This window comes from Chlamydotis macqueenii, chromosome 4 (assembly GCF_036417535.1).
Source record: "Chlamydotis macqueenii isolate bChlMac1 chromosome 4, bChlMac1.mat, whole genome shotgun sequence".
In the NCBI taxonomy this organism is placed as follows: domain Eukaryota; kingdom Metazoa; phylum Chordata; class Aves; order Otidiformes; family Otididae; genus Chlamydotis; species Chlamydotis macqueenii.
In genome coordinates, this window is record NC_141559.1 from 48,586,945 (window position 1) to 48,875,302 (window position 288,358).

At 44.5% G+C, this 288,358-nt stretch overlaps 3 protein-coding genes across 5 annotated transcripts; 1 reads left to right on the forward strand and 2 right to left on the reverse strand.

Annotated features, from left to right (window-relative positions):
- The first annotated feature begins 9,459 nt into the window (after window positions 1-9,459).
- STOX2 (storkhead box 2) lies at window positions 9,460-158,889 on the forward strand. Of its 2 annotated transcripts, none has more exons than XM_086747369.1 (4): window positions 9,460-9,832; window positions 137,780-137,932; window positions 146,301-148,566; window positions 153,123-158,889. In XM_086747369.1, exons 1-4 carry the CDS (start codon window positions 9,460-9,462, stop codon window positions 153,316-153,318), a joined length of 2,988 nt encoding a protein of 995 aa, XP_086603495.1. In that variant the 3' UTR covers window positions 153,319-158,889. The 2 variants fall into 2 exon arrangements, with proteins under 2 accessions (XP_086603495.1, XP_086603496.1); XM_086747370.1 differs by lacking the exon at window positions 9,460-9,832 and adding an exon at window positions 84,270-84,705.
- Window positions 158,890-169,625: 10,736 nt separating this feature from the next.
- On the reverse strand, window positions 169,626-203,743 carry ENPP6 (ectonucleotide pyrophosphatase/phosphodiesterase 6). The gene is made up of 8 exons (XM_010126347.2): window positions 203,488-203,743; window positions 192,464-192,643; window positions 185,465-185,576; window positions 181,109-181,250; window positions 179,918-180,097; window positions 177,477-177,614; window positions 173,566-173,689; window positions 169,626-172,827 (listed from the first exon to the last, which is right to left on the reverse strand). Exons 1-8 carry the CDS (start codon window positions 203,741-203,743, stop codon window positions 172,604-172,606), a joined length of 1,356 nt encoding a protein of 451 aa, XP_010124649.2. The 3' UTR covers window positions 169,626-172,603.
- Window positions 203,744-244,857: 41,114 nt separating this feature from the next.
- Window positions 244,858-286,804, reverse strand: IRF2 (interferon regulatory factor 2). 2 transcript variants are annotated; one of them, XM_086746781.1, is made up of 10 exons: window positions 286,545-286,804; window positions 270,121-270,250; window positions 269,039-269,146; window positions 263,674-263,773; window positions 262,889-263,065; window positions 260,537-260,583; window positions 256,464-256,575; window positions 252,770-252,934; window positions 247,677-247,723; window positions 244,858-246,218 (listed from the first exon to the last, which is right to left on the reverse strand). In XM_086746781.1, exons 3-10 carry the CDS (start codon window positions 269,123-269,125, stop codon window positions 245,907-245,909), a joined length of 1,047 nt encoding a protein of 348 aa, XP_086602907.1. In that variant the 5' UTR covers window positions 269,126-269,146; window positions 270,121-270,250; window positions 286,545-286,804; the 3' UTR covers window positions 244,858-245,906. The 2 variants fall into 2 exon arrangements, with proteins under 2 accessions (XP_086602907.1, XP_086602908.1); XM_086746782.1 differs by lacking the exon at window positions 286,545-286,804 and adding an exon at window positions 278,662-278,683.
- Window positions 286,805-288,358: the final 1,554 nt, after the last annotated feature.

The window sequence follows — 288,358 nt, forward strand, 5'->3', positions numbered from 1 at the left end:
TGAAGCAGTGATGCCTCCCTTTTTCAGAAACAAATAGACAACCTTGTTTCTGTGAAAATCTAGGGAAAATTCATTCAGAAGAGTTACCTTTGCTACCCTAGCAGAGCATTGTGTTTTCTCCTGGGTTTGACACTTGCCAATGAAGCGGGCTCAGATTTAGCTGCTGAAATTTGCACCAACCCATGAAATAACCCAGGAGAGCTCAGATTATTCCCTGGTACATCTTACAGTCCCGCTACCGAGCTCTTGAGCTCTTGGTGAACTTTCCATCTAAGCCAACCCTCTGCATCCCGGTGGGGCCAAGATTTCCCCCAGAAGCCACGGTGGGGGTCACAGCAGTGATGCTGCCATGACCGATGCCAGCCCCTGCTCTCCTGTTCTGCAGCCGAGCTCTGCGGCGCGCCGGAGATGGCGGCGAAGCACAGGGTGGCACTGCACGGAGATCCCCAGGGAAAACATGAAAATGAGGGAGGGAGAGGAGAGGGGAGGATGGGTAATGCTGCGTGGGGAGGAAAGGAGAAAAGAGGAGCAGAGCGGAGAGAAAGTCACTGCTCACTGTGCCTGTGTTTAAAACAATAAGCCGATAATGGCTAATAGAAGAAGAGAAGCTAAACTTTCTGGTTTAGCCTGGTGTTGTGTCCGTGGATAATCTTCAAAGAGGAGCTACAAAATTTAAAAGGAATTAAGCTCTGGGAAATGTTAGATCTGGCACACCTGGTTTACAAAGGGTTTGGGGTGGCTTTTTTTTCTGGATGCTGCCGTGTCTTCATGTTTCTGTCGGAATGCCAAAGGCGATTCCCTCTGTCAAATGTAGACTCTTGACCTTCTAGTCGGGATGACAAGAGAGTTATCCCAGGGTGTGCCCACACCTGTCAGGCAATATTAGGCACAAAATAGAGCTGTCTGTCTTCTTTAGAGAAAATGGTTTCACAAATGCTTCGTAAATGCCTGTCTCCACAGAGCAGAGAATTGCCTGTATTATCTCGGTGCACATTCAATATTGAGATTGATGACAACCGGGGTCATCGGTTACACTGCCTAATCCTGACAAGCCGAGGCAAAGGGAGGAGGCAGAAGAGCCGCAGAATGGCTGCTGAAAATATCTGCGAGAGAGATCAGCCCCCAGAGCGGGCAGGGCTCCTGAGGAAACCGGCGGCTCTTTGCCGTGACTCACACGTCAAATCCCGCCAGTCAGAGACGCCGCCTCACGGACGTGGCTGTACTTGAGGATCGCAATTGTGACATCGAGTGGGTTTACCTCGGCTGCCATAAAATAAAAGCAGAGCTCACATCTGCAATTACAGCTGTTATAAAAGCCTAATGCAACGGGGCAGCGCTCAGGAGATGGGAGCCAAATTGCCATTTACACAAAAGGCTTAGCTATAATGAAGGGCTATTAAACCAGGAATAGATTCTCCTACATCCACCCCACCACCCCTTTCACCGACTCCATGTTGCCAAAGGGGCCCTGAAAGTGAGCATCCAGCCCATCAAAAGGAGAATGACGGAGGAGCGGAGAAGCTAGCCGATGGCCAGCAGGCACTGTAACCTCAATGCGCACCAGTTCGTGGCACTCGCCCGACAGGTACAAAACCGGTGCTGGAAGAGCTGCACCTGGTCTTGCTGGAGAAGGTGGCTGTTACCTTCCTCCCTGCACACACGAGCATTGGCTGGGCATAGCCCCTCACCACTCAAAAGAGGAAAAGGGGATGACTGGCACCACATCATAACCAGCACTGGACTGTTTTTAAAAGCAATCATTGCTTATTGCAGGCAGCTGTAAGGTGCCTGTTACTTTGATATGTGTAAACCAAGCATGGCTTTGACTGAACTAGCTCACTGGGGGCAAGAAACTTAAGGCCCGAAGCGAAGCAAAAAGAGGTAAACGTATTGAACAGAGCAAAATGGGTAAGAAATTTCTGTGAAAAGGAAAAAGAGGAAAAAAAATCCCATGATGGGAATTTCTTTCTCAGGGCTATGTGGTCCATTTTCAGAGGCATCTGTCCCAAGCAGAGAAACATCAGAAATTGGCATCCTGACCAAGAAAAGATGCTCGTTTGCTAAATGCACGCTGGTAGGATGTCACTTGTTGGAGAAGCAGCAAGTGGGAGCAGTGCATTAAAACGGGGGGCAGGCATGTCATCCAACATTCTTTGCTACATCTAGCCATTCCCTAAGCACAAAGACGGTGGTAGTGCTTAGTTCCCCTTCCCACAGGCATTCTTCCTAGCTTGAGTCCAGAAATCCTCTTCCTGCAAAGCTCTGGAGGTTGGAAAGAGACAACTTAGGTTTAGGAGAGCCCAGGGGAAGGCTGTAAGTGTGGACTGCGTTTTCTGAACTGAGTCATGGTCAGTGGGTTGATGCACAGATTGGAAAGATGTCACCAGCCAGTTACAAAGTGAGCCCATCTCTGCTTTCTGGCAGGAAAAGCAAGAATGTCTTGGCACAGGTGGAGCCTCCTTGTATCTTGATTTACTGCATCCCTCTGCTGTGTATCTATACGGGTGTCTGCCTGCCTGAATGGCAAGGTAAATTCTCAGAGGGCTTTTACCCCAAACCAGCATCACCAGTCTCTTTCCCTTTCCCCAGTCAGAAAGGAGGTGTTGTCATCCAAAAACTGGCATGTCAAATGACCGTGGAGCTTCCCTGTCCTGTGATCCAGGAAACCCTCCCCAGATCTTTGCCGCCAAGGGGCTCTCCAAGAAGCCAACATCCATCAACTAGTCCTCCAGAGCCCCACGCCAGCTCCCTGTGTGTCTGGGGGCACCTGTGAGGTCCCTCACCTACAGGGATGGACTATACAGTTCCCACCAAGGCAGTATTTTATAGCTCTGGTTTTGGTTAGAGACTCTTTTCAAGCCCACATCAGGGCTGTTCAGCTGAGACTAATGCTCACTCGTCGCCCCCAGCTCCACTGCACTGCCAGGGGAGGGCCAAGTCTGCTCACAAAGCCCATGCCCAGCTCTGGTTACTGCGCCCTGTACACTCATCACCCTGCCTGCAGAGTTGCTTGGCATGCAGAACCCTCTTTTTTGATTTTTTTTTAATCTTTTTTTTCCCCCAGGTGGGTATTGCAGTAGCAGCCCCTGCTTAAATTCTTCTAGAAGTTGGAAGAGTTAATTTAATTGTTCATTTAGAAGTGGTCAGCTCTGCCCACATCACCTTCTCGCTTAGGCTCAAATTACACCTCCCGAATTAAAGTGCAGGGTCACCACGCTCTCCTTTTTGGTCCCTGGTCTGATGGGGTCCCTACAGGAAAATTGAGCCGGTACCGGTTGGAGCTCTCAGCTATGCACATGAACAAGGATTTCCCTTTACCTCGCTTTGACTATGCAAGCCATTTACATTTCCATACTCTCAGGGGCATACGTATTTCACTGCAATTTCATTCTCCTGAGTGCAATTTTTCACACTGCCCGCAGCACTTATTCACAGGACTTGCCTTGTGCTACATGGCGGTAGGAGGCAATCACTTCTATTCAAAGCAGAGAGAATTCAGATTAAAATGCCAAGGCTGGTAGAAGCCTTCTGATCTCCTTGGGCTGACTTGGGGGTCATTAATGTGGCAGTGGGAGAACCACCCGGGATCAGCCGCGCGCCTTTGCTTGGGGTCAGGAGTCAGCAAAGCCACGGGCTGTGAGAGGAAATATGAAAAAGGCCAGAGAAATAGATTTTATGGCACTTTTTTTTTTCCAGAGCACTCATGCAAATTAATGGCCATTTCATCCACAATTTCTTTCCATTACTGATAGGGGAATTATAAAAACAAACCCCAGTTCTTTTGATATATCAGAGCCTGGGCTGCCCGAATGTGTTTTCCATGGTTCTTGCAAGGCAATGCCACAAGCAGGTAATTTAGGCAAACTGGTGTGCCATTTCTGTAATTAAAATTGCATCTTACTTGCAAGTATTGAGTCCTTTATGGCTCCAGAAGAGCAGAACCGCAGAGTTTGAAGCAAAATCCTGTCTCTGTCAAATATATCATCTAAGCTCCCGCCTTAGTGTCTGGCTGTGATCTAGCCAAAAGCAACCATCAATGTCAGAGCAGATAAGAAACAATTATAGGTTTGTAGGCACAGAAAATTTTTTCTCTGCTTCAAAGAAATATATCTAGAGGGTTAAGATATAAACACACCCTTCTCTTCCTTCCTTATTAACGTCCAGCCAAGAATTCCCCAAGAAGGGAATCTATTCTGGCCCCATTTACCCACAACGCTGTGATGAGATGTTTACCAGCTTTTTGGCTTTGTGACATCTTATTTCCCTCTCTGCAACTTCATAAATAAATAAAACGAAAGGGCTTTCCAATTTGGAGCTTTTAGTGCAGTGTTATTTACCTCTCTAAACGTAGGCACCTGAGTTTGAACGTGGGAAATCTGTACCCTGTTTTATGTGAGTCCTGTGAGTAAAGCGGGAACTTGTTTTCCACGTTTGCTAGGGGGTGATTTTTCTCCCGGGCAGCGTAACTTTCCCAGTATGTGTGAGCTACTGTTAAGCAGACAATAGACAATTGTCTACCTACCAGCTCACCTAACCAAGTGGTAGTCACCCCACTGTAAAGACTTAACACCGTTGCCAAAGATTTTCCTGAAGAGGAGGATGGGCACGCCTACCATACCCAGGGATCTCCTCTCCTTCCTTGGGTCACATCCTGCGCCTGGGATCCTTCCTGATGCCAGCAAATCTGAGTCAGGTGAAAGCGCAGAGCTTCAAAATGATGCAGTCAGCTGTTTCCTATGCTGCTTTTTAGCGGGGTGTTTAGTTTGGACCTAGCTCATCACTCCTCACGTGGGAAACTCCCATTGACTTCACTGGGAACTCTGTCTGAGCAAGGGCTTCCAAGCAGAGCTTCTTGATGGTCGACGGCAGGACAGGACCAAGCACAGAAATATGTGGCTCCTGCCAGAGCAGAGATTGTCAAACGGCCATTCCCAGGATGATTTTTAATAGCAAGTCTCAAGGGACTTTACAGAGGCGAGGAGTATTTATTACTTCCACGTTACAATAACTGGCTACCAAAACAAAAGGGTAAAGCTAAATGAGGCACTCTTCTAGGAATCCTTGGTGGCAAATCAGTGTCTTCATGAGATGCAAACTAGGCAAATGTAGAGCTGTATTTACTTACAAAGGCTGCCACACTTCTGAGGAGAGTTTTAAGGAATAGCTACAAACACTCCCCTTCCACGATCTTGTTTTTCTTAGATGCAAATTGCCATCACTGCTCATGATCTCCGTTATTTTAGGGCATTCACTCTTCTGAGATTGCTCCTGTTTTTTTCTCAGAGTAGGACAAGTAGAGCATCAGGCCTGCATGTTGCCGGCATACCTGCTCCTGGCCCTTCTGCACGTCCGTGGCAGCGAAGCCAGAGCCAGTTTACATCGGCTCTGTGCCTGAGCAAAGCTGGCCGGGCTCATGTAGATCTCTACTGGGGCAGGAGGAGGGGGCAACTCTTCTCAAAATTTATTATCAGGGTCTGTAAGATCTGGTCTCATTTGGGCTGCAGTAAGTGCCATATTTGACGATGGCAGTCGTACCGAGCTCTGCGTCACGGGGCCACCGCTGTGAGTTTCCAGCTTCAGTCAGCCTTGCGCATGGGAACAGATGCAGGTATGTTCAAAAAAAAACCCTGACAGAAATATCTTTAAAATCCACCCTGTAGCTGGCAATTTCTTGCCAAACCCTTCAGCCACCTGAAAGCCCACGTAACGGTAAGAGTACTTCTTCCCAGGAATGAGGTGACTTGGAAGCGCACAGGACTCTCTCGTCAGGTGACAACAATGGATGGACAATAAGGAGGGAAGGTATTGTTTCTTCTTCTATGACACCACTGGGGAGATTAAAAACACCGGCTTTCCTGTAGGAAATACTCTTTCAAAACCTCTCACAGAAGAAATCCTGAGTAAGGCACTTGCTGACTTACCACCTGCGTACTGCATCTCGAGCAGATCACCCGGTGACATACTACGCAGGCTGCGAAATTGTGTAATTTGCCTTACTATGTACAATGAAGGATGCGCAGCCACCACTAAGAAATATATATATTTCACCTCAGTCTTTCTTTTCCATTCTGTGGCCTGGATGAATTCTGGGGGAATACTCTTTTCCCAGAGAGTGTTTTTTTTTGCAGCAGACAGAGGCACCACACCAGAGCCCGGGTCAGGTGGCACAGGCAGCCGGAGAACACAGCTCCATTGGGTTTGTTGGGCTTTCTGCTCCCACCTAGAATAAACGACGCCATTTGCTCCAGACCTCCTGCCACTGCTGATATATTTCACAGAGATGTGTCTAAATCTTCAGGTGTTTCACCCCGCTAGCAGGGTTGGCTTCTGCCTTTCCAAACACTTCAGAGGCACTTAGGAGTTCCACTTCACCCGCTTTCATTACTTGGCTGTGAGAAGATTGTGGGCTGTCTGCTCGCTTGTATTTCTACGGGGAAATACCAGATAAGCTTTGGTCTGGCTAAAGGTCTTCTTGATTGCTTGGAAGAAGTCCCTTGAGTGGGAGTGAGTGAAAAAGGAGATGCTATTCAATCCCTGAATGGCAAGCAACAAAATATAAATAAATGAAAATAAACAAAAGCCCCAAAAATTCTGAGGGAAAAATAATTCATTAAATCAGTAATGAGATGGGGAAAAAAGGGGAATAATGAAGGCTGAACAGTTTACTCAGTACATACTTGTCATCCACAGCCTTTCCCCAGGCCCTTGAAACAAGGAGCATCTCTTACCCGGGGCCTCGAGGTCCCGCTCAGGCAATCCTGGCGCCTGCTTTTACAGGGACGGCCCCTAACCCCCAGCGCACAGGGTATTTTGAGTTGTGCCGCAAGCACCACGCTCCATCCAACATGTTTTGGGGAAATTACAGCATGGCCATTCCACTCGTGCGTGACATTACGTGTGCACAAGCCGCAGAGAGGGGCAGGGTGCCGCCGGAGGGAGAGAGGGAGGAAGGGGAGGACCAGCCTGCCAGCGCAGGGGAGAGGCATCAAGCAGGGTGAGGGAAGAGGTGATGAAAGCAGGGTGGGAGAGGATTAGCAGGCTCCTCAACGGGAGAACAAGCAAGGGATAGGGAAGACGTTGACAGCCCACAAAGTGTCAACGCAAATCCCTCGCAAACGGAGGGAAAGGACCGCGTGACATATTTTGCTACACCAATTGCTTCAGAAATTAGCACTGAAAGGAAAAGGAGCTCAGCTAATGGAGAGAGCAGCGCCGCTGCCATGACCGAAGGCTGCCAGGCATGCTGCACCGGACATGCGCTTTTTCCAGAGGCGGCAGAAGGATCACAGATCTGGTCAGCACTTGGGATTTGGGGGCTGTAGGCAAAATGTGTGGTCCTGAGCTCTGCACGCATGTGGTGCAGAAGCCTAAAAACAGTCAAAAGGCTTAATTTGGCTCCTTTGTTCTTGCAGCTAGAAATAAAAACTGAAAACCCATCCAAGCCCTTAAGTTACCTGGTGACTTTGATCAGCAGTCGAGATGTCAATGCAATGTGCTCCACACAAAGGCAACACAAAGGTGAGCCCTGCCCAGGAGAACTGAAATGCAGGTATGATGGGCGAGATAAAAGGCTGATACATAATGCAGAGAGGAGGAAGGCACAAGGTAAGAATAACACGGCTACGACAAGATCATGACAGTAGTTTCAACACACAAAGACCAGCTCTTTGAACAGGCAATCAATGGCTCAGGTGAACTTTGGGAAGGAGTTTGGAGGACAATGGGGATGCTGGGGGGTCCTCTTGCAAAGCTTAGGGCTGAATGACAACGTGAAAGTGCCCCGGTGAAACATTGACAGCAGCACCATCAGCACTATCGCTGCCTGAGGTGACGGGCGTCTTGCTGTGCTGGATATTTGGGAAGGGGCTAGAGACTCCCGAGCCAGCATTAATAGGCTCTGCTCCTAGCTCAAAATGTCTCATTGTGATTCTGGACAATTTATTTTACCTCTAATTTCCCCTTTGGTAGAGTTGGTTTCGTACAACCTGCCTCCTCATTAAACTCTTTGGGATGCTGGCAAGTTTGACCTTCCTCAGAACAGAGCCTAGACAGCACCAGATGAAACCCAAAAAAGTAGGGAATGGGGCTATCAGAGGAGCCTGCTGCCCTGGAGAAGGAAACAGATGAAATCACAGGGAGAGTGCCACAGGATGCAAATGAGGTTAGAACCAAACGGGTGATAGTTCAAGGGGACCAAAAGTTCGGAGAGGTAAAAGAGGCCGCTGCCTCTTCTCTCCGCTGCCTCCACTGCTGCCCCTCTTCTCTACGGCACAGTTTTCCTTCTGGTGTCCTTTGCCTTTCCAGCGCATTCCCACGCTTTGCTGCCTGTTTCCCCAAGTGCCACGGTGCCCTGCTCCCTGGGGCGAGGCGACGGTGTTGCTGGAGCCACCCGTACGGCCCGCACAGCTCCAAGGTGTCCAACAGCCACAGTCCTGATCCAAGACTTGTTTTGAGAACTGAGGCTCAGTTTTCCTGCGGGTTTGAGAGTTTCTATGGAAGATGTAAGCAAGGTTGCTAAATATGCCTTCTCACAAGCGTAACCGGCACCTTGCCACCAGCGCCTGCCGCTCGGCAGCCACCTACCACCTCGACGCATGACCCAGGCCAGGGTCGGCCGGGATGGACCTGGGTCCCTCCATTTCTGCTTGCGCTTTGCCTATTTTTGCTGGGCTCTGCCTCGAGCCTTGCAGGCAGCTGGTGACCTGGAGCACGGAGGAGGGGAAACAATTGAAGAAAAAAGGCACAGAAGTTAGGAGTGAACCTTGCGCTGGCTCCATTGCTCCCGGATTTCAGTGATCGGCTCTTTCACGTTGGGTAGAGAACCCAGATTTTGGGACAACAGTAAGGCACAAAGCGACACAGGATTAGCACGGGTGAGGAAGTTGGTTACAGACGTTTGGACACAGCAGGGTCAGCACTGCTTGCTCAGTGTTTTAGCTACAGCTGCATAACCAGTGGAAGACCAAATACAAGGACCGTGAGATTGGCTGGGACAGCCTGGAAGTGGCTGGGGGAAGCCGCTGTGTTTCACATGTGGAAGGGAAGTGTGAGGTCTCCCAAAACCGGGGAGTGTCAGGAAGCCGCCAGCACCACCAGCAGCAGCAGCTGGGCCGCCCAGGCGGGCTAGTTTCGGTTTTGAGGACGGTGCGCCCGTCCTAGGACAGGGAGGGCGGGCGCTGGGGCCGGGACCTTCCCAGCCGGACCGGGGACCCGGCAGCCGCGGGATAACGTCCGCGCCTCGCCCGCCGGGCCGGACCGCACCGTTCCGCGCTGTGCCGTGCCGTGCCGTGCCGTGCCGGGGGTGTGGCGGGGGCGGAGCGGGCCGGGCCGGGCCGTGGCGGGGGCGGAGCGGTGCGGAGCGCGGACCGCCGGCCGCGGGAAGGTATAGGCATGTCCCTGTCCCCGTCCCTGTCCCCATCCCGGTCCCTGCCGCTGCCCGGCGGCGGGCAGTGAGCGGCCATGCCGCGCAGGGCGGAGCGGTGCCTGCAGATCGCCCCGCACTCCCTGGCCATCGTCCTGGGCGCGGCGGCCGGGGGGGGCCGGCGGCCGGAGGCGGGAGGAGGCGGCGGCGGGGGTGCGGGTGCGCGGCCGGCGGCGGAGCTGGGCCACCACCGCATCGGCTACGAGATCTTCGCCGACTTCAAGCGGGAGAACATGCAGCACTTCTGGGACCGGCGGGCCACGGCGGCGGTGGCCGAGACCTTCTTCCTGGGCTGGATCGACGAGCAGGTGCTGCTGGTGCAGGGCAAGGAGGAGCACCTGGAGGTGCTGCGGCAGGGCTGGGCGCGCCGCTCCCTCAAACCCCCCACCGGCTTCCGCATCGAGTGCATGGGTAGGTGCGGGGGGGACGGGAGGGGGGCGAGCGCGGCCCCCCTGAGCACTGGCCCCCGCGGGAGTGGGGGAGTGGAAAGGGCCAGGGGGCAAGAGGGGTTCCGCCTATCCCTCCGCCGCCGCGGCATTTGCGCCCTCCAAAAGTGGGTGGGCGCGGAAAGGGGTGAGCCGGGAAGGGGGTGGTAGCGGCTTGGAATCGGGGATCGCGGGAAGAGGCGGCAGCTGCGGGATCCGGTCGGAGAGGTGCGATCCCCCCTTTCCCTCGGCGGGCGGGGTTAAAACCCTAAACGGTCAATTTGGGAATACAGGCCTCGCAGGGTGAAACGCCGGCTGACCCCTTCCCCGGTCCAGGGATAACCGCTGACAGGCACAGAGTGACAGCTTGTAGTTAGAGGTACAGTTAGCCCACTAAAAATTAGTAATTTCCATTAAAAGTTCATTTTAGCATTTCTGGGCTTGCTAAAGCAATATTTCGCTTTACGCTTGCATCTGCTTGGCAGCCGGAGCTGGTGTCGTGGTCTGGCTGTGGAGGTGTCTCCCACAGTGAGACGCGGGAGCAGGGGATGAGGAACGTCCCGTTTTTTTTTTGGCGGTGCGTGGCAGGTGGCTTTTGGAGCGGTAAATAGCAAGTCTGTCACGCCGCTGTGGGCCGAAGGGTCAAGTTCCAGCGTGATTCCCCAAGGGTGTCCCGCCGGCACGCAGCATGGCCTAGGCAGGGGCACGTCTCTTCCTGAATTTTCTTCTTCTTCAGAAAAAAAAAATACCTTAGCATGGACAGCAAAAAAAAATTTGCAGCACTTATTTTGACACAAAACCCCCCCACCAAGAAATAAAGCTGTGGTCGTTTGGTGTATATACTGGGGAGATGTGAAGAGCAGCAGACCTGAAGTTTTCCGTGAGATTTAAGGTAACTTGCGGCCTTCACAGCTTGAAACACGCAGCTTCTCTTATGGAGGGAAGACAAATTGTGAGCGTATGTACAGCTTCTGTCACCTGTGTCTTACGCAGCGGGCGCCTGGAACAGGTCACGGAGCTAGAGATGCTCACTGTGCACTGGGAGTTTCAGGTCGTTAAACCGGGACACTCCCATGCATTTCTTTTAAAAAATTATCTGAGTAAAGTTCCTGCAAAGAATGGAGTGTGCATATTCGGTGTGTCTCAGTTTCCTTTTTGAATCTCTGTTTTGAGTGGTTTTAGAATGTTGCTGTCCTTCTGGAATAGGCAGTACAGAGTCTGATCACTTCTGTTCATCTGCAGTCTCGCCTCTTGCACAGTTTTCAGACATTTCTCTGTCACTCACTATTTCCCCATCAGACTTACTTGAATATTACCGTTTCTTCATGCTGAAGGGGACGTTCAGGACTAGTTGCCCCTTTAAAGATGAGTTGACTGACTTTTTTTTCCTCATCACAGAGAAGTTCCCTCTGAACCTCTGGCAATAAACTGGTGTTGGAGAACAGGTGGTAAATCCTATTCTGATGATGGAAAGGTTTTCTGCATTCCACCAGTATTTACAGGAGAGTAAAAAGTTGACAGACAGGTAGTGGACTTCCGTTGCGGCTGAGGTTTGGATGGAACTGCTGTTCACGGCCAGTAAACAAGGGGAGAAAACCTGCGTGTGCTTTCCACCCAAGGCTGTTGAGTGATTATGCCTTTCATTTTGGAGCAAAATGTGGTGGTAAGTGTAGAAATGCTTTTTTTAAAGCTGAAAAGTATGGCGACTTCAGGCAGGGGCAGGGGTTAGTGCCAGCTGCTCAGTGTAGCTCGTGTGGGCTTTTTGGCTCCAGCTAGACCGAGGAGGAAGAGCCTCCACTGCCACCTGATGGAGTGTAAGGGTCAGGGTTTGATTTTTGGGGTGTCCCTGGACCCTACCCATCAGGGGATGTACCTCAGCCTGCTGCACAGGGGGACTGTTGAAGGGTGCGCGCTGACCTTGACGTTACTAAAGCCAGACATGGAACGTAAACAGGTCTTTGTGTCCCGTTTTAAAAGATGGAAACACAACTTCTGCTAGAAGTTCGCGTTAATAAGTAAGCTCGCTGGTGTGTAAATAATATGCATTCCTTGGGGGGTTATCTTTCCTGTGTATTTACAAAAGACTTGGAGCCAAAAGTTTTAATTTGACTTTAAAAATAGAAAATGCCTCTCAGTATTTGATTAAAGACTATGAAAGAAGAGCAGGGACCTGCTGGAGTCTTACCTGTTGTGCAATGTCCTTAGCTGTGGTAAATGAGATGGGAACGTGGATTTTTTATTTTATTCTTTTTTTTTTTTTCCTTACTGCCTTTTTTCTACACCCAGACTGATAATTCAGGTCTTGTATCTAAGTAGATTCAACTTGCACTTATTGTAAAGTTAGGTAGTTAAAGAAGAATCAAAGTAACGGGCCTGGCCTGTGGGCATGAGCATCTGCTTAAATGTGTGTAATTGTATTTTCAACATAATTAGGTGCCTAATGTGTAAAATGACTGTGACTTATTTCGGAGTTCTCTCACACTTTCTTCTCCACTTTGCAGCATTAAAGCAGTGAACAGTACACCTACAGACAAAAAGTCTCCACACTTTTCAGCTTTAAAGGAAAAAGTGGTGGGTATCTTGGGCTGAGAGGAAAACCTGCCTGTTGGGAGGTCTGAAGCAGTAATATTTTACTACTGTTAATAAATAACTGATGGGGTCAAGGGGAAAAAGTGGCATGGTATTTTTGATGAATGTGAAGCTGCTGTTCGCTGCTGCGCTGTGGTGGGAATAAGGGGGTTGCCATGGCCAGGAGTGCAATGGGGGGGTGCACGGGGCTGACCTGGGGAGGTGGGAGGGGCTTTCTCTGCACCCCAGGGCCATTGGGGTACCCAGGCAATGCTGTGGGCATGTGAGCATCCTGACCTCCCACTGCTGCTGGGCAGGGGGCAAGAGACAAAAATGCCTCCTCTTCTCGTCTGCATGACGCCCGTGCACAGGTACTGGAGAGCTTTGGACAACAAACGCCTCCCTTCACCTCCATTGTGAAGTGCTAATGTGACCCAGAGATTACGACTGTAGCCTGACTTTCAAACCTCTGCTGGTGTCGCTGATGTTTCTTGTTCGTTGCAGTCCAGAGCCTTTGCTGGTCTGATGAATAATGGGTTGTGATGGCCACGGGGATAATAACTGGAGGAAGAAGTAGCTGGTGAGGAGGAGGGAATACTAAACCTCTGATATGCATAGCATGTTTTCTGCTGCTGGGATTGCTGCTGGGAGGAGACTTGTTCCTGAATAGTCTTTCCATGTTTAAGTCACCCTGGCTTGATAATGAAAAGTGGATGAAAAGTGTAATCTGGAGTTAATAGGAATGGGACAGTCCTAGTACGCTTGGTGGAGGTGTATCTGAGCCAGAAAGTAAACGGATTAAAATCCATGTGAGATTCCGGTGTCGGAAGATTTGACTCTTGAATTGTAAATTAGACCCTACCACGAAATAGGGCTGGACTATGAAGCACATCAGAAAGTTGTTTTAGTGCCGACAGCTTAGGGCTTAATGATACAGGGAATGAAGTGTTTCACGTGTGACTTTAAAACTTACTTCTCTGGCAGTTTTCTTAAACGAAGTCATTACGCCATAAAAGCTTTCTCAGCATCCATTTTTGCAGTGATCAGAGTTACTCAGGTATTAGGAAATTGGTGAGTGAATCTATGTTTTTCAGTTGGTGGCAGGGGAAGCTTTGGGAAGCCATAAGCTGTCTTTCAATAAAAAAACCCCCAAACCAGCACATGCTAAATATGCTGACTAAGAGGGTCAAGGAAACCTTATGCAAACCTATAGGTCCCGTGATGAAATTTGTTGTCTTTGGTAAGAGTGACTCGAAGCTTTCTTATAACTTTGCAAGTCTTTTGCAACTTAAGTCTTTAATGGGTGTTATTATTTTCTGTCTTTGACACACCTTCCATTTGCACTTGCTAATATTTGTCATCCTGGAAGCTGATTTTTTTTTTTTTTTTTTTCCTCCACCTTTCAGCTCTTCTGTGCAAGGTGCTGCTGGTGTAGCAGGAAGCTCCACCTCATTTTCCTGTCTTCGTTGCCTTTTGTGTTCCCAGCTGAGACTTCCTTCTGTATCTCTTGCACTTGATTTCTCTGTCTTGGACAATGAGCATCTTTGAGAGGTTTTCATACACTTCATGGAAGGGCCGTGCCCTTTTGCAGTGACGGCTTGAAAAGAAGTGACCAAGCTTTATAATAACCCTTTGGTTATGCCCAGAGCAATTTCTCCAATTAGAAGCTGATGTTTCAAATGGAGTTTTCAAGAAACATATGTGCAATAATTAAACTAACTAGCAGGAGTTATAATTCAGCGAAGTTGGCGGGGCTGGGCGGTTGTGCATTGTTCCTGCTCGGCCAGGCGTAGGGGGGGGAAACGTTTTTTGCCGCACTGGGAGCTGGAGCTAAGTGCTCCCTTTCTTTTCTCTCCCCACCATGTTCTCTCTTGCCACCAAAAATTAAATTAACACCCCACCAGTTTAGGTTCAGTAATTTTCACAGTGAGTTTTCCAGTCATTAGTGGATGATTATAGTTCGGTGCAGACTGTCGGACATTAAATGTTACTCATTTATAACCAGTCATAAAATGTGAATTGTCTTTTTTTCCTCCCAGTTATCTCCTTTATATCATTAAAATTTATTTATTTTTCAGTGAGGGAGTGTTAGGTTTCATAGTAAGAAAACCTCTGAGGAGGAGTTTACCACACACTCATCTACACCTTTTGTACACCTTTTGTATGCCTCATGGTATTACCATGGGAACTTCAGGGGATTTAAACTACAAATTCTTTTTTTCCCCCTCCTCTACCACCCCAACTTAGAGCTGGTTAGAGATCCACTAAGCGCTTTTTATATCTTTGAAGTGGTTATTGCAGGAAAAAAACACCCAAAGGTAAACTTGGGCAAACTGAAGCTGATGGCCTGGCTGAGGTGCTTGTGAATTTACTCCCAACTTTCAGCAAAGAACTTTGCTGCTTAGAAGTGTTGGGTTAGGCTTTTAATGTACTTTGTAAAAGCAGCTGTTAGACACTAGAGAGAGAGAGGCAAGAGCTAAGTGAGTATGGACTGTGTATAACGTGCCTGATTTCTCAGTATGTGGTTTGTGTTCACCTTTTGGCAGTGAAATCTTGGACTCGGAAATGCTTCTTGCTCTTTAAAGAAAGCTGTGGATGGTCTAACACAGGTTATCTATTTTCACAGGTTATGAAAATAAAAAAATACACAGGAAGGAAAGATATCACCTATTTAATTTCATTTTTTTTCATTCCATACAGCTTCTTCTGAAGAAGCAAAGTCAAATACACTGACGTGTGGTATTCATTGTGCAACTCTAGTCAAGGATTTTTGAGGTTAATGGCCGGCTAGTGCTGTCTCTCTCCCTTCCCCACCTCCTTTCCCCCCAACAAAGAGTGCCATTGTGTAGTAAAGAGTCCTTCCCGGTGGCAAATAAGTCATCCAGCCTTGCCAGTTAAGCATGTGCTTTGTATAAAGAAGGGATGCCGTAAGGATAAGGGAACCGTAGTGGCCGAGCGCAGCCCTTGGCCGCCGGGCTCTGCGGAAGTGGCACCGGGGGCTATCGCTCTGTCCATCTCTTTGTCTGTGCACCATGGTCCAGTCTTTAATTAAAAACTCCTTGTTTCTTTCCTAAAGGGCCCTTGTCTTCTCCAGGGAGCGGTGCGGTGGGTTGCCGGTGAATGAAGCCCTTGTCAGGTGTTATTCCCTTGGCAAAGGGTGGCCGTGGGTCTGCTGGCCACGCACAGCCCCTCCCCACCTGCTCCTCTTCACAGTTTTGCAGCACGACAGCTCAAGTGGTGCGTTTCCAACTTTGTCCTGCCTTTGTAATTTGCTAGTAGAGGCATGCTGCCTACTATTTTATTTATCAAATTATAATGACTGTAGTGGACTAAGTTCAGACCTCTTACGTGTGTCACTACAGTTTAAAATTTGGCTTGAAGTGGGTTTGTTTTGATTCCTGAAGAAACGTGCTTGTAGTGCAGAGGTGCTGTAGGAAGGGTCAGCTGTGCACGAAAACACTGCTGTCCCCAGGCTGGAGTGGCAGGTTTTTAATTTATTTCCGCTGTAAAGGCAATGGGAACGAAGTTGGCGCTGTCTCCCAGCTCTTCTGGTGCTGTTGCCTCGGGCCATTCATCCAGATGGTGAACCTGTCCTTCTTTCTGCTGGCCAGGAGAATTACAGCTTGTGCCCTAGGTAGGGCATGTCTAAGCTTTACCACGTTCTTCTCTGCATACGAGATGTCCGTTTAGAGAGAGTAGCAGTAAAGATGCAACCCAGACAGATCAGGTGTCCTCTTGGCTTCCGAGGCTGCCTTCTGAGCAACATCGCTCCTTCCCTTGGCTTCAGCAGTGATGGCCAGGCTTCTCTTTTCTTGGTAGTCAAGTAAAGGATGAAGTGTTTGGAGAAAATTAAAGCTGCAACCAGATGGTGGTTTCCCCTGCAGCAACTGTGGCTGTGAAATGTGAGGATAGGAGGAACTTCTTAATAATGGTTTTCTGCAGTAGCAGAAATTTAACAGGATTCTGAAAATTCAGGCTCTCTCCAAACTTTGTTTCTTTGTTTTAAATACAAAAGCATAAATGTTTTGATTATTTTCTAATGATGTTGACTGCTGGGAATGTTATTGTAGTGTCCAGTTTCCAATATCGAAACTTCTTGGGTGGGCCAGATCTGGAAAGGTTTTTATGGATATTATGTTCCTCTTGGAATAAAATCCCGTCACCTAATAAGTAAACATGCTTGCTTCTGTCCCGTGTACTTGATCCCTCGGTTTATGACCTGGAATTTCACCTGAGACCTGTGACGAGAAGTATTTGAATGTTAAGAATGTACAAACATACATATTTTGATGAAACAGAGTGCTTCCCTGCTGACATTTGAGCAGGCCTTCACGGTTCTTTTTTAATCGAGCTCCTGTTCTGAGCCACAATAGCAATAAGGGACGCATTCAAAGGTCGGTAATGGCCCAGGGAATCTGAACAGTGGTTCTTCTGGTTGCTTATTTTTCTGAGGCAGAGAAGCAATGGTGTAATATTGCCGTCGGCACTTATTAAGCCTATTTCTGGTTTTCTTATGAAAGAAAGTTACTATACCGTGCACTGAAATATGCACAGTATAATGACTGCCGTAGTCTGATTCTGGAGCTGGACATACTTCTAACCCATGCAGTATGAGACTTCATTGTTCTTCCTTGAGAGGGAGGGACACGGGATGGGACACCAAAACAGCAGAACTCCGAGTAAAATACAGCAGCCATTTACCTCACCGATGAGCTCCACTTCAGATGGTTAATGAAGTGATATGCAGGTGTATCAAAGATTGCCCTTTTAGAAAGGCAAAACAATCTGCTTGAACTCTGTGAAATGATGCCAAACTTGGTTCCTTGCAAGATCTATACACTGTGACAGTGAAAAATGTTTCTATTTCAAGAGTGTGGTTTGGGTAGCATCCTGAAGTTTTATTTTAAAACAGTTTTTGCTAGCTCTTAGTGCTTCAGGAGGTACCTAGGGTAGCTCACACTTGCCTTCAGAGGAGAGTGGAGATGCTGAGGGGCCCATTGGTGGTCCCAGTACGGGGAACCCTACTGAGAAGGGGAGAAGGGCTCTTGGAAAGTGACAAGTCCCAGTGGCTTTCCCAATAACATGGCCTAAAAGGCAGTGGCCAGGGGGACTAGGCTCGTCTTGGGGGAGGATGCTTCCTTCTGGTGCCAGCAGAAGGGGAAGAAAGGTGTGGTTTTTTTCTGGGGGGAAGACCTGGGGCTGGACTGTGGCTGAGCAGTAGCTTGGTCTCCACATTGGTAGCAGGTCAGTGAATCACTGTGTCTGTCCTCACCAGTAACCAGCAGCATTAGCAGAAGCTGGGTGCTGCCAGTGTGTTTGAGATTTGGCAGCGGAGTCTTAGGTATTACTGTGGGGCTATAAAATGAGTATTTCTTTTTTTAAAGAAATGGTCCTTCTAGGAAAAAAAAAGCCTAAGCCAAGTCTAGTGGAACGTCTAGCTTAAGAAGAAAGGCAAATTAATATTCACTCTTTCAGACTGTAGTTGTATTTTCCACTTTGGTGGTAATATTCATGAATATATTTCTACATGCAAAGAATATGGAAGAAGTAGATAGGTTTCTGGGTGCATCAGCCTTTCTCCAGGTCATTGTGAGGAAGACTGAATAGCCTAATAAATACATCATGTCTACCAACCTGCTTTTACCTGTGTCCATGGGCCCGTGTGCTTACAGAGCCCTGCAACCGTTCGGTTGTGAGTAGCAATGCATACAGTTCATTACTGATGTCCCTTGCTGAAAGATCAACGCAACATGAATGGGATTTATCACTGTCTGTTAATTTATTGTGTTCAAATTCTGCTGAGAGGTAACCGAAATCCTGTAAGCTCCATGTGATGCTGTGGTGAACCTCAATGTGTTTCAGTTTGGTGGCTTGGGGGTTTTGTTTTTTGGGTTGTTTGGCGGGGTTTTTTTCCTTTTCTTTTAGGAGGTGACTTAGTAGAAGAATTCTCAATGTGTTATTTGGCTGCCAATAGTGCTCAGCCTGCCCTGGAGCCTTCCAGCCCCTCAGCCCACGTGGGAGTGAACTCTGCCCTTGCCTCCGATCCAGCAGACCGGCATTAAATGTTTGCTCTCCTGCTTGCACCTACTGCGGGGCTGGTGCCCAGACAAGTTCCCTTTTCATTGACAGATGAAATAACAATAGCTGGCATTAAGAGCAAGCTGAGTGTTTTCTCTGGGTTTCCCTGAAGGGCCTCCTTTGTCTCCACTGTCTCCACTCAGGGAAACCCCTACACCTTGCTTAATCCACGGGTGCTGTCAAGATGCTCTAGCTTCTGAAGCCAGAAGTAGGTCGGCACCCATGCGGAAGATTTCCATCCGCTCGGCTCGCCTGCTAGCGGGAGCCTCCCGGCAAGGCTTTGCAAATGGACCCTGTCAAGACTGGTGTTGGCAATCTTGAGAGCCCGAAGAAGAGGGTGAAATGTCAGCAGCACCCGGAAGGAGAGTAGAGGAAGGAGGTCCTGGTGGGTTGTCACATACTTGGGCTTCATATGGCTGTTGAAGTTGAAGGAGGAGCAAATGGTGGGCAATCAGATGAGCCTGAATGGAGGTTTTCAGGTGCCTGTTGTTGCGTTGTTCTCATCCGGCTGTGAAAAATCAGGAACAGCCTGAGCTGTAGGGATGTCCTAATTAGTCGCATGTTCACAGGGCAGTTTAACCAGTTGAAAAATAGGATTTTCAGGTCTATTTTAAAACAAAAACAGTATCTAACATACTAGACACTATGAGCAGGAGAGATTATTAAAAAAAAATAAATAAAAGGGTGTGAATTTTCTCCCTAGTTTGAGAAAAGAGAATTTAAAGGGCCACATTCACCCACTCTTCCTGAAGTGGGGCTAAAAAGAGCTTTGAGGACACTGAGCTTTCCTGCTGTCATTGATAATTTGTCACAATTATCCTTTCTTGGTGTTACTGACTGAAAAATCCTATGCAATTAAAGAGGAAGACATTAGTTTTGTGAGAAGCTGCGGAGAAGAATACTCATGCAGAGGTAAACAGTGTCTAAATAGGCAGCAGGAAAATAATAACTTTCAGTCTCTGCACTCTTAGATGCTTTAGAAACAGGTATATTTTTCAGTCATCTTCAGATCAGCACCCTTGTAGAGAAGCCTCCTTCATGAATATGGACATCTGGAAGGAGTGGGAGACCGAAAGAGAAGGGTGGCCGGCCAGGTTTTTAGTGACATGAACAGATAATCTTGGCTGTAGTGTTTCATGTGGTAGGGAAGCAAGTCTGATAGGTGTCAGGTCTGCTCTGTTTTTGTGGAAAGTGGAGACTTAATGCATTTTCTTAGGAGGTCTAGCTACGTGATATCATTTCCCTCTTTCAGACAATTGGGAGGTGCCTGTGAGGTGAAGAAGGAAGAACACAGGACTTGAAGGGGTGTGAAACTCTGCAGCATTTCTCAGAGAAGTTTTGGGTTCCTTCCTATAGATATGTGTGTGAGGGTGTATATAATGTTTTAAGTGTCGTACAAACATAGGTTTCCAAATACTTTGAGTGGTCTTGGTTCAAGAGGAAGCAGATGTGCACATGGTAAATTAAGTCTGACTTTGGTAGGAGGGATCACCTTTTTAAATATAGGCATGTTGTATGTTCTTGTATTTGCCTGTCTGCTGTTAAGAGAGATTCACCTGAGGAGTTAATCTGTGTGCTTCTGCCAGAGTGAGATGTCTGCGTCTAAGCTGGGAGCCCTTTGATAGTTAAGCTTGCAAAATCAGGACTAGTATTCTTCACATTTTTATTTTTGATGTGTACAATACTCCAAAAAATAAACAGAGTTCATCAAGGGTAGGTGCCTTCAGGAAAAGTATGAAGAGGAAGTAATAATTAATACTTCTTCAATAAAAGTTTGAAGAGGAAATCTTAATTAATGCTTTGTCAATAAAGATGAAGTCACAAGAAGCAGGCAACTTGACCTACAAGTCATTCTAGTTTCTTTCCTTGGGCAGGAATTAGTGGCTATCATATTGTCATTTTTTTCATTTTTGACAGTAGCTTCTAGCCTTTAGTTAATAGATTTCTTATTAATTCCAGACCTTTGCTTTTGTTTCCAAGGTATTTTCTGGTTGTTAGTTTGTCTTTGTTAGAGGTGTACAGCTAGAGCTCCTCAGTGAAGCCACTGCCAAATAGTTGCTGGAAGGTCTGTAGGGACTTGCTTTTTGGCTACCTTTCAAGCGCAGCATGGCTGTGAAATGTTTTAGTGTCAGAATCACTACATCTGTCATTGTTCGGCTTTTCTCTGTCAATAGCTAGTCTCATTCAGTGACATATTTTATCTTAAAGAGGGAAAGCAGATTTATCTGTATGCCAGTGCATGAGTTTTTAAAATTTTTCTGCTCAGATAATTGTTGAGCTTCAGGTTTCAGTGGTTACTTAAACTAATCCCAGTGCCGTCTTTCCAATCTCTTCAATGTTTATGTTGAGACAGAGGACAAAACATATCCTGTCTGCTGGGAGCCACTGGACGCCAATCATTTTGTGAGATGGAAGAAAAGTGAGCTACAGACTTCAGAGTTGATTTTTGTGATGAATGATGAGGGTGAAAAGGAAATAATTTTGATAGAACTTTTTTTCCCACTAGGAAAACATTGAAAACATGAAAACATTGAACAACTGGGACTTGCTATTTCAATTTTTTTTCTCGTTTCCATACTGGTGAACACTTTTGCTTAGTGTCTTGTGCACCTATTTCCAATTCCTGAGGATTTTCTATAGCTTTGAATCATTTACATTGCCTCCTGTCCCTACTAGTGTAGTGATCCTCCACTTTCTTTAGTTTGCAGATTGCTGACTTTCCAGAGGAAATACAGAAAATGTTAAGTGTTGGTTTTCACTTTTACTTTTCTGTAGACCTTTAAGAAAGGAGTTTGTTTGGGGTTCTGCAGACCCCAACTTGAAAATCACTGACCTCGCCAAACCGGTTTGAGCGTTTAACACCTGAGTGTGCAGGTACCTGTGCAGCCAAAGCTTGTGTTCTCTTCCCAGCGTGCTGCAGACTTCATCAAACTTTCTTTTCTCATAGTTCCCAATTCCCGATCTGTGGCAGCCACCCTGAACCTCAGCGCTCGCTCTGCATCTTTTCCCCTTCTCCTCCCTGCTTGGAGGACACCTGCGGGGGTAACTTGGAGCAGCCTGCCTAACTGTGTACAGTGATGGCCGGTGCTTTGAGGGCTGCCTGCTTGGTCCAAATGTTGCTCCTTGTCTTGTGTTTGACAGCGCAAGTGCTTCCTGGTGGCTCTGTCAGCTCAATGTTGCTCTGGGCACTGCTGTGCTGACCCGGGGCTGAAGTCCATGGGTGCTCTCACAGTGCAAACCCCTAGGTAATTATACTCACACAGGAGGTTACTTGTGAATGAGAGGTAATCTGTAAATAGGCAACCGGGCAAAGAATTCTTGCTCGAAACCTGCCTGGATTTGCTTTACCTGTTTTCTCACCACTTGGGCTGTAGTAATTACCTGCTGTGGCACCCCTCAGCCTGCTTCATGAATGAGTTGCATGCATAAGTCTTTTGAAAGCTTTAGTGGAGCCATGGTGAGTTTGCAGTCACAGATACTTAGGTATGTGTTTGGCTTGAATCTGGAGCCATAAACACGTAATGCTTCATAAATGGCTGTCCTTACTTTATTTGTACCAGTTGTTCATTCAGAAAATGAGCACAGGGCCCATCGAGTCAGTAGGTGTAAGAGGAGGCGTGTCGTGCTGTCCCAGTCTGTGGTCTTGCGCTGTCAGAATACACCATGAGAACACCAGCAGTGATTGCATAGGGTGCTGCAGAAGAAAGCTGGAGCCTGTGACGGTTTATATGGCACTTCTTTCTCTAAACTGCAAGACAATGATTGTTGGATGATGTTAACTATACATTTTAGTATTGTATATGACTTCTTGCAGGCTTGTTCTTTACTAATTATGGGAAGAAAAGATGAGGCTTCCTTTCCGAAAGGCAACACTGCATCTTCTACTGAAGCATGTTTGTCAGTACTGTCTGGTTCTCTTCTGTCTGTGGCAACACACAGAAGTGCAGCTGGGGAAGTGACCTACTCTCATCTTGGAAAAGGAAAGGTGGGAAAGGAAGTGGCATCTTCTGGGGTTTTCTTTTGCCTTCCCAAAACCAAGGTCTCAGCACTTTTGCAAGATGACCAAGCTGTGTTTCATTGTTAGGATCCTTCATTTTTCCTGCATATGTTGCAGCTGAACATAAATGTATCAGAGCTAGTTTTGAGCTAGTCAGCTCAGGTATGCTTTGCATTCTTCAACTCCAGCAATAATTATGGTTTTCAGCAATGGCTAACTCGTAGATTTAAGTCCCTAGATTAAAGCTAGCTTAGGCTTCTCTAGACTGCACTGCAGGGTTGGGATACTGTAACCCTTCTTAACAAATTGAGCTGTTGCAGTAAATTCCTCAGGGCCTTCTGCTTCCTACCTTTTGAATTTCTTTTTCTGTGAGCTTAGCAAGTGTGGCTTTTACCTTTATCCGTAACTTGACTTTTGCTCAGTGCTGTCTCTCTGCTTAAAAGCTAGCGCCAGCGTGCAAGCTCTTGTCTTCCTCCCCACCAGTGGCTTTGTGCCAGGATCTCACCAGCCTGATGAAGTGTCGATAACAGCCTGTCCCTTCCCAGCCTACCTGCCACCCGGCTGCTTGCAGCATTGTCGTTCTTTTGTTGGCTCTGCTATAGCTGCTTCTACAATCTCCACCTTCCTCAGAGAGATCTTGTCTCTCCCGGTAGCTCCAGAAATGTCACTGGCTGCATTTGGTGCTAGCTGAGACTGAGCCTTCAAAAGTTGGCCCGTGGAATGGGTATGGTGCTATTTTGCTTTGAAGTCAGACTATGCATTTTGTAAATGATATGTTTTGGACCCTTAAAAACATTAGGTGGTTAAGGCAAGGCATGGTGGCAAACAGCATGGGAACAACAGGGTTGAGAAACCATCCACTGGGACCCAATAGAGCAGATATGGAAAGTTGTTGTCCCTAACTTTCCTCTTTTATCTCTCCATCTTCTTTGTTGAAGAAGGCACAGGTCCATTTTCAGATGTTTGACCAGAGGAGTATAGTCCCTACTTACCATTTTTATCAGGAACCAAACTTCCCTCTGTATTTGCACTGCCACAGTGGTTTGAGTGAATGTGGGTCAGCTCTGACACAGGAGCCCACAGTGAGCCAGGCAAAGGCAAAACCTAACCTGGAGTGAGGGGGGAGGAAAAGAGAGTTTGGGATAAGTTGCTGTGGACCTGTAGCCTTATCTTCTCTGCATTATAGTCTGCAAACAGATATTTGTGGGATCATTGGGTAATTTGGGTGGAAAGGGATCTCTTGAGATCTCTGGTCCAACCTCCTGCTCATAGCCATGACATTGGGCCAGGTTGCTCCCATCGTCTAACCTGTAATGCCCCAGCTAAGCAGCAGCTAACAGCAGCTGTGGTGGATCTGGTGGATGATTTCCACATTTCCTGTATGTTTTGCTGTGGACAGGTCCTTTTGTAACTGTGGCTCCTGCATAACAGGTTCCCCTGCTCCTCCTGCCTCCAGTTACTCGGTGTAATGGGAGACTCTGGAGCGCACAGTGCCGTCTGGCTGGCTCTCCCACCCACGCTGTTTGGACATTGGCTTTTTAGAGGCAAACAGGATACCTTCTTGAACGCACAGCTATGAACGACATTAGGCAGCTGGTTCCTTCGGTTGCAATGTGCTTGTTCTTTTTTTTTTTTTTTTTTTTTTTAAATAAAGCACACCTCCCCCCTCCAAATGTTGGCCTGCCTCAGCCATATTTGTCTGTTTTAACGGGTCCTTAAGGTGACCGACAGAGCCCTAGTTGCCAGCAGCTTTTTATAGGAGGATCTCTTCTTACTGCACCACTTGTTCTTGGGAAAGACTTTTTTGTTTTTTTTTTTGCAACCACTTAATCCATGGTTTAATTTTGTTTTGCGAAAACCCCAGCAATAGTGGCTTTGCATAATTGTGGTAGACCTTTTGAAATGGCCAATAAGCCTGACCTTTCTTTAATTTTAAATGCTGAGAAATTAGGTTGTAATGACTTGATGAATGGAAGTTACCAAAAGCAAATTAACCAATTAACTCATTTTTTCACTTCTCTTGGGACTTTTCTATCTGCAGTTCACCTGCTCTTTGAGCAACCACAGTCTTTTTTACTCATTAAATCATGTTTTCAGTCTGGCTTTAGACTCACAAACTACTCTTGTTAGTGAGCATTTCCTTCTTATCGCCTTCCTTTCATTCTTATCTCAGCCTTTTGGCAGAAAGCACTTAACAGAGGCTGTGGGGCCTTGAAGTTGGGCCTTGAGTGAGGGGAGGAGGAGACATTGACCATTCATGCTTTAATTTCGGTGTTTTTGCAGCCTTATGGATACCCTCTGGGGTATGAAAATACGTGCTTCATTGACTGGCAGAGAATTAATCTTCTGAATAAACGATTTAAAAAAAGAGAAACCCTAGTTACATATTTTTTGCATAGACCATGATGAAGCTCACAGAAAAACACGTTTGTAAGCTTTCTGGTCCATCTGCTACATTTCCTAATACAACAGATCTGTTAATCAGCTCCTGATGCAGGGTTAGACTGGTTGCGTTCAGTGCAGCTGGTCAGCAGATTTGGGTGTCTGTGCCCCAGTGAATCTGGAAAGGGAGCAGTTAAAGAACAAAGCCAAGTAGATGGATGACTCTTGTGCTTTTAGAAGCTGTCACCTAAACCCTGGTTGGCTGCTGGAGGAGGCAAGCTTGCCACTATACATCTTCCCTTCCCATTTTACGTAACAGATAGGACTTTTCTTTCCATTAGTGGGAGTTTTCCAGTGGCAGTAGGAGTTAGGTTGTGTTTCTAGTGAAGTGAGAAATAGAGATGCCTCAAGCTAAGTGGAACACAGGAGAGAAAGAACATACGGAACCACAGACACTGTGATTTGTCTTATTCTTTCTTCTAATATCCATTTCCTCTCCTCTTGCCCAAGAAAATACGTTTTGCCATTGAATTGTTAATAGATCAGCTTCTGCAGGTCCAGCCAGGAAATACTTTCTCAGTCTCCAGAAATGGGAGTGCTCTTTCAGAGACCATTTACAACTCTCCTCATGGCTGTGAAGATAACATGAATAATGGCAGTTGGATAAAACTGTTCTGCAAGTGCTGGAGCCAAACTCACCCTGAACTCAGTAAAAAGGGACGGTCACGCTTTTTAATGTTATTCTATGCTAACTGTGAGGGCTGCTGGTGAAGTTGAATATTTGTGTTACTTATTTGCTAGCAAGAGTAAATACATTTTTCTGTTATCTTCTGGATAGCTTGCCTTGCAATACTGTAAGTGGCCAGTTTCAGGTGAATTGTAGAAGATATGGTGGGATAAAATCAAGCAATTCTCTGCTCAGGTATTCCAGTTATTCTGCTTTACATTTAAACAGTTCAGAAGTGTGTGTGTGTGTAAGCAAAGTTTTACTGCCAGTTGAGTGAGGTTATCTACTTTTCCTGATGATATAACTCATACAAAATATGCTGCCCAAAGCATCACTAGAAATATGATATAGTGGCATTTGCAAGCCCAGGCAATTATATACAAGATTTTCTAAATGTAGAATCCAGAGCTGCCTGTCTGACTAATACATTGGTAAGGGCACGCCTGACTTTATTAGATAGGAGTCTATTCTTTGATCAAGTCACTAAAGCTATTTTATTTTTTTTTTTCTTTCTGACTAGCTAGCAGCGTCCAGACAAGCTGTCTCACACTGTTAGCTCCTGACTCCTTGAAAGTAAATAATCCTGTTTCTTTGGAAGTTTCTTAAATTTATTACTGTACATCGCAAACAGGGAGGGGAAGATATAGACAATGTGTTAAAAGGATTATTGTTGGTGCAGTTTGTGTTTCCTTCTCTCAGTCCGTTTGCCACTCATTTAAATGAAATCTCTTGTCCTTCCTCAGCCCGTGTTTGTGTTGGGTATCCATGTGTGTTTATGGTGGTGGCTTGGGTATCCCACGCTGGCACTTGTGATGGGAGTTCATGCTGATGACTGGACAATGCTGGGAATGCAGAGGCACAAAAAACACAATTAAAATGTCATTGTTCCTTTTAAGAACATGTTGTTAGGTATGTTTAAATGCAAGAATGTGAATTACCTTCCTAACTACAGTTGGGACTTTTTTTTTTCTTTTTTGAAGGTCACTGCTTTTCCATTGGAGGAGGTTTTGCATATTTATTCTGGCTGAGAAGACACTTGGACCAAAGGTTTTCACTCAGCCTTCTTTTGGCAGCAGCCCAAGTACTCAGGCCCTTCAGTCTAAAGAATAGAAAAACATTTGAGATACATACTCAAGTTGATAACAGGATAAACAGAAAATTGCAGAACTTAAGACACGAACTTAGACTTCCTCTTTGATTTTTTTTTTCTGAAGCTTAGTGCTTTACCAGTTTGTTTTTAACTTAATGTATGATTTTTTTCCTTCTGTAAACTTATGGTTTAAAAAATGGAAAATAAAACCAAAGGTGATAGGATAGCATATGTATGTTGAATACTGTGTGAAGTTTGTTTCCCCAAGTTGGAAAAACCCACTCTCCCCAAAAAAAAGCATGAAAAAAACCAGAGAACTAGAAAACATGCAAGGAGAGGTAACAAAAGTGCTCAAAGCATGGAGCAGCTGGAGCTGGTTGAATTATGAGTCCTGTGGAGAAAATGAGCAGAGCAATTATGTTTTTTTCTGTCTTTTCTGATGTAAGAATTTGGGGGCATGAAATTAAATTATTAGGAGGTAAGCTTGAAACAAACCAAAGAGCTACTTTTTCTGAAAACATAATAAAACAATGAGAAAGTCATGTTTAAACTTTTAGCATCCTCTATTTACGTGAAAGATGTATCTTTTTAAAAAAACCCAAACACCACCTTTTCTGTGATACATTCAGAGAATAAAAATCTGACATACACAAGAGCTTCTTTATGTGCTGGCAGACCTTGCCTGGCTCCCCAACCCGTGACTAATGTGGAGCCGGTTTCTGTAGCCACAGGTGGCTCCCAGAAGTGTTCACAGGAGGAGTCATGCATGGAGACGCTCCCTTTTCTGCTCCTTGTAGCAGTGGTTGTGGAGTCCCAAAGGTTCGGGGGGAAGTACCTAGTCTGTGGTCTGGGAGCAATGAGGGTTTGCCATCCATGGTTTGACTTGGCTGAGAAGGTGGACAGTAGGCACTGGAGACAGGGAGCCCTTCTCGCTGAAGGTCAAAGCACGGGGTGCATTGATCAGAAGATCCCAGCCTGGAAGTCCTGCGTTTGAATTCCCCATCATGGGTTGAAGAGGGTCAGTGCACTGGTATGCCGCCTATTGTATGATCTTCCTTCTACTTTTACAGACACATCATTTTCTTCATCTGATAATTTGTTTTGAGGACCAGAAAAGTGAGTCTGTGGTATTTGCCCTTGTCACTGAAAGAAAAACCTGGGGACCTCCCAAGATCTTATAGGATTGCAAGGACCTACAGTGAAGTTAGAGGTTCTTGGTGTCAGAGGCTCATTACAAAAGGAAATATTTGCTACAGTATTCATTTAAAAATGGACTGTTTAACTTAAAAATGCTGAGCTTGGAAGAAACCTGAGTGCAGCGTATTAGTGGCTTTTGGGTCCTGATCTCTGCAAATGCCTGAAGAGAAGATTAAATGTTTCTTCACAGGAGTAGTTGTAATGACTTCGTTGTGATTACTCATGTGAATATTTTCCATAGCGTGACCATTGAGTACAAACATTTGGAATAACATGTAATCTAGAGAGGTGGGAAGAATTCTTTTGTTACCTCTGTTGAATAGCATGGCAGAACAAAGGTAACGTAGTTTATTAATACCGCCAATAAAAGAAAAAAAATATTTAATACTACCCTTGCAATGTGAAACTCCTTGACAAGTAAAAATGTACCTGCTGAACTCATGGCGTCTCACATAGGGTCTCATTTAGGATTTTTGCTCATTTCTGATTGTTGATTAGGGTTTTTGTTTTGCAGTTTTGTTTTGGTTTGGTTTGTTTTTTTTCCTGGTGGAATGATTCAGCGTGGCAAGTAACGTGGCATGAAACAGTCCTAGTGGACTCTCTTTTTGTTGGTATCATTCTTTAAGGTTGGGCCTGCCAATGACAAGGATATCTCAGTTTTAGATTATTGTATTGAGCTATAAGAAGGATGGCAGTGGCTGGGCCCTCTATAAGTAGTGTAGGAAACACCAAGAAGCAAGATACTCACTTGAGAGGGCCCTTTCTTACACCATTGTATACGGTGGTTTGAGAAGTAGTTACTTGGAAATCTTTTTCTGCCCAGATCTGCTCAAGGGGTGGTTTCACAGGATGCAATGGGCTGAATGAAGAGCTTGTCGGCGTGCTCTGCTACTACTGCGTGTTGACACGAGCTGTTACGGGGTGTCCCCAAGAACTGCTTTGCTTTGTTAGCCCTAAAGAAAGCAAACAGGCGAGCCGTGCATGTCCTTAACATGGCAAAAATGCCAGGAGTGGTGGGGATGGAGGAAGAGCTTGCTCCCACAGGTCAGGGCATAAGGTCCAGCCCACACGGGGTGTTGGCAATTTGTCAGGGTAGTGAGAGGGGAAGCTGAGTGTGTTAGGCCAGAGTGCTTGTGTGCAAGAGAGGCTGATGGCACTTTTGGGAACAAGCTGTGCGGATGTTGAGTTGGCAGGCTGAGGAGAACAAATAAATTTTTGAAGTATGAGTCCTTTGCAATGGCTTTTCCTTGCTGCGGTGGCTTCAGCGTTGTTGAATGTCGTTCTCAAAAATCACACCCTTGTTTCTTTTATTGCATCTGCTAGTGTGGCTCAGCCAGGCCACTTCCTAAAGCGGCAACGCACCTTGTGAATGCTGTGTCCTAGGAGAAGGCTTTAAATCCCAGGGCATACTTTGGCATAACTGCTCCCTTATGCTTCAATCTGCTGGACTGTGTTTGGCAGAGCACTTACGGCACTGATACCTGCAAAAGCAAAGCAGGATTGTATATTAGGGAGGACTTATGCCCTAACTGCATGCAAGGGAATCAGGCCTTTGAGATTACAAAAACTAAAACTTTCAGAAGCAAACCATAATGTCAGAGCTTAGTCCTCTATTTGATCCAGCTGACCCAGCCAGCCAGATTGATGGCAGAGAGACAGCATCTCTGTATGGGACACGTTTCTTGTCAACTCAGTGCTTTGGAGAACAGAGGGAAGAGAGAATGGAAAGAAATGAATTGGACAGAAATAGTAAAAATGAAAAGAACAGTTGGGATATATGTTTGTTTGGAGAAGAAAGCTAATGTAAGTCATCCTCTGGGTCTTGTACATGTATGTGTGTATATTGTGCTGTGGTGGTGACTGCTTGCCCCAATGTGGCTGAGGTTTAGTTTCAATGCTTTGGCTTTTGTGTAAGCAGTATGTTGAAAAGACCCTCTGCCTTGAAGTTTTAGAAATAATTTGTAAGTTTAATGTAATTTTGAATATATATTATTTAATAGTCAAAACTTGAACAGAGTAAGCAAGGAGTGGCTTCTTGAGGAGCTGGATTTTATCACTGGATTTTGGGTTCCCAGACTGTCAATGAGCTTCTTCCCCTCTGAACTATTCTTTCACATTAAAAAGCTCAGATGAGGTAAGATGTGTTAGCCTGGAATCCAGTGGCATCACACAGAATTGCTGCGCTCTGTGTGGTTCTGTTGGCATTATGGGTACTCAGCCTCTGCTTCTAAAATAGTGACAGAGCTTTATAAAATAGGGCTTTCACATTTGCTTTGAGTGAGCTTTTTTATTACAGGGCAGCAGTCTAGCAAAGCACATCTTAACTTCCACCAATCTATATAAACATACTGGTTTTGCCCTCTCTCTTCCTTCTGTCTTTGTCCAGCTTACTAGTTGCCTTGTGGAAGCGAAGATAGGTGCCTCTTGCTGGCTGACTGGTAAAGCCTAACTCATTCTGCTCTGAGCCATTTCTTCAGTTTATGTTACAAAAGGTAAAACCCTTTGATGCAGTGCAGAGCTGAGGTTCTGCTATTATGGGTGTAATTATCTCGGTGAAGAATGCGGGATGGTTAAGTGGTGCTGTCAAGCTGTTTTAGACCTATCTGACAGGTAAAGAAGGCTAAAAAATAGCCATATTTTGCTCCTATGGCCTCATTAAAGCTGATACAGGACCTTCCTCCTCCTGCTTTTTCTCTCCTGCAAAATACACAACTTTTGGTGAAGAGCTGAGCTTGCCGTTGTCTTCCCCCACAGTTGTGTGAGCAGTTTCAGCTCGATGAGGAATGTCTGATGTAATCTTCTGAAATTAGGCACGTAGATGTGTTGTCATTATTAGCCTGCTAGTGGCCATTTAGCTATTTTATCTTTGTTATAATTAAAAGTGTGTTACCTGGAAGGGAGTGAGAGGAGGTGGGTCAGGAAGCTGGAGCAGGAGATGGATCCAAGGCGGGATGTGTTTGGGCCCGTGGATGGGAATTGTCTGGCAAAGATGGTGCCTGTAAGTGTCTTCTAGCTATCAGACTACCTTTATACTGAAAAAGGAGATTTCTGGTCCCAAGACATCCAATTTACACTGTTATTTAAAGAGGTTTTATGCCACTTGGTGCAAACTTCTGCATAGCTCTCCTCAAATCACCCCCGTCAATCTATGGGGTGTTTCTGTCTAACTGAGATAAAGCATTTTCCTCCTATAAAACTATTTATATTCCCCTACAGAGAGATGAGAAGGTGCATGGAGTTTAAATGTGACCAGCAAAGTGTGTCTACTTTGTTTGAAGTATTTTGTTTCAGAATCTCACACAATCCACAGCTTTTCTTGTGAGCTGTGACTGATTCTTCAGGCCCCAGGGAAATGAACCGTGTCTTTCTTTCAACCTCCTTAATCTACAAAATGAAAAGAAAGTTGAAGTCTTTGTTGCATGCTCTTCTATTGTTATGGCTTCCCCTTGGAGTGAATTGGACAGGGATGCTGATGGAGAGCTCTTGAAAATGACTGGTGCTATCTGGCTCCTTGTTTATACATCCCTGGAAGGTCTATGGATAGAGGATGCTAAGCAAGCACAAAATCACATTAAGTGATTGGGAAATCCCTTCCGACTAAATTAGTGCATTGAAAATGATGGAAATTTATTTGTAGGGGTAAAATGGCCATCCTTTTAGAAATAACTGGTAGTGTCATCACGGGAGTGGTAAATGTTGTAGCATCCTGAAGTGACGAGGAAGTTAACCAAAGCCTTTCTTGCTGAAAGCATAAAGGAGAACACTGCTCTTTGCTTTGCAGAAAAACACCCAACCTTGTCATTACTTGTGATGGCCAAGATGTGACCTTCTGCCAGAAATTAATAACGATTTAGAGAAGAACCAAAGTTTGCCTCTGAATGGTGTAAATGCAGTTTTCTGAAGTGTTTTTACAAATTATTTTAACAAGTGCCAAATGAATTCTTTTCTTCAAACGAAATCATGAACCAAGTTGTTTCTGGTAGAAAACAAACCCCTGTTTCTTTAGTAAAGGGGAAGGGAGCGGGGAGAGTAGCGACAAACCCAGAAAGACGCCAAACATCTGCAGGTGGCTGGTGAGGAAGGAAACTGGCTGTAGCTGTTGTCGAGGAAGGGGTGCTGCTTCTCATAACCCAGAGGAAAGGGTGTGAAACGTGGTAATAATTGTAGGAAACAATTGCCGGTGTTCTGACTGGACTGCGCCCTACACAGCATACGGAAATAAACACAGATCTCTCTGAATCTCATCGCTGCCCTGGTTCAGCCTCATGGTGCAACAAGAAAGGAAATAATGAAGTAAAAGGGATCTAGGTGGGCTTTGGTTTGTCCCTGCTGAGAGGTGGGAAGGGGAGCAGAGTTCGAATGTACCCTGCAAAATGTGTATGTTTGGTTTGAGGTATTTCAGGGTCAGGGTCAGGCAGAAGGCAAAACACCTATATAAACTTCTGACTTCTTGTGTGTGTGGGCTACCTCTGTTTGGGGTTCTGGTATTAACACTATATAGAAATTAGGGCTTTTTTCCCCTCTGTCTTCCCTATATTCTCTCTCCTGGGCATGAGAAAATTTCCTCCTTGAACTCCGATTTATCTTCACATCTTTTCTGTCTCAAGACCCTTTCGTAGTCAGGTCAGTACCTTTCACCGTCTCTGTTTGGCTGCTTTGCTTTTGACTCTCCTCTTTTCTTACCTTCTGATCTTTGACCTTTCTGGCTGTCCTGCTGGCACCTCCTCGGCTCAGTTCTTGCCACCTCATTTCTGGCCTGTCCTGCATGTTCCTGTTGTCTCTGTTTTCACTAAGGCCCCTTGCCTGCTGTACACCAGCCTGCTCCAGGATCTCAGCTACCGTTCCCATATTGCTCACCTCTTATCCCTTGTCTACCTCCTTCCATTTCGTTGCCTTTCTTGTGATGTTCCTCTCTGTATAGCTTACTGGTGGTACGAACCATCTCCTTCCCCACCCTCCAAAACACCCTTTCTCAATCTCTCCACGATTTTTGCCTGACCCAGCCACTTTGGGCGTGTAGTGAGTAGTTCTTCGGTCTCTGCCTCTTGCTCATCCTATGTTGTCTGGACTACGTGCACAATCTTTGGCTACAAACTTTCGAGGAAATCTTATTCAGTCTTTACGAGCTCAGACCTTTGTAGGCTGTAATTACCTCTCACTGTCATCGCCAAGACCTCCTTCCTGCTGGCTTACCTGATGCGGGCGCGCACGCGTACATATACAGCATCCCTGTGTCCCCCAGGTCTCCTTAGCCTGTGCAACCGTCGCATCACCGGCGCTGGATTTTTGCTGTCACTGTCTCTTGGCACACCTCCTTCAGCTGCCCCGGGCTCTGCCTGATTTTCCTCCTGTCTACTGAGCCAGGTACTGTCTCCCATGTTACCCTTCCCCATCAAGGTGGCAAGGAAGGACTCGTGTGTGTCTGCCAGCATGTTTCTGGGTTGGCTGGGCCTTTCTTTTGCCATATTGAAGTACCTTTGGTGTTGGCCTTCTCTGAATGTCTTCCTAATCTTTGCGTGGAGATCCCTTTTCTTCAGCATCTCCCACTCGCTGTCAACACCCAGCCTTACAATTACTGCTCTAGTTTTGTTTTTCCCTTAGTTCTCCTGTGGTCTAAGGCAGGCAGGCACCCTTGTAGATAACAGTGCTTCCACATTTCAGTCTGTCCTGGGAAGTGCACAGCATCCTATTTGGTACTGAAATATTTATTAACAACTCTGGTGAACTCATCCCTAGTGTGACATTGCCTGTCAGTGAGGTTAAATTCTTATACTGACCTTGGTAAGAAAAAAAAAAATGCACTTTGGAAATTAATTGCAGGGGTGTTTGTGAATTTATGGAAGGCATAAAAAGAAAGTAGGCTGTCTTGGAGAAACAGCCTTTTGTCAATGTACCTGCTTTTTTCCCTCCCTAGATGCACAGTGAATATTGTCACTGCTGTTTTTTGGGTTAAATGCTCGAACCATTAAAATGGAGCAAAAGCTGCTGGATATGAGGCATTGAGTAGTGTGCTGCATTCCGTCTGCCTTGGATGTGCTTGTCTGATTTCAGAATCATCATGGTATCACCCTTTGTTTTCTCCCTGCTTCTCCTTGATGGCCCTCTGGCAGGCCTCTGAGGGCAGAGGGCAGAGTTCGCAATCCAGAGTAGCTTACTCCTAGATTTGAGAGCAGAAACCCAAGGAAGTGAGAACTCTGCATATCCAGCCTGTCAGCACAGGGCACCCAGGTGAAGGTTTCCCTCTCTTGTCCTTCGTCCCCTGGTTCACTTTCCCCATTTCTCAGTATACATGAGGTCATACACCTCAAGCACTGGGGTAGCAGAACAAAGCAGTTTTCAAAGGAAATAAAGACAGTTTATATCTGATTTTCTCTTGCTTTTTCTTCTATTTGGTAAGCTGTGCAATATTAAATAATAAGACTTGCTAGTTCTTGTATCGCAGACACTGAATTACTACATTTCAGATTTTCTGATTTTGCTGAAGAGTAATTAGTGTGTGCAGTATCTCCCTGACACGTGCTGGAGATATAATCAGGAACCAAGGTGCTCTTAGCAAGAGCTTTGTTAAAGCATACTTTAAAATACCATCTTACCAGGAAAGGAAAGAGCCTGTAGTCATATTAAAAAAATCCTCTCAGAAGCTGAGAGGTTTGGGAAGATGGGATAAGGTACATGTAGTGTTAGAGACTGTGCTCATCTGCTGGGTTTACCCTCCATTAAATTTTCAGCATAGATCCTCATAACATAGTGTCAGCAGAAACGCAGGCAAAGCTTAAAGGATTACTCTGATTAATACGAGGATGTGAGTTTTGGGTTTTGTTTGTTGCATTAGAGCTGAAGGAGTCGTTTGGGTGCTTAGCTTGGACTCGTGCCCACGTCTAACCATATGGTACAGCAGTTGATGGAATGCAGATAATAACTTCATTTTCTTTGCTATTTAGGTTCAAACTTGTGCTGACAGGTCCCCTCCCAAGCTTTGTTTCAACCCACTATGTGAACCTCTTAAGGAAATTCCTCTCTCTGTGCCTCAGTTTCTCTGTACAGCGAATGGCAATAATAACACACTGCTGCTCTTGTAATGCCTTTGGAGTGTACCGATGAAGAGCACCAAATGTGAGCTTGCTATTTAATTATTTGGCCTATTGCTTCTACTCAGTTTGTCTGACCATGCGATGGGAACACCCATGATTGGGAAACCTGGGCTTCCCACGTCTGTCTGTCCCTGCCTGGCTGGGCTGTGACCTGCAACGCTGGGCAAATACAGCTGGCGTTAGCCAGCCAGCCACTTCAAAAGGTGGTGAGAAGGGAGTGAAAACTTATGGGGAAGAAAGCATGTTTCAAACCTTAATGAAGCAAAATTTTCTTCTGCTGCTGACCAGGGAGCCTGAATACATGGGCAGTGCTGCTTCCTAGCTAATTTGAAGCTATATTAATATTTCAAAAGAGCAGAAGTGAGTCAAACCAGCTAATCCATGTAAACTGCTGTCATAGGTATGTGGTGAAATCCACCTCTGTCAGCCCTGGGAAGCTGCTTTGTGAGGTTGAGTCAAGGCATATTGAATTGGAGTTCAGAGCACCCATTCCCCTGAGTGGTACAGGAGCAGGGTCCCTGGGAATGAGTATACTAATTTCTCTTTCCCTGTTGAATGGTTGACCAATGACCTTTCAGATTTGGGGTCCCAAGACGTGCTCTGTGAACATGGATTACATGTTTTTACTACTTTTTACAGGATTAAACTTAGCACAGGAGGAATTTGCTTTGGAGAGGACTTTGAAATTTTGGAGGCAGGCTAAACCAGCCCCTGGAGCGCTGATAGTAAAGTGCATGCTATCCAGGTGTGTCCTGATCTTCTGAGGATAGGTACAGATATTGTATGTATATTAGATAGTACGTGTGTATTTTAAATCTTTCAATTTTAAAGTAAATGTTTAAACCCAGCAAATAAACCAGTAGCCTAGAAAAAATGTAATATGGAGCAATTGTACAAATAATTGTTTGTGCTGTAGCGTTACACCAGCTGTACCAAGCCTTTAGGCAAAGTCTTATGCCTTGGATTTAAGGAGTATGTGGTGTGTCCTGGTCTCACTGTAGAAACTGCATATAGGAGGAGACAGTTTCAAGATGCAGGAGCTGTTGTTATTAGTGATTCCTCAGTCTCCTGACTCCAGGGCTGCTCGGCCTGAAAGTGGCAGGCAATCAGTGAGGTCATTTTAAGGGGTTTGGAGCTGATCTTCAAAGTCATGTAATTTTTATAATGTCTTCAAGGAGAAACCTGATTGCACAGTTGCACGTTACTCCATTAAAAGTTTGGGAAGCTGATATTGGTCCAAAAGGTTTGCGTAGACATAAATATGAGAGCACAGTTAGGTAAAATGAATATTAAGTATAAATACTTCAGAGGGCTCCTACCTTTTAAAAGCCCTAAGATGGTTTGCCATCCAGCAGCTGATGAAATCTTCACTCTTTCATGGTTTTGTCCTGTTGCCTTGCATCTTTTATTTGATTTCATTGTGCTTATCCAGTTTACGCCAATAGTGGTATCTTCCAATAACAAAGTTATGCCCTTCAGATAAAATGGAGAGCTTTGATTTTTTTTTTAGATAGGTGAAATATAAATTAATTGATGTTGTCTGAAAAAAAAAAAAACAACTCAGCATCAGTGTATTCCTGACGTCTGTGAGCTAGTTTCAGTCTAGCCATTTGTCTGCGTAGTGTGACCTGCCAGACATATTATTTGCTTTTTCTCCCCTGCTTTTCTCCTTTTCCAGTTTCATTGCTGTTTCACCTTCCTGTTGTCTGGAGATGATGCTGATGATATTTTCTTTTTTTTTTTTTGCATGTGTGAGCCACCTTCTTCTCTCCTCTCTCTCTGTATCACTGCTATTGTCTCTTCCAGCTGACTGTCCTCCATGGCTTTTTATGTGAAATGAGTTATTAAATGTAAATGGTATCTCAAGAGCACTTAAAAATTTAACTACATCTGATGAAATTGTTTTAGGTGTAAAAAGGGGAAAGTGACCCTGTACTTGTGATAAGCAGTTGCTTGTTTATCGGAATGGCCTCAATAGCTTTGATCTAGATTCTGCTAATGCGTGTGGTCTGCAGATACCTAGGTTTGGAGAACAATTTGTGCACCAAGTAATTAATGATGATACAAAGTTTTTGCAGGAATAGTGTTAGAATATTTTGCAATAACTTTTTCAAGCACCTAGTCTACACACCGTGGTTTGGTTTTTTTTTCAGTTATGCTTAAAACAACCCAAACCCAGAACTTGTTTTTAAATACTAGTTAAATATTTTCTTTGTGTGCAAGCTGTCTTACTAATTCAGACTGAAGTCACTGTAGCATAAAATCACAGTGCAGCAGCCAGAAATATGCATGATCCAGGCCATTGTTGTATGTGGTGAGGGAGGAAAACCCTGCAGCATCCCACACTTAAAAACTCCCATTCAGAAAGCCCTCAATTTAATACCTGATGTCCTCATTTGTGTTGTGTGGAACATAGTTTATATGCCAACAAGGTGGACAAACTTGCTCCTGTCTGTTATTTTGACATTGAAAAGAAAATATCATGGCTGGTTCCTCTGCATATGTTTCTTCCAATGAAGCAAGGTGTCGTAGTCTGGTAAAGTAAGTGAGAAATAGAACTGAAAGCATCGGTTGCTGCATCCCCAGCTGGTAGGCAGCTCCATTTCTTGCTGTCGTCTAGACCAGGTTTTTCTTGGCAGATGCTTCCTGCTGGTGTTGGCAGTGATGATGGTGAGCATGTAAGCAAGGCTTACTGGTTCCTGCTCTCATTAGTTGTGTCACTTAAGTCATTACCACTGGCCTTGGGAGCCCTCCTTTCTTGGCCCTGCCAGCCACCTCCACCTCATCGGAGAGGTATGTTGGGAATTGCTCAGCTGTAAAATGGTAGGGTAGAAGCAGTCTAGGCATGTACTGTTTTTTTTAAATTTCTTTTATTTTTGTTTTTTTTTTTTTTCCCTGCTTAATACACTTTCCAATATTTTCCGAAGGTCGGGAACTGCAGAGTGCTTGCTCTCAAGCTTGCACTTGTTTTGCTGCTTTTGAAATCAGAGCTAATTTTGCCTTCTTCCAGACTTCCTGAATGACTGCAGGTCTTGAAGGTTCGGTGCTTCAGATCACTGAATAAGTTACTGCTACTTATGATGTATTATCCTGACTTTTGGGCATGATTCTGCAGGCTCGTTTCAATGTCTGCTTTGTTTCTGAGGGACGCTTGTTTGGGAGGCAGCTTTGGTCCTTCTGCAGTGGGAAATGTCTCACGTGGCTCTTGGTGATGCTGTCAGGGGCTCGACACAGCCAGCTTGGTATTCCTCTACGGGGAGAGTGAGGGAAGAGCTGAGAATTTGCCTTGTAGCATCTGTAATGGTTTGGAGCTGTTTGAACATGTCCCAAGCTTGCCACCTTTTCAGGCCCTGAGATCCTGGGAATGCTGCTGTGGTTACACGCTGGGAGTTCTACAGCATCGTGGCAAACACCATACTCTTTGTGAAAAGTGTGCAATAATGTTTGCAGCTCCTGCGTGGTTGGATGGACACAATGTCTTTACAACTCTGGCCAAGCCCTGTGATAGCTACTGGCTGCAAGAAGGTCATTTAACTCGCAGAAAGAAAATCAAATGCCCCTGTAAAAAGTTTTTCCAGACCTTCCTGGGTCTCCTTAGCCTGATTGTGCCTGGCTCTCTCTGAAAGTCTAGCCCAGAAAAAGCTTTGGGCTGTCGAGGATGTTAGAAAGAGGATTTCACATCAGCCCAGGAGCTTTCATGTTCAGGGCTGCCTGGGGTAGCCTCGCAGGTAGACCATCACATGGACGAGCCACCTCTGAGCAAGCTCAGCAAGCTGATGTTGCCACAATGCCATTTTGCTGATCTTCACGCGAGCCCTCCTTGGTGCCGGACGCCGTCCCTTGCAGACTGCTTGTGCCAAGGATGGGTTTCATGAGTGTGCAGAAAACCAAACTGAGAGTATGATGAGGTAAAGGCACCCTCCATGGAAATGGATCTGGAGTACAGATTTTGCACCAATTTGTATGGATAGTGCTATCACCATGACCCTCAAACGCTGCTGTTTCCCTGCTGCTGCTGCTGGATGTCCTTACCTACCAGGAAACAGGTGGAAAAAGTGTCCAGGAAAAAATGGACCAGGTTTTTGCCATAGGCAGTTTGGGTTTTGGCAGCTGAGGTGAGCAGGCATGTTTCCATTCAGCATCTGTTTCTCTGTTCAAAATGGCAGGAAATCTGGTCTTTCAATCCCTTATCCCTTTGACGCTTGGCTGTGCATTAACTCAAATCCTCCAAATATTTCACAGATGAGATAAAATCGATGACAAAATAATGTTTAGTTTCAATGTTGCAAAAATCTGAAGCAACATTTTTTGACTATTGCATCCAAAGCAACCATTGTCAAACCAGCACCTGGTAGCAGCCCTGCATCACGTGAAGTGGCAGCTAGAGGAAGCGTTAGCCCCTCTCCTTTACCCATTTGGGTTTCCCTCCTGCTCCTGTTCGGGTTTGGATATCCCTTGCATTTCCCCATAACAAATCTTTCTGATTCCCTTAATCACGGGAGTGAAGCAAGGGAGCTGAAGGGTAGTGGCAATCCTGTCCAGCTCCTTTCCTCTCCTCTCCCCCAGATTTGTGCCCACTGAAACATGCTTTGCGTAACTGGCAGATGGGTTAAGTCTGTGTGTTCCTGTGGAGCCAGGAATAAGAGGAGAGTGAGGAATAAGAGGAACGTCAGGAAACTCTTGCATTATGAAGACTGGTGGAACTTCTCAGACTCTGCTCTCTACTCCTAGGTCAGGATGATTGCAGAGCCTTAACATTTTTGCTTAAGGCTCTAAGTCAAGATCAAGGCTAGGGCTGTGCAGCTATGGGCCACATGCCCTTTTAGGTGTGGAAGAATGAAGCAGGCCCCTGGAGGACAGGAAGGAGAAGGCAGGTCACAGGCTGCCTTGCTTCTATCAGTAGAAATACTTGATGGTGTATTTCTTCTGCTGCCACCGTAGAAGGATTCCAAGCTGCAAGCCTGTGCACGCGGGAGCTGAGCAGAGTGGTGGGTGTCGCACCACCCGATAGTAGCGCCAGCCTCCCTCTGCCTGCGTGGTCTCCTGCATGAAGGTCCTGAGCCCAGCCAGCCCTTCTGCAACACAATTGGTTTGGTTTTCCTTAGTGAATTGGTATGATCGTGCTGCAGTACAGTACCAAGTGATGTGCAGCTTTTTATTCCTCAGGACGGACCTGGACAGAGCTTGCTTCTTAAGTGCTGAAAACCTGCAAATGCAACTTTCCTTTTCCTTTAAAAAAAGAAGCAATTCTACCTATGTAAAGTTTATGAAACATTCAGGTTTTCGAAGTACAAAATGTACTCCTATACACAGGTGTACTTCCAATTTCAAACCTTTTTTTTTCCTGTGAGCAGGTCAGGGCTCTCCTGCCATTATCAGCAGGGCTGTATCTTTAAACTGTTTAGAAAATAGCAGATGGTTCTCTCTATAGCGCCTTGCGAAACGTTACACTAAAGCAGCTTGCATACATTCAACTGCTATTGTAAATTGAACATATCCCCCCCTCCTTTTTTTTTTTTTTTTTTTTTTTAACCTGTTTGAACTGCCCTGGAGCAGAGATGAAAACCACTAAAATGACAACATGACAGAAATACTCCATAAGTGAGCAATCTAGGATTTCTTTTGGGTTTTTTTTTTGTTTGTTTGGGTTTTTTTCTCCTTGACTGACTAATCTGTAAAAACAGCTGGAATGAAAAGCATCCAGCTACATACTTGGAGAAGAGAAGTCTTTGGGTATTTTGCCGAGTAATCGCAGCAGCCGAGGTTTGGAGCTGTCTGTAAGGCCCCTTTGCTGCTCCCATGTACCTACTGGTCTGTCTGGATTCACCTCAGTGTTTATGGCATGGGCTGAAAGAAGAGGCTGGTGGCAGAGTCCTCGTGCAGAGGCTGCAGGTGCTTGTTAAGCCTTCCTCCTCCTCCTCCTCCATCTTTGGGTGCTGTGGCTGAGCCCGGCCACTGAGGCACCCGGCGACGGCGTGGTGATCTGCGAGGCTCGCAAACGAGCAGCCGCTCCTCTCCAAAGAATGTGCTCAGGAACACTGGCCCTATTAATTTATTTTATTTGGCATTATTAAGGAAAAAAAACCCAACCCCAAACCCTCTGTTGTCAGGATTTTCTTTAAATAGCCAGTTCTGGAAACAGGAAATTCCTTTACCTCTGGAAACAGGAAACAAATCGGACTATTACATATTTGTTTTAAATCTTTCAATTACCCACTGCTGCCCCTCACCTCTGACTTTCTTTCCGCTGCTCAGTGAAGTTGTCTATTTATTTTTGATAAGCCAGTACCTGTGGGTATTGTGCAGGACTCCAGGGTATGCTGCCATGGAGTAAAGCAGTGTGTTGTGTTACCAAGCGGACAGGGCCCATGTTTTCTGTATCCACCATGTTGATTTTATACATGAACACAAGAAGTTCTGTTCACTGAGGTTTGATACAGAGGTATGGTCTGATGACTCAAAATAATAAAAAAGAAGGGAGAAAATGAGAACTGGCATCACAGAACTAAATGAAGGACATGATTTTTTTTTAAATTTTCTTTTACGGCTTATAATCAGAGCCTACTGACAGGAAAGGGCATACAAGTGGAACTGGAGCACTTTTAGAAATTCAGGGCCAGAAGGGACTTCAAGATATCTTCCAATCCATCTCCTTGCCCCCAAGAAGGATAGATGTTTATCTTCAAAACCTCTGATGAGGGTGATTTCACAACGCGTCAACAAATCCTGTGCCAGGCCTTCACTCTCCATGTAGTCAGAAAAAATTTTTCATTATACTCTCAAAACGTCTTAGGTGTAGAGTAGGGTTTTGTTTTCCTTCGTGCAGTAGAACAACTGATGACTGTCCTTTTTGTAGAGTTGTCTGGTTTCAGGACTGTATTTTCTAAGGATGTATTTGCCACCTCTGTAACCCTCTCTTAATCTTCTGAGCTTTTACCTGTAGATCATGTTTCCAGATGTCTTTTGGCTCTTGTTGCTTGCTTCTTGGACTCTATCTGAAACATGCCTGCCTTTTTCTGAAAGGGTTATTTCCCCGGCTGGACAAAGTCTCCATCTGAAGCTTCATGGCTGCTGAGGAGAGAGCAATAGCTGCCTCTCAAGCTGTGCCTCTGATATCCTGTAAGTCCGTGCTTTGGTGGTCTTTGCAAAAGTTATGTGTCATCGACCCCTGACCTGTTTGCAGTCCTGTCTAGCTGTAACTTTGGTGTTTCAGTGGTACTGCTGCCTCTCCGTTTATCACATTTTTATTTTTGTGGAGTCCTCCTTTCTAACCAGAGCACAGTGCTATTAACTGTCCTGGGAATGTGTTGGCTCTCAAATAATCAGAAGCAGGGCCACTGTGCCAAGTTTTGGGTTGGAGTAACTGTTTTTTCTGCTTCCAGACTTTGATGTAGCTCCAGAAAAAGAAAGGTGTTTACGGATGCATTATGAATTAGCACCCTGGTTGCCAGCCCTTTGTAGCCGGGTGCCGGCTCCGGTGGGGTGATGTGACGCCTCTCGTGCTGTGAACGTGCTGGAGCTGGTGGGAGTCTCTCTGTTGATCCCGTGGTGTTTGTGGCCAGACCCTCTCCCTGCAATGGTGCAGCGGGTTGTTCTCAAAGCCTTTTGGTAGGCTCTTGCACACAGGGTGGGACTCATCTTTGCTCGCAGGGCCAGCCCTGCTGCTGCCCTTGACAATGAATTTGTTCCCTCCTTGTTCACTCCAAGGCTGGCAGGACATTGGTGCTTCGCGCTCTCCTTCTGAAAGCACCCCAAGATACACGAGCAGCAAGGGTGGCAGAGGATCAGCGAGGTGTATTTGCCATCCAACCTGCGTGATGCTGGGTGGCAGAGACAGCCAGAGCCGCAGGGAGGAGGGCTGCCTGCTGCTCCCCAGCACTGCAGCTTACCTTCGGAGTCTCAGGACACAGCGTCAGCATCCGTCTCACGTGCTCCCTGTTTGTAACCTTGCTTTATGCTTAGATGACTTCTCATGTAAGGGTCTCGGGAACAGAGATTGATAGGTGGTAGTGAACACCGGTTTAGCAGTGACCTGCTGCCAATGGGCGCAGCTGTAGATCTCTGTACACCCTTCTGGGTAGCCAAGCAGAAAGCAGGTAACAAGCAGCTTTTAAATCCTGGGGAAGCCTGTCTTGTTCAGTAAGCAACCCTGCAAAGGTATCAACAGTTTTCATTCACTTCTGGTTAGTACAGAATCTGTAGTATCTCGTTCACGCTTTAAACAGCATGACCGTGCCGGGCACAGTGTGCTGCACTGTTCAGCCCTGCAGCTTCCACCTGATCCCTGGCATCGGTCTGGTCCAGGACGCAACTGCTTTTGATGTTAACTTTAGTAACTCTTAGCAAAGGGTAGCTGCTCTCGGCAAAGTATCCTAAAACAGTCACTGCATTAGCAAGGAAATAAAACAAACCAGAAATAATTCTTTGTTTTAATTCCAGCGTAACGTGTTGGAGCAGTTTGAGTACGCTTTGGCATGCTGAGTCGTAATGGAGATTTTTTCTGTGTTGGTTGGTTTGAAAAACAGTGATTGATCGCAGTGTAAAGAAGAAAGATGCATGTCTTCCAGATCAACAGCTTTGAGGCTGATGGAGACTCTGCACAGCCCATTGACCGTTCTGATAGCCTCCTTGTTCTGAATTAGTGTGATGCTTTTCCCTTTAAAACATAACCAGTGGGGAAAAAAAAAAGTGATTAGCCGCTAGTTGAAGATAAGCTTCCAAATGATGTCCCCAGAAATGTAAGGGAAAAGAACAAGAAATAGTCTTTTTTTTTTTTTTTTTTTTTTTTTTTTGGTGTCCAAAATAGTAGTGGTATTAATTTTCATCTTCGTCAAGTTTCTTTGGAGCCTGTCGTGGTGTGCGGTGGAGTTTACCTGAGGTCAATGGGAGCCTTGCTGGTGATTTCATCATGTCTCAGTGCCGCTGTGTCATGATGACAACTCATCTTTCTTGCTCACTTTGGGGAGCAAGTTGGAAATTCTGATTCCAATGTGGAGGAGCAGAATAGCCAGCTAACCAGTCTGGCTGGGTGGTTTTGGTGTCATCTTCCTGAACTGCAGAAACGCAACTGATCTGTGAGTTTAACCAGTGTCCCTGAGCCAGGGTGCTGTTTTTGTGCCTACATTTGGGCGGCAGCTCTTGGCAGAGCTGAATTTCCTACATACGCAGCAATGACTTGCCAGGGCACCTGAACATGTGCCTGAGCTGGGCTTGGGTGCAGTACTCGCTCCGGCTGGCACTTCTTAGCAGCTCTGCGCAAGGATGCGGCTTGTGGCCGAAGCAGAGGAGGAGGGCTGCTGCTAGAGTAACCTCCCAGGCTGGCCAGGTGTGCCTCTTGTGCTTCCTTCACCTGGGAGTTTTATTCAGGCCTTGTAATATATAATTATTGTCATTCCCATCAATGTATACAAAGGTGCTAATTATTCTTCTGGTTTTCCCCAAGTGCTGGTCACTGAGCACAGTCTCTTGGACCACAGCGTGTGTTTTTCTAATGTGACATCTGTCTTGCTGCAAATAATTTACCTGCATCAAATGATGATTACGCTCCTGTTTGGTATGTGAATCAGAGGACTCTCTTGGTCTAAAGGACGCTAGCATTTTGGAGCATGAATCATATTGGAGGCATTAAGTTTTCAGGGACTTAAGTATATTCATGTGTATTTCACAGTGAGGCATGTGAAAAATGGTAAATAGGTTCCCTCTGCTGCCTTGAAGGAGGCTTGCCTTTTTATTAAACCATGGCTGATCTCTACTGCCTATCTTTTGCTTAAACCAATGCAGAGCTGGTAAGCTTGTTCCTGTTCTATCAGACGACTGTCTAATCTTTGACCCGTGTCTTCACATACATGCATTTTAGCATTGATGTTAGTTTCTGTAAATTAGGAGTAGCACACCGTGTAAAACAGTCAAATTGATAGGTTTTCTGATGGCCAGGGGCCTGGAGCACATGCTGCGGAAGAGGCTGAGGGAGAGGGGCTTCTTCAGCCTGGAGAAGAGGTGGCTTGGGGGGATCTTACAGCAGCCTGCCCCTACCTATGGGGAAATTAATGAAAAGTTGGAGCCAGGCTCCAAGGGGCAGTGGTTGCAAACTGGAATGGGATTCTCTGACCAAGTATTTTAAAAAAAAAAAAAAAGAGGATAATTAAGCATTCACAGATTGCCCAGAGGGGCTCTGGGAGCAATGTCCTCGGAGGTTTTCAAGGCCCGGCTGGACCAAGCCTCCACAACCTCATGTGAAGTCAGGGTTGGCTCTGCTTTGGGCAGGATACGGGAGACTTCCCAAGTTCCCTCCCTATCCAAACAACCTTATTTAGTGACATTGCCTGTAACATGCCACCTTCGGAGGCCAGCAAAGCGCAGTGTGGCCTGAGCTTGTGCTCCCTTTGGTATTCCATTTCTAAGTGGGGGTAGAAGAGGGACTCCATTGTGAGCGTGCTGAACTTGCTGTCAGCGGGTGATTCTGTTGCAGCAAATGTTTCCCTAAGCGATGGGCTGCTGCCTGCCGAATTGCATCCCCGCGGGGGAGCACTGGCAGGGCGGGTGCGGTGGGGCCCTTGTGAAGGCGTTCCCGGTGCGGGGTGCGTACGGGCGATGGCTGGCGCTGGCACCGCTCAAAGAGCGGGAACCGGCGGCAGCCGCTGCTGCTGGGCTGCGGGCGGCGAGGGCCGCTAGGGGTCGCTCCAGGCGCGGGGTCGGCGCGGCCACGGCTTCGTCGTCTTCCGGTACCGCAGCCGTAGCCGCGGCCTGGCCGGGCCCCACTCGCTGGGCGGGCGGAGGAGACAGGGTCCCGCAGTCAGATCCAGGTTTTTTTTTTAAGGTTAAAACCGCCTCAGCAGGAGGGAAGAGGGAGGCGATGCCTCGGGGCTCTCTGTGTTTATGGGAGCTGTGGCCCCGGCCGCCGCGGGGGTTCCCCGGCCCAGGCCCGGGCCGGTCGAGCCGAGCTGAAGCGGCGGCGATGTGGGGTGGGTGTCCCGCCCCAGCCCGGGACGGATGCAGCTCCCTTCCCAAATCTGATCGGTGGCTCTGCCACGACAAGTCCCGTGTTTTTGCACCATTTTCTGCTGACGCACAACGCGAGAGCGTAGAACTGCGGAGCTGGAAGTGTGGCCTCTGCCTTTTTTAGCTCTAGATTATTTTGTTCTCCCTCCACTTGTCACATTCTCTGGCAGATCTGTGCCTCTGGCTCACTGGTGCTTGTATTATTCTCTATTTTCTTATTTTTTTTTCCCCTGTCTCTCTTATCTTTCTCAGTCGTGAGGATTTTAAGATAGAAATTACTGGTGGTCTGAAAACTTCAGCTGCGTGAATTTATCATGTGGATTGTGTTTGGCCATTGCAAAGTATATTTGACAATGCTGGGCTAAGTGGCTAAATGCCTCGGTGATTAATGGTCCACTTAGAGCGCAAACGTCATTTACTTCATCAAAACAAAGAAGTTCACCGTGAACAGGGATAGTTCCTCCTCACGGCTCGGCTGCCCTGCCGTGGTTTGAGACGCGGGGATGGCGGCTGAGCTCTGTGGAGAGCGGAGCCTGGATGCTCAGCGTGTTAGGGGAAGGTATCACTGCGTGCTTGCCCTCTCCTTGCAGCCTGCCCCAGTGGGACTTGCAATGATTTCAGGTGAAAGGGAAGGGAAATGCTGTTTTTTTTTTTTCCTATTGAGAATATCCCTGCATATATTTTTACAGTTGTTGGGCACTATCCTGTTAAGTATAGCATATATAGTATATATAATAGCAAGCATTATGCGTTTAAAAACTGTCCAAAGCTGTTTTTCAAATGTAGGGTAACTCACTGGTATTGAGGTGCTCCTTCATATTCAGAAGTTTTACTGAATTTTCGGCTAATACTGTTGTGAAAATTATATATATAATCGCTTAAAAAACTCGTACATGATCAACTGATGAAAAGCATGTTTATAATGTACTTCCATTTTTTACCTCTCAAAACTGTATTTTTGTTTTCAGTTTAGAGACATATCAAATCAGATTTTTCAGTATACATGCATAATTTTTATAATCTCAAGTATGACAGCACTAGGAATGTAGTTTTGAGCTGAAACTTGAGCTCCCAACGTTCAGCCTCACAGAGAGACTTTGTATTTGCATTTTTAAGCTTGTAAAAAGCTAGGGAGTTAGGAGTTCTGGCAAACCGTGCTTCAGCATGTTGCAGTAATACTCGGTCTGCAATGCCTGTCTGCACAGCTCACCACCATCTGCTTGTCTCTTCCCCTCCACTTTTTTTTCCTCTTTATATTGTTTAGGGTTGAATGACTGTGTCTAAACAACACGCTGGCTTCCTATACACAGTGTCTTCTGCTATTTTTAAGTAAAAGTTTACAGAGTGGAAAAACAGGGGGAAAAATGTTTCAGAGATGAGAAGAGTGGGGAAAGAGAAGTAAAGCCTTTGTGATCTACGACTTTTAAGGCATAAAAGAAAGATACATTTCTACTAGCTCTGGTTCCTGAGGGGTTTTGCACACCTTTTTCCATCTTGTGATAGGAGATCTAGGAGAGAACTTGAACTCTTACCCATCAGCAGTAGCCTGGCTGCTTCCCCCATCCTAACTGCTTGGTCTTCAGCAGCTAGGTTGCTCTTCCACAGCCTCTTTTGTTATTTTTCCTGTTTTTAGGGGCCAACTTCTGTTTCTACCATATCTCTTCCTTCAAAGCTGCTCTTCCAGCTTTTTACAGAGCTGTCTGTCCTCATTCTTTATCTCATCCTGCTCTCCAGCTCTCTCGGACATGTAGTGTCCCGTGACTGGTTCCTACTTGTGTCCCACAGTTGTGTACCTCATTCCTGGGAGGGGGAATGATCCCTGGGATCCAGCGAGAAACCTGAAGGAGTCAGACCAGCATGCAGCCTTTTACCAGCCCGCAGGTGAGCATGCAGTGTCAAGCCAAGACAGTAGGAATGAAGGGCAGGAGCTGTGATGGAGCACAGCCAGGTTGGGGATAAGGACTGATGTTGGCCGCGTACCTGCAGCGGTTCAGGCCCTTCTCAGCCAGCAGTGCTGCCTCCTTGCCTTCTCCTGTGGTCCCGCCTCTGGCTGTGGCACCAATGCCTATCTGAGCCTTTGGAGGCTTGTGTTAGCTTCAATGTAGTGGGCTAAGCCATAAATGTCCCTGTTCCACAAAAGGGGAAAAAAAGGACTCTTTGAAAAGTTTCTCACTGATCATCTGGCAGTAAGTTGGAGCAGACTTGGGCTGGGGCCCAGCTCTCATCTCCCAGTGATATTTACTTTCTAAAGCACTAGGGTAATAAACACAGCAAAGCATGCAAGAAAGAATGAGAGGAAGAAAATCTCCCCTCCCTTTCCATCTCTGTGTCTAGTTGTGCTTTGGTCCTGAGACTGTTCCTTTTCGGTTGTTCCTCTTCAACTGAAGAGAGTATAAATGTTGAGATTCACTTCTGAGCAGCCCATGGAATAGCCCAGGGCAAGTCATTCCTAGAAGACGCTTTCCCCTTCTTAAGTGGGTCATTAAAGTTTGGAGCTAAATACTGCAGCAGGGAGATGAGAGAAACAAACAGGGAAATAGTTTCCTGAAAGGAGGAAGAAAGAGCTGTTATTCATATTCACTCATCTGTTAAGGATATTATTAGATTTGCGTGGGAACAGCCTAACAAAAGGAGGAAGCTTGAAAGTAGCAAGCCAGGTGACAGTGATGTGCATGGGGACAGTCCTGAGGGAGTTGATGCCATGTTGTCCTTAGCCAGAGACACAGTAATTCTTCCTGAAGGTTTCTTCCCCATTTCCTATCTCTGTCCCCTGCCCCTGGTACAGGGGACTGGAGGGTGGAGAGGTCTTTAGGAAGAAACTCAGCAACTTAGATTGCTGCTCTGCAAGTGACACTCGTGATGTTACTATTACTCTGGTGCAAGGAGCTCAAGGCAGGCATTGTGACCCAGGGCTGATCTCAGATTGCTCTCCTGGAGATCCCAAAGCATTTGCCTGCTCTGATGCACTCTTCCAGGATGGCAGGATTGAGCAAGTGGAGCAGGGGCAGCTCTCGTTGCAGTGCTGGGGGAAAACGCGGCTTGTAGAGAGCTGGACAAACACTCCAAACAAGGAGTCTGCGTTGCCTGCAGGGAGGAAAATGAGCTCCTGCAGGGTCTGGTTTGAGGCTTGAAGCAGCTTTGGAGAATAGCAGAGGATTAGAGCTTGCCGCCTCTCTGTGTCCCCCACTGGCAGATCACTTTTGACCCCAGTCAGATTTAATTACTTTGGATGGGTAATTAACAGACACTCTTATTCAGTAATTAAGGGTGTGTGTGATTATATTGCCAAGGGAGGGGGAAAATTGTGGCTGAAATTCCAGCTGGCAGTGCTGCTTTCCTCTGCCTGCAGCGTCCAGCAGTACAAGGTCCTAATACCCCTGGCAGGTCTTCACTCCCCATGGCAGCAGCCCTGGGAGGTATTGCTATAGACCACTTGGATGTGGTGTTGGGTTTTGTTGGGTTTTTTTTCCTGGTCACCTCAAATGAAAGAATGATAAAATAGATCTTAAAGGATGATACACAAGAAGGGGAATTTTATTTGTGGAAATTGTGGAAATGCTGGCGTTACTCTACCTGGCTGGTAAGGCTAGGGGAGGTGGGAATGGTTGTGCTGAGCTTCTGTGGCACAAGAACACGGGCAGTTTGATGGTCGTCTCTCCAAGCTGTCATAAAATACTAGATCTTGGGTTATAGTGGCTGCATCAGGATTTAAATGCCATGTCTATTATGCTGTAGCTAAAAGGAGGCAAAGTATATTAATGAGTAGCAAGGTTTTACATCTGCTTAATCAAATTATGCTTCCTTGCCATATTTCACTCCTGTAGATGCTTCTAAGAGGTGCTGATGGATATACCATGGCAGAGGAAAATAACATTTACATTGCCTGTTACATTAATTTCTCTGATAAAATGAGGCTACTGGGATGACCCATCTGACTCCTGGGATATTTTTTTATAAAGAACAAAATTGAGTACTGTTGTTATGATTACTGTATTAAAAGTATTAGGTTTGTTGTCTTAGCTGTGCTGTGTTTTCTCATGCTCTCTCTCACGCTGATTGCTAATGGCAGGCTTTGGCAGGAGCTAGGTTAGGCAGTCTTTCCTGTGATGGGAACCAGATGGATGGTTTTGCTCTGGCTGCTTCTGCCATTGAACACCAGGAACGAGAGGAGAGGGAGCCCTTTTATGGGGGGGCATGGGTGGAAAAGTAAACGAATGGCAGAGGACCAGTTCTGCTCTAGCCCCTGCTTCACTTCCCTTGAGGCTCCCAGTTTTGCAACTTTCAGCCTCGCCCTTGTCTTTGACTTCTTGGCTTTCAAGGGATTGTGCTGTATGCTACATTTTCATTAACAGTACAATTGATGGAAAATCACATTTTATTATGTGAAAAATGCAGTGTTCTTGACTGTCAAAGCTCCATTCAGCTGGAAAAAAATCTATGTGAGGCGCTCTTTTATATTTAATGTATTTTGTGCATTGGTTGGAATGAAAAAATAATGGAAGGCTGTATTTTGTCAACTTTTGCATCTGTCTGACTGGCAGCGCTGACTGATTTGTTTTTAAAATGTATTTATTTCTTGCACTAAGCACTATTATTCTCCACCCTTTCACGATAAATGCAAATAATATGTGGAATGTTGGGAAAAAGTAGATGCAAATTATTCGGTCCCTCCAGGTAGGTCTGCAAAGGAACTGGAAATGTGACTGCGGTGTGGAAAAGTACTGTCTTTAAATGAACTGCAGCAATGATAACGGGGCTGCTGGCTGGCTGTGTTTCAGGATTCTGTGGACACGTCTATTTTATTTTATTTTTAGAAATTCATTTTTTCAAACTTTTTTTTCCTTCTCTTTTTCCCTTTCCTCTCCTGCTGTGAAACTTTAAATGAAATATGAGGACTGTGAATATCTGAGGTACATCCCTCTGTCCATAAATACTTCTGCCCATTGTGGGACTGCTGCTGCTTAGGCGTGGTGTGCGCAAACTGCTGAGGCTGTTCAGTTGCGTGCTGGGAGGAAGCTAAATAGCCTTGGTGTCAGCAAGAGGCACAAGCAGGGACTGCGAGGATGAAGAATCACCCACTGTACTCAAAGAGCAGGTTCGGGAACATCTGAGGAACTTGAAGGTGCACAAGTCCATGGGACCTGATGAGATCCATCCGCGGGTCCTGAGAGAATTGGCGGATGAAGTTGCCAAGCCACTGGCCATCATATTTGAGAAATCGTGGCGGTTTGGTGAAGTCCCCAATGACTGGAAGAAAGGGAACATAACCCCCATTTTTAAAAAGGGGAACAAGGAGGACCCAGGCAACTACAGGCCGATCAGCCTCACCTCTGTGCCTGGCGAGGTCATGGAGCAGATTCTCCTGGAAACCATGCTAAGGCACATGGAGAGCAAGGAGGTGGTTGGTGACAGCCAACATGGCTTCACCAAGGGCAGATTGTGCCTGACCAATTTGGTGGCCTTCTATGACCGGGTAACAGCATCGGTGGACAAGGGACAAGCAACGGACATCATCTACCTGGACTTGTGCAAAGCTTTTGACACTGTCCCGCACGACATCCTTCTCTCTGAACTGGAGAGGCATGGATTTGATGGACAGACCACTCGGTGGATAAGGAGTTGGCTGGATGGCCGCACTCAGAGCGTGGTGGTCAATGGCTCAATGTCCATGTGGAGACCGGTGACAAGTGGCATCCCTCAGGGGTCCGTGTTGGGCCCGGCCCTGTTGAACATCTTTGTCGGCGACATGGACAGTGGGATAGAGTGCACCCTCAGCAAATTTGCCGATGACACCAAGTTGTGTGGTGCCGTCGACACGCTCGAAGGGAGGGATGCCATCCAGAGGGACCTTGACAGGCTGGAGAGGTGGACCATGCCAACCTCATGAAGTTCAACCAGGCCAAGTGTAAGGTCCTGCACCTGGGTTATGGCAATCCCAGGCACAAATACAGGCTGGGCGGAGAATGGATTGAGAGCAGCCCTGAGGAGAAGGACTTGGGAGTGCTGGTGGACGAGAAGCTCAACATGAGCTGGCAATGCACTCTGGCGCCCCAGAAGGCCAACCGCATCCTGGGCTGCATGAAGAGGAGCATGGCCAGCAGGTCGAGGGAGGTGATTCTCCCCCTCTACTCTGCCCTGGTGAGACCCCACCTGGAGTACTGTGTCCAGTTCTGGAGCCCCCAACACAAGAAGGACATGGACCAGTTGGAGAAGGTCCAGAGGAGGGCCAGGAAGATGATAAAAGGGCTGGAGCACCTCTCTTATGAGGACAGGCTGAGAGAGTTGGGGCTGTTCAGCCTGGAGAAGAGGAGGAGGCCCTGGGGAGACCTGATAGCGGTCTTCCAGTACCTCAAGGGGGCCTACAAGAAAGATGGGGAGAGGCTGTTCAGTAGGGCCTGTTGTGATAGGACGAGGGGCAATGGTTTTAAAATAGAGGGGGGTAGATTTAAATTGCATATTAGGAAAAAATTTTTTACACTGAGGGTTGTAGAACACTGTAACAGGTTGTCCAGAGAGGTGGTGGATGCCGCATCCCTGGAAACGTTCAAGGCCAGGCTGGATGAGGCTCTGAGCAACCTGATCTGGTTGAGGATGTATCTGCTCCTTGCAGGGGGGTTGGACTAGATGACCTTTGAAGGTCCCTTCCAACTCTAACCATTCTATGATTCTAAGAGCAGGCGAATACCTCTCCTGGGAGCCAGACTGGTACAGCTTTCAGCATGAATCAGGCTTTCCCTTAGGGGAGAAACGTGGCTTCCTTCCCTGCACAGCCATGCGCCAGCTGCGTTGGTACGTGGGCGTGAGTCCACATGGAAGGAAGCCAGATTGATTTGGTGTTGTGAGATGCTGCAACTCTGGGGATGTCTTTGCAGTAGGACTAGCTTTTGTTCCTACCTCGCCATCATGGTTAACTGTGCTTCTGCCCGAGAGAAGATAACACACCACTCTCTCCTGCTCAGTGGTGGGATGTGGCTCCAGGCATCTCGGCTGTGCTCTTGAGTACCACATGAGCCAGCAGCCTGCGGAGGATTGTGTGGCGCAGCTGACTGACCCATCCTGCCTGATCTGCTGGGGCTGTGCCAGCAGCCAGGATGTACTCCATGGTTCAGGCATACCTGTGATTCAGGATCTTCCCAAAAACTGAAACTTGCATTTTCTTTTAATAAAACTTTTTTTTTAATGTCAGAATTGTCTTCATACCTAGATCACTGTAGTTGCAATTTCAAGTGAAGAGCCTATGAAAAGAGGTGTCAGGGTGCTCCTCAGCATTGTTTCATTATTGCCACTTGTAAACTTCACTCCTGATTCCAGTTAAGATTTTAATGTGACACAAATTTTCAGTTATTCTAAATACTAAAAATTATGTCTTTATTCTTGCAGGATCCATACAGATTTTCTTTCAATGCAAAAAAAAAAAAAAAAAGGTAAACTGAGCAGTAAATGCTTACAGAGAAAGTAATAAAAGTAAAAGCTTACAGAGAAATCTAGAAAATCCTGCACTTCTTGACTCCCAACCTTGTATGTGTTAGGAGCTCTTCAGTGGAGGCTGTTAGGAGACCTTCCTGACCGGAGGAGGGCACCTCACTGTGCCTTTGTAGTGAATTGGCCCGGAAATCCTTGCGAGGGTGCTGGGCTTGTGAGCACTTGCTGGCCTGGATAGTAAATGGCCAGCAGCATCTCAGTTTGAGTGAGAAGGTCAAACAGAAGAGGATCCCAGGAGATGTCAGGTAGGAAAGGAGCTCAGGAGGTCTCTGGTCCGACCTCCCACTCAGGGCAGGGCCAGCTGTGGGATTAGACCAGGTTGCTCAGGGCTTGATCCAGTCAGGTCTTTGAAAGCCTCCAGTGACGTGGACAGCACAGCCCCACTGGGAAACTCGTTCCCAGACACTTGGTAATTTGCCATTTGTTACCACCTGGCACTTAGAGTGCCTCATTCCTTCACTCTATAGAAGATGTTCCTGAGACTCTCTTTGTTTAGAAGGCGGTGTAAGCAATGTAAGCCTGGGACGCTTCTCCTGTGTGGCACTTCCTGCCATGAGGAGGGGGGTGGGAGGGATGAAGACCTGCTTTATCCTTTTCTGGGGGTAGGTATGGGGCAAGCAAAGCCATCCTGCCGATCAGAGGAGTGAGAACCAGTTTAACCCCTTCCATCTCTGGTTTTCCCAGGCCATTTTGTCATCTAAGTGATGGAGTAGGAACTCTGGTGCTCCCAGTCTGTCCTCCTTTCTTCTCGGGAAGATGTACCTCTGTCCTGGCTGAAACAGTTTGCCTTTGGTTGGTGACATGGTAGCTGTTACCACCCTTAATAGCAGGGCTGAGCCGTTGGCCAGAAGTCATTCTTACCATTTGTTTTCAGACGCAGGCTGGGACATAGGGATGTTGTAGCACCTCACTCAGTGCCGGAGATCCCCAGCATAAGCTTTCAGAGAGGTGGGCACCTCCCAGAGCTTCAGCTGGGGATGGAAAGCCGAGTCTCGACAGGCAGGATGCATCCCAGGAGTTGCCTATTGGACTCTGCATATTTGCATTTTCTAATCTGCTGCCTAAAGCATTATCTTGCTTGCTCAGACAAGTCATTCACCACATCAGGAGCGTGTGGGAAAATAACCCAGTCAGTGTAAGCAGAGGAAAATAAATGATTGTGTGGTTGGCCATTTGGAGCTGAACTAGCTTGGGATTTTTTTTTTTTTCTTTACCAACACCCTTAAAAAATGCGGTGTGAATGGGTATGAAATTTAGAGTTTGCTTCCTTCTCACATAGGCGTACATCCATACACTCCAAAAAAAAGGCAAAAGTAAATATTCAGACAGCTACCCCTAAATGCTTTGGTAGGGCTTTAGAGGATCCAAAGGCTTGGTGTGTTTGACTGGTAGGACATCGGATCTTCTCCACTCCAGTTAGCTTTGAATACAAGGGAAGTGTCTGACACAGAAGAGAGGAGAAGCCGCGGTGATCACCTGGGGTGTTTCAGTTGTGCTGCTGAGTCACCCAGAGTCTACTTCTCCTCCTGATTCTCCATGTGTGTTTGAAGAGAGGACCCCAGACGTAATGTAAGTACAGAGGGGCAAACCATGTCCTGTGTTAGGGGCACAAATATGAGGCTGCAGTTGGTCAGATCTGAAAAGGGGCTGATGTTTGTTACCAGGGTGGGGAAAGAAAAGGAAATGTGTCCAGGCTAAGGCAATTCTGAATTCCTGACTATTAAAAACATGGAGTTATTTTGCTCCTGTGAGATGTAAACTGGATTTCACAGTTACTGTTTGCTGTTGCTATTTAAGAGACAGCAGCAAAACAGAACAGGATAATGTCTTCTACTGCAATAGAAATGCCGGTGTAAATAATTTATTTGCTAGTTGGTAGACATTACTCTAATGACAGAGATCTTTAACAACAGGTTATTTGTATCATATCAAGCCCTGTATTCTAGAGGTGCCTTTTTCCCCCTGTTGGGTGTTAATGCAGTTGTGTGGATTAATCACACTGTAATGCAGCCGAACAGCTCTTGTCCCTGCTTGACTCAGGGAGCAGAGGCTTTTTGGCTTGATACTTGCATGAGAAAAATCACATCCAAGTTTTCACAAAGTATATTTTGGAAATAAAGGCTGGAGTTTAATTAAAAAAACAAACAAAATGCCTTTTTTTTTTTTTTTTTACCAGTGAATGAGGTCATGCTGCCTGATTGCCTGGCCCATCTGTTGCCGTTCATAAGTATGTTATTTTTTTAAAGGGCAATACTAAATGGTATTATGTAGTTATCTACTTTTGTATGCCTCTTGGCTTGTCAAGCACTGTCATTATATCGACCGCTGTTCTTAAAACAGGATTTTGGTTAAAATAGTATATACCTGCCATCTGGTTGAAAAATGTAAGCTTCCTACACAACTAAGTGGAGTTGCACTTTGGTATTAGGAATAGCTCGTGTTCTCTTGAAAATAGCAGCTGATGGCAGATTGTAGAAATCAGCCAGTTATCAGTTGTCATTAAGCTATTTGATATCTGACACACATGGAGAACATGCTGTTTATAAGTATGTAGTTATGATTTAGAACTATTTATCTTTTTTTTTCTTTTTCTTCCCTTTCCTCATTTAAATGCGTTGGTTTATCTGGACTGGAAAGCAAAGTTCCCCTAAATATCCACAGAATAGATATGCTGCAGACTGAAGGTGTGCCAGGCTGCGTGTAACATTTCTGCCATCAAAAAGTGGTCTGAGAGTGGTGTAGAAATAAATTTGGTTTTCCCGTGCTATAGAACTATAGGTTTTGAAAGAGCAACATCAGCCACAGAGAGCCCAGGAAACAGAAATACATGGAACCAACCGGTAGAAGATTGCACAACTAGAAATTGTAATGGAAAAGATGCATTTTACTTTAATATGTATTTGCCTTTCTCCTAGGAGAAAAGAACTCGAGTTTTATGATCAACTAAAGCAGAAACACTAAAGGCATAATTATTTGCTAAACCTGGGCAAGGCACTGAAGACTCTCAGAGCTATAGGCTAGTCACAAACATGAAAGCTTAATGCTAACCACTAAGCAAGGTTTCATGTACAATGCAGGGCAGAGGACGCTGCTGGAGGAGGCAGGGAGGCATGGTGATGCTATGACCTGTTCCCTTGTAATACATTTTGAGGTGAATTATGACTACAGAAAACAAGGGAGAAACACTGCTGAAAAAGAGGATTAAGTGTTACCTCTGTGAGTGGAAACGTGAACAAAAAGAGCAGTCAAAATATGATGAGGTGCTGTAAACTCTGTTAATTTCACTCAGAGACGGTATGAGGAGGTATTGTCTCCATGTGGGCTTAGACCATGATTAACACGCTTCAGTGACAGTGAAACCTTGTGAGCACATCCTGCAAGATTTTGATCAAAAATACTATAAATAATAGCTGATTATTGTCATAAGATGTCGGTTACATTAAATCACAAAGGTTTTGAGAACTATGAGGAGTTCGTTGTCTCCACTGGCAACCCCCATGATCTCTTCTTCTGCATGAGGGTTGACTGGAAAATTAAGGTCTGTGCTCTTTTGGCTTCAGCACAATTTTGATCAGGTTTGAATCTGTTGGGCTTGGATCTGAATCCTCTTGGCTTTTCAAGTGACATCTGAGATCCTGGTTGTGAAAGGTCTCTAGTAATTTTGCTTTTAGAAGTTACTTCACGTACAACCATCCATCCACGATGAAAATGCATAATAAGTGTTAGTGTGTTACAGTCATCAGAGGTTATGTTCTAACAGAAAATTGGGTAGCAAAGGTGTAGGTCAGAGGTTGTGGTTTGCTTTTTGTTTGTTGACGTTTCCTCACCAGAGGAGTATTGGGAAATTTTATTCCGGAGACTAAACACGTCTGCCTAGCTTCAGGTGTTTGGAGGCCTTCTTAGGCCATCAAAGCAGCTTCGGCAATCTCAGAATTTTGGCAACATTGCAGCTACCTTGACCATAAAAAGACTTGAAGCTGGTGCAGAGAGCACTCCCTGCAGAGGACGGTTTGCAGGAATGAGTAGTGCCCAGGAGGGATTTTGGCTCTCAAACACTCCATTTCAGGTGTGTGCACACATGCCAGCTCCCTGTGCTTTCCTGCTAACTGAGCTGGTGTTCCCAGTGAAAAGCCGTGGTCTGCAGGTGCTGCAGAGAAGCCTTCTGCTGGCACACAGGGAAGGCTGCCAGAGGAGGAGGGACCGAGACCGCTGCAGAGTGAAAAATGCAGGTGTTTGACATTTCAGGGGAGTTTGGCAGAAAATACCTCATCTTCTCTACTTCCCAGACAGCATAGAGTTATTTGCAATTCCTAGCTGCTTATTCTCTAATTTAGTAGCTAACCACTCACCTGCCCGGGTACGCTCCTCCTCCCCGCCCAGCCACCAGCTCTCCCAGCTTGCTCACTTGCTCACCGGCCGACGGGAGCAGATTTGCTGCCCGGTTTGGTCCCCTTTGGCTTGACCTTCGCAGGCCATTTCAGCTCCCCTCACCCTGGCAGAAGGTTAGTGAAAGCGCATTTGTATGCCTCTCTTTCTTCGGTTTGTAACTTTTTCATATGTTCATGTTTATCTGCACTAATACAGGTTCAGTAGACAGCTAATAAAAAAAAAAAAAAGTCAAGTAATCTAAGTTTGTGTGTGGATTTGTAGAGAAAATTGGGAGGGAGAACAAGCATTCATAGGTCAAAAGTAGCTGTGTATGCATTTTTACTGAAGGACTGAACACAGTACGGTGTTTTACTTCTCACATTTAAGAAAAAAAAGTGTTAAAAACGCCAATTACAGTTGAGGAAAGCATTTTTAAGTGTATCAAAAACCTGTAAAGATCATCAGGAGTGGTGTGTGGTAATTAGACATCGGTGTGAGAAGCAGACAGGATCCTGGAAGGCAAGGACGTGTCTCAAAAGGAGCTCAATGGTTTTGCAAGGGCGTAATGAAGTTTTCCTTTCTCTGTACTGGAGGCAGATGCCAATAACAGTGGATATGGCGGCATGTTACTCCTAGCATCTGTATAAGGAGGTTAGGAAATGATGTAAGAACGTGGTAGCAAAAAGCAGTTGTTTTTTCAGATGGGTTCTGAGAGTATTGTGTGTCCAAATGAATTCATTGTGTCAGGTGTCAATGTGAGATCTTACTCTCAGCAGTCCTGAAGTGCTAAACTTGTCCCAGTAGAAACTTGTCTTGGAAATGAGCTTCCTGGGACATCGTCCTGGTGCTGTTCTCAGGTTAATTGTTTCAGGTTGATTTTTCTTATGGAAGCTTAAGTCGTTTTCTCACCTTCTCAAGTTATGACCTCTTTGTGTCAGTGGGGAATCTGGTAACACCCATATTTAGGCCACCAAATGCACTGCATTATAAACGATTTTTTTTTCCTTTTTTTTTTTTTTAGGGGAAGTGGGAGGTGGAGAGGAGCTCTAAAACTAGTTTTGTTTGCAGCAGCATATAAATTGCCTTTAGGTTAGGGTAGCATCTTTTTTTTTTTTTTGACTCACAAAGTTCTACTCTTACCAAGAGAGAGCTAGAAAGTGAACATTTTCTTACCATGGCCTACACCCCTTGAGAAAACTTTAGGTGTGCCAGAAAATATGTACTCTGTCTGACCACACAGCCTTTAAAGCAGTAGCAGCAGAGCAGCTCTGGGATTGCATAAGAAATTGCAAGATGAAGGAGAGCTTCCCAGCACCCAGCATATACCTTGCTGAAGGGCACCAGGTGATAAAGGAGTCTCTCATCTTCCAGCTGGGAGTTGCCCAGGAGCACCCCCCAGGCCCTGCATTTAGTGCTGGGGAGGCAGCTCTCTCTTGTTCCTGCTTCCTCCCAGAGTAACCACAGCTTTTCCCTATCATCTCATGCTGCCCAAGAGGAGAAACATGTATGCTGAAGTTTAGGATCAAGTTCAACAGGCAACATCCAATTGTAACCTGTCTAATCTGAAATTTTTTTTTGTATAGTTCAAGTTTTTGATGAGTGTCATGTAGTAGCTGCTGGTTCCAAGAAGTATTCTGCGTTTGTGTTTTGGCTTAAGATGGAAAAAAAAAGAAGAAAGAATAACTTTTAAATTTGGAAATTTGACGCAAGGTGGTTGAGGCAACATGAGATTATCCTTGAGAAATGAGGCCCATCAGGACAGTATGTTCTGGAATAATGGCTTTCCACAATGTAAGAGAGGACATACTTAGGGTTGTATAGTATAGTGTAGGGCACGCATATGCATATAATTAGCAGCCTTTCTGTTTTCCTTAAAACACCTTAGGAATTTATGTGATAAAATCTAAAATTAAAAGCTCTGAAGGCAGGTACTTGCAGCTTAAGAAATGGCAGATTTATAATTGCTGCTGCAACCTTAAGTTTTGATGTTCTCCTGCATCTGGGTTATGATGCACAAAGACTCATTCGGGGTATGTGTATGGACCTTGTGCTCTCCGTACCAGAACATATAGTACATTTTTCTCTTTCTGTGGTCAGAGAAGCCCTCTGAGGGAAGGATGTGTTGCTGTTGTCATTTTACAGCTGAGAGCAGGAAAGAATATATGACTACATACCGTGTTTTTTCCCTAGGATTCCCTGCTTCATGCTAGGTGGGTGTATGAGGGAAAATACGGTGAGGGCCACATGAATTTGGGCTGTATACTGGGAAGGGTGTCCTATAGCAATGCATTTGTGGCATTATTGCATCGCCTCCAGTGTTCATACATTTTCTCACCAAGTAGATATCTTTGTAAGAAGAGACAAGGAGAGCTGGAAACTAACATGCTTTACCTGAAATTATGCAAGGATCCTTGTTAAATGCTTTCTTTTTGCTGTAGGGGAGACTCATTTCATGACTGCTGTTATTATGTACAGGAATAATGGTTGTAAAGTACTCGTGCCCTGCTGAAGAGGATGGTTCTGGTGCGTGGGGTTCCTGTGGGCTCGGGAGGCAACGGGCCTGTGTCTTTGTGTTCCTGTACTGTTCTGTGTGAAAAAGAGGTATTTCTGCTCTAGATAATATAATGAATTAACATAGAGCTTTAAAAGAGCAATGTCCTTTGGACTTTTTCATCATGAAAATATAATTAATTTTTTTTCATTTGGCTACAGGAAAGATGCAGGCATTCACACGTACAAGTTGTGCATTACATTACCTTCTCGGGTAGCAAGCAGAAGCCCACGCAGCGCTGTAGTTGAGGACTGATTTGGGTTGCCCTTGGATCAAGGTCTTGTCTAGATGAAAGGCTCAGACTGAGTTAGGTGAGGTGCTGCAACTGCATACATACTCTTTGCTCATGACAAATGCAAGGTTATTTGACTTATTTTTACATCTCAGGTAAAAGCCCTGGGGCTAATAGCGCAGAGATAATATTCAGCTGATGCCTGACTTGACTATTAAGAAAAAAGCAGAAGTGTGGGTATACATGCTTCTGGGTTGGTTTCATTGTGCTGACCACTCCCAGCCGAAGCCCTACTTAGTGTTGAAATGCAGGTTAGCTTGTTTTAAACAGGAACAGGCTGAATTCAGCCAGCCAACACAGATCTAAAGCAGACCTGCCAAAAATGCTTGAGGGTTGCTTGATGTGTGATGCTTCTCAGCTCTGCTTTAAATGGGTATTTGGCATCACGGTCACCTTATTCCTGTAGCTCAGCAGAGATGCCGTGTGTTCAGCAGGGCTGCAGGATGAGCCAGCTGGGGCAGCTTGCGACTGTGGAGCAGAGCCCCAAGCAGCTCGTCTCGCTTTGGATTGCTGGGGGGGACTCGTATGAGGAGGAAGAGATGGCAGAGGCTTTCCCCTTCCTCCACTGTAGTGCCTACCCCGCTCTTCTTACTTCAGATAGACCCTACTGGAGCCCATAGATTTCTAGCGAAAAACATATGGAAAACTTGGGACTGGGCTGTCTGGCACATTGCCAGCTTAGCTTATGGGCAGAAATGACAGAAGTGGGAAGGACGGCTCCCTCACTTTCCTCCGCGGGAGGGAAGGCGGCCGCAGCGAGCCAGCTGGCTGTACCTCCCTTTCCTTGCCACTTTATGTAAAGGAGAAGCGGAGCCTGGAACTTGGCCAATTACATAGATTCATAGGGCAGAATCAAGCACAGCGATGATATTAACTGTCTGCCTTGTCCTCCACCTATGTCAGACAGAAAAAAAAGGATGTCTATATGAATTCTTCCCTCTTCTTTGGAATATCTCCTTTCATTCCAGGCTAGAGCAGAGATTACCAGTTTGGGAAAACTTTTTTTTTTTTTTTTTTAGAAAGAACTTTTCTACCATAACATCTTCCTGCCAGTTTTTTGTTCAAGAACAGTTGTGGAGACCTTGAATGTCTCATGTGAAATAAGATGTTTTCATGCGTGTTTCATGCAACGTGTATGCATGCAAATAACATTTTTTAAATGACCTAACTTCCTTGAACAGGTTTTAATCTTGATCAACTTTGTTGAATTTAATTTTGAGTAGAATGCACAAGCTTTGCTTCTTGAAAATATTCCTGGTTCATGAAATGGATCAGAATTCCTAGTCTGCTGCAAGAGAATTTCTGTTAATCTTCTTAAAGGCAGCAGATAAGATTTCAGAATCAGATTAAATATTTGTATTCCGCATTAGGAGACCTCCTTGGTTCTGTCTGACAATCAATAAATCCTCTTCAGGCTCATGGTTCCTTCAGTCTGTGTTTACCGCTTTCATGTTGCGCGTGAAGGACCTTTTATAGACTGTTAATGCACATTTATTTGGAAGTTGAAAATTACATCAGAGGTTTGACTTTCCCTGTTTGTTTGTCTTTGTTTTGTTTCTTTTAGCTGAGAGCAGGGAGAGATGGGTGCTTCCAGCTCACTTGAGTTTAGGAGGGGTGGTGAGGGTGGTGTGTAGACCATGTCCCACTGAGCTGTTTAGCCATCATGAGTGTCTCATGATTAAATCCCCTGCTGAGGGTGCTGTGCGCTCCCCCCACCCAGCCACCCAGCCTCTCGGCTCGCTCTCAGCATGAATTTCCCACTATGTAGATGTGGGAGGCGAGCTGACAGCTTGCTTGCAGACAGAACACAGGATACTAGATGGGAGGAGAGAGCGCAGAAAAACATCTGCTCTAAGCTGGTACTGAAGATGTTTGCATAATTTATTAGTATTTTTAGAAAACAAGCATAATTAAGGAAATAAATATTTGTCATACATACAACGTATCGAGTTGTTTAATATCAAATGATGTCATTGTTCAGTGGTGCTTTGCCTATTACCTCTGTATGCAGCAGAGGGCACTACGTGGTGCTTAGCTTTTAAAGTATAGAAAAACTGCTTTTTTTTTTTTTTCCCTTCATTACCCTGAGAGCTGCTTTAAGAATACTTCTTGTGTGTCTAGTACCTTTTTTCTTTGCCTTTGCCAGATTCTTTCCATTGTGTTTTCATAAAATCTAGAGACATGGCCCATCCAAGGGCAGTCTGTCAGCAGTTTTACATGTTTTGTTTTTTTTTTTTTTTTAAATTAAATGTTATACTCATTTTCATAGTTCATCTGCAATCATCCCTGCCACTATGACTCTTCATAAGTTTCCAGGCACAATGGTGATGAAACTGGGGAAGATTTAGACAGATCCCTCATCCTGCAATGATGACGTAGGTGGACTCCTAGAAAAACAGGGTTAGAGTTTGAAGAATTTGCCAACCTAGAGCAACCACTGCAAGACTGGAGACTGAAGTATTTTGATGATTTCTACAGGCAGGATATTTTGCACAATGCCATACCCACTTTTCAACAGAAAAATAATCTAAAATAACTTTTCTGGAAGCTGTCTGATATAAAAACTGTGTGGGATGGTTCATTACAAGTTTCATAAAAAACACTAAAAAGTAGTTTATATCCCTACCATCTCTTGAGTACATTCAACTTGCCTGGTTCAAAAATAAATTAAAATAAGGCAAGAGTTTGTTCTATTTAAATACAACACATCAGGGATGAAAACATTCTTTACGGTAGGGGATGAAGAGATGAACTGCTTCTTCTCTGAAGAAAGAGCATATTGTGGTCAGCCTTTGTCATGCGTGTTTGTGCATGCAACTTTAGTTATAAATTCTAGTATTCATTAGTGCCACTGCTGAATTCTTTCTATATTGAGAGCAATGCTATCCTCAAAAAATAAAATTGTTTGAAGTGCCCAGCAGCCACTATTCCGTCAAATCAAGCAAGGCCAATAATGTTATATAAATCTGTACTAGTGATAAAGACAACAAAACCGTAAGGTGCAATGACATGATGCTTCAGCTTCTAGCCGTGACGCATTATGTGATACGCTTTAAAGGTGTTGCTCATCCGGATACTCCTTGTCATGGCCAAAATATTTTTTTTTCTGGGGAAATAAAAGCGAAGGGAGCTGGGCTCAGAAGAAAGAGGAGGCGATCCTTCATGCCAGACGGAGTACCCTGCAGGACTTCTGGCTGGGCAATGCTGTGGGTGCAAGAAGTTTACATAGGCTGACTGGGAGACTGGGCAAGCCTTTGGCAGAGAGGTCTCACAGAGACTGCTAGATAGAGGAATCACAGCATGCACAGCAAACCCCTTGAGCTGAAAATGGCGGGGGAGACACAGATATTATTAGGAGGAGGTATGAATGTCGTCTTATTCGTCCCTGGCTGTGCACTGCTGGCCTCTTTAAGAGGCTGAATATTGGGCTAGATGTATATTGGGATTGCTGAGGCATTTATTCTATTTTAATGGTCTTATAATTCAAATTTTAAAAAATGAAGCTGTTGAAAGGAGTTCTTGTGCAAGTGAATCATAAATGTGAAGCAGTTTCAGGTGCCTGACAAACTGCATTCATTGCTTGGCTATCAGAATATAAATCATAGTTATAAACCCACGCCTGTGGAAGATTTCTGCTGTATTTATTCAGGTAACTTTCAAGCCTCGCTAAAGATTGTGTTTTTCTGAATGTTTTCAAATGCTACCTTCTCGTTTCTTTTTTTTTGTTGAATGGCTTACTAAAAAGGTACGAACTGAATAAATGCAATATTAATATTTCCTCGACTTGACCTCCCATATTCTATTGGTTCCACTAATAGATCTCCAATTTGCAGGATGTTAGAATAGTAAGTTGAATAGTTGCTTTCTTTAATGTGTTATCCTGAGAGTCAAGGTATTTGAGCAGGTTACGGATGCTATCTGGTGTTCAAATGACCAAAACATAGAATTCTGTACTAAATTAATGTGCATTCGTTGCCAGAGTGCTGTGGCCACAGTAGTAAGTCCTGTCCTGTCTGCTAGCAGAAAGGCAGCCTGTCCCAGCAGGGAATTACAGTGGCACGTCCTGCACTCAGTGCATCTCTATCCAGCAGAGTATCTCTGGCATCAAAGGCATGGCTCAACATCTTTGAAGAGTGTCTTTCATTTAGTCACAGTGTAATCTCCCTAACCCTGCACCAATGGGTTTTACTGAGTGGGTGGAGCCCATCTCATCGCAGCTTCGGCTCATGCAGGGCATTGTGCAGGAAGATGAGGCGCACCAGCCTGCTGGTGGGACGTTCCCCTGCCCGAGCAGGGCTCGTCTTCCCCACATCTGCCAGGGAGAGCCGGGCGCAGAGCAGGGTGTGGAAATGCCAGGGGGTACCAAGATGCTCTGGATGCCCGGAGCAAGCAGGCACTAGCTTCTGGTGGATGCTCCGCGCTGTATTTTTGCTAGCCTCTGGAGGAACAGCTTTTCCCTTGGCTGGGTTTTGCTACGGTTGGCTGGCCTGCCCAGGATGGAGAGAGTGCTCAGAAGTAGATGCTCCAAGGTCTGATATGCATTGCTTTAATCATCCCAAACAAGCCAGTCTTGTCCACATGCAAATACTCAGTGAGCATCATGCTGTGTCATTCTTTTGCATTTCATTTAACAGTTTCATATTTTTCTTAGTTTGGCAACTGCTGTGTCTTATGAGAATTAGGAACACATCCTCACTAGGAGTTAGCCCTTTTGCTTATTTATGTATATGGTTTCAGATAAGCATCAGTATTTCAAATCCTTCTGCTTTCCCCTTCTTTCTAGCTCTGAGCAGAAAGTGCCGGTGGTGGGACTGGTGGGATGGTCTAGAGGCACACAGGCATGCCTGCTGGGAACTAGGCTGAGGTGGGGCAGAACGAGTTTTCAGATGTAAGCTGATCGCAGCATGAGCCTGGGGCTGGTGGGGCTTCCTCTTACAGGTGAAAGGTTTTGGTATGGTAATGAGGCCTGTGAGCCATCTTCCTTCTTCTTCCTGCCTTAAATCACCGCTAAGTTAAAAGTATGTTCCTTTTTTCCTATGCCATTCTTCCCCCAAAACTGTTTCATTATAAAGTTGAGCAAAAAAAAAAAAAAGAATTATTTTTCCAGGGGACATTGTACAGATAGTTTAGCATAAAGATAAATGAAACACTGGGATCATTTGTATCTATGTGTCTCAAAAGCTACTCTGTTATTCTATCTATGCTTGTCAGTTTAGGGAAAGCTGACATATAGCCCACAGATAATACGTGCATGAGGAACATCTTTTTGATCTCTTGTTAGGATGCAGGGTTGGCACTGGGAGATGTGAGTGTGGTTTCTAACTCTGCTCGCTGCGTGGTACTGGGCCAGCTCCCTGGGACACTTTGGAGAGCAAGCAGCACCCTGAGGTGTTCCCCTTAGGACTCTCAGTTGGAGCCTGCTCGGAACTTATTTTCTCCTTGTTTTTTTCCTTGGATGCTGAAGCCCAGTGATAGCCAAGTGGCTGCATTTGCAGTTGTGGGACTTCAGACTTCTGTGAAAAATAAATTTAAAAACATCATCCTTTTCACTGTGAAAGATGAGGCCAGTGAAATCACTGGGCAGCTTTTAAAAACGGAGAGTACCGTACTGCGTGCCTTTGTCTAACTAGCTGTCAGGTCTCCCAGAGCACTGGGAGGCTATTTCAGTTACTTGTATTCCAACCTACAGAAATGCTGTAAGTAATATATTCTATAATTAATAGACAGCACTGTCGTGTGGGATTAATAAACCTCACTGACATGACAACCCAAGTACTTGGATTTTTTTTTTCTTTTCATTTTAAAATGTGGATGTGTATTGGAAAAAGATGGCTAGTGATATCACATATTTGAAAAGAAGGGTTTTCTTCCTGGTCTGGATGGAAGTTTTAATTGTATTTGCATTAATGTATGAAACGTAGTGTTCCTTCTTCATAGTAGAATGACTAAAGATGCCACAGGAAAAAAAGGTTTTTCCTCTGTAGACTTTACATTCCTGAACGGATGTCAGTATTGCACATGTTCATGCCTGTTAATTTTTATTGAAATAAGAGTTTCTTCTATTTAAACTTTATGCTCCTGCAGAATTTCCTTTTATCCTTTTTTTTTTTAAAGAAATAGTGCAAGCAAATTCAGTTAGAAAACAAAGAGCAATATTGTGGGAGATGAAAAGTATGTTCTGAGTTTGTTTTTTCTTCATGACATATAGAAATGGAAAATGTAGGACTGTATTAGTGCACTTAGACCATCTCAGACTATTAGATGCTGGAGGAAGGGAGTCAAACGCTACAGTTAAGCAGATGGTGTTCATGAGTCTGTCTGTGTAACGCTTCCTACGCCACGGAGTGGGTGGAGGGGTGGGGGCAGACTTCTCTACACTGGCACAAAGGCTTGGATGCTGCACCAGATACAGCGTTGGGCTGTCTTGCACCAGATGTTGATGGGTCAGATGTGAGCGTTCCTGCTTGGAGCCTGGCTTTCCTGCACCATGCCCACTTCCTTATTTCAAGCTTCCGTCTCCAGACTGCTGCTGTGGGATCTGCTGTACCCGCGGTCCTGCTGAAGTCCTCGGGACTGCAAGGGTACTTGGTGCCAGAGGAATTGTTTGGAGCTCAGCAGGTTATTCAGAGAGGCTCCCCTGTCCATCCCCACAGTAATACACCTGTAGATGTGAAAATGTGAAGAGGATCTGATCCGTAACCAGCTGATCCATGCAGCCATCCTGCGTGGATCTTTTCAGCACGTACCAGGCTGTGAGGGCGCCAATAAGCACATCCTGCATCACATTTACATCCTGGCGATTCAAAGAATTTACCAAAAAATGTCTTGCTCTACTTTCAGGACTCTTGCTAGTACGTAGAATTACACTGACTACTTTTAATCCTTTACTCCCTTTAGTTGCAGTACAAAAACACAGTGAAACTTTTGCTAGTGGGAAAATAATGCAGAAGCTCTTTGTCCAGAAAACACAGGCTAGGAGATGGTCGCCAGTAGCCTTTGCAATTGTAAGGCTGGTTGTTAGCCGTAGCTGAGGGCAGTAGCATTACTGTCACTGCAGACAGAAAAGACTTTCTGGTGGTTTTCAGGGGGTTAAATGGTCACACACTGACCTTTCTTTCCTGATTTTCAGCAGCTAATTTGTCAGCTGAAATATTTTAATTCTTTTCCCAACTTTGTATTTATACATAATTGGATTTTATGTGCTTAGAAAGGCTGCATTGTTTTTCTATGCCCAGCAGATAACAAGAACAATTAAAGAGAAGATAATGAGAACAATCCTAAAGAGGGGGTGAGATGATCTAAGAAGAATCTGTATTTTCAAGGATGGTTCATATGACAGGGCTCGCCGACACACAAATAGCGCCTGTTGCTTCAGGACCATATGACAGTGGTTTCATCATGCATCATGCAGGGTTAGCACAGCGGTTGCATTAACACGGGGCAGTGAACAGGCAGAGCCTGGATAGCGTAAAGGGTATATTACAGGCTCACTTCCCTGCCCTGAGCTACTTCTGTCCTGCCTACAAGCCAGTGAGCAGGGCAGCTGTAACTCTGTGATCCCCTTTTTTATCCTTTCTTGAGCTGGCAAGTTAGACGTACCAGTCACTTAACTCCCTGGCCCGAGGAAGGGTCAACTGTGACTTTTGTCATTGTAGGAGAATGTGTGGTGATTTGAGGGTATATACTTGATCCCTTGATGTTGTGTGTAGGTAACAGTATGTACTCTGCATGTAATAAATACATAGTATATAATATAGCTGCCTCTAACATAAGGAAAGTTTCTTTTTTTTTTTTTTTTTTTGCAAATATGCGAGTAAATAAACAAGTTTAGCCCACATAAGTCATCAGACCAAGAGTGATAACTCATTGGCCATCTGCTTCTCTCTGCGACATTGTTTTCCTTGCCTGCTTTTCGGATACAAAAATGTATCACAGAGAGCTTCAGCTTGCCGTCTTCAGATAATTAGGTTGTCGCAGTCATCCTTGTGAATGATGGGTAATTATACTTTGCTTCTGACCATGAAAATCATGATATCCAAGAATTAAGTTGATTTCAAAAAAAGTCAAGCAAACCATAAACTCATACATGAATGATGAACATGATTTATCCAGTTTGTTAGAATAACTATTTTGTTACTGTATTATTAATTTTTAATCTAAAACCAGTAATTACACTTTTTGGTAAGTGTGGAACCCTAGCTTGTGCAGGAATAAGGTTCAAACATGGGTAAACATAATTAAGTTTCTTTAAGAGCATTCAGTACCCAATAAGTTGCCTCCATCACTTGGGAGATGTTCCTGCTTGTAATACCTGTTGTAATTTGTATTCACGTTGCTGCAGATGTCTCTATAACTAACTCTAAAGATATGCATCCTGTTTTGGAATGGACCTGTGCAGTTCTTTCCATTAAAGGTGTGTAGTGTCACCTTTTTTTCTTCTTTGAGAGGGCAAAGATAGCTCAAAGTTTTCTTAATTTGTTATGGGTTTTGACCACTGAATTTTCTCACAGTTGGTAAGCTCAAGTCTCTTTTCTTAAACATTATTTTATGAGTTAGAAGCCTTGAATTTCTTACCTAATTGTTCCAGGGGTGGTGGAATATTATTGTTAGAAGATGGATATGGTGAAATTTGTGTTTCTAGCAATGTCTTCTCTCGGTCTGTTCTGAAGGCACCAAGCTTTGCACTAATTTTCAAGCCATAGCAATCAGGGAGGATGTAGTTTCCTGAAGGGGTACAGAGAAATAGGAATCTATTCAGACACCCTCCAAATCAAGACCTTACCACTGCTGAAGTGGCCTGCTCAACATCTGAATTTGCTAACAGAGGAATCTGTGTTATTGTAGTTGTGTTCTCAGAGATCAATATTCTTGTTTGTTTTGGTTTTTTTTTCTCTTTAAATAGGGAAAAAGTAAAATGCATTGGGAACTTCTTTAACTGGTTACACCAAAACAAAAAGTGGAACTAAATATTTAAATGAGTTGTTGATAGCATACAGTTATGAAAAAAAAATCATACTTTTCTAATGTTAGTGATACATGTCCCACTAAAATTGACAAGAAGTCTTACTCATCAGAAATATGTGATTTTTAAAAATATACTAATATTGAATTATCAACATTCTTATGCAACTAATGGAGGGTTGGTTACTTTAGTTGAGGACAGAGGGTACTATTAGTTTGTTTCTTACTGAATTATGCTTTTTTTTTCTCTGGGACAAACCAGGCTGACTGACTGTAGTTAATATTACAAGCAGTGTGAGTCAAGGCAAGCCTGAACTGTGTCTGTGAGTCATTGCTTCTGACTCCTAGGAAATTCTGTGGACCTGATCTCCTCTAACAATAAACTGCCTACCTACCAGGGTTCCTCTAGGAACACTTTTTTAGCTGCACACTTTGCTGAACCCTAGGTGCAGGTTACAATGACCTGGAGTTTGTTCTTGCTTGTTTTGTAGGGGCACGGAGTCCAACAGACCGGCAGAGATCACTAGGTATCTTGTGTTGACTCCTGCCATGAAGAGTGAGGCTTGAATATGAGGAACATTTTTGTCTGCCAGGGCTGTGGCCAGCAGTGCCTGTCCTCCAGCGTACTTAAGGCTTTGCACCGCTTCATTGGCCTAAAGAAGGGGGTCAGGGCAGGGACTCTGGTTTGGAAGACGCCTCTTCTTCTTTAAAACTGTGGAGAGCCAATACTGCCTGTGTGACTGAATTATTGAGGCATGTTCTTCTGTGTGCTAGTTTGGCATGTTATAAAAGATGTCTGTGATCTGTAATCATAGTTTCTCTGCTTGTTTAATCATCGAGGAACAGTAATTCTTCTGCTTACTCTCCTTTGCCTTTCATCCTCCTCCATCCCACCTTGCCAAAAGCATGTGATGTTCCTGAGCTTGCTGTAACCTTTCAGTCTTTTTCTGTAGCTGGAACATTTCTGTGAACAGGTTTTCCCTCCTGTAAAGGTCCCCAAATAATATACTTATGTCTAGAAGCAGAGGACAGCAGCTTGTCAAATATGCATGTAGTCACAGCAATGGCAGTTTCTGTGGGCTGGGCTACACTAATTTGCAAATAACCCAACACTAAACAGCTTGAATAACTTCAAACTGCAGTAGCCTGGTTCTTCAGGATCACCAGTGATTTAAGCATGCATTCGCTGCTGGCTGGAGCACTTGTTTCCATTAACCACTTCATCTGACTAAAAGGGTTTTTAACTCTTGGTTTCACGAGACTGAAGTCCAAAGGCTCCTCAAACTGTGAACATCACTGTGGCACCCAGTTACATTCCTCCTCAACTACACAATGTGTATGTCTGGACAGGGATGCTTCTATGGATGTCTGGTGGAGCATCCAGCCAGAACCTAGTATGGACTGGGCTTATGGGACCTTACAAGACGAGCAAACCAAACACAAATTCTTCAAAAATGAATGTAAACCTCATTTTTTTTGTTGAGTTTAACATACCAAAATGAGGAAGGAGAGCCACTGAGTATTCAAGATTGGGCAAGGGCTGGAAATAAAACTCCTGCTACCCTGCTTACCTCCAGGGGAATGCAGGTGGACAGGAAAACTTGATTCTACCGACAGTTTTGAACCACAAAGCTCACAACTTCCAGCTGGGGCCTCTGTCAGTGGCAGGCCACCATTGTGTTTGCCTGCTCCCCTACCCTGCTAGCAACTCTCTCATAGTTGACAGTACTTCTTGGCAAAGCTGGTATGCTAAACTGATTAATTTTTTTTTCTAACCTACCTTGAAAATCCCATCCTCCTATGTAATTACCTGTATTTGTTGAGAAAAATTGTAGTGGAGAAAAGGCTCGTTAGTTTATGCGATAAGAGGGGATAAAACAAGTCTCTCAATCCTCATTCCTTTTGTATGCACTGGAAGGCTCTTGGCAGAAAGGTAGCTGGGTTTCCAGTGCAGCAGAGAACCACACTGGCTTCTATTGAAATAACTGGGCAGATTATACAGAAGATTATGCAATAAAACCTGTACGTTACTTTTAAGTGCCTGGGGTTTTTATAATTGCTGTAGGACAATTTATTAGGTAAATAATTAGTCTTTCCAGATAAGAAGTAGGATACAATATACATTGGAGAGATTTATGAGAGCTAAAAGGTAACACATGCATATATTGGCAGCTGTTTACAGCACTAATTTGTGTGTTTCATTTCATTCCTGAATCTTATTTCAAAAGCTTCAGACAATGCAGAATTAGAATATGGTGGCTGAAAGCAAAGCAACTGAGAAATGTATTTGAAAAGCCTGCATATGATATCCATTCATTTTATAAGGAATATTTCCTTTATGGCCTCCTCCTGCTTTGTATTTAACATTTCAAAGAACCTTGGGGGACTGTCTGTAGCCTGTGTCTTCATGAAGCCAGTAGCCAAGGATTTAAAGTATTGTCATGGCTGGCCTGAAGCTGAAACTGCAGGCGGTTTTAATCTCAGGGTGGGGGGTGGGTGTTTAAACTCAACCTTTTGTGTTCAGATTAGGAGTGCAGGAGGATAGACTTAAGGGGTGTTAGTGAGAGTTTTTTTCATTGGCAGCTCAGTAATAGCATCAGGCTTTGGAAATACTTTTTTCCAATTCTTTGTTATTTCAGTAATTACTGTGTGGTGGGTAGAAATCCATAGGGTTTGTATTTTTTTTAAGTACCGCAGCAATGACACGGGGATGTGGGCAATAAAAAGTAGTAGTTGTTTTTATAACTTTTTACTCCTTGGATGACTGAGGGCGCTTAAATGCCTTCTCGGATAGTCTGTCGTTGTTTCAGTCAGTCCTGGATGTCTGTGTTTATTTTGTCTTGGTTCCATCAGCTGCGATAACAGTAAGATCCATCTTTGGACTGGAAGGAAGAAAAAAAATCATTTGACACTAGCATCATGTTCTGACAAATCTGAAATCTGCCAGTTGTGAAGGCAGATTGCCTGACCTACCTTACAGTGTCTGGGAGATGGAAAGGTTACCAAACATCTCCCCTGTCAAGAAAAATACCAAAGGCGAGTCACTGAGCACCTGCATATGGAGTTTCTTTTGCTTCCTGTTAGAGCCTGAGAAATGTTTGTCCTGGGTATTTGTTGATTCCTGGAATAGCTGGGGGTAAAGAGCACTTGAAATTTTTTATATATGGGAACATGATGACTCCTTGCAAGAGTTTGAGATGAGCACCATACATAATAAGATTTACCGCAGCTGGCTTGTGGAAGTATTGAGTTCAGCTCTGTAGTGATCAGTTTTAATGAAGACTAAAGATTTTCTAGCTCTTCATTTTGTACATGATTCTTTCAAATAGAATTCTAGTGCTAGGAAATTTCTGCTAGGAAATGTAAATTGTCTTACTTAAGATGTTTGCTTCTTTTGAAAAAGATCTTTGTAGATTTCCAGAAATATTAGGTATAAGTGGTTCTCTATGCCTTAGAAAAATTCATTATAATATGAAAAACATTTTGAAAGAAACCTTATCCTATGCCACTGCCATTCACATGCTTTAAAGGATGAAAGTATGCTTTTGTGGTGGGAGTGAGGAGTATGCTTTTCAGAACTAGAAAGGAGATTTTTTTTCTTTATTTTTTTAAATTTGATTTTAGTTTACTTTTCTTAATTTCACTATTTCAATTTGGCTGTTGCAATGATATTCCTTTGTAATAAGGGATGTTTTTCTTCTTAACAGCTACATATTTCACTTATTCTCAGCCTTGACTCTGGTAGGAAAGTTGTAGGTTGAAAAATTCACACCAGAGACTGCTCTCATACCCAGTGTGACAGTTAAGTGCCATGTTAGAAGCATTTTGCTAAGGTGAGGCTTTGGGTGCTGCTCCCTTCTGCTTAGCTCCACAGAGGTGTTCAAATCTTGCACTGACCTTCAGAAAATCTGAGAGGTGACAGTGCTTTGCTGGATTTAAGTCTCTCTTCATATTTAAAAACAAATTAATTAATAACAAAGCAACTGACAGCCACCCAGTAATATAGAAAGATATATAGAAAAAAAGTAGTAGAGCTCCCTGTGGTTGATACATTTGCTTTAACAGATTGTGCTGTTATGTGGAGTGTCACTTAGACAAAAATTATTTTGTTGGACTAGTCCCTAGCTGAAGAATTTAACTTTCTTAGAAGGTGATGGGAGAAATTTGAGACCCAGTACTATAAAATGTTTTTTCTTGTTCCTCTACTAGAATACAAAAATCTCTGCACTCAGGAGAAATGCTCACAACAGCTTCTACAGAGAGGCAAGTGCAAGTGATGCCTGCATAAACCTTCATCTGAACAGGGCAATGGGAAATTGTCTCTGGGTGCACACAGGTGGGTAATGTCAGACCTTCCAAAGCCAAGCGGAGGGTGGCAACAAGCTGTAGTAACCAGGAGTAGGCAGGACAACTGTCCCAGGAGTGGAGTCTTCCTTCTGATAGGTACTACTGCAGCATCAGAAGAGAACAGAGAAGGTCCAGGGTCCCACTGAAAAGCAGTGACTGAAGAGTACCACCTTCATGGCAACAAACTGTGCAACACTGCAGTCTGGTCCAGAGAACATGCAGGCTGATAGTTTTGCATTGATTTTCCAGAAGCCTTTGGGTTAGGCATGTGTTGAGTCACCTAATTTCTGTCTGTGTTTACGGCTCCTCTCTGGAGTTTCTTCCTGCCCAAATACTAGTATATGCCAGTAAGACAGCCTCTGACTCTGAGCTATAATAAAATATCTGAGAAATAATTAAATTACTTTTCTGTGAGATGATGAATCAGTGCTTTTTCACTCCTGGGTTTGTCTCTTGCTTGCATTCTCTTCAAACCGATGGATGGGAACCATACATTTTCAGTGCTAAACCGCTATTTTGAAAGCCTATTTAATACAAGCAGAGCTTCATGCACATATGGAAGTAAATTCATGACAAGAGGTTGTTTACAAAGGGTGGAGTAGCCTATTTTCAGGCCTCCCAACTTTTCTAAGGTTTTTAAGATCTCTGCCTGTTATACATGCTATATATACACATCTATAAAATATACTCACTATATTGCGCAGCTGTATAAGCAAGAATGTGGAGAGGGAGCTTAGTGCTGGGTTGTTCAGCAAATGCTCTGTGGAGTTATAGCAGCTGCTGGGATTTAGTTCCCTTGGTATGCTGCTTTGGTTTTTAGGACTGCCCGTCAAATATGTTCATTGTCCCATTTGCAAACGTGCCTGCCGTGCTTTGTTCAGTTTTGCGTGTGGCGAGTAATTCTTCCAGACAAGAATTTAGAGTTTAAAACTAATATGCTGATAAATAATTGCCGTGCAACATGCAAAACAGTGCCTGCTTGCTATAGCCAATGGCTTTCTTTTCTTTCTCAGTGGATTTTTCTTTTAAAGGTGCCTACCTGACATGCAGAATCTGCTCGTTGTTTGTGCTGCTGTGGCACCCATGAGCTTCCCCAGAGCCCAAGGCCTGCTCGTGCTGGGTGCCGTCTTTGCGATCTCACGAGGTGTTACGTAAGCATCAAGCAGGAACACAGGCTCTGTGGAGGAATGGGAAGAGGCGCAGAGATGTGCGAATTAGTCTTTAAAAACAAAATCTATAATGGCTTTTATTGCTGCTAGGCTTTATATGGGATACTTACTTCTTGCACTCTATTTTTTCAGCTCCCAAAGCAGAAGGATAGGCTGTCTTTCTAACTCACAGTGCAGCTGGCCTCCATATATCAGTAAGTTACTTAAATACCAGGGTATTAATGATATGTGACACCAGTGGAAAACAAGAAAGTTGAGGCCAACATTTTTGGCACATCTTTTACTGCTATATCCTTTGGAAGAACAGCCAGTGAATGAATTGAGTTGCTGTAACTCCACTTCTCAAAGTTCTTGAATTCTATTATATGTGAGAGGTTTAATAAATGCTTGACTGTGTGAAAATCTGTACGGGATTCACGCCTTGCCTCCCTCTCCAGTTAGTTTTGTACACCAAGGAGTTACAAACGCCCTTTCCATTGATTTCAACTAACTCACTTTGAGTCAGTGATAATAGGAGAGGAAAAGCATGCGTCAAAGCGAGGGCTGTATCCTACAGCCTGTGTTCCTTTTGGTACGTTTTTTGGTAGTCTTGCGTACCCAGATTTAAAACCCTTCTGCTTCAATTGTCTTCTGTGCAGAGAAAGACAAATTCAATCATAAGGTCTGGTGTGAAAAAAAAACAGGGGACCCTTTCTTCTCATAACGGAGGCAGGTTTTTCTTAAAAGTCATGCAAGTTAAAATAAATACCGCAGCACACAAGCCAGCACACAAAAAAATGAATTGGTGAGCTACAGCATGTGTGCAGCAGCAGTACTGCATTCCTGTCATCACACATTCCCAAAGCATAACAGTGAGAGAAATATGATCCAAAACTGGTTTAAGAGGTGCTGTAATTAAGCCAGGATTACTACCATAGTATAACACAACCTGATAGCGTTCTGGAGTTAAACTGAAGACTTGCTTTTGATAAGGTCTGAAACATTTTCCTTTTTTATATATTTGGAATTTTTTTCACTTGCACCTTTGACCTCGGGATTTTTTCTTTCTCTTTTTGGAGAAGTTTCTCAAATGCTTTCTCCAAGAGAGAAGGTTGTCTGAGCAAGCCCAGCTTCTTCCTCGCCAGTAAATCCATTAAGAGAGACTGCCTTATTTTGTGACCTGGACCACGAGCATAGATTACAGGTACTTGGCTTCTCTTGCATATTTGAGTAACAACGAGTACTAGTGAAAGGTGACAAATTAATAGTGTTACTGTCAGAAGTCAGCAGAGAAGGGCTGCTCTGAAAGAGGATGTGCTGCATCATGAGTTTTCTGGTTTGTTCTTGCCAGTATTATCTGATTACAAAGACCTGGAAGGGAAAACAGTTGCAGCCTGTTGCCAGACCTCCTTAGCCAGTAAGGGTTTGCACAAAACCATCTTATTTAGTCTGACTTCCGCACATTTGTCAATACAGAGACACAAGAATCCACACATGAAAATAGTGAGTTTATGCAGTGGACAATTTTCCCCCTTCATGTATTTATTAATATTAGAAATGCAGGTAATGTATTTTCTCAGGAAGGCTATTATGTGGAGCTGTAGATCTAATAAAACCATATATCGCCAAGACCTGTGATGTTATACCTGCGTTTGGTGGTTTCCCCCAGTTCTTAATTACATTTTTTCCACCTCTTCTCACAGTCAGCTTTCCTTTCCCCTCCTCTGCTTCACTGCTTTTCAGGTGCGTGTACTACAGGCTTTTTACCCCTCTTTATTTTCTATTTATTCCTTTCTGTTCTCTCTGCATTTGTTTCCAACCATCTTGCAGCATCCTATCTCCACCTTTTAAAAAGTTACAGAATTTGATGATTTTGTTTTCATAGGCCACAAAATGACCCTCTGCTCCCTGTTTTTCCTGGCTGCCCGTGACTGTGGCCCTCATTAGAGCAAAGTCTCAGTAATACCAACACTGTTCATAGTCTTTGTTCTGAAGCTCGGGACTGGGAAAGGACCCTTATCATAGACCTGCAGAGAGTGAAGCCACAAGGCTTTGAGCCAAGCACTCAGCATCTTGACAGGGTTGGCGGTTCTGGTGGTGTTGAGTGCTTGTCAGACACCAGCTCAGCTGACAATTAAAAAGTGAAGCCCTTTTAATTTCCCTCCTGTGAGGCAGCCAGTTGACCGTGTGCAACAGGCAAGGTAGTGACAAGGTAAGGGAGAACCCAGGCTTTGAATGCATAGTTTGAGCGACGATGATTTTGGAGGTGTAGCTTGCCTCAACAAAGAGGGGAATTGCTTTCCTCCTACATGGCCTGTTATTCTGCCATTTTTCTTTCAGTGTTTGGCTTGCATGCTTATTTCATTTGAAAACCTCATGCGGTCAGTCCCCAAGGCAGTCAAACTGAGGCGGTGACACCAGCCTACCTTGCCACTGCGGCCTGCTGCTCTCCCCTGTGGAAACTTGTTTGTCATGGGGAGTGTCCTGGTTTCGGCAGGGATGGAGTTAATTTTCCTCTCAGTGGCCGGTGTGTTTTGGATTTCGGATGTGAAGAATGTTGATAAACACTCTGAGGATAGGAGTTGTTGTGAATTGTTGTGAATGAGACCAAGGACACTGTCCTGCTTTCCAAGTCTTGCTAATGTGCAGATGCAGGAAGCTGGGAGAAAGACAGACAGAATAATTGACCCAAACTGGCCAAAGAGAGTATTCCATGCCATAAACGTCATGCTCAGTATATAAGCGGGGATTGGCCGGAGGGGGGTACCTGCCTTCCTGGCATCCATCCCTCTCTCTTGCTCGCTGGCATTGTTCCCTGTACCTTGCTGGCTCCCTTTCGCTCCTTTGCTTGCTGCAGGGTTTCGTTTCCGCGATCGCTGCTTGGGACAGGCTGTATTGGTCATTGGGACATCGGGTGATGAGAAAACATACATTGTTCATTTGTATATTTTAATATCCTTATATTCTGTTATTATATTATTGTAGTTTTCCTTTGCTATTCTAGTAAATTGCCTTTATCTCAACCCACGAGTTCTCCTTCCTTCCCAATTCTCTCCCCCGTCCCGCTGGGGAGGGGGAGGGTGAGCAAGAAACTGTGTGGTGACTCGGGCTAAAACACAACAGGGAGGAAAAAAAAAGTAGCCCCAACTGAAACTTGAAATACCACATTACTTGAGAGTAATTACCACGCATGCAGACATACATGCAGAGAAATATATGTGTATATATGTGTACACATATACGCCTTCTATGATGGGGTTTGGCCTTCTATGACGGGGTGACGGCATCGGTGGACAAGGGACGAGCAACTGACATCATCTACCCGGACTTGTGCAAAGCTTTTGACACTGTCCCGCACGACATCCTTCTCTCTAAACTAGAGAGACATGGGTTTGATGGACGGACCACTTGGTGGATAAGAAGTTGGCTGGATGGCCGCACTCAGAGCGTGGTGGTCAACGGCTCATTGTCCATGTGGAGACCGGTCATGAGTGGCATCCCTCAGGGGTCCATGCTGGGCCCGGCCCTGTTGAACATCTTTGTCGGTGACATGGACAGTGGGATAGAGTGCACCCTCAGCAAGTTCGCCGACGACACCAAGTTGTGTGGTGCCGTCGACACACTGGAAGGGAGGGATGCCATCCAGAGGGACCTTGACAGGCTGGAGAGGTGGACCATGCCAACCTCATGAAGTTCAACCAGGCCAAGTGTACGGTCCTGCACCTGGGTTATGGCAATCCCAGGCACAAATACAGCCTGGGCGGAGAATGGATTGAGAGCAGCCCTGAGGAGAAGGACTTGGGAGTGCTGGTGGATGAGAAGCCTAACATGAGCAGGCAATGCGCCCTTGCGGCCCAGAAGGCCAACCGCATCCTGGGCTGCATCAAGAGAAGCGTGGCCAGCAGGTCGAGGGAGGTGATTCTCCCCCTCTACTCTGCCCTGGTGAGACCCCACCTGGAGTACTGTGTCCAGTTCTGGAGCCCCCAGCACAAGAAGGACATGGACCAGTTGGAGAAGGTCCAGAGGAGGGCCAGGAAGATGATAAAAGGGCTGGAGCACCTCTCTTATGAGGACAGGCTGTGAGAGAGTTGGGGCTGTTCAGCCTGGCAAAGAGGAGGCTCCGGGGAGACCTGATAGCGGTCTTCCAGTACCTCAAGGGGGCCTACAAGAAAGATGGGGAGAGGCTGTTCAGTAGGGCCTGTTGTGATAGGACGAGAGGTAATGGTTTTAAAATAGAGGGGGGTAGATTCAGACTAGATATAAGGAAAACATTTTTTACAATGCGAGTTATAGAACACTGGAACAGGTTGCCCAGAAAGGTGGTGGAGGCCCCATCTCTGGAAACGTTCAAGGCCAGGCTGGATGAGGCTCTGAGCAACCTGACCTAGTCAGGGATGTCCCTGCTCCTTGCAGGGGGGTTGGACTAGATGACCTTTGAAGGTCCCTTCCAACCCTAACCATTCTATGATTCTATGATTATATATATGTATATATATACAGAGAGCTCAGCATATTGTACTCTGGTATATAATTATTATTTTTCAATTGAGGAAAAATAAGCCTATGAAATGGAAGCCGAGACCCTTGAGTTTTAGCAGTGCCTTTGCCACTGATTTCCTACACCATTCTGGGCCAATTATGTCCTTTTCTTTTTGCCATTTTCCATCTATGAAATGGGAACAGACCTGTTTAGCAACTAGTAAGTGAGTGTTTATGAAGATCAAATGCAATAGATATCCTTAGTCATATTTGTTTTCTCACTTCTTAAAAGATAACACAGGAGGTTTTCTGAAGCTAAGATTTTGAATTCCTTTTCCAAAAGCCTTCGGGCTCCCTATCAATTTGGACTGAAGTAGGGTTGTGATTGAAAGCTTGAACACATAAGAATCCTTTGCAATGTCTTATGTGTACCTAAGCCTCTTTTTTTAAAAATTCATAATGTTAAACCAGTGCCTTTGAAATGGCTACTGTTATGTTGCCAATTCCTGATACAGAATTGTTAGGTTAAAAGAGAGGCAGGATGCCTACTTTTGGTTTAGTTCAGACTTTTTTTCCCCGAGATCTCTACAGTCTATTCATGCAAGCCTCACCTCTCCCTCTAGGAATTCAATAAACAGATGGTACCTGTTGGACTTTAAATATCAAATGATAAAACTAAATGTTTTATCTGATTTTCAGCAAAAAGCTTCTGAATAAATTCTTTCTCTAAGTTAAAAAAAAGCTAGGGGTAAATACCAAAAAAAAAAACCAAAACAAACCTACCAAAAAGCTTTGAAACCATCTCCTTTTCACCATCGATAGTAAGTGATCAGATTCCCATCAGTTCAATTCCTGCTTGAAGAAGTACTTTTCCTTATTGCAGCAAGCTCCATCAGACTATTTCCATATTTCTTTTTACAATTAGGCAAAACCTTACCAATGTGTCACGGGTAGGCGAAAATACTTGTAAATTAAAGCAGAATTTCCCAACAGTTTCAGCTAAAGAAAATTATGATCCCCCTCGCCCCTGTTGGAACAGTTGGATTAAACAGCATATTTTTATTTATTTCAGACTGTGCTTATAAGGCTACAGTACTATTGTTCACCAAGCAGGACACCCATCTGTAGCTGGGAACTCTTCTTTCCCTACCCTGCTCTAACGTAGCCGTATGATTCCAGACATTTTTTTTTCATTAGAAAAAAAAAAAAGTAATTTAAAATGTCTAAGAATAAAACATTGTGTTGTTTTTTTTTTTTTTTAAGCCCTCAAAGTTTAGCTTTCAGTTCATATGAAGAAAATTATTTTATTTCAGTTTGGCCATCGAAGCAAAAAATCAATTACACTCACAGTTCTAGCTCTTTTTCCATAGAAAACAGCCAAAACTTAAACCTGGTCTTTAATTATGTATTTGATTCATCCCAGTAACAACACTTGACTTCAAACAATGCAAGAACAGGAGGAAACTTGCTCTGAATTCCTCTCTTCAAAGAGAAAAACTCTTTCAGATACCACGTCAGGAAACTTTAAGGTGAAACCAAACAAGATAACTGTGAGAAGACTGAATATGAGGAGTTTTAGCTGACCACGGGAATAACATCTCAGTACTGAGAAGAGGCCTCCAAAACTGCTTTTAAACAAATCTCTCCACGTTTGGGAAGGGAAAGTTGACTTTGCTACATGGATTGCTTATTCCTCTCATTCCCTCCTCTGCACATTCTAAGATGAAGATAACCATTCATAGTTGTGGGAGCAAATTACTATTCACTTAAAATTATCACACAATGAAAATACATCCTGTTATCTATGCCCAAAACTGCAAACCAGATTCCTACAATTGATAAGTAGAAGATACCATGTGTTAATCGTATGTACTGTATTACTCTCATGACAATTCCTGGAAGTATACAAATTAAATCTATTAAAACTACTTGAAAGACTTCTGTGCGCTGTCACCAGTTCATTAGTGCACAGCAAATTGCTTGAGAAGAATTGGGCTTTGTGTGCTTCATCCGACAGTTGCAGAGCTATCTCCTGTATTTTTATTTTATACTTGTTAGCCTAGCTCTGAAACTAGATTAAAATATTTTTAGTTGGGAATAATTGTGCAGAAAGCCAGCGTAAGGATCACTATCGTCTTGTTTGTTACCCCCCACCCCCCACCCCCCCGCTTCTGTCTTTCTACTTCTTGACCTCATTTTTCCTCCTCATTGCTTATTCCTATTTGTCTCTTGTCTCAGATTATACCTCTTGTTCTCATGTCTTTTTTAATGGAACAGATTGATATCTAGGGCTGTGTCTAGACTAGGAGAAAGGTTGTGTTTAGTTCAGCCGTAGGTTGCAGTTAGCTGGCCAGCTAGATTCAACCACTTCTTGACAGCTGGAAAAGCACAGCCGTCGTTTGTTCAACTTTCAGACAGCGGAATGAGAGTTTACGCTCCTGGCTAGAATTTAATTTGCTTTTACATCTGGTAAAACGGGTAGGTTTTTTAGGTTTGACTTAGCTAGGTAGTGCTAACCAATCTATCCCCACCTCAGCCTTGGATGAGGAAAGTTGAACGATTCTAGAAGTTCTCCTCACGGTTTTTCTGGTCTGAGGGTGAAAACATGCTCTATTATAAGCTTTGCATAGGTTGATGAGTAAATTGCTAGATGAGTAAGTTGCATGATGAAAAATGTCTTGTATTTTTATTAGTGGAGCTTTAGGCCATTTCTTTTGCTCATCTTACTTCTTCCCTTTGATACCAGTGTACAAAGTATCAATGGAAACAAGTCATTCCCTACAGGTTTTCACACAGTTGGAAGGAGATGAGGCTGAATGAGGAAGGACCCCATAGTATTTTGATTTTCAAAGTTCTTGTTGGGTTTCATTCACGGAATTTCCACTTGTGTGAAAAGGGTGGCTGCATGTGAAACCCTGAATGATTCTTTGGTGCGTGTTGTGCCCACTGTAGCGGAGCTGGGCGAGCTGAGGTGGGTACTGAAGTGATTAACACAAAGCTGCGCAGCAAGGCAGCAGAGGGATAACGTCTCAAGGTCCCTCGGCTTTGATGTTCAATTCATTCACCGACAGTCATCCTTTTACTGGTTCACCACTACTGAAAATTTTCAATTACTGACAAAATCACAGTCCTCTGATTTTCCATGCTCTTAGAAATGTGCCACAACCCAGTGTAAGAAAGGTTAAATAATTATTAAAATGTCAATGTAAGAAATTTACTGGCAAGATTTTCAAATCCCTGCATTGCAGTTGCCTCCTGTGGTAACACTGGCACTGCCTGACCTCAGGCGTGCTCAAAGCCGTCTCGTGGAGGAGAAACCGAGTCCCTTCGTGCGGTTTTGGTGAACTGGAGTTGGTAAAACCCTGCTTCCCTGGCAGGCCATCCAGTTCAAGATGACGCCAGTGGGGTGAGAAGGTGGGTGACCTCCTGCCCGCTGGCGAGGCGGGTAGGCCCTGTGTCCTGGCTATTCTTGAGGGGTGCAGTGTTTTTTTTAAAAGGCACAGTGTTTTTTTTAAAAGGTTTTTTTTCCTCGGTGGGCGCCGAGGAAGAAAGAAGGCGCTGCTGAGGGAGGATGTGTGGGTGAACCCCGCTGGCTGCACGCAGGGGTGCCCCCTTCCCATACGTTGGTGCCGGTAGTTGCCGGGAGACGAGGCCCGGCGTGGCCTTGCCGCCGCGGCCGCCCTGCCGCTTCCCGCCGCTCGGGGCGGCGCGCGCCGCTGCTCCCTCCCCACCGGCTGCCGCGGGCGGTGCGGGGCGCCCGCCTCCCCCCGGCACGGCCCGGCCCCGCGCTCCCCCCCAGGAGCCACCGCCAGGAAGGAAGAACGAAAGGAAAGGAGGGGGAGCGGGATCGGGCGGGAAGAGGCCGGGCCACCTGCGGCGTACGCGGGTGCTTGCGAGCCGGTCCGAGCCCCGGCCGGCGCGGTGCGGGGGAGCGCGGAGGCCGGCGGGACCCGCAGGCCGCGCCGGGACTAGCATGAGCCCGGGTGGCGGCGCGGCGCCTGGCACTCCAGCAGCAGCTGCTCGCGGCGCGGCGGGGCGGAGAGCCAGCGGCGGGCGGGCCGGGCAGGCGGGCGGTGTGGCCAGCGGCCTCCCCGGCAGCCTCGCCCCCCGCGTCGGCCGCCGCTAGCGCGGAGCCGGCGGCGGTCCAGCCCCGGGGACAGGCGTGGGGGGGGGGGGGGGGGCGGGTCGGGGTCGGCCATGGCGAGGCGCGACGCTGCCGGGGGCTGCGGGCCGCTGCCAGCCGCTCGGGCGCTGCGGGCCTGAGGGGGGCGGCGGTGGCCGCGGGGGGGTTCGCGGCTGCTTCCGCCGGTCCCGCGGCCGGGAGAGGCGCCCGTAGACCCTCCCTCCTCCTCCTCTTTCTCTCCTCCTCCTCTTTCTCTCCTCCTCCTCCCGCTGCTCCTCCCGCCGCGCCGGGAGCTGCCGCCGCCTCCCCAGCGCCGGGTGCGCCGCGGTCGGGGTCGCAACCGGCGGCCGCGGGGTTTTCCTCGTTTGTTTGGGCCTTTTGTGTGGCGGCTCACAGTTGGCTAAGCACGGCCGGGCTGAATCGGGCCATTGTTCGGGACCCCCGAGCTCCCACGCTTCACATCTCTCGTCCCCATCCCCATCCCCCCCTTCCCTCCTCCCCTCCTCCTTTTTTTGCCTGAGAAGCCACATAACGTGCCTTTTCCTCCACGCGAATCTGGGAGCTGTAAGCCGGACCGATTGCAAATGAAGTGTAATGCATTGTGGGACGTGTGTAAAATTGGATCATTCGAGGGGAAAAAAAAAAAAAAAGGAAGGGACCTGCGGCTGGCGCCCTAGAAGAGGTAGCGGCGAGATGCGGGCAGGTTGTGCCCCGGCGGTACCCGCGCTAGGCTGATGCCAGGCAGCGCCCATCCGGCCAGCCGCAAGGCCTGACCCATGCTGCGGCGGGAGGATTAGGCCAGGGCATCCTCAGGATGAAGAAGACGCGGAGTACGACCTTGCGGCGGGCCTGGCCTAGCTCCGACTTCTCCGACCGGGCCTCAGACCGCATGAGGTCCCGCAGTGAGAAGGACTACCGGCTGCACAAACACTTCCCACCAGCTTTTATTTCCCAGGCATCACGGGGCTACATGACATCAGGTTTGTAACACAATTTCTGGGCGCGAGGGAGCTTTATTCTTTATTGCGAGGCTGGTGCGGGATATGTGTGTCTGGCTCTGGGAAGGCTGTGTTGGTGGGTCCGGAGGGGAGCCTGCGACTGGGAGTGCAAGTTGTTATGAATAATGCAAAAAAAAAAAAAAAAGCATACATCCACCATTTTGTACCTCTGCAAGATTCACAGCAGGGCCCTCGCAATATGGTGTTTAAAATCTGTTAGTCGAGTGAAATAAGTGCATGAGAGAAACGGTCGTGTCTCTGTCATGGAAGGGCAGATAAAAATGACTGAGTGCACAGAGCATGAAGCCCTTTGCTCCTTTTGTGCATAAAAGCATGTGCTGGTTATTTACTAGTGCCCCTCGCGTTCCCCTTTTAATGCAGTTAACTCTAGTTAACTCATTGGGCTTTTGTGTTTTTCGATTTTGGAAAGGAAAATGATCACCTGTGGTTGCAGAGGCTCTCACCTGGTTACAGGCTCTCCGGGTTTCAGCTGCATGTTTCTGCAAAGGCAAAGAACGCTTTGGTGAAAATGACTGTAAACATATTTGCATTTGTTATTTGAGGTGTAGAAGGAGACCAGACCTGTGTTTGTGGGGGAACGCACACGTGCATGTATATTAATCTGTCGATTGCTTTCAAGGGAAGCTGTAGGGAAATAATGGACACTGCACCAACATGTTTGTGCATGGGAAAGAGAGAGCGCAAACAAAACAAAAAAACGGCGCAGGGAAAGGCAGGCATCAGGGAAGAGGCTTGGCCTCCAACAGAGTGCTGGTGCAATTTTGGAAAGCCTCAGTACTGTTAATGGAAGCTGCTCCATCCTGAAATGCATCTTAATGGCCTTGGAATTCAGACATTTCATAAACAGCCGAAAGAAGACTTGGGGAAAATGCTGATGGGGAGGGGGCCAGGGGCAGAAAATCCTCGAAACCCTCCTTTGTTGTTCTGCTGCCTGCTTATTATGAGGATCGGACATAACGTTTCATTACTATGATGGCAAATTCCAGTTTATCATGAAGGCATGTCTTCCCTCTGAGGCTCAATTTAGATTGAGTAGGCAGATTCCTTTAAAGGAGAAAAAGAGGGAGAGGGAGAAAATGAAGGTATTTATTATGCATTACTGAAAATGTTCCCAGCCCTATGTTGTGTGTCTGTGCCGCCCCCCCCTCCCCCCCCCCGCCACCCCCATTTCTGCTGCAAAGGTTGAGCCAAAGATTGTGGTTTGTGAGTTACATGCTCACTTCCCTATCTCTGTCCCTAATAAACGTATCTCTTCAGTCAGGATTGCTTTCTCATGTTTTAAAAATGTCTTGTGACTATTCCTTCTCTAATGCCTGAGTACAAGGGACATAATATGCATTTTATTGAAAAATCCGCTTGTGTAAGATTATTGTGCTATTTTGGCAATAGCTGCTCTGATTTTTTCCTTTCCTGGGAAGCCACATATTGCGAGGAGATGACAAGGATAATTTATGCTTGAACAGCTGAAGAGGAGAATGGTGGTGGTGGTGGAGGGGTTGTTTTGTTTTGTTGGTGCTGCAGGACCTGAAAGCGGCTGGAAAGCCAAATCTGTCTGTACTGCAAAGAATTTTTGTTGTTCTGCGTGAACGTCCTGATATTCCCACTGTAAGATATGCTGTGTCAGTTCTGTTGGAGTCGGTACTTTAAGGCCTTTCTTTCAGTTTGGAAGCCTGTATTTGAAAGAGAAGGAGCTCACGTGAGAGTGTGCCAAGTGGTGTGGTTTTTTGCTTGTTTTTAATTCTTCAGGGAAGCAGTTTGGCTCTGTAAAAGCTTTATCTTGGCAAGATTGGTACAATCCAACCAGGTGCTCAAACACCAGTGATCTGCAGAATCAGATGTGTCACCCTGCATTTTTTTTGTCAGTTACCTGTGTCCTTGGGGGAGGTGGGCGTAGATTTGTAATCAGCTATAAATGTTTTGAAGTAATTCCCAGACCCCCAGAGTATTATGTTGATGAGTATACAACACATTGATTTCAATTGCAACAACTGAAGAAGAAGGACAAATGTCATGTCTTGTTTGAGTAATTTGCTAAAGTTGTGGGAAGGAGAATACATTGAAAATTAAAATCGGCAAATGTTTAGATTTAGGTGTGATTGTTTGGTTTTTAAAAAACAACAACATAGTAGGCTTTTAGCTGGAAATGCAGTTGTTGTCTCTTGATGGATAGTTTCCACGTTCGTTGAGTTTTAAAGGATCCTTGTCCACTGCCTTTCCAAATATTAGTTTTGGGAGGAATGGCTACTGTATCTAAACACCTCTCACCATTTGAAGGAAACTCTCTTCCTTGCAGGAAGTCTTCTGGCATAGAAATTGTGGGGATCAGGAATACAAATACATTCTTTGTCACCCAGAAAGCTGTAGGGGAGAAAGTGTCCTGAAACACATGGGCTTTTCAGAGGGCTGCATTCTGTTTATCCAACCATTTAACCTCCATCACCATTAGCATTGTTGTGGTTCTCTTTTAATTAAATGCCGCATTGTTTGGGATGGGAGTGGAGGGTGGGAAAGAAACCTTGGGATTTTGCCTCAATGGCTCTGGTTAGGGAAATATGAAAAAGCAGGTAGTCAAATGGCCTTCAGTAAGATGCTAAAAAGCTTGAAACGTTGATGTTTGAGTGTGCCTGAATGGGGCATGGAGAATCATATATACTTCCATTTCTTTCAGCACAGAGAAATATTGAGTAATGGTGTTGCAGTAGTGTTTTATTTTGGGGAAAATACAGTTTCTAAGCAGAACCCTGTTTATAACAGAGATGCAAACCTCATGCTAGAGTGGTGGAGCACACCCAATTTTAAGCAGCCTTTTCAGTAAAACTGAGTTAAGGACCAGATTGATACTTGCTTGATTGGAAGCAGCATTGATGGCTGGCAGTCACATTTTCAGTACTTTGGGAGCAAACTGCCCATAATTGTAGAAAATTGATGCAGATGCAATTCATCCAAAATTTAAAGATTGTCTGACAAATGAAGGGAGATGGAAGTAAGGAGGGAAAAAAAGCAGGAAATTTAGAAAATTACACATTTTACTGCTGAATAATCTCTTGATACCTGCTATTAAATCGGCTGTACTCCAGGGTTTCTTTAGACCTCCTAGCAACCACTAGGTTCAAAGGCCACGCAAGGAGTTCATTGTTCGTGCGGAATATTAATTTCCCAGTGGAGGACTGACTTGGAGAAAAAACACTGAAAAAGAAAACTACAACAATGTAGAGCTTTGACCTTGCGTGAAAAGAGATGTCGAAAAGTTTGAATCCAATAAAATTCATACACGTTACTGAAAAAGCAGAAATATATTTGGAGTTTTGATAGATTGCTGCTTGACTGAAGGGAAAATAAATAAATTGTATGAAACTGCCAAGCAGGATAAAACTCACTGAGGCTTAGGAGGGCTCCAAAATCACACGAAATACTTTGTATAGCTTTTGAAATGTTGGAAGATTCTTGGTGGGGTTTTTTTGTGGTTTGTTTTTTTTTTTTTTTTTCCCCCCTGATAAATAACAAAGGCAAATCCTGAATTTTGTTTTAGTGGAGAAAGGAACTGCACACTGTGGTTGACCCAGCCATTAAATGTTACCAGCACTCTGGAAATAAATACTTTTTTTCCTGCAACCTTTCTTGAGCTATTTTAATTGAAGATCTTGGTGTTAGAGGTAATGTGTCAGTTTGAGATGGGGGTGGTGTAGGGTAACAGCCTAGCACACACAGCACGAAGGAATGTCTGAAGAGCTTTCTACAACGATAAAAACTAATTCCAGAGCATGCTTATTTGAATGTTACTTTCAGAAAAGTTTGCCATTACTAAAATTTTCTTGCAGAGGTTTCAGTGTTCCAAAGTTGGAGGGTAAAAGTCAGTCTTGGTGTTGCCCTGCTGTTTGATTACCAAGTTGAAGCAGAAGGGAAAGGAGAGAAGTGTGTAACACTGCTGTCCAGCTGATGGTATCTGTGCGCAAAATAAAATTTGTAGGAGGAAACGGTATCCTCATTCTCTGTTTCAAGGATGTTTGATGGAAGGTCTAGGACTGCCTCTTCAGGTTCCTTGAACACTAAGAAGGATTGTGGGAGTCATTTGAGCAAATTTGAGAGTCTTGATTCTTCTTCTTTTTTTTTTTTTAAGCTTGAACCTCTAACTCTAATAAAAATTAATATTTGGAGATAATCATGCATGATCTGAAGAACTCAGTTTAATGTAATTGAGAAATGACAGATACATGCAAAGCCTTGAAGCTCATTCAGTTCTCCTGTCCCTTAATTCAGTTATCTAGAGGAATATGTTCCAGCTTGAAAGTAGCTGTATTGTTATTAATATTTAATGGAATAATCAGTATTGCATCACCTTCTTTTTCTCTCAGTGTGGTATAAAGAAACGCTTTCCAATTCATCTGCTTAACAGTAATGTGATCTTTGCCTCCCTGAATTCTGAGTAGTTTTAGGCAGTCTTAGACCAGACCCATTAATGGGCCAGTAAAAATGGAGAGCATCTCTTGCCTAAAAGAATACAAAAGGCAATATTCTCTCTCTTCCTCCTGTAGAACTCTGTTTTTCACCCCTGCAGTTGCCTGTGCGGTTATTAACTCACATGCAGCGCTGTGCCCATACCTGTGAGTTATGCCACTGTCTCCATGCCTGGTCCTTTCCCACCAGTTACGAAGATATTTTTCTGCATATCCGTGACTTCACTTTTAGACCAAGCTGTGGACAGCATCCTGTGTACTACTTGTGCCTTCAGCTGATCAAACTGCATTTGAATACCTGGTGTTCTTCCTGGCTGCGGTGACCTGTGAGCAAGGGGATCCAGAGTGGCTTTTCTGTTTGTACCATTAGAAGTAAAATCAAAGAGGAATGAATATAAGAAAGAAACCGAAGTTTGTGTGTGTGCCTGTCTTATCTGGATCTATTTGTGTTTCTATCTCAGTTCTACCCCTGCAGGGCTGAGTTTCAGGTTGTTTTTCCTCCCCAGCCTCTGTCACGACTTGCATTTAAAGTCCCTGTGTTCTCTCTGCTGGTTTGTTGGGACCTTCAACCAGGTTGGGGTGCACAGAGGTGCTCCAGGATCAGGTCACTAAAGGGCGTTTTCTCATTGGCATTTGAGCAGAGGTGTCAGTCTGAATCTGGATACATTTCTAGGTGTGTTTTCCAGTAGTCCTGTAATTGAAGTAATTTGTTTTATGCACGCTAGACGTCAATGATAGCCCACTGAAGATACAAGAAGCTCCTCTTCCAAGAACAGACAAGGGCTCAGAACAACCATAGTACTGATTCATCACAAATAGCTCCCAGTCTTTCACAGGTGTAGAAGTTATACTCTGTCTTTGTTGGGAACATTTGATAAACTTGAAGAGTGTTGAATATCTTCCCACTTTGGAATTGAATAGCAGCCACATCTTTGGAAAATGCATTGCTTGTTGGAGGAGGCTGAAATGTGAGGATTTTGCAGATCACCTTGGTTTAGCCCAGTGACCTGCTCAGTTGTGAGCAACAATAGGCCTTCATTTGTATGCGGGAGAGTTCAGCCTAGAGTAAACTAACATCTTTGTAACGTTCTTTGCACAGTTTAAAGAGGTATAAGTATGATCAAGTAGGAAGACTAAAAAGATGGTATTTTGCTGAGCACATTGTAGAAGTCCTCCAAAAATTGGGGGTTTCTTTTCAGTGTTCTGGGGAGTTTCTTTAGCGTGACTCTGTAGAATATCTCTGTGGACGGTAGTAAAACCAAATCAACATCCTGTCACTTAAACTCTGGCCGTGACTCAAGTAAATCAGTGCTGAAAAAAATTTTCAGATACAATTACTCTTGGCTCCTCCTGAGCATGCTTTTTACGTGGTTGGAAGAGGCCAGACAATATTAAAGCCATGATCAAAAATTGTCAGCTAATTTAGAACTTGTGCAACAATTGATAAATAATACAATATTAATTGTAGGGGTTTTTTTTTCCTTGAAAAGCATGATATATTGCATTATTTTAAATGATAAAGCTACTATTAAATTATCAAAATGGAATATTAGATTTTTTTGGTGGAGTAGATGTAAATCCAAGCCTAGAAGTATGGATTTCCCTTTGTAAGAAGAATTTAATGAATACTTCTTGCAATTTTGCCTAACCACTGGGTTTAATTTTCACCAGAAAAAGGAAAAGAAGTAGTAACCATTGGAACTGAGACCTGAATGGCTGAACTTAACCAGAACACTTTCAGTTACAAGTCTTTTTGCTAGGTAGATTAAATATTGAGAGTTAAAAGCTTCTCTAAAAGCCTCAGGAAACTGTGTGCTTCTATACTTGTCCTTGCAATAATTGTTGGTATCAAGGCCAATTGCAACCAGAGTAATCCTAGGGAAATTGTTTGAATGTTGAAGCTCCAAAACTCACCCAAACCAGCATTTGTTGCTTGCAAGTGACTGCCTGTAGCTATGAAGGGGTATGAAAGTTGTTTATAGCTACTGGCTTGCTTTTTTTCAGCACATTTATTGACTTGGCTGCTCTACTGATGCTATCTCACTCTTGGATGACATATAGGTGCTGGAATTATCTTGCTCAAGTAGACTGTGGAGGAGAGGGGTGAGGGGGGAAGAGAAAAAAGGAAGACCTGGCTTTACAGGAAATGTATCTGGGTGTGCAGCGTGATGGAGTGGGTAGAGCTGTCTAGTTTAGACAGAGCCCTGGGCTCTATTGGCAGCTTTTAAGCAGTCTGCAAAAGGTAACTGAAACATGAAAACTTGATTTTCAACAGGCTCGAGTTTGTTATAAAAAGTATAGCAAGTTTCCCTTTTCATTCCTCCAAAGAAATATTAAAATCACTGGGTTTGAAAGTCAGGAGGTGAGGAAGGTGTTCCCAGTTGTGTTAGTGGTCATCTTTGCTTTCCTGGGCACTTTAGCTGTTTCTGCAGTTCCCTACACTTAGATTGTAATCTGTTCAGTAGGAGAATTGTCTCCTTTATTTTGTACTGTAATATTGCCAATGACAAAAAAAAGATCCTATCTGAACCCGGGCCTTGAATTGGTAACGGTGGGTAGGAATGAACATCCAAAAATAGGTGTATTCAGTGTGAACAAAGTAGTCCTCATTCTGCAAGTGAAATCCTGTGTTCAGATCAACCTTTGGATGCCACAGTGTTCGTAATAATTTTCCATCTCTGCTTCCTGCAAGCTGAAAAAGACAGCCTGTTTATAATACCGGCAGTAAATGATGTGAAATGATTATTATTCAGTACTGTTACCGCTTCTGCCTTGTCAGCCAACTCCTCACAACCCAAAGATAGTTCTGTTTTTCATCAAATCATAGATAATGTGATTCCTGTAATTTTTAAGAGTATGGGAGTGGTACTTGTTACCTCAGTGGGAAATGCTGTCTGCAGGACATGTCTACAAATGCACAATTCATTAGAAATTTCAAGTTGTGGTTTTGAAAAAAACATATCTTGATGGGTTTGTTGGATCTGATAGGGTGTGAAAGCAGAAGACAAAAGAAGTATGAAAAATGTATTTGAGGTGCTGCTGTGAATTTGTGGACTTTTATGTGGACCTGTGATTCTTGAGGGTAGGGATGACCTGCACATGGATTTCAGCTACTGTGAAAAAGAATGAAGTAGAAGTTGATTGTGTTCATACCAGGTCTTTTTATTTAATGAAAGTAGCAAGAAGAGGGACAGAAGAGCCATCTTGCAAGTCTTTCCCTTTTCTATCTGTCTTGTAAAGTTATTGCTAACTTTTGTTTCTCTGTGATCTGTTAGAGGTATTGGTGGCTAGGCGGTAAGTTGCATGCTTTAGCTTTCAGCTGAAATGATCAAGCAGTAACTACTTCTGTTTAGCAGTTTTTCTTTATAAAAGTTGTCCAGATAGCCTAGATGAACTGTAGCCCTCTCTTTTCCTTATCGTTTATTGACCAGAGGTTTTATTTTGAAATGTCTAATATTAGAGTAGAACAGATTCCTGGACACTAATCATCATCTTCCCAAACGTGATGGAGAATGCAGCTGCAGTTTGACTGGGATACTGGAACTGAAGCAATAAGAGAATCTCTTCTTGACTTTGGGTACTATACTCAGTGTGGTATGCATGTCCATGAAGCATCTTGCACACTGGTTCTTGAGGTGCCAGTAGCAAGAAGAAATCTGTATTTAGTGATCTCAAAATGCCTTTTCCAGCTACTATTTTCCTTCCCAGCTGTATTGTTTAAAGGAAAAAAAAATGAATGGCCCTTTGTAGTGAATTTTACCTCAACATTTTGAGGCCTGAAGAGTATAATAGACAATTCAGAAATACCTACTTAATGTGGCCTAGAAAAGGCAAAGTTCAATCGGAAAGCTGAGTTCATCATAGCACAGGAAGCTGTGCTGGGAGAACCTAGATTATATAAACTACTTTTCTTGCCCATTTGTGTTCTTTTAATTTCCTCCATAATTTCCTATGAATTTCCTGTTGATGACCTGTGACCTGTTTTCAGAAGATGAACTTCTGACCATATGTGATAACGTTTTAAATGCCATAAATTGGACTGTTTATCTTATAAGCCAGTAAAGATGATGTACTGAATTTCATTGTAGCGCTTAACTTTGCCTCTTAAATTTTCGCAGTGTTTTAGAGTAAATTATCAATCTTGATTTTCATAGGATGTCCTAAATTATGCTCTCCTGAGAATTTATATTCTTGGCTCATACAGTGACCTTGTTTTACTACACATAAGCCTTAAGCTAAATATTGTTTTAAACAGGGTGAAACGGAAATATTTTTTACAAGGTTTTGTTAAGATTTGTGTGCTTTTAGGTGTAAATGCTGCATGGCTGGCTGAGTGAGCAGGGGGAACAAAAACTTCAGACGAAAAGGTTTATTGGCTTTGACATTAAGTTTGAAACAGCTGCAACTCCCACGTGTACATTGGGCATGTCTGCAGCACATCTCTCGTGAGAGACGGAGGGCAGATACCACTGGCCATGGAAAGTTCACCCAAGGCGCCAGTGGTCCCTCAGCCTCTGGTGTCAACTTCAGGACAGGTTTACTGGTGCAGAGATGGGGTCACAGGTGAGAATAGCACAGCTCGCTGCTGCTAGTCCACACACTGACTCCCTCCCTTTGCATTAGTCCAGTCCAAAATTCTGAACAAAGGAAATCCATCTTTGGGGAACATTTAGTTTTGTAATATGCTGCTAGTCTCTGGCTCCATTGTGGATGGATGTAGTTACTTTCTTGCTCTTTAGATACAGATGTTTTACAGTGGCACAGATTAATTGGTTTGTGATGGAAATTATGAAAAATCTTAGAGGAATTGTGAGGAGTGGTATATATGTATACACTTAGTCAGTAGGATCACTGTATGGAAGTACTGTGAGACCAGGGCTCAGTGAAAATAATTTGGGCTTCATATGGGACAAGTGTCCTTCCATAGGCGTTGAATTTCAGGAGTGAAATCTTGAAATCGTATTTGCATGGGATGTCTACCTAAGAATGAATCTGATTGGAATATTTTTATGCAACACAGAAGCAAAAAATGTTTTTCTGCTTTTTTTTCCATCCAGCTTGAATGAAGTCTCAGTTTCTGAACAACTTTTAAGAATTTCTCTGGAAAGAGATATAGCCATCTCAAAATGAAATGTTTTTAAGGGTTTTTTTTTTCCCCCCTAAAATCACAAGGTGTTTTCCTTTGAGTCAGTCTTAGGTTCAGTCTGTATAATTATTTTAATTGCAGAAATATTCTCTAGTAACCATGAGTGTAAAATTAAGGCGTATTTTGGAAGCCTCATTTTAAAACCCACGTTCTTAACTACCTCTTTTCACAAGAGGGTGAAGTAGCTATGTAAGGAATTATTTATTTTAGAGCCACATGCAGTAACTTTTTATCAGATACATGGTCTGCTATGTTGCCCTGTGCCGCACAGTAAAGCATGGTTTATGTAAGTTTAAAATTTTATGTGTTACAAACCTGTGCTGTGTATGTGAGTGCTAATGGTTATACATGAGAATGCACACTAAGTCCCCAAGGACTGATTCTGTCCTTTAGTGGGAAAAGGGCACAAAATTTTGGAACCTGACTGTTCTGGTAGGAAACCTTAACTCCCAGCAGTGCTGCTTCCCTGAATGATGCACACATATTCTTTGCCTACATCAAGGAATTGGAAAGGCTGAGGAGGGAGTAGCTTTAACTGCTGAGTAATGCTCCCTTTCAGTTGAAGTCTGCCCTTGAATAAGGGCCATTGGTTGGACAGCTAGAGAAGTGGGGCAGCCTCGCCAGAAACAAGGGCGAGTGTGATGGCAGCGAACAAAAAGAGGAGTTGTGGGCACAGTTGCTGTTCTGCCAGAGCAGGCTTGTGTTCTTGCATCCTGGCCTTGAGAAGTAAGCTTCCCCAGCTTACCCTTAGGTTTTAATTTAAGTTGTTTAGCTCACTAGATTTAAATCAGGACCATTGCTCCTTCACTTACATGTCTCTGAGCTCATTTCAAAGACGCATAATTGGTGCAACTTTTTTCTGCCTACCAGATGATAACCTCATTCAGTTTTCATCCCGCTGCGGATTGTTCCAAATAGAGCAATAGGCATGTAGCAATACAATATGCTCAGCTTTTCATGGTTCTCTTTTTCACATCTTCAAGAAATACACTAAGGTAAAATTAAGTGTTTCACTGTAGCTTGCATTTAGAGTTAAATAATAAAAAGGTAAGTTTTAAAAGCTGAGGAAAAAAGCTTTACCTGTTTGTGTCACTGTAGGTTTCTGTGCAGGTACACTCTGTGATACTTGTGGGAATATTAGGGGAGTGACAACCACTCACCTTGTATACAAGGAACTGCCCTGTGAGAGCCTTGGGTTGCGTGCATTGTTAGTACTGAACTTGGATCTCATGGGTCTCATGCTGTCCTGTTTTGCAGTATTTCTCACTAATGAGGAACAGATGCATGTGTGAAGAAGGTTTTGAGGCTCTTGGTATTTTTGGTGGTGGAAGAGCACCAGCTGCTCTTAGGTCAAGAGGCAACGTTGATCCTCTCTCTCCAAATGCAACATAAAAATTCCAGATTCCTGTAACTGTGATATGAATAGTATGCAGGTCGTCACACGTTGTCTATTTACCTAAGATAGGTTGTGAGGTCATGAAAGAGGCATTTGTTAATTATTTCTGTGATTGCACTTACTCCTCCTTTCAGTTAGTTTTATTTCCTTAGTTCCTCCCTTTTCTTCCCCTCTAAACCCTGAGCATCGTCAACCATCTCATCTTGAAGGTGACACATGTCTAGATGAAAAGCTTGCATTAAGCAGGAGTTTCTTGTTATATCAACTCTTGACATTCCAAAAATGTCGACTCCTGATTCACGTTGCAGGCAGGATCTGGTGGCAAGACATTAGTCATTTCCAAGTCTTCCACATATTAATCAGGCAGAACTGCTGTTTCAAGACAGAGTTGTCCTGAGAAAATACTGCAGAAGTGGATCCTCACATTTCATGTCTTCAAGGTATCCTTTTTCCTTGTTTTGGAGGCATTGGCTGGCTCACAAGAATAATCTTAGGTGAGAGGTAATTGTTCAGCTAATAGCTAAAGGCCATGGCTTTCCAGTGTGGCTTCCTGAGCTTGTGACTTATTGAATGTCTCAGTGAAAGTCAGGTTTTCACAGGAGCCGAATGTTCAACATCTCTGAAGGCTGGTAAATTGAGCTGTGTAGGTTTTAAAATCCACATACCTGGATTTGCATCTGGGCCTGCAATACCCCCATCCATGTGCTCAGCTAATAGGCTGCCTTTGAAAACAGTGGCAGAGCATAGAGCTGAATACCTGTCTGGTTACCATCATCTCTCCGCAGAGCTGCAAAAACATCCATGAAACTTATGTCCCCCAGCTCCGTTAATTCATAGACCAGCATCATAGAAATACGTTTTCTGAAATAGATTTCAGGAGTGTTGTGTAAATGTGGATGGAGACAACTGTGCATGGTGGTTCTTCCAGTGATGCTCTGTATGTGCGTTGCACATGGTTGAGCTCTCCCAAGGGACGCAGTATGCGCATTCAGTGACACTCATGGCAATCATCTTTTTGCTGTATATGTGCAAAATAACTTTACTGCATGTGCTGAGTGGCATAATGTATTCGTATAGGTTCTATATAATTGTACCTTGTACTTATGTTCTATTTAAGACTGCTCTCTTTAATCCCCACCCTTCTGCTGAAGATTTTCTGTTGTACTTGTTAATACAGCATCAGAGCACATCCATTTCATATATTTTATTTGGGGAGACTATATTGTATACCAATGTGAGTGTATTTTGTTTATACTTTGTGTACATCTGCAGGTGTTTAATTTAGATGTGCTTGCTGTTAGTAATTGTAATTGATGTTGCAGATGTGTTTCCTAGCAAGACTAAAATATAAACATTGGGAAAACAATGCAAATAATAGAAAACATACCATACAAAACAGTAAAAATTATAGAAAACTGATAAAATCTTAGTAATAAACTTCCTTTTGAAAAAATTTAAGAATCTACTCTTGGCAATCTTTGAATTTGTCACTTTTTGTTCTCCTCCTCTACTCTGCCCTGGTGAGACCCCACCTGGAGTACTGCATCCAGTTCTGGAGCCCCCAGCATAAGAAGGACATGGACCAGTTGGAGAGGGTCCAGAGGAGGGCCACGAAGATGATCAGAGGGCTGGAGCACCTTTCCTATGAGGACAGGCTGAGAGAGTTGGGGCTGTTCAGCCTGGAGAAGAGGAGGCTCCGGGGAGACCTTATAGCAGTCTTCCAATACCTCAAGGGGACCTACAAGAAAGATGGGGAGAGGCTGTTCAGTAGGGCCTGTTGTGATAGGACGAGAGGTAATGGTTTTAAATAGAGGGGGGTAGATTCAGACTAGATATAAGGAAAACATTTTTTACACTGAGGGTTGTAGAACACTGGAAGAGATTGTCCAGAGAGGTGGTGGAAGCCCCATCCCTGGAAACGTTCAAGGCCAAGCTCTGAGCAACCTGATCTAGTCGGGGATGTCCCTGCTCGTTGCAGGGGGGTTGGACTAGATGACCTTTGAAGGTCCCTTCCAACCCAAACCATTCTATGATTCTATCATCTGCAGAAGTTGTTAATCGCCATTGTAGCAGTGAGATTCTCACAGGAGATTGATTTTTGTCCACTCCAGTCTGTGATCTAAGCTAAGCATCTAGTGGGTGCTTAATCAGAGTAAGTCCAAAGTAGATGATTTTAGAGTCTGAAGTTACTATTATATATTTTAAAATTCAGCATTTTAAGTTCTAGCGCACAATAAGAACATATCAAATGTCCCGTATAGGATCTAAAACTTTTATTTTGTAAACTCTTGAAAAAAGTATATGCTTTTAATCTGTATTAGCTAGTCTAGAAACAACAGCAAAGGTCAAACGTTAAATGTTTAATTTGGCTTCTTTAATTGTAGGATCATTGAAAGTGACCTGATAGACCATGGGGTCAGATTCTTCTTTGTATACCAGTGCAATTCTATTGATTTTTAACTTAGTTGTTACTAGTTTACTGTAGCGTGCGAGTAAAAGCAAGGCCTTTGAATCCATTGCTGGCAACAGTAGAATAGTTTCTCTAGGCAGAGAGCCAGGCAACAAAATTGGACTTCACTTGATGGTGGTCAGGAAAGACCAAGGATCATTTGGAGTATGAAAATCAGCACTCTCTAGTCCTCTGTTCATTAGTGATGTTGGCTTATTCCTAATTGTCTGATTTAAAGGGGTACATTCACACTCACGTTGAGTAATACTGTATCTTTGCAGTAGCATTATTGAAATTAACGATGTTAATACTGTGACAATGTCTTGCATGTGCTTGTAGGCTGGTGATGCCCTGCTTGCACAAGGGGCGAAAGGGGAACTAGAGCTGTTGGTGCTCAGGTGAAGGCAAAGGAGAAGACCCTGGGGCACTTACGTCAAAGTGTAGGTAAGGGAAGGGAAAGAATTGGAGCCTGAAATAGTTATTGCTGAGTATTACTTGCAAGCAATCCTAAAATTGGGGCAAGGTGCCAGATTTTTTTGTAAGATGTCATGCCTTGCTGGAACATGCTAGTGTGACATCGCAGAGTTCACCTTTCCCTCCTGTGATCCTGAGCTGCCCCTTGCTGTCATTGCAGTATGACAGTCCCTCACCTTGATTTTACCGATAGTTTGGAGGGGAGGGAGTTGGGCTGGAGGCTGGTGTTCAAGTGAAGCAAGAGTGAAGCAGGCAGAAAAGTCAGGTGTTCAAAGGGAGATTTCTCCGAGTGAAGACTGCAAGGCTCCCCTCTGGTAGTTATTCACAAGTAGCTGTTAAAGTGAAGAAAGCCAGGAAGTTTTTGAGATATGTTTTCCCATTGCTTTATTTCATAGAGCTCCTCTCCCTTGTGAGTGCTCTGATATCTCCTTGTATGGCTGAGCTTTGGCTTCAGTCTTTTCCTCAGTAGATCTTGTGATGGGTCACCAAAACTTGTGGGGGACATAAGAGACCTCTAAGATCATTAAGTCCAACCGCCAACCCAACACCACCATGCCTACTAAAGCATCTTCCCGGTAGCCACGTCTACACATTTTTTTAACACCTCCAGGGATGGTGACTCCAGCACTTCCCTGGGCAGCATGTTGTAACGCTTGACCAATTTTTTAGTAAAGTAGTTCTTCCTAATATCCAATCTAAACCTCCCCTGATGCAACTTGAGGCCATTTCCTCTTGTCCTATTGTTGATTACTTGGGAGAAGAGACTAACACCCACCTCACTACAGCCTGCTTCCCCTCTGCCACATTTGCTTGGTACTGTACAAGAGCTGCAATGTGGAAGAGTTGATAATGCAGGGCTAATAGAGACAACAGTGTCACACCCTGTGTTCCATCATGAAACTAGACCCCCCCAAAAAAGTCTGCAAACACATTTCCTAGAAATATATGGGAACCCCGATTTCAGCATATTTAATTTACATAATAGTTAGATTATGGAAAAATTATTATTAATACCAAAACATTTTGTTAAGAGCTAAAGGTTTGTCTCGTTAATCCCAGTTTCAGAGCTCTTCATTAACAAATTCTTTTAAGAGTTTCTCCCTCTCTTGAGCAGTGGAGGGCAATCAGCTAGGTGACTGCTAGAAATCTGTAGGCTATGCTCTCTACTGCAAAGCATAGCTGCCCCATTGGTACTTTGGGGGTAGGGTAGGAGAGTGTAAATATTAAAGGAGCAGGCCATAAGTAAAGTTGGAACATTCAGCAGCATTTCACAACTCTGAAACAAAATATATGGAGTGCAGTGTTAGCGAATGTTTATATAAAACATGCTATGGTATTACACTGAGCAATTATACCTCTCTTATCTCAGGCACTTATCTCTAACTAAAGCCAAGTGGCTTGCAGGTTTGAATTGCTCAGTATTTTTGAAGTCAGTGTGGTAATGAAATATGCTAAGCAGCTGCGTTTTATGTGTGAGTGTTTCGGGTATTTTTTTTGGCCTGACTACTTTTATCTTTGAAGACACAGAAATAATGTAGTCAGAAGGAAAAAGCCAAAGTCTAATGAGTTTAATTGCAAAGAGCTGATGTTTGTAGTTGCATTTATACCTTCTCTTTAGCATTTGCATCTTAACTTAGCTGGTTTTGGAAGTCTTTTGCATTGAAATATTTGTATTATATAGAATCATAAGGGACCTTTAAAGGTCATCTAATCCAACCCCCCTGCAAGGAGCAGGGACATCCCCGACTACATCAGGTTGTTCAGAGCCTCATCCAACCAGCCATATGAGGGGAATCCTACACACTCCTCTTGTCACCTCTTTCACAGCCACAAAGGGCTCTGGCGACAGTGGGCTTGCTGTTCCCATGATCAGGGGCAGGCTGGTGAGACTCTTTAAGACCTCTTACATATGGAGCCGATGGCCTGCCACCAAGCCTTTCTGACCAAGTGTTTCTGAATGGATGGGAACAGCGTGAGCTAATTTGTTGAATGTCTGATGGCTCCTGCTGTGTTGTATACTTGTAAAAGCTGCCTGAAACCAGCTCAGAGCAGCAGCAAGGATGTAACGAGGCATGGCTTGTTTTTGGAGATCTAGAAGTTGTAGTTATGCTCAGATCTGTCTTAGTCCATGTGGGTTCAGTGTATGGTTTTTGCTGTGTGAAAAGCAAAAAGTGCAACCTGGTTTTGTAGCTTGCATTCAGATAAGAAGTTCATATCTGCTGCATAGCTTAAAATGGCAGAGATTTTTTCTTTTTCTTTTAGTGTGTGAACCACAAAAGTTAGGATCTTATGTTGGTTGTCCTCACTTTTGTGATTATAGAAGACATATTGTCTCTTGTTTGCAATGATATCTCCATTGTGATCGCAGCTATAGTTTACATGGAGGAGTGACTTTAGGAAACAAATTAATATTGAATTTATAGCTTTTCTTATGATAGTTCATCAGACAAGATGAGCCAGCTCTTCATGAAACATTACTAACTGCTCTGTGGCTCACCAGTAGAGCAAACCTTGGAAATAATGCAGTCTGGCTTTGGAGGTTAAAGGTGGAATTTGCTTTCTAGAGGTTCTCAGAGCATCAGCAGTGCAGAACAAGTGGAGGATGTTTTTTATGGTCTCAATGGTAAGTACGCATGCTTTTACGTGATTTATTTTTGATATCGAATCTAGCACTCCTGAAATTCCTATGCTTCTCATCTTGACTAATCAAAGGTTAACTTTTTTTCTTCCATTCCTTCTTGCTCCCTTCCACTCTTTTGTTTTACTCCCCACATTGCGGTTGGGAATAAGTAGAAAGTTAAATGTCAGAATTCCTCGTTTTCACTCCATGTTCAGACCAGTGAAGCCAAAGAAGCAGGTGGTGCTTTATAGCCAAAGAGACAAGGAACCCAGCAACTTGGTGGTATTTAAGTGCTCATCCATAGCTTCTTAGCACTGCCTTCCATGTCTAGCAGTACTTTGCCAGCTTTTCTGTTGTGCCAGCCCTTCTAGTATTGCTTCTCCAGGCGCTGGTCAAGCGGACCTCAGGTCCAATATGACATTTTAGAAATTTTGATCATGCCCGTTGCTCTTGAGAGAAGCAGCTTAAGAAGAGAGAGTCTTCCTGGAAGGAGCTGAGTTCTGTTACTTAGAGAAGCAGCTGTGCAAATGAGAATGGAGAAGTAGCTCAAGAACCCAGAAGCCGAAAGTACTGGCCTGTCGAGGGATTTATAAGCTGTGTTTTTGCAGGGTTCATAGCCATTTTTTCTCAAAATATCACTGACAAACCTTCCTCACACAAAGGAAAAAAAGTTGTATTTCAAAGATTCTGTCACCAAGAGAAAGAGACTGCATTTTTATTTATTTCCCTTATTGACAGAGTAGAATCATAGAATGGTTAGGGTTGGAATGGACTTCTGAAGGTCATCTAAACCCCCCTGCAAGAAGCAGGGACATCTCCAACCAGATCAGGTTGCTCAGGGCCCCATCCAACCTGGCCTTGAATATTTCCAGGGATGGGGCATCCACCACCTCTCTGGGCAACCTGTTCCAGTGTTCCACCACTTTCACTGCAAAAAATTTTTTCCTAATGTCTAATCTGAATCTACCTCCCTCTAGTTTAAAACCATTACCCCTCATCCTATCACAACAGGCCCTGCTAAAGAGTTTTTCCCCATCTTTCTTATAAGCCTCCTTTAGGTACTGGAAGACTGCTATAAGGTCTCCAAGGTGTTCTCTAAAACACCTTCAAACGTTGCAGGACCATTGGTGTCCTGACAGTGAATGGCTCTATTCTGAGTAATTTCCAAAATAAAGCTTTTACCTCTTCCTGTGCACTTTGCCAGCAACTTTCAGGTAGTTTCCTGTGATGTTTGTAGAAAGTTTGACCTGTAAAATGGCTGCAAACATGAGGAGAATTTCAGAAAACCAAATTGAGCCACCGACTGAGCTACCAGCAGATCTGCTTTACCTCTGGTTTTCTCAGATGAGATCTCATCTGTGCAGCAGCAAGACATTTTTGTTCCTCACTTTTACCCTGAGACTCTCCTGCTGTTACTTCGCCCTCACCTTTTCTGGGCTCTGTGCCCCCAACGGATGACCCTGCTTTCTGGAAAGGTCCCTTCTCACAACTTTGCTTTCTGCTATATCATGTAGGCAGAGCTTGAAGTACGAGGCTTTGAAGATTTCAGGAAGCAAGACCAGGTTTGTTGTGTAAAAGTCACTAGCTGACAACTACAGTAAAATTATCTTGAATTGACCTAACTTTATATAGCAGGTAGCAAAGAAACTTCAGCCCAGAAATACAAATTTTGGTGTTAAATGATTTGGGATGCTACCTTTGCCCCATTCTTAAGCTGTTCATTAAAAAGAAGGAAAAGAAAAAGGAAACTATGAGTTAAGGTTGAAGTACTTTTGACTTTCAATCTACTTGTTGTTCTGTGCAAAAATTTTTTTTTAAATGCCACGTGGCTCACTTATGTTGCACTTATGTTCCAGTGGCAAGAGTATTTGTTCCAATTCAGAGCATTCAGGATTTTAAAGTAGTTTAGTCAGACTTTTATATTTCAACTAAAGTAAATAGGCATATGGCAAGTGGAAGAACATATAATCACTCTGCTGCCTCAAAATTCTTTTGAGGTCAAGAATTTGAAAACAGGAACCTATAGCGTGGCTTGTGAACACAATAGGAACAGCTGGTGCTCAGCACTTTTGAAAATGAGGTCACTTTATTCTTGGTTGAAATGTGCAAAATGGGTCATCTGGGCATAGGCTTAAGACAAAGGCTAAGCACGTGGCCATTTATAACCAGGTTGTCCACATTTCCAGAACTAGTTGGTTAAAAGGATTCAGTTAAACAAGGAAACACTGGATTAGGTCTGCATTTTCCGCAATTTTGGAAGCATAGCTCCCACTAGGAAAATAAATCGCTGCCATATATTTTCAAAGATCTGTTCATCCTAAGGATGACATCATCCATATTTTCCACAGTCACCCCTCCCTCTTATGCCTTTCTGCTTGTCCTTCACATAACCTACTTCAGGAAACACTGCTCTATTGTACAGTCCTTGGGAACACTGCCTCTCCACCAGTCTCAGCCCCGAGAGTTTTGTGGTCCTGCCAGCAAAACAAAGGAGAAAATCCTAAACATGCACAAACCCCGTAGCGTCATCATCAAAATCTAAAGATGCATTAGGACAGATAACGAGAACTCTACCTAGATTTGACTGTTGAGTTTTCATTATAAATAGTCTGTTCAAAATATGCATAAGTTGATAGCATTAAGGTCCAGATTCTGCGCTTTTGGTTAATTGAACTGCTGTTGCTAACACATCCAAGGTGATGGTACGAGTCACAGGATACAGGTATATCAGAGTTTGCAAATTTGAGACCTGATACTGATCGCTGTTGACTGTTGCATGACATGCATCAGAAGTGTAGCATGAGAACTGACAGGTGTTTTCATTAGGAGTATGCAGATCTTGGATTCCGGACCCTGCCTCCACTCATCCCCGTAGCCTGCATGAACAGGCATCCCACTGAACACATGGAGGGTCAAGATCATAGGAGAATTCAGATTGGAAGGGATCTCAGGTGATTATATTCCAGCCTCTTCCTCGTGAATACAAGCTGTTCTGTCAAGTGGAGTTGATTATTTGTGCACAAGCAATGCTTTTTAAATTAAAGTAAATTCTGTTAATTCAGTTGGGGAATAGTACATGCAAATCACATTGGCCTTAAGCAAAAGCTTGAAGCCCATGCTAAAGTAAACTGCACCCCTAATTCAAGAACTAAGCATTTTTGTCATTAACAACCTTTCTTAAAAGCATATTTTGTTAATCTAGGCCTGGTTTATGCCATTTCTTTCTTTAATTGCAAAAATACTGGTTTTGTTGGTTACATAATAGTTCTGTATCATTGTTCTCATTTTTTTTTTTGTGCAGTTTTATGTCCAGTTGATGGAATAACCTCATAAAAGTGAGGTAATTTGCCTGTCTAAAACAAGCTTACATTTTTGACTGGTTTTTAACAAGAGCTGTCAAAAAGAGCATAGAGGAGGACGACAAAGTGGTGATAGCAGCAGTGCAATGAATTCCGGACTGGGAAAGCAGAATATAAGGAGGCAGCTCCGTGGTTGGCAAAGTGCGGGCAGGGCTGAGCTAGGATGTCAGCACACATTGTCGCAGAAAAGAATGTTGCTTGTATGGCATGTTTGTTGTAGGTTTGGTTTTGAAAAGCGTTTCTCTTCCATTGAAGGAACTTTAATTGAACTATATATATGATATGGTTAGTATTCAGTGGCAACTGAGTAGTTAATATGAAGATGCATAATGGGTTGAGGTTTTTTACTCTCTACCACAAGGTCTTGGCTATCTTTCAGCAGTCAGTAATACTATCTTGTCATACCACGTGGCCTTACTACTTTCGGCTTCACTGGTAGAGGAAAGCACTTAAAAAGTGAAGCTTAAGATTCCCATGGTGTCTTTCTGTTCCCAAGGTTTGTCTTGAATGAATTGCTGCACTGAAGAATGATTAATCACTAGCCAGGAGATAGAACGAGGGTGGCTGGCATGGCAGACAAAAGCAAAATTGTGTGCTGGATGCCCAGATGAATGGGCTGTGTCTGGAGGAGCAGTGGTGTTGTCTGTCTTGTTTTCATGTTGCCAGTTGTGTCTCCCTTTTGACTTCATCCCAAGTTCTAGTAGATGATTTTCAGGTCACAAAGGAGACTGCCCCAGCTTTTGCAATCACTTGTAATGATTCTTGCTTTACAGAAGAGGTATTTAAAGGGGAACAGTAATATCTACTAGTCATTCCACAGTGTATTTTGCATTTCATTTCATCCTCAGTTCAAACTATTGATGGACAAATAAATGTTGCAAGTAATTTCTTTAGGATTTCACATGTAATCATTTCCGTCCTTGCAGAACTTGCATGCTAAAGAAGCTGCCTTTTCTGACATCCTTGCGATATCTTTTACAGGACCATGTTTTTCTTTCTTACTCAGAGCTGAAAAGATTTGTGAATGTGTCATATGGACAAAACTGTTTACATGCCCTCTAATAATGCAGTAGTGATTTTGGAACTTTGTATTACATTATATGTTTCATTTGAAGTGGGTAGTTTTCAACTGTACACAGCCAAGGCTTGAAAGCAGCCCTCCATCAAAGTGTGAATATCAGGTAGGTTGAAGGCCAGTTCTAGCTGTGCTTTAAGGAGAGGCGTTGAGAACATTTAGATTGCGTGTGTACCCTTAATGTGGAGCAGGAGGAATAGAGAGGCAGCTCTTTAAGCCCCTGATCTGCCTGGAGAAAAACTCTCCTCAGAGCAGAGTCTGGAAGGCAATCTTAGGGATGACTTTAGAGGACAGTGCACAAGCCGTAAGTAAGGTGACTATTGGGGAAGAAGAAAGAAGATATATTCCTGGATAAGACTCTGCATGCTGTGTAGCTTCAGGGTGATCATTGTGGTCAAACCCTGCTGAGACCATAGAGTTTGGCAAGGCAGAGGAAGCCGAAAGAGAGTTCAAAGTTGCCTTCACCAGACCTGGTGTTTTCTGGGTAGGCAGCAAAGACAGGGGACCGGAGCATAACCTAGTGTGCTAGATGGCTGTGCTGCAACAAGAAAAGTACTCTGGATTTTAAATTTACACATTTTAAAGAGAAATCAGCCCTCTCTTCCCCACCACTCTTCAACTTTGCCCAGTCAAGGTGCTTCGCTTCCTTAGGTACGTATGGTGGTGGCTGCATAACAGCTCTGATGTCTTCCTCTGTGAAATGCAGTATTGCAGCTTGCCATACTTTGTGCTGGATGATGCGTCTAACTCCTTGATTTAAACAAGGTTCAGGGTGTAATTAGCTTTGTCTGTAGTATTGTAGTATTAGCTGTCATAAGAAATGGTACGAAACATCTTAGCTATGCTAAAGTCTTTCTCACTTGCTCCGTACCTCCCCCCCAACACTTACGTTGTCTGTAGAAGAAAAGTTTATTCAACAAGTAATGCATGTTTACATGTATGTATTTGTATCACTAATACGCAGGCATACTTGATTCTGCATTTTTCTTTACAACTTTTCTGTGTTTTTTTTTTTTTCTCTAACGTTTAGTTTATTTCAGCGTGCCATACTGTGGTGCTGAATGCTGTCTGCATCTGCTTTGTTAGGTTTTTGTAGTGTTTTTGCATTTTTAAATGAAAGCTGTGGGGGCCTATCTAGATTCTTTGTCATGCACATGAGCACATTATGCAGACTTACTTTATTCTGTCTACGTGAGTGTTGCTTTAAGTGTTTGCTATCTTTCTGTTGCTTTTTGTGCTATGGGTTAAATCACATACGTGATGCTTTTATTTCAGTTCTGTGGATGGATGACTCCCAAACTCTCAGACCTTTTGTAATTTCCCTGTGAATTTTGTCATTATTAATACTCGTATGGATACGTATTTTTACAAGCATTTACTATGCTTTGTGTCTCTGAGCAAAAATTCAGTTTAAATACTCAGGTAGATCAAGTACAATGTTTTGTTGATATTGCTACAATGGATTTTCATTATTTCACTGAATTAATACATTTTTGCCCCACAATAATATTGAAGCCTTCAAATATTGTGTCATATACTTTTGCCTCAGTCTTTTGCAAGAGTATTTTGGCCAACAAACTGGAGCCTTTGCTGTTTCAAGTAACTTCTCACAGTAACTTATAGGTATCTATCACATTGTAAAAATACTTGTTGGTTGATTCTGAGAGGAAATGGTGTGAAGGACCTAAGAAGGCAATTTCTTAGAACCTGTAATTATGGTGAAATTTTGGTTTAGCCTGACCTCTGCTGGGTAAGTCTTGGACTTCCCTTCCTCTCTCTCCCAATCCAACCCAACACAGCTCTCTCTGTTGACAGTGACTTGCCCATGACCAGAAATTCAGGTCTTGGCTCTGCAGGCACAGAGACTTCAACAAAGTTCACATGCCTGGTGTGCAGCTGAAGAGAAGATGCTGATTTATTCTTATCGTAATTATTTATTTGTATTGCAGTTGTGCTTAAGGGGTACTCATTGTGCTGGGCACAGAAAATAAAGGATTGTAAATGCCTTGAAGCCTTAGGATCTAAACAATGTACTCAGAGAAGTAAGATGCAAAAGAGATGAAGATGCAAAATCTATGCAGAGTAAAGTGTTCTATATTTTACAGTGCCAGTAAATTCTGTCAGTGAAATAATAGGGCAGCAAAGAAGAATCCAGATTATTAACTGTAGTTTGCAAGAGAGACTGTGCTTTGGAATTTGGAGAGTGCGGAATAAATCGTCCTTGGGGAGATTTTAATCCCTTTTTGGCAGCGGGGCTATCCTTGTAGTTATGTGCAAAATGACTGAGTTAAAACCAACCTCCATAAATGATGCATAAACGGAATTGGTTTTTTTGTAAAAAAAAAATATCAACAAGAAAAAAAGAGATAGGCATGATTGCTAACTTTCTGTCATTCAGTCGTTGTCTGATGATGAGAACCTGTGTGCGCACCTGCATGTGTCTATGTTAGAAAGTATGTATATAAACGGAGAAAATTTGGAACATAAACAGAGCCTCTCCATTCTGAAATAAATAGTCCTGTCAGCAGTAAGGATGTATTGTTGGGTTTTTTTTTGTTGTTTTTGTTTTTGGTTTTTTTTGCATTTAGGTCACCTCTCTCTAGTGGTTTGATGCTAATCTCTGTTTTTCCAAGACATTGGGAAAGCAAAAGGCAAAATTAGGAATTAACTGCCTGCCTCCAAATTGCTGCGGCTACCAGAATAGCCAGAACTGTCTTACCGCTGGTGAAGTGCTCTGCGACGCCTGCAAGGCTAGACTCAGTAATGTTTGGCTGGGGGATGCTGAAGACAAGGCTGGTTGCAGAGCTGCTACCTGTCATCACTGAGGCTGGGAAAAGGGAAAAAATGGAAATGTGGGGTACTGTATTCTCACACGTCAGCTTGACTTGACTGAGCAGTGCTGTAAGGGAAATGGTGTGCGTGTGCTGTTGTGGCACATGTGCAGTATGGATCACTGTGCCAGGTGGTGGGAACACAAGTGATACTTGTTTTATGTGGTTGTAAGGAACTTTGAGAACTTGTTAAGAGCTATGTCTATAACTTGCTGATCTTTTCTTTCTTTTCTGAGCACTGACACCTATAGACTGTGAAACTAGCCCAATTTGTTAACAGGCAAAAGAACTGGAAGGAAAAAAAAACCATAACCTTACTAAAACTTTTGAGGTCATTCTAACTGCTTGTACTCAGCTGTATTGTGGTTTAAATACATAAAATGAAGGAGGTCCTGGTGCATGGGAGAACAGGGCTTGTCATTCCTAGGTAAGTTTGTATTATATTATATTGTGTGGAGGATACAGGCCCTGGTATGAGCAGCATAGGGTTTGTGGAGATAAAGTGTATAGTACTTGTGTGTTCACAGGACACATTATTTGTTGCCTATGTAACTAAATGTCTAACAAGAAATGGAGGAGATTGGTAACCCATGGAGGCAACCACTGGAAAATTAATCTACCTGGGGTCTCATAAACTGTCTTGAGCTGTTTCTTAATGAAGAGTTCTGAGGTGATACATGCCTAGACTGGGAGAGATTATGGGTAGATATTAACAGGATGTTGAGCTAGTCGCTAACACAGAACTGGTTCCCCTTCTTTTTTCACTTTGAACCTTAATTGCATCCTGAGAAGGGAGAGTGAACCAAGAAAGGAAAAAAAGCCTCATCCCAAACCAAAACAAACAAACAACCCAAAAAAGAGTTATTGGGAATCAATTTTGGATAGCACGTCATGGGAATGAAGTGAGGGAGCTGCTGCCTGGAAGGTATTCTGATTTCCGCAGTAACCTGGGTAGAAATCCTTCCTTTCTGCAGCAGGTTGTCCTGTGGTTGGAAGTGCTGAGAAGCATTGTGTTCCACCCTGCTTCCAGTCCTGACATCCCCCAGGCCAGCAGCCCAGGCCTGTATGCAAGTAGATCCTTGGAAAGTTTGTTCAGGATGCTCAGCATGTTTGGTGGTGTGGGCCAGCCTAGGGCTTCTACCATAGTTTTCACACATCGTCCCCAAGGGCAATCCCTTCATTTCCCATGGTCAAGTAAAGAGCTTGTTAGCTTTGTCTCTTTGGTCTGGGTAGTCAGCAGGACCATTGTACTGATGCTATTTGCTTGCTTGTAGGTCTCCCCCAAACATAGACTTGTCCAGTCTTCCTTTGGAGGAAAAGCCTTTTCCTGACACCTTCCACTTCAAAATGGATGGTGTCGGCATCTACTGAGAACCCCCTCAGTATAGGTATCTCTCTCTCACTTTCTCCTTTTTTTTTTTTGTTCTTCTAGCTTGAATTTTAAAAAATTACATCCATTTCCCTAATGCTAGAGATGTTTTTTCTCTCAGGAATTTAAAAACTGCCGGTTTGTCTCTTTTTTTTTCTTCATATCTCTTTACATCTCTCTCTTCCCCTGCCCCCCTCTTCCTTCACCTTCCATCTCATTTTGGAAGAGTATTTCCCTTTTCTCATTACATCATGTGTGCTTTTTTGCTCCCCCCCATCGCCATCAGCCCTCCCCCCCCATCTTTTCAGGCAGAACAGAGTACGCTTCTAATCACCCATATTTTTTATCTTCTTTCTGAACCTCAAGCAAAGCCTTTCTGATCTCTGTGTGTGTTCTGGAGCAGAACACGCCAGGATCGGGACAGGGTGAGACTGAAAGCAGAATCACTGAAGCAACGATATAGAGTCGTCTTGAAAGCAAAAGGTTAACTTTGTGATTCATTATCTTCTTACAAGAGCTAGAAAGTTGTTACTGTGTTTGTATGTTTAAAGTGCTTGCATTTTGAATGAGCTCAGGAGGTTTATTTGAAGAGGTAAGGTACTGGGATGAGAGTTTTAAGTGCATTGTTCAAGCACATTTACATGTTTTGGAGTCTGGCATTTGTCACATCAAAACGTTTAAATTGTTCTATGTCTTTTTGGGTTGTGGGTTTTTTTGCTTTTTAAGGGAGTGCAAGGGGAGTAGTCAGAATCAGGATAATGGCTTTAACAAACGGAAATAGTTTATGTGAATAACTCCACAGGCAGCTCCTCATTCAAGCATAATTAGAAACACATTTTAAATCACTTTCACCCATATAGTTTTGAGGGCATTATTTGGTTTGTAATAGAAGGCAGCACAGAATTGACTCCCAAGATGAAGGATTCTCTTCTGAAGAGGCTGCATGGCTTCATCCATGGTAGTCATGAAAGAACGTAATTTTCTTTTTTTCTTTTTCTTTTCTTCTTTTCCCCACATGCTCAGAATCTAGCTGGATTTTTGTGTCTGCCTGCTACAAGATATGAGATCCAGTTAGATAAAGTAGAAGTTCAGGATGAAGTTTCTAGCTGAAATCCTTTTCTGCCTTTTACAGTTTAGCTGTGTCTTAGTTTACTGCACTTCCATAAAGTTGGTGCTACTTTTTAATGGACTTTTTTTTTTTCAGCTAATAGCTTGGTTAATGAATAGCCCTGGCTGTTACAAGAATGATGCATGCAGTACAGCAGAGGCATGGGAACATTCCCGGTGCTATGTCTACCTTGTTTCGTGAGACACTATCCATACTTAAATTTCCATTTAAAACAGCTGATGTTAGGTGCTTGTCTTTGTGAGAGGCAGTAAGAATGTCATAGGACTGTCTCATTTACGTTTCAGTAATAGAAAATTAATATTAAGTGATGCTACTAATGATCTGGGCTCCAATAAGAGACAGTAGAAAGACTCACAAATAATCTGTGTTCTTGACCATGGAGCTCAGGCATAAGATCACAGATGTGGCAGACAAATGCCTGAATGCTGTGTCCAGATTTCAAGAAATTGTCCACCAGTTAGATCTAATGCTTGTTTATTATTGCTCTTTCATATGTTCACTAGCAGTGAGAAAATGCCAGCTTTTCCTGGGCTTTAAGTGTTGATGAGCTTTAAGGCAAAACCACAGCAGATCTTTAAAGCTGTCTTGGAGTTTTTGCCATGCAGTAACCAAAACTCGTTCTCCCAGAGTATTTTTGTGTGCATTAGAAATTGGTGATACAGCATATTTTCTTAGTATGATTCGTTCACTTACAGAAGGGTTACCCTTTCTGATCCCATGAACATCGAAGTAGGAACAAACTGAGGGCTGAGAGTCCCTTCCTACAGAAATGCTTGGTTAGGCACTCCAGATCTTATTCCCAGGAGCAAATTGTCTGCTCCTGAGTCTCCTGCCTCACTTGCTCGAGTTGCTGAATCTGCAGCCTTGTACCAGGTCCCAGCCTGACCTGAAAAACCCTGCTAACTCCACATTCTTCCAGTGGGATCATGCTCTTCCAGCAGCAAGCCTGGGCTGCTAAGCTTGACAGTGTCCTTCTGAGCTGATAAGCAACTCCTGAGGTGAGGAGGATGAAATCATGCTCCAGACAACATCAGTGTTCTGGTTCCTTTGCTTGGGGCTTCCTTTTATCACTTCACATTCAAGATTTGAAATTAAAAATAAACATCTCCAAAGCAGTCCTGCTGCCCTGCAGGGGTTTGTCTTAATTCTTGCTCCTTTGTAGCCTGTCTTCCAGGTATTCAGATGTTTCTCCAGCTAACACTGTTCCCACAGCTGCCTTCCAGTAGGGGCCTAAATCTGAAGACAGATGCATTTGAGGTGTTTTGAGTCCCATCTCTTGATACTGCTGCACATGACCGTCGAACCTTTTCACAAGTGGCTCTAGATCAGTTTTAAAACCAGATTTTGTCCCTGCTGTTCCTGTTAGAAGGCTGTGCTGTTACCCCCCTGCAGTCACAGCTTGCAATCTTGGTCTCAGTTCCTGTCTGAATTTTCTGTTAGCTGAAACAGCGCTGTTTTCTGGGTGACATGTGGTGAGCATCTTCCCCCAGCGCTGCCTGTCTTGGACCCTCACTGTCAGTTCTGCCTAAATGCATATCTTAGCATGAAGAGTGGTAAACTTCTGTGGTGGTTTTTAAGGTTTACATTTTAGATTAGAAGAAGATATTTGTTGTGTCAGTTATTTGCATTAGATACTGACTAAGTCTTTGGAAATAATCTGTAGTTTATCAACTGTTTCTTTTTGGTTTCTTTTCAGTTTGCTTTCTCTGTGAGAGTGATGGACAAGATCTGTGTCTCAGTCTTAAAATATTCCTGCTTTCTTTTTGAAACATTTCTTTGAGCTCTTTTTTTTTTTTTTTTTTTGCATGCATGAAATGCTTAATGCCCTCAATCTACATGAAAATGTTTTGTATATAACTGTAAAAGCTCCCTTAGGACTGTAGACTTTCTTAAATGGTACAATTTAAACATTTTCCACACAAGTGGGCACTTGGGGCAAATGTAATTAGAAAAATTACAAGAATATTTGTTAGATATATTCACTGGTTTTTTTGTTGGTTTTTGTTTTTTTTTTTTTTTTTTTAAACCTGCCACTCCAGTCACAGTGGAAATTAGAAGTCAAATACAGTCAGCATGATTTCTGTTAACTGGGAGAGAAGTACAGTGTTTGTAAGGCTGGGAAGTTAGATGTTAATAAGAAAGAGAAACAATAGACAGTCTGCTCTGCTTCAGTCAACATCGTGCTGGTGTTGAGGCTGATGTAATGGTGTTGCTGCTTTCCTATTCTGAGTTGTACATACATATTTATAAACACATGCAAATCAATCGAGTATTGCATTCGCAGGATACCGTAACAAAACAGGGATTGAGATGCAGAACAAGGCAAAAATGCTTCAAGTTCAAATCCTGCTCAGACTGAATGAAAGTTTTCATTTGAAACTAATGTGTTAAGATTCTCAAGTTTCACATGAGGAAATACATGATACTGGATATTCTTGTAAGGACATATGTTGAAACTCGTGTTGTAAAACTTGAGGCTTACATATGGTTGACTAGTAGACAGAAGCTCTATTTTGTGGAGGTTTTCGGATTCTAAGGAAATTGTTTTCTGATTTGAAACAGAGCTCCAAAGTAGTCAAATTTCATGTGGAAGAAAATCTCAAACCCATTATTTTTAGATCAGATGAAATACTAATTCCAGCAGGATCAGACTGTTTTGCTTCAAATTTGACTGTTTAAATGTTTTAAATACTGCTATACCTGATGCAGCCTTTCAGAACAAACTAATTTGAAGGGAGAGAAGGAAGCACTTTGTGTAGGAATGCAGTAGCAGGAAGTTCTGACATTTGTCAAAATACTGCACTCTCTCTCCAAAATTAATATTTCACAACATCGGTATGATTTTCTGATACATTTTAGCATCAGCAGAATTGTATTCTACACAGTAGGATGTCATTCGTGTGAAGCCATTCTTTCTGAATGTGTGCTCTCTGTGTTCTGGGGAAATACTCCAGAAGTGAATGGAGAAATGCAGGATTCTGCCCATCTTCTCATGCATGTTATTTTCCACTAGAATGGTCGGTATCTGATGTCTAATAGACCGTATTCCTTGGGAAACTCAGTTATTGCTGGTGATGGTTTTTAACAGATCCTCGGTACTATGATGAAAATGGGTACATGCTGTCTCTGTTAGAACAACACTATTTTAAAACACATTCTTGGAATCTGTGCTTGTTACTTAAATCCTTTTTTATTCCAGCTACATGTCCTTACTTGTTCAAGTCTCGATGGTCTATTGGGTATGACAAACTATGCTTGCTTTTGCAAAACTTGCCCTTTGTTGATAAAACGAGTGCTGAGAGACCTGAACCCAGTTGCCATTAAAACAAACCGAATTTAGTAAGTCTTTTTAAGGCCCTTTGAAAGTTCCAGCTGTCATGTGGACTTGCTGTCAGGGTGGTGACTGTGTCAGTCATTTTTGTTGGGAGTGGCCATGTTACAATGCAGTTTCATGATAATTGAACATTTCTTACATATAACTAGTGGCCCCCAGAGCAGGAGGTTCTGCTTCTCCATACCTGCATTGCCTGTGGGCTACTACCTCTGTACTTTTCTCTGAGACAGGGCCTCCTTTGTCCTAACAGTGCACACACTTAGGGTTTAGCATAAAATATTCAGGCTTTTTTTTTTGGCAGGACTAGCCTTCTACTGCCCTCATGAAGAGGGATCAACCATGAATGCTGGCTGTTCTGGGATGGGTGAGGAGAGCAATGGTTAGCATTTAGATTGGTTAGCTCTGTTGTGCAGTTAGGTATCTCTGGATGCTTTGGCAAACGATGACTTGTCTGTGTAAGGGCTTCCATTTTCCTATGAACAAAGGGGAAATACTGCAAAATATCACTGGGATGGTGATGGATTCCTCGTGCCATCTGAAGTAGCAGTGATGATGTCCAGTCAACAGCATTTTCAGTATTAGTCCAGAGGATCTAACTGAAAATAGTTGTTAGCAATGGCTTTGTTTTCTGCTGTAGGTCAGGCTGGGATGGTTTGATCTTTTTGAGGCTTACCCAAACATGCTCATTGGCAGTGTGGCTGAACAAGGGCTGAGTACTATGAGCTGATTTTGAGCACACAGCTCAGCTTTGGTTTCTCCAGAGTTGTTGAAGGGAGTTTGCTTCTGGTTTCACTGCCAGCTTAGATATTTTGCCTTTTAAAAGCACCTGATTTCCTAGTAAGATTTTAAGCACAGACAAGAGTATATAATTTCTAATATATGCGTCTGACATGAATGTTTCAAGGATAATTTGGGTATGTATGGTTTTTTTAATTACCTGTTTAACCCTATCTCTCTGTTTTTAAATGGAAGATTTCTGGCATGGGAGAGACCATTTTGCATAAACTATTCCGTAAGGTTTTCCAGATGCTTAGATTTCAAAATTAAAAAGAAGTCTAAAAGGGCCAAACATATGTCTAGGATGTGCTGAGTACTAGAGGCTGTAAGGATGACTTCATTTTGTATAGGCAGGCCAGAGCTAACTCTAACCTGGTCAGCTCTGTTAACATAAGCAGTGTAACTGCTGCACCACAGTGTTCAACACAGACTGCAAAAACTATTTGAATGGTCAGGGAGTTACCCCACGTGGGTAACGTAAAACTGGCCTAGGCATATTTCCATCAGTTACAGTCAAAGCACTGAATGCACCACAAATGTGTCAGGTGGCTTTACATCATCTTGACCACCCCTTGCTTTTGAATGAAAGCTGTTTTCCTGGTGCCGTTTAGGGAATTCTGATGACTAGCCTGCAGGAATTAGGTGTGCTGGACCTGTCTTGGAGCTTTTGCCTGGTGGCTGGAAAAATCCAGATGTACTATTTGAGGATCTCCTCCTGGAGTTATTACTGCTCAGTGCAGGGCCTCAAATTTGGTTCTTGCTGTAACTGATTTGCTTGATGATCATCTGTTAGTTCAGTTCAGGTCGACATTTTTGAACCTGCATCTGAGAGAAGTAGAAAGTTGGAAAAAATTGAGTGCTTAGCCTAGTTTGGTCTTTGTCATAATCTTTCTTTTTTAGCAGTGAAGAAGAAAAGAGCAAAAATATCCTATGAGCTTCCAGCAAAAATCCAGAATGTTAGTGTCTGGAGAAATCCTGTATGTGGAGGTAGTTAGATTATTCCAAGCTTCCAGTTAACATAAACTGTGTGGAGAAAGCTAAGGAATCCTTCGCTTTCAGATACTGCAGAAGTATGTGAGCACCAGATTTTTCATTATTTTCTTTGAATACAAACAAGAGATGTCAGTAGAAATTTTGGCTTTTGGTTGTAGGCTTATCATCCTTAAGCTAATAGTGGTGGCACATTTTCTGTGGATTGTGCAATTTGGTCAAGCAGTTGCTAGTTCAGCTGTTGTCAGTCATCATGTCCTCTCTGGTTGTTTGCCAGGTTCCTCCTCCTGTACTTGAGGAAAAAGGGAATAATGAATGTTTAATAACTGAAGGTACATGGTTGGTCCCAAAGGCAAATACCAAAACTGATAAAGTCATTATCAGCCTTTTTTTTTTCTCCCCAAAGGAATCCTTTAAAAAGAAGTAATTGATAAGTATTTAAAGCTGAAGATCACAAGGGGGAAGTGATCTCATGCTTCCATGGCCTCATAGATTGTATCTGAAACGTGCTGGCTCTGTCTGAACTAGGCTGTGAACTCCTTGGGGCAGGGCTGGTCTTCCAGATCTTGTAAAATGCCAGGCACTGCTGATGTCACCCACTGAAGACCCATTTCCTCATACCTGACTTGTAGAGGAAGTGATGGGTTTCAGTGCTATTAGTGAAGGAAAGACAATTGCCAGCATTTAAAGGTCTCAGAGATTAATGGCAAGCAGAGAAGCCAAAGCAATACTATGGGAAATTGATGTATAGGCAGGAAAATGCTTTAGACACAACAGGGTGGTATGCCTTTTTAAAAACCTTTGCACTATTTTGGCTTGTAGCTTCTATGCTGAGCCTTGGCCTAGGATTTCCTGTACTCCAGAGGTTGATGATAATAGGAATCGCCTGCTGTTGCTTTTTTATACTTCCTGGCACGGGGAAATTTGATTTATAGAGGGTTCACTCTTTCAGCCGTTTGTTTAGTATGAAAGAACTGTGCCAGCGGTCTTACAGATTGTGTGCGCATTTTCAGTGTGTGGTTGCAGGGTGAGGGAGATCCTAGCACTTGTGCTGCCATGCTGCTGTGCAGCAGTTCTCAGTCTGTCTTAGAGTGGTGGCAGTTGTCTTTCAAAATTGGTATTACTCTGCTGTGTTACCTTCTTGATCTTTTTTTCCATTGCTCAAGCAGAAAGTTTCAATTTCTTTCAAGTTAGGCAGCTCCAGTAATGGATTGCATGTCAAAGTCTGGAATAAAAGCATTTGTGCAGCTTCCTTAAGTAATTCAAATGACGAGTGAGCTCATAAAGGGAAGAACATTGAAATTCAGGCTGAATCAGTGGCTAGTTGGCTGCTAGTCTGATCTTAGCTTCCTTGTGCCTGAGTGCTGGAGGAGGATGAGGTCATGGTGCTGATTTTTGACCGCAGCGTGCTGCAGACCTCCCATGTCTTACCAGGGCTTGCATCAGCTGCATCCCAAACCCTGAGTTACTGTGACACAAATACTGCTTTAGCTTTCTCCTAAACATCCATCAGCTTGGTGTGGTTGGGCTGTACATCGCTGATGTCCATGGACCATGAGGCACACCAGCCCTAAAAACCAAGCTGCCAATTTACCCTTGTGAAGAAAGCCTTTAGCCCAAGTTCAGAGCAAAGTTCAAATTCATCCTCAGGATCCATAGGAAGGCACCTTTTGTTACCCCGTGATTTGCCCTTATAAACTAATTCTCCTGCTTGCTTTTGATGCTTTTTAAAAAAGACTGTTTAGTCAGACATCATTTTATCAGCAGAAGTAAGAGAGATGGAGACTGTTTTAGCTTTCTGATTTGCTGTGCAGCTCTGATTTTCAGTGCATGTGCTGGTCGCTGTTTTTACAGAGCATGTTTGGGTCATAGAAACTCCTGCATCTATTCCAGATAGAGGTAGTGGGTCTTTTTACCCTTCTTATGGTTATCTTTTGAGATGATAACTTTGTTTTAAAAGGTGGAAAATTGACCTGAGTTTCTGTACAACTGTAGATCCTACCTCAGTAGCAGCCAGAGGGGAGTATTTTGCTGTGGTCCTTTGTTTTACCTTCTTAAACTTAAAAAAACCCAAAAAACCAAAAAAACAAAACCAACGAAAACAAAATCCTTGGATCAATTATGAAGCCATGCTGAGTAAAATACTGGAAGGATTTAGCCTTTTGAAGAAGGGGGTGGGTTTGGTTGCGATGGCTGTTGATATTTACTTCTGGCGTCAGCAGTGCCCATCCCATTGTGCTGCTGCTTTTGGAAAGGCAAAGGGGTTTTCATGCCTTTACCTCTTTTTGGAGTACCAAGCCCCTGCCGCACCCTCACTTCAGATGGGAAGGTTTCTCATGAGGATGGGGTACTGCTACCGGAATTGGATGGAAATCTGCTACCACCATGTAAAATCCTCAACCTCAAATGAAAACACAAGGAAATTCCACAACTCTAAGCCCAAAGAAACCAATCAACAAAAACAGGTGCGTGTCCTGTGGGAACTGCTCTCGCATCCAAAATGGCGGGGGTGCGGGTGGCCTTTGCTGAAGGAAGACGCTGCCCCTGGTTTTGGTTGAAAATGTGTAGTAAAAAGGTGGAGGTAACCTCGCGTCTTCGAACTCGGTGAATGTTGCTTTTCTTCCTTGTTTCGGGGGCCCTGAAGCGTCGCCAGCGTCCCTTTAAGATTTGGGAAGGGAGATGTTGGGGCCGGGCCCCGCACGTTGCCGCCACGCGTTGCCATGGCGACGGGCTGCCGTGCCCCCGCGTGGGGCATGCCGGGACGGCGGCGGGGCGGGGCGGCCGCACCTCGGTGTGCCGCTGGTCAGGTACCGCGTCCCCGGTAGGCCGCGGGCCCGGCCCGGGGGAGGGGAGGTTTCTTCCCCGTTTGAGTCGATTTCCCGCTTTGCTGCGCAATAAAACCTCCGGCGGCAGCTGCAGCGCGGGACGGTGGGTGGCTGCGCTGCGCGCCCCCCTCGCTCGTGGGTTGCGCGGCGGGCGGGACCGGCCGGGCCGGTTGTACCGGTGGGGCTGCTCCGCCGCCCCTTCCCCCCCCACCCCCCCCCCCCGCCGCGGTGGTGCCCTGCCTTTGTGTTCGGGATTAGCGCGGGGTGCGCTGGCTGTTGAACGTGCGCTGTGCTGTAGCAGGCCGCCCGAGAGTGACCGTTGCGGTAAAGGCGGTGCGTTTCTCCCCGCGGCCGGTTTGGCGAGGCAGCCCGGGTCACTGCCGGCTCTGTCAAAAAAAACCCGCGGGTTCTCTGAAGGCCGTGGCGTCCGACCTCCCGGCTGAACTCGGCCGTTACAGGCCTGGCAAGCCGTAGGGTGTAGTGGCAACGCGAGTCAGTCTGGTATATCTAAGCACTTCTTCGGGGATTCTTTATTGCTCTGCTGGAGGACAAAGAAACAAACACGTTTTTAAATAGGTTACAAAATCTCAAAGCATATTTAAAACACAGCGAAGCATATCATCAGTCTGTCTGCGTTATTTCTTCTTAACGTTTTAAACACTCATCCATCTGCAAAACAGACATCTGAATTTTCCAGACTGGTCAGTTAGACTCCAAGTGAAGTCTTGATCAGCTGCTGCAAAGTTGTCCAGTCCTAGAACGGAAATTCGTATTAGTGCCTACGCTCACAATGCTGGAAGTCTCTCCTTCCAGCTCCAGTAAGCTGCAAGTAGGACCTTACTCAAAATTTTCCTGAAGTTGCAGTATGCTCTCACACTGTACAGCTGCTTTATGGTTGCATCACAGCTCAGGTTGCAAATTACAAACCAAGCTGGTTTAGGACTTTTTAGATCTTAATCTTAAAATCTGGGACAGTCCCTGACAGATAAATTATGCATGCATAGTACACCTGATGTGTTGGACTTGCTGCACATGTGAGATGAGTCTATATGCCTGCAGTAACTGGTTTCCAGACATCAGGTAGCCTGGGTTGCCAAGCATCTGAAAAAGTGGGCAATTATTTCAAAAATATGGGAAAAATGTTTTTCATGTGCAAACACACATAGGGCATACAGTTTCGGTGAATAGTGTAATAAATCTATTCTCACCTGGTATCACCCTTCGTTTCGTTCCGTCCTCCCCCGATAGACTTTAACTCCCTTTAAAAACTGAAACCAAATTAATTTTTAATTTGTGCTCTGGATAGTTGTGGAAGCCTCAGTGGTTCCGTGAGGGGCCAGGAAGCGTTCATCAGGTGATTGTGTTTGTGCTGTTCTTGATCTGCTCCATGGTGGTGAAGTGGGGAGATAAAGATTTTTTAATAATTTCAAACAGGTTCTGGAGCTCTCTATTTTACAAAACTTTTAAACAGGGTATTCGCTGGGGAGTAAACCAGATATTGTTGAAAAAAGATGAACCACTAAGGGTGGAATGAAATTATTCATACAAACATTTTATTCTAACAGTAATGTTTGTGGTAAAGATTCCTGTGAATGCAAGAATATTTTGCAGGGAAGATTCTTCTAGATAATCAATGTTTCTTTGCATTTTAAACAAGTATTTAAAGTACTGTAACTTACCATGTGTATTTTTTTTATCTTTCTTAGGAACATAGACTCCTGGTTTGGAATCATCTTTACAAATCCTTGCCTAAATAGTAAGATGGGCTAAGGCAAGATGTTTCCAGACTTCCTTTTCTGTTTATTTTGGGGTTTTGGGTTTTTTTTTTTGTTGTTGTTGTTGTTTGGTGGTTTTTTTTTTTGCCACTTTCTGGAACTTATTGCCAGCTTTGAACACTTGTGAATAAACTAACTAGCAGACAATTTGAGAAGACTGGTCTGACTGCTGTCTACCCTTGCAAAATCAAATTACTAAGGAGTCAGAAGATACGGAAGTCGTTTCAGGATTCATCCCCTGTGGGATGCCTCAACAGGCAGCCTGCAGTTCACTCAGTTACTTGGGAGCTGTCAAAAAAAGCAGTATTTTATTTTGCAGTATTATTGAAAAAAGAGTGCATGCCAGACAAAGACAATTTACAACCCATTTATTTTCAGCATTCTAATTCCCATTATTTATAGTAAAACCCATCTTTTCCTGACAGACCAGCTTCTTAGTTCCCTTTAATCCTGCAGCAAAGTGATAATCCTTTATTTGTGACCTCATACGCTGTTGCTACGGAGAATGCTGTGATATCACAGAGCCAGCACTGTGACTTCACTGTTGGTAGAAGCCATAGTTGAAGGAGATGGCCCACTCTCTGGAGGCCTGGGGGAGAATTTGTGTACTTTGGGTGTTCTGCAAGCTCTTCCTGAGGAGCAGTATCTGGCAAACAGGCTTGCATGAAGTCTGTCTGCGTAGGTGATGAATGATACAGTCAGAGGCTGTGTATGAGGGGAAAGTTTGTGGTGGTTATGCTTGGCAAGGTTACTCCTGCCCTCGAAAGAAGTTATGTTATCAGAATGAAAATATCAGTGGGAAGGTACACAAGGCTTTCACATCCTCAGTCTCCAGAGATATCATGAGGAAATTACTCCGAATACCAGAATTATTTTCTTTAAAACCAAGAACTCCTCTTTTCTTTGTCTTAATACCATTTTGCAAACCCAAAACTTTTCTTGGAAATACTAATTACATCAAAACTTCAATTGAAAAAAGTTTGTCAGGAGCAAGGCAAAAGACACATAAATCACATTCAAACCTTTATGCCCTGAAGTAGAGTATTAGGCTATTGTTTACAAATGGAAGCATGAAGGAGTTGCATAGCTTTAGACATTGTGTCCGAGACTTTCAGATATTCCTAGACAGCTTACATGCATGGATTCTTTTCACGTTCAAATCTGAGCTTTTATGCCAGGTTCCAGAAAAGAGTGCCTAAAATTAGACTCCTAAGTAACCCCTCAGTAACTCCTGATTTTCAGAAGTACTGAGAGTACACCAGCACTCAATGGAGGCAAAGGGAAGTGCTAATTGACATCAGTTTTGAAACTCAAGCTGTGACTATTAGAAACAACATATGGCAATAGAAACCAAATTTGTCTCCTTTAATAGCTCTGCCTTTGACTGTAACAGGAAGTTTTTAGGGAAACAGTACTTTAAATGTCAATGCTTATCTACTCTGGAAGAGTGAAGCTATCTGAACCCAGGAAAAAAATTAGTAAAAGAAAAGGGTAACTTCTTTGTTTTAAAATTTACTTTTGGAATACATTAGGAGCTGATTATGATTGAACAACAGGAAGATATATTCTTGGCTCTAATAAAATTACTATTTTATTTTTACTTTTGATTATTCCGTTTTTTGTTTTCACTTTTTTAATGCTTCATATGAAAGGTCATGCAGAGGAATTCAGCAGGATTGTGCATGTACAACTACCCTCATGGGCCGAACTTTTGGAAGTCGTATAAGCTAAATCAGGTTAAAAAAAATGCTCTTATTCCAGAATAAATGGAGATTTACATAGGTATAATTATACTAAGATAATTCTGGCAGTAAACTAGTCTTTTAGACTAGAGCTCTGAGGTCAGTTTCCATCTTATCCCTGTTACACAGATGTTCCCTAAATTGCATGCAGAGAGTGTACCAAACCAGATGCTGCATAACCAATCTACAATGCAGTACCTCAATTAAATGTAGTACTAGAATTAAAATCAAATACAACAATTTAAAGAAAAAAATCACAAGCCTCATGCAGAGAGAGGCCTTGCGGACCGCACATGTCATGCAGGATGCACTTTGGACAGCTCCACATTTTCAAGTTCTTGTGGATTACACCTTCTTTCTCTGAAATTCCATGTGCATGTGTGGTGTGAAGGCTTCTCATAAAGTAGCAGAACATTTGTAAAGACCGTGTTGGTGATGACGTGCTTAACTGCTTTCACATGTTTTGGTTCAAGCTGCACAAACCGTTAGCATGCTCCTCAGTGGAGTGATGTTGCATGTGTGCCTTACTGGCATGCATAGTACTAATTTACTCTCAACTTTCTTTACTGTCCTGTAGGCTCCCATCCTTCCCCTAGCTTTGATCTTTCGTCATAAAAGCTTAGGAGCAACCATTTGGAGAACAAGCTAAATGTTTCTTTTTAGCTACTCTGCCTGTTCCAAACACTGGGAGGGCTCATTCAAAGCCACTGTAGGATGCACGTTCCTTTGGCCAGAGCCAGGCACTCCAGCTCACGCCTAAGCGGCCAGGGATGCTCCCTCTGCCAGGTCGACAGTGCTTGGGCTCAGGCTTTGGGCTGCAGCGCAAGATATATTTGTTCTCTCAGGCTTTTAATTGAGACTTTGAACAAAGGCTTTAATTGAATCCTTTGTGCAGCATGGGGTAAAGGTAAGCCTAGAAAACAAAACAAAGGCAAGCACCAAGTAGATGCAGAGCAATGCAGATTGGCCTTCACAAAACAACTGTCCTTTTGTTCACTTCTTTCTTCACTGATACATGCAGCCATTCCTACTTTGCTTATTCCAGAAATCCTGTAGACTTGTATTTTCTCAGCCTTCCTACAGCTGGAGGTACTAAATTTGTTTCTTACCATTTGGTTATTATTCCTGCTTCCGCTTAGTCCCGCTAAGCATTTGGATTCTTTTAACAAGTCTTCTTTCATCGTTAACATCACATATGCTGCATTGCCTGCTTTAGGAATCAAACAAAAATAATCTCTTTCCTCACATTTCCTTTTAACCTTTCCTGTGTTTTTTCTTACTTATATTGTTTCTTGTTTTTCTCTCCAATCTTCTGCTGCTGCTGATTCAATCTTTATAGAATCATAGAATCATAGAATGGTTAGGGTTGGAAGGGACCTTCAAAGGTCATCTAGTCCAACCCCCCTGCAAGGAGCAGGGACATCCCTGACTAGATCAGGTTGCTCAGAGCCTCATCCAGCCTGGCCTTGAACGTTTCCAGGGATGGGGCCTCCACCACCTTTCTGGGCAACCTGTTCCAGTATTCTATAACTCGCATCGTAAAAATTTTTTTCCTAATTGTAGCCTACGTTTTTCTTTAAGTGGCCTCTACATCAGCTGTTTAAGACTAAAACTTGTAGCTACCAAACAGGTAGAAGGAACAGCAAGGTTTCAAAAAATGCCCTTAGGGCTACTTACATCCTCTGGGGGTGTTTGCAAGGGCTGGTCTGTGCAGCAGTTCAGCCTCTCAGAGTAGGTGGCCAGGTGAGGAGAGGGGCATGCACCATCTCCTTCACCGTGTGCAATGCAGTCTTTACTGATGATCGGAGACACTTTTGAAGCAGAGCGCCTTGTCAAGCTCCGGCTCTGACAGGGACACTTTTTACCCTTCTAAATAGGAGTCATGTGCCCTTGAGCCCATAAGGTCTGGATGAGTGAAAGTACTGCCTGTGGGGGTAGCTTGTGGAAAGAATATGGCAGTAGCTGTAAGTCCTTTTTTCTTATGGTCCAGAATAAGGAATGACAAGATAATGACAAGATAAGGAATGACTTTTTTTTTTTCGGTTGTTCTAATGTGTGTTGAGAAAATATTCTCTTGCTATGGCATAAAATGTAGTCATCCAGAGCTTGGATTTATACATCCCCTATTCTTTGATCTCAAAATATTGTTATATGTGATTTTTCTCACTGTGTCCAGTGGTTACTTGCCGAATTTGTACAAGAAATTATCCCAAAACTCTCCTTTTGTTAGTCTTTTGGTTCAGTTCAATGTAAGTTGAGATCATCATCAGGATTTAGGTCTCTCTATACTGAACAAGAGGGCAAAGACACAACTATTTTTATGTGCTCTCGTCTTTCAGAAAACTGGGTCATAGCGACACTTGGGGAGCACAAGGACTCTTCCACGCTCTAGTGCTTTATAAATGCTTGGTGGAAGTCCAAGAGAAAAGTCTTGTTGAGCTCAGTTTAGAATACTGAGGGGAAAAAAAGAACAGCCAGTTCTGCTCCCTGGAAAGGGTTAACAGTATTCTGTGCAGCAGAGATCCATACCAGATGTTTAAGTTTTAAGAGCTATATTAGAAATCTGAAGGATGGAATGGATAATGAAGTGGTAACCCTATCTGTCAGATCACAGTTGTTGAGGTGCATTAAGACTGCTGAGGAGGACTTCAGAAGGCACTAGCGACAGCTGAGTGAAACAGCTGAGCAATTCTGCAAAATAGTGTCATCAGCAACGTAGCATAAGGCAATGCAGTGAACACTGACAAAATAGTGCTCAAATGTGCTAGGTTTCATAGTATTTTAGGAGCATGACCTGCATGTTGCTGGAGTCAGTGGTGAACATGTGAGATGAATAGGGGATGGTAATTAAAAGCCGAAACATAAGACTGTGTAAATTAGGATTCATGTAAGAAGTTACGCAAGAGAGGTCTGTCTGTGAAATTGATAATTTCATCCTTACTTTGGATACCGTGTTCGGTTTTACGGCTCGTGTACAGGGAGATTTCCAGATTCCTGAAATTTCGCTTAAAAAAGAAAAGAGCAGGAGGTAGGGAGGTGTTACTGTTGTAATAGTAGTAAAATGCCTGGTGTAGGTTTTGGTTTACTGCTTCCTGTAATAAAACGAGTGCTCAGTAAAATTAAGAAGCAAAAATCATGTGAAATGGACAGGAGGAAACACATTAAATCTAGTGAGATAATTGTGAGAATCCCTGGTTTCAAGTACTGCCCTTTATTTGAGGAGGTAATTTTTGATTGCTGCGTTTGCTGACAGTTGTACTAATTGGGAGAAAAAATGCAAATCTGCCAGTCCTTGAGGATCTCAAAAGAAGTGTTTCTGTGTGGAGCAAGGTTATTTCCCTTTAAGATGTAGTATACACTAGTGGCAGTGTGTGCAGTTTCTTTTCTAATGCATCCTCTAAGATGTTCAACTAGCATGAGAGAGACAGCAGATTTGGTGAGCTGCTGAACTGTTGTGCCGTGGCATTTCCCATGTTCCAATCCTCACAGCTGATCCCCACACAGGGGAGACGAAGGACAGAATTTGGAAGTATTCTGAGCTGTTGTGGGAAATAGGGGCCACTGCGTGTACCCCACGCAGGTTGAGCCACAGAGGCAGAATACCCTGGTATAGCTACTTCATGTATTAGGGTATAGGATATTTTGATTTCCTAAGCATTAAAATACTTCTTCTTAAATCTACTCCAGCCATAGTGAAAACTGCTTTCCAGTGCAGGGAAAAAAAATGACCCATTAAACTCTCAACTGCTAAGTCTTTGGGGTGACTTAACCTTTTCTTTTTAAAACCGCTTTGCCACTATTTTAATTGATTCCATGCCTGGCCTTTTCATCAGTTCTCTCCTAGCCAGGAAAAACTGGGCTGTTAAAGGCTGCTGCAGTACCATGGGACTTGTGTTCAGTGTTGCAGGTTCTTATTTGAACCTGAAGTTATCTGCCAGTCATCACTATTTGTCTGAAAAGCTGTAACTACCGCAGTGTCATCTTCAGGCTGAAAATCCTTCCATGGTTACAGCAGTCAATAGAAATGAGAGAGGGCGTGCTGCGTTGTTGGGTTGTATCGCTAATAATTTCTTAACCTTTCAAGAATTTTAGCTGCTGACTAGACTCTTGCTGTATGTTTGCTGCAGCAGCCCCAGCCACACTGAAAATGTGTTCTAGCTAAACTGAAGAGGATAGTGAAGAATATGTGGTTAAGACAGGCTGATTGTTATGTTTCAACAGCCGTGTTCTGTGCTTTCAGGAGTGTTTGCAAAGGAATATTTTTCTCTGCCTTTATCAAATTTCCACTCTAAAAGAAAACATCTAGATTTATAATTGTTTTTTTTTTCTTTTGTTTCTCATGTGCTCACTTTCTCTTGGCAAATCTCCTCTAGTGTCAGATGTTTTTTAAATGCTTTTATCTTTTCTTGCTTTTACTGTTTGCTGCCAGAAAACAGGCAGGCTTTGTTTTTGAGTGGATGGGGTTGTGCTGTGGTCAGTGACAACGTAGCTGTAACATTAATTGAATTAATTTAGTAGTAACAGGTTTCTATGCAAAAAAAAAAAACCCAAACCTTTCTCCCTTCCCATCCCATGGTCCTAGCTACAAAATCGGTTAGAGAATTCTTCTGTGTGCTTTAAAATATCACATACTTTGCAGTGAGATATAAAGAAGCCTCTTCTAGCAGTCGCATTCTAAAAAGACAATTGTTTTACCTCCTGGGTTTTTAGGGGAGGGAGTTTTGTGGGTTGCTTTGTTTTTCCTGTTAAGACTGATGGATTCATTCAGAATGCTGTTTACTGGGCTGCTGTATTAGCAAGTGTGGTACATGGTTATGGTTCTGTCCTGTCCAATACAAATTTAAACTGTTTTAAGTTATTGTTTGGTTTTTTTTGTTTCGTTTTTGTGACTTTTTTTTTAGCATGTGATAAAGTGGAGATGCTTAAAAAATGCGTAGCAAATAAGAGGAACTGGATGGTCAAAGATCTTTAGTCATATTTGCAGAGTGAGCTGTAAAAGTATACGGGCAAGATCATGATCTTGGGAGTCAAACCCAGGAATATTTGCTTCAAACTCATTAGTTGCAGGCAGCATGAAAAAGGTATCTGGAACCAGTTGTTCAGTTGTGGGGTGACAGTGAACCACTAATGTAACACAGCTGTAAAAACAGGTTTTGTTCTTAATATATATAGGGCAGGGTATTTCCTATAAAAGTATGGAAATTCCAGTTTCCTTGTACCTGACTCAGGTGAGAGCTTAGCTGGAGCACTACAATATGGTGCAGACTTCTGGGTATTGCTTTTTAAAGAAAAGTTATATAGGTTAGAGTAAATGTAGAAGAGTCCTCTAGAAAGATTAAAGGGACAGAAGGGGCAGACATATGAAAGGACACTAAAAGAGTGTGCTTTTTTAAAGCCAGTGGGATGAGATCTGAAGGAGGGAGGTATGTTCTCTGCAAATACATTGGGGTGTAAGCGGTGGTGGGGGGGGAGGGAGGGGAGTATTTGAGCTCCCAGACAACATTAGCACAAAAACAGATGGGCATTACTTGTTGGGATATTGCTGAATTTAATACCCTGATCATGTTCTCTCTTCTGTTTTCTTAAGTTATTTTTTAAAGAACCACGAGATTTGTTCAGGTAAGCCAAGTGGAATTTATTAGGATACTGCAAGTAAGTTGTTATTAGTGGAGCACTAATATGTCAAAATTTTTAGTATGAAGAGATTTCCTAAGGAAATATAAATGTAAGTTTGTATCTTTCTGATGTTCCTTAATCTGGTTTCTTCTGGGGCCATAGCGTTTATGGGTTGTGTTCCGAGTCCAGTGTTTGGGGTGCTTCCTGCTTTGTGAAGTTTGTTCTTGTAGAAGTAATCATAATGGTAGATGACCATAGTCTCTGCAGTTACAGACTCCAAATGCTGAGTGCTGATGGCTGATTTTAGCCTCCAGAATTCAGGATCCACTGGAACTAGTATAGGCTAATCTGAATTTTCTTATGCTCTTGATAACCTTGACATCTTTTGGCAGTGTTCTTTTTTAAACTTTTCTGTTCTCTGCCCCATATTTGAGCACGTTCCTTTTCTCCTCTCGAGTTTCCCTCTGGTGATGCTGAAAGAGCTGTGGCAAAGGAAGGGAATCCTAGGCTCTGGCTCTGGAGGGCTCAAGGACGTGTGCAGGCTAATGCAGAGTTTGACAAAGGAGTCTGTGTTCCCCACAATGCACGTGCAAAGCAAGAAAATAGGATCTTTGCATCATGTGCTTTCTCAGTGTATGACGGAGATGGATCTCAGGCTATGCTGTATTCTGTACTGATTATTCGAATGCATGTGCATGCATGGAGTTATGCAGAGAGATGTATATGGCGTATTTGTGCCGTACACTGTCAATAAGGCAGCTTTTGTTTCAGTACCAACTTCTGTCATGTGCTGGGGGAGATGTGGGATGCAGGAAGAGAGTAGCTGCTTTGATTGAGAAGTGCATGTGGTATTTTGGCTAGACCTTCCTCCCGTGAGGTCACGCTGCAGTAACATCACTGATGATGGCAGCGCTAGTTTATCAATCAACTTCAACTCTTCTAAACATTCTCATTTACATTTTCCCTGCTGCTGGTCTCTCCTTTCGTTTTTGCTCTCTGCTGTGCTTGAGGTGTCAGGCACTTCTTGCTTTTGTTAATACTGATAAAGGGGCTGTGCAACGGCGCTGTGGGCTGATGAATTTGAGTACAGGCATGCCTAGGTGCACATGCACATGAGATGTATGTGCAGCCTAGGTACATCTGCATGCTCAGTCCGTTCTAGGTATCTCCAGGCCATCACACGGACAAGAGGATTGTCTCACTCAAAGAGCTTGGACTTGTATCAGTCTGTTCAGAGTAGTCAAGCTGGTCCTGAGTATATAACTCAGGTTCAAGTGCTAGAGAAATTTGTTAGAGAGAAAAGATATTCAGGTTGCGGTACTACCTTTTTCTTCTGCCGGTATTTTAACTGGTGATAGTAGCGTGAGAACTGCTGCAAAAACTTGTGCCTATGTGTGAAAACAGTACTGCATGCACAAGGCCAGCTATTTATCTTTGCATGAATGTTGTCTGGTGCAAAGGGAAAGCAGATTGGAGCTCTCATTTATTTTTCTTTCAGTAGGTGCCTCTTGTAATTCACTTTTAAGCGCAAAGAAATTTTTCTTCTTGGAATGAGTTTCGTTGCTGTACAGTGGGTGTGGGCTTAGCAGACAAACAACCGGCGTTTCTGCAGGATGATTGATCCTGGGGGACCCAAACATTGCAGATACCGAATTGGATTCATTAGAGGCTTTGCAGCTGATCCTGCAGGCCCAGGGAAGGCAAAACTCCTGTAGAGTTGAAGGAAGATTTCCTGGAATGAGGCCTTTCAGGGAACACAGAAATGGATGGCTGTGTGTATAGCAACAGCTCAGCTTTTCCTGTTGAGATCTTGGCTACTGTGTAACTGCAGGTGTAGCAAAGCACCCAGCTTGCCTTACACTTGTCAGTCAGCCTGTTTATAACAGGCTTTGCTGCGTAGGATCGCCATAGACCTGTAAACAAAAGTGGTGTTTGTTAGTTGTGTAACCCAGCTATTTACTTGTCCTCTTGAAATACTTACATAGACCTGTTTTAGGCTGGGTTTGACTCTTCCACTGCCAGGGTAGTTTTAAGGCTAGGGCTTGCAGCATAGGGAGGTTGTGACCTTTGTATTTAATTCAGTCCTGAATGCCTGGTGTGTTCATTTAGGGGAGAACCTAGGAGAACTGCCTGTTCCAGCACAGCACAGGTGAGTCCTGAAGTGCTGCGTTTCAGGATGTTATGGATTTCATGCCTGCTATGCTTCAAACTATTTCAGAATGCTTAGGATACAGGAACCTTCAAAAAAGTGTCTTGTGGCTGTGGTCTTCTTTTTGCTTGCCCCTCCATTTCTGCATATCGATCTTCTAATTTTGATGACTAGATCACAACTAGAAATAGTTCTTTTGGAGTAAAGGCAATTTTAAATGTTTACTTCTCTTAAAAGAGAATCCCTAAGCAACTAAAAATGTTTCTCTGAAACAGAAGCATCCGTCTCTCATCACACACTATTCCTACCTTTTCTTCATGTTTTCCTGATGCTTTAGCTTAGCATATCCTCACCGAGCAAAGGAAAACCTAGGACTGGAAGCGAGATCCTGACACAGTGACCTCCTTCTGAGCATTACCTTCTTTGTCAGTAGCAGCAGAAGCTGAAGCAGCTCCGCTGGCTCTCAGCACTTGGAGCAGTTTGACATTTTCTGTCTGGCATGGTTTCAGGGCTCATTTTGTTTTGAGCCCGAATGGTGAATGGGATGATGAAAAATGAGCTTGCAAGAACTTGTCCACTGCATCTAATTTTTTGATAAAGCATTTGCAGCAGCACAACTTTGATCCAGTGTACAGCAGAGCTGTTTGTTACGTGCAGGTCTGCAGCATTCTTCAGGACTGACAAAGGAGAGCAAATTTCTCTTTTTTTAATCAATAGAGTAAAAACTGGTAAGTGTCATGCTAAATAGTGAATAATTTAAGGAAATATTGCTCTGTGTAAGTGTGTGTGTGTGCGCAGGTACATGTGCATTTGTGGTTTTATGTGCTGGGGGGTTGTGTATTACATCAGGCAGATACATTAGGGGTAAATTTTTTGTCTTGACTAGAGGGTTAAAGCTTTAACTTGTCTTTGCTAATGCATGTAAATAGCTTTCTTGTCCACTTAATGAGGAGGCTGGCTTGTTATCCTGTACAATGCAGCTGGGCAACGTTCCAGAAGCAGAGGCACTTCATTTCAAAGACAAAGAAGCCAGCTAAGACGTAGGGAGAAGTAGGGAGAAACCTGGAACGTTGCGCTGTGGATTTTTTCAGAGCGATGACTCATTTCAGTTCACAAAGGATTCTGGGCAGGGTAGTGAGAAGTCAGGTTGGCTGATCCATTCCTATGACTTCACTTTGCAGAGAGCCAGGGAGAAGAGGAGTGACACTGCAGAATCCTGAGGCACTGCAGTGGAGAGGTGCTTTGCAAAGACTGTGAGTGCCTTCGGAACACGGGGTGGTGTCAGAACGTGATTCCAGCCGTACCGTGGAAATAGGGCGAAAGGAGAGAGATGTTTTCAAAACACTGTGTGGGAGTTATATTTGTAGTCCTCTTTAGATTCTCTACCTCCACCTCCCCTGTAATTTCTTAACCATTTATTTCTCGTACTTGAGTGAGAATTACGTGAAACAGCATTCCTTTCAGTGGACCTGCATAGATACTGCATTATTTTTTATTTCTGGAAGCCCCTATTTCCTGCTTTAAGAGGTGAATGTTCAGCATATTACTGCCTAAAAGGATGCTTTATTTTTCTTCTTTCAGGTCCTGCAGCAGCCAGCCACCTTCCACAGTGATATAAAACCCCAATATGCACATTGTTGTTACATCACAGCTACTCTGGATACTGTACTGGAGCATGGAACCAGACCATAGGGGTTCAGGTAAGTCCCCCTTTTTTAACATATTGTGTGCTGGGAATATAGACATAGACATTTATTAAAAGATGCATTTGAAAAATATTGTTTGAGGAAACACATTCTAAAGCACACAATATATTAAAAAAAAATACAATCCCACCCTCCTCCTTCCCAGGATAAGCCATCAAAATCTCCTGGACTGAATCCTCTGGGAAAGTTCCGTGCTCCAGCAGAAACTTTTTATGATCATAGTTGTAACACGTGCTGGGATATCACTTTGGATCAGGAGGCAGCTGGCCACAGGACATTAACAAAGAAAAGAAAATTTAAATCACAGGAAATACACAGGATGAATGCATGTAAGACAAGTTTGCTGGCTGTGGGCAATTTAGCACCTGTTTCTGAAAGTTAGTGGCACTTGGTGAACCTGGAGATTGTGCTTTTAGCTGGGTCTGAACAATTAAAGAGATCAGTTTACATGGTGGAAGTTAATAACTGGCGAGGGACTAGAACTTTGTTCAGAGGCAAATGTTTGTCATATGGTTGGTCATTGTTAAGGTTGCTGTGTTTTCTTCAGGCTGGTTAAAATTGGGGTGGTCACATTCTTGAAGTGTTCATGACCTATGTCTGCAAGGGAAGGTATGTTTTGGTGTGCATGCGTTCCGGAAGTGCAGCAGTTGCTGGTCAGTGAATGTGTTACTGCTTTTGTCGAGCACTTTGTTTAAGCTGCTCTTAAACAGGAGTAAATGGACGAATCTTTAATGTATTTTTTTCTTATTGTTGTTAGTCCTCTGATATATGTAACTAACTGTCTAGTAAACATAGCCTGCAACTTTGTTCATAAAATACTCCAGGAAATGTGATTTAAAAGGAGGATTTAGCTATGGCTGAGAAAAGTGCAAGCAACACACCTTCTAATTTTCTTTATTTCAGATTTTGCCAGTAAAATGTGTTATTTTCTGTGTTACTGTACTCTAGTTTGATGTTTTCTGATTAATAACGTAGTTCAGTAAGCAGCAAAAGTAGTGAAGTCAGATTGCCCTTGACAAGGGTTTTTTTTTTTTTTTTTTTACTGGATTTTCTCCTGTCTAGTGGGAGGTGCTGTGCCTGAAGCTCTGTGCAGATGGAGCATGCATAGCAAACACTTAGTTGTAGAATCTCTGTTGTCTAGTGAGACTCGACCTCTCTGGCACATGGCTGCACATAGACTGTGGTTGTGCAAGCCTCATTTCCTGTGGAAACCAGGCTAAAAATAATTTTTAAGGTTTGTCTTGATCTATAGGAAACAAAAGGTTAAAAAGGTGTTGAGAGGCTGGATGGAGAAGAGAAACTGGCCTTTGGCTTCCTGTATTTCACAGGATGCAGAGTGTAATCAGAGAGTCTCTTCCTCATTTCACAGAATAGTGTGTAGAAATTCTAATAAAATATGGCTTTGCACTGTAATTTGCTTAATTTTCCTTCACAATGGCTGTACTGAATTGGTTCCATTTATAAGTCAAGAGGTGATTTTTCAAACAATCTTCATGCAAACTTCATGAGACAGGGAGTTTGACTTCCAGGTCACTTCTTTCCAGCAGCAGAATCACTAATAAAAATTCTATCATCAGTATGTAGTTTATGTTTTAATTGCTGATACGTGGTGCAGAATATAGTCTACCTCATTTTCTCCCGAGATGGTGGTACCCAGACTTTCAGAGAACAGAGACACTAGATAAACTGGCACAAGAGGGATCTGGCTGGTATGTGTTCAGGATATGTGAATTTTCAGTCCCAGCTCTGTTACAGACCGTTACTTTCTCATCTGTATGTTAAGAATAATTATGGTTACCCAGTTTTTCAGAATGTTTTGAAATCCATTGAAGAAATGTGCTATGTAAGAGTTAAGTCTTTATTTTATGTGCTACGTAATCTTTTGTTCTAAGCAACAATAATTTTTTTTTTCCCCACAGAGTTGCGCTGTAAATCCCCAAGGCATAAATTGAGGACAAATCTCATTCATTGTTTGTTATGTGCTTAGACATTTTTGAAAATAAAATGCCACTTAGAACAAAAAGTCTAGAAAACTTTTTTTTTTTTTAAATATTCTTTAGAGAAAAGTTTGGAAAGTGCAGAAGCAATGCTAAAACTATATATATAGTATTTAAACAAAACATGCAGTGAGCTGGTGAAAACTGCTTTCTGAACTCCAGTTTTAATTTAATTTGGAACATAAACATATGAAAGTCAAGGATAGTAATTTGATTTCAAAAGAAAGCTGCTTGAGACGAGCATCAGTTAGAGCTAACAGGAGCCATATGCTAGATGTTTTATGTAAGTGATGTGGTCTTCCAAAAAAAAAAATTAGGAAAAGCATATTTGATTTTTTTTTAAACAGATCTTTCCTAAAGAAGTTGTAGTAAACCTTCTGTTCAACAGGCTAAACAGTATTTATGCATATAATTGATGTTAGTTTATTAAATTGTAAACAAACAATATTTTCTGTTGTTGTGCATCAAAATTTGTTCACTTAACTTTAACCACAGAGTGTTTGTAATTTCCCAGTGCCACAGCATACTAAAGATAAAACTTGGCAAATTAGAGCCTCCCTGAGTTGAGGGAGTTTTGGTTTTCTATCACTAGGTCTGCTGAAGTTTTACAGATGTGTGTTAGCCTTTTTAAACAAGAGCTGGTAATGATCTCCAGCAGGCAGTTATGGACAGCAAGCTATGGAGGTAATTCTGGCACAACAGATGTGAAACAAGAGTTGCCTTGTCGAGAAGGTTGAAAAGCACTCAGTGGAAAAGAATAAGGCTTAACTGGCTATAGTCCCTTATAAAACAGAAAGAAAGACTGCTGCATAAACCAACATTTGTTAGCCATTTCTATTGCATTTAAAGCCATTTAAATTATGATTTTATGGACAATTACAGTCTTCTTTATAGTTAATTAAATGGTTGTTAAGCTCCCAAATATTTGTAAGCAGGATGTATGTTACCCTGACATACTAACTATGGCGTGCTTTGCTAGAGATTTTGTTAACGTTAAGGAACTGATACTGAATGTATGTTTTATATTGATGAGTTATGTGAAGCGTAGTTAGTATTTCAGTGGAAGCTCTTGGCTTGTTCCTGTTGACAAGAGCCCAGCTGGCAGTGGTCATATGTGCAGACTGAAAGTTTTCTGCACAAACCTAGAAAAGCAATTCCATACTGGAGGCCTGCTGTGAAAGGAAAGATTGTGCAAAGTGCAAGGTTACTAAAATCCAGGTAAACTGTATTATTCCCTAACTTCTACCTAGCCAGTTTTAATTTAACGAGTCCCAACTGAGAGTGATCCCAGAGGTGGATCTCTGCAGGCTCTTGGCAGTCAGGGAGGTGGAATAGGCTGTTCCCAAGGGTGACCAGAATAACTGGTTTGAGTTCTTGTCCGAGCATCCCTCTAGGAGAACCTGGGAGGCTGTAGAGTAAACCTACATAAATTATCAGCACTTGCTAGGCTTCATCTATAACCTTCCTTGAATCCCTGTCCCACTTTAGGAAGCTGATTACAATATTAAGGCCCATTCCTTATATCCTCAATATTATTCTGGTTAGCTGTGAGTGGATCATTCTGGGTGCAAGGGAAGGAAAGAGGTCTTTCTCTCGCTCTCCTGTCCTGGTGCCTGCATAGGTGGCAGTGTGAGTGCCTGGCTGGGAATAGGCACAGGGATACTCTTGCCACCATGCTTTGGTCTAAGAAATTGCCAGGTCTTTGATGATCCAGACAAAACGATTCAGGAAGTTAACTGCCCTCACCTGGGTGCCCTTAAAGCTACCTGGGGAGCCCACTTCAGCACCCAGTGAACCTGATCAGCTTAAACTTCAACTGAGGGCAATGTATTTCAATCTGTTTGACGTTGCACTGAACTGAACTTAGCTGTGCTCACAACGACACCCGTGACAGATAATCTCTTTGTGAAGGACAGTAATTTCTTAAATTGCTTACCTAAATCTGCCTAATTCTTATCATAATTCTGATGCTTTTTATACATGAAACTAATCGTTGAAGAAACTAATCCCCTACAACAGAGTGCATGGTGATCAAAGTTGGTAAACTTATGGGTCTGGCTGATCACAAAGATTATCTATGAACAAGTTGAAGCTGACAGCAGATATAATTATTAGTAAATAGTAATATAATAACGGTGATGTTCTTTATCCATCATCTGATGAGACGACAAATGGTGTTTGTTCCCAAGTCATGTGAAAGTGTATCTCACGTTTCCCTCTAAGCTGACTATGATCTTCTTGATTGCCGTTGTCTGTAAAGCAGATATGGCAGGAACTTTTCAGGTGTGTATGAATAAAAAATGTCCAGAAAAGATTATGTTTTAAGATCATCATTCTGTGATCAGCTAAGAATGAGGAGGATCTTGGAGTGCAGTGTTGAAGCTGGAGGAATACTGCTATGTTGGGATGGTGGCGTTGATCTGCTCAGGCCCGATTAAACAGAAGCAATCAGGAGACAGCATAGCACAAATGTGTGTTTTAAATCATTGTTGTGTCTTGGGTACTTGTGTACTGTTGTATACAGCTGGTGTATTAAAAAATACTGCTCATAAGTCTCACTGAAGCAGTTATGCAATTTGCTACTCCCACCAATTCTTTTTTTTTTTCCAAAATGCTGGGGATAATGCAAGATTAAATGCATTTTGATAATCAGTTTTAGAAACTGCTGTTCCTGTTTAGTAGATATAATAGGAATATAGAATTAGTAAGGCAATATTAGATCTTATAAATTGTGGGGGAAAGTTTGAATTTGAATTAATTTCCAGTAATTTGATTCCTGATTTGGTCACAATTTCTGCTCTATGACAGTAGAAATAGGGTGATTTTGCTGAGGTTTCAAAGCCATTTAGGTAAAACTTAATGTCAGGCTATTGACTGACCTGTGGCCAGAAAAGGATTTGTAGTCAAGCACCCCTTGTTCTGTCTGTTACTCTTTATTATTCCTTTTCCACTGGCAAAGAAAATCTTTTAGACTGCTACTTCCCTCTATTTGAGATCGCTGGGGAACTGTTACCACTTCAAGAGGCGGTACAGAGCGGAATCTAAAAGCACTTCTGCATTTATATGCATTATGTTAAAATGCACATGTATGTATGTATGTATCTGTGTAGTCATGGTAGTATAATCAAATTGCAATTTCTCCTGTAACTTTCATTTGTAAGATCTTTCAATGTTTTTTTAAAGTATGGGTTAATTAATTATTTTTCAAAACAATATGAAAAAAAGTTACAACAAAGTTAATCTTCAGACCATCCTGGAACTACTAAAACTTCTCTTCTTAAAAATACGTAGTCCATACAAAGACATTTTACATCAATCTTAAGGCCTCTAAAGAGTGTGATGCACTTTATCAGCTGACTGAAAATGTTGTCCATTAATTTAGCAGCTTTTTTTTTCCTGATCTTTGTTACTCTTAAGAAAAAATATTCTATCAAGTGGAAATAGTGGATTATCAGTACCTCTAGCCTTTGAAAGGGGAGTGAAATCTGCACTTTTATGTCCAGATAAATAAGTGCAACTATTTTGTTTGCGTAGTTGCCAACTAGGATATTCAAGCATGAGGTTTTGCGACGTAAGTCCTAATTTGTAGGCATTTTTCTGAATCCTTACCCTTTGAGAAACTATGTCTGCATAGTGTGTATCTCTCATTTTCCAAAGTTCACCATGCCTGAATTTTGAAATAAGCTGTTGGATGGTTCTGCGTTCTAAGAGTTTTATCCCCAAAGACTACAGAGCTGTGTGTGTCTTCTCCAATTGTATCTCTACATCTGTGTTCTATTTTTAAATAAAGCGCTTCATTGAATATATGTTGTCTTTTTGCAGGTGATGTATCACCCATCAGCATGTCTCCCATCAGTCAGTCACAGTTTATTCCTCTTGGGGAAATCCTTTGCCTGGCCATCTCAGCAATGAACTCTGCCCGAAAACAAGTCACTCAAGAAGCACTAATGGAGCACCTAACAACCTGCTTCCCAGGTAACTGGACATTAATAAATCATTTGCCAGATGGGTGCATGTCTGTAAAAGAGCAGTTAAAAGAATTCCCAATACGTACCCAAAAGGTTACTTGTTTTTTTGGCTTCCTTAAAAGAGGGAGTTTCAGTGTTTAGTAGTTTATTTTTCTTCACTGTTCTGGATGGGAATATTAGAATAATAGTATCATAGAATAGTTTGGGTTGGAAGGGACCTTTAAAGGTCATCTAGTCCAACTCCCCTGCAGGGAGCAGGGACATCCCCAACTAGATCAGGTTGCTCAGAGCCCTGTCAAACCTGGCCTTGAATGTTTCCAGGGATGGGGCATCCACCACCTCTCTGGGCAACCTGTGCCAGTGTTCTACCACCCTCATTGTAAAAAACTTTTTCCTTGTATCTAATCTAAATCTATCTCCCTCTATTTTATCACTGTTACCTCTCATCCTGTCACAATAGGCCCTGCTAAGGAGTTTCTGCCCATCTTATAAGCCCCCTTTAGGTACTGGAAGGCCACTACAGGGTCTCCTCGGAGCCTCCTCTTCTCCAGGCTGAACAGCCCCAACTCTCTCAGCCTGTCCTCATAGGAGAGGTGCTCCAGCTCTCTGATCATCTTCATGGTCCTCCTCTGGACTCACTCCAACTGATTCGTGTCCTTATCAGGGGGCTCCAGAGCTGGGTGCAGTACTCCAGGTGGGGTCTCATGAGAGCAAAGTAGGGGGACAGAATCACCTTGCTTGACCTGCTGGGCATGCTTCTTTTGTTACAGCCCAGGATGTGGTTGGCTTTCTGGGCTGCAAGCGCACATTGCTGGCTCATGTTGATCTTCTCATCCACCAGTACCCCCAGGACCTTCTTGGCAGGGCTGCTGACAATCCATTCTCTGCCCACCCTGTATTTGTGCCTGGGATTGCCATGACCCACGTGCAGGACTTTGCACTTGGCCTTGTTAAATTTCATGAGGTTTGCACAGGCCCACCTCTCCAGCCTGTCAGGGTCCCTCTGGGTGGCATCCCTCCCCTCCAGCGTGTTGACCGCACCACACAGCTTAGCGTTGTCAGTGAACTTGCTGAGGGTGCACTCTATCCCACTGTCCATGTCACCGACAAAGGTGTTAAACAGGGCTGGTCCCAATACTGACCCCTGAGGAACACCGCTCGTCACTGGTCTCCACTTGGACATCAAGACGTTGACTGCATCTCTTTCAGTGTGGCCATCCAGCCAATTCCTTGTCCACCGAGTGGTCCATCTGTCAAATCCACGTCTCTCCAGTTGAGAGACAAGGATTTCATGCAGGACAGTGTCAAATGCTTTGCACAAGTCTGTATTGACTAATGCTGAGATGCTACCCAAAAGTGAAAGGAGGCTTTACGGTTCTAATCTTATAATTAACATGGTGACACGGTGACATTTTCTTTATTCTTAAACATACAGAGAATGAAGTTCTCCTTGATAGGACAATTCATGTGAGATGCATTTTGCAGAGTTAGTTCCTGACTTTATGTAAAAATAAAAAATTACTTGAGGTACTAAACAGCAAACTGTATTGGCATGTTTCTTCTTTCAGACTGGTATCAGAATAAGCTTGTTTGTGATTTTGCTCACAAAATAACCTTCATTATCATCATAGTCAAAAGAGCTTAGGACTTCTTTAGTAGTTACAGAGAACAAAGCATCTGTCATAGCCAGAGCAGACTTATTCCACCTTGTGACTTTCAAGCCAGTTGTAAGCTAACTCATAAGAGCGTTGACGTCATTCAACCAGTTCAAGTGTCATTGTCCAGTCTCCCTAGAGGTAACCTTATGGAGGTCTCTGTATAGAGCATTCCCTCTTAAAGACCAGATTTCCCACATACTGCGTGTCTTCCTCCCACCTAGGACAAGCTCTGAAAACTGGTGTGGCCTGATGCAAGTAATAGAGTCCAATGACAATGATGTGCCTGCTTCAGGGAGAGGTTAAACTGAAAGGAGGTTGTCAGCCTGGTTTCCAGGGGTTTTCAGAGCCGCCTTGGACACAGTTCTGGCTTTTGCTCCTGTGCTACCCTTGCTTGAGAATCTTTAAATATTGTTTGTTTGTTTTGTTTGTCTTTTTTTTAATGCAACAGCTCTCTCCATGGCTGAAGGTTTGGGGAGCCACTTGCTGTGTTCATAAATGCTGGTGTTCAGAAGATATTCTTGACAGCATTTGATAATGTTTATCAAATGGTGAAATGCAAGTATCTTGGATTGAAGATACTGTAACATCAAAAAAAGGAAATCTGTGTTAAGAATGTAGTTGTGAATATGCTGCTTCCCTACTGGCAGTCTATGTCTGAACTTGGTTAATCATGCAAAATGCATCTCGTAGAGACTTAGATTTAAAAGTGTGGTGTCAAAGCACTGGGCAAAGGTTTACTGCTCAAGAGAGCATAGCTTTTTCACTTGTGCTTTGTATGATCCTGGGCAGGATGTTTAACCATTCTGTGCCTCGGTTTATAATTCTCTAAACTGATTGAGAAACTTCTCTGTTGTACCTTTCTACAGCTGTAAAAAGCAGCTGATTAAAAATGCTTCACTAAGAAAACTACTGATGCATCTGTGTCATCTAGGCAACCGAACCATAGCCGTATTTTGATGTCTTGAATTCTTTTGCCTTCAGGGCCTTGAAGGTTACATGGCTTTTGCTACAACTAGTACTAAGTCCTGAGATTTTAAAATATAATTCTGGATCAAGAGCTATGCTTGAAATAAAGAATTCTGTCTGACATGCAAGAATTGCACTTTGGAAAAAAAGTACTGCAAGTATATTTTGTAAATACTGGCTTTCTGTCCCAGTTTGTGATTTTGTTTATCAGGGTCTTTTTTTCAGTATGCTTGGCTGATTCTGAAAATAGTGATAAAAGTTGTAAGGGATAGAATGCAAAGAAGGCAAAGTTCACAGTAGTAATTCCAGTTTAATTCATTTTGATGATTTTTTTACAAGTTATGTTTTCTATAAAGCTATGTACTAGAAGAGGTCCATAGATTGCAAATGTTTTTCCAATGATTCTGTCACTATTTTTATATAAATGTTATTGCATGGTGGAAATGATAATTTATTGGTGGCATCCCTTGGGTTTCCTGCGAGCATGGTTATCAGTTGACTTGGTGTATTGTGATATTCTTCCTAGACAGAACCATACATCAAAAATAATTCAACAGGCTGGATTATTTTGTAGTCTCTGCTTAGAAGAAGCCTGAGGCAAGTTAGCGCACAGTCTCTTGCTGCCTCTTTTTTTTCTACTAACCATGTACATGTGCATTTCTCAAGTCTGAGATTAAAAAAAGGAGAGCCTTATTTTTCCTACCTCACTTCCCAAAACATAAAGAAAATTACTTGGGGAAAAAAAAAAGTAATCTACCATTTTTTTTCCCCCTGTCTAGAGAAATGCCTTTCCCAGCCCTGATATATTTAACATAGCAAATGTACATGTTCTCTCAGGGTATGAGGATTATAGCCAAAAATTTTGTCCTTCCCAATAAACTGAACCTCTTCTTGTGCTGAGTGATATTTTTCACTTGTCTGTCCAAACCCTCTAACAAATCAGCCGTGGCTGTTTGAGCCCTTCTGTTTACTGTGGCTATTTTCAAATATCTGATCTGTCCTCCGATATTCTGATAGGTTATTTTTCTTAATTAGGTGCTGATGCTCCGAGAAAGAGAACATTACCAGTGTAGATGTATCTGTCATTGTCACATAACCTCTCTATATCTCACCCTGTAGCAGCACTTGTCTGTCTGTGTTGTTTACGTTTTAATGAACAGATGCTTCACTGCATTTCATGGTGTGTGTAAATTTCCTAAGACCTCAGATGCTATTCTCAAACTGCCTAAGAATAATAAAGCTCTTTCCTCAGTGCAGGATCTTACACTTGCAGTCTAGCCCTCTAGTTTGCTGAGCCATTGTGCAGGCATAAATCTGGGCCATGGCTCTATCTGAAATAAGGTATGCTAATTATTTATAACATCACATAGCAACCACTCCACATCCTTAACTAGTGTTTCATGAGCCAATCAGAGTATTTCTTTTATCCCTTGTTAAGCCTTAGCATCAGCTCAGGAGAAAATCATTTTAGCAGATTTAACACCATTTAAATACTACTTCAGATGTATTTTTCATGAATTTATTTTATTGAAAAAGTGTGTAATAATAATGCACATCTTATTTGTGGCTTTTGTTATTTGTCAGGGTTTTTTTTTTTCAAGTAAAAGGGCTCCAGCTGCATGTGCTCCTGTTATTCTAACTTAGAATTAAACAATGAGATGTTTGTACAACCCTACTTTATAATTTACTGACCATGGTTTAAATCCCATACATTAAATGTAAATCTTTGAAATCCACTATAAGGAGCTAAGAATGTAACCTCTGTTCCTCTGTTTGGCAGCCAGACCTTCTTATCTCTATGAACCTGGCTGAAGAAAACATCAAGTCTTAGTCTGTGCTGCCTTTAGTGTGGATTTTTTTGTTGTTTTGTTGTTGCTGTTTTGTTTTCTTCAATTTTGTCCACATATTTATTAAAATAATTTTAAGGTGCTCACAATTTCAGTGTAGAAAATACGTGTGTGTATTGGACCTAGACTGCTTTCCAAGCAAACAGTTTTCTGAAAGCTGGCAAATTCCTCTGACATTCACCTTCTTAGCTGTTCACTCTTTAAATATGTGAAATGTATATGTAGCACTTAAAATAAGTGTCTTACATTAACTGAGTTCACTCTAGGTCAGTGTTCTTCATGAGCAGCAAACAAGACATAATCTGTCTGGAAGCTCAGTGGATGGCATAGTAGACTCTCTTGAGATGCAGAAAATGTACATGTCTGATGATTCAGTGTCCAGACAGTTTCTGCTTTTGAATTATTAAACCACTACATAATCTTAAATAACACCACTGCTGTCATGCAATATTTTATATGCTAGAGTCCCTAAACCGCAGTGTTTTTCCCTCTTCTTCCTATTTAATGGGGGGAGAACATAAGACTTCCGAATGCAGTGGGATAGGTTACGTATAGACATGGTGTGGGCAGGTTTCTCAAGAAAAGTCTCGAGAAAGCTAGGAAATCTGTATCTAAAGAGGGAACAATGGGAGCCAGAGCAGTGTCATTGCTCCTGTCCACCATGCAGGAAAGCCTAATTTGAGTTTGGATCTGTTTCAGCTTTTTCAGCTGAAAGAGATCCGAACAAAACCTGCCACTAGCGTTAGCTGGCAATGCTGAGGTCCAAAGATCTGCATCTGCCATCATCGCTGCTGGCTTAGTGAACCACAGGGATGGGAGTGATGAAAGTTACAGTCTCCAACTCCAGAGGCAAGGCTGACCCAATTAACTTTACAGCATCGTTGACTGCCCAGGCACACTAATTGTTTTTTTCTTGGTGTTTATCTACACATTCTGTATTCACAGGACTTAGTCATTTAATGTAACTGCTGTGCATCCGGTGTTTAGAAACTCATTTACCCAGCACATTGTGATCGTTATGGTTTACTGGGTGAAAAATACATATTATTATTTTTACCATGTATTTGAAGTGTATTTTTGCCTAAGTTAGTGTAAAACATTGGAAGATCCATTTCAGTCTCTTTCCCTGTCTTTTCTGTAAACTCCCAGGAGAATGTTCTCCTCTCTTTTATTTTTGTTCTGATGTTCTTGAAACAGTAAGTTTAAAAAAGTCTGTAAGTAAAATAAGGATGAAGGACCAAGTTCTCACAAACAAAGGTAGGTATGTGTTGAGGAATTTCCATGTAAGCTCCTGGAAAATGCAATGGATCAGGCAGGTTGTTTATGTAGAGGCAGGGAGAGAGATTGGCTGCTGCACAGCAAGTACATCTCAGTTGGACTTAGGATTGGACCCTGCAGTGCATTTTTTGCACAGGATGGAGAAGCACGTGAGCTTAACTTCAAGGTCATCTACTTCTTGTGGTGATGCAAGGCATAATGTCAAAGGGATGGTGTTACACAAGCAGACATAGCAGCTCCACTGCAGGAAAGAAGAGGTTAGATGATGACTGCTGGTTATCACAGGAATTGAAATCACTCTTTGTGTTCCTGTGCTTTACTGAAAGCTCATATGAAGGGCAGCCAGCTCTACAGTTGCCACTGCCTTACAATCCAGAGGAAGCTCAGCATATTGTTTACTTCAGTCCAGAGAGATTCAGGACTCTGGGCTAGGGAGGAGTAGTCCTTTTTCCCCCTGCTGTCTGGATTTCAGCTCTTCCCATCTGTTGCTATTTCTGGCATGTTTGCTCATCCAGAAATTCCTGGGGGTCTTTGTTACTCTCTCTAGGATTATGACATAAATTGTGGACACCCACATGAAAAATGGAAAAAATGGATGCTCCTGATTCTCCATTTCATTTGCATATTCTTTCCACTTTTCAGTCTCATTTATTTTCTCAAATTATATCCTTTCTTTACCTCTTTTCCTTCCTGAGTCTAGGTCAGGAAGCCCCAATCTTTCATCTCTGTGGACTGTGCATGGAATATATTTACTGCCCCCACGTAATTCTCCCTGGCACCTTCTCTGTTGTAGCAACTTTCACTCATGTGTCCATCTTATTGCTAACACTTTGCTGTCTCCATTGTAACATTTTTAGTTACAGATATTATTGGATGTGAGCAGTCTGGTCATGTCTCTAAATTCAAACAGCATTCAAAGCCAGACATAAGAATACTTGCTATGTTGCCTGCAGCCCAGTAGCAAGGAGGAGGGCGAGTTCAGGAATTAGAACTTCGCCATTTCTTGTCGCTGGTCTTTTGATGGTGTGTTGGCGATAGTGCCGGAGCCCTTGCTGTCATCCTCATGTTTGCTAACACAAGGAGGTCAGTGAGCTTGCAGGCTCCACCTTTGACATGTGGGAGAAGAGTTGGTGACCAGACACTATGTGCTACTGATGATACTTGTGTTTGTGGCTGGTACACTTACTTGCAATTTTACCATGAAGTGTTTTTGTGAAAAGCATATACTTTGTTGAAATGCTTTTGCATGCATAATTCCATGGAATCTTCATTGTTAAGGACAGTCAGAGTTTGACTTGACAAGGCCCTGACCAACCTAATCTAAGTTGGCCTGGCTATGAGTAGGGGTGTTGGCCAGATGACTTCATGAGTTCCTTTCCAACCTAAGTTACTCTCTGATTCTTTTTTTTTCTTTTCTAAATTAGTTTTGTCAAAAAGAAAACTAAGACCCAGAGCAAATAATATTAACTTTTTTAGTTTAAAATAGACCATCCAAACTTTTGAAAAAAAATTATCAAATTCTAAAAATGCAAAGCATGTCAGTACTAAGCATTTGGTTAAAGTTGAAATGCATTTTAATTCAACAAAATGTGTCGATTGAAGATAGTTTTTTCCACTGAAAATTTTGAAAGATTGTTATTTCTTCATCAGCATAAACGGATTTTTTTTTAAACCAGCTTGTGAACTAAATCTCATTTCCTTGTCTCTAGATGGAACTTATTGCTATGCACGGCATGCTAACTTGTTATTTTATGTAATAAAGTATTGAAGACTCGGCCCTGTACCACTGAACCCAGCAGGAGTACTGGTAGTGGGAATGACCAGGCTCACAATGCCGGATCTACCATGTGGCTAATGTGGTGTTGATGCAGGGTTGTCATACTTGTCATGCTCTCAGTATGTGATCCATGCACTTAGGTAGTGTCCCTCACATCTCATATGAAAGGCAGGGACCTTGGAGAGGCACATTTTTAGGAGCTAAATCTGTAACTTCCAGCATAGTAGAAAAGTCTGGGTAAGATGAACTGTAGCGTTCAAGGCATGTATTTTTTGGAGCAGCTGATGTAGTTGAAACATGTTTTAATGGGAGAGGAAGTCAGTTCCATCAGGTTTGTGATAAAGAGGTGGTTTGGGAGAATGCTTTTTTTCTGTGTAGTGTTCTTCTGTGGAAAAACAACTTAGGCATCCAAAGTAACAAATAGCCACTGTTTTATACGTGACTGGACATTGTAATAAATAGTTCTGGTGAACTGGGATATAAATATTTAGTTGGCAGAAGAATAAAAGTGAAATGTTTCCCCTGACACTCATTGATTTCCAGTGATTCCATCTTGTAGCTTAAGGTCACCTGCACAATGGAAGTGACTAGAAATTCTCTCCTTTTTCTTTTTTTTTTTAACACTCCATTAATGGCCTCCTTTCTATTAATAATTTATGTGTCTGAAGTGTAGGAGATAAGTGGAAAAACAGAGAAGAGAATGCCTAACAAAGTGCTTTGCTGGAGTTGTTTGTTCGGCATGTTTGAGCTTACGCATTGGAGAAAATGGCTTTTTGTTGAGGAGGGGGGAGCCAGAGAGTCCTGCATGGTTTTATACACTCCCTAATATGTGTTTACTGTCATTTCTAGGAGTTCCAACACCCAGTCCAGAAATCCTTCGACATACCTTGAATATGCTTGTACGGGAGAGGAAAATATACCCAACTCCAGATGGTTATTTCATTGTAACCCCGCAGACTTACTTTATAACACCATCTCTCATAAGAACTAACAGTAAATGGTACCATTTGGATGAGAGGATACCTGACAGGTCTCAATGTACCTCTCCACAACAAGGAACTATAACTCCCTCCACCTCAGGATGCGTCAGGGACCGAACACTACCCAAAAACCACTGCGACTCCTGCCATTGTTGCAGAGAAGACATGCACAGCATGCATGCATCTACCCTACAGAGGAAATCAGCAAAAGACTGTAAAGACTCATACTGTCCTCCTTCATTATGTCAGGTCCCGCCTACTGAGAAAACTAAAAGTACTGTCAATTTTTCTTACAAAGCAGAGACGCTCACAAAGCCTAAGGATGTAGAAAAGCAGTCTAAGAAATTTGGACTCAAATTATTCCGATTAAGTTTTAAGAAGGACAAGACAAAACAGTTGGCAAATTTCTCTGCCCAGTTTCCTCCAGAGGAGTGGCCGCTAAGGGACGAGGACACCCCTACCACTATACCTAGAGAGGTAGAAATGGAGATTATCAGGCGCATTAACCCAGACTTGACTGTGGAAAATGTCATGAGGCACACTGCACTAATGAAGAAACTTGAAGAAGAAAAAGCTCAGCGAAGCAAAGCAGGATCTTCAGCTCACCACAGTGGACGAAGTAAAAAGAGCAGGAATCACAGAAAGTCTCATGGGAAATCGAGGTCACACAGCAAGACTCGAGTGTCCAAAGGAGACCCATCAGATGGCTCTCATTTGGATGTACCTGCTGAAAGGGAGTATGACTTCTATGATCCCGTGACTCGATCCCCACGAGAAGGCTGTTTTATAATAGAGCACAAGGGAGATAATTTTATAATGCACAGCAATCCCAACATGATTGAATCTCACTTTCCCATGACACCAGAGTGGGATGTGTCTGGTGAACTGGCCAAAAGAAGAACTGAAATGCCTTTCCCTGAACCTTCCAGGGGAAGCTCCCACTCCAAGGTCCATCGGAGCCACAGCCATACACAGGACAGAAGATCAAGGAATGAGCGGTCCAGTAAGGCTAAAGAAAGGTCTAGATCCATGGATAACTCCAAGGGACCTCTGGGCTCAGCTACTTTAGGCACACCTGAAGACATAGGTGAAGGCTGTAGCCCAGATGACCAAACAACTAGCCAAACTTACATTGACGATAGTACCTTAAGGCCATCTCAGTCGCTCAGTCATCAAAGGGCTCTGATTTCATCTGCAGGCTACAAAGAGACTTGCATCCCTGAAATAGCTAGCGGCAGTGTAGAAACCCCCAGCTCTTGTAGCCTGTTGGAACAAAGCAAGCCTACAGAGAATTTGCCATCATATAGTGAGCTCAACTCCTGCACAACAAAATCTGCAGTTGATGACTATTTTCAATGCAACACATCCAGTGAGACTGTCCTTACTGCTCCATCACCCCTGGGAAAGAATAAAGAGGATCATGACACACTGACAGGGACAGATGGGCTCAAAAAAATGACTCCCACAGAAAGACAGTCTCAACACGTTGCTAGGGAGCCTGGGGTGCACAAAGAGGAGTCCCCAAAGGGCCCAAGCAGCGGTTCCGCGATTGCTGGCCAAAATCCAGAGGTGATCGCAAACGGGCGGCTGGTTCAACACCATAGTGCTGAATCAAGCAGCCTTGATAAAAGGAAAGAAATATTTAGCAAGGATACACTCTTTAAACCTCTGCACAACACTCTTTCTGTGAATAGTTATCATAAGTCTAGCACACCCCTGCTAAAGCCCCATCAAAAGACCCCCTCTGACACATTGCCAGTCAGATGTGAGAAACTTGAACAAGCGATAGTAACCTCAGTCACACAAGTCATGCCCGTTTCACAGAGACAGCAAGAGACAACTGGGAATCAGGAGGCCTCCTTTGACTACTACAATGTATCTGATGACGATGATTCAGAGGAAGGAACCAACAAAAATGCTGAGGAAGAAAAGAACAGGGATGATGTTGGCACAATGCAGTGGCTCCTGGAGAGAGAAAAAGAGAGGGATCTGCAACGAAAGTTTGAGAAGAATCTTACTCTTCTCACCCCGAAGGAAACAGAAAACAGCAACAACCAGAGAGCCACCCACTCGGCCCGCCTGGACAGCATGGACAGCAGCAGCATTACTGTGGACAGCGGGTTCAACTCTCCACGGTAGGACTGTCACATTCATTGCAGCTTTACAGACTAAAAGTTCCGTTTTTAGTTACATGTGTTTGTGATTTTGGTGACAGAACGTAGGGCCATACTAAACAATTTCACACGTTTTCAGACAGTGTGTTCTACAGCTCTGGAATCTGCTATTCAGATGTATGGGTTTCCCACCCTACTGTAAGCAACCAATGACCAGTTCCAGCATTGACTCTGTATTAGTTTGTTTTCTGTTTGCTGAAAACCTCCCTGTATCCTTTGTTTCTGTATTAAACTTGTGTTTGCATTTAGGATAGAAGGGATGAGTTCCTGCATATCCCCTCCCCCCTTCCCTTTCCCTCTGAGATGCCATCAGCAAGACTAATTGGAAGACTAGACACGACTAGGTGGCATAATCTTTGGCTCAGACAAAAAAAACCCAAACAAACATGATTGGTTTGGGTTTGGGATTTTTTTGTTTGTTTTCTTCAAAAATTTTGGAAGTTTATCTATCACCATTCCAAACTGGTGAGACTGGAACAGCCGCTCCCCCCACACAGCTGAAAGTGCTCAGGATATTTGAACTTCAGAGGTGACCCAGTGCTGCATCAGCAGAGAGAGGTGCCTTCCCTGAGATACTTGGGAAGAGAGCCCGGACATTTGTGAGTGGTGGTGCTGGTTAGTCATTTCCATTCCAGGGATCTCAGACATCATGTAAGTCTCAGTGTGCTAGGAGTCTTAGAGGCGTAGGGAGGAGAGAGTGGCTGCTGTGTTCCCTGCTCCAGGGATTTCGCAAGCTCATTTCCAGGTTAAGAATCCTTCACTTGAGCCTTCTTTCTTCTCTCTCTGGCCTCTGACAGTCCTAGGTCCCTGATGGAGTGGAGCCTGCCTGGTTTTGTTTGCCCTGGATAGCAACCCATCAGAGTTCAGAACAATGACTCTAAGAACATAGAAATAATTTACAATGGTAGTTCTCTTATAGTGTCTTACTTAGGCTTAAATTATTTATTGCCTGTGTTTAAAAATAAAACCTCCAAGACTGGATTTGTATCAGGTGAAAGAAAATGGGTTTCAGGGTTTTTTTTTTGTTGGCTTTTCCCCTCAGCCCCCCTGTAAAAGTTTTTTCACTCTATAGCAAAGGCTCTCAGAAATGCATGTGAAGGGTTTCCCGCTTCTACACGGGACTAAATTTCATTTTCAGTTAAAGTCATGACTGGAATAAATTCCTTTGGATTTGATGGCTACTCCCACTTGATGTTAATGACAAGGCAGCAATTATTGGGCCTGCTGCAGCATGCAGTGATCATTGAACTAGAGCAGGCTTTTAACATCCATACAATTTTTCTGAGTAAAAAATTTGAAAAGTAATTTGAGTAAATTATTAAGCTGGACTCACTTACACTGAGTCCAGCTTAAAAAAAGAAAGTTAAGGTTTTGAATTTGTTCCTGTTGATAGTTCTGCAGATGCTTGGCATCTTTTTCACATACAGCTGTCGTATGAGGCTATTTGCACTGTTCTTTTTTAAATTTAATCTCTTCTTTTACTTGAAGTGCTATGCTTGCAGTCAGTTTTTGTGAGGGAGAATACAGCGGAGTTTGCTTCTTGCCCAGGCTGTCTCACTCCGCAGAGTGCGTTTCACCTCCAGAATAGGATGTCAACTGGATAAAAATAAGTTCGTAGACTACTATTTTATTAGCTGTATGCTACCTGAATATCAGGCTTATGTTTCTGGTTAATGCAAAGGCATACATTTCCTTCCCTAATTGTTTACACAAAAGCTAAAATTTTTGTTGATGTTAAACTTAGCTAGCAAGGGAAGATAACATGGCGGGCATACTGGATTTAGTGCTGCTGTACCACTTTGTTTATATCAAAAGGGAAACAGATAAGCAGCTTTTAATAATGATTGTGTTCCACACATCTCGCTTTTTTTTTATTTTACTATTTACTTATTAACAAATGTCTTTTTTTTTGCAAGGCCACATAAAGTAAGCTTTAGGGGAAAAAAATTTGAAAAGGCAACAAAAAGCAACATTCTGTAGGGGCTTTTTGTGTATTTGTTTTGTAAGATCAGCATATAGTCTGGATATTTCAAATGCTTTTTCATGAGTTTTGCTTGAAGATGCTTAAATTGGATTATTTTTCTGAGTTTTTGTCACTCCTCAGTCTATAAAAACAAATTGAGCAGAGGGTGAATTCAGCCCTTTGGCTATATTTATAATGCTGTTATTACTCTTCTGCCTTATAACAAAAAATCTACTCCACAGCCCTTTTCCAGGAAATAAAAAAAAAGCCATCCAGCATCCGTCTGATAAGATTCACCTAGATCTAACAGTGTCCCTTAGCAGATGCTTAGGGAAAAGTGTAAGAACAGGATGTGCATGTGGTGATATTCCTCAGGTGTACCCTTCTAGCCTCCACTGATGGTGTAACTCCCGACTTCCTGAGGTGTGGTAGTATCTTTTCATTTAAACTGAAGTGTGAAAGGTTGCTTGGGGAATTAAAATTACCAATTCTGTACTGCGAAAGAAAAAGTATATTTTTGAAGTGTGACAAATTGAAAAAAAAAAAAGGGTATTTTTAAAAAAAAACCAGGATGTAGTTAAAGAGATTTGCAATGGTCATTTGACTTCAAAAGTACTTTATGTGCAAAATTCGTGAACACATCAGTATTTGGGAAACAGCCTCACAGTATTTTGTTTAGTGCTTTTATGCAAGTTGTATATAGTAAATGTTAGCTGGAAATATTATTTTTTCTCCTTTATTTTTAGAACTTGTATGATACCGCTGCTCGTTTGTCGCCTAAAGAAAGAGATAATTTTAGCATTAGTCTGCATGCAAAATTCTTACTGCAGTCTTTGAGTGTACGTGTTGTAATGGTCAGTTTGTAATACCAAAATTGAAAATGTTTGTAGATCTGGAATTGGTGGTCCCATAAAGAATGATACAATACTGAATGATCTCTGAAAAACAAAGGTTGCATCTATTTTCATTAAAAAGCAAAGGGAGAGGAATAAAAAATCAGCAATAGAAGTGCACCATACGTCATTGCAGCTTCCAGAGATCGCTTACTATGTGCGTCACCCATCGTAGCTGTTTGAAACTACTGACAATAGGGCGAGAATTGGCAGAAAATGATCAGAACCGTTTTGATCAATTTGAAAGATCTACAGGAGTTTCCTTAAAAGCATCATTGAGTTTCTAGATTCGGTCAGTTTAAGATGATTTAAATCTGCCCCACCACTAAACAAGGTGTTTCTTCCTTCCCCGCTGCCACGCACTGACACATTTCTCCCCTATCACATCCAAAGCTGTGCATTCCTACTTTTCCCCTGATACTAGCACTATATTTTTTTTTTCCTTAGGCCTAGTATTTAACTGAGAGCAGTCCCTGATCTGGCTGGCTGCAAGGCTCATCATCAGGGAAGCAGCAGGAACATGTTGTAGGCTCAGGTCCACACAAGGCAGGCAAGAGCTGTCCCTTTCAGCAGCACGTAAATTTAGGTTGGCTTTAAACTGACTATGAAACTTTGTAATTAGAATCTTTGTTTCTAGTGCTTATTTCACAAAACCCATTCAGTCCTCTAAATGTACTCTGTAAACATCTCCGTAGCAAGTGGTGATGTCATTTTGCAAAGTAAGGATATAGGTGAAGGATATATAACCGGAGACCACATGGCTATTTGAAAACCAAATATTTCTTTGCACAGGAACACATTTTTTTGAGATAAAAAATTATTAAGAGTGGAAATAGAACAAAAAGAGCAGTAGTAGTAAAACTAGCCTTAGCATATCTTGGCTGAGTTTTTTCAAAGCTTTAGACTAAAATACAGGCTCCTCTACATTCATAAATAGATGTATCATTAAAAGAATTAGTCTTTAAAAGTGCTCAGTGTCCTGTCACTCCTGTGGATAAACAATATGTAAGAACTAAAGGGACATTGTCCATTTTATGAATGAAATAGCAGCACGAGTTGTTGTTCAGGGCATGATCACAGACCAGGCAGTTAAGATTTCTCAGCGTCTTGTAAGTTGCAACTGTCTCAGCTGCAAAGCAAAATTAAAGTGGTGTGTTTAGAAGCGTTGCGGGTTTAATGTAAAGTAGCATTTTTAGTTAATATTTTTTCTACAAAGACATAGGTAGAAGAGGAGGCAACAGAGGAAACTGTGTTACATGACTCCTCTCCTAGCTCTGTATAGTCACAGAGCAGATTTGATGAAGTTACTTTGTGCAAAAATGCACCAGTCAGGCAAGAAAATTAGTATGTTCCACGCACAAGATGGAAGCTATTTCCTTGGGTGAAAAATTCAGATGCTTGGTACTGGTTCAGTTTACAGTTTGTGTGACAGCTACAGCTCTGCTTAGTGCTTGCTGTGCCTGTGTTACAGTATGATGACTGCTGAGTACCTCTGGAGCCTGTTTTGGAGGAACATATGTGTACCATTAAAGCAAGATGTGACATTACAAACAAACACAGGAAGCCTATTATAAAATACTCCATTCTCCTTTCCTGTCTGGTCGATAGATATATAGGCATGTCACATATGAGTGTGTATATGTATTTCTTTTCCGTTCTAGTACTCGTGAGAGCCTGGCATCCAACACTTCAAGTATTGTTGAAAGCAACAGACGTCAGAACCCCGCACTGAGCCCTGCACATGGTGTCGCGGGCCCAACCTTCAACTTCCGAGCCTCTGCAGACCCACCGACAAGTGAAGCTGAGAAACTTCAGAAACCTGCTAACTGCCTGCAAGCTTCTGTCACTAGTGTCTGATAGTCATCCTGCCTCAGATCTTCTGTCTCATCCTATACAGCAAAGTTTACGACACTGGGACTGATGTTTACATCTTTGGGGAAAAACACAAAAAGCATCTCAACCACAGTTTTAGTATTTACTTAAACTGTGCTGCTATGTAGACTAGGGGCAAACAAATCTTTATTTCAAGGTATTGCTTTTCACATTTGCGGCTCTGTAGCAAAAGAATAGCAGTAGGGATAATATGTACACTTTTTGCTTCACTTAATTGTAACTGAGCACATATATGAAAGTCTAGACACTGTAAGTGTAATCTGCATTTTCAATGTCCACGCAGTTGCCAACTTCATTTTTAAAAAATGCCACAGATGTGTGATGCCCCCGGTCAGAGGCTAAACTCTGCTGCAGAGTTGATCGTTTTTTACTTCAAAAACTGAGCCACTGCTGAAAGTAACCAGCCAGGATCACCATGAGGAAAAACAATGCCAAACATGACAAGTGATGACCTCAACTCTATCTGTGAATTATTAATACTAATCAGTCATTTTCACTGTGCGTTTTTGCGACACAATTTTGCAAATACCGTTTAAGTGAGGGAAGAGAGGTTTGGGTTTTGTTTTGGTTTGGGTTTTTTTAAGTGGAGAGGGGAAAGGGAGATGGCTTCTCCTTTTGTGTTTCAAAAAGTATGAGAGATGTTTACTTACTGAGACTTGCAAGTTGACCTTCCATAGTCACAAGTGAGGAGGTGGGCCTTTGCGTAGAGGGGGGAACGGGGAGGGAAGGGAAAGTTATAACTGTCATGGAGCCACAATGTGGAGTGACACAAAATATAACAAATGTCTTCAGTATAAATCAAGTATTTAAAAAATATAATCTAATTCTTGTGTCACTTCTGGTATTGCAGCTTGCCATTAATATAGGAATCAGGATAACTAATTTCTTGGAACAAAAATATTCTTTATGATATAAATGACAAGTATGGCCTGAAGAATCGATTTCTTTCTAGTGGAAGGACATAAATCTATTTTATGTAGCTTATTAAATAGAGTGCCTAAATTAGGCTATTAAAAATAGCATACATTGTAGTGATTATCAGAGAAAAAAATCTAGAGAATTATAAACTTCTGGCCTTTTTATTCAGTGGATGTTATTTACAATTTAGCATTTTAAGGACATATCTAGTTTCTGGAAATTAAATGTGTCCACATGGTTGGCAGTAGAAATCCAAATTCCATAGGTATGGTATATTCTAATTGCTTTCCCCTAAACTGGTACTCCAGAGTAATTAGTACTGTACTAATTACTGCAGAGTAACTTCTAAGGATAGTTAAACTCCAAGAGTAATTTTTAGGTGTAGGGTCACGTTCTGCTCTGTTACTCATGCAACCTGGTAGTGCAACAAACTGACTTCAAATTTAACTCTATTTTTTATCAGAACAGAGAGAATAACAAGGATACCGAAATGTTCAACAGCCCAAATTGTTGCGTAGAAAAGGGACGTTTACATTGTCTAGCTCTTCTAGTACACAGGTATGAAACCCAACTGTACATATTAAAACCCCGTATTTTTATCAGGCTCTGGTGACACATATTACTCTGTACACAAAGTCATTTGAGCTTCACTCATGTTCTCTATTGTCATCAGAAGTTTTTCCTGAAGATTCAGCCGTATGTTACGCAGTTGGATATAGTTCATTTACTTACAAAACGGCTTTCTGACTCTGGACACAATCAGTTTCCAGTTCTGTCAAGAACACCCAGTCAAGGGACAGGTCTGTTTTCCTTGGTTTCAGTGTATAATTTCCATTTCATAGGAGCAATAAGACCTTTCAGTGCACATAAAGGAAATTATTGTGCTTTTGGTTGGTTATCAAAGTCACTTGGCCTTTAGCCTTCTGCCTTACCATACCTTCCAAGATGTGCTCTAATTACCGTATAATGCTTTGCATGACGCATCTTACTACTCAATATGTAACTCCAGCCGTACTTATTCCATGCGAACTGTGGAGTCAGAGTTTTTGTGGGGAATTGTCGTATACTATGCAGTGGCTGACTGTGATTTTGTTTCTGAGACGAGCTCTGACATCAGTAGTATGTATCGATTCAGTAAATAAAAATGTCAAAACGATAAAAAAATTTACAGTGATGATCTGAAGTACTAACGGCAGTATTAAAATGTGAACAGCAAAAATGCATTTCACCTTTGGGGGAAATATTTGTTTGTCATAAACTAATAGGAATTTATGCAGGCAGCTGGTTGTACAGAAGACATAATTCCAACAAAATACGAGAGTACATACCTATAAACTGTATAGTGTGTTATTTCCTCAAGTTCCCGGAGACCAGCAGACAAGATAAATGTCATATTAATGTTGACATGGCATTGTACCAATATTAATGTGACTCTTAGAATATGGAATGTAAGCAGAAGTTTCAAATAGAAACGTTCTAATCTTGAGTTCTTTTTTTTTTTTTTTCTTTTTCTTTCCTCCTTTTAAAATCGACAATGGAATATAAGGAAATTCCATCTTGAGGTTCTGGTAACAAAACCACGAGAGTGGAGCTTGAGTGCTTTATGTCACCCTAATCCTTTGATGAAATCATAGCCTTGTATTACATGGTTGCTTATCTATCATTCTTCTTCTAATGTATCAATTTAAAGGTTTACAGAGTTAGATTAGGTTGAATCTGTGTTGTGTTCAACTGTAAAGGGTCAACACAAATCTGTCGGCATTTTGCACACTTAATATGTATTATTATAATACAACATGTTACTTTTATGGTAATTTTTTTTACACATATAACTACCTCCATGAATTTGATGAAATGCAGCAACATGAAAAGTGTATTGTACAAAGCAAGGTTAAAAACTTTGAAGCATTAGGTTGTGGCGTTCTCTTGTGTGTCAGTGCTTGCGTATGAAGTCATCACGTTTCCATTGCCACAATTTCCTTCTACGATATTAAAATTCTGGCTTTTAGATGAGTCAAAGACTTTGACAAGGCTGCATAATTGGGGTAAAAGTGAAAGGGAGGCTGAAACCTTCCATCTTCTCCCTGGTTACTGCTAAAATCTCTGCCTGATAGAACTTGAAAATGTATTTGTAATTTAGCAAATTAGGAACATCTACAGTCTGTGAAATATGATTGGCAGTTTGGGGTTTAACAGAAGACACACTGGGTATTTTCTCGGCAGCCTTCAAATACTTTTGAGCCCTATTCTGCCTCCGTCTTTGTCAATGTTTCAGGTCATAGTTTCTCTGAACTGGCAAGGGTGTTAAACCAGCTCTTCCTTTAATGATACGCACTCTGTTCTCTAGATTGTGTGCATCTGAAACACTTGCTCCTATAGAAATTACCAACAGCCTTTAATTGACTTTGCTGGGAGCAGTATTAGGGTCCCTACTCGAGGTATGTGCCTATTGTTCAAAGAACGTGGGCGGGTTTCCAAGAAAAATGAAGCTGGCTTTTGAAAAGTAGCCAACTGCAACAAGCCACCTTTCAAGAGGGAAGAAAGGAAGAGTTTTCCAAAAACCAAAGGAAGAAAGTGGCAGTTGAACCTAAGCAGATCACATTTATATACAAATCCCGATTTTCGAACACCTCTTTCAGCAAACCTAGTACCATTATCCTGATGCAAATTAATATACAATCATCAGTTGAGCTAATTTTGCCATTTTAAGTTAAAAATTACAAGAAATCATTAACCATTTGACTCCTTGCACCACTGTAAAATGTCCGTTACACGCGAAAAAATATTCACTCAACTCTAAAAAGTAAAATGTATTGGAAAACAAACATTTTAATGGAAACCATGGCCTAAGTGCTTGCCAGCAGTAGACGTTTTCAGAAAAGATAATAAGCAAACCAGTACTCAGAGGCCGTCATAAACGTGGATAATACTTTACACTTCAATCACGCCTTTCCGCACAAGAGCCTCGAAGCACTTGTCATGGTACCAGCTAGGCCTCGCGAGCCTGTGAGCTGGGCGGAGTTCACTGGCCCTACTTTTATTTCCAGGCACGTTGGAAAAAGCAAAGGCTAAGAGTCTGCAGGCTAATTTATTAACCCGTTGTTTTCTTAAAAGTTACTGGAATAAGTTCAACCAAAGTGTTCCACGTTTCTACTCTGAAGTTACTCTTCTGATACATTCAGTTTGTTTAACTAAGAGAGAAGCTACTTTGCAGTCCTGCAGAGGCTCTTGAATTAGCAGTGCCAAAACCAATCAGTTTTCAGTCATGTGAGTACTGCCAGCGGTGGTTTTAGAAACATTTTAATTAAAAATTTGTTTTTCAAATACATTTCGCAGAGCTTTTCCCAACATGATGGTTCAAATTGTTGTGCTGAGAAAGCAAATAGCACTCCTAATCTGGTGTCACGCCCACAGTTTACAATTCTCTTTGCTCTTCTGAAGAAAACTGTACAGTATTAGAGAGAAATGTTCTATTTTTTACGAAATTCTTTAAAAAGAAAAAGGTATATATCTAAAGTGTTCCCCCCCCCAGCATAAGTAAAGTGCATCGTTACTGCATGAGAAGCATGCAGCGGACCCACTGAAAGCCAAGCTGGTGCTAGAAGAGAACGGGACTATCACGCTTCTTTCATAGCAGCGCTCTAAACGTTGGTTCCAGTTATATGGGTGTAAATCTGGCGTCACTCCCCCGATCTCCCCTGGATCTGATGGAGATAGGAATGGGTCGTTAACTCCATTGAAGCTCAGTTCTGAGCTGAGGGTTTCCGTGTTCCTCCCCCCCAACCCGAGAGAGTAAATGCAGAGAAGGAGCAGAGGGCCACCGGCACGCACCCGGCTCTGGACGGGCAGCCTGGGTTGAATCCCTGGTGAAACAAAGGCAGAGCCACCCAGCTGGCATGCTGCGACAGCCGTCACCACGCGTTCCACACCATGGAAGGGCGGTTTTTCCCGTGTGGTATGCTGCCCTTGTGTTGTGTAGCGGTTAGAGCCACCCAAAGGATACCCACCCAGAGGTATGAAAGGGCCCTTGGAGTAATTGGCACAGATGTTACTTTTGTATGTGGAGGAGACTTAAATTTAAAGGGATCATAATTCTGCAGGTAATTTTCTGTGAGTGACTGAATGTGGCTGTTACATTAGATTTAAATGAGTTAATAAATGCAAGTGGGACTTACTGTATGTTAGAAGGGAGTTTTGCAGCCAAGACTGCCTTGTATAAATGTGTTTGCACTGAAAAAAAAAAAATTTAAAAATTACTTGGTCTCTGGTTGCTGTAAAGGTCATCCAAGATGGATGTTCTGTTTATATTGTATAGTATTTCATATGAAATAATTACAGTTCATGAAATGTCTTCCCTAACGTTACTGATTTATAACAGCACATTTGTAACATGGTTTTTATTGTGTCAGTGTACCATATTGTAAATGATGATTACTTGTCATGCTTAGTATAATAATTTAAAGGAAAAAAAAAAAAAAGGACAGGGATTTTTGTAAGTCTATATTTGAAAGTCCCTCCATATGGTAATATTGTGTTCATGTTGTTTATGTAGTGTTGTGTGAAATATCCATTTTGGATTGTGTTACTTTTTAAGATATTAAATAACATTTGGTTATATGTTTTAAGTGGATTCTTTGCACCCATCGATGGTTTTTAGAGAAAGCACTTATATTTCCATTTAATGTGCTCTTTCCCTCCCTGACTTAGGAAACCTTGCACAACAAACCAGACATCTCAAAAAACCAAGGGCCATTGCCACTTTCTGTGTTCATGTGTGCTTCCTAAAAGGTCTGTGAGCCATGCTAGTAAGAGTGAGAGGGAGAGAAGTCACTGACTTTGAAACATCCCGGTTTGGATTGGACATGGAGGCGATGGATGCAAGGGGATTGTGATCCCCACCAAATGCACAGGGGCCCAGCTGAGATGCACCTAGGCTCCAGGAAATGAAAGAGGTGTTGAGTTCCCCTTTTTCTCTTCTCTTCGTCCTCATGAAGCAAAGGAGGACGTGGTGCACATACCCAAGAGAAAGGGCTCTAGCGTGGATTTTTTTTCATGTTGCGGAAAAGTGACATCTTTTTGGTGAAGAATGACTTATAACAAAATGTCTAGGGCCACTGCTGGGCTGAAGAACTGTTCTCTTGCTGTTGCACTGAGCTTTGCTGCTGAGAGCATGGAGTCAAAACAGCAGATTTCCATCCCTCTGTATCTACAGGTATCTTACTTCTGCAAGATAACATTTGTCAGAGTTCTCTCCAGACTTTCCCTCCATCAACCTCTTAACTGTTTCTTTAGGGTCTGTTTTTTCCTCCCAACTTATTTTTTTTATAATGTCCTTCCATTTTACCTTTTTGTTTTTCCATTGCTGAAAGTCCCCTCCTCTTCTGCTCCTGTTTGGCATTTTTTCTCCAGGTTGTTTTTTTTTTCCACCTATTACTTGACACAAGTTGCCCTCTGCCCCTTTTCTCACCCTCCCCTCTCAAAATGTCATCCTAATCTTATAGAGTCTTTTCCTCAATTTTCCATTACTTGTTCGCTCTCCTCGCTCTTTAGAAAGACCTCAGAGAAGAAAAGGTGGTCAGCTGCTGTCAGCACTTGTCTTCAAGCCATGCTGTTGCAAGTTTGTGATTTTAAAAAAAGTTTAGGAGCGTAAATACACCCCTGCCTTTAAAGTCCCTTCTGTTTTCTTCCTTCTTTTGACTGCCACTCCTTTTTTTTTGACTATGTGCTTTTCTGCCCAGCATGTCTGTGCTTTGAGGGCTTAGAGGAGACCCCAAACCCTGAACACTTCTAGAACAACAGGTCACATTTGTCTTTCTCAGGGCACCAAGCAAGGCCCCAGGTAAATGCTTAGAAAAACAGTTATAAAAATATCCAGCTGTGCTCCTCAGAACGGCTATGAGGAAAATGGCTTCACCGTACTGGCCTTTCCTCAGCTGCCAGGAGGGAGCCCACTGCTCTGACGCTGGTGTTCACCGCAGCTGGTACGGGAAGGGCACCAGAAGGGTTTGGTAGCAGAGTCAAAGATGCTGAGACTTTGACAGCTGCCAGTGTTTTTGTGTTGAGAAGGCTGAGCTTGCACATGCAAGCAACTTTAGGTCCTCAGCTTTAACCAAGTATTTTTAGCCCAACTGTCGCAGGAGTGATGAATGAGGGCTGGAAATGGGAAATCCCAAGTATGTTTTTTAAAAATATTTTTTTCTTATCTCTCCTAATAAGCAGAGAATACCTAACCCTGTGCTGCCAGCTATTTGAAAGTAAGTAAACAGTAGATAAATCCACAGCATGTACATGTCTGTGCATACACTAAAATAGTTTTGTACGTTGTTTCCTTTCTGTCTTTCTTAGGGAAACCTGGAGCTTTTTGTTTTGAGTTCTTTGCATCTCTCTCCTCTTATCCCGCTGCTTGTCACTGGTAAAATTGAACTGGTTGTCTAGAAAGTGCCAAAGACGATCGGTCTGGCAGGAAGCCACAAAAGTAGCATGGGGACCACTGCTTCGCTGGGCCTACCCGCAGCCGTGGGTGCAAGCAGCCGTGAACAGGCAAGCCTGCCTGCTGTGTCACCGCACCCACTGAAAGGTGCACAGGCGGCACCTCCCTCCTCCCGGAGCCAGCTCAGCCCTGTCCCTGAACATCCTTCTGGGTCCTATTAGCCAGGTTTTTGGGAAAGAAGAACCTAGGTGGTTAGTTTTGCAGGGCAGCTTGCGCACTGAAGGGATTTGAATGCAAACCACATCCCGTGTCCCTCGTACTCGGAACGTGCTGTCACTACATAGCTGTGGTCTCCACCACCTGCATACCGCTGCGCACGTACCACTGGGCAGCAGCCATCAAGGTTGCAAACCTGAGGACTTGGGAGTGCAAACCTCAGAGCTGGATGTGCCTCGGTGTCCTGGGCGGTGTCAGGGATGGCGGGGAAGGGTGTTTGCTTTAATGGCTACAGCGGGTGAATGCTGCCCCTGCCTCCTCAGTGAGGCCCCCGTCCTTCCACGCTGTTGCCCACCGCAGCCGATTGCCCAGCCCGGCCAGTCGCCTTGAGCCAAATCCCCAGTCTCTGGTGAGCCGTGGGGCCCCAGCCCCTTGCTGCTGCTTGCCCCCAGCACGGGGAGGCCATGGGGGAGAGGCTGTCCAGTTTAGCGCTTGCCTCTGGCGAGGGCCTGAAGTGAAGCTGCCAGAGAAGTCCTGTTTGGCGTCCAGCTGCCGCGGTTTAACATGCTTCTGCTGGACACAAGCTGGTGATGATTTTCAGATGCTTGCAACCAGGCCAGCTGTAACCCTGATCCAAGGCGTGACCCTGGCAGAGCTTCTCTGTAAGACAGTGACCACTTTTTTTTTCCCCCCCTTTTTTTTTTTTTAACTTAGGCAACACAGCATATTTTTTCCTCTTCTAAAGGAGTGCTGAGGCACCTTGCCTGAAACTTCCCAGGAAACTTTGGGTTGAAGCAGAGGTCTTGCCGGCAGCTGGGGTCTGTGGCAGAAACATCAGTCAGGGGAGGCACCATGAGGAGAAGGACAGGGGCCACTTTGTCCATCATGGTGTGAGCGCAGGAGGCCACCCCGATGCCCAGCCTGAGGAACAGAGGCGCAAAGCCCACAGAGGGACACCAACCAGAGCCCGGGCCACCTGCCTTGTCCCACGGAGGGGAAGAACATGGCCAGCCCGCAGGGTAGGAGAGGGAACACAAAAAGCTCCTCAGCTCTGTTGCTGCTCTGCCACTCCCTGGCTCCTGCGCCCAGCAGGCTGGCAGCCCCCCGGAAGCCCTCCCCAGCAGCACTCGTGTCCCATCTTCTCCTTCCCACTTACCTCTGAAGAAAGTTATTTTTCTCCTGACTGTAGTGTTTTATGTGTAAGTAGTCACCAGTGGACCCTGGAGATTTATTATTCATTCACAAAGAAGAAACTCGGGAGTCCTCAGACCTGAGGTAGCCAATATATTTGTCATTCCTCCTTAAATGTAGACCCTTTGCCTCTTACGGTTTTATTATTACCTATAAGCCAGTATGGAGAGACAGTATTTCTCGTGCTTCACTGTTAGACAGCAGATAACAATTTCACCAAATCACAGCTTGTACAGAAAAAACAAAATGAGGAAACCACTTATTTTTGAAGATAGAAGTAAAAGAACAAAAAATCCCAGAAAACTAAAGCCTTTCAGAATGTAAAACAGTTTTGAAAAGCTCTTTCGCTGCACTTAAAACATTCACCTGGAGACGAGTGGACTTTCCTTGAACCAGAAACTAATACAAGGCTATTGCCTTAAAATATTTAGACCATTGCAGATTTCAGAACTGTTTGTCTTTCTAAAAATGAGCCGCTCAGGATGTTGCTGAGGAGGACGCTGCCTTTTTGACACCGGATTAGTAGCAGGGCTAACCAACCATCAGGTCCAGCCAGTCAAGACCACCAGCTTCAGTCTCAAGACAGAGCAGAGTGACCGAGTTCATCCCATATGTCAGACTAAAAAGGAAGTCTGTTGTCATTTGGTTTTTGGTAAGAAAAAAAGAAGAAAATAATCTCTGGACTATACTGACAGGTTGGTTGTGAATTCTGTGTCTCGCGATTGCTGCCTTGTGCCATGGATTGTTGGTTGCAGACAGTGGTGCGACCCTGGCGTCAGTCTCCATAGGATGGAGAGGGATCCCGCAGGGCCTGCCTGACAGTGTTGCCAGGGGTACTCCTCCTCTCTGCTACCCAAGCGTGATGGGCCTCCATACTCCTGGTTAACTTCTAGCCTGAAGGACAACTTGCCATTCTTCACCCTTGAGGCAGGAACCAGGCACAGCTTGCAAAACCAGCGAGGTGCTTGGCACTCCTGGTGGTATTCCCCTCTGCTCAGGCAGCCCCCTAAAACACAAGTCATAATCGCTTGTCTCAGCCCATCAGCCTTACCCCTCCCTGTGTTTGTGTGAGGTTTCTGCTCGTGAAGGTTTTGCACACCCTCAAGGCTCTCACATTCATCTTGGAATAAAACCTTCTCTGTTCTTTCCCTCTGTTCCTAGTGTACGTGCAATAACTTGCTGTTTGTTCCCTTGTAAAGGCTGCAGAGTGCCTCTGAGGTCAGTTTGCATCCAAAAATTCATCTCCTCTCTCCAGCGGGAGAAGGTCCATGATGCATACCAGATGTTTGCACGTGGCAGCAGCCTCCAGACACAGCAGATTACAGGAGGGAGATGGATAAGCAATGAGGAATTGCTTCTCCCCATGCCTCTTCTCTGAGGCAGGGAAATTTTGGCGCTGGCTCTATTTACCGCACTGGTATATGAAACTGTTAAAACGTCACTCAGAGACATCTCTGTTTCTAGCCATGATTGTAGACATGATTCTAGCCATGGGGAACTGGAGGGGCGGTGCAGAACAGTTTCAGATCATTATATAAGATTCATCTCATATATTATCTTTGGTGACCTCCTGCCAGCTCCAAATTAGCCCATTCCTGACCCTTTAAACAGAAGAAAGGCGCTGACTGACACCGGCTCTGCCGTGCAGCTGTTGTTCCTGTGCTTGGTGTGGCCTCAGGCTGCATTTGTGGATCTCTCCTGTTGCTTCTTTCTTTCCACTCTTGCAGGATTTTTGGCAAGGATTGCTTTTTGGGGCCAGGTTTGTTACTGCCTGGCTGGGGCCCTCTTTGCTAGCCAAGGTCCTGGATGCTGAGCTTGTTAAGACAAATTATTCAGTCTTAGGATGTGCTTTTTGTATGAAAGCTGTTAGGCCAAGCAGGGTCTCCATGCTGCAATGAGTGGCTATGCCCAAGCGAAAAGGCGCTGTGATCTGAAGGCTGTTTCCCCCAGTGAGGCTGCCCACCTGCCTTATTATTTGGGATGCTGGCTAGGACAGCACTGTTCGGGCTGTCACAACCCACGGTGACAAACAGCAAGGCTAGTGGCGTGGGTGGACACAGAAAGAAATTTTTATGTAAAATTACACTGTGCTTCATCAACACCATGCTGGAAAGAGGGCCAATGAAAATAAGATTTTTTTTTTCAAGCAAGAAGTGGCTTAAATACTCAGCTTCGCAGAGACAGGCAAGGGGCTGAGCAGCTTGTCACTAGAGATTTTTTTTTTCTTTTTATTTAGAGGTTGAAACACATAAAGACCTTGTCCACTCTCCCATGCCATCAGCAACTTCGAATGAAATGCTGTCCTGCTCAGCTTGCTGGAAGGATTATGGTATTCCAAAGGTTAATGTTAGCAGAAGCAATCCTTTCCTATGGACAAGGAGGGAGAAAAACCAAATAAGTCATCTATAGTGATCTGTGTTGACAGCTGTTTCTGAGAAAAAGTCCATATGATACAGAGCAGGAGATTTGTATCAAGAAATTACTTTGGAAGAACAGACTTTGATGAGGCAAATGGGAGCAGTCCCCCAGCCGGCATTTTGGTAGAAGGTAATTTCTACAAAATGCTGTCCCGGTGACACCTCACACCCGCTGGATGTGTGGAGAGAGGCAGGGTAGGGGTAAATGTGGGAGGAACAGCATGGAGAAATTGTGATGACAATCATAGTGGTGGCATCCTTTTCCAAATGGGATTATGAGCTCCAGCTTGTTCCGATTCATAGTTTGTTTTCGTGGCACTATTTATAAATCTCCTAACACTTCCTAAATGGTAACCCTAATGGTAAATTACACATCCTTCATAATTTGACTTGTGTCTGAATTATTTTATGTGTTTTCAGTGTGAAAAATAACCATTTTCTTGACTGACTCGGAACAGTGAACACTGAGAACTGATCGGGATCGATGAAGCACTTGTGTGTGAAACCTGGCTGGAGATTACCTGATGGACTGGAGCAGACCTGCTTCTCATTGGAGCTGATTTGGGGAAACCCACCCTCGATCTCAGCCCCTTGCCTTTCCCATCACAGGGTACTGCAAGCATTTTTAGAGGTGCCCATGCCATTGGCTTCAGACATCCCTGAAAGTGGCTCTCCCCCAGGCACCAGGGGAAGCTGTGGGACATGGGGAGCAGCAGTTCCTGCGAGTGGTGAGGTCCTGCGGTGGGGGCTGTGTTTGGAGCCCGTCTGTGGCAGGCACAGGGCAGCTCTCCACGGCAGCGGGGACACGTGGCTGCCACAGCTTTGCCCATCCCACATGACGAGGCACTTCACCCACCACGGAGCAATCCCCTTCGGAGAGCAGGTCCCATTTCATTCGCCTCAGCTCCTGCACCATTAATTCCTCCATCCTCCTCTTTTGTATTAATATCTTAAGCTGCTCTAGCTGTCACATCTGCACATTTACCAGCTGGTTTCCCATTTTTAATTGCCCTCAGAGGGCTTCTTCAAGAGCCACACCTGCTTTTGTATAGGCCTTAATTTGTCACTGTCCAAACTGGAGCAGCGAGCATTTAAAATTCAGCCTCTGTCACTGCGTTGTATTTCTTCAAATGTGTGATTAATTACTGGGCCTTTACAGGCTGCATTCAGCTATTTCTGCATAAAACAACCTTTCTTTTGCTGGAAAGCTCCCCACATCATGGCTATTAAATATCTTCTTGCCAGTTGGACTTGCATTTCTTCATCCCATTTGTTCTTGCAGGAAGAGGAGATATGAAATGCAAAGAGAAAGCTCAGGGGTCTCTCAATTTTATTCTGTTTAGAGAAATTTTATTTCAAAAATTGTCTTTGTCACGATTGTTCTTATAAGGAAATATTTGAGATTAGGGAGGGAGGGGACCTCCCAGGTCATCCAGTCCGGCCCCCATGAGGGTGTGGGCAAGCAGGTTGTATCATCCAGCTCATAAAGCGCTTGAAATCCACCTTAAAAGATATTAAGCTTTTTTTCTGTCCTCCTTCACAGCTGCTATGGGAAGGCTGCTTTGAAACCTTATTTTTAAGCCCAAAGTGATTTCCTTATTAAATCCGTGCCCGGAACAGCCCCCCATGGCTAGACAAGGGGTGCTTTCCCTCTCTCTTACAGCATCGTCTCAGCTCAGATATGTGTGGGGCGCGGGATGTGGCCAGCTGGGGTTACCCCTCTCATGCTCCTGGGATCCTTGGGGACAATCAGTGAGCTGCAAGCAGAAAACAACAGTGCTGCCTACTCTGGCAAACACAGAAGCCAAGTCTTGCCTCCAAAAGCCCCGCCAATATGGGGAAGACATGGAAGGAGTAGCAAAGGAGACAGAGATTTACAGGTGGATGGATGGATGGATGGATACACAGATACGTAGGCAGGCAAATAAGCACCTATTAAAAATTAATTTTGAATTTGCCAGAGCTTCCTTCTGCCCAGGGGTCATGTAGAGGGTGGGAGGCTCCTCTCGGAAATCGTAAGCAGGCCCTTCCTGAGTCACTTTGTATGGCTATGGCTTGCAGGGGCAAAACTAACCTGGACAGGGGAGCACAAAACAGTGACTGACAACGCACTGGTTGTTTTAGCACCATAGGATGTGCAGCATATTGGTCCTTTGGAGAAAGACTAAAACTGCCCGTTACGGACACGTGGCTTGGTTATATACATTTGGATGCGATGTAGTGACCAAGAGCCCTCGCACGGAGGCAGCCCGGTGCAAGTGGCAGGCCGGCCGGGCATTCAGTAGGGATTGCATCCAATGCTCCCCCAGCAAGTCCTGCCTGCTCTCCACAGCCTTTGCGACAGCCGGTGCTGCCTCGGCCTCACTTTTTCCATCCAGCGAGGAAGCAAGGCTGGTGTGTCCAGCTGATTTTGAGGCTTAATTAATACTCACCAGGCGATATATGTAAGTGCTGAGTAACGTATCATTAATTCCACGAGAACAACAGAGGGCTGCTCAAGGGCCATCAGTGCCCGCTCCCGCAATCACAGAAAATTGGCCACGCAGGAGATGCCCACGTGGAGGATGCTGATGTTTGGGGGCCGGCTGCCTGCGACCCCCTTGGCGCGGGACACAGGGGCAGCTCCTGTGCAGATGCTCGCGCCCCTCGCTCCCAAAGGCTGCTACAACCCTGATACTAAAAATTAGGGCAGAAGCAGGCAGGAGGCAAGGGCGGGAGGGTCGCTCGGGAAGGTGCAGAGGCAGCGGGTTTGTGAGGGGCCTCGGTGTTGCGGGAGGGGGAATTGGCCATGAAGGGTGACGGAAAGAGAATGAACAGGGAGGACGAGGAAAAGCTGCAGTGAGAAACATGGAATGAAAGAAAAATACCAATTCTTAATTTGCTTGCTGCAGCTCTCCTGTCTAAAATGTACTGATTTCTTCCACCTCACCTCCCCCCTCCAAATTAAATCAACCCGGGTTTTAGCGGGAAGGCCGCTCCCCCCCGCCTCCGGCTGCCTGTGCCGCGCCGCGCGGCCGGCAGGGGGCGCTGCCGTGCCGGGCACGCCGGGGCCTGGCACGGGGTCGCCCGGGGGCCCCCATCGACAGCACCGTCCCCTCCCGCCTCTCCCCACCATAAGGGGGGCTCCTGCCTCGTGCCCCGGCCAACCGAGCCGCTATTTGGGAAGATGCACCCTTTGCAGCCGTCGCCTTGCTGGCCCTCGACGCCAAAAAAAACGGGCAAAGGCAAGCGTGGGGAGATCTCCGCTTCCAGGCCTTTCCCCTGCCCAGGGCCTAGCTGCCTCCTCCTCTCTCTCGCCCTCCGGGCCCACAGAGAAAATATTGAAAATACTGTTATTTCAGTACCGCTGCTGCTGACTGATGTCTTCCACCTCGAAGCGGGAGCTTATCTGCGCACCCCGTGGGTGATGTTTCCCAGCCAGCCGGAAAACCGGTAGAAGCGGTGGGAAAAGGCGGCCTTGTGGTGCGGTGCTGTGGCTACCGGGCGCTCGCCTTGCACCGGGGCGGCCGCCAGACAGGCACCAGGCAGGGTTAGGGAGAGACCCGGGCAGGTCTGCTGGCAACTGGCTGTAATTTTCTGTTTTAAAATCGGGCCGGTAGAGTGGAAACCGTGTCATTGATACGGAGTTGATGGATTTGGCATAACGTTATACCAGTTTGCAAGGCCATTGCAACTTCCATGTAATTCCGTTTTTATCAGAGTAATCCATACAGCTACAAAGATATGTACGAAGCTTGAGAATTGCAGTGTCCAGTCAACTGTAATTCTGAACTGTTGTTATTTTTGATCACTCCACAATAACCTTCCACTAACATAAATGTGTTTCAGTACCTACAGAAAAAAAAAAAATTCCATGTAGGTGAAAGTTGTCTTTCAAAACAGCTATTAAAGACTCATTATGCTAAAATGGAGGGTTTTAAACTTTTCCTTTTATTAGGCTACATTTTCTGTTAAAATGCCCATTTGATTTGCAGCTGCCTGCCTTCTTGCCGCAGCCTCACAGGGAAAAGGAGGAGGGGAAATGTTACATGGAGCTTTTTCAATGCCTTTCACTTCCCAGTGCCCAGAGCTCATTTGGTCTGCATTCCCTTCCCAAGGTGTGGAGTTTAACATCTAATGGATGTTTTGACTTCTACTGAGCAGTTAGGAGACGAGGAAGGTGGCCAGCATCACACAAATCTCTTAATTCACCCCTTAGTTGTGAAGTCCTGGTGCTTGCAGAGGGCTCTGGCCAGCGTCCAGGCCGATGGGAAAGTGTCTCTGTGATGCTGCAGTCTGTGTGGGCAATGCTGGCTGCATCCCAAGGGATGCTGGAGGAGCCCTGGCCAGTCGTGCCATTTACACGGTCACAAGATAATTGATAAAAAAAGGCTCAGCTTATTTAGGTGGGAAATTGCCATTTTTGGCAGCGCTATGGGAAACTGACTGAGACTGACTCCTGTGCAGGCAGCCCCTCAGCACCCTTCTGCTTGCAGGACCCATGTTCATGGGACACGGGTGAGCATCTCTGTGTAGACCTTGGTGGTGCTGCCAGTTCAAAGGGAGCCCTGCTGTGAATTAAAACTCACTGGTATACCTGCGCAGTTTTCGCAGACTTGACTTCTCCACCATCCCCTCCCTGCCTTTGTGGTTGGTTCATGTAAGGAAAACAAGGTAAGAGACTTATTGGAGATTGGAGAGTTATTTCTATTAAATCAGTCTGTTCCATAAACACCATTGTTGTTTTGTAGACCTTAAAGAAGGAGTAGGGGCCCTTGTCCTTGGGGCCCTTGCTGTTGGTTTTTGAAGTCTTGTTGCCATTTGAACTGGCCCGTGCTGGGAAGCAGGGTGTACCGTGAGGGCTCTGGAAAGCCGGAACTGCACTGAACCCTGGTACCAGCGACATCACACCTGACTTCTGTGCAAGCAGCTGATGTGATGGTAACAAGGTGAGCTTGGAGAAGTGGGTCTGCAGAGAGCATCCAAGGCTCATCTTTCTTCTTAGAAGGGCAAAATGGTTTGTCATGTCCATTTGCTAGCGTTAATTACATGTCCCTGGATGGATGTTCAAAAGGTTAAATATTGAAATACATCTGGAAAAAAGGACTGCAGATACAAGCTACAGTATCTCGTGTGATGTATTTAACGTCCCTAATTTACATGCTGACAACTTTGCCATTTCTAAACAATGTTATCATTCATCTTTCTGATGATTAATCAGCACAAGCTTCAAACACTGTTTATCACACGTTGATGCAGCAATCAAACAAGAAAGGCAAGGTGTTACAGAGGTGGGGTTTTTTTCCAAAAATCTTACAGTATTTACAGAAAGATGCATATTTTTTTCTACCAGCATTCTTAGAATTATTCACTCATTCACAATCAGTCATTGTAGAAAAACATCACTCAGAAATAGGTTTTAAAATACACCCACCTCCGTTGCATAGTATACAGAAAAACAGGCTAGAGCCAAGACGCTTGATTTTTGAATGAGAATGTGAACTGATTCAGAGGTACAGCATCTTCCAGGAAGAAAGCTGCACCTCTCAAAAAATAATCAATCATGTGTAGTTCTGCTGAAGCTAATGAGCTTCTTGTAGGTCTACCATCAAATTTCCCTTTTACAGTTCAAGTATCTTTTGAGGTGTATTGCTGTAAACACAATGCTGGCATTAAGATCAAACAAATCTTGTTGCAATTAAAAGATTTATCCTGCAGTATTTGCGTGTGGACGCTGACAAAAATGAGTTGCACAAAATACTCCCAGGGATCAATGTTGGTTTTGTGTGTCATGGCCCATCCCTGGGACAACTCAATGGACCCGATTTGTTATTTCCAATTTCTGCTTGTATAATTGAGAATCTGAATCTACCCTTATACTTTTAGGATCTTTTCTTCTGAGAATTGCAGTGTCCAGTCAACTGTAATTCTGAAGTGTTGTTATTTTTGAGCACTGCGCAATAAACTGTAAAAGGACCTTGGGTTGTGTTCACCGTAAGACTTAAAATGGCGGGCTGCGAAGGGATTACCTGACACTGACTGTATCTGTCCTGTTGATTTTCAGACAAAACTTGGTAATTTAGTCATTTGGTTATCTTGTATACTGATAATTTTTTTCTTTGCTTTAAAAATGTGCTCCAGTGAATTCATTGAGCCTGGTTCATTAAAGAGCAACAGGGAACTCTGAACAATAGGTGCTTGTTTTACAGCTACTGCAAACGCTTCGAAAGCACTAAATTGCCTTTTATACTGAACAGTCTAATAACAAAGACTGATTTTCTCCCTTTTTTTTCCCCCCAATTGATTTGATGGTTCACTTGAGCTTTAAAAATGCATTACATAAATCTTTACAGCTATTACAGAAGTCTTTTGTCAAGTTTAATTTGGTGGTTGTTTTTTTTTTTCCCACGGTGTAATCATTCACCCTTAAACTCACTGTACCACACGTACCCAGATCATGCTTGACTTTGGATCCCTAGAAATAAGAAGTCCTAGAGGTTCATTTTGCATGGGGAGGGACCTAAATCCTTCCGAGGGTGGTTTGTCACGGAAAGCTCCTGCTTCAGAGGTATATCAGAGAAAGCCCTGAGCACTCCGGAAGGCGTTGCCGAAGGCCACAGCCTCCTGAAGAGGAGAGGAGACTTTGCAGGATCAGACCCTTACAGTCCTGTTCTAGATGAGCATATTTCACAGTAGAAATTTGATGATGTTAAAAGAACACCTCTCTCATGACCCACCACGGCATACGTACGTACATCCCAGTGTGTAAAACCAGGGACTGTGACGAGACGATTTAACAATCAAGTGAAACGAACCTTCTGAGCTAACAGACTGCGGTGCTGGCTTTGCCACCAGCCCTCTGTTGAACATTGCCCCAAGGTGGATCCATGGCTGCACTGCAGTGAATGAGTAGGGCAAAATCAGCTTTTTCAAGGATTTAATAGATCTGCCATGTTGATGTTTTCAGGATTACATCGTCCATTTGACTTAACTTTCAGAGGCTTTACCTTCAAGAACAGCTCCATCCTCTCCCATATTTAATTTTACCATTACAACTTTGTTTGGGCTTGACAGCCCATGGGGGAAATATTTAGCTAGAATTAACTGAGAGGGTGGGAGATCCATCAGCGTAGACCTCTCTCCCTGCTGCAGAATAAAGAGGAATGTGCTGCTCACTGGGCAGAGGTGTAGAGAGCAAGAGCTGAGAGAAAAGCAGTAAGTGTTGAAAAACCTTCAGAAACACAATTGGGTACAAACCCCCCAAATCTGAGCAGGTGATACCATCTTCACCAGGAAAAGCAGAGAGGCTGTTGAGTGCCAGGCTTCCTCATCCTACTTGCTCTTGACCCCTATGTGTCCAGATGCCTTTTCACTTTCCTCCTCTTTTTGAAGTGGAGGATTTCTGTTGCTCTCCCGTTTCCTAGCCCTCCCGTCTGCTGCGATCAGTGAGGAAAGCCCAGCCCTGGAGGTGTGCTGGGCCAGGGTTCATTTCAGGGAAAATGAAGAAGGAAAGGCCGAGAGAAGTAGGATGCTCTCGCTGCCCTCCTGCCAATCCATCTCTCTCGGCATTATGATCACTCAGCAAAGAGCTTGGTTCTTTGAAGCACGTGCTTGTATAGAGTGGGCTTGGCTGGCACTGTGAGGAGAAGGTGAGGCTCTGTGAGAGATGGAGTAAACCAGAAAGAACACAAATGTGCAGAGGTCTGTCTCCACCCCTGAGCTTCTCAGCACCGGGAGCCAGCGTGAGCCTCTCAGTTAAAGATGTTGGGATAAGATCCATCTGATGCTCAGAGATCTCCATGTAGCCCCACCAGAAAATTTTGTGGATAGACAGCTGGGATTCTGCTCTTGTTACCAGCGGCGTAGATCCAGAGTAGCAACACTGACTTTCCTGGCTGTGTGTAGAGCAGCACAAAACCTGGCTTCATGTTATACCCGCTGTAAAAGCAGGATGGGCCAGATTCACGCCTGGTGGAGCACAGCGGAGGAGTGGGGGGCAGCACTCTATTAAGGAAGTTGTTATTCAAATAAAGAACTTAAAAAAAAAAGAAAGAGAAGGATGGAGTTGCTGGTGACACTGGCCGACATTGTTCGGGGATCACAGTGAGGAGATCTGCTGGGCAAACAGGGAGAGCAGAGCTAGCGCCAGGGCGCAGCTGCCGCGCGAGGGGAGCGGTGCCAAGGGGGCCGTGTTTCGGAGCATGCACTCCACCCTGGACCAGGAGCCATTGTTGGGCAGCGGCTGTATTCCTGCCAGGCTGCACATGATGTTGTAAACATCCACGGATCTGATGGGAGGTGCTCGGAAGTTGGATCGGAAATCTGCGGGGAAAACAGGCAAAGAGAGGAGTTGGCGTCGTACGGCTTGGGGCTCAGCTCCTGAAACACGGGGCGCTGTGGGGCAACATAGCTCAGCGAAACCATTTTCAATTTTTTAATTTGTTATTTTTACTTCTAGTCCAATTTTATTCTAGAAACTAAAAAAGAAAAACTGATTAAATTATTAAGTACAGGAGCTGCTTTACTGGTAGATTTAATAGCCTGAAATAATTGCATTGCACATTCTGCTTTGCCTTTGCTCCCGCCTGCAGCCGCAGCCTGGTGCTGGGCAGTGTTTTCCACTGACGCAGTGGGAATCGGGGGTTTTGCATCTGCCCATCAGACAGGTGGGCGAGGTACGCTGCAGCCTTCCCAAAGAAAGCGCTCTGCACTGGTGAGCCTGAATCCACCAACAAAAGGAGAATTCATGCGTTTCAAACAGAATTAAAATTTTAGGCCAGTCTTGGAAAATAAGGCAAAGGGATAGAGTTACTGTGCTGAGACGTTGGAGAGGGGCTGACCAAATCCCTTCATGTCTCTCTGCCCTGTTTCTCCAGCTATAAAACAGATAGAGAGATAGAAACCTTTCCGGCATTCAGCCTTAGTGAGGAAATCCTGCCATCTATTTGTAATTTTGGGATGTCGCAGAGTGCCACATCAGGGTCCTCACATGCAGGGACACTGGGGCAGAGACCATGGGGCTATGGAGGGAGCAGGACACCAGGGACGGTGGCATTGTACCTGGCCCGTACGCGATGAAGAAGGCTCTCATGTCCATGAGCTCGTTGTCGTAGCCGTGCCAGCCATTCTGCCAGGCCTCCTTCCTCCCCGTCCCATTCTCCCAGAAGGGCAGCTTGTCCCTGCTCTGGGTGACAACAGCAGAGTGCGGTTAGTGCCCGCCTGCCGGGCTGTGCGTGGCGTGCCACACGGCACCGTGGTGTGCCACGCTGTCTCTGTGTGCTGTACCACCCCATCAGGCCCCCGCTCCGTGCCGTCAGCTGCACAGGGGCTCGTCATCACGAGGAGTGATCCCTGGCTTTGTCATCTTGGCGAGGACAACTTTCCGCCTGTCACTTGTCTAAATTTCTGCTGTGAGCACAAAGTATGACAGCCTTATGTGACACATGTAAGCAAGGTGCATGCTCGCAGCTTTGCTGTCCCACCCAGCACCACACACTCCCGTGGATTTGACGGTGTGTTGTTCTGCCTGACATGTCACTGGCACTATAAAAAAAGAAGCCATTTTTCCTCTGTTTGACTAGTCAGCCTAAACAATACAAATATCACACCTACTATGTACTTTCTAATTATTACTATTTCTTCTCCCTGCTCGTTTAAGTATTAAAGCAATGAGGTTCCTTCCAGGGAACGCAGGCTCAGACCTAAGAGGGTCTCCTTCTCCCTGGCATAGACTGCTCTCAGTTCACTCTCCCTACTCAGTGTCCCTGCTTTAATAATTCATCATCAAAATTCTTGTTTTTCTTTGCCCCTATTGCACTTAAGTCAGACTTTTAAATTCTTTCCTTACTTTCTCCTGCTCCATGCTAGCAGCTCTGACCAGACTACCTACAACAGTGACATGTCCTGGCCTGCTCGGCAGTGGTGGTCCCAAGGGGCTGCTCAAAATGCTGGACCAACCCTCTCCATGAGTTTCTCTTGTTCCATGCTCCCTAGGGACGGCAGCAGACGTGACACTCCCAATATCCCCAAAACTATGGCAGGAATTTAGCTTAGACAAGAACATCAACTGACAGTTCGTTAGACCTCTGTCATTAATTTCTCTGATGATTACAGAGAAGGAGCTACAGTTCCCTAAAGCAGCCAGGTCTGGGCTTCACACTCCATCACAGGAGGACAGATGATGCCCCAACAGAATGTCCCACATTCCCACCCTGGGCAAGTGGTGCCACATTCCCTGCAGATGGTGAAGCAGGTTGACTGAGGAACCCTTTCCTTTTACAGACATGTATTTTGTCTGATTTTGTTTCCCCCCTCTGTCTACCACTGAGGACAGCAATGGTTACGGCTATGAGGTGTAGCTCTTCCAACTGCTTTCCAGGGGAACCCCTGGAGTATCCCTTGCATTTCTTCATATGTAATAGTCAGCAGATGTACCAGATAATTAAATAATTTTATCTGACAAATTGAATCTCTTTCCTTGTCCCCATCTATTTTACTGATAGCACGCAGAGGAAGCCAAGGAGAAAACAGACTCCTTCCTTCCCCTCTTCCTACCACAACACCTCCTTACACTGTGGCTCTGCTTGCTGCGGTTCCTGGGAACGAATTGTCAGTGGGCTGCGCATCCTTCGACAACCTGTACAGCACTTCTTAGCATCAGCTCCAGAGAAGCCGAATCACATCTCACTTGCGGTGTTTCTCTGGCGGTGTCATGATATTGCCGAAGCTACGCCTCTCCGCAACCCTGTCAGATGTCACGGACATGGCTGTTTCCCCGGGAATGTCGAATGTAGGAGGTAGTGTACCTTTCCATCATCTGCCCAGATGCCAGGAGATACCTCCTCACAGCTAGATGTGCAGTCAAAGGCACAGCCATTTCAATTATTTTTGCTGCTAGTTGGGTCAGAAAACCTATTACTTTCTTTCACAGCTGAGACATTTATTTTTCCTGCTCAGCCTAAGCTTGGGCTAGCACTCATCACTGAAGCAGGCACATCTGGGATCGCTGACGACGGACTTTTTCCTGCCTGTGCATGGTTAGAAGCAGCACAGCAATTGTTCCCTAAAACTTGGGAAAGTACAGTGGGATGGGTACAGGGGGAGCATGCAGCTCTGAGGCCTCATGCCTTTGTTGCACGCAGGACAGCAGCTGGGGGAAATTCTGCTCAAAGGATGGGGACTACTCACCCATGTGGAGGGAATGAGATAGTATCAGCAGACCAGCTGCGATACAGCCGGGGGTGCGTGAAATGCCTCCTCATCCTGCTTTAACCAAAATGTGGATGGGCTTTTGTTCCTATGCTCCTTGCTGGGGAAAAAAAACCCTCAACTTTCTAGATATATCTCTCTTTGCCTCTCCAAAATAAAAAAAAAATTTTAAAATCCCCCTTTTCAAACATCTTGTATCTATCCACTAGCTGACAGAGAGTTAAAACAGCCCGTGAGCGTGGTAGGGAAGAGCTGAACATCCTCTCTTCAGTGGTTTGGGCAGGAAGTATAATAGAAGGCTCAATTATTGCTTTAAAAATATGACAGGAAACTTTCATTTTCACGTCCCATTCACAGATAATGAAAATGTACTGAGGAGAAGGAAAATCTGACAGCATTAATGAGAGGACATTCTTGAAAATCAGAAACAATGGGAAGGAATGGGCAGAGAGACAGAAATAATTACCATAGCAGCAGTGTTTGCTGCACTGTTATTAAGGTTTGTCAGACTTTCAATGATTTTTTTTAAAGTGCTTTTTTTTTTTTTACAGAATATGTAAAAATGTTCTGTGTTAAATTTCTGTTCAGAAGAGTTTAGTTGTAATTTTTAAAAATACCTTCAGCAAAAATGTTTCAGGTTCCTACTTTATGAGTCTGAATCTTAACTCTCGCTTTTTAATTTTTTTTTTTTTTAAACAGAAACTTGGTGCTCACCCATCTGTACTCAAAAGCAATGGGTTTTTTTTTTAGAGATGCATTTTTATTCAGCTTTAGAAATGATTATCCTAAAGTCAGGTTGGCTAGTGAGAAATGTGGTGGTGTGGACTGTCTTGAGCAAAGCCTGGTATCTCTGAAGGGCATGAAAGAAAATGCCCAGCTGTGTTACAGTAATTTGTGAGGCAATGTGATCTAATGACAGTGCTGGGATACTATAAAAATACCGGTAGTCCTTGATTTTGTGGCCAAATTACTGACTTAATGTATGGCCTTGGGCAAAGCACTTAGTACTGCTCCTCAATTTACCCACTTACAAGATATGTAAGTTGCCTCACCCTTCGAGCTGTGGTGGGGTGCAGTTAATATCTGTAATGTGGAGATGCCCAGTAGCAATAAAAGTATTTTTAAAAAGTCAACAAAAAAATACAATAACAATAACAATTTTATACTAACAAAATAAGTTGGTATGAAAAACCTCTTCATGTGCAAGTCTAATCGATTCTCTGCTTAACAAGCTCTCAGGTTTGCAGTCTGTGCACTGGGTATCTTTGAGGAGTAGATCCCCAGTCTGACCCTTTTGAGACTGGTGGGCATTGGGAGAAATGGGGCATTTTTAGGACAGAGTCTGGTGGGTGGGAAGCCAGGCAGAAGGAAAAGTTGCCACAAAGTCCTGCTGAATGGAGGGATAGTAAGGTCACACTCTTCTTGTGTCCGAGATGAAGGTAGATGGGCAAGGGGAAGAGGAGTAAAGCAACAGAATGGGAATGGGAAATACAAAAACTCCTGCTTTATGACAACGCAGAAAAAAGAACCATCTTGACTATTTAACTCCGTCCAGCTTCAGCATAACTGCCATGCCTTTAGGCTCTTTTAAGCACACAGCAATATTTTACGTTATCATTGCAGTCAGCCCAGGTAAATGATGTAATACCTTAACCCAACGCCCAGCATAGAACCGTACATTTTCCTTACTGTTTTCATATATTGCACCTTTTCACGTTCATGTCTAAGTATTCATGTCTAAGTATTTTGCTACTATACTTTACCTCTACTATGAACCATCCTTTCTCAGCCACGAGAGTTAGAGGAGACACAAATTTTCCTTTTTTGTAGAAAAACCTATCTGGAATATCCTGTATGTTATAAACCTGCATGTGTTCCACAGCTTTCAATTTCTGATAGATCTGCAAAGAAAACAAATGTTAGGACACCGTATGGCTGCAAAGAGTACATGGGTACATGGAAACACCAGAATTTGTAAAACGGCTCATCCCCTTTAATGGCTAATAATCAGCACATTCAAACTGGGGCTTTGCCGGTCCAAAGGTGATGGCTGTGCAAAAGCTGTTTATAAGGTTTAGGAGATCCTGAAAACTTGATCGCAAACACACAGGAATGCATGAATTAATGTGTTATATATGTATATTTATAATACGTGCACACACAAATGTGTGCCTGGGAGTTTATCAGCCTCCAGAGATAGCCCAGCAGAAACCAAATCATCCAAGGAGACCGCAAGGTCTAAGTGATGAAGGATGCTCAAAGGCACCATGAGGACTGGGTACAAATGCAGAAAAGGGATGTTGCGTTTAACCTCTGCCACTACTTCGCCCTTTATGCTCTTGAGTGAGCAAATAATGTCACCTCACCCATGTTTCTTACACTTAACCAATCAATCCCCATCACAGGGATTGATAATGCTTGGTTATCTGCTTCATAAGGATGCCATGAGATTAATCAGCCAATGCCTCTGCCTTTGAAGCTGCATGATGTTGTACAAGTGGTTTATTCATATTAATAATATTAATATAATCACACAAATGTGGTTAAACCCCAAATTATTCAGGAAAATATTTTAAATGTCTAAAGAAGATGCCCATAGAGGAGGCAGTTACTGGAGTCCCCAGAGCTTATGTCACTCTTTTGTTTAAATATAAATAATCTTCAGGAATAAATAGCTCGACTCTGCAAGGAATGAAAGATCCTTCACTAGCTTTTTAGCAAAGTCCCCTGCATGTGTGGTGTGTATACACGTGTGCAAGAGATTTGCACTGACATACAGTCACCATAAGGACGGCACCAGGGTGTGATAGCGGGACTCAGCCTGACCCTCCCACCATGATCTGGAGTAGAGAGTGGTTCTGGTGTTTCCTGAGTACTCCTGGTGCTTCAAAATGGGACAACTCTTCAATGTGATACCATTATGCTCTGATATGATCTAATTCCTAAACATAGCTCTTTACAGTGAATTAAGAATAGAGAAATCTGGGTAGTGGGAAACAGAAAATTAACTTTATTTTGCTTTAAAAAGCAGCATTGCAGTAAGAAATCCTAAAAAGAAATGAAGGAAGAAAACAAAACTGTGGTTTGAGGCATTTTATTCTCCTTAGGGACATTAGGCTGTTTAATGAGAGAGAAGCATGTGCTTAAGAGCTTTGTTGGATGAAACCCCATGTCTGTGTGAAGTTGTTTGAGGGTCTGGCCTACAAAGACAGGGATCTCTGAGTTAAGGCTGAGGAGAGCTTTTATAAATGCTGTGGTCCCCTGCGGGAACTCTGAGCAACAGGCTTGCGCATTCCTCTAAGACAGCTTTCAGTTCTGCACTAATCTGCAATGTTCACAATATCACAGATACAGAACTCCTGGAGAGCCTGTTTGGGTGCAAAAATTGGCAAATATTCTCCTAAAAAAATAATCCACTCAACCCATAATGTACTGGGATTGGCTAAAATATAGAAGACAGAGTAATTTACCTGGAGTGCAGACTGCCCATTTTGTACATCCACTCATCTATGTTCTGAGGACAGCAATAATGACTCCTCAATCACTGGTTTCTGATTCAACTGTCATGCCCCCATCTATTAGTTACAGATTCTGCATTTTCATTCTTTTCAAGTGCTTTCCGGGTTCTTTTCTGTATTGTTTTACTTTGCCCCTCAAAATCCTACAGTTCTAGCCTTGGGCTTTTATGGTTGATTCAATCCAACATGCTTATTCATCAAAATTTTTCAAAGGAGAATACTGGATTTTTTTTTTTTTTTTCCAGTTCTGGTCTAATGGAGTTAATTCCTCAAACTCTGTGGGAGTTTATTGGAATAAGAATGTCTGACCTCTCCAGATCATTTGAAAATCCCAGCTAGAGTGTCAACAAATTGAGTAATCCTAAAAATGGATTTTTAGCTAAAATCTTGTAGCTATTTTTTTCAGAAGCATCTAGTGGTGGGGTTTGAAAGCACATATCTGTACCAGGTAACGGTCAAAGAGAAAGATCATGCCTTTTAATTTGCCTGGTATGACTTCCCTTCAGAAACCAGCATCACAAGAGCGTCACAGGATCCAGGTCTGACTCCTGGTAAGAGCCTCAGGATGATTTTTCGACACATCTCTGAGAGCGGGATTTGGACGTTAGGAGCAAACAAAAGGCAAAATTGTCATAAAACCCAAGGAAACACAAAAAAAAAGATAAATAGTAATAAGCTGTACTTACCTCCGCGTGCTTCTCTGGAGCTGGCCAGAGGCTCACAACAGGGCCTCGGTCCTTCATTTGTATGATATTACTCATATTGATATAGTTTTTCAGTTCAATTACTTTGTCCGCCCAAGAGATGTCTGTCATCCCGTGATCGGAGAAGAGGAGGACGTTGACGTCGTGCTGAAGGCCCATGTTCTGTGAAGTGAGTGCATGACAGCCATTACAGCCAGGAAAACATTCCACTTTGCCTGCTGGTAAATTTTAATCCCCATTTGACCTCCACTGATTTAGTGGAAGCTGGCCAGAAGGAACACGGCTGCAAACACCCTGCTGTGTGCTTTGCCACCACCCATAATGGTGGACGTCCACTCTCACTTGCTGCCCTGGAAGAGTCTAAGAGGCTAGCGGCAAAGAGAGAGTTTCCAAAATAAATCCTCCTACCTCCACTAAATTACAAGATGCTACATCCCAGTCCCACAAACCAGTCATCCCAGTTGGGCTTAGACAGGATTTTATCCAACTGTTCTTCATCTGTAGGCCTAAACGGCTGGGGAAGAGCCACTTTGTCTTGGTATCACCTGTGGCAGAGGTGGTTCTCTTTCCCCCTCCTGAACACAAGCACTTGGCTTTTATAATTTAGTAAAATTGGAAATACATTTTCCTCTCCTCACCTGAAACACATGAAAAACGCTAATGTGCATTTGTAATTGTCAGAGATATTCCTAGAATTGACATTTACCCAAAGGTTTGGTACGCTCCTTTTCTCACTACGAAATCATGGATTTTCTAAAACAAAATTTAAAGTACAGAGTCCTGAGTGGTGCCATAAAAATCGCTATAAAAGTTAATTGTCTGATTCCACAAACGTTAGGAAGTGAGCGGTTTTGATTTGTTTGCCTGCCATAAAGCCCGGCTGGCAACACAAGTTCTAAACAGAGCAACACGTATATTGGTTTACGGCTTCCCGGGGCTATCGGTATAATAATCCACTAGGACGATTATAATGCCATCGACGAAAATAAAAATCAGGGGAATGGTGCCTTGACTTCCATGTGATTTTGGTAGCCTCTGTTTCTCAGGAAATAAAATTTACAAGCAATGCATCCAATTAACAGGTATTAAAGAGGCTCTCGACAGTGCCACAAAAGCAGTTTTCAAAGCCTTTTCCAAATGCACCTGAGCGCTGGGCTTTCGGATGCCACTCACCTTGATGAGCGTGATCATGTTGCTCAAGGCTTTGTCCACCTCCTTCAAAGCGCTCTTCCGCTGCTGGGACGAAGGGCCGAAGTGGTGGCCTTCCACATCGATACGCTCGTAGTACACCGCGGCCATCTCAGCGCTGCCATTGCTGGAGATGGAAAGGAGGGGAAGGACTGAGCGGCTGACGCACATGGAGACCTCCTGGCTGCCAGCATTATTGTCCTCACCACATGTAGAGCCACAAAACCCCAGAGGAACATTTTCTGCTTCCAGCCTGTGCTTTCCTACCCGCTGTCACAGGTCTGGGCTCATTATTAACGCCCAGAGTCACCTGGCTTTGCTTGAGACTCCCATCAGAGGTGGCAGGTAGAGACTGGCCTGGCAGCCCTCTACTATGTCTGCAAAGTAGGAGGGTGACTTTCTGACAAAGAAAGAACCAGAAAAATACTAATTTCTGTGCTGAATGCCCTTATTAAAAGAATTGTGGGAATTGCCAGTTAAATGTGCTTTAATTAAGGTTTAGCGCTTCTGGCTTTCTCCTGCGTGAGGTCTTCCAAGCCACCGAGGTCAACTCAGGACAGGCTCTTCCATGACCTTGCAAAAACCTGAGTAGTACGAATTGGGGTGAGATTTTAGATGGGTTTTTTACTCAGGAATATGACCAAAGGGAAACTAAAGTAATCTGAGTTGCCCAAGTTTAGCTGATCACACATTTCTGCACTGAATGCCCTCAGCCTAATTAGTGAGGATTGCACATACATCAGTGCTTAATTACATTTTCATGACCACTTGACAGTTCACTGCAAAGCTCCCTGAGAGCAGTCAAGTGGATAAAATAGCAAATCTATGCTCATGAAGTTCAAGCCCAGTCTTTTTCTACTGTACTTAATATACGACAGGGTGTGTCATCCATAATGCATGCCCTCATCCAGATCAAGATGCCTACAAAAAGACTTTGTGTGATGTCCTGACAGGTCCAGCTTCTCTGATTAAAGACACCTGAGGAGTCTGGTGTAATGAATGAGGTAGAAGAGAAAAAAAAATCAGAGGTTGAGGGACTGAATGAATGAATGAGAATCTGTCATTTGCATTCGTAAGCTTGCTGAAGGCCTCAGAGGAGCCATGCTGTAGGAAGCTGAAGGTCTCTGCCATGGTGGGAATTTCTCCACTGCTGGCCCTGCAGAACAGTGTTCTTTCTCAGTCTTCAGGGTTTTAAAACCATTCATATGAAGCAGCCCTTCCTCCTCCCAATTTCATTTTAAGCATTACTTTCCATCTATATCAGGCATAAATTAACTTCTAAAATTTAACCCTGCAATTTCTATGTTACACACTCATTGAACCTATTGAAACAGTTTTCTTCCGCTGCAGTGCCTGTATTAATTAGCCACTTAGACTGCATTGTGTCTTCTCACCTGTAACTAAATGATCATTTCAATCAACACAGAAGCTAAGAAAGAGATTTATTGCGTAAAACAAGTGGCCTTGTTTAGGCTGTGGTGTGATTTCTCAGGGAGGGCTCAGTGCTGTAAGGATAAATGTTCAACTTTGCACGTGTCTACAATGGGACAAGCTCCAGTTATGCGGCATGCTTCAGAGTTTAGAGGTTTGGGTACAACACATCCAGAGCTTGTAAGATTGGGTTTGAATTTGTTTCCATTTTTGGCCTGTTTTCCAAAGAAAACGAAGCATCTCTGATTGTGACTTGCATGGAAGAAGTAATCTGTCTAACTGTGTCTTAGTCTTGTCCTCTAACATCACCAGTAACTTCCAAAAGAAATGGCTAAGGAAAGCTTGCTGAAGAAACCTGGAATGGCATCGATCGTAACACCTGAAAGGGGTTTATATTTTATCAACACACTTTGCAAGTATCACACAAACTTCATGGCACCTGTCCAGGAAGGCAGGTAGATTACAACAACCCTTAAATTATAGCTGCAGAAAAGGCATAAAGGAGGTTTTAGTTTTACTTGCCAAAACCAGATGTTTGACTTAATTTTGAATATTTTTGGTCTAAATAATGACCTCAAAGCACCTGTTTGAAGAGACTGGAGAATATTCCTGAAGGATGGTTCCCTTTGATGGCAAGAGGAGCTCAGTGGCTCCCTGGTGTTAGGTACTCCTGCCCTGGCAGAGGGCATTGATATAACTTGACCCCGGTGAAGTTAAGACGGGTCAAGTTGTTCCTGTGCCCAAACTCAAGTTAACCCCTAGGCCACCATGCCACAATAAAGGGCTTACTCTCCCTACTCCGAAATCCCTGTAGCAGTTCATTAACTGCTAATACCTGCCATTAGGGCATCCAGGCACTGCTCCAGGTGACAGACTGCTCTCGCCACAGGCTGTTTTCCCACTTAAAGCCAGCGCCAGCCTCTGCCTAATGGGCTTTTTCAATTCGTTGGGGTGTGGAAAGGAAACACGCTGGATTTGGCAGCCTTTGAACAGCATCAAGAGTCAGAAGCTCTTGCAAAAGACGTAGATGACAATACAACACAGCTCCAGACTTTTCTACCCAGAGATGCTAGCCCCTGCTAAATGAATACACCTGCAGTAAAGGCACTTCAGAAGCTTTACTTCTTATGGGCTGGCTGAGCAGCACTGAAGATTGTTTGCTGAATTTTAAAGGACTAAACAAAGAGGATGGTTTATGGGAAAAACAACAGAGAGAAAGGATAAGGAAAATTTATCTGTGTGTTTCTCTGTTCATTCTCTACTCTCCTTTCTTACTTTAACCATAACAGTATTTACACCCACAATTTATTACTAATTGTATCGATGATCATTCCTTTTTCCTCTTTCCTGCCATGCTGCAAACAGGGCACTTGGTTTAAAGGAAAGGAATTCAGGTGTCCTGGGCTGCATCAAAAGAAGTGTGGCCAGCAGGTCAAGGGAGGTGATTCTGCCCCTCTACTCTCCTCTGGTGAGACCCCACCTGGAGTACTGCATCCAGCTCTGGAGCCCCCAACATAAGAAAGACATGGACCAGTTGGAGAGGGTCCAGAGGAGGGCCATGAAGATGATCAGAGGGCTGAGCACCTCTCCTATGAGGACAGGCTGACAGAGCTGGGACTGTTCAGCCTGGAGAAGAGGAGGATTCGGTAGACCTTATAGCGGCCTTCCAATACCTAAAGGGGGCCTACAGGAAAGATGGGGAGAAACTCTTTATCAGGGCCTGTTGTGGATGAGGGGTAATGGCTTTAAAATAGAAGCAGGCAGATTCAGACTGGATATAAGGAAAAAAATTTTTACAGTGAGGGTGGTGGAACACTGGAAGAGATTGTCCAGAGAGGTGGTGGATGCCCCATCCCTGGAAACATTCAAGGCCAGGTTGGACAGGGCTCTGAGCAACCTGATCTGGTTGAACATGTCCCTGCTCCTTGCAGCGTCGTTGGACTAGATGACCTTTAAAGGTGCCTTCCAACCCAAGCTATTCTATGATTCTATCTCCAGCAGTATCATTTTGGAGCCGTCATTTCAAGGACAATCAACACTCAGCATTTGAATATGAAACTCTTCAGAGTCAAATTGTTACGACAGTTTGCAAGTAGCAAATTAGAAGTGCATCCTAGGATTGGATAAATTATGGAACCAACAAGTTTTTAAAAGAGGAAGCTTAGTTGTAGCTAAGGTAAGGCATTGGCTCTGCATACGGTGGTGCAATCTTCCCTGATTTTACAAGGTATGTGGAATTGTCCCTTGTTAATTTTTGGATGACAAATGGTGGAACTAGAAAGCTGGAGGTGGAGCATACATTCTTCCTAGGAGTTGCTTGAGAGATATATTCCCACCAGTCCCGTTAGTTGGACTAGACGATTGTTTTAGGTCCCTTCTAACTGAACTATTTTATTCTGTTCTGTTCTATTCTATTCTATACCCATATTTGCACAAAATGAATGCCCACTCCAAAATCACTGTGCCTGGGATATTCTAAAATGCAAAAGGAGCCAAAACATTGGTCTTGTAAATAAGTGACCAGAGCTGAATTTCAGAATTTCCAAATTCCCAGGAGCTCTCTCTAAATCCAAGCATTTCAAAGTCTGCAAGAGCAGGTCAGTGCACAGAAACTCACACACGGATCTTGAAATTGTTTGAAATAGAAAATTAAAAGTAGTAAGTTAGGATGTCTCCTCCATGTTGTAACCTACACATGAAAAGAGGAGCACATCTTTCCCTCTAATCTCAATGTCAGGGCCTATTTCTGTAATGGTGATGTTTCTCTGGCAGTACTATAAAGCAGTCTTGGCCCCGGCCTTCCTACCTGGGAGCCAGTCATGAAAATCTCCCAACAGCAAGGCTGATAGTAAACCCAAATAGTCATCCTCAAGTGAGGAAACCCCACACCACAGAAGTCTAGTGACGTACCGCAAAGACTCGAGAGCATCGCTGATTGCATCCGCAAAGTTCTTGTCTGATGGGACGCTGAAGTACTCGCGGCAATAACTTGGTCTGACTCCAAGGATTTCGACCTCGCAACCTGCAAGTGAAAAATGTGGTAAGCTCTGCTGTTTCACCTTGATCACAGACCCCACACCGTGGGGTCCAAGTTCAGGTTTGTAAATTCCCTGTGAATTTACCTTACACCTTCCCTGCAGGAAACCTTGCAGTTGGGAAAAGAAAAGGGAAAAGAGGTTGGTTTGACGAGTGCTTGTAGCAAACCATACATTGGATTCTTTTATTTCCCTCTCTAAAAGGAAGGTGTCCGTGTGACCTTCCCATGATAAAACTCCCTGATTCCCTCACGGCAGGATATTTCCACCTAAATCACTAGCTTGTTTTCATTTTAACTGCTGCGCCCACATAGCCTCATTTCCAGGCTTCCGACGTAGTAGATTTAGATATTGTTCCCTGAAAGTTCAGCAAATACTTTCCAGTTAGACATGCTGTATTGTACATCGTAACATCCTCTATAAATTGCATTTTATTATGTGATACTGGCACTCCACTATTAAATCTGTTTCCCAGGAGGTCTTATTAAAACAGTATAAACCAATTAACTTGCTTGGTAACTTGCAGCCTTCCTTGCAAAATACAGTCTGTTTTATGGCCAAGAAATTTATGGCAACAAATCCTACAGGAGAACATGGCCCTGAACACACAAAAACATATTTTTGTGGAGTTTTTTGCCCTTTTGCTCTCTGGTTACTATGCTGCTGAATAACATTAATATTTTAAAGAGCTGTGCTTTCATAAACACTGGATTCATGCAAACTATCTTTTGAGAGCCCCAGAGTCCTCCTGTCACAGTTAGGCATTTTCTGGTTTCTTCCTGGGGCACAAGTGTCCTGGTTTTGGCAGGGATGGAGTTAATTTTCCTCTCAGTAGCTGGTGTGTTTTGGATTTCGGATGTGAAGAATGTTGATAAACACTCTGATGATAGGAGTTGTTGTGAATGAGACCAAGGACACTGTCCTGCTTTCCAAGTCTTGCTAATGTGCAGGTGCAGAAAGCTGGGAGAAAGACAGACAGAATAATTGACTCAAACTGGCCAAAGAGAGTATTCCATGCCATAAACGTCATGCTCAGTATATAAGCAGGGGTTGCCCATGGTGGGGGCATCCACCTTCCATTTTTTCCATCTTGTCTCTTTTTCATGCTTGTTGACATCGTTCCCTCTACCTTGCTGGCTCACTTTTGCTCCTTTGCTTGCTGCTTAGTTTCGTTTCTGCAATCGCTGCTTGGGACGAGCTGTATCAGTCATTGGGACATCAGGTGGTGAGAAATAGTACATTGTTCATTTGTATATTTTAATATTCTTGTATTTTGTTACTATTGTAGTTTTCCTTTGCTATTTCAATAAACTGTCTTAATCTCAACCCATGAGTTTTCCTTTCTTTCCAATTTCTCTCCTCCATCCCGCTGGGGAGGGGGAGCATGAGTGAGAAACTGTGTGGTGGCTTGGGCTAACCACCACAACAAGGGGGGAAAAAGAAAAAAAAAAAGATCTGTTTCAAAATGGCCTCTGTAGACAGCAATACAGTGAGGTCAAAAAGGCAACTCTAAGCCATAGCCTGACATTTGGGTCACTTTGCTTCTCCTTTGGGGTGAAAGGAATAGGCATTAAGGACTGTCCTAAGCTGACTCATTGCTTGGCGGGGAGAAAGGTTGCACAGGAGGTGTAAGTACAGAGAGGGCACGAGAGCAAGCAGAGCTCCTTTCAGAGATGATTTACAGTGGTTTGCTTACTGGGACACTCAGTAAAGAGAATTTGTCAGTGTCTTGCATCGCAGCCCGCGTGAGCTCACACTGCTGAGGTGCAATATTGGGGCACAGGCAAAAGCGCACTGCTTGCAGGTCAAGCTGGCTAAGAGTCTTCTGATCATGACTTCTCAGGAGTACCACAAATTGTTAGAAAAACAAATATTTAAGGTTAGGAAATTTTTTAAAATCTTCACTGATTTGCGGAAAGCCAGGTAAGTCAGATGAAGTATATACTCTTTCCAAAAGTTAAAGAGCCCTAGCACACATGATGTATTCAGTCACTTCACCCAATGGCCCATGGTAGCAGCTCCTAGGTCTCCACTTCTTCGTGTGTTTCAAGGGCCCCCATCTATTATGATTGTTTGTAAGAATTATTAGCAATAATAAACAGAACATATAGTCAACTAATATACTTCTATGTGAAAACATATTTAAATAATTTCAAACCTCTAATACTTGGTTTTATAAAAATGGTTTGTGTGTGTGATGGTTCTCACTTCTCATTCTTCCCCTGTTGCCCCAAACTTGTATGACTTAATCCTCCCCATTCTGTGTGGAGCTACTGCAGTGTTTCTCCGTCCACCACTAAAGGACTCTGCAGCCTTGATGAACAGATTGCAGAGTACTTGACAAGAACTGACTCCATACCATCCCACAGTAAAACATCTATACATTTGTATCCAGCATCTTCCAGGAATTACTTTGCGTCCCGGCTGCTACCTAACCAAATAATAATAATTAAAAAAAAAGTATTCCATCAATTACCTGAATTAATCTCCAGGAAGCGGGAGCCCTTGCCCCCTGCCCTGAGGGTGTACTGCTGCAGTCTTTCGTACGATATCCTGGTTGCTACTAGCAGCAAAACATGGGGTTTCAGCTACCTCAGATGCTAGAGGTGATGCAGTAGTCCTCTGGGGGCTTTGCTGCTGTTTCAGGACTGAACTGGAACTGCAGGACAAATTTATCCTCTGACACTTGAGTCTGGGAAAAGATTGGCTCCAAAGCCAGGCAAGAAGTTAAGGATGCATTTGGAACCACTTTGGAAATGCCTAGTATTTTAGTTTGGGTCGATGATTGCTCATAGCCAATGACTAATATGATGATGTAGCCTCTTTTTACTTCTTCAGATACTGACATCAGATTATAATTTTCTCAGATATCGTTCCTCAGAATTACTCAGGAGATAATTTTAACTGCAAGCATTAACGTCTTGGGGATCTGGGATATTTTAGTTATTAGTTATCTTTGCTATTTCTAGATTGTCAAATGATGAGCATGACATAAAAACACTACAGAGGCGGCAACAATTAGAAATAATTTTTGCCACTAATCATTGGTCTTCAAGTGTGCGGTTCATTGGCAGTAACACTGAAAATTCAGACTGCTTAGATATCAAGAGCTTCCTTTTTCTTTCTTTTTTTTTTTCTGTCCTCTGTGATGAACAGAACTTAAAATTGGATTTTTGATGTTAAGGCTCATTACAATTCCAAAATACTGGCCACAAAGATCACTTAATAATTAAATTTCATTTTGGTAGAGGCCAGGACAGCTGGTAAATTTTCTCGTTTAAATATTATGGGAGAGGAAATTTAAAAGGATTTGGAGCCAGACAAAGGGAATGTTAAGTTTTTCCTGATTAAACTACAAATAGATAAACCATATTTGCTACGATCTAATGTTAGATACCTTTCTGCAGTTTTGTATGATGCTAAACCTTTATTTAAAAAACCTGAACTTGTGGAGCAGGAATAAGGGCTTCTTTCACGGTGATATATAAGCTCCTCTTTATCTATCTGACATGGAGACTTGAACCCCTGCCAGCATTAAATTGCATTTCTAAACATTGATTTAACAGTTGGACACCTCATGTCATAACAGAAGGTTTTGAAAACTTTCCAGACTAGCTCCACGGTCTGGTAAATGTTGTGTTTAAATAGTGAAAGGTTAGGTTTAGAGTTTTTGGTTTGTTTTTTTTTCCCCTTTCTCTCATTTCAGTGTTGAGAAAAGATGTCACTGCACTTCAGCTGAAGCAGTTGCATAGGCTGCTGAAAAAATAAGGTGTTTGAGCGTCTGGCGTGAGGGTGAGGAGTGCTATACAGCTTTGACTTTGCTGGTACCACCAGGATGCTCTCACACTCCTCTGGGGCTGCTCCATCCTCTGGAGCGGCAGTGCTTCAGACAGGCAACCTGGGGATGAGGCTGCGCATTTCACTCCATGTACGGCATTAGCTGTTGTGTTTTACTTAGCAAACAGTCAGAGGATACATGATTTTTTTCCCCCAGGAATGCCTCAAAGAACAGAAACTGCTGAACAAATGTTGTGAAGAAAGGAGAAAAATGTCCTTACAAGCCAAGTTCTTAAGTTTTGCTGGAAGCAGACGCTGGGACCCCCAGCACGGTGGTATTTTGGCTCCTCCGCTTCTAGAGGCAGGAGACCTCAAGCGAATTCAGCCCGCGAGCTGTCTTTGCCATGTTTATGTTGGGCTCACAGATAAGCTGTGATGGATTGTGTTCGCATCCGACAGCCCTCCTGCTCTGTGTCCCTGTTCGCTGGGGTCTGGATTTTCCTTCATTAAGCACTGAATAAGCATGAGAGAGGAATATAGGGAAGAACATGAAGCAGCAAATTTTGGGTTCAGACTTCGCAAAGCTTGGAACTGGCTCTGAGGAGGAAATGGCAGTGGTGTAGGTTAATCCTGGGAATCAGCTTGCTGGCATTCTGCTACGTTTCTGCTACGTTTGATCGGTCTTTTTTGTCTTCACCACTGGCTAGACAGAAAATAGCATCTTCCAGAACAAAGTGTGATGAATTTGACTGTACAGTGCTGTTCCAGTTAACAGTTTCCCAAACTTTTTCTGTTTGGATCTTTATCAGGTTTGCAAGATTCGTTACTAAGCAGCAGTATATCCTTAGGCTGGAAAGTTAATCACCAATAGGAGATCGTGTTCGGTGCAAACATCTGTGGGACCTTCATCCACCTTGGTTATTAAACTTCTTTTTTTTCTTTTTCTTTTTTTTTTTTTTTGGCATCCCTCCCCAGTCAAATGCTTTTTAAAGAGTGAAAGCTTTGAAATAATAAATCTGGAAATAAAGATTACATCCTTACTATGGAACTAGAAAACAGTTCCAAAAATCAGATGGGGAAAATGTAATGAACAAATACTGTTGCATTTGGAGTGACTTCTGTTTATTCCAGTTACACCTGGAGTCCTACTGCAGCCCAGTTGCCCTGTGTTTTAGTTCAATAGTTCTACATTTGACTCTGCTTCCTTCCCCGTGCTTGGCCCTCTATGGTGCGTGTGTCCTCTGAGACCATGAACACCCTTAAAAATACCCTTAAGCATATGCTTAAGTGTTTGCTGAACTGATGACTTTGCCAAAGGTCATTGGCTGCAGATAAATAATTAATGACAGATAGATGCACATGTCACCATCCACAGCAAAAATGCCAAATCCACGCAAAAACTCCCACTGGTGTCAGTAGGGCACAAAGTCCTCTCTGTGTCATAGGAGAGTCAATGCACACACTTCGCAGCATAAGCACTGGTAAAAGGGAGGCACTGCTGTTCCTTGCAATTTTCCACTGGAAAGAGCAGGTAGATAAGTGTGAGGGGTATAGATATATATGTATGTATATATATACACATACATATGCACCTCATATGTCTTCTGCCTGGGACACACTGCTCAAAGGGCAACATGAAGGAGCTAGGTAAAGACCAAGGGCATTTAATGGAAAGTGATGCTGTTCTTTTGGATTTCAGTAGCTCTCTGTAGACTGTTACATCTGTTCCCTACATAATGACATCTGCGCAGTGCAGTTGCATCAATAGTTAAAAATGAAGAGTCTATAAGAAACAAGTCTTTTTGTAAAAACTTTTATAATTTCAACCTTCTTGATTAATTTCTATGTCTTACTATTTGCATTGCTGTTAGGCCACTTGTGTGATCTCCAATTAGCAACTTTTGTTTGAGGGATGATCCAAACCATTATATCTAGTCTGCAATTCCAGTTTGCTGGACTGCCTTTGAGTCTGTAAGGCAACATGGTCACTTTCAGATCTTTTCACTCTTCAGTACACTGTAGAAATGCTCTGAATAGCTTTTCAATGTTTTTCATCTTGGTTTGCTCTTTCTTCTCTTTCCTGAGAACTGTGGCCTTTTTTCTGGGACGTCATTAGCCACATTGCATGGGAAAAGCGTGACCAGGCACACATGCACTGGGATGCAGATGAGCTGGCCAGGAGCCCGTGGCCTGAGTCAGCTGTTGCTGCCTTACCCACTGGCACTGGCTGTGTTCAGTATGGCTCTTCTAACACATGGTCCTTCAGACTGAAGTTACACATATGAGGATATTTGCATACTGCTTAGGTAGCAGAGTTAGAAGATCACAATGTTGAGAAGCTGGATGCCTTGCCAGGGGCTTGGTCTGGGTGTACAGCTGGAATATTTATTTCCATGTGGGTTCCTAAATGGGCAGCCTCCTGTTTCTTAAAAAAGACTCATTATTGTACATCCCTAGTGATTTCAGTGGTCCAGTACCCAACAAAGGAGGACTGGAAAGGCCAAGTCTCTCGAAATGAATGGCTCAGACTCAGAGCAACTGAGACCTCAGCTGAGTTAATGATGAAGGAGGACAAGAGTGCTCACTCCAGCTCACCAAAGGATGCTTTGCTTTCAGCTGGATTTTGGTGTCCCCACAGAGTAGATCATCTTCAGCTCTCAGCTACCAATTTCCACATTAAAACCAAACAAGCACTGGGGGAGGATGGTTACTGTATAACTTTGATCAGTGACATGGTCTGCAGTGTTGCTCCATGAACCATTCATGGAGCAAACATTCAGCAAAGCAGAAGCTACAGGTGGGCAAGAGGAACGAGCAGTTGGTGAAGAAGAGGATGCTCTGCAAGCCAGCAACCCCCTGAAGGTAATGTTTGGTAGAAAGCTACCTCCAGTGACACTTCACTCTTTTCCTTTCTAAGCATATGCAAATTGCAAATTGTCATGGCCTCAGAAAAGATAATTCATTTCTGTGAGTGGCTGGTAAAGCACTCATAATTCTTGTCTGTATTTCAGTGTATTAAAGAGCCATCCTACAGAGTATGGAGTGCTTAGACGTAAAGATGCACCATTAAGATGGTAGCAATTTTTGACATACTAACCTGGCCAGTAGTACATGGAAACGTTCTTTTTTTCTTTCATCATTGTGACCCACAAAGGCTCCGATCCATTCCACCAGAGAGGCAGCAGGCTTTCTTTATTCACACCAATATCAAAAGATACATTTGCCTTTTGGTCCCACATGTAGTTTCCAATCATCTGATGGACCTCACAATGGCGACCTTCCGGGTGGAGGGAAAAAAAAAGAGCACAATCAGATTGGTGTTCTCCAGCAGAAGGATGCCACCAGCACCACCACTGCTACCACTGGATCATCCAACAAATCAGCTGTAAAGCTCAGATTTGAACTCAGGAACCTTTTACCTTACAACTGCTCATATGATCTTGACTCTGTCACCTTTTTTTGAGGTCCTGCAGGTAGCAGTCTATATCCCCCAAGTCAGCCACTTAAAAGTCAGTTGCTGAAGCTTAAGTCAGCTGTGTTCCCTTCACAGTCAATGGAGAAGAAGAGGCACCTCTAGAGAGCAAATTCCTGCCATCCTAAGATAGGCATCTAAGGTATCTGGGAGGAGTTATGCTCTGGAGGTGCCTATTGCTCTCTGTTAATTGTAGAGAAAGCTCACCTCATCAGCTTAGCTTGAGACAGACAACTTTTAGACAGCTGAGGCCAGAAGAAACAAATCCTGCACCCTGTGGCCTGCTCAACGTGCCGTACCCGGTCCACCCACACAAACCACGGCAGCAGCAGCCCGGGCGGGTGCCACATGTTTGGCTGATGTCTGGCTCCTTCTACACATGTGACATCTGCCAAGTCTGAGGCTATTTTAAGGTACCCGCCAGTGCACAGGCTCAGGGAGCTGTGGGAAGCAGTCTGTGAATGGGAAGGGATAAAAGCATGATCTGGAAACACAGAATAAGGTTTGGGAAACTCGCATTTCCCCTTTCCTTCATCCATAGACACCGCTGGATTTCTGCAAACAAGCCAAAACTAGGCTAAAGGCTTTACATGTTACTTTTATTTTCTGTTATTGTTTGCTATTTTCCCTTTAAATCAACACACTTAGTTCTTGATTGTGGGGACAGCAATCATTTCATCAGCTATTTTCAGTCCTCTTACCGCACCTTGGGGGTCCTTGGGCGATTTATGTTACAAGAAACTAGTATATAAGAGCTGAGAGATGTCTTCCACTTCTTCACATTGTCAGAAAAGATACTGTGTTTTAAGAGTTAATTTGCAGGTGAATTAACAAAAATGGGAAAAGAAATATTGAAGATTAAGTTGTACGGGGAGTTCACAATTTCTGTACCTTAAAAAGCAACGACCGATGCATGTGTGAGACACTGTCATCATTAGCTGGTGAGTCACGATATTGCAAGGATCCAGGTAACAGGCTTTGATTATTGTGAGACGGAGCATGATGATCAGAACTGAAATAACCTCAGCATGCTGGTTTTAAAAAGGCGTCACTTTGAGCAGAGGACTCTGCGTATTTTGGGTACATGTGACCTTTTAACTCTCCTTCCCTACTACGAAGTATTTTAATTATGCCAAACATCTCCTCCTCCCCAGCGGAGAAGAGCAGTCCCAATTTGTCGCAGTCACTATTCACCATATTAAACCAAACAGATTTACTGTAGAAAAACTGCTGGATTGGATGGGCAGTAATCTGTCCTCCTTAGGCTGCCAAGAGCTTCCTTCACTGTAAGTCTCAAAAGAGCTAGCAGGAAGCCTCTGTAGTGCATGCTGCCTTCCTACTTAGAGGACAACCCTGTCTCCTCAGCTTCCTGAAGTCCATGTCCTCCTGAGCACATATCAACCTGCTAAACTCCGGGCAGGCAACTGGTGCCAGCCTGGGAAACCTGCAGGTCGGTACCAAAGCTGTTGGGTCACGTGTTTGTAAGATGTATATTGTTTTCTTCATAGAGAAACAGTGAGCTCTGGCTGCTACTGATGTGAGCTCCCTATAGGATTTAAGGTCTACTGCCAGTTTGCCCACCTCTTTAAGGAACATAATGGAGATTATTTTTTGTAGCATAGTTGATCAGTTTAATTAACTGTCTGCACTAATACAGAGGGCAGTATTCTTCTGATCTCCACGTCAGACAAGTTCGTTCTTCTATGGACTCCTACTCTCTTTTTTTTTCATATTGAAAAAGAGGCCTAGAAGACTATAAGGCATCAATTTTCACTGCAGACATCCCTGTGTCACAGGGCCAGAAGGGAACAGACAGACCAAAAGACATGACCATGTAATGCTGCCTGGAGCCATTCACGTCTGCTTTCCTGAAGCCTGTGTCCCAGAAAGTCACTGGACCTCCTTGGAAGACATCAATAAACCAACCAATCAATCTCTTCTTTGGGTTGTTCATCTCAATATTTATCATCAGTAAACACTGCTCAAAAAGTATACCTGGTCTTTAATTTTATTTGTGGCCTTCGTTAATCTTCAACCATGGCTATTCCATGCCTTGCTCACTAGATTAAAAAACTCTGCTATAGCTGGTATTTCTGCCCCCCTAAAGATGCTTGTACACCGAATTAAGGTCACACCTCAAATTTCTTTTGGGTCACCTGTACAACCTCAGTTCTTTACATCCCCTGTTGTAACATATTTTCTCCATCCTGAGAAAATGACCTTTGGTGATCTCCTTTTTAATGACTATCAAAATAGCAACATGGTGTTAGACAGTCACCATAACACGCTGAATTTATTATTGCTTCCATTAGTGCAACTTTCCTCTGTAATCAAACGTTATCTTAAGAGTTACAAAAGTATAAACAGGGCAAAAAGCAATTCCAGCATACAGATGTCACTGGTTAAACTCACTGCAATTCTGGTAGAATGCACCCCTTCCTCAAGCAACATAGAAAAACAAAGAGAGTATAGTTCCTCGGAATATGATAACTGCTGTATCCTTCTGGAAGAGAGCCAGCAAAAGCATTTGCAAGTCTGCGTGCTAGAGCTTACTTGGGCACTGCACTTCTTACAGCATTGGCTTTGTCTAAAGCACATTCCCATGTCTCCAGGCACTTTTGTCAGCATTCAAATGAATCTGTGCAAAACAAAGATGAAATTAAAAAAAAAAACACAACCACCAAAACCACCCAACAAACATGCAACCACTTAGCCAACCACAACAAGAGCCCAGTAATGCTGAGCACTGTGCACCCTACATTGACCATATGTGTGATTTGGAAACCAGAGCGTGTGCTCCTGTAGCATGTGCTACAGGAATGACCTGTGGTCATTTCTCTGGTGGTCTTTCACTGACTGCAGGGACAGCGCGTGAGATCACCAGTAGGCACAATATATTGTACAGGGACTAGTTGTATCTAAATCTATGAGAGAAAATGCTCTTCTGAGAAACTCAGTGATCTTTTTTTTTTTAAAGAGGGGCAGTGTGTGGCGGATGCATGATGCTATACTTGGTGCAACAGGCAATGAAACAGAGGTAAACCATGTCTGCACTTAGCAAGTCAGGCTTATCAGAGAACCCATGGCGTGTATATCAGCCAAGGCAGCAAAGGTACCATAATCTGTACTCACGGGGTGCCCGCTTGATGGTGAACATAAGTACATGCATTTAACCAAATGTACTGTACTATGTAATATTCTATGCATGCCTTGCTGCTATGGTGAGATCTTTCTTCCCGTGTCCCACCATGATGTCCCCACTCCTTGGGAAGTGACAAGAGCCAGGAGGGCAGATGCAAGCACAGGCTGCTGTGGGGCTATAGAAGCTGGCGAAGAGTTAAGTTCTTCCACGCAAACAGTTGCACACGTGTAAGGTATGTAGGTTTTAACAGCCCAAGTAAGACACGGAGTTCCCTTTCTCCCCTTTCTTCCCTCCCCACAATGTCTTTCCTCCACTATTCCCTTGCTTAAGAGTCACCTAAATGCTGATCCAGACCTGCTCATTTATCAGCTCATCACCCTACTTCCAGACCTCCTGGAGACCTGCTAGATGACTTGCTCTGGGAAATGCTCTGCTCATGCTACCTGCCACGAGGAGGAAGAGAGCAGGACTCTAAAATCACCAGCACCACATTTCCACTCTGGAGCAAATGCTGTGACGTTGCCGTCTCCAAGGACTGAGCCCAGCCTGCTGTGAGCAGAGCATCCTGAAGGGCCCAGCTCTGCCCACTTCAATATATGCCCTGCTCTGCTCTTCCCCTGCTGGATCTCATCTGCCCTGCTTTGAAAAGAAAGACCACAGGGAAAAAACAAAACCCATGTGCTAAATCTTAAGTGGCCTGGAGAAGACCAGGGCTCATGAGAAGTTGGGGGAGAGTGCTGGTCTGGGCGAAGTGGCCCTGTCATCTGCAGATTCCCAAGAAAGAATGGTACCTGCAAGATGTACATAGACAATTTATGTTCCCAGAAGAGCTTGCTGGCAAAGTCTTCCCAATTTTTTATGGCCTCCAGACAGATCCAAAGCAGAAGCACCTTACCCTACATCAGGTGAGACTTTGCAGTTCAAGTAGGATCACACCGAAAGGCACAGAAAAATCTCTGCTATACACAGCATTATTTTTTTTCCTGAGGGGATTCATTTAATAAGAGCGTGAAACTCTTAATTCAGTGCTTTCATAATGGGGCTAGGGCTGAGGTGCACAAAAATTGCTTCCAAAGCATCCAGCTTCGGCTTTTGAGGCTTACTTGTGCAGGAAGGCAGGTCTTGTGTCCTTGGAGAGCAGGTGCTCCGAACTGTTGGTTGGTCTCCTGAACTGAGCCGCAGCGGTGGGATGAGGGACCACACTGGGACCCCTGACCACCTACAGCCGGGCACGGCTCGAGGGCACCGCAGCTGCAAGCACTACAGACGTTCTGAGCAAAATGTTGTGCAAAGCTGCTGCCTGCACTGTTAGAGAGGGTATGAGCCTCTGTCAGTTTTCTGTTCATCAGCTGTGACTTCAGCTCTGGGCAAAGAAATACCTTGCTACTTGAATATCCACTTACTGCTGTTAATAGCTGGTAGCAGGTCTAGGAGTTGTGAGCTGTGAGGTGGTAGCAAGTAAGAAGGAAAAAACTCTGCTTCAACTTGTAGCATATGAACTTGTGCTAGAGAAAACTTTCTGTTCTCCACTTTGTAAGTGTTTCCATTTTTTTTAGCTGGTAGAAAGCAAACACAGATTTTTACGGCATTGTGTGTATGCGTGAAAGAGAAAAATCTTGGCACTTGGCATTGCAGCCTTCCTGCAGGGAGTGAGTAAACAGAGAGAGATGGAGAATGTGAAAATGAAAAACTCTCCCAGTTCCCACTCTCTTCTCCAGCCTGTCCTTGCTAGGATAGTACCCCTTAATAGTATTATCACAGACTTCTTCCTGCTCTTCTGCTTCCTAATACACAGTTTTGGAAATGGAAAGCTACTGAATCCAAGAAAAAGAAGAGAATGTCGATTTAAAAATTGTGTGTCACGAACAGAATCTTTTAAATCTTTGCTGCTGCTGGCATCTGTGGTGATTAAAAGAGAAGCAAAAAGGTAAAATCCTATTCCTTTGTCACTTATCACGCTCTTTGTGCCCTGGCTTTTTTTTCAGCTTGGACAGTGAAGTTGAGATAGGTTTATGTGCCCTGATAATAAATTACCCCTGTTATACTCCTATCCCTCAATTTTTTATGCCTCAGACAGTATGAAGGTGTTGTTTATGTAGTTAAAAACTTGCTTAACTGCTAAATAGAAATTGTCAGCATCCTTTCCTGGACCAGACTGGAGTCTGGATACTGTTAACTGGGCAGCAGAAAAAAGCCATCCGCTAGAGCCATCACCAGGTGTGGTTTCCCCTGGGTACCAAGTGGATGGAGAGTGGAGATGCTGTGCTGTAAACCAGGAGACCTCTCACAGCAAACCATAAATGTACTAGAATGTGTGCACATCAGCCAGACCTCCAGGCAGAGGACTCCAGGGGTGGGAGCCCAAAGGACATTTGCTCCCAGAAAACATGGAATAAACAAGGTGTGGCGTATGTTGAGATTTGCTGTGCCTAGGGGAAAATAGAAGCAGACTGGCTATTTATCAGACCTCAACATCATCCACCAAAGTCCCTCAGCAGTCAAGTATGCCAACACTGAGGGTCAGGAGAGCAGGAAGGATGGTAGAAACATGGAAGATGGGTGAAATCTTTAGGCTGGCAGAGCAGACCTTGACTGTCACACATCCCTGGGACCTGCCATGTTGCCCCTCTCCCTCCTGCCGTGCAGAGGAGAAGGTAATGACACACATTGGGCTGAGCTGCAGTGACTGGGAAAACACCACACACTGCCCCTGTATTTTAGAGAAGCCCCAAATATGCCATCACTCAGTTACGGCAAGAGTGAGATAGCCCTACAAAGATCATGGGCCTCACCGTGAGATTCAGAAGACCTGAAACACAATCTGTTCAACCTCCTCCTCCATCCTGCAAGCTTCTTGGGATCTCATAGCCTCTCTGCCAAGCATTTAAGATCAGGTTGTCTCCAAAGACGGACACAGAGGCTGCTCACTGGCTCCTCTCCAAGCAGCTCTCCACCCACCCACCCACCTCTGCGAGCAGGGACTCCCTCTGCTTCCTACGGAGGCCAAGAGAAATATGGCTCTTGGACACGGGGCCGCACAGCTGACCGGTGGCTGGTGCGTCCTCATGGAGGATCTGCCAGAAAAGGCCTCATTTGTTGTTAGGATCTTGGAAAATAAATCTTCCTCGAGGATGCTGGCTGGGGCTGGAAATGTGAGGGGTTCCCCGCATGCCCTGAGCTGGGGGGTGGTTCAGGGGAGCTGGGGACCGGGGAGGGCCCCTAGCAGCCCCCCAACACCTGCAGTTTGGGAGGCAAGGGAGACCCAAACTCCTCAGCAGGAGCAGCTTTTCTCAAGAGTTACGGCATGGAGGGCTCTGAAGCAATAACTCGAGCTTGCAGTGGTTACAGGGAGACCTCAGACTTTCCATTTAGCTTGGCGTGAGAGCTCCCTGCAGAGCCAAGCTGAGGCAGGGAAAGGGAAATATTAAAAGCTCTCCACAGGATAAGAACCCGAGGTGGCTTGTGGTCTTAATTCCTTTCTTTGCAAAACAAACTGCACATGGTGTGATTAAGTGAGGTTTTTGGGATACGTGTATTTGGACTCCTTCTTCCCTCCCTTGCCAAGACCACGTTGAGCCTCACAAATCTCTCTCAAACACGTCAACAGCAACAGCTCCTTCTACCTGATTTGCCATTTCATGCTGCACCTTTCAGGTCAACAACTGCAATATCGTAACTGGAGCAGGGAGAGCTAGGACACCAGGAAGGATTCAGTCTAGCAGCCCAGAAAACAACCCAACCACCCAAGAAACAGCCTTTACACCACTGTGGAAGCCAAAACTGAGAAACATGGCATGAATTGTTAGAGAAAATTGCTTTTCAAGGAGTTGGATTTTAAACTGGTACATCTTTGGGATACCTGGCACACCACCAGATTTTTGTAACAAAGCAACTTCTCTGGTTACACATCAGCAAGATCCCTTTGCTCCAGCAGTGGCTTGGCTGTTGTTTGGTGCTTCTTCAAGCAAATAGCAGGTTATGACGCCATGCCCTGGCTCACAGGGAGACTGGAGCTTTTCCCTGAGCTCTGAATCACTGGGTGACTTTACATGAAGATGCCAAACCATTAGCATTAGTCTTGTTTGTATGCTCTGGTTTCCTTTCTCATAATTGCTGTAGAGGTGGAGGGAGGGAGAAGACGTCTAGGCTTTGGGCTGAGGGTTTCTGTGTCAGTCAGGGAACCTCCAGCCAGTATCTTCTCATAGGTTAACAGCAGCAGCTAAATTAAGTAGGAGAGAGTCCCATGGAGAGATCTGCCATCGCGCTGCAGCACTGCATGACCGTGGCTGAGTCACTTCCCTCCCCCTGCTTCCCTTCCAAAATGTATCCATTTTATTTACCTAGGTTGAGCCCTATTCCTCCCACTGTGTCTGTGCTTCAGCTAGCACCTCGTCTCAGCAAAACAGGGTATGCTTTGCATTAGCAGACATTAGTTGTTTTTAGATACATGGATCTTGGTCATCAGTTTTGGTTCTATCTATTTGGTTCTAGCTCTGAAAACCTCAGTTTGCTATTTCTCATGAATATTACATTCAGTTAGGCTGCCTTCTTGAAATCATCAGTAAAGTAAAAGATAATGACTGGAAGGTCCTGCAGATAATCAGGCAGCTGTGCTGCGTGCTATTGCTTGCTAGTTGCCCGTTGCAGAGGAAAGGTGCCTTCTGGCAGGGCTGATGGGTGCAGTCTGGCATCTGCACTGAGATGCGGTGGGGCAGATGCTGCTGACCTCCATAACCTCTGCCTGCAGGTCTGGGCAGGAGGAGAAGAGTTCACTCTTGAGGGGACTGCCCCGTCCCAACAGTGATGGTGTCTGAGGAGCAGAGTCCACTGTCCTCCAAAGCCACCAAAATGAGTGACAACTTCCCTCTGCAACAACTAAACCTCTCCAGAGTCATGAAGATTGCGTGGAAGTGGAGTGAAGGGCAGTACACAGAAAGGAGAGGCCCTCTTCACATGAGTGCATAAAGGCAAGAGAGGAACACATCCCAACCATTGCCCTTTCACGCACACACTATCCTAGACTTGGCAGCCATGTACGCTCCTGAATGGATGTGGGACCACCAGACCTTGTGAATGAGCAGGGATGGTAGTGCTTATCCAAAAAAAGTGGTGAGATATAATGAACAAGTCAGAGTTGGGAATGTGCAGGTGGGGCCAGAAATTTCTTAAGCTGATTTAGGTGAAAAAAGCCAATATACTATGAAACTGCATTCACAAATGCTAAAATACAGTAGTTTGGCGGTTAAAACTTGAATTTCTTAACAGCTCATGAAACAGCAGCATAGGACAAGACGTAGAGAATACCTTGTCCTTGTAGTCCCCAGTTTCCCAGAAGAAACTGTGGCAACATTTGAGTTTCACACATCTCAGCTGCAAACAGAAGCAAAACCAGTTACACGCATGTCCCTCTCCACAGAGGAGATGCATGGCTGGTGAGATGAGATGTAAGCTTTCCTGCACCTGTACGGCAGCGACGGGGAGATGGTAACTTGCCGGTCCCTAAGCAGGTCACTACAGCATGATGCTCATGTCACCCTGCCACACCACACTTTTTCCAAAAGTTATCCCAGCTTCGCAAATCAGATGTGCACAGACTGAACACAGCTAACGCTACGTCTGCCGTGTGCCCCAATCACCTAACCCCACCATCACCTAAAATGTGACATCTCCTTTCTGTGGAGACTGCACCATGGCATTGGGGGTAAAAACAGTGCAGCCGTGGGATTTACCCTGCTGTCATGCCAGGACACAGCCACAAAGTCCACTAACACCCCGAGGGTTCAAGTGCAGTCTTGGATCTTCCTTTGGGCATGTTCATCACCAAACTTGGTCCGCGGTTGGTTCCTGACCTATTTAGCACTGCTGTGACTCATGTGGTATGAAGGTGAATTGTTATTATTTGCAATTAAGTTGTATTCGCATTGAGATCCTCATCATGAAGGCCAGTAGACCTGCAGGAAGAGTTCAGTGTGGTCTCATAGATCGCCTCATTGCTTCAAGCCGGGGTGTAGAAACTTTGTTACCCTAAAAATGTGAAAAGTCTAGTAATGATGTTTCATCACCTAAACCAAAACTCCTTCTTTGTGAGTACGAAATAGGATGTTTTCAAAACTCCTCGAAAGGCTGATTATAGACTTCACTGTATGCATACACAATTAATAGGAGTGATGATTAAATGCGGTAAGGAGAGAAAGCAGTCGCTTTCCTTGTTCTCTTTAACGACTTCATCTGAGGGCTTTTTACACATGAATTGTTAAGCTGGTATGCCTACGTACACCTAAAGAACAAGGTCCACAGTGGAGCAACACCTCTATTTTCAGTTGTGACATTTGCTCTGTGTTCAGGCATTTGCACCAAGTAATGAAAAAAACCCTTGTGACGGTTTTGTACTCTTTTCTGCTTAGAGATGAGCAAAGGAAAGGCGTTCCTCTCCCAAGAGAGGGAGGAAGGGGTTAAGCAGTTTCAAAACAAGCTGGGCACAACTGATGTCAGATTTTTGTTGTACAATGGCATCTATTTGCTTTCCCAGCAAGCAGTGTATGGACCGCTGGGCACTGCATTGTTCCAAGGACAGCAGAAGATACCGCATATCTTTGGAGAGGACAGATTTTCTCACTCCTCCTTAGCTGGAAGGTCTTGTTTGTTAAATAACTCTGGAGAAAAATCCAATCAGACACTCCAGAAAAACTTTTCTCTTTGGTATTTTTTTACTTAAGTGTTTTTTCCAGGGTGTCTTTCTCTGATGTGAAGGGCTCAGCTGCACTCTGTGCACCTTCCTAGTGTCACTGTAATCGTGTGCTGCTCTGCTCACATTAAAAGGAAATCAGTGTCATGAAAATTATTACTGTTCTCCCAATTTTCTGAAAGCCTCTCCTGGGCAGTCAGAAAAAGGGAAGGTGTAGGGGAGCAAAAGCAAAAATCCTTAATGCTTTTCTATTTGGCTATTTCACGTTATCTTACAGATATAAGGGCTTAGGGCAACGTTAAGACAGGGACTTGTGGAAGCAGAAAGTCTGTTAAGTTTAAAAAGAAATTTAACTCTGAACTGGCCAAAATGGATCTGCTGGCTGAAGCTAAGCTCTTCTCTTAGCCACCCTCAGTTTACATGCCTTCTTATTAACTGGAAAGTCTGTGAGCAGGCTCTGTATTAATTTTCCACCTATTTCCTAGTAATTTTTTTTTGTTCCATATGCAGCAGCTGCATCCGTGCTCCCACCGGGGAGCTATGGGCAGCCGTGCGGGCAGCAGGTCAGGACCCGTCAGCACCCCACAAGAGCAAAGGAGAACTTCAAAAATCAGCTCTGAACAGCATTTCCAAGTTCAGAGCAGATTTTAGGCAAACAATATTGAGCTGCAACGCCTCAGCACTTTTAAACTCCCAGCTAGAAGCACACCCTGTGTTATTTTTACGGCATCTTTGGAGGAAAAAGTTACGGGGAGCTGCCCTCCCCTTCGGCACAGGGAGGCGGCAGCTCCAAGGAGCATCACAGCAAGTGCAGGTACTCACCCGTCATCAGCGTGTAGTAATTGGGGTAGGAGAGGCTGGGGAAGTCTGGGGTCATGTAATCCACCTTCACCCCCATGTTCACAATGTCCCGAAAGCCCGGCAGACCCTCCAGCTCCCTGTCGTCGATGTAGTCAAAGCGAAAGCCGTCGAGCAGGAACACCAGGAGCTTGCGGTGGGCCGAGGGGGCGGCGGGGAGCGGCAGGAGGGAGGCGAGGACGATGGCGAGGATGGTGACGAGGAGGCTGTGGGTCCCCATGGCCGGCAGCACTGCCAGGGCCAGGCAGGAGCCAAAGATCTGCAGCAGCTTCGGGGATGGACCTGGCTGTCCTCCCTCCCGTTTCCACCGCCCGTGTTAAAGCTACAGCATGGGCGTGGGAGGTCACAGGTTAATTGCAAGCAGATGATTAACTTCCATCCTGCCAGCGAGCAGAGGGAAGATCTCAGTGTCTCTCAGCCAGAGGAAAAAAAAAATGCTTCGCAGTGATGAGGAAAACAGAGTGCAAAAGTAACCGGAGCCTGCTGGGATGCTCCACGCACCGCCCCAGGGAGGGTGGCCAGGGGACACCGGCCCCAGGCGAGGAGGGAGCCCAGTGTCCAGCCACGCTCCCACCGCTGCTTGCAGAGAGCAGAGCCCTCTCGCCAGCCAGCCCAGCTCCGCATCGGGGCTGCAGCTCGCGGAGGGTCTTGTGGAGAGGGACTGCTTTCTTCGAAAGAGCGCATTACGCCTCCAGCCACATGAACGCGCGTGCTCTTCCTATCTTTCTGGCAGGAGCTGACAGTAGAAACGCAGGCTGGGGTTAAGGCAAAGCATCTCCCCAGTTTGGGAGGTGGGCTGAGGTCCAGCATTTTGATGGCACAGCTGTACTGCAGGACACCCACTATGCAAGCTCACCTCTACATGGACCCCAATCCCTGCAAAGGACCCTGTCCTCTCCGCTTGCTCTGTGCTGCTGTGGGTCTAATCCAGCTCCTGATGCACTAGTAGAAAAATCTAATTTTCAGCATTAGACAGAACAAATTATACATTTATTTTCTGGCTGTTGATATTATTAAGATATTAAGAGCTGGCTGGTGCCATGTTTCATATTAAATATGAAAAATTGTTCCCATTTTCATCACGAGTCACCACCAGGTTCTTCTCCTGCCAGACACAGGAGCTTCACTGTACCTCTAATGCTGTGCCAGCACCTGTTGTACACTATAATTACATATTAATTCGCTTTACTTGAATGGTGTTTGCTTTTCCCAAATAAAAGAAGTTCATAGCGCTGTATGAACCCTGAAATGCTGCAAGTGAGGAGGAGCTGGGATGGGGAAAGTGTAACTTTTGAATTTCTCAGTGCAAGGAGGTGAATACAGCCCCGGGGAGGGGTGTTTCCAGCCTGTGTCTCACTCATCGTGGGAATGGCCCTGCGCAGATGTTTACACCTGGGGCAGGTTGCAATAGCTGGCCGCCACCCCAATGCGGTCTTTGAAACCTCTGTTTGCTCCTCACAAAGCTCCCGGTTGCATGTCCAGCATGTCTAGTCGCCTCTTGCCAAACACTGGGCTGACGCAAGCTCAGCAAGTTGGCCTTCAGCCTCCCTTGCCCCAGATGCTTCTTTTACACCTTCGCAAAACCTCCTCGCGTCCCGGCCCACCGGCTTTGTATTGGCTGCCGGCGCAGCTGCGTGCAGGTCACCCGCTGCTCCTGGGAGGTGGCTGGAGAGGTGCTGTCCTGGCCCTTCTGCTATGGGGCTTCCAGCTCAAGAGGGAAGATGCTCTGACAAAGAAAGAGGTGCTGGGGTTTTCTGTAGGAGGGAGTCGTTCAAGGCAGGTGCAAGAGGATGGAGGGGGAACCTGTGGCTGCTCAGGCCCTTCAGCTGGCGATGCTTGCGCCCACCTTCCCAGTAAAATCCCTCATGCTTCCTCCATGCCCGTACATTAAATGCATTCCTCATGGACATCTCCCTGTCTATGAATTGCCCAGCTATTAATTTTCTTCCTTTTTTTTTTTGTTTTCATGTGCCCCTTTTTCCATCCCCCATCTCAGAGCACAGCACTTGGGACGTACCCTCACATTGGAGTTAAGCCTGAGCCAAGGACTCAGGGCGTTTCTAACCTCCAGCCCAGGGATCTTTGGAGCAAGATAGTGACTGAAGCAGTCCCTTCAGGGGTTTATTCCTTTTCACATTGCATTTACTTTGTGAGCCTTTCATTGCTAGGTATCATCATCTTGATGAGTTTAATTCTGTCAGTGTTTTGATTTCTCTTGTCTTGCCTGGCTTTTCTCACAGTGCAGCAGGAGTTTCCTCAGCAAAACCAACGCAGGGTCACACAGTTGTGCTGCACCACAGGTCAGAGACAGCTGAGCCTTGGGGCCATTTGTACAGCCCCTCACCCGGGAAGAAGGACAGACGGACTCGCAGCAAGTGGTCAACAGTCACCAGTCTGCTGGGACAATAACAGGTCCCAGACCTCCAGCCCCTGGAGCAGACATCACGCAGGAGAGCCGGGCAGTACTGGTTTTCTCTAGCCTGAATTTTGAAAGAAAACACCCAAATCCCACAGCGTGAGGGGAAAGCCACAAGGAAGGCTGCGTGACCCGGGGCAGCTGGGCTGCATTTAGCCAACGTCCCAGGCTGTGCAAGGCTGCTGCCCTGTCCACTGGGGATGAGGCTGCAGCTGCATCCCGGGCTGGCGGACGACGTGACTGCCCAGGCAGCGGCGCGGGCAGACAGCACGTGCTGCATGTCATACCTACGGAGTGGAGAGCTGCTGCTCTTCTTGGCCGTCTCCAGGCTCGGCAGGGTCTCAGCTGAGGTCTGCATCTTCATCCCCCCTCCCAAAGGGAATATGCACGTCCTCCTCCTTCTGCCCCTCGCCGGGCCTCCAGGATGGAATGTGGCCCAGCAGAACCTGTGCTCAGAGACAACACTTCTACCAGTGCTTACTGGGGATTTTCACAGTAGCAAAAAATGTATGTAATGGGCTTGGAGCTGCCTGTAGTGTAGTGTCTTGGCCAAGCCCCTGTGATAATTTACTACATCCATATTTAGGTTGAATGAACTCAGAAACATGTCCAGAAGTGGCAAGGGTGATATGATTATACACCTCTTGGCATTTATGTTGATATCTTGGCTTGTCCTCTAATGAATAGCTTCTGGGCTTGCCAGCAGGGCTTGGCAGAAGCAACAGCTGCCACTAATGAAGGGATGGGATCATCAAGGAGAGTCAATCAAGTGTCCAAGCTGGACTTCCACCTTGAAAGGATGACCAGATTTTTGGGGAGCTTAGGCCAAGAAGCCATGCTTCCATCATGAGATGGTACAAAGATACATTTTGATATATCTTCTTATCATTTCATGGCATTAAGAAATGATGCTTTCCTTTCAAGAGGGTTGCAATCTACTGGTTGACAGCTCCTCAGGGGAAGCTCTACCTGTACCAATGTAGCAGGATGAGGGACAGTTCACACAAGGTACCAGAGCCCGAGATCTGCTTTAGGAGTTGGAGATTCACAGGTTTCCACTCAACAAATAAGAAAAGTGTAAGGCCTGAGAGGGGTTAAAGGAGTAGTGAGCCATGTAACCATGACACCATACAATACCAAATTGTGTTTTGACAGACAATCCCCCCAAAGAGTGAGACTGGAGCCAAACAGTCTAGCTTGGCAGAGACAGACCCTAGCAATACATTTCATCCCTGCCAAGCAATGTTGATTTGCTTTGGTTCACATTCATTTGTAAGCACTCTGTCTGTACAAAGCCCCAGATGGCCTTGGAGACTCCAGCACAACAATATTTTTATACAAATGCTCTTACAAAAGCTATCAGAGCCTGAGTTGGTGTTCAGGGACAACAGTCCTCACTAGTTAGCTGTAAGACCAGTTTTAGAAAGAAGCATGCATAAAGGAAAGAAAATCCCTCCACCCAATTTGTGCACAAGGAGATACCCCACTGATCCAAACTTTGTTTGAGACAAGATCCTCAACCACTTGGATTGCTCAGGCAAAAAGCAGGTTTCCATTTTTTAAAAACTGCCTCCAGTGTCCTTGAATCTCTTTTTTTTCTTTCTTTCTTTTTTTTTTTTTGTGATCCTGCAGCAATCACAAGCACGATGATAGCAATGAAAGCAGATTCTCTGGGCTCACACTGATGGTTCAGTCTGGCTTGTCAAAGGTACCAGCCTTCCCAGCAGCACAGCTCTATCTATGCCCTGAGGTCCAGGAGCACATGCAAGAACAAAAGCTGGTAAAAGTAAAACATGGTTTCCCTTTTCCCTGGTGAATTAGAGAATCTAAAGGGGAAATTTGTCCTTCTTTCTCTTCTGGAAGAAAGACAGGAAGGCATAACATGACTCATTTTTAGCTTGTAATTCCTCTTCAGTTCCTGTTCTCCTTCATACACAATAGTCATTGAACATTTTGGCCAACACAGCCTGACTTACGTGTTTGGTTATTTTGTTTCTCTCATTAAAGAAGAGGGCACGGCCACCACCAGACATAAAAGCCTTGAGGGGAATGATAAGTTGCTTGCATTTCTTTGAAGAAGAGGAAGAGGATGTGTGCCAGTCTGAAGTTTTAAGCTCAGAAGTTTGCTGGACTAAGGTCCTTCTTCCCCACCAAACCCAAGCTGAAAACATCACAGGTGGTAGCAGCCCCTCTGCTGACTTCCACAGAAAACCTCTGACAATGTGTGTATCTGCCTTCTGAGCTGACAGAAGGTCTTACCTTGGTAGAAGTCATTGGCTGCAGAAGTTCAATATCAGCTGCTTTTCTCCTGCACTGTGCAGTCTCACAAATCCTTCTGCATGGAGGGGCACATTGGGCAAGGCATCTGCTGCTCCGTCGTATCTTCTTAGACAATACTTAACATAAGGACAGTTATTTTTGTGATCTTTTGGTGTGCAGTAGTTCAGTCATGAGGAATTCAAGACATAGGAAACAAGTTGCTCTTGCTGGCAGTCATGTACAGATGTATATGATAAAGTCACATACTTGTTAGCTACAGAGCATTTCAAAGCTAGAAACTCCAGCTTTCCCAGAGAAAAGCAGTCATCTTTCACAGCTTCTTGAGGCATGGTTTTCCTCTAACCTACCTGGCTGGTATAAGACTTGCCTCACTGGCAGCGTCCACATGCTGGATAATGAGTACATCAAAGTGGGACAGTGGTGGCCCTGATGGACAGCCAGGGGCTGGTTAATTGTTCTTTGAGGTGTCTCAATCCAGGCAATTGTGATATTAGGAGAGCAGCTCTCCAGATCTCTTACTCCATCCTTCGCTGCAACAGTCACAAGTCATACTAATAGCTTTTCTGTTTCAGAAAAATCTAGTGGAAATGAATAAACTTAACAAACCAGCAGAATAAACTTAACGAACCAGTGGAGTCCTCTCAGTGACTCCCAGTTTCTTTGCAAGGAGCCACATGGGCTTGGTGCATCATTGCCGGCACTGCCCTTCCCTGTGAATGCTCCCTGACAATGTTGCCCTCGGGGAACAGGCTGTTCTTCCATTAAATGAAACTAAATCAGGCTCACAACGAACAAAGGAGGTGGCTCTTCACACCAGAGTGCCACTCAGGTGTGCAACATCTTGTCCCTGAAAACCATGACTGTTCAAAGCCTACGTGGGACAAATGCACAGGAAAAAACGCGCAGCCGGGGCTGGGAGATGCAAAGAGCACCGGCTCTAGCCATCCTGGCACTTTATGTTCCTACAGAGGGTGAAGAACAGGAGTATTTATTCAGCAGGAGAATCTTTTAAGTGTTTTGCTTAGTACCTTTCTCTACCCAGCTGTTATATGACCAACACCCATGCCTCCAAAAGCATCTTCTGTTAATGGTTTTTCTTGGGCAGTAATTGCAGCTGATTCTCCCCCCTTTAAAAACACACAAATTATCTGAACTGCTGCATCAGACATTCATAGTGAAGGAGAGAAGAAAAGAGTTGGGGAGATGGCAACAGGGTCTGACCTGCCTCCAACGGGACTGAAAAATAAGCTGATCACCAGTGAGCTTGAAGTCATACACAGTGAGCATCTGCCACTGGAAGATCTGTAAGAGTTCAAGATAGGAAAGACTGGGAAGCCTGCACCAGGTGATGGCACCTCGTGTATACATGCAGCAGAAGACCACCTCCTCCCTTACCCCATGCTGTGTCAGCCTGAGCACAGGACCATCCCGTTCAGGGAGAAGGTATTGGACTGAAACCAGTCCTCACTCCTTCCAAAACATTTGAGTTTTTCTTGGATATCAACCCATCTCCACCTCCAGTACCTTCCCAACGTTTCTAACTCATGTCCCTGCAACATTATTGGTTAATTAACCCAAGACCATGCTTGCCTGGACGCAGGTGCCCTGTAATGAAGAAGTTTTTACCTCATTGAGGAAACCTTGTGCAATGAATTTCTCTGTCGAAATCACCTACTCAAGTTTGCTAGATGGCAAAAGCAGATAGTCCTAAGTAAGTGGATACTGCATTTTCTGTTTCATCTCTGCTGTCTCGTCGTTTCCTGCTATGGTGGGGGACAGTGGTGAAGGATTTTACTGCTACACTAGAAACAGGGGTCAACACACAGCAGTTCTGATGGGGATGGAAACTTGGCAAGCTAAGCAAGTTGATCATGGTTAGTTAATTTATTTAGTATAAAAATTAAAACCATAATCAACAAAATAAAGTAGGTGTTACTAATCTGGCAGTGCTGTGAGGCTAACATGCTCCTCAGGACATTGAGAACAACACATCCATTCATATGCCAGGGGCTCCTCCAAGAGAACAACGGGGTATTCTGCACGTCCACCAGTGCCTTGCGCAGCAGTTTCTACCAGTTTATTACCTTGCTTGAGCAGCAGCCTTGAAAGATGAAAGTATGAGCTTGAAGTCTAACAAGCCTGCACAATCTTACAGTCATCTAGTGCTACCCAAATGTAGAACTATTTCAGCAAAGCATTCAAATTTCAGATTTTCCCAGTAAATGAAATTTGAGAGGGTAATTTGAGAGGCTAAATATCTGGTAAATCAGTGCCCATGTGCCTGCTTTCCAAGAATAAAATAATATTCTATGTTTGATCTTTCTGCTACACTTCTACAACGTTGGCTTGAACTTAGTGTAGGTACAAACTATCCAGGGCTAGCGTAAAATGTTGTTTTAAAATTCCCAAATATTTTGCATTTGGCATCCTTTATAGCCCGGAGGTTATACAGAGTTCAGCTTTAACTTCTGACATCAGTGCTACAGAACTGTGGGAGTTGAGCTTGCAGCACGACCTAATGAAGAAAAAGGCCTTTATTCTGACAGTAGTTATTTAAGCTAACCTGAGAATATTTGTCACTAGGCCCCAAAGGCTGGCCTTTGCCAGGCTGCCTGCAGCGAGTGTGCCCTGCAATGCAGAGAGTTTCCAAGTTGCTGCCTACAGTTGCTGTCGCTTTTGTCATGTACCGCTGCGCTTTGTTCATTTGGGCTTTCGTGTTTTTGATGTCATTGATCCTGGCTTTTAGTTGCCATATCTCATTCACCAGCAAACTTAGGAGGTTGAAGCCCTCACCTGGAGGACACAGATAAAAGTCTCAGCTTTGCCCATTGTGCAGAAACGATGAGTGTCTGGTTCTCATCTCACTGGCTGCTGAGTCACCTCTGGAGAACTTGCTCCTGCAGAGAAGAGATAGTTGGTTTACAACCCAACCTGTGCCCTGGGTAGAGCAATATCTACATGATATCTGTTTCCCAGCTTTGGGTGTTTTTCCGTCAGCAAGCTACAACATCTCAGATAAAGATGGATCTGTGTCAGATTTTCTTACAGATAAGGTCCCACTCCTGTGCAAACACAATCGGTGAGGTCCTTCTCTATAAGAGAGTGAGGTCATATCTCAACATCAGGGTCAGCATTACTTTCTCTCACTAGCTCAGGTTAGGAAATCCTAACATATTGCTTATGGCTTGAGTCAATCTCAGAGACTGCAGGGATCTTTCATCTGAGGATAGAAGCTACCACAGCCCTCAGCCCTGGGGAAACCTGATTTTTCTGTTTGGGTAGTTTGCAGGTCTCTGTCTGAGATAAATTGCCCTGTATTTCTGACTTAATGCAACCCAGAGCAGACTTCAGTAGGACTTTAGTGGGATGCAGACATGGCATAGTGAATTTAGTCTGCTGTGAATTCACTATGCCTTGTCCTTATCCTCTTTCTGAGTCACCTCGACTTAGTGGCTTTAGATCACTGTTCTTCTGCCACAGTCCTGAGATTTATAATCACATCTTCTAACTCTAGTAGTGGGGACAACTCATCATTTGACATCCTGCTCCTCTCTATTCAAGCAGCTTATCATACACTTGAGTGAAACCATACCTTTATTTTCCCTGAAATCTGTACTCAGTATGGAGGCTCCTCTTTAATGCTCTGGCTTTAGCCAACATAAAAATGCTCTTCTGGCACTACAGCTTTTCCTCTAGCCCAGCTCAGCCCATCTGTACACGTGCAAACAAGTAAAGGGAGAGCATGTGTAAGGCACGGCTGTCCTCGCACACTGTCGCCCCTTTAGCCTGAGCAGTGTGCTGCTCTTGTTCCCTTCAGCCAGAGTGACTCAGAAGGAGTTACGGATGTAGGTAGCTTTGGGTAGCTCTCTGGTTTTCTTTGAGAAGATGCTAAACAAAGCTCTGATTGCCTGAACTGAAGAGAAATAAGCCATATGAATGCTTGCTCCTTCTTGGGCAACCATCTTCCCAGTGGGTCCCAGAACCTGCAGTACCTTTCTTTCTTTCTGACTTCCAGGCCCTTCCCTCAGGAGGTGCTTTGCCTCTGGGACTCCTCCAACCTCACCTGCACAATCAATTGCCCTTTCAGTGGCCAAGGAAGGTTGTAATGAACCCAAATCACTTTGGGAGCTTGTTTTCCCATGCTGTCCCCTGTAGCTACACCGGAAGATCTGAGGTTGAAAGGGAGAGGTAGGTGGAAACGTGCCCTTTCCACTGCTCAAGCTAACCAGTAAAAACTTTCCTTTTTCATCGTTCCACTTTTAGCACCGAAAAAATTAGCACATGAAAACAGCACATGTATCTTGACAAAATGATGGGCCGTTCACTCTCAGCAGCCACCTCAGGAAGGCATGGCAAAGGGGTGGTTATCCTGCACTGAATACGAAAACTCTGATACCTGACTGCCCAAAACCAAGGTCTGATCCCGGGCCTCACAGCTGGGAGCTTTGCTCTGCAGAGAAGTCGTGCTCCCCAAATTCATTCTCACCTTGTTTCCAGGGAAGCCTGGGCTGCGCCTGCAAGTGCTGGAGCCCATGACCGTCTCCTCTGATGATACCACATCAGAAGTAGCCGTGGCTCCCCAACATTTTTTTGAGGCCAAACCTGTTTGAAAAAAAAATCACTTCTTGTTTGTCCTGGGCCTGGGCTGACCAGGGCTGCGTACTGGGCTCTGGACTGCATCACGTTTAGCACATCCCCGCTACCCTCTGTGAAGCGGAGTGTAAAAGTGTGGCCAAGGCTGAATAGGCAGAGCAGAGGCAGCTGGTGGCCCCAAAAGGGAAAGCACGGGCTGTTCCTCCAGCACCGATCCCCTGGGGCAGCCCAATGCCAGCAAAGCTCTCTGCCTAATTTATTTTAATAGCATGTGGGTCATATTTTCTATCCTTTCCCTCCCAACGTTACGCTGATGTGCTAATCCACTGCATGGCAGCAAAAAAACCCTCTGCAATTTCCTACGGTGCTGTCGACTGCTGGAACTGGACACCCTGTAATAACCTCCAGGGCCAATGGCCCACTGCCTCCCGTTCCCAGTAAGGACTTATTTTCCTTGGCACGGCCGACATGTGCAAAACTCTGTTCTGCTAGTTTTTTTAAAAAGAGAAAAATAGGTGGCAAAGTACTTAGCTCTTTCAAGGAAGTTCGGAAACGGTGGAGAGTAACCTCATGCCATGTGAACACTGAGTGTGACTGTCCAGCTTCCAGCACAGAGCAGTAAATCATCTCCTGAATGGCTGTCACAAGCACACCAGATCACCACAAAGAAGCTATTTTTCTTTCGTTGTGACTGCCCGTTCGAGATACAACATTGCTGCTAATGCATTTAGCAGGTGCAAGAAACATTTGAAAATTGATTTATTTTTTTTCCCCCAAGAAATAAGGTTAAGAGCTTGTTTGCTCTGCTTGTTTGGAGTTTGCCTTATTCTGTTATAGTCCTGCACAGCTGCAGTTTCCTTCACATGCTGGAAACGGTTGCACCCACTCAGAGGCAGCAGAGTCTCAGGACAAACAGGAATATTTCCAGTACTGCAGGCAGGGATTTATGAGGTGCTCTAATAGGGCATCCCAAACCGTGTCCAAATGTTACTGCCTCCACCACCACCCCAGCTGGACAGGAGGTGTACTGTGGTCCCCATGCCTGGGTGCCTTGGAGGCCCAAATCCAGGAGATGGTTCTCTGCTGTGGAAGCATCACCTGCTCCCAGCCGCTCTCTGTGCTCTGTGCACAGCACTGGAGTTATCCGCTCCTATTCCCCAGGGAAAGTGTCAGTGTGGGTGACACCAGCTCGGGTCTCCCTGATACGGTTTCCTTTCATCTGAGGTTCCAGCAGCTCCTGCTGCCCCTTGCCGGTCACTGCACCTTTCCCCAGGCAGTCTCTGGTGCGCTGGATCTCCAGCATCCTTCATGGTTCTGCCCTCATGGCAGACTGGGACAGTGATTTCCAACTTCTGTTCTCACTTCGGAATTAGTATGGCACGAGGGTCCGGCACATCCCTTGGGAGTGCCATGGGGTTGAGCGCTGCTCCCTGCTCATTCAGTCCTCGCCAGCAGTAGCACTGCTGCCATGGCAGAATATGCCACAGGAGTAACCTGCAGGTGGAAAATTGGACCAATAATTCCTACAGAGGAATTACAAGCCTGTTATTTTAAAACATGTGACATGAGCATCTGTCAGGAAGACACTGGATGAATAGTAATTAAAAGATATATTGCATGAGCCATTAAACATTTTCCTAATGGCAGCACTTTGAGCATATCTGAAACCAAAGATGGGAAACTCGAGAAAAAACACTCCTCATACCCCAGTGTGGGATGGTTTCCTTAGAAACTATCCATGTGGGGGGTCCCTCTCACAACAGCACTGCTGACACCAACCAACAGGCAAGAGTCAAAAGTGCCCTGGGAGCAAGTTGGCATCTCCCAGCAGCTGAAACACTGGGCTGAGCAACTTCATCCACGGGATACTGATCAGAAGAGCTCGGGAAAGCTCTTCTGAAGAAGAGAAGGTAAGCGGCAGCTTCTGAACGAAGTTTCATTATGGATCACCCATAGGCAGAAACTCATGATTACTCACCCAAAGCTGTTGCGTTTTATGTGGCCATTGTGCAGCTGTTAGTATCCCTCTCCTCAAAACAAAAGCATTATGTGGTTTTACGAAATATGAAACCAGTAGTGGTTTATAGCAATCACTCTAAAATCATACGTTGTAACAGAGAAGTGGGTTTTGCTGCCTTCTTTCGAGCCAGCACATTGGATTTTATAGTTGAAGTGTACTCTCAGAGTAGCCCCTTCTGCTGTGGCTTGCCCTGGCAGAGGCACTGGTTGCCCAAGTGGGCACCTCCAGCAGCAGCAAGAAGGCTTTTGGAAGAAGGCTTTTGGAAGAAAAGTCTAATTCTTCAAGTGCTAGGATAGCCTTGGTATAATGGAAGAGGGTTATGAAACCCCAAACCCCTGATATTACCCTTGACGTATATTGTTTGTACTATGTCAGACCCTTTTCTCCCCAGGGGATCCACCATCATAGGAGCGTACCCTTTAGCAATGAGGCTGAGCCGGGCGGAGGTCTGTCACTAATGGATGCTTTCAGTAATTGCAGTGGTTGGTGCAGGGCTTGTTCTTCTTCAGAGATTTGTTTGCAGTGGCTATTTCTACATGCCAAGATCAACCCTCTGCTGTTTTGGTTTTATGTTGGGACAGGGGATTGCATGTGATGTGAGAGCAGCAAAGAATAATATGTGGTCATGAAGAAAAAGAAAGGGACTGTATCAAATATAAATAGGGGCTATAATTGCCAATATATATATATTTGAACACTGCATGAAGTAAAATATACTATAACTAAGACAATATTTGTCCTTGAATGGTTCAAAGTTACATAAAGTATCTCGATGTACTTTCTGGAGTTCAAGTGTATGTAAAGAGCAAATAGTTTCTGGTTAGACAAGGTGCGCTGCACCATCTGGGCTTAAGTATGAATTCCCTGGTTGTCTGAAATATATCTTTGATGGGCAATCTGAAAGGAAAGACCCAGCACTTAAAGGTTAAACAGTAGCAGGGAACTTCCTGAGCTCAAAACTTCATTGGCAGGGTGCCTGCTCTGTCGGGATGATCTGCTCCCTGACTCCATCTGGCCCTTTCAGCAAAGCCAACTCCTGTGTAAACACCACAGACTTCAACCAGCAGCATGTAGGGAGCCCTCTTGCACAAGATTCCCTCCCAGTTATGTGGGTAAAGTAGAGCACAAACACATTTTCTTTTCCTTCACGTATTTGTGAGCCTGAAGACTGTTTCCGTGGCTTCGGATAAAACACTCATTAAACTGGAAGGAAACTTGCACAGGAAAAAGGAGGATGAGGAGCAAAGAGTGGCTCTCCAGGTGGGATGTGGTTGTTGTTCTTCTGAAGCTGCTACTGGGACCTTGACCCTGCCGTGCCAAGCAAGTGGTGTAAATGTGAGGAAAGCTGACGGCCTTTGTCTGCAAGAGAGATAAGGGGATGATAGAGATGGCACTGAGAAATGAGGTGAACAGGGGTGAGGTGACCCCCAAAGGGCACATGGGAAGTTGGGCAAAACTGAAGCCGGGTTTTCTGCTGGTGCTCAGGGCAGAGGGGCAGGACATGACTTTCTGTGTGAAATGGCCACACTCCTGCTAATAGCATCAGGGCAAAAATAAACATAAACTTCCCAAGTGCATTCAAAGCAGGTATGTCCTATGTCTCCCTCCTCTTCCCCGCTTTTTCCCCTTTTGCTGATTTCCGCAGTTCCAAAGAGCCTATCCAGCTTTCAAGGTGGGAACATGGGAAAGGGTATGTTTAGGAGAGAGACCAAACTGCTTTTCTTTTGCAAAAGTATTTTTTTCTGAGCCTGTGCCATGTGGAAGGGTTAGAGCAGATCTAAGTTTTAAAAAAACATTGGTAGATGATAACACAGGGTGATACTGGCACAGCCCTTCTGGGCACAACCAAAGGGTTGTCTATAGCCCAGCATCCTCCCTCAGATGGAGGCCAAAATCAGATGCTTATGGGGCAGTGTCAAAACAGGGCAAGCACTTGGCAATACTTCTCCCAGATACTTTCTCAGCCTGCAACAGTTCAGGGATTGTCTGAGCCCCTTTCTGCACTTGATTATCCTTGGTTAATGTATCTTCCTTTAACTTATTCAGTCATTCCTCCAGCCCTTGTGAACCTGAGCTTTTGGGTGAACTTGAGCTCCCAAAGCATCTTTCAGGAAACATTTTCACAGTTGAGCTGCATGTTTTTTCCACTTCATCCTCGGCTACAAGATTTTGAGAGGCATTCAGTATCCATATGTCGTGGTTTTGTTAGTGAGGGGGGGCCTAAGATGGTAGCTTCTGTAGGAAACTGCTAGAAGTCGCTCCCCTTTGTTCAGTGGAGCCGAGCCGATTGGTAGCAGAATGTCTCGTGATAACGCCTCTGCGATAACGTATTTAAGAATGGGAAAACAGAAAAAAAAAGAGAGAGAAGAGAAGATGTGAAGAAGCTGAGCGGGGGCAGAGGCGCAGGCCTCATGGGCGTTGCAGGCCTCACCCTCTGGCCTCTCGCCAGGCAGCCGACTGGGCCCGACTCGGTCCAGCCCGGCTACAAGAAGTGGAAAGGAGATGAAAAGTGAATAAGATGTAAAAAAAGATCCTGAGAGACATCTACCAGCCTGTTGTGAGGAACGGCTGCAGACACCAAGGTCAGTTCAGAAGGAGGGGGAGGAGTAATGCAGCTCCTGGCCAAGATTCCACTGCAGCCTGTGGTGACGACCATGGTGGAGCAGGTTGTCCCCCTGCAGCCCATGGAGGTCCACGGAGGAGCAGAGATCCACTTGGAGCCTGTGAAGGACCCCGTACCGGGGGAGGTGGATGCCTGAAGGCAGCTGTGGCCCGTGGAGGGCCCGCTGGGACAGCTGTTCTGAAGGGACTGCACCCCGTGGAAGAGATGACCCACGCCGGAGCAGTTCCGCAAAGGACTGTGGCCCGTGGGAGGGACCCCACGCTGGAGCAGGGGAGGAATGTGAGGAGTTCTTCCCCCGACCATGAAGCAGCGGTGTGAAACAATGTATGATGAACTGACTGCAACCCCCATTCCCTCTTCCGCCCTGTGCCGCTCAGGGGGGAAGGTAGTAGAGATAATGTTACGCTCGGGAAGAGGGAGGGGTGGGGTGAGGTTATCTTGTTCTCTGTCTCATTATCCTGCTGTTTGTAGTAATAAATGAATAGTTTTTCCCAAGTCGAGTCTGTTTTGCCCGTGACGGTAACTTTAAGGATTTCTCCCTGTCCTTATCTCAAACTTCGAGCCGTTTTTCCTTATATTTTCTCTCACTGTTCTCTCGGAGGGTGGGGGGAGTGAGAGAGAGACTGCGTAGTCTGGTCCTGATCAGGCCTGAACTACAACACCATATGAACAGCTTCTCTCTTTCTTCTTGTGCCAGATGAGCACTGCCCATACCTGTCACACTCCACATGTCCATGGAGGGGTTGAATCCATGAATGGCTTCTGACCAACACTGAAGGTCTCCAAGGGAAGTGTCTCAGGAGTGAGACTGTATGACGGTGAACCAACTTAAACTTGTGCGCTGGCTTTTTTTGGAAAGAGCGCATGGTTAGGGGAGGGTGAAAAGGACAAGCCCACGTGAGGTGTGGCTAACAAGCAAATAATGGCACATCAAGGCAGCAGCAGTGCAGTTTCCTGAATATTTCCTCATGTCAAATGCTTTTGATGGGATAAGTCCCTTGTAATTATATCCTACCATTTAAGAGTATACCATCAAGTGTCTTCCTGCCTATAAACAGCCTCTGCCCACTCAAAAGGAGTTGCTAGTCTTTGTGATGCTTCTAAATAAGAAGACAATAGCATACCTGGGCAATTCAAGCTGGGTTTGTGATTTCAAGGCCTAAAATTACTCATTCACTTATATTTTTGAATCTTTATTATTATTATTATTATTATTATTTTATTTGATAGTTAATGGAATAAAGATACTCGTGGGCTTGTGGGTCAGTTCTCTACCCAAATCAGAAGCACTAAGCCAAAGAAATGTCATTGTCCTTCTTCTTTGCAGGTGACCACTGGGAGAACGAGCCAGCTGGTTTCTCTGGCCTCGTCCATGCTGACACTAGATGTCAGCCCAAACCCGCGAGTGCTTCTGCTCCAGACTGCAAACAGGTTCATGCAAACCCATGGAGGAACTGCTTGGGGAGCCTTCCGCTACGCTGGCAGTCTTCACCCCAAAGGAAGGGGAGTTGTTGCATTGCAACGGCAAGGGGAAAAAGGAAGGGCAGTCTCTCGCATCCTTGCACAAAGTCGCTTTTTATAGTAAACATGGTTTTATGCAAGCTGAAAGGAGCCACGTTTTATGGGGTGAGAACTCCCACCTGAAGTTCCTGCCCTTGTTCCAGAATATGCTGGAAGGGGGGTTAACATCTCATGGGTACCATCAGCAGCAGCATCCCCACTCCTGTTGCGTGGCTGTGGCTCTTCGGGCAGGCTGAGGCTGTCCCGGAGGATCCTGCCGGGGAAAACTGACAACTGCGGGGGTTTTATTGCTATTAAAAAAGAAAGCAGCTACAACTGTTACCTCCAAGAAGGTGCGAGCTGTGGGCTCTCCTGAGCTCAGACGACAGGGCAGAGCAGGCACTTTTGATTTTACAGTGAAGTGAAACCAGTGGCAGGGAAATAGGACTGAGCAGGGTACTTGTTGCAATTAGTTTTAAGCCTGTTTTTCTCCTCATGGCACTGTTGCCCCAGAGCATTTAGCCCACAAACACTGGTAACCAAGGCTTGGGTTGATCAAAAGCCCTGTGACAACAAGAGAAACTGCCTGGGAGAAAATAGTGTTTCCTCTTATTCCCACTCTGGCTGGGGACAGAGGCAATTTCCCCTTCCCTTGTTTAGAAAACAGCCTTCCTTCCCCATTTCCCCCTCAGTCTCCCCAGTTCCCGCTGTGACAGGGATCCTGGCAAGGGCTGCAGGCCGCACAGCTGAGATGCCCTGGTGGAAACCAAGGATAAAAGATGAAAGGTTACCAGTGACTGCCTGCTACCACATCTCTGTTCCTGTATTCCCACCTTCTGATTTTTTTAAAAAATGAATGTGTTCATTTCCATGTCCAGTCCCTGCCTTTCCTTGGCCCTTGCTGTGCAATGGGAGGCGGGCACCCCTGCACCCAGCCCTCCTGCTTCCTCACTGGATTTGCCCTTCGTGGAGACAAACCTAGAGAGACCAGCAAGGCCTAGCATAAAAATACCTCTGTCTTTCAGTGAAGGGATTTTCAGCAAAGCAAATGCAAACAATTCTGGCTCAAAATAACAATTATGTAAGCCGCTCCAGCCTGGCACCCTGCGATATGTAGCCGGTTTTGTCGGCCTGACTGCTGAGTGGTATGTGTTTCATTGTCCAAGGCACTTCTTTAAGGAAGAGCTAGATGAGCAGTGGATACAGTTTGTTCCTGTTTACCAGGAGGCAGAAGGAAAACGGCTCCAAGTGGTGACTCTTCAGCTGCTGGGACCCGGGTCAGCCGTGACGAGGCTGGATTGCAGGGGGCCAGCGTTGAGAAGTGTGTGTGACGCCAGGCGGGAGGGTTTCTTGGATTTCAATGGCTTGACGTCATGCCCTTCCCTGCTTTGGTTTTTGTTTTTTTTTTCTTTCCTTTGACGAAGATCTGCTCCTGGCCCGGATTCTGGCAACACTTTATTACACAATGACAGTTGCCATGGCCACTAAAGCAGAGGCAGCAAACAGCACTGCTGCAGCATTGGCAGGAGCTGCTGCGGCTTCCTGGGTGTGCGAATACACGGGTGTGTGGGTACGTGGGTGCGTAGGTACGTGGGCAGGCATCCCACCTTAGGCCCGGCATCTCTCTGCTCACTTGCAAGGATGAGCATCCCACAAACTGCCACCAGGCATGAGCAAGCCACGCATCACGAAAAAGTGCTGATGTGAATGCAGTAAAATATTTCACACAGGCTCAGTGTGGGCATCTGCAACTTTATGTCTGCTTTGGAAATGGGGATGAGTGTTAGAAAGGGAGGGAGCGGGGCTGCAAGGATGCTCGACCCGCTGCCAGCTCTCGGTGGACTTGCAAGTGATGAAGGTGATGGGCAAAAGCCAGCACCCAGCAATTCAGGGAGAAGTTGGCTTCCCTGCGGTGGCTGCCCACCCTTCCTGCTGGTCATCTCTCCTGCTGTGTGCAGGGTTTGTGAAGGAGTGGGGAAAAAATCAGGTGAAATTGTTGGGGCTCACGTGGTCTGTCGGCACACTGCAGGGAACAGCCGAAGAGGGAAGTGATGCCCAGCAGCTGCTGGCCAGGCAGCCGTAAAGAGCCATTGAAGCTGTGTACAGTACACACTGGAGCTGGTTCTACCGAAAAGGGGGTTTCTGGTGTGGAACATCCACCTGAGCAAGGTGCTTGTTCCTGTTACATCTCCTCCATACAGATTTATACAGATCCCCAGCAGAGAAGCTGCTGCTGGGGGTTACTCACATGCACAAGAAATTTGCATGGTGGTAACTGTGGAAATTGCCACCCGCTGTTGCCTTTTAATCCCTGTGCTGCTGGGGATATTGGGGCAGCAGTAAGGGTAGCAGACCTGCACCAGTCCCCCGAGCTCACAATTTGGTGTGCACTTTTGGCCTGGAAGCAGTGAGGATTTAAATCCGCCATGCAGTGCGCTGCCAGCGGAGGGGAGGCTGTGCTGCCTGCCTTGCTGCTGCCCCAGTTGTAGCGGACATGCAAGAAAAAGGACTGGTGACTTAAGTCAGTGTAGACAGACCAGCTAGTACTAATTTTCCAGACCCCTTGTTTACTCATGGTACATTCGTTTTGTTTATATTCTGTTCTGTAAAACTAAATAGTTCCCCTCTCGTGGTGGCTTTATACTCTCTAAATAGCTCTAGCGCATTTCCCATCCCTAGTTTTACATTTACTTGCTTGTTTCCCAAGCCAGTCCTTCCAGTATCTCCTAAATCATGTCTACAGTTGTTTGAATCCTTTCCAGTTTCTTGCCATCTGTTCCATGCCAAAGCGCACAAAATGTGCATGGTCCATAGTGATGTCCACTATGACCAAGAAACAGGACCCTTGTGCATCTGAAGTTTCAGGCCTTCCCAGTCAAAGAACATCAGCATTGATCTTTGTGCCTCTAGTGACTGCACCGTTCTCATGCTTTTAACTTATGACAAGTGCATAGGATTTCTATGAGCTTTTAAACCTAAACTTCTCTTCCCTTCCCTTCCCTTCCCTTCCCTTCCCTTCCCTTCCCTTCCCTTCCCTTCCCTTCCCTTCCCTTCCCTTCCCTTCCCTTCCCTTCCCTTCCCACACCTTCCCTTCCCTTCCCTTCCCTTCCCTTCCCTTCCCTTCCCTTCCCTTCCCACACCTTCCCTTCCCTTCCCTTCCCTTCCCTTCCCTTCCCTTCCCTTCCCTTCCCTTCCCTTCCCTTCCCTTCCCTTCCCTTCCCTTCCCTTCCCTTCCCTTCCCTTCCCTTCCCTTCCCTTCCCACACCTTCCCACACCTTCCCACACCTTCCCACACCTTCCCACACCTTCCCTTCCCACACCTTCCCTTCCCTTCCCTTCCCACACCTTCCCACACCTTCCCACACCTTCCCACACCTTCCCACACCTTCCCTTCCCACACCTTCCCTTCCCTTCCCACACCTTCCCTTCCCTTCCCTTCCCTCCCCTTCCCTTCCCTTCCCTTCCCTTCCCTTCCCTTCCCTTCCCTTCCCTTCCCTTCCCTTCCCTTCCCTTCCCTTCCCTTCCCTTCCCTTCCCTTCCCTTCCCACACCTTCCCACACCTTCCCACACCTTCCCACACCTTCCCACACCTTCCCACACCTTCCCTTCCCGCACCTTCCTGCACCTTCCCTTCTCACACCTTTCCGCACCTTCTCGCACCTTCCCGCACCTTACCTTCCCACACCTTCCCTTCCATTTTCTAACTTGAGTTCTCTTTTTGGAATCCAGGGCTTGCACTTGTTTTGAGTTAACAACCCACTAAGGCAAAAACTTTAGACCTTAGATCATTGGTTTTTGTGCCATTTATGATCTCTGCAGCATGATCACTTATTTTGGTAGTGGTATTGTGCTTTGCAATCTCTTAATTGTAACACTTCTTCATGGCATCAGTAAAGAAGTGCCCTGAAATCAATCTCTGACCTCTGTGGCTCAAAAAATCCAGGTGAAACTTTCAGTTGCTCTGGCCTCAGCTGGGGTCCTGGTTTGTTGCGTCTGATCTTTAATTTGCTTTCAGAGTCCCAAGAGAAGTTGTGCCCCTTACAAAATCCTCAGCAAGACACTCTTTTATGGGTCTTCAATCACATTTTGCTCTTCCCAGATGTTAATAATATAATGTTGACAAAAATCATGCCAGCTGATCTTACCATTCAACATTAATTCCTGGAAATTGGGAAAATCACATGTTTGCCTTTAATCCATGAGAGATAATTCTCCCCAGGCCCTCTGCCTAGTCACATCTCCCATTAGGCAGTGAGGGATCTTCTTCACTCCCAGAGCAACACAGCCTGTTGTCAGGCTCCCAATCCCTGAAGCCCCTTTTCAGGGAGGATGAAACACAAGCCTTCAGATGTCACTGCTCTCACTTCAGTCAGCTAGACAGCCTTCTCAGCTGTAGATGAAGCTTCTCAACCGCACTATCTTTCACAACGCGGAGTCAGCTTTCATCACACCTTGCAGCAGGACAAGGCTGGCAGCAACTTGGAGCAGTCCCTTCAACACACACCAAGCAGAAGCTCCAGATTTCGCTTTTGTGATAGCCTTGGGTTTCACAGCTGTTGTAAGGCCAGGCATAAGTCTCTGCAAATACCATTTACCATTTAATTTGACAGCAAGCAAAAGCCCCAAATGATAATTATCCCTTCCCTCAGAAGGCAATGTTGGTTCTTAAGCCTTTCCCTCACTTTAATCAAGGCTTTCCCCCCTTTGCTGCATGATATGTGGCATTTTTCTCTGAGGTAGGTCACTTTACAGCTCTGTTGGCTAACCTTAGCGAAAACCTTTTCCCAGAAAAGTTTAATCATGATTGATTCACAGGCATCATCCAGAGCACAGATTCTCCTGTTTAAGCAGCTCACCCAGTGCTGTCAGCAGCATGTCTGAATGCCAAAAATTGCCAAGTGATGACAAGCCCAAGAAGGGCTGGTGGGATATGTTGGCAGGGCAAAGGGTTTGTCTGTCACGTTGAGGTTACAGAGACTTTGGTGTATCTGTTCTGGACACACAGCTGTAGATCCCCTCATGAAGCTGCTTTTCTCCCAAGTGAGATCATATTAAAAGAGGTGTCGATCAGAATAAGAGTGAAAAAGTTGAAGCTATATATACTGCCGAGCGGGGCTTTGGAAGAAGTCTCAAGTGGACGTCTGCCCTTGTGTGGAGGTCCTGCAGCCTTCTGCTTTTGTTTCCTCCTGTCTTCAGCTCTGCAAGTAGAAGTGATGTTGATGAGGTTCAGTGCAGACATCAGACGCCTGGCTCCAGATATAGCTCCACATGTAGGTGGGGAAGGGGCCACGGCTGAACTTGTTCTCTCTTTGTCTCTATAAACAACCTGAACATCTTGCAGCTGTCGGGGTGCAGATCATAGCATCTCATAAACCATCTGCAAACCTTTACGTGCAGGCGAATACGGAAGGTACAGAGAACAGGCTGTCTCTGCCAGTTGAGCTCATTAAACCATCTGATAGCCAACAGTCGATTCAAACTGCAGTTTTTCCAACTGTATACTGGTTTTGGTGTATGGTAGTCTCACACTTATATGACAAAAACAAGTACTTAAAGATTAGTTTCCCCTGAGGACACGCATTTTAAGAGTGACCTTAACACTCCCGGGCCGCCTGTTAAAAGCCCAGCCTGCCATGTTACAGTAGGAAGTTGTCAGAATATAGGCTAATACCTCAGTTTTATGCGAAAGCTGAGCATCAGAGCCTGAAATATTAGAAATGGTAAAAACATTTTGTTTTGCAGGGGGGATGGACGTGCCCCCACCTCAGGATGGCCATACCTATTTCTCCCTTACACCTCATCTGAGCACCACTGGAGGGGGTCTGTCACTGCTGGGGCTGCATCTGCTCATCACTGTCACACAACCCATTTCTGCATCCTCTGGTCCAGACCGTGGCATGCTGCTTTGCATCCAAATCCACTTTGCCAAGAGGCTCGCAGCAGCACAAGTCCCAGTGTTTCTTCTCCACGCCCTTTTGTTAGAGATAAATTTCAATTCCAGAAGAACAACTCACAGCAGCGCCTTCACTGGCACCCTCCAAAATATCTGCAGAACCTAGTTAGGAACAACTGCTCAGTTCACGTTCTGCTGGACGATGCTCTTGCCTGTGCGTCCATCACAGCCACAGCCTCACGCAGCCCCCTGCATCTGGCAGGGGGAGGGGGAGCTTGGGCTCACATTAAGACATCTATTTTTAAACTGGCTCTGCTGCATGACATAATATGTGATTAAATTGCATGGCAGATACTTACTGATTACTCACAGTGACGCTGCTGGAAGCCAGAGGGGTGGGATCAGGGTGACCTGCCACCCCCCATCCACTCGCCACCCACCTGGGGCTGCGGGGCAGCTCTGAGCTTTCGCGGCATGGTGCTAACACCCAGACTTTCGGGGCCTGCCCAGGAGCAGATTTTTTTCACTTTCTAAGGCGCACAGTGACTTTTCAGCAAGCTTTTCGGCACGGTTTGTACTTTCTAAGAAGTGAGCTGAAGCGAAGCCCAGCAGCCAGCCAGCCAGTCACACTGCTTACCTGCCCCGGGGACACCAGGCGCTACGTATATGCTGGGGAAAAATCCCTGCAGATCAGGAGGAGATGTAAAAACCCCATCAAACCACCTGAGAGAGGTAGTGAGAGGTTTTTTTTTTTTCTACAAGAACAACTTGGATGAGATCTCTTTTAAACTGCATCTAAAATGAAAGGAGAGTGGTTTTTTTTTTTTTTATTGCTACTAGAAGCATATTTCAGTCTGACCTAAAAATGACATGAAACTCCAACCTCAAAGTAGGTTTATTTATACACTTGGGTCTCAAGAAATTGCTGTGTGGGAGGGAGAGGTTATTCCTCAGTCAGCCAGCAGAACTGGAGCCAGGGGGATGGATGGTGCTCCCAGCTCCTTAGGTATGAAGTAGTAGGTTAGTAACTGCAGCCAAGAGTAAATATTTTGGGGAGCGAACCATTTATGTCAAAGAACAAGGCGTGTTGACTAGCCTACTTTAAGTTGGGTCCGGACATCAGGAAATAGCACACATGAGAGATTTGGGGTCCATCTTCTCCTGAGAGCCAGAGGGATATAGAGATGATATAACTGCTTTTTAATATGAAGCTTTATAAATTTATAAAAAGACGAAGTGGCAGCATGCTCAGGAAGACAAGGGAAGGGGTCAGGCAAGGTCTTATCCAGGCTTACAATAGATGTGGAGACCTCCAGAAAGACAGAAGAGGATGTGCAGGACAGATTACCATGGGCCTACCTCTGCTCTGATCCTGGCTCCATTTTTGCAGAGAAAGACCAGGTTAAGGAGAAGTGACAGTGGACAGCTAGAAACTTTGAGCAAGGAAAGGGAGGTATGTTCAGCTGTGGAGCAACCAGTGGCAGACCTCTCTCCACCCTGGCCCTTGCCTAGGGACCAGGGGTTCAGAGCAAAAGGTCTAACTTAGTGCCCTCGGTGGCTTCTGGAACGTGTTTCCAACAGGAACCATCCTCTTTCCAAGGTGTCTTCAGCTACGCAAGGCAGAAGAGCCTTGATGTCTTCATGGCCTGATGGCATGAAGTGAAGCGCTCTAACAGTACATGGAGCTGTATTTTGGCAGGCAACCTTTCGCAAGCAACCTAGCAATGGTGGCTAAACCGGTGTCTTTCAGCTGTGTTGCATCAGTATCTTGCTTTTTTTTTTTCTTTATGTTTAGGGTTTGCTTGGGTTTCTTTTTGTTTTAGTTTCTCTTTAAGCAGGTGTGGTGAAAGAAGGTAGGACTGCGTGGGAAAGGAAGCTGTTCCTCGCCAGAAAGAGATGAAAGAAATATTGCGAGTTACTCTTGTCCAACCTCAGCCTGTCACTTCTACAGCTGGACACTTCTATAGCTTTATCTTAATTTCTGCCATGTGCTTTGCTGCGCCGTGGCACCACGGCGATGCTTGCTGAGGCACGGCTGTCTGATCAGTCTAGCTGTGCTCAGACAGCTACACTCTGCAAGGGGTATCGGCCTTACCCTCTGCAAACTGAAGCATGGCTCTGAATTCAAGGCATCACAAATTATTTCCATGCGAAGAAGAAATCTAGGACAGAGGCTGGAGTGCCACAGTACCACCATGGTGTGTTTGTTTTTTTTTTTTAAATGCTTCCTGTAAAACCCACCACCCATGGGCAGGCAGTTGTACTCATCCGTAACAGCAGCCTCCAAAGTTAGATTTCCCCCTTCTGCACGATGTTTCCTCACCGCCGCCACTCTCACTACAGAAAGGGTTTGGCAACTCATTGCCAGGTGCTGCTGTGCTCTGAAATACAGCAGGATGTGGGGTTCCTGTCCTTGTCAAATTTAAAGAAATTATTGTGATAGTGATCAGAGAATTCATTTAAAAGGCAGCCATGCCATGCACGTTTGCATCTCACTCTGCGAGATGGTCACGTATAGCGTTACAGAGCGTACGGGGAGGCGAAGCCTCCCCATGTAGCAGTGCCTGGACCCCCAGGCAGACCTTTGGGCACCCTCCGAGGTGGCTATGGCTGGGACCACAGTTTACTGTGACAGTCCTATACCAGTATTATTGGCCACACAAACCAGTTTTGTATTGCAAATGGACCGGTTGTCCGGTCGCATAGAAACATCTGAACGTGAGCAAGTGCCTTTCGAGCTAGGGTCCTGGAAATAAGTTCATCTTCAACAAGGTCAGCTAGTCCTCCTAATGATGAAATTTCCAGAGTTGTATTACGTGGCAAATCCTGTATTCTTTTCCTCCATTTACTACCCAGTCAGTACAATGTAAATATAGCAAACAAGTTGGTTTACTATGGTTTGGACGTATTCCAATCCTTATTTCAGTACATAGAGAGCAACACAGTGATTTTAGAACAAGTCACACAGGAACCTTTTACATCATATGACAAAATACATCCAGTAGAGAATTAAACTTACAACCATCTCGAAAAGACCAGCCTGTGAAGTCCTTGTCTGAACTAGCAGCCTCTGAATCCTGCAGCGCTCACTCATTAACACCAGTGCCACCAGCACCGGCCCACTTGCCATACTGGTGCTTGTTCTGGTAAGCCAACATCCTTCCAAGCACAAAGGTACATATTTAGCACTTAACACATGAAAATTTCCATCAGTTCGAGGACGTGCTGAAGTGATTTGGTGGACTGGGATGAAGTTTGGTGGAAGGCTTTAGTTTGATAAGACATTTTAAATTATCAGCCTGGCAATTATATATTATGGCTTGATACCTCTTTCAGTAGTGGGTAGATAATTTTAAAACTTTGCTCTGCTTTTCAGGTACTTTTTTTTTTTTGTGTTGGACCACATAAATGAAGAGAAGTTTTAAGTGGTTTTAGTTCCTGTGTGAAGATGCTGTAGTTGGCCTTGCTTAATACAAAACTAATCATAAATTAGAGGATTTGGATGGACATACTCCAGTGTCCATACCAGCTAAGATGAAAGAGCTCCAGGATAGTATCTAGTCCTGACAAAATAAATGAGCACCATTTTTCCCATATACTTTCATTTAAACAGGGGGAAAATTGTGGAAGAAGGTGGCCCCAAGGCCATCACCTGCACGCAGAGCAGATAAAGGAGGGGTATCCTGTGAAGCACTGCCCCGAAATAGAGGGGCAGGGCTGCCATCATGCTCACAGAGGCACCGCCACCCCTGCTGTGCTTGGTTGCCTGTGTGACCCTTTGTTCCTTTAAATTTACCTGCAAGTCTGATTTTTCCAGAGTTTTAGCACGATTGGTTTGATGACAGGTAATTGCTACCGTCCCGTAATATGTTTTACTCGGAGTTTATTAATTTGCTCCCAGCTGTAATTCCATCTTAGCCTAGTATTGTCCAAGGAACACAAAATGTTCTGTTATTCCCAAAGCGACAGATGCAAATATCATCCTGAGGATGGGAAGCTTGTCAAATGCCCAGTACAACACTTTTCTTTGATATTTCAAGAAATGCTTTGTCCTGCTTTTCTTTGAGAGGAGACGCTGCTTTCTGACCTCTGGATCACACTGAAGCTTTACCTGAGGGAAGCTGTGGGGGAGCATGTTGTAGTTTTCATTTATTTTCCTAGAGAAATTGTAACTCAGTGCATCCTGTTATGGATTAGTCACATAGACTACAGAACAACACTTGTTTTTCATCCCATTATTTTCCCTTCTGCAATCTGCAAACAGGGTTTCCTCTTTTGATCGAAATTGGTTTTGACCACACCTGGGAGATGCAGTGATGAAACCAGAGGAAACCTCAGGGCCCTTTTCCCACCGGAGCGGAGTCAGCGAGCACCCGGTGATGCCTGTGAGGCCTGCTAGCAGGTACCTCCTAGAGCTTTAATAAGGATTCCAGGCCAGATTTGCACTATGTCAATGCCAAAAACTTCCTGACTTGCCACTTGATCTCTACCACCCACCCACTTCTGAAAGCCCTGCTGGGTGCCAGTTCCCATTGTGCTGCTCTCAGCCTTCACAAGTGACAATCGTATGAACTATTCATATGAAAATCAGGCCCACATTGCTATTTTGTCAGGTGTTTTTGAGGGAAATTTCAGTTGCAATGTGTAATTTCACAACCCTACATTTGGCATTTATTCTTTTTCCTCTTTCTTTCTCTTTCAGTATTGTTTCTTTCTCTGACCTCTAGCAAAGACATGGAAAAATAGTCGAAGTGCTATTTCTTTTTAGGCTGAAAGAAGTATGTGACTTGTCGTACTAACCACAGTGGATGTACAAAGCTGCACCGTCTTTCATGTAATGCTTTACTAATAACTTAGAAACCAAGGCTTAAGCAGGTTTCTTTGGCTAAACTTCACTCTAGAGATAGTATGAGATTTCTCTGTGTGTTGGAAGATACCAAGGGAATGTTTCATATAACGCTAGCTGATGTTTATTAGAGATTAGTGACTAGAAATAAGGAGTTGAAACTGTTGTGCCAAAGCCAGACATGCCTCCGTAGACCACAGCATGGGAACTGCTCACTGCGAGGTTAGCAAGTTCACCCCCCTTTACTAAAAATGGCCTTTTAAATTTAAATTTTGCTTCTTCTCTCAGTTTTGGAGTGACACAATTCCAAAAAGAAGTTCCCATTTCTTTTCTTTTCTCCCTTCCATTCAGCAGGGCCTGTGCAAAGCACAGCCAAGGGGGGGAAAAGGCCAAGCGCACTGCCCCTGCCCAGGCAGCCCCCACGTTGAGCAACACCAGACATCTGCGGGGAACGGAAGCGGCTGCCAGAAATAGCCAACACAGCGGCAACTCTAAAGAGAAAGGTCTCTGCAGACAACACACCGAAATCCTGCAGGTTGATTGCTTTCTGCTGAACGCCTGGGCAATGCACAGGCAATGCACAGGTTCTGCAGACACAAAGGGATGCCAGTGCCAGAGCATCTCCTGCCCATGCATGGAGCGAGTTGTACCGACACCAACAAACAAGGTGCTCAAGAACTCACATGATTGTTCATGTGTAAAGGGAAGTGATAAACCCTTGTGACGTGCAGTTACCCACTCCTGAGGCATAGAGAAAATGCATGCTTCTCCTTAGATAGGTAAGCCAGGCTTAAAAACAGGAGATTCCATGTTTAATGCAGATCAAAGGCTGCTGTGCAAAGCAAAGACTCCTGTCTTAGCACTGTCCTGCTGAAGGGGGGGATGACATCTGATGTATGGATCACACACCATCTTCTGTCACATTTGGAAATTGTCTCACTAGACAAGAAAAAAAAAATCAATTCAGGTCTCAGCACACGCTCACAAACTCTGGAGTCATGGCACAGCAAAGCAGAAATAAGGGACTAGCTCACGGTATGGAGACTCCAGCCTCAGCACGACACGGAGCTCGTTCTCCCCTGGCTCAGCTTTATCCTGGGGATGGGCGCTTTCACATGGGGTATCAAGAGGGAGCTGACCCCTGCTCCTCAAGTCTGCATTGGTGTTGCCCCAGTCACTTGCCAGCGGAAAGCTGGGAAATCGGTCCATCTTCAGCGTGCTCCCTCTCGCTGCCGGTCCCCAAGGCCACATTTCGCATCTACCTGGGCATGGATGCCGCAGCCACCCTGGCTCAGCACGCTTGCCAACCACTGTCAGAGAAGGAAAGTGAGGGTGGCTAGCAGGAACTTTTCCTGGACTTGTAAATTCTGCAAAATGAAACAGCATTTCATCCACAGCTGCTACAAAATGGTCATAATATCAGTGAGGCTATAAGATAAAATAAATCTCCGGTTAAAATGAATTACCTGTGTTTATTTCTTCGAAAACCTGTGAATTAGGGGGAAAAAAATAATCTTAGTTTGAGCTTGGTTTCTGGAGAAGCAGCCATGCCAGCTTCTTCTTCAGCTGCTAAGTCCTACTCAAAAACTTCTCAGCCCAGCAGCCACTTTAATCTGAGTTGGAAAGAAAGGGTAGAAGGAATCCGCAGACAGAGAGAAGGATGGAGAAACAGTCAGTATCACCTTTCTCTCCTCTTCCTTCCCTTCCCTTTGACCTCTAGGCTTTGTAGCTAAAGTTTGCAAGACTCCCAAAGGTACAGAGTGCTGAATGTCGCCCCTGACTGACAGCTTTTTTTCAGCTCCATTTTGTCACCTTAGAAATTTGTCTTTTAACTCTGCTTTTCATTGGATAGAAAAAGCAAAGACAGCTTGCTGCCCTTCATGTGTGTGTGCAGGCATGCGTGTGCACACGCGTGAGCATGTGTGTACCCCGGCTCGCCCCGGGAAGGTAAGGTTGGCTGCAGCCCGCGGGCTGGGCTTTGGCGGGATGCTCAGTGCAAGCGACTCTGCCGAGAGCAGGGTTTTCTGAACCAGGCAAAGTAGGCTGAGCTGAGGCCACATGTCCTGCCATTTCCCCCCTCTGCTGCAAAAACCAAATCTTTTCTAAGCACCTAGTTCCTCTTTGAAAGAAAGTAACACTCTTCAGTGAAAAACAGACAACGGCGTGAAGGAAGAGCTTTTAAAAAAGCTCTCAAAAATAGGTTTGTTCATTGCACACGATGGGCTTTTATCTCTGCGTGGTCATAAGTACAGCTGTGCAAGCCATTTGCGTATGCTGCTTCTTCAGGGGGTGCTGTACCCCTGAGGTCAGGCAGGCAGCGTGACGGCAGGCAGCCCTGGAGCGCTTTCCGTAGCAGCGGGGACCAGTGATGCACTTGCTTGTGCTCAGCTGCTGATGCTTGAAAGCACCACTCACACCGGCAGGCCTCCCAGCGTTGGCAGTGCTTCTTCCAACGCGCCTTTTGTGCAGGTCCCCATGCGCTTGGTGCAGTGCTGATGAGCCAGCTGCTATTTTTACTCCCTCGGTACGGTTACGCTGCTCCAGTCCACACCATGGAACCCTTAAGTGAAGGTGGACCCTGGTTCAGGTTGGTGCCCCTGGGAAGTCCTGGTCAGCGCAGTGCTGCAGGGCCCCTGCACACCCACCCCGCTGCCTTTCACCCAGGAACACCCACCGATGAACAGTCACTCCCATGCGCCCATCTGTCTCCATTTGGTGACCTGGTAAAACTAGTATTTGTAGGTCTCAGCTGGGCTTCTGCAGAGGTGGGACCAATTAGGTGTGCCCAGGGAGTGTCACAGAAGACTCCAACTTGCTCATGCATTTGCCCAGGTAACTGAGATTTAACGTGTGCCCAAACTATGTGCGCAGTTCTGGGAAGTCTGAGTGCATATGACATGTTTTCACTTCCATGTCTGACAAAATCAGAATGCTTGTTTTATGGTTAAGTTATCAAGCGATTGCTCTGGAGCAGCTGAAGAGCAGTACTTCTTCACACACGTGGCTGGGTGGAGAAACTCATTGCCAGTGGATGCTGAAGTGGCTAAAAGCATGAAAAGGGTCAAAAAGGAATGAGACAGATTTGTGCAAGACGTGTCCATCAGGACTATTAAATACGGTCATTCAGATGAAACCTCCAGCTCATAGACTCTCCAAATTGCTGATGAGTAAATGCTGGGAGAACTTACCAAGGAAAAACTCACTCTCAACTTGACCTGGCTCCAATAATCTTCTCCAAAATACCTGTTCCAAACCATGCCTGGAGACAGGATACTGGTTCAGTGATCTGACGCACATCCCCGTCCTCCTGTTGTAAAAACGACTGTGTGGCTGCAATAATTACTCAGCTGGAAGCAGCCCAGACCTGAAGAACAATGCCACGGCACTGAGCACATACTTACTCAGTCAGGGGAAACAACAAGAAAACAAGTTTTGCTCCAAGCCGTGCAGAAACACCTACCAGAGATACAATAAAGTGGAGCGAGAGGGCAGTCCCTCTGGAAGACATGGCTGGACTTCCCCAAAACTGCTGCCCGGAGTCGTGACAGAAATGGAGCTGAGCCCAACGCTCTCGGGCAGTGCTGCCCATCTGATAGTAAATGCACTCGTATCTGCAGGAGACACTCAGTTTAGCAGGATTTTAAACAGAAATGGCGCCCAAGAGGAATCATCTTTAATTTTTAAAAAAGTTTGTAAACTATTTATGTTGTTTTATTTGTAAGCATGAAGGCAGGCAGCTTGGACACAAGGGGGTCAGGCTCTGCCCTGGATCCTGGAAAGCAGCGATGATGTACCGTGGGGGGTTCCTGGCAGAGGAAGCATCACGTGTGAGTTTCCAGGGCAGCACTGCGGCAAAAACACCTGCTGATATATTTTGATGCGTAGGGAGAGGTGCAGACTGTCAGAGGAAGGACAGGACGCACTGAATGAATGACTCTTAACTTTGTGAAAGCTGCTGCTGTTGGAATAAGGGGCATGCAAATGACCTTTAGATCAAGCTGAGGGCCGGAGGACACATCTAAGAGTAAGGTCTTTACCAGCTTGGTTTCTGCCAGTAACCCAGAAGAGGTGGCCTCAGCCAATGCAGATAAACTTTACCATGCGGATAAAAATGCAGGCATAAATTTGGTACATATTTTTACTCAAGAGCTTCAAAGAAAGAAGGTCCCTCTTCTTTTCAAACTAAGAGAGAGCATTCAGAAAGGGGACCCAGGCTTTGGGTGAATGCAGCTGGTTTGGGTGCAGGGCGAAGTGTCTGGGCAAAATACAACCAGTTTGTGAGCTACAGTGGTTCCCGCCAGCCTGAGCCCTCTGGCCATCAGGGTACGGCCAAATAGGCCCCGCACTCCTGATGCAGAGGTACCCCGGGCAGCAGCATCCAAGCTGGGGTGGGTAGCGGACCTGGTGGACAGTGTTGCTAACTAGCTCTGGCCTAACGAGGAGATTGTGGGGTTGCTTAGCGCAGGCTTTAGGGATACACCATGAAAGCTGCTGTAGCTCTAAGGCGCAAGCCACCTTCTCCTCCAGATCAACCAAAGCCATCCAAAAAAGCAGAGGAGGTGCTGGGTGAGACATCCTTCCCCAGACCCAATGGCAGCACTTCTCTAGATCCCTCAATCCCACTTTCCTCCATCCTTGATCTCCAGCAGTGTCCAGATCCACTTCTGGGCTTCTGAGCCCAACCTCATCCTTGTCAACCTTCCCACTTCCACTGGAGGCAACTGGCTCAGGGCGAGCAGCTTGCTTTTCCTCGTGCCACTCTTTGAAACTGAAGCCTGTCTTTGTAACTACTTCCTTGAAGACAGCAAATGAAGAAACATCCAAAGGATGACAAAAATAAACCAGGCAGCTGCACCACCACCAAGCTCAGGCTTTCCTTTGTAAGGCAATCGAGCAGCTTGGTGTCACATGTCATTTAGCACAGGAAAAAAAAAAAAGACTTGTTTAGAGAGCGCCAGCCGCCGTCACTGACAGACAGCGTGCATCTGGCCATCGGCTGGTATCGGCTCCTGGCGGGGCACTGGGGCTGTTTGCGCTGCTGCCGAGGGAGGGGAAGTCACTGCACATCCTGTTGGCTTTACCTGAGGTGACCCAGCTCGAACGTTGTTTTAGCTTGGCTGCTTTACACTGTTTACATATGCAGCAGAGAGCAAGAGGGGTAATGATCCTAACAAAGCGGCCACGGATACGGCTGTCCTGCGCCTGAACGCACTCCTTCCCCTGGAGCAGCGAGAAGCTGCTTACACAAGGAGATCATGTTTGGTTAATTAAAGCATCTAAATAAAAATATCATCCCTCTGACCCGCTGGAATGGACGCTCCTTTAGCTAATTCCTTTTTTTCCCCTTTCATCAAGATTAGGTTACCTGGAATTAGCATTTGCTGTGGACAGTCAGAGAGGATCTGTGGGATGGGGTAACTTGTTCCCACAGCTAAGCCCGCAGTGAACTTGATTTAGTATCATCTGCCTGCTTGTAAAGACCTTATTCAGATGGAAACTTAAGAGACTTAAGTAAAACTATTTAGAACCTAGTTAACCAGATTGCTGTGAATAAATGTGGACTTGTCGCAAATGTAATTCCTCCCTATCTATTGTGCTGCTCTGGTTTCGCTCCTCTTCCATCCCAGCTGGAACCTGAAACTGTGTAAAACCATAAAATGAACAGGCTGTAGTGATGGGAGCTTCAGCAGAGGCAGCCACACGGGCCGTGCAAGGGAAGACTTGCTGTTACGGTGTCATGAACTCCCCAGCTCACATCTACCAGCTGCTGTGCTGGTGGGGAGCACCGCGCTGCCGCAGGAGCTGGTTGGGATGCTCAGCTGCATCCCAGTCCCCGAGGGAGGATGCACTCAGCCTGGCATGGGGTGTATGGGTGCCCAGGCAGCCTCCCCAGGAGAGTGGAGGGAGTCGGGCATGGCAGAGTGGATCGTTGATCTCTTGGTAACTGATCCTAAACAGATCTTCTGGGTTTTTTTTTTTGTGGGAAGTATGCACTGACATTTGATTCATTTTTAGAAGAGCCCTTTGAAATGCTTGTGAAGAGGTCTTGTATTAGCTTTGCTCATTATTTACATTTTCCCTGTAAATTTTCCTCCACCAACCAACCAAAAATGCTCATAAAGTCTCTCTGTAGTACCAGGACACTTGTGTTTCCTAACAGCAGTCACCAGAGATGTAGCAATATTCTCCCAAAATGCACTGTGCCATGGCACTGTAAGGCCTTCCAGCAAAACAGGAATCATCTCATTTTCTTCAAGTAAAGTATGGCAAAGTCCCTTCCAAAAGGAAGCTGCAAAACGTGCAAATACAAGGATGACTCACGCCACGTGTGCCGGGGCAGCGGAAACCTTCAGGGAAACAGCTCTTAGGGAAAGGCGCCTTGAACAGTATTTTCTGCAGAGGTCTCCTCCCTCCTGCCAGCAGTGATGTGGCTGTGTGGAGCGGGGTACCGCAGCACCCCATGGGCAGGTGCAACATCCTGTGAAGGTAGTTCGGCTTCATGGGTACATGGACGTGTGTGTACCCCAACCAGCACAGGGTTGCCAAAGTTGAGCCCCCAACATAAAAAGAACGTGGACCAGTTGGAGAGAGTCCAGAGGAGGGCCACAAAGATGATCAGAGGGCTGGAGCACCTCTCCTATAAGGACAGGCTGAGAGAGTTGTGGCTGTTCAGCCTGGAGGAGAGAAGGCTCTGGGGAGACCTTATAGTGGCCTTCCAGCACCTAAAGTGGGGCCTACAAGAAAGCTGGGGAGAAACATTTTAGTGGGGTCTGTTGTGATAGGACAAGGGGCAATGGTTTTAAAATAGAAGTAAGTAGATTTAGACTAGATATAAGGAAGAATTTTTTTACAGTGAGGGTGGTGGAACACCGGCGCAGGTTGCCCAGAGAGGTGGTGGATGCCCCATCCCTGGAAACATTCAAGGCCAGGTTGGACAGGGCTCTGAGCAACCTGATCTGGTTGGAGATGTCCCTGCTCCTTGCGGGGGGGGGGGGGGGGGGGGGGGGGGGAGGGGGGTGGACTAGATGACCCTTAAAGGTCCCTTCCAACCCAAACCATTCTATGATTCTATTAATGAGAAGGTGAAAGCACCAAGCCATTTCATTTACTAACTGGAGAAAATAAAGAGCTGAGGTGGCGGGGGTCAGTGGGGCCATGCAAACTGATGGGAGAATGTGCAGGGGAAGGCAACCATGGAGGGATAAAGGAGGAACAGACCGGAAGGGGTACGAAGCAGGCTCCAGCTGCTGGAGTCACACTGTGCACGGGTGAAACAGTTAAAACCCTGCCAAAGATAGCAAGTGGAAAGGGGAAGCGAAATGGAAAACAAAAACAAATGCGAGAGATGCTGGGGCTGGCACTGCAGCTGCCCTGCGAAGGCCCAGGCAGATGAACGTGAAGGCTGCTACCTCCTGAGAGCTTGGGGGGTCACTCCTGCCTGCCTTTGTTTCTAAGGTTGGGCAAAGGAAAAAAAAAAAAAAAGCGGGCTATGAGAGGGTGGCTTGGCACAGCCTGTGCCAGGCAGCGACACTGACTCCACCGCCATGGGCATTAAACAGGTTTTAACATCCATCGTCTCCTGGGGCCTTGCACCGAAACAAGCCTGCATCCCTATTTACGTGTCCGTGTTTTCTTGCCCATAAAGAGATCTGTGTTCAGAGAGGTATCCTGGCTGCTGCACCTGACAGACCTGCCCTTTGTCACATGCAACAGGAAGGAAAGGAGGCCTTTAAAATGTTACAGTGGGTTCAGTGGTGTTATTTTTTTAAAGTTCTTTGAAAAAAGGAAAAAAAAAAAATTTGCCTGAGAGTAAAAATACTACCGAAAACTGAAACTTGACAACATTGACTGTGAGATAACATCTTTCAACGAGCACACGCAAAAGCAAGTGCTGCAGCGAACGTCCTCCGCACCCACTCTGTTTCCTGCTGCTCCCCACTCTGTTTTGGGGCAGAAACTGTGAAGGGTTAATAACGCAGCACCCCGGCAAATCCCCGACTGCTGCACGGGCTTGTATGCCTTAAAAGTTCGCCTTCTCCTAAAAAACAGTCTGGAAAAACATATGCAAAGGTACCAAGTTTAAAGGGTAGGATGAAGTGTACAAATCAGCTGAGAAACTGTCCATCAAACGAGCGGAGGGAACGAAGGCAGCGCTATCAGGCAATCTCTGGAGAGAAGCAACAGCACAAGGGCCTGAAAGCAGTATTCCTTACAAAATTAAACCAAAACCAGTAACTGATTCCTCTCTTCCATCCCTACACCAACGTTAGCCTGTATAAAATAAGGAACTGTTTCCATTGATGTTTCACCTCCTTATGCCAGTCCAAAATGAGTGCCACACAAAATTCATCGAGGAGGCCGGGCAGCGGCGGAAGCTGCGGCTGCAGGCAGCTCGACAGCTCACCTCTTAGCTGCTGCTGAATTATTCAGTCTACAGGCATGTAACTGAGAGCTGAACTGGCCCAAAGGAGCTCCTGTCATCAGCTGCTCACCAAAAAACAACACCCTGAACTCGGATGGGGCTTCCTCTGCCTTTGTGGATGGATTTAAAGCTGCCACACACAGAGAAAAGTTCATTCAAGGAGCTGTGATGTCCAGTAGCTGAACTCCATGCATCCCAAGCCTGACTGCAACCACCTTCACCTCCTCAAAAAGCCCAGGGTCCTGGACAAAACGCCGCCTGTGGCAGCAGTTGCTGCTGGCCCTCGTGGTTTCCTTCCTCCCCACCAGTATTTTCATTATTGTTGACAGAAAAATCCTGCACCTGCTGCTTTTACCGCAGAGGAGGAAACCCTCCTCCAAGCGCTCGCTGAAAAGGTCATCGGGCTGCTCCTTCCGCTATGGCGTCGGCTGGGAGGCAGCGCAGCCTCTCTGGCAGGGGAAACACCCGCACACGCATCAGCAAGTCCTGGTCACTGACCACTGGCCTCTCCTCACAAAATCCAATCAGCAGAAGTAATTAACAGACAACAGAAACAATTAAGGGGAGGCAGCAGGGATGAAGCTAATCCAGCCTGTCTCCTGTGGTACCAGGCAGGATGCTGCTGTAAGGGGCGCAGGGGCAGACAGCGCTTCCCCCAGGCGTCTGAGGATGTGAGCTGGGCGTCCCAGCCCCTGGCCCACACGTACACCCTTCCAAGGCCACCACCACAGAATCATAGAATCCTTAAGTTTGGAAAAGACCTCTAAGATCATCAAGTCCAACCATCAACCTAACACAACTATGTCCACTAAACCATGTCCCCAAGTACCCCATCCTACATGTTCCTTGAACACCCCCAGGGATGGTGACTTCACCACTTTCGTGAGCAGCCTGTTCCAGTGCCTGACCAGTCTTTCAGTAAAAAAATTCTTCCTAATATCCAATCTAAGCTTCCCCTGCCACAGCTTAAGGCCATTTCCATGCCATGGCCACCTCCTGGCTCCCCTGTCAGGTGGCCGAGCAACAAGGAGGGAGCGAAGGGCGTATGGCAGCACCAGCTCTCCATCGCTGGGGGAAGCCCCAGCTGCAAGCAGGGTGAGAGAAAAAGAGAAAAATACACATCTTGGGCAAGAAGTAAACAACTTAAAGGTGAAGTTGGTTTCTGCTGGCCCAAGCTGAAGCCCTGCAGCAAATCTGGTGGCTCCAAGGAGCCCTGAGGAGACCCAAAGTGTGGACAGGCATGGGCAGTTTTCATGCTTCCTACAGATGTGCCTTTCTCCCATTTATCCAAGAGAAGAGTGAATGTATTTTGCAGTCCTGTGGCAAAGAGGCATGCAGGTTACGTACAACTACTGCCTCCCAGTTATTTTCAACAAAGGCACCGTGTGTTGCGACATAAACCAAGCTTTGCCGCCTGCCCCGATGCCGATCCCACTGAGGGAGCACACGCATGCGAGGGAGGCAAGGAGGGGGATGGCCAGGTGGTTACACACAACCAGGAACCAAGGCCATCGCTACACACTGGGGGAAAAAATAAGGGCCTAATCCTGGGGAATTTTGACTCATCATTTTGAATAGGATTTGAATATCTGTGTGTACAAGGATCTTGTTGGGCTCCAGGAGGACGTCAGGAGCGGCAGCCCCAGACACCAGCAGGAACCTGGGTTGTAACATTATGTGACTCATAAGCACACCTGGATAAATTTATGCTTGGGGCCATTATTTCATTTTTTTTTTCATGTTCTCCGTCATATTTTCCATTCAGTTGAGTTACAGAAAGGATGATCCTGCCTTTGCAGGAGACCTCCAGCAGCTCTCTTGGCCCCTCCCAAACCCAAGAAAAAAAAAAGTTGTTTACTTTCATTTATTAATTCTTCTGCAAAAAAATTGACATGATTGGGCTTAGCTTTCCTGGGCAAGGGAACAGGTCCCCTCCAAATAGATCTAACTCAGCTTCCCTGAACTGCTTTGTCTGTAAATTCGTCTCCACACACAGGTATACATATTCCCCCTATGGAAACACCACCTACCTCAAGGCACCATCCACTCAAGTTTGGGATGGGAGCAGAAGAGCGTGTAAAATCACCCTCACGGCATGTGTCAGACTTGCACCTTTTAAACCCCAAGACCCAACACTTGACTTCTTTTTCTCAGGTGCTACAAAAATCCTTATACTTTGGTGCCTTCTCTGAGTGAGGGTGGGCTGAGTCCAGTAGATTTTGAAAAACACAAGAAACACAAGTCCAGGCAGTGGATGTCAGCGATAGCCAAGGGCAAAGGCACCCCTAGCAAAAGGGTGGTGATTCCTCTTGTGATAAATCTGCAAATACAGGAGAAGCCTGTGCTCTGTAAGTTCCTTTTCACTAAATACTGCCACTCCTCACTTTTGCTCAAAGAGACCTTCAAAGCAGCTCTCTCCACAGCTGCAGTATCTCATGCAGCCAGGTCTCCGGCTCATACCACAGGAAGCCTTCAGCTCCACAAACTAAACTCCTGATTTTTCAAGGATCTGAGGCGTGTTCAGACATGCTGAACCCCATCAGCTTGTGTCCCCCCACACCCTTGGCACAGTGAAACCACTGAGCAGGGTCGCAGAGAGGCAGAAGACTCTCCATCCATGGGGATACTCAAAATTTGACCAAACAAGGCTCTGAGCAACCTGACGCACCTTTGAAGTTTTGGAGCAGGGGCTGGGCCAGGTGACCTCCAGAGGTCCCTCCTGACCCAAACTGTTCTGCAACTCTGCACTTACCATCAATCAGCTCTGAAAGAAGTGGATGTGTCCTATGGATCTGAAGTTCCTACAAGTTTGAGAAAACGGGTGCCAGGATAGAAGAGACAGCTCTCACTAGGTCCTCATGGAGGAGGAGGATGCTGTGTAGGTTAATCCTTCACTAGAAAGTTTGTAAGGAGACCAAGCAGCGGGTGGGGGAGAGGAAGGCTGTGTGAGTGCCCTAACAAACTTCAGCAATATCTCCCACCCCAGGAAACACCTCTGAAGACAAATCCAGATCCCAAGCAAATCGGTCTTCTCCAGTTCTTCTACTCCCCTGATGACTTTTCTAGTACCTGAGCCCCGTGGATCCTTTCGAGAGGATCAGACTTTGCCAGAGATCTTGGTATCACGGCTCCTCACAAGCTGAGCTCCCCTGAAGAGGACTGCCCAACCTGGCAGAGTCCCCAAGGCGGCACAGGCAGTGTCCCAGCTGCAAGCCACGGAGGCGCTGCATGGGGAGAGCCCGGCCCTTACCTCCCTCTCATCCTCCGCCCAGGGAGATTTCTGCAGGCTCGCCTGCTGACCACATCACAAAATTGCACAATGAGATTAACTTGGTCTTACTCGTAGCGCTACCGGAGGGGCATCTGGTTTCCAGTGCTTCAGAACCGAATTGGTGGTTGCGCTATTAAAGGCTGGGTGTTTTTTTTTATGACTTGCAAGCGTGCATAACACACCTAATTGAACACTGCATTTCAGAATAAATGTCTTATGTCCCAGCCCAAATAAATCCTCCTTTGCATTTACATCACCCCACTGTTTTTGGTCTGAGCAAGTTAGAGGCATCACCGCCTTTGCACGATGGATGTTCTCTTTGATGGAACAGTGTTATGGATACATACTGTAACTCCCGTGCTTGGATACCTCTTGGATGAGCTTCAAACATATAAGCCCTGGGAAGAGGGGAATTTACCAAGTATGCACGCCGCTCCCAGAGGTATGTGTGTGCCTCTCCCACTGTGCAGCAACTGGAGCAGGCTGGGGGTTAGCGGCTTTGCAGCTCAGCGGCCCTCCTCACAGGAACAAGGGGAGAGCAAGCTGAGTGACCTGGCCATCAACACACTGGTGCCAGCTCTTGTGTGGAATGATGGGCGAGACACGACCATGTAACTTGCTTTGGCTACCTAAAGGTTAACACACGGGTTAAACTGGAGGTGCCTGCCTTTCCTTGCCAACTACTCCCAAGTTTCAGATGGCTGATGCTAAAAGCAGCCAATCCTTCTCCTGGCAAGCAACAGTTTACTTTGCAGATAAACATTTATATACCTAGAAACGCTCCAGCAGCCCTTGGGCAACCACCCCCTTACCCCAGTGACCAGCAGGGCTTGCTGAAGGAAGGCTCTCACCCAAAGCCACAGAGGGCACACAGAAAAGGCAGCTCAGTCCTTGCTCCTCTTCGGCAGCCCTGCTAGAGGCCAGGCTCCGTGCAGGCACCTGAGTGAGCCTCGGGGACTGAGAAAGCCCAAATATTTCACCATAAAGGGCAAATGTATTCCCTCTCTCAGATGGACACACAGGACTGGGGCCAGAGAGCACTTGTGCAAGAAGGTCAGACATAAAAAGGGCTTTGCAGGAAGGCACAAGGCCTCCGAGATGCTTCCTTGGTGCCATGGGTGAGGGCCAGGGAGCTCAAACTGCCTGCTATGAGCAAGGAAAGCCTACTGACTCTCACAGAATATGATACACGGGACATGGCCGCTTGTCTGGCAGCCTGCAGAGACGTGCCAACTTTTAACACCGCTGATCCGACCAGTGAGGAGAGAGCAGGCCATCGCAGAGGTAAACAGCAACCCTGCTTTCGGAAAAGCAGAAGCCTTGAGTCAGCTCTGTTTACTCTGGAAGATGCTTTCCAGCCCCCACACAACCCTACCTCTGGGCTTTCTCTCAGCATTAACTCATTAACGCTAAACCCAGGCTGAGCCAGAGGCAAGAGCCTCTCTCCATCCACAGACTAAATTCGCCTTGGAGAAGAAGGTGAGCATCAGTGCTTAGTTTATATGGCGTGATGCTTTCCAGCCCCATGTGACTGGGCTTTCTCTTTCCCTCAGCCCTGACCCTCATCCTAGGCTCAGTCTCAGCCTCAGCGCTGCAGCCCTTCCTTTCCAAAAACAAGCTTTCCCATGAGAAGGATTCAAGCATCAGCCCTCCATGGAGTTTGGCAGCCACTTCCCAGCTCCAGCACAACTGCAGCTCTGGGCTTTCTCTTCTACCTACCCCAGCTCTTCCTTCCCCACAATAGAACTACATCAGGAGACAACTCTTCTCCCAGCCCCAAGTCTCCTGGACACCCTCATTCCAGCCCCTCTCCACCTGCAGCTTCCAGCCCCAACCGCATCCCCACCCTGAGGCAAGGAACTTGCCACATGGAGAAACATTGGAAGAAAGGGATCGATGAAGCCTAGAAGGTAACTTTCTTGCTGGAAATATTCAAGACCTGGTTTGACAAGGCCCTGGATAACCTGCTCCAAGATCCTGCTTTCAACAGAAGGTTGGACCAATGTGCCCCACAGGTCCCTTCCAGTTCCAGCTCTTCTGTGACCCTATGAGGTCCCTCCCTTACAAACAAGAGCCTGTTGTCTCTAAAGGGGCTAGGAGATGCTACAGAGCAACTTCCAAACTTTATCTGGGAAGTTTGGAAAAGTTTCCAGAAACCAAAGCAGACCTTGCTAAGAAAATACAAAAATAATCCCAAGTAAACCCCAAAAGCAAGAAAAAGAAACTGTGCATGAGCCTCGTAAGCCTGCTGGCAAAGGACCTGGGGTGCCAGAGACTCACTGCAACACCTCCGCACACACACGCATGCACAGACATAAGGAAGACCAAACCTTGTAGCCTCTGGACTCAGAAGGTCACTGGGACATCAGAAAGTTTACATATGATGACTTTAACTATTAAGAGTTTTCAGTCTCGCTTCAAATACTGCTCCAGGCTTCCTCCTCCTGCCAGCCCTAACCAAAGCGCTAACCTTGTCTTCCCAGGCCACCAGGCAGTGGGATGGCAAGACAAAATTGTAAGTTTCACACAGACTTGTGATGAAATTTGGAATGGTGGCATCAGGTTAAAAACACAGCAAAATCCCACTGTTTGCTTTCCCTTTTCAATAGCCAGTTAGTGCATCTCCCTGCGATACAGCCATTTTTGTGCATGCTCATCAGCCCAATATACACAGCACTTGGCTCAGCCATCTATCAGGTTGGTATAAGAATGGTAACCACACCTGAAAGACACTCTGTGTCCACGTATTTTACGTACCTGAATCGATCCGTTCAACTTCCAACAGCTTGAAAAACCACAAAAGGGTAAGTACTCTCAACTTCGGCCCACGCCGGTGACAGCCCAAAGTGTACAGCACTTTACAGAGTCCATGGCATGGCTCGTCATCCACCATCACCATGCAACCCTGCAAGCCACTGCGCACCTCTAATTACACACTCAGTAGCTTCCCTCAAGGACCCAGAAGAATCAGAACTTGCCATCATGTGGTAGATGTTGAAAGCCTTGGGGAATGTTTATTTGGCTTCCGATTCATTCCACTAACAAGGAGTTATTGCTTGAAACTCTGCAAAAATATATTTTTATGGACAAGGAAACTGTGAGCAAGCTAAACAGAGATCTACCAGGAATGGCGCAAGCACCCAGCCTGTGCTGGGTGGGGGACGGACTTTCAGAAGATCCCTTCCATGAGGTGACATGCTCAAAGCCCACCCACAGAGTAACAGCAGAAGTGCCCCAATTCCTAACCTCTGCACCTGAGGTGAAACTTGAGCATGCCACCTTTAACCTCCAGTTCCTCTTTCCATCACAAGCCGTCTCAAGCACAGTACTTCCCATCCTGTTAGATGGGTACTCCAGAAACTGTAAAGGCGGCTCACGCTAATTGCTCATTCCGAGAGGTCACATTCACCTATCAAACCCATGCCATCTGGGGTTTCTGAAAGATTAAAGAAGAGAGACAAACAAGAGGATTATTAAAAATTTAACTATATACCATATTTATTATCAATCCACAGGATAATCTGATTGCTACATGAGCTCATAAAAGCTATTTCACCTTTACAAAATTAAAAAAAAAATGTGCCACAAGGATGTAATAACTGCTGATAACCAAGGACTGAATCTTAAAATTATAAATTTGCTGTAGAAAAGATTAAAAAAAATTATATTCACTTTAGAATTTTCCTTTGAATAAAATATTCCCCTGTATAAAAAATAAAAAAGCTTGCTCTGGTTAGAATTAGAGTATTTTTCTTCTTCTTTCTTAAATCTGGGAATTTGCATAATATCTCTGTAATAGGTTTCTCTTTTTTTTTCCTATTGTACCACGCGGCATTCAAGCATAGCAGATTAGAAACAAACATGAGAAAAGCAGTCTTAAAACGTATGAAATCCACATGGGAAGTTTTAACTTCCTTTCCTTTCCTCTCCTCTATTCTTTAAAGACACTTTAGCAAGAATAGCCTTGGAAAAGAATACAGGTGGGCAGGGACCTTCAATGTGCCATTAAGTAGAGCAAGGTAATAAAAGGCCTTTCGTAAGTGCTTTCTTAATAAGGTGCAGAAGCAGACTGCAATGTTGCTAGTACTGCACTATGTACAATATTCACAATAGATTTTTCTTTATTTAAAAATATTCCAGCTAGTTCACATTTTCTCTTCCATTCCGAGGCTTTCAGTTCCATCACAGCCTTGACAACAAGAAGCGCAGCAGCACCACTTCCCTTGTGGTTGGTTGGTCCTCTTATGAAACACTGGAACCTGCGAGTGGGCCAAAGTTCTCGGATTTTTTTTTCCTATATGGCAACCTTGGAAGTCCGCCTGGGTTCAGGTGTACATACTGAAGGCTGGAGTCCTGAGTTAGAAACACTCCGGCACTGGAGTCGGACACAGCAATGTTTTATATTGCCAAGGCTTGATTTTAGATTTGTCTCGTGTGCGTCAAGGGATGAACCTCTCCTAGAGAAATGTAAAATACAAAACCAAACAAAACAAAGCTAAAAATCCACACCGTCAAAGGCTTAGCAGCTCTTGACTCTCGACTGGGTGATGTCTGACGTTTTCTTGATGACGCTGGCCCGTGTCTCGCGGTCTGGCCGGCTGCTGCTCGTGGAGGCTGTGGACACTACTTGTGGCAGAGGGATGTCTGGGAAAGGGGGCCAAGAGCTGTTGTAAGGCAGTGGGCAGCTTTCTTCTTTGATGGTGACTTGGAGGTCAGGCTTGTTGGCTACAAAAGTTGCCATGCTGGGAAGCATATGAGAAGTGTTCCTCATTCCCAGATTGCTGAGATACTGTTTGCCTTCAATGTTTTTCTTCTGCCAATGAAGTCGTCCCTAAAAAACGGGGAGAAAAGGAAGGAAAGACTACATGAGTGAATGCGACTTTGTGAGGTGCTCCAAGTAACAAGATGAAGACAGAAACACGCACAAATTGCACAGGAATGACTCCATCTCTAAAAGCCTGAGCCAGTAGCTGCTGGCTTTGAATGTCTTTGCTTTCAGCCACTTCTCCCTTTCTGAAGTCGTGTGCCTAAGCCTTGGTGGCTCTCCAGCACTCAAGAGGCTCTGCCCACTCTTCTGATGGAAAATAAAGGCCTTACTCCCAGTATGCCAGAGAAAAAAAACAGACACAGATGACCAAACACTCCGAGTTCCAAATGGAAGTGTCTCCTCCGTTACAGAGAGCGCCTCCTCCTGCCAACAGGCAGGCACAGAGACCCAAGACCTCTCAGACAGCACCATCCAAACTGTCAACACAGGCGAGGCTGCCAGGAAAAGCACTGTCACTTGACAATGTGTCCCCCATCACAGAGAGGAGGTTCGACAAGGAAAGATCAGTGTCCAGTCCTTTCTCCATCACACATGCTGCAATGGCATGTTCTATCGAAGGAGGTTTGGGGAGTCATTCTTGACAGTCTATGTACAGGCTCCACCCTAATGAAGGCATGAGAGACAAACCCAAGAGGGTCAGCCATGCCGTTACACAGCTGCACAATGTATAGTTCTCCAAGAAGGAGGATTCAGAGGATTTTCTCAGGGGCAGAGCAGGAGATTTGCAAAAGGTCTTCTGCAAAAACGCAGCTGGAGCACAGAGCATCTCAGTGCCTCCAGTGAGCTTCCCCCAGCCTCTCAGTACTCATGGAGACAGACAGGTCTGGTCACCTGACAGCAGCCCCAAAAGAAAAGACGAGTGCTGGTTCTGCAAAGTGCAGCTCAGGAAACATTCATGGGGTGGGTATGTTCTCTATGGACTCCTTTCACTCAGCAATACCTAACTGACTGCTCAGGAAAGTTTTTTGCCTCGCATAGCTCAAACATTCAAGTTACATTTGTATCATACGTGTAATCATTTCCTCCAATTGTATAAGTTCAGGTGCCATTTAAGGAAAACAAAGCGATCATGCTTTCAACCAAGATAAAATACTCACTACCCAGCAATGCCAACGCATAGTGCACGCACACACATACACACACTTATATTCACTTAAGTCTGCTGGTTTGTTCCATATTAACAAACTAGCTGGCACTGTTTATGGTTCTCCAGAGTATTTTCTCATGCAAATTAATCTCCTTGAAGTTTGGGCAGATGAAGAACAAAAAACTTCTAGAGATAGCCACTCTTCCAGACAAACATCCAAATGTTTGTCTGCCTTGAACCTCCCTGGTTTGTTTTTCTCCCTTAGCTATTATTAAAATACTCCACTGGTAGACAGAGTTGCAAATGGAGAAGGGAGAAGAATACCTCAGGACATTGTTCTTGAGACCTTGCTGCAAAGTGCTGAAAACACTTACCTCTGCATTTTCTTCATCGCTTGGAACGCTGTCGGTCGTTTCACTTTCTGTCAAACAAAACAGAAACAAAAATGAAATTTGCGCTATTCTATCTACACTCGCAAAATCCAGCTGAAGAGGCCTGATCCACCTGAACAACTGGAAGCAAACAAGAAGCAAGACAAACAACCAGAAAACAACGGAGAAGCATGGACCCCCTGCCAAAGCAATGGCAATCCAAGGGCTAGACAGCACAGGTGCATTGAACAACTGGGGTAAAATTCACATGGTTATCACAGTTAACATGGCTACACTCTGGGAAAGACAGCAAGTAAGAGGGAAGAAGTAGATCTGTGCTTTCTGGGCAGAGGGAAAAACCTCCTGCAAGCGGGGGGTGCCCCCTCTTCCTCGTTCTTTCTTGGCAGCTCCAGGCCTGGCAAAGAGTAAAGTTCTGTCCAAATTCTTATTTTTATTGCCCTGCACAACCAACAACAACTCCATCCCAGAGGAGATAAGTGTGTTTTTGTTTCATGAACTGTTATCTCAGCCTGCCGCCTCAAGGGCTTGTTGTCACTTCTGGCGCTTTATTACTGTTGGTATACTTTGCTCTCGTTTCGCTTTTGCCACCCATGCCCAGGTCCTCCCAGCCTATTTCTCAACCCTTCATCCACCACTTGAGCATGTAGGCATGCTGCTGTCTCCAGTCCCATCAGCTCCCCCCACTATGCATGGCCTCCCTCAGCCTCGTCCCTTCAACCAGAGTGCAAATACAGGGGCGCAGCTCCAGCAAGATGGCCATCCTCCTTGCAGCTAAAACCCTTGCTTGCAGAAGAGCCTGAAATCCAGGAATTTTGACTGTATTTTCAGGTCTGAACGTAGGTGTCCCAGGGGTCAGGATCTTGGCCTACAGGCTGGTTCAGAGTGCCGTGCACCTCAGATATATCCAAGATGGGGCACAAACTCCTCTTTTCAGGACCAGTCTGTGCCTTCCTGTTTCCTGGGAGGGTAACACTAGGCTTCTACCAGGCTACTGACATTATTAGGACGAAGTCTTTCTCCAACTCCCCCACCAGGGCTGAGCAGATAGGGCTCATCCACTCCCTGAGCCAACAGAAGCCTAGAAATTACAAGGCTGAGGAATGATGTGATGAGTTACTGTATTAGGCAAGGGAGCTTTCAAGTTTCAACTTCCACTGTCCGCTCGGTGCCATGCATTTTAGCCCATGCAGACTGCTTTGCACAGTCCCTGGACCCCTGCAACCATAAACCACGATCCTGCCTTCCCAGAGAGCAACCTCACGCTCTGCACTGGACACAACATGAGTGCTAAGGGGGCACAGACTGCGCCTCATGCATCGTGCCCCTGCCCTGCTCTCAAGGCTAAGCACTAGGTTTAGGCAGAGGGCTGTAAACCGATGGTCTGAATTGCTCTTTCAGATCTCAGGAGCTAAACTGCACCCAAAGTCCTTCTGAAGCAAGGAATCAGGCAACTCAGGTACTCCAGATTACCGCTTCCAAAACCAGCACCTCCTTGACACCAGACTCCGCTGTGGAGAGCAGTCCGAAACGTTAAACCTAACTGTGAAGCTCTGTGAAGTTAACGCTCTGCAGGGCTTCTCATTCACTGGCCCAGGTAAAGAGAGATGTGCCAACGTGATTAAGCTAGCTAATTAAGTCATACTGGGGGAAGGAGAGGCAGAAATTGATCTGTGCAAAGGACAAATGGCCCCGGAGATAGAATCAATAGGAGGAATCCACAGAGAGACAAAAACCAGATATTCCTTGACATGAAGAAACATGGCAACAAAAAAAAGAGTGATGCAGCTGAAAAGGAATCCATGCTTGGTGTTTATACATAACAAAATGCTGAGCAAGAGATAGCACTATAGTTAGCAAAGCCAGGGAAGCTAGCCACTCAGGCATGGAAAGTCAGAGAGGTTATTTCAATCAAGAAGGTTACTTGAATCAGTGTCAAACATAAAAGGAGTTTGACAACAGCCTCAGTACTAAAAAAAATTTATTTCATAGAGGTCAGTGGAAATATGAGAAAACTCACAAACGCCACTCATATCATTTGCCTGAGTAACCTCCAAAAGGAACTAGAGATGTTTTTGAAATAAAACAGATTTATGTAGGACAGCTGATACCTCAGGCTACTTTTTGTTGCTGTTGTTGTTTCAGAAGAGCTAAACTAACTGTTCCTGCACAGCTGTTATGGTCATACTCTTTTGGGCCATTCAGCGGTAGCACCTGACAGAGCAGGCAGCTCTACCCAGCAAACCCATGAGCACAGGGTCAGGGCTCCCATGGTTCTCCTGTATGGGCTTGTGTGGAGTAATATAAAGCCACAAATAGTCACAAGGGCATCCTACAAGTTTCAGGGTTCTAACAAACCACAGACACCATCCTCACTCCTGCCTCAAGGGCAAATGCATGCTTTAAGAAAAGACGCTCACAGAAAAATTTGGGCTGGAAGGGACCTCAGGAGGTCTACAGCTCAACTCCTTGCTCAAAAGCAGGGCCAACTACGGGACTGGATCAGGTTGCTTACAGCCTTATCCAGTCAGGTCTTGAAAACCTCTGAGGATGGAGGCAGCACAACCTCTCTGGGCATCACGCTCTACTGCCCGACTGTTCTTGTGGTGAAAAAGGTGCCATTTTTTATTATAGCCAGTCGGACCAAGTTCTCTCACTTCAATTTATGCCTGCTGTTTCTTATCCTCCCACCACACACAGCTGTGAAGAGCATGGCACTACCTTCTCAATGACATCCCTGCAGGTAGGGGTAGGCTCCTATGAGGTCCCCCAAACCATCTCTTCTCCAGGCTGAACAAGTCCCAGTCCCTCACAGGGTGAGTGCTCCAGTCCCTGATCATCCTGGTAGCCCTTCCCCATACTTGCTCCCATTTGTTTGCATCTTTCTTGGACTGGGGGGTTCAAAACTGGACCCAATACTCCAGAAATAGTGTAACTAGTGTTGAGTAGAGGGAGACAATCACTTCCCTAGATTTATTGGCCACGCTCCTGAAGGTTGGTGGCCTTCTCTGCGGCCAGGGTGCCCTGCTGGCTCATGTTCAGCTCACTGCCCACCCACCTTTCTGCAGAGCTGCTCCCCATCCCATCAGCCCCAACCTATACCGCTGCAAAGGACTTTTCCTTCCCAGGCACAGGACTTAGCATCTATGCTTGCTGAATTTCATAAGGTTTCTGCTGGCCCATTCCTGCAGTCTCTCCAGCTCTCTCTGGATGGTGGCCCTGCCCTCAAGCATATCAACTGGTGTCGCCTATTTGGTGTCACCTGTAAACTTCACAAGCGCATACTCCAACACCTCTTCTGCTCATTGATATATTAAATAGGACTTGTCCCAGGACAGACACTTGCAGTACTCCACTTCTTAGTGGCCTCTAGCTAGAGTAATTAGGATCACCAAGAGCTGCCTTGAGATGCATTTGCAAGCATATCAGCGACATGAAATAATCTCTGCGTTATCCGAGTTATGGGCTAGCGGGTCCTGGGTTAGGACAGCTGAAGGCCATCATGATACTAAGACAACATAAGGGGAGAGCAGAAGTACTTCAGTCATGCCTCATTCTCTTTACGCAGGTTTCTTGCATTGACTTTAGGGGAGCTAGTTCATGACTTGCTCATGTCAGGGTGGTTCTCCAGTCACCAGACCAGCCGCCTCTACCATCCCAGCCCAAGCAATCACCATGACTTCCAGAGCAAGACAGTGACTTCTGTTTACATTCCAAGAACTTAGATCCTGTAGCTGAAGTTAAAAGCATCATTGTTGTGTTCACATAGATGGGGAAAGTTTTGCAAGAAGCATATGGAAAGAGGACAAATGTTTCAAAGGCCCCAGCTGCTAGTAAGTTAAAGCACTCTCATCCTCCTGCCTCATACTTTGTGAAGCCCTTCTAAATGCTTTGGCCATTACAGACTAAACACATTCAGAAGCGTAATCGTTTATCAACATGTGTGAGACTAACACTGGAGGCTGTTCAAAAAACTATCATACTATTCATCCAGACCCAAAGATAAAAATCACTAAATACGTATTTTTTAAAAATGTGTCTGGAAGTAATTTCAGCCTAATGAGTCAAAGGCAAAACCATGCATAAAATAATAAATTGCATGGGGAACAATTAATACTTAAGTTTGCCTAAAAATATGACATTTGTGTTTCTACGCAGTCTCCTGAGGCTTGCAAGCCAGCAGCATGTTAAAAAGGGAAGGACAGGTTGGATCTGAAACTTTTTCTACTTTCAGATGTGGCTTTGCCGTGCTTCCTATGGAAAGAAGGCTTATATGATTGCAAGGATTCTATATAGCATGCCCACATGTGCATTTGCGTCTGTTCTCCCCTAACAATTTCTGAACACACTGTCAGACTTCGATAAGGGATAAGTGAGTGCCAAAGACTCTTAACTTCCTACCAGTTTTATGAAAATAAGGGGCCAGACAAAAAGAGAAACCATTAGCACCCTGACTCGGGGAAAAGCTTATCTCACCCCTTTTTAGATATCAGAGAATCCAGATGGGAGGCAGACGTTGGAAGCCAGACCTCTCATCTCTGCTGCTTGCAAGACCACTTGTTATCAGTCGCTACATGGCTGTTCTAGTCTGCAGACTATCTGTAACAAGACAGATCCACTCCCCCAGGGCCCTGAGCTCCACGCCTGCGTTACACACCATCAGTGCAGCCCTTAGCACTCTAGGCACTGAGGAAACATACAGCAGAGACGACCTGTAATCTTTAGTCAGCCTGGGGGCAAGGGGAACACACTGTATTTGTAACACATCATTTGTACCACTGAAAATGCCCCTCTAGTAAAACATGAAAAGACCTCTCTGCATTACATTAATAAGGTTATTTTTCCATTAGTCACAGGCTAAAATCTGCAGCTTACGTTTCCAACCTCAGATCTGCCGAGTTGTTTCCCAAGGTGAAATGAGTAGAGGACTGCAAGTTTCTGAGTTGCATTAAAAATACAGAAGGCAGCCAGACAGACATTTCTGGATCTTTTCCAGTTACCCTAGAAGAGTTTCCTTTCCTCCAGTGTTTTCCAAATATTTCCAAAAAAAGAGTACAAAGAAATGCCAGGATGCTTACCTGCATAGGACGAGACAGGGGAGATCTGTAGGGGGTACAGCTGGCTCATGCTGAGGGGCTGTTCGTCGCTTTCTGTTGTCACCTCTACTACCTGGCAAACATCCGGAGGATTGGCAACTATCACCTGCTCCTCGCTGCTGCCATCAAGGTGCGGCTGTCCTACAACTTGGGGTTAGAAATAAAAAACTGATTACTCACAACACTTCGACCCCGCTGCATCTCTAAGAGCCTGTCCTTGGAGCCTTCTTGGTATTTGAGTGAGTCTTCAACACCGTCTCAGCACTTTCTTCCATGCCCACCATCTGCTTTCAACGGGACTTCTAAAGGAAACCTGTGTGATTTATTTAGTTTCCATCACCTTCAGAGATATTTTTTTCCCCACTTGTGATCACTGAAAATGCCTAACTCTCTCCTGGCTCTCACACATAACATCCTTGAGCCCTCCTTGACATATCAGTTGTCCAGAGGCTTTCCCAGGGAAGACCACAGCCACGCTCTTCCTCCACCCAGAAATATGGTCTCACCAGGACATACGGACCACAGCAACCTCTCCCAATCTGGGAAAGCATCCTCACCCAGCAAGCTGCCAAGATCCCATGGCCTCTGGATCCTCCCATGAAATTATGCACCAGAAGACCAGAACTGGCACGCTAAAAACTGGTGACATGGTCACGTAAAACATGGTGGGACTCTGACTTATACATGACGTGAATCTGTGAAAAATTTCTCCTCCAATTAGATGCTTATTCTCATTGATCCTTGCAATGCCAGTGATGGTATGTAGAAAAGCACAGTTGTAATCCCCATGGTCTGTGACTGAAAGCTACAGTCTAGTTAGTTATTAACAGAGGGTTTTCCTACTCCCTCAGGCACATTATATTTAACACAAATGGAACATGATTTATTTCTACAAAGTGAGGGCACCATGGATGCTTTGCAAGTGCCCTGAAAGGCTTTGCAGACATTCATTGTGCTACACAACACCCTTTTGAAACAGGGAAATAAACTGAGGTACCAAGAAGTTACTAAGCAAAGCAAAACTACAGTGAAAGCCAGAATCTCACTTCTCTGGAGCTGCCTGAGACAATTCTGTCTCATAGAACTCTCCTATCAATCCCAGCAGTACAAACACATGGCAACTGCATTAATCCAGCATGGAGCTGAAATCCACTAGCTAGATTTGAAGAGCACACGGGGATGGAGCTGTCTCAGAGGATGGCTAACCTGAATCCACAGTTGTCCAAGAGAAAGGGGAGGATTATAGAGATTCTTTCACTGGAACATAAAGCTTCAAAAGGAACAATCTTCACACAGACACGTTCTGTACAAACACGGTGCTGTGTTGTTAGAAATTCAGACAGTATATTTTTTTTTCTAGACCCCTGATGGGAAAAAATGTAAGCAATGAAACAAAGTAGATATTGAAATTCTTCTATTAAGTGATCTAGTACTCTAATAATTAATTTTTAAGAAGGCAAAAGATAGCATCTATTCCTGGATGAACTAAGATGAATATACATGAATGCTCACGTATATATGCACAATCCATTCCTGCCTTCTGTCTTTAGACAAGGCACGACTTGTTGAAAGAGAAAAGTGACAGTTTTTTTTCCCAGAGAAAAGCTGCATATCACTTTGCTTTCTGAAGTGCCAGGTAACCCTGGGGAAGTCCCCCAAAGCTGGATGTGTATTTTATGAGAACTCCAGCACAAAGAAAACTACATAAATAGTGGATAGTGGTTCTTTTAGAAGTTGAATCAGTAGAACTACTACAATTTTTTTCCAGATATTTCATTTCCATTATATTTCAACCCTTCCTGGTTCTGAAACAACCCCCTTTTTATTATGTGGGGCGTGGGGGACAAGAGCACACACAGAGGGTTAATTTTTATCTGGGATAAACCAATATTGTGCAACCCTGTAAGGGTATGAGCAGGCCAGCTGCACTGTTCTATCTTTCTCCTCAGCACCTGACGAATTCTTACCCACCCCGCGAGATAATTTCCACAGCAAAAATTACTGCTCACTTGGGCAATATGCCACCACTTTCCCGTGAGCTGCATGTCAGAAACACCGCAAGTGCTGTTTGTCTTTCCTCTCTCTCTAGTTGACTTCCCTCCTTTCAGATCTATTTTACCCCTTTCCCTCTGCTTACATTAAAATCCTGCTTGCAGTACTAAATAAGGATTTCTCTCTCCAGTCTGGATAAGCAGCACACTTCCCAAGTCATTAATTAAACAACACTGGATGACAGTTACCCACCTGAGTCTACCCCTGAAAACGGGATTCTGTGAGTCTAGAGAAAAATGAAAGCCCCTAGGATGCAAATTCAGTTCTGTTCCCCTGAACCTCTTGCTTGGTTTCCACAACTGACCTTTGACCATTCTTAGACGTTGATGTTACCACTATAGGTCCTGTCCTGTAAATTACTGAGATCTTCTAAGGTGCAACATGCATTCATCTCATCATAAAATCAAACAGAAGTTCAGGATACACTGTACTGTAGAAAACTGAGATGTTTGCAGCAAAATTACTCTCTGATGTTAGTGGATTTTGGGGAACACCAGGTACATCCAAAGACTGCTGTTAATTATCTCTGTTTGACTTTAAGACTGTAAAATAAAGCAAAAGTGTATGAAGCTTCTTCCTTGGACTGCATTTGGCCTTGGCGTATTTCAGATTTGTTTCTGAGTCAATCAGTAAACAGGAAGCACTGATAGCACTACAATGCTATTCCTTCAAGTTGTAAAATTCTCTGTAATAGCAGGAGCAACAATCACGTTCTAACACTCTTAGAAAGCAACAGCTGATTAAATGAACTGCCATAAAGACAAGAAAACTACTCACAAACTCTGAGCCACAGAAGTACTTGAAGGGAATGACTATGCAAAGCCCTGCAACTTAAGATATGGGCATAAAAAATAATCACTGCACGTAATTTCTGCCGTCTCTCCAAACAGAAGACTAACATATTTTTCAAATACTTTTCTGATATATGTAAGAGTGGAATTCTAGAGAAAACAGTATATGGGTCACACTTCTAGGAGCCCTCCCTGCAGTGACAACCTCAGCCAAAAGAAGAGCTGTCAAAACCCAACCCAATTATTCTACCGAGAACCAATTATTCACATACTGAGATGACAGGTAATTCCTAATGTACCAGTTTCTAAATGTAGTCTTTGCTGATCCTTGTTGTTAGCTCAGTGATGTTAAGAACTAACTCTGTGACCGAGGTGCCTGTAAAAAGAACCAAGTTCCTCCATTTCATCTGCAGGTTTAAACTCCCAAATAAATCGGCGCCCTATACAAACCTCTGCTTTGAGCAATGGGAAATCACCATCCAGCTGCAGTTCAGCTCCCACATGAGATTGGCTAGTCTCCTCATAGCTGAGGACTACCCTGTGAAGCAACCTCATGTCAGGAAAAGCAACCTGAGCACATCTGTAAGTGCTTTGCTCTCAGGGGAACCACCATGCTGCCACAGTGCTGCTCACTGTCTCTGCAAGGCAGTGGGGCTGACCTGCAACCAGGACCTTGCATGGCTTGGGCTAGTGAAAAATGTGTTGATCCAATTGCAACTATTGTGTTCTCCAAAGTGCAAAATGCTGATGGAAAAGCTGAGTTTGGCAGAGTCAAAGGAGTTTTTGAAGTCACCTGTATGCTTAGCATATAAGAAATGCATAGGAGTACTTACCTACAAAGTTCACTGTACTGTCAACTTCATTTTTTATACTGGAGGACAGGAAATAGTCAGAAGTGACATCATTTAGCCCATTAATCCCAAAAGATGATTCAACTGGCTCTTGCTAGAATGAAAACAGTACAGTTGGGTCAGGTTTGATTTATTTTAGGAGCCTGGACTCAGTTCATCTCTGTTCTGAGATGGTAATAACTCGTACTGCTTCTGCCTGCCATATACCCCCTGCTCTCTGCTAGATACGGTTTTAGAATGAATATTTTGGTTCTCTGAGAAGAAGACAGTCTACTCCATTTCCAAATCTTCTGCTTTGAAACAAAAGCTATTTTTAATTTTCAGATTTAGAGTTAGCCTTCAGAGAGCAAGACATTAGTGTGCTATTTACTACAAGAGATTAACATTTGGAACAAACAAGGAAGAAACATTGCTTTAAAACGCTACTCTATTTAATATTCATTCTCATTCCCTTCCAAACATGCTGTATCTCTTAGCACTCTCTGAAAGAAAGCCTTAGCTTCTGTACAGCAATTACTAAATCCCAGCCTTCATTTTTCTCCGCAGCAAGCCTGGAAGCAAACCAAAGTGTTTACACTATATACAGCCTTTTAGATCACATCATATTACCACAGGGCAATAACGTTAGGAAAACACCACCTGTTCTACATAGACTGAGTCTTCCACAAGATGCATCTCTGTAGGTCTGGTACACTTGAGTGGGAATCTAAAAAACTCCCTTCAGAATAGACATCAAAAAAGTTTAATTCCATAAACTCAGGATTTCTTTAAAAAGCTACAAACACACTTAAAGGACTACCTACAGGTCCAACCTCCTCCCTGGTATTGGCTCCCTAATGGGGTTATCGGTTACAAAGTCTGAAGTCTTCTGCGCTTGCTCTGGGCTGGCAGTGCCAGCCCTGTAAGGGAAGTTCTGCCGCACCGCTGATCCAGAGACACTTGCAGAGAGGTGCAGAGCTGCCAGTCGGATGCGATGCCACGCCATGCCCATTTTCACTGCTCTAAAGCATTTCAGCAAGGGCAGGACAAAGGTAAGCCTCAAGACTTGTGGTGCTAGCCCTTCACAGTACTAACCCTCTGAACTGTTATCACAGGGACAAAAAACTGGGGACAGTGTGACAGGTCTTTCCTGGATGCCACATGCCTGCAATTGTGATCCACTCAAAAAGAGCTGTCACTTTGACACAAGTCTGCACCTTCGCAGTCATTAAGCAAGGCAAACACACACCCTGTCCCAAGGCCCCTCTACACATCAGAAGAGTGCAAAGTTAGTGCTAATGGCAACTAGGCCTTTGATGAGCTGCACCGGCTGTCTCGACCTGCAGGTCAAGGAATCAGAGCCGAAAAAGATAAAATTAGCCGCTATTGATCCACCAAGGATCAGTGACTGCAGAGACAGGTTAGGACTGCACACTGGAGCCGAGCTTCTGGTGTTGTGCAATGCCCCAGCAGACACAGCAGCTCCCATGGGAATGCTGTGCATGCAGCACCTTCCTCAGCTTTTACTGAGGCTTGGTTACGAAGAAATTTATTTAGTAGCCCATTTTGAGCTGCAGAAACAAATACACACCCTGGAACTCGGGTGATGGTGCCAAATCGATGAAGGGACTTGGACACTGGCACAGTTGGTGTTAAATTATCGAAATTTTCAGTGTCCATAGGCCTGCTGGAAGCCTAAGCTAAATGCAGAGGGAAAGGTGTCATTTAGGTTTTTTAAAATGTCTCAACAGGGAGCTGCATGCACAGTCAGGATACATCTAGGATAAGGGAGAAAGTAAGCCTCATGCAGACAGTTCAGCCCTTAACTTTATTTCAAAGGAAAGAGGCTATTTTCATCTAGGCTACTCAGACACTTATGCCCTCCTCCCATTGCTGAGAATTCACATTTTTAACGGAGAGATCCCATATGCCTCAAAGCCCAGTGGTCAGAGATGTATCTGCGAGGTGAGAGACCCTCTTGCAGACCCCCTTGCCTAATGCAGAGCAGGGATTTGGTAAGGTCCAGGTCTCTCACATCCACAGGGACCAGCAGGGAAGTGCCTGAGCACCCTGCTCAAGCTCAGCAAAGCCTGTCAGGGCTCTTCATGCCCACCAGCAGCTGCTGTGGGTGCCCACAGGGTCCAGCAGTGTCAACAGGGAGGAGATCAATGCAAGACTCTTGCTATGCTGAAGTCCCTTTGTAGATCTGCAGTCGGATCCTTAGCTTCTCCCTCTGCTGATATTACTCCATTGCAGTTACCAGGCAGATCGTGGAGCAGCCTCCCACTCACCTCCACGAAACAGAGGTTTTCAGGGTAACTGCAAGGTGTTTAATGCAAAATACGCAACTCGGATCTCAGGAATTCACATCACCGAGAAAAGCAATTATAAGCAGATTTCAATGCTCAGAAATGTGCATCTGCATTAATTCATCCACTATGCTTCTCTACTATTATAGCCTTCAATATTCAACAGTCAGTCTAAGAGTAGCTGAGCATGGAAGGCACATCTATTTTAAAATCCAGGTATATTTGGAGGTCAGCTCGTGCATTCATTTGTCAGAGTAAGGGGGAACAGACAGGAATACTACCTGGCCCCAGCTCAAAGCCTACAACGGCTAAGTGGACATATCACAGTTGGCAACTGGTGAGCCGCATGCTCATACTAGGTACCGCTGGTAGGTGTATGTGCTGGAGGTACGACCAGCTCAGCTCGCTGCTCCTGCATCGCCTGGCCTAACGCTTGTGTGCAGCTCAAGGCAAGTGAGCTGGAGGAAAGCACTCCTAAAAGCTGCAAGCATCGCCTCACTGGCACTACTCCCAGGTCTAATGCCACATGTACTAACCTCCCAGGCACCACTGGGACTCCCTTAGCAACAACTATTTGTGAGATTAATCTTAATGGAGAGGAGAAGAGTGTTCAAGCGCCTCTACAGCTTTTCAGGCATTTAGTATTTTGACTAAAAGAAAGATTATGAAGGAGGGGAACGACAAAGTGCTACTGCCAGCTTTGGCAAGCATCACATGCTGCTCTGCTCTGACCAAAGGAGTTTACTGGCTCCCTCTGAACACAGGCTACCATCAGAGTCATGTTATAACAAGCACACGTGGCTATGTGATCCAGATAGGATGGTTAAAAAGTGGTTCCATTAAGACAATTTAAAAACCACAGTATTCTGACATGTAATTCCACAAGTCACAACTGCCAGAGAGAGTTTGCTTTCCAAACCCAATTCCAATGGAGGAGTTTTCCCAGTCCTCTGGGTTCACCCGACCCAGAGCAGTGGGTACAGAACCTGCACCAGGGCATGGGTGGCACAGCCCTTCCCAAGCGAACAGCAGGGATGGAGCTACCCTCCTGCTGCAGACATAGCTGCTACGTGCAACCCAAGAACACAAACTTTACTGAAGGCTGAAAGTCTGAAACTTTTCAGTTTGCTTTTTGAAAAAATCAAAGCCGGACCAAATCCTGATGGTGTGTAATACCGACCACCTTGTAGAGGGACTTAGCAGAAGAATGAAAGCTAGGAAATGCCATGCTTTGTAGGGAAAGCTAATGTCAGTCTGGGTTCATGCTCTGAACAAGCAGAAATCTCAGGCAGTGACTGAGGAGCTCTAAAACTGAGGTCTCTAACTGACAAACATCAGCCGAAGGTGCAGCGCTGACAGAACTTCTGCTCCTCGCCTAAACGAAAATGAATTTCCAATGCCTTACGCACAGAAATTAATTGCTCCAAAAGGTAGCTCTATTGTTCAGAAGCATTCCTTCCATAATTACTGTATTTCTACTTACACAGACAAACAAATGGCAAATGTATTGCCGAGGCTGCCAGTTTTCCAACCTCCAGGCGTTGTAAGACCAGGGCTGTGTCAACTGCTGACGTCAGTCACGGCTCTAACTGCCTTCACGTTTTTAAAAAAAAACTCCAAACATCCCATGTAACTGTAGCTACTTAACCAAACCACAAGCATGAGAGATTTGCAAATATTCACCACAATATACTATTGGGGCTATTAAAAAAAATTGCAACAGATTGTTTTCACAAGCTCTCACACTATTAAACAGCCACTTCTTACCTTAATTTGTTTGAACTTGTCATCCTTCTCGGACTTCGTTTTTTTTCCTGCAACAACAGAAGGAAAATTTCTTAAAGTCTTGTGTGCAATAAGTTATCCTTCAGACTTTCTATATTCACCAACAATAGCTCCAAAACGTGCCTCAAAATGGCAGCACCTCCTAGGAAAGGGAGAACAAATTTTGCTTCATTTTAAACCCTCCTTAAGACCTGGCCAGTCAAAAATTCACCTTGAACACTCTGTCTTTGTGTTTCAATTTTAAAGGGCTACAAAAAAAAGAACCACAATGGGACTGAGGAAAGCAATTGCAGTCAACAAATCAGGGAGAAAAATATGGAAGAGTGACAAACCAAGCAACAAGGCCTGTTAAATAAAGAAGGAATACTCTTAAAAGGAAAAGAAGTCAAAATATATGTCTTATCACATTTGTGACGCTCTCACTGTAGCTATAGCAAAAGAGAGATTGTTAGTTTAATGTGAAAAGAGATTACAATAAACTTCAAGAAATATTTTTGTAAATAGTTGCAACCTGAGGGGGAGATGACTATATATTATAATTCATGCAAAAGCGGTTTATACATTCATTCTGGACTTGAGAATCCAGAAAACCACACAGCACATGACCCGCATAAAATGTTGTGTGCCTTGGCAGACCCCAGCATTGCTGTTCCTGCTCTGACCTGATGGGACCCTGATTTGGAAGCTCAGACCTGCTGGCGCAAGCTCAGCTCTACCCCACTGTTTGCACAGACATGTCCCAGGAATTTCTCCCATCTCTACTACAAGATACTGTCACTCACACATAAATTTAGCCATGTGCCACGTAGAGAGGGCTTGTGAGAATATGTACAGGGCCCAAAATATCTCACAGTTTTATAGTAAATGGATTTGCTGCAGAATCCTCTCCTGCTATAGCCCCCATCTCCAGAATATCAGCTTTCATCATGAACTTTTCTAGTTCTTACAGCTATGAGAGGAATCTAACATAATGGGATGGGTTATGGTTCAGGGAAATACGCCTAAAGGTACAAAATACACCATAGACAAGAGATCAGAAACAGTTTCAAAGTAAATGTTCTACTTTTTGCAGATTGATCTTCCTTTCACAGCACGATTCTGTCCCAAAAATGCCAGAGTTCATAATTTCCAATCACGCTCACCTTGAACTGAAGATGTGCCTTTTACTTCACAATTTAAGAAAACAGCAAACTGAGCTATAGGTGAACTGAACTGGATTTTAGAGGAATACTGTGCTTCTGGATTGCAGATTATTTTTTCATCCAAAAATCCTAGGTGCCACAGAACACTAGAGGACTAAGGAAGCCATCGTTCTACTCCATAAACTAGTAACAAAGCCATAAAGAAGCCAATATTTCTACTCCATAAGAAACAAAATACTCGTGAGATGGACCTAGTGGTTAGGTCCTCTCTTGGCATGTGGGGGAGATAGTCTCTAAATTCGAGGATTTAAACAGTCTCCCATTTCACCACTACCATGCTGTGGGGGCTGTATTTTGATGGCCTAGTGTTAGCTACGTAACCAGTGAAGTGGTTTCACAGTTTACTGTTCTGAGCAGAGAGTGTACCGCTCCCACTCAGCTCAACAGAGTGCCAGTTTATTTCTACTCTTGCTTGAAAAAAGATTGCAAAGTGTCTGCCACTGTACTCTGAATGAGCCCTAGTGAATTAAATTGCACTGATCTCTAATATCCCCCTAATCATCTTTGACTGAAGGAGATGCAGTTCTCTCATGAGCAGTAGGGAGTAAGCAAATACGGATTTATGCTGCCTTCGGTTCATGAGGATACCTCAAAAAGGACTGTGATTTTAGAAGTCGTGCCACAGATAAATGTGTAAGTGCTCTCCCCCATGGTATTCTCAACTTCCTGAACCTGTGCTTTAATTCAGCACTCTCAGTAATGCCTCCTTTGGGAAATATTTCCTCCTGAAATTATCCTCACTCCACAAGTCTTCAGCTGTTTGTGCTGTATTACTGTCCTGTATCAAACTTTGGCCATTTGGCAGTAGTCACTTGCATCCCAGAACCAAAACAAGCAAGGAAACTGATAGGAGACTCTGAACACAATGCCATTGGCTTTGACCGATCTAACACAATTTATACACACCACCTCGGGGGTATCACATCTTGGTGATCCTCTCCCCAAGTAGCTTTTACTTTTAACTGAATGTAGCCCATTTTTCACACAGATAGGTGTTCCTGTCTTCTCGGGAACATCTGGATAGAAACATCCAGCTTCACAGCAAGAGAAGCAGAATCGGCACATTTTGTGGACCCCAAATAACAACAAAGTTCCCAATACCATTTTCATGTTGACAAGTTCTCCCCTCTACCTTTTTTGGAAGGTCTTTCAGATAATGGCAGCATCCGGTACACCCTGAAGGCATTGTTTCCTTTCTTTATACTTTTGTCCTTCACTTCTTCTATGTCAGGCAGAGAGTTCATAGCGCAACGGAAGTTTGCCTTCCATGTCTTTGGATCGGGTTTATCTACTCCTGACTGGTATTTTCCTAAGCAAGAAAAGAAAGTTAGGCACACACAATAAATAACTGAAAATCTAAGGCAAAATAATAACAGCGTAGGTTAACTCCAAGGTATCAGCCTTCAGTTCCCATGACAAGCATTGAAACAAGAGCTGAGGTTGCAAGAGTGTTGTCATCTCATTCCCATGCACATTTCTAGAACATAATGAAAAGTTTCTACTCAAGAAACACTCAGGACACCGCAGATCAGATGTGACTTCACAACAATGTGGAAAAGCTTGCACAGCATTTACCTTTATTATGTCTGGCTCAAATCCATAGAAGTCATAAAAAGCCTAAGGGCCCCAGTCTAAAAAGTGCTGAGCATGCTCTACTCCTGACAATTTTGAACCCAATCTTGTTAATGTTTGAATCAATTAAGTTTTACTGGGTTCCTCAATGCAAATGAGTTATGGCGCTTCAATAAAGCTGGAGAGTTTCGCAGACCTTGAAAAAAGCACTTTAGCCTCCCACAAATCTAGAAACTTAAATTCAGTCTCTGTGTTAGTAAAAGCAAAGACAAGAAAGAAGGAAAGTGTAACTTTAAAAGGGAAAACAATGTAAAAATCTGTCCTGCAGAAAGAGAGTTCCAATACCTGTGTGAATTGCCCAGTTTCTAAATAAGGGAGCATCTTTTTCAACATCCCACCCATGTCTTGCAGCATGCATCCAGGGAATCTGAAAAATCTTCTTCTCCTGGAAGGGAAAACAAACAGGAAATGCCAATACTGATTGACTTGAGGGATCTTCTGATGACTTTAAGTCACTTATTTAAAAACACAGTTCCAGCATCTGCCAGTGTTTTACTTCCTTCTAACTCAGTGCCGCTGTCACTGAACTCAGTAGTAAAAATATCCACTGGCATCACTGAAAGCAGAATACAGCCCTAAGTATATGAAATACTCAGATGCTCCTTCACGGACGATGAGCCTGGCAGCTTTCCAAGCTGACACATGGATAAAACATGCAGTGCTACACATTTCTAAACATTCAAATGAAGGCTAGTTTTGACAGCACAGACACTTTTATGATTAGAAAAATTAGATATGAAACTAAACAACCAGAGAAACAGAACAAATTCATGGGATTTAGAATTCAGGCAGTAAAATACTAGCATGGTGAAGGAAAGGGATCTCTCAAATTTATACGCCAAGCAAATGGACATATGAATAGACCAATTGCAGACATCTCTCCAGTGGGGATAAAAAATACAGGACACTCATGTGAAGGGGTGGCATAGAAGAAAGTTGAATGTATTTTAGTTTAGAAACTTTAGACGAAAGAGAAGTGCATTTAAAGCAATCCAGAGGAAGGCTTTTTTAAAATTATTTTTTTAACACACAACATGTAGTTAAACCAGGGCATGCCTTATGTGGTGGCAGTATAAACTGATTCCCAAAGGGATCAGAAAAACTCACGGAAGGTAGTACACTGGTGACTATTAAAGTGATAGTTTTGGGGTGCAGCCCCAGCTCTGAGAGCCCAATGGGCTCTTCAGACTTACAGGGCTGCTTCAGAACTCTTCATGGTCATTTCTGCAAAGCCATACAAAAGGAGTTTGTTCCACACCACTTGTTTCTTCCCCCCTATTGTGGGGAAATACATCTTGTCTGACATCTTGTGCTATAAACACTGCCACTACAGGTTTACATCCAATTCTCAGTCTGTAAAGAGAAAAGCACTTCCAGGGCAAAATGCACCCCCTCCTGAGGTGGCCACCTGAGCTGCGCCAGCTGAACTGCACCTTAAAAGAGCCTGCTCCTCTCCACTGACTACAAACAACTCCAGACAGGCAGCCCTCTCTTAAACGACTGCATTATAGATGTCTGTGGTTGGGCGAGATGAATCCTTTGCCCTTTCCGGTTCCTCCAACAACCACTTTTCTTCCTTGTCTCTCTGGTTAATATTTCACTAATGTCAAGGTTAGGTTTATTTCCCTTCATTTCCACGTGATCTTTTCTTTTTTGAGCCTGCCTTTTGTATCGTCCTTCAACTCTTGTCTTCAACCCTATCTCTCATTTACATTCACTTGTTCAGAACTGCATTCTTCCCTTTGCGCTTGGCTTCACCTTTTCTTTAATTTGGTAAAAGCACAGATTTAACACATTCCTCATTCCCCTTCAAGCCCCCACACTTTCATTCTTCCTCTTAATCTATTCCCATCACTTCTCTCAAGTGCCTTTTCCCTCCTTACTCTTACCCCTCTATATAGTTAAATTATCCTACAGAGATGCTGTCCTCTTTCTCCAAGTAGAAGTGGTCTAAAGAAAGCCCCATCACCACTATCCTGTGGTCCACAGCACTACTGTATTCATCAGAGCTAGAATAAGCTTCCTTGCTTTTACTCTCCCATGGACTATAATGAGCATGGAAAAACATTCATACTTTCATAGAAAACAAGAACTTAAAGAACTGGCCAGATTAAAAAGTCTTCTCATGCTTGGTGATGGGGAGAGGTTTGAACAATGCTACACAATGCTACCGAGATTACACCATGGATTTCATATTCCACATGATAATTCAAAAAGTTCTATAGGAACTAGCAGACTGAAGAAGACTCCAGATAAAGCATCCTGTCATCATCAATCGTACTCACTGCTTCAAAGGAAAGTGCAAGGACACTCTCAACAGCAGTCTAAGTGTTCATTACAGTGTTTCTGTTCATTACAAAAGGTTTTTCCCAATCCCAGATGTCTTGAAGCACACTAACTTATAGCAAATTACAAAACAAGTAACAAAATCACAGAATCCACATGTATTAAAACTTTATAACACATACATAATTTTACATACCTACACAGAAACCAGATTTTCTCATCAACTATCAAATATCTAATCTTCTCTGAAATCCTGCAAGACTGCTCATTGCAGCAATACTGCGTAGTTGTGTGTTCTGCTCTAGTTTACCTAGATGCTTTCTATTTTAATACTAATTTTATTTCACACGTTATCAAATGCTTACCTATATCCTGTTTCCTAATAGTGACCTTAATAGGAAAAGGCTCATCAATGCTTTCTCTTAGACTTGGAAAACCATATGCTGCCTGGTCCAGCATTCCATCACTGGACATTTGTGTAGAAGTATTGTGTTTCTATTTAAAAAAATGCCTCACCTAACATCAAAAGTGCAGTGTATCAGGAATTGCTACCAAACTCCAGTCCAGACATCAAAAGGGAAAAGGTGTCACATTCTTACAAAGAGGCAGGAAGAGGAAAATATTATCAAATGCTTGCAACTCTGGTGTTACAAAATGCTCCAAGCAGGTGAATGAGCATGAGATCACATACTACCTAGAAAGTCACAGGACAAATTTTAAATAGCGACATCCGTCTGGATAGTAATACTCCAACCATCCATCAAAGCAGCAGGTTGCTTCTCAACTCCTGTTACAGCTACTCTGAATGTTTCCCCTCTAACTTCCTTTTCCAGATCCATGAGGGACGCTGACCTCTCATTATCCCCCTCCTCACACCACCTCTGCCCTCTACTGAACTTTGTAATTTCCTTCACACCTCCCAGTTTTGTCTCTTTAGGAAGGGAAAGAAATTCTCTTCCTCCCTCATGCCATTCAGCAGGATAACATTTTCACCAGGGAGGTACACAAGTATTTATTTTTTAAACCCTATAGAGAGGGGTCTGTTCTGGAGGCAAAAACAAAGCAGGTGGTATAATGGATCAATTGATAGTAGGGAAAGCAATTAGGTAAGTCAGCTGTACCAAATTTGTCATTTTTAACCAAGAGAGATATAATTCTTTTCTCAGTCTGGAAAAATTCCCAAGAAGAGAACAGTCAATGATCAGCCCTGAATGGTATTTGTTTCCTTAGTATTTAAATCTTAGTTCCTTAAAAGCTGTGCACACACGAGTGCTATTATTCGCTTGCTAATGTGACCCACCTTCTTTTCAGTGTTGTGAACTGTGCTTTGCCAAACTCTGATTAAAATATACAAATCCCCAAATCCTACAGCCTCCAGAGTCAGTTCTGTGGGTACAGCAGAACAAGCTGTGATACACATGACACTGTATCATTGATTCCACACATGGCTTTGTTTATGGTCAGGATTTACAGTAAAAATAGAAATATTTTTGGTTTAATGATTCATTGTTGGAATGAATGTTTCAACATTTTTAAACATAAATGCTCAGAAGTGCAATTAGCTTGTTGAGCACAATAAAGGCAACCCAGAATGATGCCAAATCAGAAAGTAGAAGAAGGGAATCAGAGTTTAATAAACCTCAGGGCAGGTCTCTTCACCTGGCAGGAGCCAAGGCTTTATTTTAGAAAAAAAATAAAAAATTTCAAAATACTTCATTTGTGAGACAAGTCTTGGTCATACAGAATATGCTAACTAAGGACAAAATCTCTTACCAACTCTTGCACACAGTATACACCAGAAGCACAGGGCAAAAACCGCTGTAACAACACGATCAGAGGGCTGCAAACATTAAACAACGTAACATGCCTTGCAAACTGCTGGTGGGCTGAGCTCAGAAGAATGAAGCTCGCAGCACAGTGTCAGCGTTTTCATGCTGCAGAGAAAATGAGGCAAGTACATTCCTGGGGTGTACTGAAAAAGGTTACATGAACAAAACCTACCGATGACAACATTTTATTTAAGAGTAATGTGCTCAAATCTGAAATACTGTGCCCTACTAAGTGAGAGAGATTATTTCAGGATCGGGCAGGAATGCTCAGCAAAGGACAGCAGAGATGGACTGTCAGCAGGAGAGATCTGACACCAAAGTAGAGATACTCAAGGAGAAGAATCCGTAGGGACCTGAACATGGGACTCAAGTTACAAAGAAAACAGTAAAAACTAGTCTCATCCTCCTTTTCAGCTGTGACCTCATTATGCAAGAACAAGGACCTACTCAAATTCATAGAGCAGCTAAGTAGGGAATGGATAAAGCAATATTTATTTACCCAGCCACAGTATGTGAGAGCCAGTGATGCAGGAAGTTCCTGAGAAACAAAATTCAGAGCTGAAATTTAAAGGGCTCCTGATAATTTTATAGTCACAAGCATTTCTAGCTTTGAAAGACGAAATAAAAAATAGTCATCTTAATTGCCATTCTTCAGCTCTAAAAATGAACACCTGAGCACCACAGGCAGGTGGTGCTACTATAGGCAGGACACCAGACTAACTGGGTTAGTGTCTTAACCAGAGTGGGAGCTCCTACATGTCTGCATCTGATTTTGTGCATTTCCACCCATTTTGATAATAAAGCAGCCCTTTCAGCCAAAACTGCCTCATGCTTTTCAGTGTGGTGAATTACTCTTCTGCATACTGCACAATGTATGCAATGTTTCTGGGGTTTATTACTGTTCAAAGTCTCAAATACACTCCTCAGTTTTATTGAGCCACGTAAAAAAAAAAAAAAAAATCAGATTGGATGCTGACATTTTGGAACTCACGCTTGTGCTCTCAAAGTGTTTAGAGCTCTCAGTAAGAGCTCAGGACAAGGAATATTAGGTTTGGATCTGGCACGGAAAATGTTACCCTGTTTTCTCCCATGTTGAGAAGTATCAGAGAAGTCATGCAAGTCTGAAAGAGGAGATCGTTGCTTCAACCCAGAGTCTAACACAGAATACAGCCTTCCACCTCAGGAGAGCATTTTGTTCATATCCCTCATGACGCTACCTGGTGAGCAATCTGTTCCCCGCTTAAAAAAAAACCCACGCTAGTGGAGTCTCCAGAAACATTCAATCGGACAACAAAGAGCTGGAAAATGCTTTCAAAGGAGCCACAAATCCACCAGGCCAAAGAAGGGCACCTCAGATCTGGCAGGCAGGGCCGGAGGAACAGGTTCAGCAGGAAGCATGCAGCTTTGCCCTTCCTCCCCATGTCACCCCTTTGAAAACCAGGAATGAGCTGATTTACCTATCCAAACCTCCAGTATCGCTATAAAGTCCCTCTTCAGCCCACATACACATGCACGTGCACGCACCCTCCCCTTACCTTATTTAGCCATTTCAGCCCCGGTATCGTGTTAGAGTTGATTTGTTCTTCCAGCCAGGGGCGCATCCGCATCCTTTCAACAGGCATTGTCACCTGCCTGGGAAGGAGCTGGAGGGAACAAGCGACAAGGTTACTTGTTTTCCAGGCAGAACTCCTAGGCAGCTCCCCCATCTATGCATAGTATAGACTTATTAAAGTTTTGCAGGCATTGAACAATTATAAATATAACAGTGACTTTGGATCTGTGTGGGGGCCTGCTCTAAGAGCAACTGAGATGCTAAAGCCTCCTCTATGGCAGAAAACACTCTTCTGGCACACCTGGATTAGGAAAACCTCCACCTGAAGAAGACACATCATATTGGTAAAAGCTTGCCTGCTGATACAGGCGGGATACTAGAGGCCACAAAGGAAAAACAATTACGCTCCGGAGCAGACCTCTTTTTGGCCCACATACCTGCATTTGCACAAGACCTTTTTTTGCTGGAAAAAAAAAAACATAACCAAAAAAATTCACATGCAGGAGGCATCACTGTACTAGCTAAAATCTTCCACCTGCTAACATAAGCGCTTTCAAATAGCTGTTTCTGTCCCATAAACTGACTAAAATGATGAAAAATACATTTTACACCACAGCAATTTATCAGAGCACTTTGGTTCCAGCTGAGTAGTTTGACCCCCTCCCTCCAGCTTTCTCTTATCAATCCAGTCACTGATTTTTTAGCTGCTATTTAACATTTTGATACAGCTTAGCTAGGAAGTGCGTGCTTTACAGCCCCCTCAGCTACACCACACCACACTGTATTACTCAGTTACAACTCAAACGGACTTCTTTTTTTTTTCCCCTCTCTCTCTCACACACACACACACACACACGTGACCTCGACGGCACTTCCCTGTTCAGAGCTGTAAATTATTGACATAAGAGTCCAAAGTCTTGAACTCAAGGTAGAAAATTTTAAAAACATTAACCCATCTCAGGCACTGCTCTGAAAGCACCCATCGGCACTAGATGAAATTAAAACACTGTGTTAAACTCCGGTTAAGCAGCCTGCAACCCATCATTTCCATGTTCAAGTACTTGCATTTAGGCTGCTGCTTCTCCTCTTCCCCTCTGCACCGAGCTTAGCTCCTTTCTCTCTCCTTTGTTCTTCACATCTGTGTTCTCTGCATCATTCTCAACTTCTCTGCTCTGCTATACTTGTCACCTTTGATCTTAAAAAAAAATATAAAAGAGAAAGAAAAAAAATGAGTAGGCCACATATTTGAAAGCACACAGCAATGACACAAATGTAAATGGGTTTGTTCTTGCTTCCTATGGGAGTATAGGCATCACACAGACTAACAATTAGGCAGTACCAAGCCCACACCCAGCAGAAGAGGAAGAAAAACGTTCAAAGTTTCCTCTCATTGCTCTGAGGACATGTATTTCCTGAAACTAATAAGGAATAAAAACCCGAGTGCAACAATAAGGCTCTTTGATGTGTTTAGAGAATTTACCAGCAGCCGTGCTCACACTGATCTCTTACCAAACATATCGATATTTTATTCACTACTGTGGGGAGCTGGTCACTTGTGCTTCAGTCACAGCCTTTTCCAGTGACTACGAGTTTCTAAAATAGCTCAGAAAATGGTTGCAACTGCTCAGCTCCCTTTCAGGTTCGTGTCAGAAATGAAAAAAAAAAACAGCCAACCCCAGAACCTGACAGAAGCTGAGCCCTTGTTCAAATCCCCTCTCTGTGCAAGAGGGAAGCTGTTTTCTGGGCGACGTGAGCGCAGCTTTTTCGGTGCCCAGGATGGTGGCAAGCAGCTGGCCATGCTGCTGCGGCCCCCTCCGCCTGGCACCAGCAATTCCCATCCAGGTTGAAGAGTGCATACAACGAGCTGTGTGCCATCTTCCCCTACTACACATTGGGTCAAAGCCGAAAAATGCAAAGAGCAATGTACTAAAAATGCGACCAAATTTTGATTCATCTGTCAAGGAAGAAACAAGTAAATGCAACAATCATCTTAGATGCATTTCTTTGTAAGATATCTTTAAGTACACATGCACTTTGAGACAATTCCTGGAAACGCTGTGCATCATCTTCAGCATTCAATATATGAGTGCTCCCATTTAGCAGTGGGACTCGTCTTCTCAGTAATGAGCCCCTAAGACAAATTTCAAGCCCATCTGAATGAACAAATTAGACAGAAGGCAGAAAAGTCATCCTGAAGGCAGCAGCAACGAATCCCACTTGGGACAGACAATGCAGAAAAAACAGAAGCTGCCTTTGTGCAAAAGCAACACATTTCAGGAGACGAGAAAGCTGCCAACATTGCTACTACAAGGAAGCTGTTCTTGCTCAAAACGGCACCGTCTCTCCCCTCCCACGCCCCCAGGGACTTCCCCAGCTGCTCCCCTGCAGATGCTGCTGCGCTCATCTCCTTCTCAGCACCCTGGGACTCCTCTGGGATCAGCACCTGCAGCTGTCAGCACACACCTTCGCATCCATCGCCCACACCAACGCAAATTCATCTGAGGCAATCAGAAAATAGGTTTGGCTTGTGAGGAGGGAGGAGTGGCTCCCAAGATGTGTTTATCTGAAAGTAAAACCAAACCCAGCTCAAAATAACCTGCAATGATGTCCAGCTGGAGGGAATGGTGGGTATCTTCTAGCGGAACATTTTTCACAGAGGGGTAAGCACAGCATGCTTCTGCTCATCAAAACACACCCTGTGCTCCTCTAAGAGCATATGCTGCAGAAAAGAAAGCCTGATGTCTTCAGAAAACACCCACAGAACTGTCAAAGACAGCCAGCCTTCAAGAGCCACAATTTATAGCCATAACTCCTACAAATGTACTAAGGCTGGTAGCAGTGTGAGTATCATTTCCCTTTTTTTTCCTCCATTTTTATCACCTGCCTTTCTTAAAGGGGGCCGTAGTCAGGGGTGGCTGCCTTTTTGGTGGTGGGAACTTAAATGTGTCGACAGACATTAAGACGTCAATAAAACTATTCCCAAACAGGCGCCAAGCATGTGAGACATGAACCCCAACTCAACGGCATTTGCCTGGAAGGGGAGGCCAGCAGGAGCCTGTGAGGAGCCAAGGCCCATGCAAGAGGCACGGCCCACAGATGTGCTGACGCCACAGGATTATTTTGACCTTTTTTGAAGGTTGATTTACTGTACTATTTGTGCTAGTCCTACAGTCAGTTCAGCCTTTCTTTTACAACTAGATAGCGCAAAAATATGGTGGAGGCTAATCCCCTGACAAGCTATAAACCGTCTTAGTTCTGCAGACGTGACTCGGAGGAAGAGTGCTGTGGAGGGCAGACAGCATGGGATCTGCTGAAGCCGGGCCAGCATAACCCAGTTAGGAACAGGGAGACTGGGGGGAGGCCCGTCAATAACACTGCTCCCGATATTGCATGGTGCACTTGAAAAAGACCTTTCTACACGAGAATCACACCCGCAGCCTGGCGTGAAGCATGCAAGCCAACTTCCTAGGACACACAGAGCTCAAAGAAGAGTCACAATGGTGTAACAGGGAAGCAGGGATACAACAACATTTTTAGGAGTAGTCACACAAAGGGCATTGAGCAGGCAGCTGTCACCACAGCATCCCTGAGATGCAAAAAATCATACTGAACTTCAGCTCTATACTACTTCGCAAGATGTATTTTTCTAAGATTCTTTATGCAAGACTCTTCAGAAAGAAACTCACAGCACTCATTTATTTTTAAAGAGATACTAGAAAAATATTAGTTGTTTTCAAGAGCTATTCATCTTTAAAGAGACATTAGAAAAGATGTAAGTGATGGTTGCAATCTACATATACATATAAACACTTTCACTCCATAATGTTCAATAAAGAGCTTGTCATTCTCCCTGTTCTCTGTTAAACATTCTAGTGAGTCTGACTTTTGTTTTTTCCCTGACAGAGATAACACTCCTGCCATACAGAAAGTGTAACCTGTGAGAATGAAGAGCACTTCACTAGAATTACGGCAGCTGTAGACAGAAAGTGAAAGCAATGGCATGGCAGGCATTAAATCTGAGCAGTACAAGATGTTCTCTTCCCTTCGGTTTCGCTCCCTCTGACAGCATCAGGATAACTGAAAAGGCACAAAGGTTATCCCAAAAACACAAGCTACTCTACGCCCACACTTTTTTTTTTAAATATATTCTACGGAAAGATTTTTTTTTTAAATCTGACAAAATAATTCCTCTTTCCCCATCACAAAGTACCCAGTTAAAAGATTTGCCAGTATATGGAAATGTTATTAATGGTTATGAGAAGGTAAGGTGGGATAAGACACTCTGAGGTGCATTTGTGGAGCAGGTCACAGCCTTTCTCCAGAGCTGCGAACAAACATCTGTTCTCCAGAGGACTTGTGCAGAATACTGCACGGTATCTATTTCTCTTTTCTCTGCAATACAGAACTGACGATATTTTTTTTTTAAAGTTATCTTGTACTTGCACTTTGCTGATAAACTTTTAAAGTATTCCCTTTGTTTGCTAATGCTGATGTAGTTCAGAAAAGCATCAATCATCCCATGTGACCAAACAGATATGCTGAAATGAGACCATATGCTAATTTTAGGATTCAGAGAACTGGGTTCTGTATTTGTCCCCATGCCAAGACTGTTCCAGGATACAAGGAAACATGATCTTATTTTAAGGAACAGTACTTGGAACAAAATTCTGTCCCTTGCTCACAGCTTAGACTCTGCCTTCAGATAGGATTTTGCAAATAGGACCACCTTTTTCAACTGCTCCGCTGAGGATGCCCCTTTCAAAGGTAAGTACATGTTTAACCGTACGAACTTTGATCAAAGCCCTGCTTGGAAGTCAAGCTCGTCAGAGGAATAGAGACTCTCCCTGGCTAAGAAAACCTGCTAGCCTCACTTGCTCAGAAATACTTCAGAAATGTGAGATTGGCAATGAAACTCAGACAACTGAACTTCATTTTACCCAGCTGCCCCAATTTCAGACACCTGAAATCCCCTTGCCTGCAGCCCGTGGGGTGACAGAGCTCTGCCTAGTGCACTTCCCATCCAGCAGGAAGAGGAGAATCTCACCACTGATGCTGTGGAAGCAGAATTAACATGCCTTCTTTATGATAACCCCAAATCATGCAAATATCCATAACTTTTTTGGAACCAATAGCAAACCAGGTAATTAAAGTAGGATTCGTAAAGGAGGAAAAGTGGGCATTGTCATTCTCAGAGGTACAAGGGCCAAAGGTTAAAAACAAAATCCTGGCGCTCTTGGTGTTGAAAACAGATACGGTTTTTATGTGTTTCCTTGCTTCCTATAACAGACTTTCTGGATTCATGGATAGTTAGACAGCAAAACCTACCCTCTCTGGTCCTTTAATTGCATGTCATGGTGCCTCTTTTGTTCCTTAAAAATACTCTCTCAGTGATGCCCTGTTTTGCTTATCATTAAGCACCTCTTGCCTCATGCTCTCTTAAAGCATACCCTGTGGCCGATGGCTCCACAGACCCTGCTCCTGCGTTGGCTCTAATGCTTGACTCACGCTGTAGCAATGGCAGCATTTTTCCTGCTCTTTCCTAAGACTTTGGCGGCAGCAGCAAAGACGCCATGAGCGTGCTATATCCTTCCTGTCCATCACCAAGAAAAATAATTCACTGCGGGCAGGAAAGGTGGTATCTTATTTGCTCAGGTGCCGGCAGGAAGGAGGAAACTCCATCAAGACAGGCCAGAAAGCCAAGAACTGGACAGCAGGCAGCATGGGAGGGCGTGGGTCCTGGGCAGGCTGGTGTAAGGCACGGCCTGGCCATTAGGAAGAACCTGTACAGGCCACTAACGAGCAAGTCTTCACCTCTTTCCCTAGATTCCCAAATCAAACATGGCCGGGCTACAACAGGTCCATGGCTGGTAAAGGGAAAGCTCAGACTGCTGCACAATGGATTCAAGCTAGCAACAGCTACCCAACTTCCCAAGCCCTTGCTTGGTAGGGGCCAGATTGTGCCCACCTCAAGCCGTAGAGAAGTGCCAGGTAGATGGAGAAGCAGGGAAGCATTCAGCATGCACTCCTCTCATGCTGGTGCACCCAAGAAAGACACACAAAGGTAGAAGGAAGAAAAGTCCTTGAATCCTCAAAGGACAGAGGGCAAAGAACACCCTAATCAACCCAACATTCCCTGAAAAAAAAACATTAAAAAAAAACCCCCAAAAAACCACCAAACCAAAAAAAAAACCAAAACAAAACAGCAAAACAAAGGCAGCAAATACCTCAAACTTGTATTGAAATCAGCATTACAGACTGTATGATAAACATGCCCAGGAAAACATACAATGGGAACTCATACTGTATATACAGCGTGTTTCATCAGCCCTATATCATTTCTGTTCCACCCAAAGGGTGTTAACATGCCCTGGCTGGGATTCAGACATTACACATCAAAACAGACTCTTTCCTTGGGTTTCCATGCAAAGCTTATTCTCCCTCAGCAGCAAAGACATGAGTTGCTATTTCGCAGTGATCTCAGACATCATTAAAGGCAGAAGTGCACTGAAAAAAGGCCATCTTATTTTAATACAACAGAACCAGAAGGCTGTTTTATTCGCTTCTGGACTTAGCCGTAATGAAACAACGCTTCAACCGCTCAATACTCACAATAAAATTTCCCTTGTGCAGGCTCCTATGTTGAATATTCTCATAACGGCTGAACAACACGATGTCTGTGGCTGAGCCCATTCACTTCTCTGGCATCACAGCAACTTACATCAGCTGGGAACTTGGCCCAGGCTTCTAACAAATAGATTGTTAAAGATCACCTCCACAGCATCCCTGCCACGACAATCATCTGCACACATATGAAGGTCTGCAAGTCTGCTGACAATACAGAATGATTGCTTACTTTCAGCTTTAAAGGAATACTTCTGTTTCCTGGGGGTTTCTTTCATTTGTTTCCCAGGTCTTGCCTGGAGTGAAGATGGAGATGCCAGATTCTGGTGGCATCAGGACGACGTCAACAGCATGTGATTACAGAAAACTCTTCCTCTGCTACCTCCTCCAGGAGTCTCAAATGCAGCCGCACATTTTAATTGATTTAGTTCCTTCCTAAGCTTTGTTGCATGTCCGATGATTGCTCAAGTCTTGTCTTCAGTATCCAGGTTGTCTAACTATTTTTCCCCCAAGAGCTGCCTACCAGAGAGACAGTGGTGACTTTTCAGTAGTAGAGCTGTACTTCACTCTGACAAGTTTAGGAAGGGCTTGTTTACAACAAGAAAATTGTTGGCATGGTTGTCAGGGAATAATTAATTCCTTGCGTTGGGGAGCAGTTATCCCCTAATAAATCAATTTTATTCCGGAATTAAGCGCTCACACATGACTCCACTCCTGAAAACCCACACATAATAGCTGCTGCTGTTTAGCTGTGTCAGTCATTTTCCAGGGAAGGCAAGCCCTGTGCTTTCTTGAAAGCTGTCAGGAAAACTCAGCATTTGACATCTGATTCATAAAGAATTTTCCAGCCTGATGAAAACAAGAAGGCTATTAAAGCTCAAACAATTATCAAGAATCACTTCTATCATACTGATGCAACTCAAGAGCATTTTTTTTAGTCTCTCCATGACTCTGTTAGAGCAACGTGCTCTTACATGCTCTGTGACGAGGTTTACAGCAGACATCCCTAAAACTTTTAACAAGTACAACATGTTTCCTACATGTGTCCCTCTGAAAGCAGTGGAAAATCACACATGCAAGTATCTGCAAGATCAGGATCTTAAATTCTAAAATTACTTTTTAAAGCCTGGGCAGACTTCATCTCCATGTCCCATCTAGCATTCTTCTGCCTAAGTACAGGGTCAGTGCTTTATAGGGTGCTATATATAAGAAAAGTAGCCATTGTAAAACAAAGGTCCTTAATCTCAGTGTTCCCACACTGGTGGCTTGTGAGGCTCAGGAAGGACTGCGGAGAAGACAATGGCATTTTAGAGGCACTCAGAGAGGCAGAAAAATTATTCCAGACAGCTAACACCGAGAAATGTGTTCAAGGAAGAGTTTTCACGTTTGCCAGCAGTGACCTGCACCTGATGTAATCCACCTTGCTCGGATTGGGCTTGTTTCTCACAGCTACCTTTGTTTGTATAACATACTGTTCTGCAACACGCAGCAAAAACTATTTGCACACTACAATAAAGTGCGATTTAATATTTGCTTAAAGCTTTCGTTTTATTGTCTGGGCAAGGGCAGTTTCTGCCACTGAAGTTAATAGCTAACCCACACCTACACTTCTGCTACCAACTTCTCATCGCTAGCGCAGCACCCAGAACCGAGAGCAAGAGACATAAACTACCTCCGCTTAACCTCACAGCAAGCACCACAATCTGTCCTTTCCATAAAGCAGTTTCTCCTCTACATGCAATAGAAGGTATTAAAGAAAAGTATATGCTATTTCGGATTTGTAAAAAATGCTCTCCCACTTACTGAAAGGTTTTACAGACAGACCACAGCGGGCACAAACTTGGGGGCTGGGATCCTCTGAATCATCCACACTGGGAGCTGGAAACATGTCTGTCACATGCACTTATTTACAGTTACAAAAATAGCACCATGAAAGAAGCAGATGTGTTGAGCACAAAAAAAAATAAAATTGAATTAGTTATTGCAGAGATACCACTTTACCACTTGACACTGGAGAATTTAACAGAGAAATGTCTTTCTTTCATGCATACATTTTAAAGGTTTGTGCCTAAAGAGTGCTAAGCACTAAATGCTTAATACTGACACTTGTTGAAACAGTATGATGCAATTATTCTTTTTATAAAAATGCTACTCTTTCCACTGCCACAGGACATAATGGGAACATCTTAACTCATTTTCATGTTGAGATATGAATAGTTAATAGGATCGGTTACAAAATGTGCTCTTAATTTAAAAGTTTTTTTGTTGACCACAGACCAACAGCAATGAGACGGCCTCAATTTCTGATCTGCAGCAGCTATTTCTGTCTTGGAAGTTTCCTAAAATACTACTGAGCTAGAATGAGACCACTGAACTCATCTTCATTTCTCATCTAAGCTGGATAAATATTATTAAACTAAACAATCTTCATCAGCTTCCCTCATCAATCTCAAATCTCTAGAACAGTTTCGGCATCCAAAGAATTTAGTTCTAATATGCTCAAGTGCAATGTTTGCAAATGTGTGAGAATTAGACCTCTGGAACTGTAAGTTTTTCATTTCACCCTAATACAGCTTCAGCAGAGCGGCAATTGTCCAAGCTTCTCCTCAAGACTCAACCAACATTTTGGTCAATATAGCTCAGGAGCATGTGTCTCTTCGTATGAGAAGGATATTTATTTGAGATTCCACAGCCACCCAATGTTTGACCATCTTTAGACATATTCACCAGCTACTTCTCAAAGTCAAAAAGGACCTTCTAGCTGCTGACTGATCTGTGAAAATGGAGGGAAACCATTTGCAGTCATTTAACGTCATCAGCAAAGCTGACATCAGATAATATCTTTCGGTTACCGTTGTTCTGACCCAGATCTAAGTGGACAACCCCAAAGATGGGGGAAGCAAAAAGAAAAGCCCACCACATATTTTATACCTGATCCTATTAGCAATTCACATCGCAACATGAATAAATTTAAAGTGCACCTACCAGATGAATGACTCATTTTCATCATAGCAGATGTCATCACTTCCACTGTACTTTCTGTACGCATTTGCCACAGCATTTCAAAACCTTACTTCCGTGACTCTAGAAGATGCTGCTGCGCAGCCGTCGCCCAGACCACTGGGTGGGAAAAATGGTACCCAGATAAGCCAAGGAGGGCAACTCCTACCCCCTACTGCATAGACTGCTAAAGGAGTACTGTCATGCAGAAGTCAAATTTACCAGCAAATTAAATTAATAATAAAATTGAAATTATTTTTCAAATTCAGCTCTCATGCTTCTTTGCTCTGTGTTTTTTCTTTCATTTTTGCCAACTGGGAAATTAAAACCAATGGAGTCGGTTTCACTTTTGTTTATATTTGGTTTCAATTTTATCCTCAAGTTTTGCTTTCATCTTTTTCACATAACCCTGTTGAGATTTCCTACTGAACGCAGGAAAGCGTTCAGTAATTCAAAAACATTAGTCTCCCATCCCGCCTTTTTTCCTAGTATGGAACTATTTTTATTTTAGATAAAGTTTATAAGATGCTGTCACAATTATGGAATGCGTTTGGGGGTAGGAGGTGTTTGATTTTTATTTTACAAATTTATATGCCACATCCAATTAAATTCAGTACTTTAGTATTTTCCATTGGATTCACCTCTCAGTTGCATTTTATATGCACATTTGTGCATTTACATGCACATTTACATGATTCAATGAAACACCTTAAAAGAGCAGCCAGCACACCGAATGCACAAAAGCCCACATCATGCACCAAATGCATGTTATACATAGGCCCGAAATGCACATAAAGATGTAAACTTACTGCTACCTGAACTTATTAGAGAATTAAGGCATTATCTTGCTAGGATAAAGCTGTGAGAGCCTATAACGCTGCCAAGCAATGCCCAGTACTGACAGGAATATTACAGTACAAGCTTTGTCTTCCGTGCACTCCTCAAGCCCCTCAAGTCACATACATCCCTCCGTACACATCAAAAAGCAGAACTTAACCACACTTCCAGACTTTCTTAAAACAAACCGTAAGCAATACTTCCTTCTTTTGTGCTGTATTGACGTTAAGATTGTAAGTCCTTAAATTTAAAAGTACTGACAATAATTTAAGCAAAAGATAAATGGTTACACAACATCCACTGTCACGTGCAGTTCAAACTAAAGGAGGCTTTTGCTTTTGCCACAGCTTAACTCCATTCCTAACACTAGATATGCTGGGGGCTACAAACCAAACCCGTAAAGGTTAGCTGAAAAACTATCAAATCATAATCTGCTCCACTCTTCAAGGGCCAAGAAGATGGAAGTTATTACTTCCAAGCTCACCCTGAAAGCTAACAATCAATATAGCAACAACCAAACGTTAAAATCATTTAAAGTTAGAACTTAGTTCTGTATCTTGGGTGACACAATATGCCACACGCAAGCGGATTTGCTCCTGGATGCCCGTGTCCAAGCTGCAACAAGATAAAACATCTGCCTTGTACAAAAGACTGCTGTACATTTGCTGCAATCTGCCCTCAAGCAAACAAAGGGGTCAGAAGATTCCCAATATACACAAAGCCAGGCTTGCAACATATTACACATTAAGAAACCAAACATTACTTCACTGCTTACCATTTCTTTCTTTTTTCCCTAGCTCATTCAAAAAACTAGCAATTTTTCATCAACTTCCAAGAAACTGAAAACACATCCAGCACTAACTGGAAGAGCAAGTTTTAAAACTGTTTTACAGTCTATCAGTAAGAAATGCATGCTGTACAATGTATTAATTATGCTATATACAAAACATCTAATTTTATATTTTTATATATATGTAGATATCTATGTGTGCACATATATATACACATGCAGACATTAAACTACTAACTGTTAACATGCTTTCCCTTCCACTAGCTCTTAATAACTATTAATTGCTGATTCCAATTTTTCTTACTGGTTATTTTAATTCATTTTAATCACAACACAAGACTTCACACATAGCCAATACAAGAAAGAACCTTCATACAGTTCCAACAAAACTTCTGGAAAAAAAAACAAGGGAAAATTATTTAACTACACCGCATTATTTTTTTCCTTAGTGTCATTCATACACGAGGAAGATGCAACTTAATAAATTTGTTCCTCTCATTCACTGTACCCAGAATCTTTTCAGCTTGCTTATTTGTTGCTTTGCTCTCGCACCTGTGATCTCAAAGGACAAACGAGAAAACGCTTTACGCTAATCACAGTTTACAGCACCATAAGCTATAATAAAACTTCTGTAAACACTGCCTTATGGTTTATGCCCTCAATATCACAATCAGCGTAGGCCTTTGAAGAATCGAGTTTCAAAAGGGCAATCTTTACAAACGAGTCACAGAGATAAGTAACAGTAACACGTGATTAGTTTTACTTCTTTGCCTAGAAATGGACCATGACTTTCAATACAAGATCCACAAAATATAAGCTGAGGTTCTAATCCGCCAAACATCAGAGGAATTTTGCTGGGGTACCACTCCTGTGCAATGTTAAATGCATATGGGATGCACTTAACCTTGACTGTAACTTGTGTCAGGTTAACAAGTCCGGGGGTAACCAGCGCAAATTAAACAGGATCATCACAGAAAGATTTTTTTTGGTGGAAGTTGCTCAAGATCTTATGCCACACTATTCACACAACAAAGGGCAATACATGGTCTTGCCTCTCTGTGTTACCTGCAAATGGACCATAGCTTATGCTTCTCAGTGCAAAAGGTTTCTACTTGCAGTTTTCAGCAATAATTCTTGATCAGCTTCTGCAGTAATTCTTTGAGGGCAGTCAGTGCTCAAAATTTGATACTGAACTGTTGTGACTGCTAAGATGCACAGCAAGTTTCTCTCCCACATACTGCCTAATCACTTGTGAACCCACGTAAACTCCTCACATACAGGCAGTGGCCAGGAGCACCACAATTTATGTAATGCAGGACAAACACCTTCTGTTGTTTTGAAGCTGCGTCCCAATTGTTTTATTTTAGTTCGTGTTCATCTTATCTATTACCTATTTGCTTTCTTCAGTAATTATTTTAAAGAATATCCCAACATCCTCTTCAGTCACTTCTTTTCTCAGCTACTTACTCTTTCACAAAAACTCTTTCATACCCTTGATCATCTTTGATGCCCTTCTCTGTGGCCCATCAACTTTCACAACATCATTTTTGAGATGAGGGAACAAAAATTGTTAACACTATTCATCAGAGGGAAGCCACACAGATTTATAGTGCCTTGGTGACATTTTCTATCTCTTTTTTTATTCTTTCCCAGCAATTCCTAATCTGCCCTCTCCTTTCTTAGCCACGCCTGGGCACAGAGCTTATTTTTTCATAGTATTATCTGTGTTGCATGATCTCTTCCTGAATAAAAAGCCAGTTCAAACTTCATCTTTGTGTACAGAAAGTTAAGATCACGTTCCTTTCCATGTGCATTACACTTACATTGGTCTGTACTGAATTTCATTTGCAAACTTATATCTGGACTTTAAATATGACATCCTTCTCCAGTCTTTGCAGTTCAGCCTTTAGGATTGCCATGCTCCAAGTGAGTTAATACAACCAGCAAACTTGTCACATCACTACCTATCCCTTCCTCCACCCGTCGAACAGCACAGACCCTGGTCAGACTCTTGGAGAAGGCAACTGGCAACCTCCTTTCGTTGAGCAAGCTAACCATGACCGGAGCAATCTGATCCCACTTTGAACCTGGCGCTGCTTTAAGAAGGACTGTATCAACCAGACCTCAACAACAGCTCAGCAGTGCCTTCAGAGAACTTGCAGAAGACTCATGACTCACAACTCCTCCTCAATGAAAGTCAGGCCTTGTCTTTGTCAATGAATGACATTTATAGCCGTGTTCCCTAATCCCATTTACTAATCCCTGGCAAACAAACAAGCAAGCAAACAAAAAATGACCACCCTGGAGTTCTCAGTCTCCTCAGAAACCTTAACAAACTGACAGCTCATTTGTCACCTTCTATTCCTGGAGCACCAAGGCAGGCCTACGCAACAAGTTACACACAACAGGCAGCGTACCAGCAATTCCATATTTTATGTTCCTCCAAAACTCTTCAAAAAGTATCACCTCCTGCCATCTATTTCATCCTTCTCAATGGTTCATTCTGATATCCCCTCTTACAGACACTTCAGTTGGAGAAAATCCTCCAACATGCTCACTCCTTAAAAAAAGAAAAAGCCTCCTGCAAGGGAATCTCCTTAAACTCTTCCTCAGTGAAGCAAGGCTCAAAGAATCTGTTTCACTCTTCTGCAGTCTTCCTTGGGCACTCCTTCTATGCATGGATCACTTATCAGCAGGCTTCCTGCTTTTGATGCATTCCAAAGAGGATTTACTAATTGTTTTCATGCCTTTAGCAACTTGTTCCATGACTCTTTTTGGCCTACCTTACTGTGTTTAACACAGATTTTATATTCTTTTCCACCTTTCCCACTTGGAGACAAAGCTTTAACTTTTGAAAGGTGTCTTTCTACTTCTGCTGAGCTCCTTTACTTCGCTTGTCAGCCTGCTCAGCTGTTTTGGTACCTCTGATAGATGCCATGCAACTACTCTGAGCCTTTACTATAGAGTCTTTGAAGAATTACATGTCACCTGTGATTATTTTACACATTTGGTTGCCTCTCATAATTTTATTAATTTTTTTCCTTGTTTTATGAAGATTTACTTTGGAAAATCAAACACTGCCACAACAACCCTTGGCTTTACTGCTCCTGAAGCAACATTGAGTCCCAGTATATTTTGACCACTGTCATGACATAGCTGGCTGGTATTTTTAAGGTAAAATTCTGAACTTAACTCTTGCTGTCCAGGACCTTGTCCAGAGCTGCTACCCACACAGTACCCTTACAAGCTACACCTAGGAAGTAGGGGGTTTTGGCATCTAAAAAGTTAGTACCTGGGCAAATTTCATGTTGGAGTGTGACATAACCCACACTGGGCCAACTGAAGCCTCCCATTATCATCGTATTTCCTACTTCCGTAGTTTCCCTACTCTCCTTTAATATACGACAGTTGTTGTCAACATTTTGGTTGGGCAGAAACGTTTTATAGCCCTAATCTCTACTTTTCCGCACAGGCCTAGAACATCAATTCATGAGGTCCTGTGTTACTTCCCAAAACAGTTATTTTCTCTTTAACAGAAAGTATACCACTTCATGCATGTGCAAGCCACTCTGTCCTCTCTATACCATCTGTAGTCTGTCTCTACTACATCTAAGCTTCCACAAAGCCTCTGGTACTCCCAAGTATTATACCACGGAGATGTTTTAGTACCAGTTTTAATACCATGCGGATGATGCTATTCTTCCAAAGAGGATGTGTCATGGCAAACTTTACGATCTTCACCTGTCAGCTTTTTCCCACCATTTGGTTTTTAAACTTATAGATACAAATAAGCATATGTTTTAATTTAAGGCATACATAGCCTGGCTGCAAATTTATTTACATAAAGCCCATTCTTCTAATGTAGACTCTTTCTGTTAAAAAAAAAAATTCCATTTCCTCTTGAATCCTAGCTTCTTTTTTTTTCTGTATCATCTTCTCAGCTGTGTGTTAAGACTCTGTCTCTCTCTAACTCCACCTGGTCCCACACATCAAAGACCTCCACACAACGGGGACTGGGGTCTTTAACCCCTCTTCCTAACTGGCTGTATGCTACTTCTCATACCTCTTAGCTACCCCTTTCCATGCAACGTGGCCTGCGATGAACAGCTCTTCTCGAAGAGACTGACTTGACATCTTCTGAAATCTGTCACTTTTGTAGTCAGCAAGTAACCGGGTGGCACTGCAAAGATATGTATGTCAAATATAATGGCTGACCGCTCTATCTACCTTTACCGACCAGCTGGGACCCTCAGCCTCAGAGGGATAACATCAGGGTCGGCAGGCTGACACCTCGTCATGCCCGTACCTAGCTGAAGGGCTGCAGCGACCATGATAAAGCGGTATCGTGTCAAACCAGTCAGCGCTCTCAGACCTTCCACCATCATTTACCACTGAAAAGGAACCACTGCACATAAGGGGCACGAGAAGCAATTCCCCTGTGGGACGTTACCAATAGGGGCCAGAGAAGGACACTGATGTTTCCGAAGGGGCTGGTGGCACAGAAAGATTGCGATTCAGATGGAAACTATCTGCCTCACAGATCAATTCTGCTACTTTTATAATTATGTCACCTTTTCCACATTAGGGTGAATTTAAATGTTGCTGCTCTACTCAACTCTCTTTTTATGGTACCAACGCAGGCATTCCACAAAGGTTATTAAATGCAAAGCCATTAAGACCCAAATAAAATAACTATAAACTTAAACATGACCTATTTCATCTCCAGAAACTGAGGCTGTAGTTTACAACCGCTCCTACGTTCAAGAGACTGCTGTCTGCAAGACCTCAGCACAGTAAGCTGGGCTATAAATTATAACCATACACCAACCAGGAGCAAAGTTCTGCACTCTGAAATTCCTTTATCTGAGCTCTGCATCTAAATAAATAAGTCTGAAACACTCTGCTGTTTAGGCACTCACAATAATCAAAACAGGAATTAAAGACAAAAATATCTCTGGGAACCTGGGCCTAGGGACCCAATTCTTCAACCACTTGCAACTCTGACCCCAGAGGTTGCGAGACGCTTGGAATTTGACCCTCTGCGCTACACACAAACAAAACCCCCGTTCATAAATTTCTTCCGTGGGGGAAGACGTCCAGGCCTTGGCCCTCCACTTGCTCTGGCGTGGAGCAGGGCAGCGCCTCTGCAAACCACCACGCCACTCAGCAGCGCTGCCCACTGCCCACCAGAAAAGAGGCTATTCCTGAAAAAAAAAAGGGAAGGCAGAGCACGGTTGGAGGCCGTTAGGCGTTCAAGCGACGCGCTTGCCAAGGCTGGGTTCATTCAGATCATACAGAGTGTGTCGGGGGGGAAACCCAGAAATGCTTGTTTTTCAGAGGTGTGTTTAGCTGGAGATAGAGAGGCGGAAAGGCCTGCTGCACAGGAGCGAGGAAACACCGCCGCCCATCAGCGGCCTGCCCTGTGCAGCGCCCCGCAGGACTTCCTCCTTCCGCTGCTCCCACAGAACCCACCCGCGGCGGCCCCACGACCCTTCAGGCCCCGCTACAACCCTTCCGCACCCCTGGTGCCGCTGCCCCCCCCACCCCCCAACGGGGGCAGGACACCCCCCACCCACCCCGAGCGCCTCAACCCGACGAAAACAGGGACGGGCAGAGGCGCGAAAGCCCCTCCCGCGCCGCTTGTGTAACGGACCGTTCGCGGGGCGGGGGAGGGGCGGGCGCGGAGGGGGCGGGGCCTTCAAGAGGCCCCGCCCCCCTCCGCGCCCGCCCCTCCCCCGCCCCCCGAGGCCCCAGGCACCCGAGGGGCAGCGCCCCCCCCCCCCCACCCCAGCGCGACCCCCGCCCGCCCTCCTCTCCCCGCACGCTCCTTTCATTACCGAGGCTACCGGCAGCCTCCGAGCCCGCAACAAGTGCGCCGCCCCCCCCCCCCCCCCCCCCGCCCCGGGCCCGGCCCGCGCCGCGCCCCGGCCCTCCAGATCCAACGCCCCCGCCTTTGTCTGCCCGCCGGGGCTCCCCACCCGGGAGGCAGCGGGTACCCCCCTCCCAATCTCCGCCGCAGCCCCTCGCCCTCTTCTCTCCCCCCACCACCACCTCCGTGCCTCTTCCCAAATGCGACGGCGGAACGGGGCTCGGCCGCGGCCGCTGCAGCCCAACCTTTTGTTTTTAAACCGATGGGCATCTCCCCGCGAGCCCCGCCAGCCCGCTGGCGAAAACAGCAGCAATGCGGGGAAAAAAAATAATTAAAAAAATTAAAAAATATAAAAATAAAATTAAAAATTACCTTGCCGGCCCGTTTCCGCGGCCCTTATGTAATTCCTCAAGGTTACCGCCGTTGCCAGGGGACGCGAAATGGAAATGAAAACAGGCGCTGAATAATCGCGGGAGCAAAACTAAAAGTTAACTGCCTCCGCCCGGGCGGAGAAAGGTCCAGATCGAAAGCAAAACAAGGAGAGGAAGCGGCGAGGCCGCCGGCGCTTGGAAATCCCCCCGCCTCTCCGCCGGGCCGGGCCGGCCGCGCAGGCGGCGGGGGCAGGGCTGCGGCGGCGGGGGCGCGGAAGCGCGCTGCGCCCGTCACCGCCGCACGGCACCGCACGGCGCGGCACCGCGCCCCCTCTGACCCCCCCCCCCCCCCCCCCCCCAGCCCCGTCTTCCCGGCTCAGCCCCGCGTCCTCTTCGTCTCCGGGAACTTGTCGATCGGTTTGGGCGCAGGGCGGTTTTTGGTGGGAAAGGCCGTGGGGTGCTGCTGTGACACCGTTGGCTCCTACGGCGCCTTTAAATATTTTGTCATTCGAGGTCTGGCTTGCATGTGGAAATCCTACATTTTGTTCACAGCTTGGCTTGTAACCGAAATGACTCCCACGCCCAGCCCTAAATAAGGGGGAGGGGGAGGGTGTCAGCCCCCCCAGAGCTGGAGCCGGCAGCCCCGGGCGAGGGGGCACGGCCCGGGGTGCAGAAGCCCACGGCTGGAAGCAGGGTTCCCCGAGATCTTGGGGGAATCCCTTCAGCCCAGCTCCTCCGGCACCTCCCTGCTTTTCCTCTGCTGAGGTGGGAATCGTGGTCTGGTATCTGGTACGCACGCACGCTGGGGCTGTCACTGCCCTTTTGACGAAGCACTGTGACACGGCCTTACGGCGAGGACCGTTCCAGACCTGGTCCTTGGAGCCCAGCGGGTCTCAAGCAGCACTGCTTCAAGAGAGAGGGCTCTTGCATTTCAACATGCAAGCTGTCGCGTGTCATGGAGCCTGTGCAGAGACCAAAGGCATTCTGCAGAATTTAGGTAATCCCGATGCAAACGACAACACGTCATTCCTGGCCTTACCCAAAGATGATGAAGAAGAGGCCCCAGGCACTGGGGGACTGGGGGAGGTAGGAAATGTACTCACTACAAAAGGCTTTACATGGAGAGAGAGAGGTGTTCATACATACGCTATACGTATGTACATACACATATTTGGGTAAGCGAGTGGCATACCTACATGTGCAGCTATGAGGTGCACGGCTGTCAGTGGTGGGAGAAATGCTGGGATGTGGGGCTTTGCGCAGGAGTGCTCACAGGGGGATGGTTGCAGAGGGTCTCCTCTCCGGTGGGATGGCGAACGGAGAGGTAGGTGGTCCCCAGGACCCTCTGCGGCGGCAGCAGCTCTGGCCATGCACAGAACACTAAATTAGTGACGGGATGGGGAGTCCACCCTTGTGGGTGATGAGTTCTCCTGTTTAGGAAAGTGCTCTCCTTTGCACAGAGGAGAACATAATCAGAGAATAATTTAGTCTGGAAGGGACTCATGGATGTCAGGAATCAACCACCTCCCAAAAAACGCGGGGGCTAGCAGGTGGCTGTGGTCCACGTGTGCACCAGTGAAGTAGGAAAGGGCAAGGGAGAGGTTTTGGAAGCAAGATATCAGGTGCCAGGCAGGACGGTAAAATCAAGTGTTACCTCCAGAACTTCTCCAGAAGCACTCACAGCAGGATGGAGAAGTCCACACCAATGAGGAGTGACACAGGTCCCCTGAGCAGCTGACAAGGAGCTGCAGGAAGGGTCAGATTCACATGGCAGATACTTCCAGGGGAGAGGAGACCAGAGGGACTCATTTCCAT

Bases quoted from the DNA above. Each gene is read 5' to 3' on its own strand.
- STOX2 (XM_086747369.1), top strand. From the start codon at position 9,460: ATGCCGCGCAGGGCGGAGCGGTGCCTGCAGATCGCCCCGCACTCCCTG. The intron at 9,833-137,779 runs GTAGGTGCGGGG...GTCTTTTTGCAG, and splicing joins CTTCCGCATCGAGTGCATGG to GTGATGTATCACCCATCAGC. The intron at 137,933-146,300 runs GTAACTGGACAT...TGTCATTTCTAG, and splicing joins CCTAACAACCTGCTTCCCAG to GAGTTCCAACACCCAGTCCA.
- ENPP6 (XM_010126347.2), bottom strand. From the start codon at position 203,743: ATGGGGACCCACAGCCTCCTCGTCACCATCCTCGCCATCGTCCTCGCC. The intron at 185,577-192,463 runs GTTAGTATGTCA...TTTCACTTGCAG, and splicing joins TTCCATGTACTACTGGCCAG to GTTGCGAGGTCGAAATCCTT. The intron at 172,828-173,565 runs GTACAATGCCAC...TTTTCCCCGCAG, and splicing joins CTTCATCGCGTACGGGCCAG to ATTTCCGATCCAACTTCCGA.
- IRF2 (XM_086746781.1), bottom strand. From the start codon at position 269,125: ATGCCTGTTGAAAGGATGCGGATGCGCCCCTGGCTGGAAGAACAAATC. The intron at 263,774-269,038 runs GTAAGGGGAGGG...TTTCCCTTCCAG, and splicing joins GGCTGAAATGGCTAAATAAG to GAGAAGAAGATTTTTCAGAT. The intron at 246,219-247,676 runs GTAAGTGTTTTC...CCCGTTTTTTAG, and splicing joins GCGATGAAGAAAATGCAGAG to GGACGACTTCATTGGCAGAA.